We start from the raw sequence: 281,678 nt of genomic DNA, 5'->3' as shown, positions 1-281,678 counted from the left end.
CTCCCAAGTAGCTGAGATTACAGGCACACACCACCATGCCCAGTTATTTTTTTTAATTTTTTTGTAGAGATAAAGTCTTTCTACATTGCCCAGGCTAGTCTCAAACTACTGAACTCAAGCAGTCCTCCCACTTTGGCCTCCCAAAATGCTGGGATTACAGGTGTGAGCCACTGCACCTGGCTCATAACTGCTTTTGACATCATCTTAACTAATTTTCCTCTAGATCTCTTTTTCTATGTGTGTACCAGCATATAGCAATACTTTTCAAAAAAATGTATTTTATTTTGAAATAAAAATAAAGTATTTAAATATTTTAAAATAAAATGTTATTTAAAATAAAGTATTTTTATTCAAAATAAAAATACTTTTTTTGAAAAGTATTATTATAAACCTATTTGGTACATTGTTTTGTAACAAGAATGTGCTATTTAGTGATATATCTTGGACATAGATCTGTTGCACAAAGGTTCTGGGTCTTTCTGGTAGATTCTCCCATTCCTGAGACCATGGAAAGGTTAGGCAAGCTCTGGTGTGAAGATTTTAGCCAGAAGCCATAGTGCAAACCCAAGAAAGCCAGCATGATTTCCACCCTTCCTCTTCTCCCCTCCCCTGTTAGTTAGATATTTTGTTTCATTGGTTCAGCCCAGTCTGGAAAAATTATGGTTGGGTTTTGAGAAGCAGCTCTAAGCTGGCTATTTGAGAAGCAACAGTAATGAAGGGTGAGGCAGGCAGGCCCTCACCTCGTAGGCTGCATAGAACACTGCAAATGAACTTAGACTGGGATTCCAGATACCTTTGCTTCTTGTCTTGACTCTGCCCTTTGTATCTTTATTATGGTTAATTTGTTGAGACATCTTTTTTCCAGATAGACTATTAGGGTAGGGAACTGAGGTCTCTTCTTATTAGGTCATCTTATAGGCATTGATGTGGAAAAGAGGAAATAAATCTATCAGTATTTGGGGGAAAAGATTATGTAACTGAAAACACCAAGAGAATCAATTGCGAGACTGCTGACAACAATAAATGAATTCCACGGAATAACATGGTAAAGAATTAATAAACATCAACTGCTTTCATGTATGCAAACAATAGTCAATCAGAAGACACAAAGGAAGAAGATATCCCATTTGCAATAGCAACAAAAAAGAGGCAGAGATTCAATTTGTGAAGAAATTTAAACACTTCTTTACAAAATACCTGGAAATAAAGGTGCGAGATTTATATGAAGAAAAGTTTAAAATATTACCAAAGGACATGAAAGATTTGAACAATAGGAAAACGTGTCATGTTCTTGGATAAGATGACTCAGTAATAAAATATATATATATATATATTTCTTTTTTAATATATATGGCATAAGGAAAAAATATATATAATTATACACAGTCCTTATGTGCTCTCTCTCTCTCCCTCCCTCCCTCTCTCTCTCTCTACATATATATATATATATATATATATACGTGTATATATATACACATATATACACACACACACACACACACATATATATATATATATATATATATATAAATAGTCATACATCACTTAACCGTGAGGATAAATATTGAGAAATGCTTCATTAGGTTATTTCATCCTTGTGCAAAGAACATCATAGAGTGCACTTATGCAAACCTAGATGGTATAACCCACTACACACCCTATTGCTATACCATAGACATATATATGGTATAGCCTATTGCTTCTAGGCTACAAGCCTATACAGCATGTTACCATACTGAATACTATGGGCAATTATAACACAATGGGAAGTGTGTGTGTAATTAAACATATCTAAGTTGGCTGGGCACAGTGTCTCACGCCTGTAATCCCAGCACTTTAGGAGCCTGAGGCAGGTGGATCGCCTGAGTCAGGAGTTCAAGACCAGCCTGGCCAACATGGCGAAACACCATCTCTACTAAAAATACAAAAATTAGTCAGGTGTGGTGGCACGCACCTGTAATCCCAGCTACTCGGAAGGCTGAGGCAAGAGAATCACTTGAACCCAGGAAGCGGAGGTTGCAGTGAGCCGAGATTGCGCCACTGCACTCCAGCCTGGGCGACAGAGCAAGACCCTGTCTCCCAGATAAATAAATAATAAATAAACATATCTAAGCATAGAAAAGGTACAGTAAAAATATGGTATAAAAGATACAATTGTACACCTCTATAGGGCATTTACCATGAATGGAGCTTGCAAGACTGAAGTTGCTCTAAGTGCATCAGTGGGTGAGTGGTGACTGAATGTGAAGGCCTAGGACATTACTGTACACTACTGTCGACTTCATAAACACTGGACACTAAGGCTGCACTAAATGTATGAAAAGTATCTTTTTTCTTAAAAAATAAATTTAGTTCACTGTAACTTTTTTACTTTATAAACTTAAAAAATTTTAAAAACCTATTGACTGTTTTGTAATACATAGCTTAAAACACAAACAAATTGTACAGCTCCACAAAACTATTTTCCTTCTTTATATGCTTATTCTATAAGCTTTTTTGATTCTGAAGGTTTTTGTTTTTATTTTTTAAACTTTTAAATTAAAAACTAGGACACAAACACACACATTGGCCTAGGCCCACACAGGATCAGGATCATCAATATCATCATATTCCAGGTCCACCCACATCTCATGCCACTGGAAGGTCTTCGGCGGCAATACATACATGGAGCTGTCAACTCCTATGATAACAATGCCTTCTTCAGGAATACCTCCTGAAGGACCTGCTTGAGGATGTTTTACAGTTAACTTTAAAAATGTAAATAAGAAGGCTGGGTGTGGTGGCTCACAGCTGTAATCTTAGCACATTGGGAGGCTGAAGTAGGAGGATCCCTTGAGGCCAGTTCAAGAGCAGCCTGGGCAAGAAAGCAAGACTCTCATCTCTACAAAAAAGTGAAAAAAGAAGGCCAGGCGCAGTGGCTCACGCCTGTAATCCCAGTACTTTGGGAGGCCGAGGTGGGCGGGTCACCTGAGGTCGGGAGTTCGAGACCAGCTTGACCAACATAGAGGAACCCCGTCTCTACTAAAAATACAAAATTAGCTGGGCGTGGTGGCTCATGCCTGTAATCCCAGCTACTCGGGAGGCTGAGGCAGGAGAATCGCTTGAACCCGGGATTCGGAGGTTGCGGTGAGCCAAGATCATGCCATTGCACTCCAGCCTGGGCAACAAGAGTGAAACTCTGTCTCAAAAAAAAAAAAAAAAAAAGAAAAGAAACAATAAAACAAATAAATAAATAAGAAAAGAAAAAGAATGAGAGAGGACTACCGCTATCAAAGATACAATCTTTATAAATAATAATTAAAGCAGTATAGTGTTGTTGTATGAATAGATAGACAACTAGCCGGATAGACTAGAAAGCCTAGAATACATCCAAAATACACACAGGAATTAAGTATATGATAATAGTCGCATCTTACACCAGAGGAGATAAGATAGACTGTTTCAAGAGAGTTGACGGGAAAACTGGGTACCCATATGATAGAAAGCAACAACAGCAACAAGTTAGATCTATTCCTCTCTCTCTTCACCAGGTAATTTTTTTTCTTTTTTGGTCTCTAATTCCTGGTGATAAGATAGGGGAATTTTTAAAAGATAGACAGGACTCTGGTGATGCTGCCTGGCTAGATTCCAACTCCTGGGTTTAAGCAATTCTCTCGACTCAGCCTCCTTAGTAGCTGAAACTACAGGTACATGCCACCACATACAGCTCAGGATAATTTCTACAAGGATCAAAGATTCAAATAAAAAAGTAAAGATGTTGGCCGGGCACAGTGGCTCACATCTGTAATCCCCGCACCTCGGGAGGCCGAGGCGGACGGATCACCTGAGGTCAGGAGTTCGAGACCAGCCTGGTCAACATGGTGAAACCCCGTCTCTACCAAAAATATAAAAATTAGCCAGGCGTGGTGGCACGCGCCTGTAGCCCCAGCTACTCGGGAGGCTGAGGCAGGAGAATCGCTTGAACTCGGGAGCTGGAGGTTGCAGTGAGCCGAGATCACGCCACTGCATTCCAGCCTTGGCAACAGAGCAAGACTCTGTCTAAAAAAAAAAAAAAAAAAAAGTAAAGACACTAAAAGAAAACATAGGAAAATTCCTTTATTTTGAGGGCATGGAAAAGGCCTACCTAATTATGACTCAAAACTCAGATAAATTTCACTTTTTTTAAACTATCAGATTAGCAAGACCCTAACATGTTATCTGTCGGCAGAGAGTCAGTGGAGGGGGCATGGCAGTCTCAGGAGAATAAGGAATATAAGTTGGTGCAATACCTATAGAAGATAATTTGGAAACATCAAAATTAAAAATACATGTGCTCTTTGTCCCAACAATTCCATTTCTGAGAATTTACAATAGCACCTTTACCTTTAAGTATGAAATGACAAATGCATAAACTTATTCATTGTGGCATTGTTCACAACGACAAATAATTAGAAAGAATCTAAGTGTTAACCAGGAAATTGGTTTAATCCATTGCAGCACATCTGTATAATAGTACATATATGTAAAAAAAGAATGTGTGGGATTTCCAGTTCCACCAACATGGAATAGCTCCATTTCTCCCAGGTCCTCTCCCTAAAAACTAAAAATCCCTGGACACAACACAGCAAACCTAGGAAGATTCTCAAGGGTGGAAAGAAGAAGGCACACTACAAACCAACAGCTCTCATGAACTTGGATGTAAAAGTCCTCAACAAAATATTAGCTAATCAAATCCAGCGATAGATAAAAAGAATTATACACCATGACTAAGTGAGATTTTGTTCAGGTATGCAAGGCTGGTTCAATATTCAAAATTATTTCTTCTTCTTCTTCTTTTTTTTTTTTTTTTGAGACAGGGTCTCACTCCATCACCCAGGCTGGAATGCAGTGGCACCATCTCAGCTCACTGCAACCTCCGCCTCGCAGGCTCAAGTGATTCTCGTGCCTCAGCCTCTCAAGTAGCTGGGATTACAGGCGTGTGCCAACATGCCCAGCTAATTTTTGTATTTTCAGTAGAGACAGGGTTTTACCATATTGCCCAGGCTGCTCTCGAACTCCTGGACTCAAGTGATCCACCTGCCTTGGCATCCCAAAGTGCTGGGATTACAGGCGTAAGCCTCTGTGCCCAGCCTGGCTATTTAAATTTAAGTTAATTAACATTAAATTAAATTAAAAATTCACATCCTTAGTCAAGCTAGCCATATTTCAAATGTTAAATAGTCATCTGTGGCTAGTGGCTCGTGTATTGGACAGCACAGAATTACAAAACATTTTCATCACAGAAAGGTCCATTGGACATCACTGACCTAGAGAATTACCCTTTACTGTGTGCTTACTATAAAATATAGCTGTCTGTTGAAACATCTCAGTGAGTGTTCTCTGGGGCTAGATTGTCTAGGTATGAACCCCAGCTCTGCCAGTCACTAGCTGTGTGACCCTGAGCAAGTTACTTCACCTCTCTGTGCCGCATTTCTTCAACTGTAAATTGGGCATCATAATAGTATCTACATGAGATTACTGTGAGGATTCAATGAGATAATACATGTCAAACACTTGCAACACTACGCTGACCCATAGTAAATTCTCAGCACCTGTTGTTTTTATTTAAACCTCACAGCAGCCCTGTTAGGTAGGCGTTATTATGGTTCTCATTTATGGGAGCAGAAATTGAGGCTCAGAGAGCTGGAATAACTTACTCAAAGTCACATGGCAATGAAGTGGCAGAGCTGGCTTTGAACTCCACAGCCCACAGTTTTCTAGACTTTAAGCTACTTCTGCCTCTGAGGGGTAGGATGCCTCTGCTTCTAGCCTCAGCTGGCACTTGGTCTAGCTCCACGATCTTCTTTGCCAGATGAGCTTCTGCCAACCCTACCAGGGGCTCCAAGTACTCATCCACATCCCTATCACCATCAGCAGGGGCCTCCACCATCCACTGGCACCCATGAGAAAGCCTTCCCCTTCCTGCTGCCCTAGGTGAGGTGCTGGGCCCAGAGCACTGCACAAATAGAACATGAATTCTGCTGACAGAGTAATAATAAGGCCCCTAAATCAACACTTGGACTTTTTGCTTTACATATATTACTCAAACTACATGTCAGGAATTAATACACATTATAAACCAGATGTGCCAGTTACATATTTCTCTCTGGAACATCTCTTGGATGCCTCCTGAAACTGCTACTGGTGTTAATCACACATTGTTTCCACCCTACTCTGCCCTTTGTGGGACTGCGCTGACAGCAGGAGGGGCAGGGAAGGGGCAGGAAGGATGGGAGGCCTAGAAGATCTGTAAGGAGCCAAAGCGCTGATTTTCTCACTTTGGAACCCGGCCCAGCTGTGTTGGGTTCCACAACAACTTCTGTATCTCTCTTTTTTTTTTTTTTTTTTTTTTTTGAGACAGAGTTCTGCTCATGTTGCCCAGGCTGGAGTGCAATGGTGCGATCTCGGCTCACCATAGCCTCTGCCTCCTGGGTTCAAGTGATTCGCCTGCCTCAGCCTCCCAAGTAGCTGGGACTACAGATGCATACCACCATGCCTGGCTAATTTTTTGTATTTTTAGTAAAGACAGGGTTTCGCCATGTTGGACAGGCTGGTCTCAAACTCTTGGCCTCAGGTGATCTGCCTGCTTTGGCCTCCCAAAGTGCTGGGATTACAGGCGTGAGCCACTGCACCAGGCCCACTTCTGTATCTTTCTGCTGTGCAGACTGGGACTGTTAGCCTGATATCCCAGTACTTAGCTGGGGTCTGGCACATGGTGCATATTCAGAGAAGGTGGCAGAGGCTGCTGATTTCCTACTCCAGGTTATTCTCTCCTTGTTTCCAAAATAGGGTTTTTAAAAACCTTGATGTTCTTTGGGGCTGCAATGTACCAAGCTAAAAATACTCACCTCCATAATTTCTTTTGTCACTAGGTATGGGTATGGGAACTAGCTGTGGCCAATAAGATGAAAAAATATATATATGCTGGGGATTTCTGCAAAGTCCTGACATAAGGGCCATTAGTTACTCCTTCTCATTTCCTCTCCCTCTGCCTGGAACATAGTTGTGATGGTCACAATTGCAGCCATCTTGCAACCATGAGGTGAAAAGTATGAGGACAAAGGCCTACATGCTAGGATGGAGGTGTGAAAGGGTGGAAATAATCTGGAATCACATGGATATATCTGAGCCTTTGTGCTAGTCCTGTTATGCCCTACCGCCAGACACACTGTTATTTAAATAAATAACAAGATAAACAAGCCTCACTCTTAACCTTGCACTTATCGGGACTTATTGCATTCCTGATGCGTTTGTTTTTAATGTGCTGGCATCCATAGGAAAGCAACTCTTGGGGCACCCCTTTGGTCCTTGCCTCCTTCTCTAAAGTATGCCTATGACTACATTCCTGCCCACACCCCACAGTCAGAGTGTCCACCACATTCCCCACTGGGTGAGTGGTGGGCCATGGCCATACCTGATTGAGCCAATGAAATTAACCTGGCCTAACCACTTTCCCTCCCTGACAATTTCAACTCAATCCAGAAATTTGCATTAGAACATAGAAATTAGCGTTTGCAGCCTGCTGTGGCCCCAGGAAGGTTTCCTTTGGCCAGGATAGTGCTTTTTTAGATTTTTGAAAAACATCAAGCTTACCCCAAATAGCTGGATATCTGACCTCTCTTGAAATAGTGGAAAATCTGGCATCACCGGGCTCACATTCCACATGGCAATAAATGGCTGTGGCTGGGAAATGGCTGCCCCCTCTAGACAGGCACACACTCGCACAATTTTTACAGTCCCTTGGGAGAGCTTCCCTTGGGACTATGGAAAATGTGTGTGCCTGTGTTCTATACATGGCTCCTTTTCATCATCCCTGTTGGCTCCTGTAGGCATTTGAAGTTTAAGATGCCTGCTTTAAGTAGTCTCTATAAGTCCCCAAACCGTGCTGATAATAATGCTGATAATGAAGATAACAATAGCAACAATTACTGATGGCTCCTGTGGCCTAATAGCTTGGTGAGGGCTTTACACACGTTGTGTGATTTCATCCTCAAAACAGGAAAACTGTTGTCCTCATTGTACAGATGAGGAAACAGAGCCCAAAGAGGATCAGTAACTTGACCAAAACCTTGTGGATGGTAAACTGTACATCTGAGATTTGAATCCAGGCATTCTGACCTCAAAGTGGGTGCTTCCTAAACAGTAAGCTATAATGTCTTTCCATGAATTAAGACAAAACCACAGCTGGAAAGAAGTATGTGGCAGTTGTATTGAGAGAGACAGAGAAAGAGACAGATAGAGAGAGAGAAATTGAGGCACCAAAGTGGGAGGCAGAGGGAGTAGCTGCCTGGGCCCCTGTTTTCTATTTCCCTGTGAAGCCTAGCTGTAGCCCACATTTGGGTTGCACGCAAACCACAAGTTGGGATTCATAATGCAAGCAACAGAAACTGACTGTGGTAGATTTAAGCAGGAGAGGAATCAGTAGAAAAGATACCAGAGAGCTTTTGGCATTGCTGGGAAGGCTGAAGAACCAGACCTGGACACCGCAATGGCAGAAACACAGGGCCTGTGAGGACCCTGCTGCCTCCAGTGCAGAGTACCAGACCCTTCCACTTGCCTCTCTGACTCTGCTAAAGCTCCACATCTGCATGCTAGGAACAGTCACTGGCCCTACTGCCCAGGCTGCCCCAGAGACAGGATATTGCTGCTTCTATGGCCACCACCACCAGACTACCTCTCCACTGTCCCTGTGTCTTTCTTTTTTTTTTTTTTTAAGATTTAAGTGGAAGTTTTTGTTTTATTGGTTTGGTTTGGGTTGGGTTGTTGTTGTTGTTGTTGTATTGTGTTGTGTTTTCTTTTGTTTAGAGACAGAGTCTCGGCCGGGCACAGTGGCTCACGCCTGTAATCCCAGCACTTCGGGAGGCTGAGGTGGCCGGATCACTTGAAGTCAGGAGTTCAAGACCAGCCTGGCCAACATGGAGAAACCTCGCCTCTACTAAAAATACAAAAAGTACCCAGCCATGGTGGTGTGCACCTATAATCCCAGCTACTCAGGAGGCTGAGGCAGGAGAATCGCTTGAACCCAGGAGGCAGAGGTTGCAGTGAGCCAAGATTGTGCCACTACACTCCAGCCTGGGTGACAGAGCAACACTCCATCTCAAAAATAAATAAATAAATAAATAAAATTTAAAAAATAAAAAATAAAAAAATAGAGTCTCACTCTGTTGCCCAGGCTGGAGTGCAGTAGCATGATCTTGGCTCACTGCAACCTCCATCTCCCAGGTTCAGGTGATTCTCCTGCCTCAGCCTCCCAAGTAGCTGGGACTATAGGTGCGCACCACCACACCTAGCTAGTTTTTTTAAATTTTTTAGTAGAGATGGGGTTTCACTATGTTGGCCAGGCTGGTCTCAAACTCCTGGCCTCAAGAAATCCACCTGCCTCAGCCTCCCAAAGTGCTAGGATTACAGGCATGAGCCACTATGCCCAGCACTGTCCTTATGTCTTTATATTACCGACTCCTCATTCAAAGTTTGGTTTATGCTTCTGACTGGCTGAGCCTAGGTCACTTGCCCAAACCTTAGCTGCAAGGGAGGCTGAAAAGCAAATAGCTAGCACTGCCACATTCTATGTGGGGAAGTGAGCTCTACTTCCCACCAAGACTCATATGATGGGAAATTCTTCAGACATGAGTATGTGTTTCTGAGGCTGGACAGCCAAAAGGAACAACTATCCATAAAAATTCACAGTGTCCCCTTTTCAATAAGCTAGCTCAAGTGATTAGCATTTAGAATTGCATCAAAAAAGAGATAGCACTCAAGTGCAGTGATCAAGGAAAATATTTATTTATTTTTTTGAGACAAGGTCTCAGTCTGTTTTCCAGGCTGGAGTGCAGTGGTGTGATCACAGCTCACTGCAGCCTTGACCTCCCAGACTCAAGCGATCCTCCTGCTTCACCCTCCCAAAGTTCTGGGATTACAGGTGTGAGCCACCCCACCTGGCCAGGAAAGTATTTATAAAGTTGTAACAATCGTTAAGGGAAGCCAACGGGAATGGGGGAAGCACCCCAGAGACTGCAACAGTTGAGGGGGGTACATTATGGGTCCAGGCCTAAAGAGGCAGGGAGAAGGAGTGCTTCCGTGAATGTGGAAAGAGTTGAAGTTGAGAAAACGGTTTTCCATGATAGTTCCAGTCCTTGGCCCCAGTGGCGGGGGAGCTGGGTAAATAAATACCCTCATTTCTCTCTTCTTCCATCCTCTAGTATCCTGCACGTGTCTCCCATTGAGCAAACCCAATAGAAAGCCAGGGAGTAAAGAATCCTTTCGACATATTCCATTAAAGTGAATCTCTGGGACACAGCACCACTGGTGGAGAGGGCGAAGGGTAGATCTGGAGAGCTAAACAGAATAGCTAACAACCCATGGCATGATCCTGATCTTACCATTGAATCACTCTAAGCCGGTTTTTCCACTTTAATTGAGAGACTCTGGCATTTTGTGGTTCTCCCAGAACTTTCCAACTGGCCACTGCTGACATCTCCTCCTTTTTGGCCTGACCTGTTAATTTGTTCCTATCTATAAGCCTGCATGTGAAGGTCACAGCCTTTGGTTTCCAAAAAGCAGAGTCTTTTCTATGTGGTCACAGGGAGTCGCCTTTGTTGCAGGTGAAATCAATTCTCCATCCAGGTCCCCAAATTCTGATTTGACGGCTCTCCTGGAATTTTGCCAAACAAGCAACTTGCCTCTGTAAGGCATGAACTGTCTTCCCAGATATCAAGAGCTGCCCTCGTGGGGTGGGTTGTTTCTTTCTTTCTCTCTCTCTCTCTTTCGAGACAGAGTCTCACTCATTGCTCAGGCTGGAGTGCAATGGTGCGATCTCGGCTCATTGCAACCTCCGACTCCCAGGTTCAAGTGATTCTCCTGCCTCAGCCTCCTGAGTAGCTGGGATTACAGGCGCCTGCCACCACACCTGGCTAATTTTTTTGTATTTTTAGTAGAGGCGGGGTTTCACCCTGTTGGCCAAGCTGGTCTCGAACTCCTGACCTCAGGCGATCTGCCCACCTCGGCCTCCCAAAACGCTGGGATTACAGGTGTGAGCCACCACGCCCGGCCTGTTTATTTATCTTTCAAAGCCTCATTTGGTCTCTTTTTCCTCTCACGACTTGGTCTGCCAGCCAAATTTTACTCTAGCTTCCCGCATTCCCTGTTGAGTGATCATCTCTCCATGACCCAGATCTTAGTCCTTCTCTCTACAAAGAACTACAAAGAACATCGTGTCTCTACCTTAACTGCAGTCTGGTGACTCTGTTGCCAGCATGGCTTGAAATGGTTCTTGCCTAGACTTATTTTTTTTTTAATGGTAATGCTGTATTTTATTCTGTTCATTAACAATACATGAGAACACTTACAATATTCATTGAACATAATCTAAGAGAAGATCAATTTACAATTTTTACATCTCCTCTATTAATAAGAGAGATGGTTGAATTAATTTATGGTCAAAATTACGATGGCAAAAACTTATAAATAAATAAATGCTTGGTGTTAGTGTGTCCGGAATTTATTCCCTCCAGCGGGTTCTTGGTCTCGCTGACTTTAAGAATGAAGCCGCGGACCTTCGCGGTGAGGGTTACAGTTCTTAAAGACGGTATGTCTGGAGTTTGTTCCTTCAGATGTTCAGATGTGTCCAGAGTTTCTTCCTTCCCGTGGGTTTGTGATCTCGCTGACTTTAGGAGTGAAGCCGCAGACCTTCACAGTGAGTGTTATAGTTCATAAAGGTGGCACATCGGGAGTTGTTTCTTCTTTCCGGTCGGCTGGTGGTCTCGCTGACTTCAGGAATGAAGCTGCAGACACTCCCCGTCAGTGCAGAAAAGTTCTCCAAGTCCCCACCCGACCCAGAAGCCCAGCCAGCTTCACCTCTCATTAGTATGGCCAGGTACATTTCAGTTTTTGGTGTAAAGGTCTTTGGCTACAAGAAAGAAAATTTGGTTTACTTCACTAAATAGAAATAGCTCTTAATGCTGGAATGGCCTCCTCTTAGTATTTCTTCTGCTGTTGATTTTTAGCATAGTTATCTGTGATTGTACGAATGGAGTCGAGTGAATGGGGTACAAACAAGAGCACATAGCCAATTACTATAGTAATAAGGAAGTAGAGAGGTAATGCAACTGTCCAATATTTTTGAGGCCAATAGGTTAAACCTAAGGAGTTTAGCCAAGATTCAGGAATAGAAGCCTACACGAGGTAAAGTATGAAGCCAAATTGGGAGCTTAAGAGAAGCAGAAGGCCATAAATCGGTCTTTCTGGCAATGGTGACAGTGAATTTTCCACCATTTTTCCTGGGGCTTGAGACAATCTCAGCACTGAGTTCCCTGTGCAAGCGCCGACCAGGAAGCCCCAGTGCGGGGCGAGGGGGAAAGAGGAAAAATTGAGGGAAAGGCCTAGGCGCGAAGGCTCCCCCAACCCAGGCGCAGGCACACGACGACCCTCCCGCTGGTTGGGAGCCAGTGAGCGCCTCTTGCCTAGATTTCTGATGGGAGAAGCTGTTTCTCCTCATCCTTAAAGTTTTGAGTGGATGACCTAGATAAATGAGCAATGAAACTATGAAGACTAAGTTCAAAGGAGTGACATTTAGCATTGTGATCATCTAAAATCTGTACAAGTTAGGCGATGCATTTAATAAGTGATTATAAATATTTAACGTATACATATACAGCAAGTGACAAGCGTTTTATCATGAGCATTAGCATTCTTAGGGAGAGGTGGCAGTGGAGTGGACTGTGATGTTCGGCACAGGCAACCCTCCTCCCCCACTGAGGAATGAAGGATTTATTCCACCTGCTACTGGGAAAAGTGTTGGCAGATGATCCTTGGCTCTAAGCCCTCTTTGGGAATTTCCTTGGCAGCTGCCTTTTCAGGGCAGTCTGCATAAATGATTGATCAGCTTGGGAGCTTAGAGGCCTGGTCCCCTTGCCTCTACTCAGGACAACTTGGAAGACCTATTCCAGTTTTAGAGGTCTCCATGAGGTCAGTGGAAGCCTTTGTTCTGACATTGCACTTCAATTTCTCCCTCTGCTCCATCCTGCTTCCTTCTCTGCTCTTCCACCGGTGTTGATCCCAAGAGCACTCCCTGAGTAACTTCCTGCATGTTAATCTCTATCTCAGAGTTGGCTTCCCAGAGAATCCAACCCACAGTCCTCCCCTCCTCCTTGTTTCCGGGCCCCTTAGAATGTGACTTTGCAGCTTCTCCAATCAAGAGATGGAGTTTATTTTTTGACATCTTGAATCTAAGCTGGCCTGTGACTTGCTTTGGTCAATAGAATGAGGCAGAGGTGACATTGTGCCAGTTCTGAGCCTGAACCTCCAGAAGCCTTGCATGCTTCTTCTGTCACTCTTGGAGTCCTGCTGCTACTGTGAGAACAGGCCCTGGCTATCCTGCAGGAGCAGGAGAGACGAGTGGTCAAGTCACTGCTGTTGCCCCAGCTGACAGTCAACCAATCCCTGAAGCAGAGCCACCTGGCTAACGACAGTGCCTGAATGAACCTAGCCAAGACCAGAAATAATACCTAGCTGAGTCCAGGCGAAACTGCTGACCCAGAGATTCAAGAGCTAATAAGTAGTACTGTTTTAAGACAGTTAAGTTTTGGGGTGGGCTTGCTATGTTGCAATCCTTAACTGATACAAGAAGGAACTGTGTTTGAGGAACCACAAACTGGAGGCAGGAGCACCAGGCCCCTAGTAACAGAAGAGATGATTAAGAGCTTTCCATGAGAAAATGGGAGGAATTTATCTTTTGCCCCTGCGAAGAAGGCAGAGAGAACAGAATGGGGGTAGGAGCATTAAAAGTAGGTAAGGAGGAGAAGGTTGCCAGCCAGAAGGTAAATGACTGGGAATAATATGAGTTGAAGCAGCAGGTGGAATTGCCTGGTGGGTCTATGTCCATGTAGTGAGGGCAGCAGACAGACTTGTTTGTATTTCTTAGATATAATCACTTCTCTGTTTATTTGCATCTCATTCCAATCTCCTTACGAAAACAGGAACCAGGCCGGGCGCGGTGGCTCACACCTGTAATCCCAGCACTTTGGGAGGCTGAAGCGGGCAGATTGCCTGAGCTCAGGAGCTCAAGACCAGCCTGGGCAACATGGTGAAACCTTGTTTCTACTAAAAATACAAAAAATTAGCAGGGCATGGTGGCACACACCTGTAATCTCAGCTACTTGGGGGGCTGAGGCAATAGAGCGAGACTCTGTCTCAAAAACAAATAAACAAAGAAAAAACACACACTATTGCATAAAAAAGCAACTTGCAGAAAATGAAATATGATAGCATTATAAAAACACATAAGACAAACATTTATGGATACATTATATGAGTAAAAGTATAAAAACAAGATTTGGAAGGACAGACACCAAATTCCCTATGGTGGATTCCTCTGGGAAGGAAGGCATACGTAAGAGATGTCACTTTTAACCCTATTAGATTAAAACAATCAAAAGCCGATCCTGTAAAATAATAACATTAAATTCAAAGAGTTGGAGGGCATGGGTATTTGTTAGACAGCTCTCTGTTTTTTCTGTATTTAAGATTTTTACCAACTGAGAAAAAATCTAATTATACCCATGAATGTTTTTGGTTATTTGTCTGAGAGTGTGGCTGAGTTTCACATCTGGGTCATAGAGATTCATGCCAGAACCAGGACCCCAGAGGCAATGTTACTGAGCATATGAGTCCCCTAAGGTCTCCAGACTCTTGGGAAGGGCTCTGTGGACATATAGGCCATGGAAATGGAATCTAAGTCCATCTTACTGAGCTTGCCTGTGGTGAGAGACCCTGGGGAACATCTGGGTTACATGTATAATTGTTACAGGCATTGACACCACGGGTAAGCAGATCTCATATGTTAAACAAATGGTAAACAAAACAAAACAAAACCTCTTCTCTCTTTGCTAATTTCACAGTGTCTATAATCAGGCTTGCTATCGATAGTTTTCCCTGATACTGTGTATGATCCCACACACAATTAAAGGAAAGTGTCTGGAAATGAGAGAGTTGTGAGTATTAGTTGATGAAAGAAGCAGATCTGAGCAGAGGAGCTGCCGATAAGAATGAAGAAAAGACCCACACTAAGAGGGCTCACTGATGCTCCCGGGTCTCAACTCGGGACCCGAGCTCGCTTTGGGTGCCTAATTCACACTCACCTACTGTCCCTCTGGCTACATGTTCTCTCCAAAAACTCTAAATGTAACCATGCTTCCTTTAGATTCCTGTGCTAGGCACCATCTAGCCATAGACAAAGCTGGCTTTGAGTCTCAAACTAGCTGTGTGATCTCTTTTCTTGAAATGCAGTCTCACTCTGTGGCACAGGCTGGAGTGCAGCGGCACGATCTCGGCTCACTGCAACATCTGCCTCCCGGGTTCAAGTGATTCTCATGCCTCAGCCTCTCAAGTAGCTGGGACTACAGGCCTGAGCCACCATACCCGGCTAGTTTTTTGTATTTTTAGTAGAGATGGGGTTTCACCATGTTGTCCAGGCTGGTCTTGAATGGTCTTGAACTCCTGACCTCAAGTGTTCCACCAGCCTTGGCCTCCCAAAGTGCTGAGGTTACAGGCGTGAGCCACCACACCTGGCCTAGCTGTGTCATCTTGAACAAGTCACTGAACTCTGTTGAACCTCAGTTTTCTCACCCATAAAATACTGATTCTAATCCTTGCCTTCCCCTATAGGACTGTTTAAAAAGGATTCAATAAAATAATGGACATTACAGGGGACTTGCAACCTATAAGTTTGTATATGGAACAGTTGTAAACTATTCCTCAACTGTAGATAACAACTGCTATAGATTATTTTATTTATTTATTTATTTATTTATTTTTTGAGGTGGAGTCTCACTCTGTTACCCAGACTGGAGCACAGTGGCGTGATCTCAGCTCACTGCAACCTCTGCCTTTCGGGTTCAAGCAATTCTCCTGCCTCAGCCTTCCAAGTAGCTGGGATTACAGGCCCATGCCACCAAGGCCAGGCTTTTTTTTTTTTTTTTTAGTAGAGATGAGGTTTTACCCTGTTGGCCAAGCTGGTCTCAAACTCTTGACCTCAGGTGATCCACCCACCTTGGCCTCCCAAAGTGCTAGGATTACAGGCGTGAGCCACCGAGCCCAGCGATATTTTATTTTATTTATTATTATTATTATTATTATTATTATTATTATTATTATTATTATTTGGAGACAGAGGCTCACTCTGTCTCCAGCCCAGGCCGGAGTGCAGTGGCGCAATCTCAGCTCAGTGCAACCTCTGCCTCCTGGGGTTCAAGCGATTCTCGTGCCTCAGTCTCCCAGGGTAGCTGGGACTACAGGTGTGCACCACCACGCCCAGCTATTTTTTGTATTTTTAGTAAAGACAGGATTTCACCATGTTGCCCAGGATGGTCTCAAAATCCCGAGCTCAGGCCATCTGCCCACCTCAACCTCCCAAAGTGCTAGGATCGCAGGCATGAGCCACCGCACCCGGCCCTCTTTTGTTTCTTTAAATTAAATCCAAAAGCCATGGGAGCAACGTTGGAGAGTCCAGGAGTGCTATTGTTGCTGTGTCACTTCCCATCCAGTAGAAGCTGCTGTCACATGGTGACCCTCCTACCTCCTTGAGTACTGCTGGTCCAGGCTGCAGCAATGTTTCACTATTTCCAGGTCCCAGCATGGGCCATTGTGGTCCTTTGACAGAGTTCCGTCACTGCTCTGGGGCCATGTTTAACACTAGGTGCAAGGCACAGCTCTTGTACCCTATCAACCATTCTCTTCTGGAGCACAGATGCCCAGGAAGTTTTGTGCCAAAGCTATTTAGACATCTTTCCCTTATGAAAACCACAATTATTTTTTCCCTGTTTCCAGCCTAAAGGTTGGGTCAGTTTCCTCTGGGGAGACTGGGCGTAGCAATTTTAAAAATACAGAATAATGTGAAGAAAAAAATAATCTATATTTCACCAAGGCCTGTCTTGGCATGTTTTCTTCCAGTCATTTAGAACCTGAACTCTATTGTTTCAGGGAGCTGATACAACATTATTATGAAGAATTCAAATAATAAAGGAAAGGGTGAAGGTGATAGTAGAAAAAAAATCACATTTGTGGTCTAGAAATTATAAGAGATGTACATTATTTGAAATATCTCTTTGTGCCAATATAAAATGAGGAGGATGAGATAGAAATATTTTATTAAAAGGAGATTATATTATAGTTTCAAATTTTAATTAAGAAGCATTACATTTTATTATAATTTACTAGACAAAAAAGAACTGGAGAGAAACTAAAGGAATTGTTGAAAGTCAAACAATGTTTCTGTACTTCAAGAGATAACTTTTTGAAATATCTCTCTAAATTTATAAAGGAGAGATTACAAATAGATTAAAGTTGTGGTCACTATGTTTTTATTTTAAACTACATGTTTCAGTTTTGTCTATCTCCCCATTTTGAAAATGATGGCACTAGTACTCTCACCTCCTCTCTTTTTACGTCCCAATTTTTGTTATTTATATTATTATTTTTACATTGTTAAATTTTATCAATTTTTCTGTTTTCTAATGAAGTCTCATGGATTTTTTGCAGGCATGCATTTTTATTGATATAATCTACACACCATAAAATTCACCACTTTAGATTGTACAAGTAAGTGGCTTTAGTATATTCATAAGATTGTATAACCATCACTTTTATTCGTTTATTTATTTTTGATATGGATTATTGCTCTGTCACCCAGGCTGGAGTGCAGTGGCACGATCTCAGCTCACTGCAATCTCTGCTTCCCAGATTCAAGTGATTCTCGTGTATCAGCCTCCCTGGTAGCTGGGATTACAGGCGTGCACCATCACGCCCAGCTAATTTTTGTATTTTTAGTAGAGACGGGGTTTCACCATGTTGGCCAGGATGGTCTGGAACTTCTGACCTCAAGTGACCCCCCCTGCCTCGGCCTCCCAAAGTGCTGGGATTACAGGCCACCACGCCTGGCCTCTCAGAACTATTTTTTTTTTTTTTTTTTTTTTTGAGACGGAGTCTTGCTCTGTCGCCCAGGCTGGAGTGCAGTGGCGCGATCTCGGCTCACTGCAAGCTCCGCCTTCCGGGTTCACACCATTCTCCTGCCTCAGCCTCCCGAGTAGCTGGGACTACAGGCGCATGCCACCACGCCTGGCTAATTTTTTTGTATTTTTAGTAGAGATGGGGTTTCACCGTGTTAGCCAGGATGGTCTCAATCTCCTGACCTTGTGATCCGCCCACCTCCACCTCTCAAAGTGCTGGGATTACAGGCGTGAGCCACCGCACCCGGCAGAACTATTTTTTTTTTAAGACAAGGTTTCACTCTGCCACCCAGGCTGGAGTGCGGTGGGGCAATCTTGGCTCACTGCAACCTCTGCCTACTGGGCTCAAGTGTTCCTTCCACCTCAGCTTCCCAGGTAGCTGGGAGTATAGGCACAGGCCAACATACCCAGGTAATTTTTGTATTTTTTGTAGAGACAGGGTAAGGGGAGGATGTCCCCCTGTGTTGCCCAGGCTGGTCTCCAACTCCTGGACTCAAGTAATCCATCTGTCTCAGCCTCCCAAAGTGCTGGGATTACAGGTGTGAGCCACCGTGCCTGGCATATACAAGGTTTTGTTTATGCATTCATCAGTTGGTGGACATTTGGATTGTTTTCACTTTTGGCTATTATGAATCATGTTGCCATAAACATTGGTGTATGAGTTTTACTATGAACATGTTTAACCTTTCGAGGAATTACCACACTGTTTTCTAAAGTGGCTATACCATTTTACCTTCCCATCAGCAATGTATGTGGGTTCCAGTTTCTCCACATCCTCCTCACTATTGTTGTTAGTTGATTTTTTTCTGTTTTGTTTTAATTTGCATTTCCCTAATGACTAATGATATTGAGAATCTTTTCATGTACTTCTTGGCTATTTTTTTCTTTTCTTTTCTTTTCTTTTTTTTTTTTTTGAGACGGAGTCTTGCTCTGTCACCCAGACTGGAGTGCAGTGGTGCCATCTCACTCACTGCAACCTCTACCTCCCAAGTTCAAGCGATTCTCTTGCCTCAGCCTGCCGAGTAGCTGGGACTAAAGGCGTGTGCCACCAAGTCCAGATAATTTTTGTATTTTTAGTAGAGAAGGGGGTTTCGCCATGTTGGTCAGGCTGGTCTTGAACTCCTGATCTCAGGTGATTTGCCTGCCTTGGCCTCCCAAAGAGCTGGGATTAGTAGGTGTGAACCACCACACCAGGCCTTCTTGGCAATTTTTATATCTTCTTTAGAGAAATGTCTATTCAAATCCTTTGCCTATTTAAAAATTGGGTTATTTGTCTTTTTACTGTTGAGTTGTAAGAGATCTTTATATATTCTAGGTACTAGACTCTTACCAGATACATGATTTGGAGGCCAGGCACGGTGGTGGCTCATGCCCATAATCCCAGCACTCTGGGAGACTGAGGCAGGAGGATCACTTGAGGCCAGGAGTTCGAGACCAGCCTGGGCAACATAGTGAGACCCGCCCCCCCAACCTCTACCAAAAAAATATATTAAAAAATTAGCCAGGCATGGTGGTGGAAGCCTGTAGTCCCAGCTACTTGGGAGGCTGAGGTGGGAGGATCTCTTGAGCTTAGAAGTTCAAGGCTGCAATGAGCTATGATCATTCCACTGCACTGCAACCTGGGTTACAGAGTGAGACACTGTCTCTTAAAAAAAAAAAAAAAAAAAGGTGTATGATTTGGAAATATTTTCTCCCATCCTGTGGGTCGTCTTTTCCCTATTGTAGCACAAAGGTTTTAAATTTTGGTAAAGTCCAGTTTATCTGTTTTTTGGTTTGTTTGTGCTTTTGATGTCATATCTAAGAAACCATTGCTTAATCCAAAGTCACAAAGATTTTCACGCCTTTTTTTTTTTTTTTTTTTTTTTTTTTTTTTTGTGAGACTGAGTCTCACTCTGTTGCCTAGGCTGGAGTGCAATGGTGTGATCTTGGCTCACTGCAACCTCTGCCTCCAAAGTTCAAGTGATTCTCCTGCCTCAGCCTCCCTAGTAGCTGGGATTACAGGTGCGCATCACCACACCAGGCTAATTTTTGTATTTTTAGTAGAGACGGGGTTTCACCGTGTTGGCCAGGCTGGTTTCGAACTCCTGACCTCATGATCCACCCTCCTCGGCCTCCCAAAGTACTGGGATTACAGGCGTGAGCCACCATGCCTGGCTGATTTTCACGTCTTTTCCTTTGAAGAGTTTTATAGTTTTAGCTCTTACATTTAAGAATTTGATTCTTTTTGAGTTAATTTTTAGGGTGCAAATAGGAATCCAACTTCATGTTACATGTGGATATTCAATTGTCTCAGTGCCATTTGTTTAAACTAAAATTCCTTCCTTTATTGAGTTATCTTGGCACTACTGTGGTAGATTATGTCTTTTTTTTGAGATAGGGTCTCACTCTGTCATCCAGGCTGGAGTGCAGTGGCTCTATCTCCACTCACTGCAACCTCCGCCTCCTGGGTTCAAGTGATTCTAGTGCCTCAGCCTCCTGAGTAGCTGGGACTACAGGTGTGCACCACCACACCTGGCTAATTTTTGTATCTTTAGTAGAGACAGGTTTCGCCATGTTGGCCAGGCTAGTCTCGAACTCCTGACCTCAGGTGATCCACCCGCCTCAGCCTCCCAAAGTGCTGGGATTACAGACATGAGCCACCGCAACCTGCTTCAGTTGGCTTTCTTAACCTAGAACTCTCTTCAGTTTCCTTTGTGGCCCTTGAATCACAAAGGGTTTATTCTATTTCTTTGGCTTCACTGTCTGTAGGAAGGACTCCACCTGCGTACTCCAATTTGTAACACTAGCCACACGTGGCTATTGAGCATTTGAAATGTGGCTCATGTGAATGGAGATGTGTTGTAAGTTAAAATACACACTGGGCTGCTCAGAAGGCTGAGGCGCGAGGATCACTCGAGCCAAGGAGTTCGAGGTTGCAGTGAGCTATGATTGCTCCACTGCATTCCAGCCTGGGCAACAGAGTGAGATCTGATCTCTTAAAAAAATGCACACTGGATTTCAAAGACTTAGTATAAGAAATAATGTATTTAGTACAAGAATTAGTGTATTCCAGAGGCCTGAAACAGATCCTTCTCTTACAGCCCTCAAATAATAAGAAATCATGTAAATAATATCAACAAAAAATTTTCAAATAATGTAAATTCTTTTACATTACATGCATCACATTTTACATTTGTTTATGTCTCATTAATAATGTTTATACTGACAACATGTTGAGATATTTTTGATATATTGGGTTAAATAAAATATATTATTAAGTTTTTGTTTTTGTTGTGAGATGGGGCCTCACTCTGTCACTCAGGCTGGAATGCAGTGGCTCTGTCAGGTCTCACTGCAGCCTCAACCCCTTGGGCTCAGGTGTCTTCCCACCTCAGCCTCCAGAGTAGCTGGGACTACAGGCATTCACCACCATACACAGCTAATTTGTGTGTGTGTGTGTGTGTGTGTGTGTGTGTGTGTGTGTGTGTGTGTTGTAGAGATGGGGCCTCACTGTGTTGCCCAAGCTGGTCTTGAACTCCTGGGCTCAAGAGATCCACCCACCTTGGCCTCCCAAAGTGCTAGGATTACAGGCGTGAGCCACTGTGCCCAGCCTATTGTGAAGTTAATATCATCTTTTTGGTACTTTTAAAATATGGCTACTGGAAAATTTAAAATTACATATGTGACTTGCATTTGTGGCTCATATTATATTTCTATCCATTTGATGTATTTCTAGAAATATATTTTATATTTCCAGTGCTGATTTGGATTTTAAAAACCTAAAAGGTCTGATGCCTATCCTGGTAGTGGCAGTGGTTGGAGGTTACCTTGCACATCCAGCCCAAGGACAGTGATTTACTAGTAACTATTTTATTGAGACAGAAAACACACAAGTTAAGTCTTTAACCATTAGAGACTTAAGTAACCATTTGGGTCATGGTGCTAGTTAAATCTTCAGGGGGGCATCTCAGTATATAGCTACCTGTTCAAGGTATTAATTATCATCATGACTTGGTGTGTTTCTTGCCCCTCCGGATCTCACCTATCATAACTCATTTTGGAGCCAAGCTCCCAAGCACTAGTACCTACCAGCTGGGTCTGCACCTTCATTCTGGGGTAGCCGGCATTTGAGTAATGATTTATTCTCTGAATTGGCCCTTCCCCAGCCTTTGCAAAGGATCTACCAAATTGCATCTCAAGATGAGGACAGGCCCTTGCCCCCTTCTTCTTTCCCTGCTATCATTTTAGAGTTTGTAAGATGGCATAAATTCTTCTCCATCTTGTCCAAGATAGAAGTGTGAATGAGTAATGCCCACCAAAAAATATAAACCTTGAGGAGCCCAAGCCATTTACATGACGAAAACTTCAAATATCCATCCCAGATCACATGCGGGCCACCGAGAGGGAGGCATCCATTGTGAAATTCAATTACCAGACCTCATTCAGCTGCTCCCTGGAAGACCAATTAATTTCCCCTCTTTTTCACATGTGGGACCTCTTTATAAAGCTGCAATTAAGGAGCTTCCAGAAGCAGAGCCTATTTTACCTTTTAGGTGAATATAATAAGCAGGAAACAGACCCATATTCTTCTTAGCTATGTGTGGGGTGCCCAGGGGTTGGAGGGCAGCCCATGTCCCATGGACAGACCCCTGTTCCAAGTCTACACCCTCTAGACTCCCAGGTCGGCCTGAGGCATGTGGAAATCCAATGTAATTTCCTCTTCCACAGTTGTGGGGGATCTCTTCTGGGCCAGATGCTGGAGAAATCCTGGAGAACAAAGTCCCTGCTCAGTCTGTGTCCAGTGGCCGCCAAACAAGAGCTGACAATGTAGCATCGTGAGGTGCTGGAAGAGACAGGGACAGGCTGTGGCACAGCAATAGACACCACGTCTGATTGTCACTCTTTTTGGAGACTTATTTTATTTTACTTTATTGTATTTTATTTATGATGATGATGATTATTATCTACAAAACCCTCTTAGTGAAGCAGATCTCATGAGAGAGAAGCACAGTATATACAACAGATAGAGGCCGGGCACGGTGACTCACACCTGTAATTCCAGCATTTTGGGAAGCCGAGGTAGGCAGATCACTTGAGGTCAGGAGTTCGAGACCAGCCTGGCCAACATGATGAGCCCCCCGTCTCTACTAAAAATGTAAAAATTAGCCGGGCATGGTGGTGTGTGCCTGTAATCCCAGCTACTTGGGAGGCTGAGGCAGGAGAATCGCTTGAACCCAGGAGGTGGAAGTTGCAGTGAGCCGAGATCACACCACTGCACTCTAGTCTGGGTGATAGAGTGAGACTCCATCTCAAAAAAAAAAAAAAAAAAAAAGAATAAATAAATAAATAAATAATAAAACAGATATAAATGAAACTGCTTCAGTTGAAGAGGGGGTGGAACGATGCCACAAATAGAGGACCTTCCCTTTGCTACCTAAGGCAGCCCCTGACCTTCCACGAGGCATAATTTAAAAGCCACCAGGGTGAAAAAGTATCCTCTTAATTGTTTCACTAAAGCTCCCCACAAGGTGGGAGGAGTAGACAACCACTTTCCCATCCTGACATTGTCCAAATCTACAAGATCAGCTTCACAGTGACAATGTCAGTAGTAGCATCTACTTCATCAGAAGAATTCAGTGTGACATACTTAGCGTGTGACACACAGTGTAAGTGCACAATAAATGGCCATCATTATTCTCGTTCTTATTATTCAATCTTGTGCTTTGAGACTCAGCATCACATTTGCCCCAATCTTGTGCCCACATTGTGATAAATGGTCTTGTGCTCTGCCCGTGTATCTGGATTCCTGTCCTTGTCACCTGCTCTGTCCTCAGCCTGTTAGGCCGGGGCTTGGGCTGGAGAACTTCTGGTCCCCATTTCATGGGAAAGAGTCCTTCCAGGCTCCAGCTTTGATTTGAATGGGTCTTCGTTCCCAATCACTGTTTCACGGGGCCACATCTCCTGACCTGCGTGGGTTTTAAAACCCTTTTCCTTTGTCCCTGAAGTCCAAGGATGTGCCCTGGGGGCTGCCACAACAGCAACTGAGAGTTTACTGTTCTTGATTGAAGATCACTCCTATTTTCAGGCCCTTGGAGATTTCCCTTTCCTCCTTCTCAACTCAGCTCTGCATTAGAAATATATGTTTTAGGCCCAGCATGGCATCTCACACCTATCATCCCAGCACTTCGGGAGGCCAAGGCGGGAGGATCACTTGAGCCCAGGAGTTTGAGACTAGCCTGGGCAACATGGCAAGACTCCATCTCTACAAAAAAATTAAAAAACATTAGGCGGGTTTGGTGGCATGTGCCTGTAGTCCCAGGTACTTAGGAAGCTGAGGCAGGAGGATCCCTTTAGCCCAGGAGTTGGAGGCTGCAGTGAGCTATGATTGTGCCACTGCACTCTAGCCTGGGTAACAGAGTGAGACCCCAAGCTCTATTTCAAGACTTTTATTGAACATTTCCCTACGTTTGTAGCTGAAACAAGTACCCACATAAGTGTGGTAGATCTCATTGCCAAAATCAGAATTTTCTCTTTCAAATAACTGTGCAAAGATTTCATGTTCACTTTTACTCTCTTGCTCTATTAGAAGCGCAATTTTCTTTTTTCTAAGAAGACCATCAACACTTTTTGAGCTGTAGATGCCCATCTCATGTGGGAGTTATGTCCTAACTTCAACACCGTAAAGCGAAAATTACTGATTGTCAAAATTATCCTAAGATTCTGTGTGAACTGCCTTTCAATCACCAGGACCTGGATATTTGGAAATTAACTTCCTTGGTTTCCCTCCCCATCCTGCTGTGGCTCCCTTTCCCTAGAGCAGTGAGAGCTGAGGTCTAGTGAGGAAGGGGGTTAGAAGGTAAAGGGGTAAATGTAATATAATACATGTATATTTTAGCTAATAGTTGAACCTGTGTAATTTATACTCTATTTATTATAGTCTTTACACACCTATAACAAGAGGTATATATACATGTATTTTTTGAGACAGGGTCTTGCTCTGTCACCCAGGCTGGAGTGCAGTGGTGTGATCTTAGCTCACTGCAGCCTTGACCTCCTTGGCTCAAGCAATCTTCCTGCCTCAGCCTCCCACGTAGCTGGGGCTACAGGTATGCTACACTGTACCCTGCTAATTTTTTAATTTTTTGTAGAAGCAGGGTCTCACTGTGTTGCCCAGGCTAGTCTTGAACTTCTAGACTCAAGCAATCCCACCTCAGCCTCCCAAAGTGCTGGGATTGTAGGCATGAGCCACAGTGCCCAGCCTCATTTCTTTTTATAACTCAAACTGCCTTCCAAGGAGGGTAGGGACAGTTTAAATGGAAGGTCTTTCTTTGTATTAGTCCATTCTCACACTGCTATAAAGACATACCTGAGACTGGGTCATTTATGAGGAAAAGTGGTTTAATTGACACAGTTCTGCAGGCTGTACCGGAAGCATGGCTGGGGAGGCCTCAGGAACTTACAATCATGGCAGAAGGGCAAAGGGGAATCAAGCACCTTCTTCACATGGTGGCAGGAGAGAGAGAGAGCAAAGGGGGAAATGCCACACCTTTCTTCTTTCTTTTTCTTTTCTTTTCTTTTTTTTTTTTTGAGACGGAATCTCGCTCTGTCACCAGGCTGGAGTGCAGTGGTGTAATCTCGGCTCACTGCAAGCTCCACCTCCCAGGTTCAAGCATTTCTCCTGCCTCAGCCTCCTAAGTAGCTGGGACTACAGGCGTGCGCCACCACACCCAACTAATTTTTGTATTTTTAGTAGAGACAGGGTTTCACCATGTTGGCCAGGCTGGTCTCGATCTCTTGACCTTGTGATCCACCTGCCTCGGCCTCCCAAAGTGCTGGGATTACAGACATGAGCCACCACGCCCAGCAGTGCCACACACATTCAAACAACCAGATCTCATGAGAACTCACTCACTATCCCAAGAACAGCAGTCATCCCCCATGATCCAATCACCTCCCACAAGGCCCCACCTCCAACACTGAAGATCATAAATCAACATGAGATTTGGGTGGGAAAACAAAGCCAAACCATATCAGTCTTTGTGTTCTGCTGAGCACATGGGAGATGGGGGTGGGTGTTGCATGTGGTTGTGCAGAAAGTAAGGGTTGGGGAGAGCAGAATTGCTTGGCATACTCAAGAGAGAAGAATTTGGATGGGATGATAAGGATGATCCAGGGTGGAGGGTTGAGGAGAAGAGATGGAGGTGTAAGGAAGGAGAAGCAAGGAACCATTGAGAAGGTGAGAGGATGGGGACCACATGGGGTGACATGGTGAGGGGCTGCCACAGACAGAGGCATGGCTGGAGTTTATGAATGATCATGTCTACATTTCTACTTGAAGCAGTGTGTGAAACAAGCAGTAAATCCCTCCTTTACCCTTTGCACGAACCCAAAGGTTTCTGTAAGCTCTAATATACTCACAAAAAAAATGTTTTTGAATTAGAGTTTGTGGGAATTAAGGAAGGGATGGAATTTCACATCTGGATCAACATTATGCAGGATAACAATAGCTAACTTTTATATAGTGCTATGTCTGTGCTGGGTGCTTCACATACAGTGACTTATTTAATCTATATCTCAGCCTTAAGAAGTAAGTGTTACTACCCAGGCATGGTAGCTCATGTCTGTAATCTCAGCATTTTGGGAGGCTGAAGAGGGAGGATTGCTTGAGCCCAGGAGTTCAAGACCAGCCACAGCAACATAGCAAGATCCTGTATGTCCAAAAAACAAAAAAAAAAAAAGAAGAAGAAGAAGAAAGAAAATTATCCAGGAGTGGTGGTGCACACCTGTAGTCCAAGCTACTTGGGAGGCTGAGGTGGGAGGATCACTTGAGCATGAGAAGTCAAAGCTGCAGTAAGCCATGGTCGTTGTGTCGCTGCATTACAGCCTGGGTGACAGAACTGGACCCTGTCTCAAAAAAAAAAAAAAGTAGGTATTACTATCATTTCCACTTTACAGATGAGGAAACTTCAGCCCAGACAGGTTCACTTGCCCAAGATCACATAAATAGTAAGTATTGGAGCTGAGGTTTAAACCTGGGAAGTCTGGGTCTAGAATCCACACTTTTTACCACTAACCCTCACCACCTCTCAAGATAGACATTCAGGCCAAATGTGGTGGCTCACACCTGTCATACCAGCACTTTGGGAGGCTGAGGCAGGAGAATCACTTGAGTCCAGGAGTTCAAGACCAGACTGGGCAACATAGTGAGACTCCATCTCTAAAAAAGAAAAATAATTATTATCAAAGGTAGACATTCCAGAAGCCTGGAGTTGAAGACACACAAAAGTGATCCATAAAATTAATACTCACCAAACTTCAGCCTCAACTCTCCTACCATGGCTCAGTCCTTTCTCTAGTGCTTTCTTTCTTGTCTTTTTTTTCTTTTTCTTTTTTTTTTTTAAGACAGGGTCTTGCTCTGTCTCCCAGGCTGGAGTGCAGTGGCACAATCATAGTTCACTGCAGCTTCGACCTCCTAGGCTCAAGTGATCCTCCTGCCTAAACCTCCCAAAGTGCTGGTATGACAGGCATAAGTCACCATGCCTGGCTTCTCTAGTGCTTCCTAACAGGCACTATTCTGAGCCCTAACAAGCACTAACTTGCTTAGAATGGCAAGTGGGAGATTTGAACTCATGTTGTGCTGATCTCAAGGGGCTAACAGGCCCCACCAAACTATGAGTTGTGCACCTTGTCTCACTGACTCCTCATAGCAGCTTTCTGAGGCTGGCATTATCCCCATTGAACAAACGTGGAACCCCAGGACCAAGGAAATGATATCCCCCTCCCAAGATCACGAGAACTTGAGAGATTCACATCATAAATCTGGAAGTTGAATTCACCTCTGTCTACCTCCAAAGGCAGGCTCCACTGGCCTACTAAAATTCAAAGTGTGCCAGAGGTGAGGAAGCTGCTGGTGCCTAATGTCAGAAAGAGAGAAGGAAGCAAGTTGTTTCCAACATTTGTCAGATTAATGAGGCAGTCACTGGGTCATCCAAGTGGCTAAATGGCATCTAAACATGTTTGAGAACCACTTAGCAGAGGCTCTGAAGATGGTCCCCCTGAGTCTAGGGCATCTGCATCCACAAGGAGTAACAGGCAGTGACGGGGCAGTGAATCGGACATGGCACACAGCTTCCCAAACAGCGCACAAGGGCAAGTCCTCTGCTAAGCGTTGACAAATACAGGCATGGGAATGAAAGGGATGGGAACTAGCTCGAAATGACACCCGCAGTTCCTTCCTAAGCTCAAAAGCTGCAGCCTATCATGAAATATTCAGGCTCTCAGCATGGGCTGCTGGAGAGACCAAGTGGGTGGTGACTGCAGGCTATGCAATCCCCCTACATGACTGGCAATATAGGGAGCAGAATAAGCTCCTATCCCATTCCATGGATGGGATAAGATGTAAGCTTCCTCTCAAAGCCGCAGGCCCAGAAGGGGACCTGGCATGTGGAGCCGGGGAAACTGAGACAGAACTTGATTGTAAGGACTGAGCCATGGTAGCAGAGTTGATGCTGAAGTTTGATGAGTGTCCCAGTTACTACTGCTGCCTAACAAAACACTCTAAACTTAGCGGCGTAAGACAGAGACCATTTATTTTGTCATGAGCCTGCAGTCTGGGCAGGGTTCAGTGGGGACAGGTCATCTTTGTTCATGTAATGTCACCAGGGATGTCTCTACTAAGGCTGGAGGGTCCGTTGCCAAGGTGACTCACTCACAAGGCCAGCAAGCTGGCACTGGCTGCTGTTTTCTCTCAGGTGGGCCTCTTCCCAAAGCAGCTTGGGCTTCCTCACAGCATGGCAGCTGGGTTTCAAGATGAATGTTTAAAGAGACAGAAAGAGGAAGTTGCCAGGTTCTTAATACCTGTTCCTGGAAACTTATAGAACATCATTTCTGCCATTGTCTATTGGTCAAGCATTCGCAGAACCCAGATTCAAGGGCAAGGGTCAGGGATCCCACCATTAAATAAGAGGAATGTCAAAGAATTTGGGGGCTATATGTTAAAACTGCCACAGTGAGAACATTCCCTTGCATCCTGTTACCACAAAACGTTCCATTGTTGTCTGCCTCCTCCAATTCATTACAAGAGATGGCTGGACTTCTGTACTGAGGATTTAGAAATTGTCTCCAACCTCAGCGAGAAAGAATGATGTGATTGATTAGTGGCCCCATGGACAAAGGAGTGGGGAGTAGAAGCATTTATGTAACAAGTATGCCATCTCCCTCTCAAGAGGTGGGCTGAGATTCTGTCTCTGGAAACCACTTTCTCTGTCTTGTCTCCCCCTTGCTTCAGACACTTTATTTCATTTATTCATGCAGGCATGCATGCATTTCTTCATTCACTCATTGATTTCAGCAATATTTATTAAGTACCTATTCTGGTACAAATTCAGTAGTGCTGAATAAAGCACATATAGGAACTGCACCCATGGAACTTACGTCCTATAGGAGAGTCAGACAATAAGCAGGAAAACAAATATGTGATTAAATTTGTGATAAATGCTAAGACCAAGAGGGGGCACTACTGTGACTTGTGCAGGAACCCAGCAAGGACATCTGGCAGCAATGGACAAGCAGCCATGAGACTATGCAGAATCAGTCTTCAACAGCGACACCATGTGGCAGTGAGGAGCAATGACTATTGGTGGTGGACTGATAGACTAGTTCTCTCTGTAGGTGGCATTGGAACCACACTGATGCCCTAAGCCCAAGTTATCCCCTAGACTTTGAAAATCCAGGGATCAGTGGATGCCTAAAGAGGGTGTCTTGGGACCTTGCACTAAAAAAAGTATGTGAGAACTTGAATGAGTGGAAAATTGAAATAAAGGTGGCTATATTTGTACCCTGAAACTGGCAAGGCGGGTCATTCTGATGATTCTATTTTTAAGATCTCAGACACCATGACTTGGACTCAGACCTTAGAGTGAGTAGGGAATACAGTTATAAACTGGAAAGGCTGGACAGGCTATGAAATGAGAGAGAAGTTCTCAATTGAGTCTGCAGTGGGGCTGGAGTTATTGACTCCTCCAACTTAGGGCAGGATTTTTCCATGGTAATTGGAGAGGGGCTGAGCCTGCAGCAAATGTCAAGAGGCCTCAGTTGTGGGGCAGGGAGGAGGTAGAAATAGGAACCAGGGCCGGGTGCAGTGGCTCAGGTCTGTAATCCTAACCCTTTGAGAAGCCAACGTGGATGAATCACCTGAGGTCAGGAGTTCGAAACCAGTCCAGCCAATACGGTGGTGAAACCCCATCTCTATTAAAAATACAAAAAAATTAGCTGGGCGTGGTGACGGGCATCTGTAATCCCAGCTACTTGGGAGGCTGAGGTAGGAGAATTGCTTGAACCTGGGAGGCGGAGGTTGTAGTCATGCCACTGCACTTCAGCCTGGGTGACAGAGTGAGACTCCATTAAAAAAAAAAAAAAAAAAAGAAGACGAAGAAGAAGAAAGAAAGAAAATAAAATAAAAGAAAGAGGAATCAGGCAGAGGTTAATGCATACTTCAGGACATCATTCTGTTAGACAGCCAAAAAAATCAGAATTGAGAAGGCATTAGTATATGGACAACAAAAGCATTTACACTCAGACATGATTATCCATTTGATTTAATCTGGTTGCAAATAAGAAGAAATCCAACCAAAACTGCTTCCGCAAAAGGGGATATTATTGGCTTATGGTCCAAGTGTGTGTCCTGGCTTCAGGTGCAGCTTGATCAGGAACACAGATGAGCTCACCAGGTCCTAGCTCCCTTACCATGTCTCCACTTGCTTCTTCAGCTGCTGCTTGAGTTCTAGGCCTCATGCGACAACAAGATGGTGGGAACAGATCCAGCTCTTATGTGCTGTTAGGTTTCAGGTACAGCAGGGAAGAGAGTGTCCCTTTCCTAGAATCCCAAATAAAAGTTTCATTGCATCTCATTGACTTTGATTGGGACATATGCCCATTCCTGAACCAAGTGCTGGGACCACAGAATGAGATATGCTGACTGGCTTAGGGCTAAGTCAGGACTTTCATCCCCAGAGTTGGTCAACTCTGCTTCATCAGATTCCATGCAGGCTGATTATGGGCAGGGAGTGTTTTTTTCAGAGGAAAGTGGGGGCATGGATACTGGAAGGAGGATAAATGGATGTGGGGCCCATGTGTGAGCTTCCGGAAGACGTTGCATCTGAAAGTGAGAACAGGGCTGTGCCTAAGGTGCATGGGACCCTGGAAAATATGTTTTTGGAAGCCCTGCCTATATAAACAATTTGATTTTAAAATGTATTACAAAATTATTGGGCCCATGTGAGGAATGATGAGGTATTGACGAAGATTGAGAGTTGTGAATACAGAAGAAGTACTTAGGTATTTTAGTATTTTTCAATTAGTGCATGTGAAGATTCTCTGCAGTATCCAGGCACCATCTCCTCCTGTTCTTTACTGTCAAATGTGTGGCTCTGGGCTCATATGTCCCACCACAAGGAAAAAACACAAGAAAAAAGCAGCAACATTGTTATTGCTCACAATGCCAGGCTCCTCAGGCTCTGTTTATATTGAAACAATAAAGATCTTCTTGCCTCTGCATTTCCCTGACAACATTTACTGAATGCTGGTTACTCATTAGGTTGCATCATCCGTTGTGCTACTGGGGAGTACTGGGCTTCCAATGACTCAAAGACAGTGCTTCATTGATGATGACCATAAGGGAAGTCTTCCCCAGAGTCTAGAGAATATATGAATGATCATTTGTCTTCTGGTCATATTAAATTTACCATTTGGAATTTTACAGTGTGATATGGTTTGGATGTTTGTCCCCTCCAAAGTTCACGTTGAAGCGTAATTCCCAGTGTTGGAGGTGGGGCCTGGTGGGAGGTGATTGTATCACGGGGATGGGTCCCTCAGGAATGGCTTGGTGCCATCCCCATGGTAATGAGTGAGTTCTGGCTCTGATGGTTCATGCAAGAGCTGGTTGTTTAGAGAGCCTGGCACGTCTCCCCAGCTGTCTCTCACTCTGCTGTCACCACATGATGCACCTGCCCCTTTTGCTTTCCACCATGACTGTAAGCTTCCTGAGGCCCACCCCAGGAGCAGACCCCAGTACCACACTTCCTGTACAGCCTGCAGAACCAGAAGCCAATTAAACCTCTCTTCTTTATACATTACCCAGCCTCAGGTATACCATAACATAAAAGGACGAACACACTATGTAATGTAGAACAGCGCTTTTCCCAACCATCTCTTCTCTTCAACTCTTTGTGCCACAATCACTGCATTCCTGAAACGTGATCTATTTCAATGCTGACCTCACCCGCTGCCTCCCACATACCACTACCAGTAGGGAGCATAGGTGAGGGGCTCATGAATAGAGCAAGAACTGTACCACTCACGTGAGGAATGTTTGTTCCAATCCAGCACAGCTTAAGGCCAACCCAGAACAGCAGGACTTGTCATATCAATCAGAGGCAAGAAAGGGCATTGGTAGAAAGAGCCCATGGGAGCTGCAGAACAATGAATGGTCCCAGCTGCACCAGAGGACTGTCTGACACATGGCTTGAAGCCTACAGAGGGGTGGGGGCCCAGCAGCAGAGAGTGCACGGAGTAAGGATGCCTGTTGCCACCCTGCAGCCATGGGTGCTGCAGACCAGAGGTGGCATCATAGTCTGAATGCAAATGGCTGAGACCCAGTGCATGGGCCCTACACGGGAGTGAAACTCAAGGGTCAGTGGTAGGCCAGGCCATTGATAGCCCAGAGCTCTGAACTACTTCTGGGTCTGAACCAAGAGTCACCCAAAATGTGTGTGTTGGGAGCATTCTAGAGACTCATTCATTCTGGCATGATCACATATACATGGATGACAGAGCAAGTGAGACTCCGTCTCTCAAAAAAAAAAAAAAAAAAAAAACAAATAATGAATCTAATAGGATAGAAAAATATTTGCATGCAATGCCGAGGTTTCTTTTCTTTCTTTTTTGTTTTTTTGAGACAGAGTCTCACTCTGTCGCCCAGGCTGGAGTGCAGTGGCGCGATCTCTGCTCATTGCAACCTCCGCCTCCCAGGTTCAAGCGATTCTCCCACCTCAGCCTCCCGAGTAGCTAGGATTACAGATATGCACCACCACACCCAGCTAATTTTTGTATTTTTGGTAGAGACGGGGTTTTGTCATGTTGTCCAGACTGGTCTCAAACTCCTGGACTCAAGAGATCCTCCTACCTCAGCCTCCAAAGTGCTGAGACTACGGGTATGAGCCACCATGCCCAGCCTTGGAGACCATTTCAAAGAGGAGAAATAGGAAAAGGAGCCCCTCTGGAGCCTAGTTCAGGCTCGGGGAACTCCACCCACATGGCACTGCCAGTCCCAGCCCCCAGAGGGGTTTTTAGAAATTTTTGAGGTAGGTGTTTCTGGTGACCTTGACTGAATACCTCATAGGGTACCAGGATGGAATAGCATTGCCCACTCCACCCAGTCCCAGACACCAGAAAGAGACTTCCTTTGAGGAAGGCACTCCAAAGCATGGGGCCCCTGAGGCCTGGGGCAGGGGTCCCCACTTGCCTGGGTCTAAGGACAGTACTGAGCGTGCATGGCATGCCAGATTCACAATTCAGCCTGACATGTTTACTGAGCACCTGCTAAGTGCCAGGTGCTGGGTCGAGACAAATGTGAAATCTGCGAGGCCACAGTACATTGCATATTGAGGTGTGGCCAGGGCAGTTACCCGCTGGTCACATCCCATCATCACTCCACTCCTCCAGTCCTCTCCAACAAATTCAAAATCCATTTTATGAAATGGAGGGCTACTCCGTACATCCAGGGATCTGTTTACAAACCCTGCATCCACTATTTCATTCCATTCCAATAAATATTAAATAACAAGAAACACCGAGGTGTATTCTATGTACTGCAGGCATTTGTTAAGACCTCAGTTTCTGGACAGGGCTAGTAGGTGGAGGCTGGGGAGTGTGGAGAAAGTGAGAAGCCCAAAGAGCTACGTCCTAAGGAGCCCAACCCAGAGCTGGGGTTGTCAGTCCCGGTCAGGTGTGGTGGCTCCTGCCTATAATCCCAGCACTTTGCAAGGCTGAAGCAGGAGGATCACTTGGGCCTAGGAGTTTGAGACCAGCCTGGGCAACACAGCAAGCCCTCATCTCTACAAAAATAAAAAATTAGCTGGTGTGGTGGTGCACAACTGTGGTCCTAGCTACTTAAGGGGCTGAGGAGGAAAATCGCTTGACTGTAGGAATGTGAGGTTGCAGCAAGCTGTGATCATGCCACTGCACTCCAGCCTGGGTGATAGAGACAGACCTTGTCTCAAAAAATTAAAATAAGAAAAAGGAAACAATTCTCATTCTATCTTCCTTCCACTTGGACCCCTTTCACCTCTCATGCCTTAGTAAAGAGTCTGCTGGTTAGAAGAAAAACAAACATTCAAAAAATGAGGGTAGGCCAGGCACGGTGGTTCACTCCTGTAATCCCAGCACTTTGGGAAGCCGAGGCAGGTGAATCACCTGAGGTCAGGAGTTTGAGACCAGCCTGGGCAACATGGTGAAACCCCATCTCTACTAAAAATGCAAAAATTAGCTGGGCATGGTGGCCGGTGTCTGTAATCTCAGCTACTTGGGAGGCTGAAGCAGGAGAATCGCTTGAACCAGGGAGGGAGAGGTTGTAGTGAGCTGAGATCACGCCATTGCACTCCAGCCTGGGCAACAGAGTGAGACTCCATCTCAACAAAAAAAGAAAAAAAGAAAAGAAAAGAAACAGGGTCTCACCATGTTGCCCAGGCTGGTCTAGAACTCCTGGGCTCAAGTTATCCACCTGCCTCAGCTTCCCAAAGTGCTGGGATTACAGCCATGAGCCACCACACCCGGCCTCTTCTGTTGCTTGTAAGGATGCTTGTCATTAGATTTAGGGCTCACCCAGATAATCCAGAATGATCTCATCTCAAGATCCTTAATTAAACCTGTGAAAGCATTTTTTTTGTCCGGAAAAAAGTCATAGTCACAGCTTCCGTGGATTTCGATGTGAACATATCTTTTTGGGGGGCCACAATTCAACCCACTACTAGAGTTTCAACCGATACTGAAGATTTGAGAACAAAGACAAGGAGGTGCCATCACAGAATAAGTAATCTCTTGAACTGAGTGTTAGACATTGCTGTAGCCAATGTCCCCCACCTGGGAATGTCACTCCTTTCACCCTGGCCTGTTGCCAATCTGCCCTCTGCATGCCATTTACAAAAATCAGTTAAAACAAAGTGCTAAATAAAGGTTAACAATAAAAAAAGAGCAAAGATACATGAGGCAAATGCCATAGACAGTACTTAAGTACTTAGGGAGAGCTGAAAATCCCAGTTATTTAATAAAGCGCAGCAACACTGGCCCCCCTAGCAGGTGTCTCACCCGCTCCCCAGGCATTTCTTTGCATAATCAATAGGTCTCTTGAAATATTTTCCCAAACAAAAGAGGAGTTCTTTCTCAAGGAAGAATTCTAATATCTGCCTATAGACAGTATTATGCGCACACTGCTTATAAAATAATATGTTTTGGCCGGGTGCAGTGGCTCATGTCTGTAATCCCAGCACTTCGGGAGGCTGATGTGGGAGGATTGCTTGAACCCAGGAGTTTGAGAACAGCCTGGGCAACACGACAAAACTCCATCTCTGCTAAAAATACAAAACTTAGCCAGGTGTGGTGGCGAGCCTGCTGTTCCAGCGACTCGGGAGGCTGAGGTGGGAGCATCGCTTGAGCACAGGAAGTCGGAGCTGCAGTGAGCTGTGATTGTGCCACTGCACTCCAGCCTGGGTAACAGTGAGAGACCCTGTCTCAAAAAAAAAAAAATTAATAGGCCAGGTGCAGTGGCTTACATCTGTAATCCCAGCACTTTGGGAGGCCGAGGTGGGCGGATCACTTGAGGTGAGGAGTTCAAGACCAGTCTGGCCAACATAGTGAAACCCCGTCTCTACTAAAAATACAAAAATTAGCCGGGCATGGTGGCATGCTCCTGTAATCCCAGCTACTCGGGATCTGAGGCATGAGAATAGCTTAAACCCGGGAGGTGGAGGCTGCAGTGAGCCGAGATTGTGCCTCTGTACTCCAGGCTGGGCAACAGAGCAGAACTCCGTCTCAATAAATAAATAAATAAATAAATGTACAAAATACAAAAATTAGCCAGGCACAGTGGCACACACCTGTAGTCCCAGCTACTCGGGAGGCTGAGGCATGAGAATCGCTTGAATCTGGGAGGCAGAGATCGCAGTGAGCCAAGATCACACCGCTCACTTCAGCCTGGGCAACAGAGCAAGACTCCATCTCAAAAAAAAAATTAATTTAAAAATTAAAATAAAATAAAAAGCTTTCTTCTAGCATCAGTAAACTGATCCCTCTGGTTTCCCATGAATCTAATTCAGTGTAGAGAACTTGGGATTTTCTGTTGTGGAAAGGATTTTGCAGATACTGGGAGAATTCTCAGCCCAGGGAACATTCATTTAGGCTGTGCTCATTCTTGTTTTCTTTTTAGGCCTTCAAGTAAGCCTTTCAAGCAGAAAAAGAAACTCTCGCTTATTTATATCTGTGATTTTTGAGTGTAGAGTTATGTGGGAAAGGGACATCCCCTCTCTGGGCAGTTTTTCTGTCACCAGCATAGGAGCGGGTATGCCCAGGACACCTGCAGAGAGGGCTCAGCTGTTGCTCTCTTTGATCTGTTTCAAAATGGGGCTTCCATGTCAGATTTCATTGGAAATAAACCTAAAGACTGGCAAACTCAATGACTTCCAAAGGCTCCATCCAGTTCCGCCCTTTGTTCAAGCTATTCAGTAAATATTTACCAAGCACCTGCTAGGTGCCACATACTGTTCAAGACACTGGAGACCCATCAGTGAACAAACAGGCCAAAAAAACTCTTCCCCCAATGGGACCACATTCCTTTTAAAGTAAAGTGCACATTCATCAGAAGGTGATGAGTGGTCTGGAGAAGACTCAAGCAGACAAGGCAGCTGCAATGTTTAAAAGGGTGATCATGGGGCCAGGCGCGGTGGCTCACACCTGTAATCCCAGAACTTTGGGAGGCCGAGGTGGGAGGAATGCTTGAGCTCAAGAGTTTGAGATCAGCCTGGGCAACATTGAAAGACCTCCTGTCTACTAAAAATCAAAAATTTAGTTAGGCATGGTGCTGCGTGCCTGTAGTCCCAGCTACTTGAGAGGTTTGAGATGGGAGGATGGTTTGAGATGGAGACTGCACGTGAGCTGTAATTACACCACTGCACTCCAGCCTAGATGATAGAGCAAGACCCCAACTCAAAACAAAAAATTTAATTAAACAAGAAAATGTAAAAATGATCAGGGAAGGGTTCTGTGAGGGCAGCACTTGAGCCCTCATGAGGAAAGTGAGGATCGAGCCAAGAGCCATCTCAGGGAGGAGCTTGGTAGCAAGTACTGCTCATGGGCACTCCCAGTCCTCCGGGCCTCCCCTGGCTCCACAGATTTGGCCACTGGTTCCAGCTTAGTTGCCGCTGCTCTGTGGCCAGCTGTGTGTGGGCTCTCACTGATCTCATGCCTGGGCCGCCTGTCCTTGCCTCCTGCTCCGGAGATTCCCTATTGACACTCAGGTGGGAGATGACCTGGGACCTGCTGGGAGCCCATGCCTGAGCCACTGGGAAAGTGAGGGGGTTAATGCCGGTGTTAGTCCATTTTCACATTGCTATAAAGAACTACCCAAGAATTTCTTCGTAATTTACTAAGAAAAGAGGTTTAATTGACTCACAATTCCACAGGCTTAACAGAAAGCATGACTGTAAGGCCTCAGGAAACTTACAATCATGGCAGAAGGGTGAAGGAGAAGCAAGTACCTTCCTCACATGGTGGCAGGAGACAGACAGTGAAGGGGAAAGCATCACACACTTTTAAACCATCAGAACTCACAGCGTCACACACACTTTTAAACCATCAGATCTCACAATAACTCACTCTCATCATAACCATGATGAGAACAGCAAGGGAGAAATCTGCCCCCACAATCCAATCACCTCCCACCAGGTCCCTCCTCCAATTCAACATGAGGTTTGAGTGGGGACACAAATCCAAACCATATCAATGCCCCACTAGTGAACATTTACCTAGTGGGAGCGGAAGCAGGTGGATGAATTCCTTTCCCTTTTTTCCCTTGGGTGGATTGTTCTGAGCTGGCTTTATTCATGTGCTCTCACAGAAGACATTTCCAGGAGATTGAGCAATCAGTCATGCTCTATGCCAAGTGGTGACCTGGTTGGTTGTGCACCCTTGTATTGGCTCTTCCTCCTTCCTTGGGATTACACCCTGAGTAAACACAGACGTAATAAACATAAGCTGGCCCGGCGCAGTGGTTCATGCCTGTAATCCCAGCACTTCAGGAGGCCGAGGCAGGTGGATCACTTGAGGTCAGGAGTTCAAGACCAGCCTGGCCAATATGGTGAAACCCCAGCTCTACTAAAAATACAAAAATTAGCTGGGCATGGTGGCACACACCTGTAATCCCAGCTACTCAGGAGGCTGAGGTGGGAGAATCGCTTGAACCCGGGAGGCAGAGGTTGCAGTGAGCCAAGATCACGCCACTGCACTCCAGCCTGGGCAACACCGTGAGACTCCATCTCAAAAAAAAGAAAAAACAAAAAACAAACTATGAGCTTTCTTCTGGCTCTGCTTTCTGGGGAACCCAGGCTCTGGCAAGTGTTCTAGGCAGGGAAACAGGAAGTGCAAAAGCCCTGAGGTAGGAGCAAGATTGGTGTGGCAGAGGAATAGCAAGGAAGCCTGGTGGCTGAGGCAGTGGGAGAAGGACTGTGGTAGGTGAGGAGACCACTAAGGTGCCTCTGAAACTTTAATGTGCATTATGAATCACCTGGGGATCTTGTTAAAATGCAGGCTCTGATTCAGGTCTGGGGTGGGATCTGAGATTCTGCTTTTTTTTCTTTTTTTTTAATTTTAGAGATAGATCTCACTCTGTCATCCAGGCTGGGGTGCAGTGGTGCAGTCATAGCTCACTGCAGCCTTGAACTCCTGGCGATCCTCCTGCCTTAGCCTCCCAAGTAGCTGGGACTACAGGTGCATGCCACCATGCCTGGATACTGCATTCCTAACCAGTTCTCAGATGATATTGATACTGCTGGCCGATGGACCTCACTTTGCGTAGAAAAGGTGTCAGCTATAGTAGGTTCTATATCTTTTACCCTGAATGAGATGAGAGCAAACGGAGGGTTTGGATGGATAAATGACATCATCTGATGTAAATTTTTAAAGAATACCAGGCCCAATGTGGTGGCACACGCCTGTAATCCCAGCACTTTGGGAGGCCGAGGTGGGTGGATCACCTGAGGTCAGGAGTTCAAGGCCAGCCTGACTAACATGGTGAAACCCCCATCTCTACTAAACACAAAAAATTAGCTAGGCGTGGTGGCACATGCCTGTAATCCCAATGACTTGGGAGGCTGAGGCAGGAGAATTGCTTGAACCCAGGAGGTGGGGAGGTTGCAGTGAGCCAAGATTGCACCATTGCACTCCAGCCTGGGCAACAAGAACAAAACTCCATCTCAAAAAAAAAAAAAAAAAAAAAAGATACCACTGTCTGCTGGGAGGAAAATAGGTGGGGAATGGGGGTGATGAGCTTAGAAACAGGAAGGTCAGTTAGGAGGATCTGGCAATAATCCATGTGAGAAATGCCCTAGGAGTCATTAAGATTTTATCTAAAAGTTTCAGTCTTTTCAATTTAGTATTTATAACTATTTCCCAAAATACAGGACACACATCACTGGTGGTATATGAGCTCCTAAATTTTAGGTAGGACACAAAGTAACCATGTTTTATTTTTATGGTTATGTGTTTATTACAAGTATTTTTGCTTTTCATTTTTAGTGATGATACACAGTTATCTTTTAAAATAAAAGTTTTTAAGTTTATGAACTATGTATTGATTTAAAGTGAAATGTTAAGTAAATTAACAGTGGTGATACAAACATGGCAAATGTGAAGCTGTCTCCCAAATGCCTGAGGTCTAGGAAACGCTGACTTTAAAATAAATAAAATTAGGCTGGGCATGGTAGCTCACGCCTGTAATCCCAGAAGTTTGGGAGGCTGAGGCAAGCAGATCACTTGAGGTCAGGAGTTCAAGACCAGCCTGGCCAACATGGTGAAACCCCGTCTCTACTAAAATACGAAAATTAGCCAGGCATGGTGGTGTGCACCTGTAATCCCAGCTACTTGGGAAGCTGAGTCAGGAGAATTGATTGAACCTGGGAGGCGGGGTTTGCAGTGAGCCGAGTTCTACAGCGGGGGTTGCAGTGTGCCACTGCACTCCAGCCTGGGCAACAGAGCAAGACTATGTCTCAAATAAATAAATAAAGTAAAATAAAATACATAAAATTATTACTGGTTATTTTTTTAATTTCTTTTTTTTTATTCATGATCCTGCTCGTTCTATAAGGTGGTTATTTCTTAGGGTAATTTTTTTTCTTGAAGAACCCGTCTCGAATTCTCTAATAAAAAAACAGTGAGAAAATGGGAACTCAAATCTGAGACAGGGTTTGTGAGCCACCTTTTTAAAATGCACCCAAGTGTAATAAACACTTCTCACAAAGTCATTGTCCAAAAGGACAGCCCTTGAGTAATGGGAGGCACGGTTGAAAGAGTCACCCCGTGGTGGCTGATCTGAGAGGAATGAGCTGGACTCCAGTTAAGGCAGTTGTCCTCAAGCCTGGCAGGGCATAGTCACAGCTTTAAAAAAAGAAAAAAAAAAGCCCAGGCCCCACCCCAGGTCAATCACATCGGCATCTCTGAGGGCAGGATCTGGCACCTGTGTGCTTTGAAAGCTCCCAGGTGATTCCATGCCTGTCTGTCCTCTTGTTCCTCCTTGGTACAGAGGAGAGGGTATGGCTTTTGGGACAATACAGACCTGGGTTCAAATCTTTCCACTTGCATGCTGTGTGATCTTGAACTATTTATTTGACTGAATTTCCCAAATGCACGCAGCTCATCTGTACAATAAGAATCGTCATACCCGCGCCCCCCCCACCCCCACGGCTTAGGGTAGCTGTGACAATTCAATGACACAAGATTTGTCATGTGCCAACAAACAACATGCCAAACAACAGGGGTTCGGTACACTCTCATCCCCTCCTTTCCTCAGTGACACTCCCGCCACCCAGACGCTGGCACAGAATGAGTGTCTGGTAGTAGGACTTCAGCTCCCTTGAGGGATCAGAGGGTGAAGGTCTGAGCTGATTATTTTGGGGGATTAACAATACCTATGAATCAAATCCTTAATTCATTGTTTTCTATTTTTAATTAATATTTAATTATGTCAGTAAAATGGAACCATTCTTTAAAAAAAAATTATGAACGGAGCACAAGTTTTCTTTGCCCACCTTCTGCAATCCTGGTCCATGGCCCCTTTCCAAATATTGAACTTGGCAAGTGCCTTCCAGATCTTTCAAAAATATATTCACGCATTTTATAGGAACCCATAGAAAATATATAATATTATTTTGTATATTTTAGTAAATAAGTGGATTTTTTACCATATATATCATTATGCAGCTTTTCTTTATGCAACAGTGTATTTGCAAGACTTACTCATGTTGTTACATATGCCTGAGTTCATTCCTTTTAGCTCCTTGATAATGTTCTATCGTAAGAATTACCATAATTTATGTAATTATTTTCCTCTTGATAGACAGATTCTTTCCAACTTCTTACCATCACAATCACAGCTCCCGAGGACATCCTTGTATTTACCTCCACGTACTCATCTGTATTTTTAACCTTTAAAATTACTTTTTATTCGCTCTACAGTGGAATCAGCACTGGATTGGGGGTCCATGCACTTTGACCTGGTTGCCTGGCTCCTCTGAATCCTAGGCTCTCCCCTTGGCACAGATCTTTGCTCCTTTTCCACCACGATTCTCTTACCTTAACCACTGCAACTGCCTTGTCACTGAGCTCCCCATCTCTGGCCAGGTCTCTGGTTCCTCCCAATCCTCACCTAACATCAACCACCATGTCATTCTGCTTAAAATCCTCCATTGGCTGTAGAGCCTGGCTCCAGTGAGGGCAAAACCTGCCTGGGTGAAGCACAGAGGCCCAGGGCTGGGGAGCAGGGGGTCAGAGGGCAGGCAACGGCATTGAGAAGGGCCACAGGGGACAGCACAAAATCAACCTGCCTGGAGAACTCCCTGCTGACCACTCAAATACCCAACCCCATGAAGCCTACTGGGGCATAGCTGCCACTCCCACCTCCTGAACTTGCCTGGGACTGTGTCCTGCTACTATTTCACACTCTGCACCCTGACTTTTAGCATGTTATCTTCCTGCCGGACTCCCCTTGGGCCTGTGAACTCCTCAGAGGCCAGGAGTGTGTCTCTGAATCCTCAGCGGCCAATACAGGGATTGGCTTAAATAGCAGGTGCGACTCCATGTTTGTTGAACAATGGCATGAGCTTCCGCTTGAAGCTTGGTGGGCAGAGCAGCCCTGACAGGTGGTCAGCAGCAGGAGACCCCATGTAGGTGTCAACTGGGGATCCTGAAGTTGGCCAAGTATAGTTTGCAGCATCCAAAATGGCAGGGGGGTGCCAGACTGGTCCTAGCTGGGCTGGAGTCTCAGTTACCTATTGCTATTTAATACGCTACTCCACTCCAAATCTCAGTGGCTTAAAATGATGATGTTTATTGTATTAGTCACGGTTCTCTAGAGGGTCAGAACAAATAGGATATATATATGTATATATATATATATATAAAGGAGAGTTTATTAAGTATTAACTCACATAATCACAAGGTCCCACGATAGGCCGTCTGTAAGCTGAGGAGCAGAGAGCCAGTCTGAGTCCCAAAACTGAAGAACTTGGATGCTCAAGGGCAGGAAGCATCCAGCAGAGGAGAAAGATGTAGGCTGGGACGCTAGGCCCATCTCACCTTTTCACTTTTTTCTGCCTGCTTTATATTCTAGCCATGCTGGCAGCTGATTAGATGCTATCCACCCAGATTGAGGGTGGGTCTGCCTTTTCCAGCCCACTGACTCAAATGTTAATCTCCTTTGGTAACACCCTCACAGGCACACCCAGGATCAATACTTTGTATCCTTCAATCCAATCAAGTTGACACTCAGTATTAACCATTACAGTCCACCCTCCCTCCCTCCCTTCCTTCCTTCCTTCCTTTCTTTTTGGGACAGAGTTTCACTCTTGTTGCCCAGGCTGGAGGGCAATGGCTCAATCTCAGCTCACCGCAACCTCCGCCTCCCAGGTTCAAGCAATTCTCCTGCTTCAGGCTCCCAAGTAGCTGGGAGGCATGCGCCACCACACCTGGCTAATTTTGTATTTTTAGTAGAGACTGGGTTTCTCGGTGTTGGTCTGGCTGGTCTCAACCTCTCGACCTCAGGTTATCCACCTGAGCCTCCCAAAGTGCTGGGATTACAGGTGTGAGCCACCGGGCCTGGCCTTCATTACAGTTATTTCTTATGGTTCTAAGGGATGTCCAGACGCAGACGGGAAGTTCTGCTCCACAAGGTATTTTTGGGGATCACTCCCACATTCAGCTGGAGCTGGAACATTCAAGACACACATAGAAAGGTTCTGGCCCCTTCCCTATCCAGGGGCTCATCCCTGAACCTCAGCCTTAAATGGCTCCTCCCATTGCCCTGCCTCTGTGTTCCTTCCTCTATCCTGTCTTTGTGGCAGCCTTGGTTGTCAAGGAGTAGTTGGACCGGCTGGGCCCTGGCTGGGCCTGTCTCCAGAAGGTTAGTTGGATTTCTTTCTCAGTGGCTCAGGGCTCCAAGAGAACAGAAGCTGCTAGGCCTCTTACAAGCCAGGCATGGAACCGGCACAAGTGAAAGCAGGTCACAAGGCCAGCCCAAATTCTAGGGAGGAGAAATAGTGCCACCTCTTGACAGGAGCCTGCGTGTCCAGGGACAGGAGGCGTTGTTGGCGGCCATCTTTGGAGGCATCTCCCTCAGCTGGGAAAGGAAGCCTGAACCCTTGTTTTCCAGGTGCCAGCCTTTATCATCACCTTTATCTAGGTCTTAGGTGGGGTATTGGTAGGAGGAGGACAGGTGGTTGGTAATCCTGTGGGAGTGGCTCAGCATTTGTAGGGAAAAATCCAGAGTTGTTAAGAATTGCCTAGGCCAATTGCAGTGGCTAACAACTGTAATCCTAGCACTTTGGGAGGCCGAGGTGGGCGGATCACTTGAAGTCAGGAGTTTGAGACAAGCCTGGCCAACACGGTGAAACCCCATCTCTACTATAAATACAAAAAAAAAAAAAAAAAAAAAATTAGCTGGGCGTGGTGGTGGGTGCCTGTAATCCCAGCTACTCGATTCTCTAGCTGATGCAGGAGAATCACTTGAACCCGGGAGGTGGAGGTTGCAGTGAGCCGAGGTTGCAGTGAGCCAAGGTTGCACCACTGCACTCCAGCCTGGGCTACAGAATGAGACTCCAATCTCAAAAAAAAACAAAAAAGAATTGCCAAGGCCATCAAAAAGAGGAGGTAGATGAAGGGAACATAGAGGCAGGACAACGGTAGGAGGGGTCAAGGCTGGGGTTCAGGGCTAAACCTCTGGCTGGAGCAGGGGCCAGAATCCTCCTGCCTGTGTCGAAGATGGCCATCATGTCAGGCTGAACAACCATAACCTGATTTCAGCAAGAAGAGGTGAGAAGAAGCATCCAGAAGTTGCCCACCACTCTAATATGTCAAAGAGACCACAGGTCTCACCCCTCCCCACCCACCTGGGCTGGCACTGAACCCCTCACCTACTGGAATCATTTCTAAGCCCACCCCATCCCCATGCCCAGTTACGGACCAGACAGTTTCCTTGGTTTTTTTTTTTTTTTTTGAGACAGAGTTTTGCTCTTGTTGTCCAGGCTTGGGTGCAATGGCAGGATCTCGGCTCACCATAACCTCTGCCTCCCGAGTTCAAGCGATTCTCCTGCCTCAGCCTCCCAAAGTAGCTGGGATTATAGGCATGCACCACCACACCCAGCTGATTTTGAATTTTTAGTAGAGATGGGGTTTCTCCATGTTGGTCAGGCTGGTGTTAAACTCCCAACCTCAGGTAATCCACCCGCCTCGGCCTCCCAAAGTGCTAGGACTATAGGCGTGAGCCACCGCGCCCAGCCCAGTTTCCTTGTATTTCAATTGCCCCCAGTAATAGACTAAGAATATCTGTCCAGTCTCTCCTCCTAATAAATATTTGAACAGCGGTTTGTTAATTTTTCTTACCCTTCATGATGGAGATTAATTGCTATTTTACATTACATGCAACTTCTATTAGTTTGGGATTTGCTTCCTCAGTGATACCACAAACATTGGGCTTGAATAACACATTTTAACCTAGACAAGCTCATTAAATTCTTGAAGGTGCGTGGACAGAAAGGGGGGAGAACTGGCCCTAGTTTTGCAGTTTTGAGGGCATCAATTTAAATCCATCAGGCAAGTGCCAAACAGGTTTGGGGTTGGGACATGCTCGATGAGGAAGGATGGAGGTTACTGGAAGGACAGTCCTGTTCAGTCCTGCTGCATCTCAGGCCACCAGAACCAGCCCTTCCCCAGAACCAGCCCTTCCCCAGAACCAGCCCTTCCCCAGAACCAGCCCTTCCCCAGAACCAGCCCCACCCCACCTGGCTTCACCCTCAAAGTGTCCAGAGCCTTGGTGCCAAAGAGTTCACCCTGACCCAAATAGGACTGTTGAATCCTATTTTTTAGGGTCCAATTTTACTCCTTGGACCTGACAGTCCTGCTGAGAGGGGTAAAGTTTTCTCACCTGTAAACAGGAGTGGTCATGCCCATTATCATGTTCACCATCATTATTGTCATAAATATCATGCTACCCCTAGACCCAAGGGTTGGACCCTGCTAACACCTGGGATGCACCCCCACTTGTGACTATAGCACCCTATATTATTAAGAACCCCTCTAGTCTTGAAGCCAGCCAACCCAACCACTCCCACTCCTCTCTGACTCGAGACCCTGCTGGCTCCATTGCTTCCTCTCTCCTGCCTACACAGATTATGATCGTACTCCACTTTTTTTTTTTTTTTTTTTTTTTTTTTTTTGAGGCAGTCTTGCTCTGTCACCCAGGCTGGAGTGCAGTGGCACGATCTCAGCTCATTGTAACCTCTGCCTCCCGGGTTCAAGTGATTCTCGTGCCTCAGCCTCCCGAGTAACTGGGATTACAGGCACCTGCCCCCAAGCCTGGCTAGTTTTTGTATTTTTACTAGAGACGGGGTTTCGCCATGTTGGTCAGGCTGCTCTCAAACTCCTCACCTCAGGTGATCTACCTGCCTCACCCTCCCAAAGTGCTGGGATTACAGGCATGAGCCACCGCGCCTGGGCCAATACTATTTTAAGACCAAAGAATCTAAGACGTTTCATAGAGTTATAGAATCAGGTGTCTGTAAGTTATTCTTAGCTTCCTGAAAGACTCCTAACTTCTAGATCAGGGGTGCCCAATCTTTTGGCTTCCCTGGGCCACATTGGAAGAAGAATAGTCTTGGGCCACATGTAAAATACACTAACGGTAGCTGAAGAGCTTATATAATTTATACATCACAAAAAAAGTCTCATAACATCTTAAGAAAGTTGGGCCACATTCAAAGCTGCCCTGGGGTGCTTGCAGCCCACAGGTTGGACAAAATTGTTCTAGATCTTAACCTCTGGTGTTAATCATTTGACGCCTTTCAATTATGCTGAGAATGAGAAAACATACTTGAAGTCATAACCAGAAGCAGCTACGGAAGAAGTTGGTATTTAACACTAGTCATTAGTGCAGACTCCCACAGGTACGGTTCTTTTCCCTGTGGGTCTTTACATCTTTTTTTCCTCCAGGGGCCTCAGTCAGGCTCATCACAATTAACCAGAAAGGTTGTGATCATGTTTTACCTCAAAAGAAAAGGGCATGTGGCCTCGATTCCTGACCTTCTGGGTAGCTCCTGGCCTGTATGCAGATTTGCTCAACTTTCACTCTACAAACCATGGATTTATTTTGGGGGGCATATTTACATAGCCACAGAATGTCTTGGGGCTACCTTTCCCCCAGAGCAAGAGGCATCAACTTGCCTGATAATTCCATATTTGAGGGAAGAATCTGGAAGAGTCCAAGAGAATTTGCTGCATCTAGATAGGGAAGAGGCTAAACTAGCTTAGGTTCCAGAACACCTAACACCCCACTTATGTAACTACTTGGAGAGCCACGGGGGAGAGGCACAGGGCAGTGCTCATAGGTACCAGAACTAGAGACTCAGGAACCCAGAAACCCTTTCCCTCTCTTGGAATCCACGTTTCCCTCTCTCCCCTCCCACGCCAGCTTCCTCTGCCCGTATCTCCACATCATGTCCACATGCCACCTAACTGTTTGGGTTCCCCCAGAAGCTGACCTTGAGACAGAGGTTCAAGGGCAAGTCATTTACTTGGGAGGTGATCCCAGGAAGTACCAGTAGGGGAGTGGCAAAGTGAGACAGAGAAAAGAAAGGCACATGATCAAGCCAGTTACCCCGTGGGCAATGGGAGCCCATTCCTGCCCGGGGATGCTGGAGACAGTGTAGATCATGGAAGCAGAGTTGCCCCACCCCAGGCAAGGGAGCTGGGTCTGTATCCCATCAGTCATTGGTGGAGGGCTGCTTCTGGCCATTAACCCTCTAGTAGGCTTTCCCTGCATGCAGGTGGACGTGCCCTCAGCAGAAAGCAGCCAGATAAAAGCCCTCAGGTGGGAGGTGGCAGGTGTTTGCGATTATACCTTCAGGGGGTAGAGCTGAGGGTCTTGCAGACATAGGCAGGGCACCAGCCATGGTGGCTCCCTTGCCCCAGCCCAGATGCTGTGTGAATTTTCATCTCAAGCCCTTTGTTATGGGCTGAATTGTGTCCCCTAAAATTCATATATTGAAGCCTTAATCCCCAGTACCTCCGTATCTGAAGACAATATTTTAAATATTGTCTTCTATCTAAAGATAGAACCTTTAAAGAGGGGATTGTATTAGCCAGGCATGGTGGCGTGCACCTGTAATCCCAGCCACTCAGGAAGCAGAGGCAGGAGAATCGCTTGAACCTGGGAGGCGGAGGTTGCAGTCAGTGAGCTGAGATCGCACCACTGCACTCCAGCCTGGGCAACGAGAGTGAAACTCCGTCTCAAATTTAAAAAAAAATTTTTTTAAAAAGAGGGGATTGAGTAAAATGAGGCCATTAGGGTCAGCCATAATCAGAGCTTACTCTCCTTGGGAGAAGAGAAAATTTGGACACACAAGAGAGACACCAGGGATGTGCACCCAGAGGAAAGACCCCATGAGGACGCAGTGAGAACGTGGCCATTTGCAAGCCAAGGAGGGAGGCCCCAAGAGAGGCCAGCCCTGGGCACAGTGGCTCACGCCTGTTATCCCAGCATTTTGGGAGGCCGAGGCGAGAGGATCACTTGAGCCCAGCAGTTTGAGACCAGCCCGGGCAAAACAGGGAGACCTCTGTCTCTACAAAAATAAAAAAATTAGCTGGCGCTGGGCGCAGTGGCTCATGCCTGTAATTCCAGCATTTTGGGAGGCCAAGGCGGGCGGATCACTTGAGGTCAGGAGTTCCAGACCAGCCTGGTGAATATGGTGAAACCCCCGTCTCTACTAAAAATACAAAAAAAAAAAAAAAAAAAAAAACTAGCCGGGCATGGTGGTGGGTGCTTGTAATCCCAGCTACTCAGGAGGCTGAAGAAGGAGAATCGCTTGAACCCAGGAGGTGGAGGTTGTACTGAGCCGAGATAGTTCTACTGCACTCTAGCCTGGACGACAGAGCGAGACTCAGTCTCAAAAAAAGAAAAATAAAAAAAAGAAAAACATTAGCTGGGCATGGTGGCAATGCCTGCAGCCCCAGCTACTTAGGAAGCTGAAGTGGGAGGATCGCTTGAGCCCGACAAGGTTGAGGGGTGACAGAGCAAGACCCTACCTAAAAAAAAAAAAAAGAGAGAGAGAGAGAAAGGGAGAGAGAAGCCAACCTTGCTGGCACTGTGATCTCACACTTCTAGTGTCCAGAACCGTGAGAAATCCATTTCTATTGTTTAAGCCACCCAGTCTGTGGTATGTTGTGACGGCGGCCCTCATAAATGAAGACACTCTTTCCCAGTTCTAGTTCTCTATCTCCAGACCTGCCTCTGGTTGGCCCAGCCCCTCTTTCAAGCCAGGCTACAGGTCAGAGGTGACTGAGCCTTCTTTGGGTCAGGTGTCCATCTCAGTCCAAACAGCTGCTGTGGGAGAGCAGGGTGCCAGGGTCAGGGTTATAAATGAGGACAGAGCTCTGGAAAGGGAGCCTCACTGGGGAAGGTCACCCAAAAGTGTCTACACCATGGCCTGGGAGGGTCCTGAGCTGAGGCATCCATGTACTTGCTGTAATCTGGGCTATTTCCAAGCCATCATGTCTTTGTTCTAGAGATGGATCATCCTGAGATATAAATCTGCACGATGCTGAGCATCTAGACACTGCTTCAGCAACCCACACCTTGGGCCTGTGTGAGCTGCTTTCCTGGCTCAGAGATTGTGGCGATGACATCCCCAAGCCTTGTCCACTGGGGCTGAATCGGAAGCTGAAAGGCACAGCTCGCTTCATCTGGAAACCAGCAGGATGTGAGGCTGACAGTTAATTAGATTAATAAGGAAACCATGCCTTAAAATGTAATGCTGTTTTCATGAGCCTTTAAAGCCTATCAGAATGTTTGCCGAGCTTTATGGCTGGTAATTAACAACCTTGTAAAAATATACAAGGAAACAAGGAGATATCAGGGAGCTAATAAATGTGGCAGCTGCCAGACCCACAGACAGAGCCTGGCTCTGGCTTTCACATCACTGGGGTTTGGGTCCCCGCTCTGCCTCAACTTGCTCAGACAAGTCCCTCACCCTCTATGATCTGTTTCCTCATCTGTCCAGTGGAAAGGCTGGATGACTGCTAAGCCCTGGACCAGCCGCATTTCCCAGCCTTCCACTTTGTTGTGCTTCAGAGCTCAATTCACCTGCAGGTTCCTCTGCTCTGAGGGCCATTCAGTCTTTAAGACTGAAGTTTCCCCACAATAGGTAGGAATCCAGTATCTCAGTGAGATCCTCAGCATCCCACTCCATGGAAGATGGAAACGGCTTTTGTGGCCAAAGGGCCATTCACCTTTCTTCTTTTTACTTTTTTTTTTTTTTTTTTTTGAGACGAAGTCTTGCTCTGTCGCCCAGGCTGGAGTGCAGTGGCACGATCTCAGCTTACTGCAACCTCCGCGTCCCAGGTTCAAGTGATTCTTCTGCCTCAGCCTCCCGAGTAACTGGGATTACAGGCGCCTGCCACCATGCCCAGCTAATTTTTGTATTTTTAGTAGAGATGGGGTTTCACCATGTTGGTCAGGCAGGTCTTGAACTCCTGACCTCAGGTGATCCACCCGCCTCGGCCTCTCAAAGTGCTGGGATTACAGGTGTGAGCCACCGTGCCCGGCCTTTTTTTTTTACTTTTTTTGAGATAGGATCTTGCTCTGTTGCCAGGCTGGAGTGTAGTGGCACAATCAGCTCACTGCAGCCTCAACCTCCTGGGCTCAAGCAATCCTCCCACCTCAGCCTCCCTAGTAGCTGGGACTACAGGCACACACCACTATGCCCAGCTAATTTTTAATTTTTTTGTAGAGACAGGGTCTCCCTTTGTTGCCCAGCCTGGTCTTGAATTCCTGGCCTCAAGTGATCCTTCTGCTCAGCCTCCCAAAGTACTGAGATTACAGGCATGAGCCATGCACTTGGCCTCACCCTTCTTCAGTAACAAATTCTTCCTTCAGCAGATCACTCTCTCCCAGTTCTCAATCCCTAGCTTTAGACAGAGTTGACTCTACCCCTGCTGGTAGGGGTTGGCACGTGTCTCAGTTGTGGCACGTGTCTCAGTTGTAGCCCGTGAGAGCATCGCAAGGATGATCACCTGACCTAATCAGAGCCAATGGGGCACAATGGAGAGAGAGGCTCTCCATTCATTTCCATTGAGATGAAGACGACTTAGACCCCACGTAGCTGGCAGCCATCCTGGCACCATGTGGGTGTGAATGCTCATCTGGCATGCAGCAAGGCCGAGCCAGATGGTGGAGAAAGACCAGGTCATGGTACTATTGTCTGGGCCTCTGAGTTTAGCCACATCTTAAATTTACCCTTGAACTTTGCAATTGCATGAGCCAATAAATTCCCTTTGTTGATTTAAGATATTTTTGAGGTGAGTTTTCTGTCACTTGCAAACAAGAAATCTAACAGTTACATGGTGTGTCCATTAATGGGTGTAAGAGAGAGAGAGAGAGGAAGAGAAACAAAGTCATAAAAACAGAAAAAAAGAAAAATTTTGTTTTACTGAAAGTACATGCTAGAGTTCATACATGCTATTAACATTTCTCATTCGTAAAATTCCATTTGCTCTCTTTTTTCTCTCTGGGGATTCCTAGTCATCCTCTCAAAGCCCATCTCAGTGGCTCCTCTTTCCCAGCTCTCCAGGCAAAGTGAGTCACTTCTTCTCCCTAGAAAGTCAGTCCTTCAAGACTTTTGACTTATGGAAAAGTCATGTACATATTACTAAAAATAAATTACAGAGCATTATAAGTGATACATCTATGTGTAAACTAAACATGTTAATAATTATAATTGTTGTTATTCATTGTTACGGTCATTATTGTGGGTTGACATGCGAGCTTGACTGATAAGACTCTTTTTCATATACCTTTTAACCCCAGGACCCTCCACATTATGACTGGAATGGATACACAGGGCTGGCACATGTACCTAGGTCAAATGGTCAGAAAGGGACCCACGGAAAGAATCTTCAAATTTTCAGTATCTTTCTTTCCTTTTTCCTTTCCTTTCCCTTTCCCTTTCCCTCCCTCCCTCCCTTCCTTCCTTCCTTCCTTGCTTTCTCGCTGTCTCTTTCTTTCCTTTCTTTTCTTCTTAGAGACAGGTTCCCACTCTGTCATCCAGGCTGGAGTACAGTGGTGCAATGATAGCTCACTACGACCTCAAACTCCTGTGCTCAAGTGATTCTCTCGCCTCAGCCTTCTGAATAGTTGGGACCACAGGTATGTGCCACCAAGCCTGGCTAATTTTTTAAGGTTATTTTGGAGAGATGGGGTCTCACTTTGTTGCCCAGGCTGGTCTCAAACTCCTGGCCTCAAGCAATCCTCCTGCCTCGGCCTTCCAAAGTGCTAGGATTACAGGCGTGAATCACTGCACCTGGCCCAAATTTTCCATTTCTAAATTTGAGAGATAAAAATGCTTAGAAAAGAGATGAGAGCAAAAAGAACCAGTTTTTGCCAGTTACTTACTTTAACCCATTCTAAGTTTTTTCCACAGTAATAGAGCTTAAACTGAACAAATGCTGATTCCCCAGCTAGCAACAACACATCCCAGGCTTCTTTGTGGCCAGTGTGGCCACATGGTTAAGTTGTCACCAATGGCATATGAACAGAAGGGATGGGGCACCTTTTTCCTAACATTCTTTCTCCTTCCCTGAACATAGATGTGCGGTGACCAAGTTCTGACAATGGGGATGAAGATAACACCATGAAGGATACAGAGAAACAAGATGAAAGGATCTTTGATACCTGAGTGATCATGTGGAACAGAGCCATCTCCCCACCCTGCACTACTTAACCTTGAGGCTGTTACATGAGAGGGATAAACTTCTCTTTTCTTCAAGCCACTGTATTTTGTGACCTCTTTATTACAGCGGCTTAGGCTTGCTCTAATTAATATATTCCCAAACACCTTTCCTCCAATGACTAGAAAAATCCTCCCAGTTAGGAATTTTGGAGAGAAAGGAGAGAAGGGTAGAGGCTATATAACCCCGCACCCCATCACACATGCACGCGCACACACACACGTACCTTGTCCTTCCCCTAAAACAAGTCACAGATTTGATGGCAGGAAGAAAACAATAAAATTCCTTTTGAAGTTTGGGGGATTAAAGAATAAAGAGAGCATGTGCCTTATTTCCATCTGGAATTTGTCCTTCGTGTTAGGATGTGAGCATCTTTTGTTTTGCCTTCCATCACTTACTTTCCCTTCTTCAGACAACAGTGTCCCAGTATCCCTCTGGGAGTTCTGGGGATACCCTTAGCTGCCTCTTGTCACATCAGGCCTGTTTCGTACAGCAGCGCAGTTTGTGCACTGCACAACACCAGGAAGCTCATTTCACATAGACCATGATGTAGATGTGTTGCCTGGAGTTGTGTAACAGGGCGGCCTTGTGGCCCTCCACATAGGCCACTAACTCTTGGTCTCCATGAGAGTGGCACCTGGCTGCTGTCGCTTCTCCAGGAGGCAGAGCCCAGTCTCAAACTGGATGGAACACTCCATGCATCAGTGGAGTGATAAATACTCAACATGACAATCTCTCCCACTCCATGCTTCCCACAGCACCGCTTATATCCTGGGAGTAAAACGTTGACCTATGGCTCTGCTATAAAACTCTTGCTGACAATATTCATTATGCAGTCATCCCTCAGTAGATGTGGGAAATTGGTTCCAGGATACTTTCCCTCCCTTGCGCACACCAAAATCCACACAAACTCATGTCCTGAAGTCAACCCTGAGGAACCCGCATAGGAAAAGTCAGCCCTGCATATATGCATACTTGGCATCCTGTGAATATTGTATTTTCAATCTGCATTTGGTAGAAAAAAAATCCACATATAAGAGGGCCCATGCAGTTCAAACCTGTGTTGTGCAAGAGTCAGCTGTATTATTCAATGCCTCCTTTGAAGAACTCAAATGACAAGCTCCCAGGACAAGTTGGGGTGTCTTGAACAACTGGTAGATTTCCTTCTGGACAATAATGAGAGTTATGGAATCTACTGGCTTTCCTTTTTACCTTCACCATCAAGTGGCCCAAAGTGAGGTTAAATGCCCTCATCAAGATCACCAATGACCTCCATGTTGCTAGATCCAATGGTCAGTCCTCAGTCCTTACCTTATTTAACCCATTTTCCGTACTTGACATACATAATGACATTCCCCCTCTTGAAACTCTTTCTTCGTTTGACTTCTAGGATCCTTTACTTTCTTAGTTTTACTCCTAGCTCACTGGCCTCTTCACATTCTTCTTTGTTGATTCTTCCTCATCTCTCCAACCTTAAAACATAGGAAAGTCATGAGTCCAGTCCTTTTTCACACTCTGCCATACACCTCCACTGGCAATCTCATCTAGCTTCATGACTTTAAATACCACATCTATGATCATGATGCCTAAATTTATACCTCTAACCTGGACCTTTCTCCTGAACTCTAGACCCATATGTCCAATTGTCAATCTGATGTCTCTTCTTAGATATCCAACAGGTATCTCAGACAACACACATCCAAGACTCAACTCCTTATCATCAAAGCTTCTCTACCCACAGGCCTCCTCATCTCAGAAAATGAAAACACTCATCTTTTAGTTGCTCAGACCAAAAACCCTGGAGACAACCCTCTCCCTTTTTTTTTTCACACCCCACTCCAATCCCTCAGCAAATCCTATCACCTCTACCTTTAAAATATATCCTGGAGCTGGGGACGGTGGCACATACTTGTAGTCCCAACTACTGGGGAGGCTGAGGTGGGAGGATCACTTGAGCCCAGGAGTTCAAGGCTGCAGTGAGCCAGGATCGTGCCACTGCACTCCAGCCTGAGTGACAGAGTGAGATTCTGTCTCTATTAAAATTTAAAAAAATAAAATATATCCTGTATCCAACCTCAGCTCCTCACTGCTTCCACTCTATTCCAAACTACCATCACCTCTTGCCTGGATTACGGCAATATTCTCCTAACTGGTTTTCCTAATTCTGCCCTTGTCACCCTTTAGTCTATTTTAATGACAGCCTCCAAAGAGATTTGTTTCATGCCATCCTCTGTGCCTCCAGTGGCACCAGGATTCTTGGAGTTAAAGCCAAAGTTCACCCTGGCCTATAAGGCCCCAAATGGTCTGACCCCCTGTTTACCGCTCTGATCATCTCTCCTACTGAGTGACTTCCTTCGTGCAAAAGATGATGACTGGTGGTCACAGAAGTGGATGAGGTCACTCAGGGTAAGGGAGTTAAGTGGAAAGGGAAGGGGAGGGGAAGGGAGAGAAAGGGAGGGAAGGGGAGGGAACCCAGGATAGAGTTTGACCAAAAAATGAGGAGCCTGAGAAAGACAACCAGAGGTCAAGGAGAAGGACCAGCAGAAGGTGGGCCCACCAAAACCAGAGAGAGAATGTCTCAAGAAGAAACAATCTCTCCTCACTGAGGGCCCACAAGGCTGAACAACCCATCTTCAATTTCCCTTTCGTGCAGTTAAACTTTTTAAACCTTTTTAAATGATGAGCCATTTGTCAGGGATGCAGCATCTTGGCAGCCAAAACAAGTAAGGAGAAAAAATATTAGCATCTTTTCACTGGTCATTTTTTCTCCCTTTCAGCCTAAGCAGGCCAGAACCAGTATTCATTATTAATAGACGCATGTTTTATTAAAGGTATAAAGACCAAAGATTTGTAACTTTAATAATCCAGATTCTTATTTTAAATTCTCCAACATTATTATTTATTGATCGGCTGGGGAATGTTTCTTTTGTGATCACCAACCTGCCAATTCCTGGAGGGTTAATAGAAGTGGTGAAATTAGAGGAGCTAGCACTGGCACTGATTTACTCCAAGGTGTCCAAAACAACTCCCACAAAATGAGCATCTGCTTTGTGCCAGGCCCTGGGCCAGGCATGGGGCATCAGAGCCAGAAGGGTTAAGGCACAGCCCTCCCCTAATTGGGCAGGCAGAAAAACAAATAATTATACGGACAAGGCAATTACTCAGGTGTGTGGGGGAGCAGAACTGAGTTGTCAGATGCTTTTCTCTGGAATTAGGAAGATTTAAGTCTCAGTGCCACAACTTACTAGCTGTGTGATCTTGGGCATGATACATTCCCTATCTGAGTCTCAGTTTTCTCGTCTGTAAAATGAGGACGGTGTGGGTTTTCATGAAGATTAACTGAGCCACTGATGCATACAGCTTGTTTGGCCTGGTACTCAGTGTGTAGAAAGCCCCCATTCAATGGTAGCTGAGGCAGTGGTGGTGGTGGTGGTGGTGATGTGAACAGTTATAGGGGCTGGGCGCAGTGGCTCACGCCTATAATACCAGCACTTTGGAAGGCCGTGGTGGCTAGATCATGAGGTCAAGAGATCGAGACCATCATGGCCAACATGGTGAAACCCTGTCTCTACTAAAAATACAAAAATTAGCTGGGTGTGGTGCTGCGCGCCTATAGTCCCAGCTACTTGCGGGGCTGAGGCAGGAGAATCGCTTGAACTCGGGAGTCAGAGGGTGCAGTGAGCCAAGATCGCCACTGCACTGCAGCCTGGAGACAGAGCGAGACTCCGTCTCAAAAAAAAAAAAGGTACGGGGGGCCAGACACAATGGCTCATACATATAATCCCAGCACTTTGGGAGACAGAGGTGGACAGATCTCTTGAGCCCAGGAGTTTGAGACCAGCCTGGACACCATGGCAAAGCCCCATCTATACCAAAAAATTTACAAAAATGTGCCGAGCATGATGGTGCACTCCTGTAGTCCCAGCTTCTGGGGAAGCTGAGGTGGGAGAATCACTTGAGCCCTGGAGATTGAGGCTGCAGTGAGCCGTGATCACACCACTGCCCTCCAGCCTGGGCAACAGAGTGAGACCCTGTCTCAAAAAGAAAAAAAAAGCAGGGGCACACACTCTGGGCATTAATTCTTCCTGAAGGAGAGGGTTAAAAGAAGGTTTCACAGAGGAGGATATATTTGAGCTGGTTCTTGAAGGATAATGAGGATTTCAAAAGGTTGACAAGCTGAGGGAAGAACATTCCAGATGGAAAGCTGTCAGGGAGAAACTCACTGGTGAGCAAATGTGAGCCGTGTCGGGGAAAAGCTGAAGAGCTCTGTGGGCTGAGGACATGGTAGCTTGAAGTGCCTGGTGGGAGGGTGGCAACAGTGCAGAAGGTCTCCAAAGCTAGGCAAGGGATCTGGGTTCGCCCTAAAGGTGATGGGGAGACTTGGAGGTGTTTTTTTTTTTTTTTAATTGTGGTAAAAAACATATAACAGGCCGGGCACAGTGGCTCACACCTGTAATCCCAGAACTTTGGGAGGCTGAGGCGGGCGGATCACCTGAGGTCAGGAGTTTGAGACCAGTCTGGCCAACATGGCAAAACCCCATCTATACCAAAAATATAAAAAATTAGCCGGGCGTGGTGGTGCACGCCTGTAATACCAGCTACTGGGTAGGCTGAGGCATGAGAATCGCTTGCACCTGGGAGGTGGAGGTTGCAGTGAGCCAAGATCCTGTGACTGCACTCCAGCCAGGGTGACAGAGCCAGACTCTGTCTCAAAAAACAAACAAACAAACAACAACAACAACAAAAAAAAAAAAACAGGCTGGGCATGGTGGCTTACATCTGTAATCGCAGAACTTTGGGAGGCCAAGGCAGGTGGATCACCTGAGGTCAGGAGTTCAAGACAGCCTGACCAACATGGTGAAACCTCACCTCTGCTAAAAATGCAAAAAAAAAAAAAAAATAGAAAAGAAAAAAACATATAAAATTTACCATCTTAACCATTTTTTAGTGTATGGTTCAGTAGCATTAAGTGTATTTACCTTTTTGCGCAACAGATCTCTACAACTTTTTCATCTTGCGAAACTAAAACTCTCTCCCCCTTGAACAACTTCCCGTTTCCCCTGTCCTGGGCAGCCACCATTCTGTTTTCTGTTTCTAGGAGTTCGACTACTTTAGGTCCCTCATGTAGGTGGCTGGCTTATTCACTTAGCGTGATATCCTCAAGGTTCATCCATCTTGTGGCATAAGACAGGATTTCTTTCTTTTTACAGGCTGAATAGTCAGGCATGAGCTCACACCTATAATCCTAGCACTTTGGGAAGCTGAGGCAGAAGGATCATTTGAGGTCTCGAGCTTGAGACAAGCCTAGGCAACATAGTGAGACCCCCATCTCTACAAAAAAGTAAAAAATTAGCTGGGTGTGGTGGTGCATACCTGTGGTGCCAGCTACTTGGGAGGCTGAGGTGGGGGGATCATTTGAACCCAGGAGGTCGAGGCTGCAGTGAGCTATGATTGCACCACTATACACCAGTCTGGGTGCCAGAGTGAGACCCTGACTAAAAAAAAAAAAAAAAAAGGAGGCCAGGTGTGAGGGCTCATGCCTATAATTCCAGCACTTTAGGAGGATTTCTTGAGCCCAGGAGTTCGAGACCAGCCTAAGCAATATGGTAAAACCCTGTCTCTACAAAAAAATACAAAAAAAAAATTAGTTGGGCTTGGTGGTGCATGCCTGTAGTCCCAGCTACTCGGGAGGCTGAGGTGGGAGGACCACCTCAGCCCAGGAGGTTGAGGCTATAATGAGCTGGGATCATGCCACTGCACTCCAGCCTGGGTGTCAGAGTAAGACCCTGCCTCAAATAAAATAAAATAAAATAAAATAAAATAAAATAAAATAAAAGGCTGAATAATGTTCCATTGTATGTAGATATCACATTTTTATCCACTCATACATAGCAGGGGGGGTGGGGGTTTAAACAATCCCTCCAAGGGGTGGTGAGGAGGGTGGTATGTAGAGTGAATTGAAGCAGCCAGATTGGCAGCAGGGAGGCCAGGGAGGGGCTGGTGCAGCCGCCCAGGTGCATGCGATGATGGCGGCCAGGCCTCAGGTATGGCAGAGGTCTTGGATACAAAAGACATTGTGGAGGTAGAATTGGTGGTATTTGATCATTGGCGATATGATATTTGTCCTAACTTTAGAAATCTAGAGGTGACTCAAGTCATTCCCGTCCTCTTACTCCAAAAGTGGGAAAGAGGGCCTGGCTGGTCCCTTCAAGGGTGAGGAGGAGGATAGAGAATTGCTATGGTGGGCGAAAGGCAAATGCCAACACTTCCAGTTCTATTAGGTTGGTGCAAAAGTAATCACAGTTTTTGCCATTAAAAGTAATGGCAAAAACAAAAACTGTGATTACTTTTGCACCAACCTAATATAATCCTTCAGAAAGTCCCCACTCTGTAGACTATCTTCCCCACCCTGTCCCCCAGCATGTGACTGGGACATTGGGCAGGATGGCTAGCCAGCCACGTGGGTGAGAGAACACAATCCCAAGGGGAAAGGGAGCTGGGCTTCTGGTCCCTGTACCACCTGTGTCTTGCTGTGTGACTCTGGATATGTCCACACCCCTCTGTGGTTCTCAGTTTCAGTGTGTAAAGTGAAAGCGTTGGTAAAGCATTGGTGCTGCCGTGGATGGTGATGATGATGATGATGGCGGTGGTGGCCAACTCTTTTTGAGTGCTTACTCTGTGCCAGGAACTCTTCTAAGTGCTTTTCAAGCATAAATGCATTGATTCATTTTATTCTTCCAGCACGATTATAATCCCCATTGTACGAATGAGGAAATGAAGGCAAGAGAAGCAAAGTTACTTGGCTGAGGTCACAGTGATAACAGGCAGAGCTGGAATTCAAATGCAAGCAGTCTGGCTCCAGACCACTCCCTGGAATCACTTGGGGAGCTTTAAAATATCAGATTCCTGGATCCACCCCAGACCTGCTGGATCAGAGCCTCTTGCTAACAAGCTCTCAGGGCTGAAGGCAGGGATTAGGGCTGAGGGTTCCATGGGGACAGACATTGCCTGGGTCTAGCCCAAGAGACAGTGGACCCTGATTCTTCCCCCACCTGCCCCAGCACTGATGTTCCCTGGGTTTGGGGGTGACTGACCCTTTTGGAGACAACCTGCAGGGTGTACCCAGATTATTCCCACCCTCTCACACATGACCTGGAGGGAGCAGGCTCCAACTTCCTCATGCCCTCCCTGGAGTCCTCAGAAAGGGTCCCAGCAGGACCTACCTGTTACACAGGTAATAAATGACCCTAAGAAAAGATACTAAACCTCTCTAGCAACCCAATGTCTTAGTTCGTTTTCTCTTGCTTATCACAGAGTACTTGAAACAGAGTAATTTGCAAAGAAAAGGGATTGACTTCTTACAAGTGTGGAAGCTGAGTAGCCCAAGGTTAAGGGCTTGCATCTACTGAGAAGCTTCTGGCTGGTGGAGACTCTCTTCAGTGTCCCAAGGCAGTGTAGGGCATCACACATGGTGAGGGGGCTGAGCGTGCTAGCTTAAGTCTTTCTTCCTCTTCTTCTTCTTCTTTTTTAAAAAAATTAGAGATGAAGTCTCACTATGCTGCCCAGGCTGGTCTCAAACTCCTGGGCTCAAGCAATCCTCTATCCTCGGCCTCTCAAAGTGCTGGGATTACAGATGCAAGCCACCACGCTCATCCCTCTCTTCCTCTTCTTATAAAGCCACCAGTTTTACTCCCATGATAATCCAGTAATCCACTAACCTATGAATCCATGAATAGATTAATCCATTCATAAGGGCAGAGCCCTCATGACCCAATCACCTCTTAAAGGCCCTACCTCTCAATATTGCCACATTGGTGATTAAATTTCAACATGAGTTTTGCAGGGGACAAATATTCAAACCACAGCACTCAGCAAATGGGAGTTAATGCAATAAGAAAACGCCCTGGAAGGTTCTCAAGAGGGAAGGGCTGTAGTCAGACACCTTCCTAATCAAATTCATCCCTGCTCCATTTGGAATTTGAATGTACTCGAGTGCTCACAGGAGCTAAATTATTCTTTTTGTACATATGGTAATGACAGTATTAGGCCCACAAATATCTTGGTATGTGGTTATTTTTTAAAAGGACAACATACTGTCAAGCTAGATACCAACAATCAGTAATCGCTCAAGTAATCACTTTTTAAAACTTCAGTCTAAAAAAGAGTTCAATAATTACTGCTATCCGCAATAAGAATGAATCTCATAGACTCAGTGAATGGGCAAAACAAGCCAGACACAGAAAGCTAGATACCAGATGATTCCATTTATATGAAATGCAAGAACAGACAAAACCAATCTATGGTGATAGAAGTCAGGATAATGGTTATTTTTGAGGAGCGTTGACTGGAAGGGAAACTTTTAGGGAGGTGGAATGACCTGTGTCTTGACCTGGGTTGGAATTACACAGGTGTACACAAAGTAAAGATTCACTGAGTTGTACATGTATAACTTATGCACTGTACTATGTGCAATTCATGCCTTAAAAATGTTTTAAAGAGTTGGATTGTTTCTTTCTGGTTATCCATGTCTTTCGTTAACATTCAGATAGTGACTGAGAACTGACTGAGCGCTTACAATGTACACACCCACTCAAGTGGGGCAAGTGGCAGAAACAAGGGAAGGTTAGGCCTTGGCTTAGCCAGCACTGGACTCTGGACTTACAAGGCTTACAGCTGGAGGGGGCTACCAAGGCCAACTGTGCTTGATGCCATTGAGACTCCCACTCCCACACATAGTCCAAAAGAGCCAAGGCCAGGCCTGCGCAGCCTGCTCCACTGGGGGAGTGAACCACTCAGAAGGCAGCTGAACGGACTGGGAATAGGAGAAGCTATTAGCAGCTACCCTGGCCACGGGGCCCTGCAGGATCAAAGATGAGAACTGATCGGGCCCACAGGGCAAGGGGGAGGCCAGAGCCAGCAGGAAGGATAATTAGGAAAGACATCAGGCCAGGCTGGACAATGGAGGCTCAGAGATGTCAGGATTCTCACTCCCTGTTGGGACCACATGGCAGGAGGCAAGGGCTCCCCCTGGGGGCCAGGCAGGTAATGGACAATGGTCCCCAGATAAGAGACCAGAGACGTCCAGTTCATGCCCAACATTTCACAGCAAGTCAGGGACTCAGCCAGGACAAGACCCCACACATCCTGCACTCTATAGGCTTCTCCCCACCATCCCAGCAACACCCCAAGGTGATGTTTATTTCCTACCCTGAATGTTCCACATTCTACGTTCCCTGCATTTTCAGCTCTTTTTTTTTTTTAAGACTTAATTCTTGATTCTTTTGACAGCTTACATCATCCTGAAAGTAAAGTGAAAAAGCCATACCACACTACCCACTTTTAATACAGATCTTTGTAGATTGGGAAGCATAAACCAACCAAAAGAGTGATAATTAGTTCTGAATTCAAGTGAGGTTTATGGAATGTGAACCATTTGGGTAATCGGCTGGGGTGGTGCCATGAAGTGGTAATTAATTTGTTTTTTTCCCTAAAATGTTTTACTTAATTAAGGGAGGTGTTGATTTATATACACCTGTCCCCTGGGGATGGTTTGTAAGGCAGGAGAAAATTCCAACTGTCTCCCCGCCACGTTTCTCATCAAATTATTTCATTACATTCAGATACACTTTTGCAGCACTGATTGTGACAGATTCTGGAGTTATGAGCTCATAAATACTGGGGGGTGGGGGGAAGCTGGAGATGCACACTTAATGGGAAATGTTCTCATAATCAAAAGAATATTTCAAGCTGTGACAATGCAGGCCAAGAGAGGGAGGGGGAGCCACTTCAAAGAATAACAGGATGCTGAATAACCCAGCACCTGCAGCTCTGCCTCCTTCTGAGTCAGCTGGGCTCTCAAATATCAGCTTGCGAAGGGCGAATGTCAGGAGGATTTGTAGCTAGTCCTGGGTTCTTTGTCATAACTTACTTGGAGCTGATAGTAGCTTAAGTTTGTTCATTTACTTAACAAATATTTATTAAGCAGCTACTATGTGCTGGGCACTGTGCTACACACTGGGAATACAATAGTGAACAAGACAAGTTTGTTTCCTACCTTCATGGAACTTACAGTCCAGGAAGAGAAAAAAATATAAACAAGTAAAAGAATAAATAGCTGATAAACATATGCCTACTCGATGATCTAGCAATTCTACTCTCAGGCATATATCCAAAATAAATGAGTGCATCTCTCCATGGAAAGACGTGTAAAAATGTTCACAGCGGTGTTATTCAACAGCAACCAGTCAGAAGCAACCCATGGTCGGCCAGCAGAAGAATGAATAAATGAATTGTGTTATACTGACACAATGGAACACTGCTGTGCAATGGGGTATTGCTATGCAGTACTCCATGCAACAGCAATATAAAAAGAACAAACTGCTGTTGCATTTATCCACATGCAAAAATGTGGCTGTATCTCACAGACAATGATGAATGAAAGAATTTAGGCAAAAAGTGTCCAAATTACACGATTCCACTTACATGAAGCTCAAAGGCAGGCAAAACTCATCTATGACAGAAACCAAATAGAAATTAGAATAGTGGCTACCTTTGAGAAGAAGAGACATGAGGGAGCTTTCTGGGGTGTCTGGGAACCTTCTATGTCCAGATATGGGGAACGGTTACAAGCACACATGTGTAAAAAGTCATAGAGGCCAGGTGCGGTGGCTCACGCCTGTAATCCTAGCACTTTGGGAGGCCAAGGCAGGTGGATCACCTGATGTCAGGAGTTCGAAACCAGACTGACAACATGGTGAAACCCCATCTCTACTAAATACAAAAAATTAGCCGGGCGTGGTGGCACATGCTTGTAATTCCAGCTACTTCGGAGGCTGAGGCAGGATGATCACTTGATCCTGGGAGGCAGAGGTTGCAGTGAGCCGAGATTGCACTATTGCATCTCAGCCTGGGCAACAGAATCAAAACTCTCTTTCTCAAAAAAAAAAAAAGTCATTGAGCTATACACTTAATATTATACTTCAATTAAAGCACGCATTTTAATGAGATCCAATACATTTTAAAAATAATAAATAGCTAAGATAATTTCACATGTTGATGAAAGATGTGAAGAAAATAAAACCAGGCCACAGGATGGGGAGCAAAGACCCTTCCGCAGAGATAGCTTTGAGATGCCACCTTTTCTGGAGGTGGCCCATGGGAAAACCTGAGGAATAAGCATTCAAGATAAGGAAGCCGCAAGGTCACTGGCTTCAAGGTGGGGCATCTGGGCATGTCTGAGCAACAGCACGGATACCAGGATAGCTGGAGTGGGAGAGTAGAAGAGGCCAGGGGGACTGTCAGGAGCTGGCCAACCCTATGGGCCACATAAGGATTCGGGTTTTATTCTAAGCATGATATGAGCCATTGGAAAGTGGAAGCAAAGAAATGGCATGACCCAACTGACCTGATTTTTTAAAACTGAGGCTACCTATTGGAATGTGGGGGGGGGGGAAACTGACAGTAGGAGAAACGGCTGCAGTGCTGAGTGGAGAGGCAGGACCTGGAGCACAAGCAGGGGCTGGGTGGGCACCGTGGCTGGGATCGCCACCATCAAGGCAGTAAAGCGCAAGAGCCAGGTTCAGCAGCAGCAGGCAGATGATGCAGAGGAGAGAGCTAAGCGCCTCCAGCGGGGAGTAGAGGGAGCAAGGTGGGCCCGGAACAGGCTGAGGCCAAGGTGGCCTCCTTGAACCATAGGATCCAGCTGGTTGAAAAGGAGCTGGACAGTGCTCAGGCGTGCCTGGCCACTGCTCTGCAAAAGCTGGAAGAAGTGGTAAAAGCTGCTGATTGAGAGTGGGAGAGGTAGGAAGGTTATTGAAAATCGAGCCTTAAAAGATGAAGAAAAGGCTGGGCGCGATGGCTCATGCCTGTAATCCTAGCACTTTGGGAGGCCGAAGTGGGTGGATCACCTGAGGTCAGGAGTTCAAGACCAGCCTGGCCAACACGGTAAAACTACTAAAAATACAAAAATTAGTCGGGTATGGTGGTGCGCACCTGTAATCCCAGCTACCCGGGAGGCTGAGGCAGGAGAATCACTTGAACCCAGAGGGCAAAGGTTGCAGTGAGCTGAGATTGCACCACTGCACTCCAGTGGGTGACAGAGGGAGACTCTGTCTCAAAAAAAAAAAAAAAAAGATGAAACTCCAGGAAATCCAACTCAAAGAAGCTAAGCACATTGCAGAAGATAGGTAGGAAGCATGAAGATGGGGCTCGGCTCATAAGTTGGTGGTTGTTGAAGGAAACTTGGGACGCAGAGAGGAACAACCTGAGCTGGCAGAGTCCTGTGGCTGAGAGATGGAGGAGCAGATCAGATCGATGGACCAGAACCTGAAGTGGCTGAGTGCTGCCGAAGAAAAGGACTCTCAAAAAGAAGACAGATATGAGGAAGCAACTGAGATTCTTACTGATAAACGCAAGGAGGCAGAGACCCGGGCTGAGTTTGCCGAGAGATCGGTAGCCAAGCTGGAAGAGACAATTGATGACTTGGAAGATAAACTGAAATGCACCAAGGAGGAGCACCTCTGTACACAAAGGATGCCAGACCAGACCTGCTTAACTGAATGAGATGCAGAGCACCCCAGTCCCACCTTGCCACTGCTCCTCCCTCTGACCCCAACTCCAACTAGGCCAGCCTGCCCAAAGCTGCCCTTTAACTGAGGGTTGATCTTTAACTGGAAGGCTGCTTTCTCCTTTCACCACCCCTACCTCCCCCACGTGTCTTTTTTGCCAAACTGTCTCTGCCTCTTCCCAGAGATTCCAGCTGCGCTAGAGGCTGAGCACCTTTGGGAACAACATTTAAGCGAATGTGAGTGCAACACATAATGTCTTTAAAAGCATGTTGTGTTGTATACATTTAGTAATTACCTTTTTTGTTGTTTTATAGCAACCATTTGTAAAACATTCCAAATAGTTCCACAGCTCTGAAGCAGCAATCTAATCCCTTTCTCCCTTTTGGAAGGTGACTGTTTAGCTTACTGTATATTGCTTTCTCTAGAAAAAAGGGAAAAAGGTATGAGCCTGCCTTACTGAGAACCAAACAGAGCCCGGGGAAAGACTCCACTCTGGGAAATCATAGCTTTGCACAAAGTACCAGCCAAACCAGAAAGGTGATTCCAGGAGTTAGCCCAAAAACAACAGCAACAAAAAATGTGCTGTTCAGGTTTTCAGCTTTAAGATATCTTTGGACAAAGTTATTTTTACTTTTTTGTTTTTTCATTAGAAGTGACCAAATTAAGCCAGGCGCAGTGGCTCACGCCTGTAATCCCAGCACTTTGGGAGGCTGAGGCAGGCGGATCACTTGAGGTCAGGAGTTCAAGACCAGCCTGGCCAACATGGTGAAACCCTGTCTCTACTAAAAATACAAAAATTAGCCAGGCATGGTGGTGGGCGTCTGCAGTCCCAGCTATTCAGGAGGCTGAGGCAGGAGAATCACTTGAACCTGGGAGGCGGAGGTTGCAGTGAGCCAAGATCGCGCCACTGCACTTCAGCCTGGGCGACACAGCAAGACTCCATCTGGGACAAAAAAAAAAAAAAAAAAGAAGTGACCAAATTAAGACGGTGAGACCTCTGAGACCAAATTTCTGTCCCATCTCCACCCCATTCCCAGCCGCTTACAGAGTGGATCATGTGCCCCTTACATTGAGGTGACCACTTGATTGCTCTCCTGCCTCCTTGAAAGAAAGAAGATTATGTTTTTGCCACTGATTTAGCCACATGAAACTCATCTCATCACCCTTTTCTGGGTTTGAAGCTGCTGTCTCTAAAAGTGCCATGTCATTGTGCTTTGTATCAGTCAGTGAGAAATCTTGAATAGCTTGTGTACAAAACTTTTTAAATGTCATATTATTTTGAAACTTTGCTTCTTTGGGTTTCTGGCACCCTGGCTACCCCCTCTGGCTGTGAGAGCTCTCCACAGTCTGTAGGCTGGCAGGTTGCTGATCTTTTAAAGTTTCTTTCCCTACCTAATCCCCACTTTTTGGTAAAGTTTCTAGGAGGTCTGTTAGGCGTACAAACTGCAGCTTATTGGCTTACAATGTACTCTCCTTTGATGCCTCTTTGACGACAACTGGGAGAAAAAGAAATCAATAGTGCAACTGTTTTGATACTGAAGACTGATGAGTGTCTTTTTGAAATAAAGAACCAGGCCACGCATGATCGCTCATGCCTATAATCTCTGCACTTTGGGAGGCCAAAGCAAGTGGATCACTTGGGGCCAGGAGTTTGAGACCAGCCTGGCCAACATGGTGAAACCCCATCTCTACTAAACAAAATGCAAAGAAATTGGCCAGGCATGGTGGCACATACCTGTAATCCCAGCTACTCAGGAGGCTGAGGCAGGAGAATTGCTTAAACCTGGGAGGCGGAGGTTACAGTGAGCCGAGATTGCACCATTGCCCTCCAGCCTGGGCGATAGAGCAAGACCCTGTCTCAAAAAAAAAAAAAAAAAAAAAAAAGAAAGAAAGAAATTAAGAACCAGTCCCTCCAAAAAAAGACCCAAACAAACAAGCAAACAAACCCTGACTGTACAGCACTGGTGAGGATGTCAAGCAATAAGAACTCTCACACATTGCTGGTGGGAAGGCCAAATAGTTCAACTTCTCCGGAAAACACTTGGCAGTTCCTTACAAAGATAAATATACACTTAACAAACTACCCAGAAATCTCTTTGGCATTTACTCAAGTGAAACAAAAGCCTATGTTGAACCAAAAAACATATGAAAATGTTCATATCAGCTTTAATTATAATCATGAAAAACTGGAAACCCCAAATGTTTCCCCATTGAGGAATGGTTAAACTGTAGTCGAGCTATACAATGTAACCCTATTCAGCAATAAAAAAAAGGATGTCTACCTTAAGTAAACAGGAGAGAGACCTGCTCTCCAGAACAGTTGCCCTCCAGGACAAGCAATTGATACATACAAAAACTTGGATAAACTTCAAATATATTGTGTTACTTAAAACAAAGAGTTTATTTGGGAATAGCAGGAGCGATATGCATGCTCTGGTGAACCACAGGCATATCCAAAGGAGTTTCCTTTTATAGACAAAAGGAAAAGTTCACAAAAGCTGCTTTGAAACAAGGACCATTGGTTACAGGGGCCTCCTGCAATAGTTGGCATCCACTCATTGGTGAAGGCAGCCATTGTTAGTCAAGTGTTCTTGTGCAAGAGGCTTATCTGAAATTTTTGAAATTGTTGTGGTTTTCAGAGAGTCCTTACAATCATTCCAGTCATAGGCATATGTGCACGAGAGCCCTTCCTTCAAGGCCCATGGGCTCCATTTTGTTCGGGGTCAACATAAGTGACTCCATTTTGATTACTGAAAACGTCCACAAGGACCAGCAATGGATACGTGCAAAAATGTGGATGAATCTCAAAGGTATCGTGTTACCTAAAAGAAGCCAAAGCTACTGTGTGATTTCATTTATATGGCATTCTGGAAAAGGCACAACTATGGTGATGAAGAACAGATCAGTGGTTGCCAGGGGATCAGGGTGAAGGGAAGGTTTGGTTACAGAGGGCCCTGGCCACATGACAGAATCTGCTTCTATATCTTGATTGTGATTGTGGTTTCTGATTCTATGCATTTTTCAAGACTCCTAGAACTACACACCAAAAAGAGTGACTCTCCGCTGCATGAAGTGGCTCTTGCCTTTAATCCCAACATTTTGGGAGGCTGAGGTGGGAGGATTGGGATCTCTAGAGCCCAGGAGTTCGAGACCACCCTGGGCAAAATAATGAGACTGCTTCGCTACAAAAAAATAAATTAGTCGGGCATGGTGGTGTGCATCGGTACTCCAGCTACTCAGGAGGCTAAGGTGGAAGCATTGCTTAAGGCTGCAGTGAGCTGTGATCACGCCATTGCACTCCAGCCTGGACAACAGAGCAAGATCCTGTCTCAAAAAAAAAAAAAAAGTGACTCTTACTATCTCCAAGTAAGTTTAAAAATAATTTTTAAATGTAAAAAATAAAAAATAGGTTATACTTTCCTATTGAAAATCAGACCACCTGCAAGTCTGGAGCATTGTTGATTTAGGGCATGCAAGGATGCTGGTCCAGGCCCTCCCAAGCATGAGCTAGCAAAAGTGCTGCACACTCACAGCCTGCTTTTCCTCTGGGCATTACTTTTGCCATAGCCTGCTGATCCCCAGGACAGGGGGACTGGCTTAGCAGCAAACCAAAGACAACGATTCCTGGGCAAGTGATTTATGAAGTGCTCCTAGGAGAAACTGGCAGGAGTGGGGGAAGAAGATAGGAAAGAGAAAAAGCCAAGCAAGAGTGCACTAGCAGATAGCGTCCCAGCCTCAATCTGATCCCACTGGGAGCCGAGGAATGTAAATTACAGCTCGGTTTGTGCCTGGAGGCAAAGGAGCTGGACTCATGCTCTTGTGTATCTGCCCATCTATGGCCAAGGGCCACCCGGCGGGGAAGTAAACTGCAGGCACTTCCAGGTCCTTGTGCTGTGCAGCCAGTGGCTCCAGGAGCCCAAGGGCAATCCTCTGAAGAAAAATCTCACATGGAAGCTGTCAGATGAAAACACCTGGAACCTGGGCAAACAGAAATGCTAAGAGGATCCGAGGGCAGCTGGGTAGAGCTCCAACAGTGCCCGCTCCACCAACTGTGGCTCATCCGCCGGACGTTTACTCCCAAAGCTCCTCCATGGGTCAAACCCAAAGGGCTGGGAAAGGTGGGCCCTGCCCCCAGCTCCTGCAGGAAACAGGAGATCAGGGGCACGAAGTCTTATCAGTAGTTGGATCCAAAGGGATGAAGTGGGAATGAGGTGAGAGGGTCTAAAGTATTTCCTGGAGACAGGCTTGGGGATCCCGGGAGCTTATCCTAACTTAATGCTGACCTCTCGGCCACATGAGGTTCCAGGGAATGAAACAGAGTTAAAGGTGGCAGCATGTGGCTCTTTACCCCAGACATGAAGGCAGTTAACTTGAGACCATAGCCCCCTGTTTATGTTCTAAAAGTTGCACTCATGGAAAGAGTGTACCCACGGGAGCAGGCAAGAGAAGAAAGCTTGAATCCCACGTACTGGTTCATGGACTGGTGCCTGTGCCCATGGTCCCCAGCAAGAATGTCCTGAGGTGGCCAATTATCCGTCGCAAGGAAGGCTGTCCTTTACTTTGGGATTATCTCTAACCTTTAGTTTTGAGGTGCAAGTTACCTATGGTTTCTGAAATGGTGGTGATACTAAATGGGGATCATGTTGTTTGTTTGCTATATATTACCTTTTTTTGGCAAAATAAAACAATAGCAGCTCTGCCTTGGAACATTAAATATGGGATGAAGGAAATTCAACCACCCGTGGAATACAGAATTGGGTACCTCTGGTGAGACGGGGATGTCAGTTTCTCTGCCTCACCTCAAGCTCTGGAGAGGGGCGTCCTGGGAACCACGCGACCTCCCACAGCTACCATTACAGTTGATGGAGCTAGAGATGGTCACCTGACTAGACACAGTGAATTCATTGGTTGATCAACAACCAATTAGAGCCAGGCATGGTGGCTCATACCTGTAATCCCAGAACTTTGGGAGGCCAAGGTGGGCGGATCACTTGAGGTCAGGAGTTCAAGACCAGCCTGGCCAACTAGTTGAAACCCTGTCTCCACTAAAAATACAAAAATTAGCCAGGTATGGTGGCACGCACCTGTAATCCCAGCTACTCAGGAGGCTGAGGCAAGAGAATCACTTGAACCTGGGAGGCAGAGGTTGCAGTGAGCTGAGATTGTGCCACTGTACTCCAGCCTTGGTGACAGAGTAAGACTCCATCTCAAAAAACAAACAAACAAAAACAACAACAACAAAAAATTGGATACTCTCAAAAAAATTTTTTTAAGGTGAGGATTATTCGAGTTGCAAAATCATAGAGATTGGCAGTTCCCCCAAATCCGGTAAGCACACTACTCCCAAATCTGTGTTTTGTAGGTTTGTATGCAAACTCAGGGGCTGACACCCTGTGGGACCCTGTGAAGCAGCCTAGCTTGTAGTCTGCAGAGAGAGGCAGGACAGTGACTTCCAGGGGCACTGAAGGGCAGGGCTGGCATTTGTCCTAAAGCCCCTATGAACTGTGTTTTTCTCTCTTGGTTTCTTCCTTTCTTTTCTTTTCTTTTTCTTTTTCTTCTTTTTCTTTTTTTTCTGAGACAGGATCTTGCTCTGTCACCCAGGCTGGAGTGCAGTGGTGTGATCATAGTTCACTGCAGCCTCGAACTCTTGGGCTCAGGTGATCTTCTTGCCTCAGCCTCTCAAGTAGCTGAGAGTACAATCACACACCACCACACCCAGCTAATTTTTTTTAAAACAATTTTTTTATAGAGACAGGGTCTTGCTATGTTGCCCAGGCTGGTCTTGAACTAGTGGCCGCAAGTAATCCTCCTGCCTCAGCCTTCCAAGGTGCTGAGATTATAGGCATGAGTCACCACATCTGGATCCATCCTGGTTTCTGTGACCTTAGTAAGCCCCTTCATTTTAACCACTGAGTGGGAACCTGTCCCTTGCAACAAGAAAACAAAACAAACCAGCCTAACCAAATTCATCCTAAAGGAAACCAGAGGTGTGAAGATTGTTGAGACACCCAAAATATTTTCAGTGAAAATGTAGGATTTTGCTAACTTAAGAAAAACAAATTTGGCTGGGCATGGTGGCTCACACCTGTAATCCCAGCACTTTGGGAGGCCAAGGCGGGCAGAACACCAGAGGTCGGGAGTTCAACACCAGCCTGGTCAACATGGTGAAACCCCATCACTACTAAAAATACAAAAGTTAGCCGGGCATGGTGGTGGGCACCTGTAATCCCAGCTACTTGGGAGGCTGAGGCAGGAGAATTGCTTGAACCCGGGAGGTGAGGTTGCAGCAAGCTGAGATCACACCACTGCACTCCAGCCTAGGTGACAGAGCCAGACTCTGTCTCAAAAAAAAAAATTAATAAAAACAAATTCACCAACTGGTTTGGCATGTGTTTCCTCTGGGCTCAGGTTCCCAAGCCCATTCTCTGAAGGTCTGGGCTCTGGATGCTCATCTCCCAGTAGCAAAGTCAGGTGGTTCCTCTGTAAAGAGAACCCAGAGCTAATTCAACTTGAAACCAATTATAAATGCTGAGGCCTGGGGATATAGCAGTCAAACAATGTATGTTCTAATTCCAGATCAGACTAGCTGTGTTAACCTCGGGAAAGTTGCTTTACGTCTCTGAGCCTCAGCTTTCTCATCCATAAATGGGACTGATAATCAATCTCCTTCTCAGGGTTGTTATAAGAAGGCTGAAAAGAATCTAGCTTAGGCTTTCATTTAATTGTTTAAGAATTATTTGTTCCTGTTCTGGTCCCCACACTTTAGGAAGGACATGAAAGAATGAAAGCTTTTTCCATGGGTGATGAGGCTGGTGGGGGCACCCAAAACTATTTCGTGCATAATTGATTTACTATTTGGGTAAAGAAAAAAGAAGATCCACAGAGATCCTTCCCTCAAAATGTATACAAAAATAAACTCCAGATGGAATCCAGTTAAATGTAAGCAAACATTTAAAACCTAGAAGAAAATAGAAACAGATATTCATCAAGTTGGGGAAGACTTCCTAAATTACAAAGCAATGGAGAAGGCAGGGTGCAGTGGCTCACACCTGTAATCCCAGCATTTTGGGAGGCCAAGGCAGGCAGATCACTTGAGTCTAGGAGTTCAAGACCAGCCTGGGCAACATGGCAAAACCCGTCTCTACCAAAAATACAAAAAATCAGCCAGGCGTGGTGCTATGTACCTGTAGTCCTAGCTACTCAGGAGGCTGAGGTGGGAGAATCACCTGAGCTCAGGAAGTTGAGGCTGCAGTGATCCGTGAATGCACCACTGTACTCCAGCCTCCACGATGGGAGTGAGAGCCTGTCTAAAAAAAAAAAAAAAAAAAAAAGCAAAGGAGAAAAAAGAATCACAAAATAAAAGACTGATACACTCGGCTCATGAAATTTAAATGATCTCTACAGACACTCACAAATGAAACATATAGGCAAACAACAAGTTGAGATAATAGTTGGCTTCCAAAACATCCTTAATATATAGAGAGTTCTTATAAATCAACAAGTAAAACACCTAGTAAGACCCCTAGCAGATAAAGAGACAAGCGACATTGACAGTTTGCACGAGAAGAAATACGAATGACCAATAAATTTTTTTTTTTTTTTTTTTGAGACGGAGTCTCGCTCTGTCGCCCAGGCCGGACTGCGGACTGCAGTGGCGCAATCTCGGCTCACTGCAAGCTCCGCTTCCCGGGTTCACGCCATTCTCCTGCCTCAGCCTCCCCAGTAGCTGGGACTACAGGCGCCCGCCACCGCGCCTGGCTAATTTTTTGTATTTTTAGTAGAGACGGGGTTTCACCTTGTTAGCCAGGATGGTCTCGATCTCCTGACCTCATGATCCACCCGCCTCGGCCTCCCAAAGTGCTGGGATTACAGGCGTGAGCCACCGCGCCCGGCCGACCAATAAATATTAAAGTATTCCATATTAATAAAATTTTAAAAAATTTGAAGAAAATGAAAAATGTGTTCATTTTTACCTATCAAATTTGCAAATATTGAAAAACAGTATTTAATGTTGGAAAAAGTACATATAATGGACACTCATACGAGTTTTTTTTTTTTTTTTTTTGAGACGGAGTCTCGCTCTGTTGCCCAGGCTAAAGTACAGTGGCACGATCCTGGCTCACTGCAAGCTCCGCCTCTCAGGTTCACACCATTCTCCCGCCTCAGCCTCCCGAGTAGCTGGGACTACAGGCACCCGCCACCGCACGCAGCTAATTTCTCGTATTATTTAGTAGAGACGGGGTTTCACCATGTTAGCCAGGATAGTCTCGATCTCTTGACCTCGTGATCCACCAGCCTTGGCCTCCCAAAGTGCTGGGATTACAGGTGTGAGCCACCGCACCCGGCCCACTCATATGATTTTAGCATGAGTAAAAATTGGTTTTAAGGTAATGAATTGGGCTGGGCGTAGTAGCTCACGTCTGTAACCCCAGCACTTTGGGAGGCCAGGAGTTTGAGAACAGCCTGGTTGACACAGTGAAACTCTATCTCTACAAAAACTAAAACAAATTAGCCAGGCATAGGGGCACACGCCTATTGTCCTAGCTGTTCAGAAGGCTGAAGTAGGAGGATTGCTTGAGCCCTCGAAGTGGAGGCTGTAGTAAGCTGTACTGGAGCCACTGCACTCTAGCCTGGGCAACAGTGTGAGACCCCATCATGAAAAATATTTTAATAATAATTTAAAAACAAATTTAATAATAAAATAAAATAATGAATTGCTCTTACAAGTCTTTTCTCAGCAGAATGCCATGCCTTTGCCTCTGTCCTCCTTGGAGCACCTCAGTCCTAGGCGCTGTCCCTGGGATCTGTACTGCTGGTGTGTGAATGATAAGATATAAATGACCAGTACAGTAAGACATCTTTATAAAATTGAAAACAAATGATAAAACTTTATAAAAGGATGTTGTGTACAGTTTTACAGTCTGGCTATTGGTGTGACATCTTGTCACACAATATGTTTCTCAAGCTGTATTTATCATCCCATTAAAGCTGTTAAAGACAAAAAAGTTGGGAGAATGTCGTCTTTAAAATACCTACAACCCTTGGACCTAATGGTAATACTTCTAGGATATGAGTCTAAGGAAATAATTTGAAAGCGGTAAAATACTTTATATACAACTTTTTTTTAACCACAGCATTGTGACATCATAGTTAAAAATTAAATATGACCCAAATGTCTAACAATTGGGAACGATCAGTAAATTGTCTAGACAATGGTGTACTACATAATCATTAAAAATAAAAATCATGTTTGAAAGAAATTTGAATGGTACAGCGAAATATTCCTGTAATAATGTTATGTGGAAAAAGCAGAGCACCAAATTTTCTATGCACTATGCGCTCAATTATGGGGAAAATGAATAGGAAGGCAGAAGTAAAAGTTAATAGTGGTTGTTTCTGGGAGTTGGAATTATGGGTAATTTTAATCTTTCTACTTTGACATACATTTCCCATGTTTTCAACAATGCACATGGATTACTTTTCCACTTAAAAAAAGAAAGGCATATATTTAAAGAGAGAGGTGTTTTATTTTCTTAAAGAAATGATGGGTCAGGCATGGTGGCTCACACCTGCAATCCCAGCACTTTGGGAGGCCAAGGCGGGTGGAATACCCGAGGTCAGGAGTTTAAGACCAGCCTGGCCAACATGGTGAAACCCTGTCTCTACTAAAAATACAAAAATTAGCCAGGTGTAGTGGCATGTGCCTGTAGCCCCAGCTACTCCAGAGGCTGAGGCAGGAGAATTGCTTGAACCTGGGAGGTGGAGCTTGCAGTGAGCTGAGATTGCACCAGTGCACTCCAGCCTGGGTGACAGAGAGACTCTGTCTCAGAAAAAAAAAAAAAAAAAAGAAAGAAAGAAAGTGAGAGGGAAGGAAGGAAGGAAGGAAAGAAAAAAAAAAAAAGAAATGGTAGATACACCTTGTCCTATAAGGAACATTTCATCCTTGTGGGGATGGGGATGTAGGCGGAGCAGACCACTTCTGGGTGGCCCCAGGGACAGACCTAGGACTGAGCATGGGGGCCTGGGAGGGTCAGGCAGGAGCTGCATGTAAGGAAGAACTGCACAGGAGACAGCTGGACTCTGCTGAAGGAGGCTGTCTCAGGAGGGAGGGAGATCCTCATGGCTAGGAGCATTCAAGTAGAGAGTGGACAACTCCTAGTTAATGGTATCATAGGAGAAAAACAGTGTCTGAAGGAAGATTAGAATAGATGTGGAATGTGCCAGCCTGAGATGCCAGGAAAGCGTGACAATGGTGGAATCTTGGTCCGTACACAAGGTGGCAGAGAGGTTTTTGGTCAGAGATGAAACTTGGTTGGAGGTTTGGGGTCTATAAGAGATAAGTGGGCTGGGCACGGTGGCTCATGTCTGTAATCCCAGCACTTTAGGAGGCCGTGGTGGGCAGATCACAAGGTCAGGAGTTCGAGACCAGCCTGGCCAACATGGTGAAACCTCATCTCTACTAAAAATACAAAAATTAGCCGGGTGTGGTGGCGCTTGCCTGTAATCCCAGCTACTCAGGAGACTGAGACAGGATAATCGCTTGAATCTGGGAGGTGGAGGTTGCAGTGAGCTGAGATCACACCATTGCACTCCAGCCTCGGCAACAGAGCAAGACTCTGTCTCAAAAAACAAACAAACAAAAAAAATTGATAAGTGGAGGCCCAGTGCAGTGGCTCATGCTTGTAATCCCAACACTTTGGGAGGCTGAGGTGGGTAATTGCTTGACCTCAGGAGTTCATAAAAAAACCCTGTCTTTACCAAAAAAAAAGAATTAGCCAGGCATGGTGGCATGTGCCTGTAGTCCCAGCTACTCAGGAGGCTGAGGTGGGAGGATGGCTGGAACCTGGGAGATAGAGGCTGCAGTGAGCCGAGATCAAGCCACTGTACTCCAGCCTAGGCGACAGAGCCAGACCCTGTCTCCAAAAAAAAAGAGAGAGAGAGAGGTAAGTGGAAAAAATGTTTTTCTACTTTCACACACCACACAACACAACACTTCTGACAGCAGATGTGTGAGTGAGAGGTTTTCCCACACACCAAGCAGTTCTCTAGCAGACACCAAGAGGGTGTCCTCTAATTCAATTAGTTCAGATGCATTCTGATGCTCTCTACGTGAAGATAGCATCAGATCACACAGAGTTCCACAACTCTGCCCCCACTTCAGAGGCTAGTTGCAAGTAATAGGTCGTCACCACTGAATGACAGCCTGCAAACTAAGAATCCCACGACTCCCTCGAGTTAGGTTAACTTGCTAGGACAGCTCACAGAACTCAGGGAAGCACTTATGTTTACAGGTTTGTTACAAAGCATATTACACAGGACAGATGAACAGCCAGGTGAAGAAGTCAACAGGGCAAGGGACGTGGGAGTGAGAGAGCACAGAGCTTCCCCGCCTTCTGGGAGCACCACCCTCCAGGCACCTTCACGTGTTCAGTAACCTAGAAGCTCCCTGTACCCAATCCTTTTGGGTTTTGATGGAGGCTTCATTTCATAGGCGTGACTGATTACATCACTGGCCACTGGTAACCCACTCAACCTTCAGCCCCTCTCCCCTTCCTGGAGTTAGGGGGTGGGGCTGAAAGTTCCAACTCTCTAATCACATGGTTGGTTCCCTTGGCAACCAACCCCCATTCTGAGGCTGTCCAGGAGCCCCCCAAGAGTCACCTCGTAAGAACAAAAGAAGCTCCTGTCACCCGGGGAATCCTGAGGGATTTAGGAGCTGTGCTACGTGCTCCCATTACTCAGGCAATTAAAAAGGTTTTTGGAGCTTTGTGTCAGGAACTGGGGTCAAAGACCGAATATCAGAACAAAAGATTCTCCTCACTCCCCTATTGCTCAGGAAATTACAAGGTCTTAGGATCTCTATCTCAGGAACCATAGGCAGAGACCAAATAAGTATATATTCACTGTCGCCCAGGCTGGAGTGCAGTGGCGTGATCTCAGCTCACTGCAGCCTCTACCTCCTGGGCTCAAGCAATCCTCTTGCCTCAGCCTCCCAAGCAGCTGGGACTACAGGTGTGTGCCACCATGCCCGGCTAATTTTTGTATTTTTTTCGTAGAAACAGGATTTTGCCATGTTGCCCAGGCTGGTCTCGAACTCTTGAGCTCAAGCAAACCGCTTGCCTCGGCCTCCCAAAGTGCCAGGATTACACGCGTGTATTTCTTATAATATCACAACATCACAGAGTCCTTCCAGCCTGGAGGCAGGAATGATCTGAGATGCCTGTGGTACTTCAGGTGTTTGTTTGTTTGTTTGTTAGCCTTTCTGAGACGGAGTTTCACTCTGTCGCCCAGGCTAGAGTGCAAAGGCACGATCTTGGCTCGATGCAACCTCCGCCTCCCAGGTTCAAGCGATTCTCCTGCCTCAGCCCCCCAAGTAGCTGGGGTTACAGGTGCCCACCACCTCGCCCGGCTAATTTTTGTATTTTTAGTAGAGATGGGGTTTCACCATGTTGGCCAGGCTGGTCTCGAACTCCTGACCTCAGGTGATCCACCCGCCTCAGCCTCCCAGAGTGCTATGATTATAGGCGTGGGCCAGCATACCCGGCTGTACTTCAGGTTTTTAATCCTGGAGTCTCAGCAGGTAGGGACAGGCTCTGAGTGTGGGCTCTTACACTTATACTACCTTCACCATCTTCAGGAGTGGGCCACTGGGCAATATGCCTCCATGTCAGCCCCCAGCCAGTCTTTTCTTTTGGCCAGGCAGAAGTTCTGTTTTAAAACTGAGCATCTACCATGCGCCAAGCACTTTACCTTCACAAACTTTTAGTCCTACAATAAGCCCAAGAGATCACTAATACAGATAAGAAGCTGGGCCTCAGAGAGGTAGTGAGACTCACCCAAGCTGGCAGAGCGAGGACTGCCACCCAGGTCCTCCTGCCTACCTGGGATGAGGAGCTACCTCCTACCTCACCTCGAATCTCCCAACAGCCAGAGATGAACAAAAGCCAGGCAGACAGACAGAGACTGCATTGCCATTGCCAATGGCCTCAGCCTAGGCTGTGAGAGCTGCACCTGGCAGCATGCAGGCTGACACAGGGCACACCCACTTCGCCATCCCGAGTTCATTTTGTCCTCATGAAACTGTATGAGAGTTGGGCACAGTGGCTTACGCCTGTAATCCCAGCACTTTGGGCGGCCAAGGTGGGAGGTTTGCTTGAGCCCAGGAGCTCGAGACCATCCTAAGCATTTAGACACATGTTGTCTCTAAAAAAAAATTTTTTTTTTGATGAGCTGTAGTACCAGCTACTCAGGAGGCTGAGGTGAGAGGATTGCTTGAGCCCAGGAGTTCAAGGCTACAGTGAGCTATGATTGTGCCACTGCACTCCAGCCTGAGTGACAGAGCAAGACCCTCTTTAAAAAGAAAAAAAGGTCGGGTGCGGTGGCTCACGCCTGTAATCCCAGCACTTTGGGAGGCCAAGGTGGGCGGATTATGAGGTCAAGAGATTGAGACCATCCTGGCCAACATGGTGAAACCCGTCTCTACTAAAAATACAAAAATTAGCTGGGTGTGGTGGCGGGCGCCTATAATCCCAGCTACTCGGGAGGCTGAGGCAAGAGAATCGATTGAACCCAGGAGGCGGAGCTTGCAGTGAGCTGAGATCACGCCATTGCACTGCAGCCTGGTGACAGAGCAAGACTCTGTCTCAGAAAAAAAATGAAAAAAAACCTTCTATGAGGTGGTGCTATTATGTACCCTTTATACAGACAAGGAAACTGAGAAAGGGGGGTTGGAAATGACTTGCTCCATTTACATGGTGTACAAGAACTTCCAAAGAAGCTGCAGGTGACCCTCAGGGTAGACTGAGGGGATACAGGGTGGGTGACACCCTGGGCATCCCATGCTGGTCTTATCCATCCTCCTCTGAGATAGATATTTTTCCATCTTTCAACAAGTCTACCATGGCATTACTTATAATATGCACCGTGATTTTATCAACACCAAGAAAGAAAAAATGCTACTGATTAGAAATATAGCATACCAGCAATTGTAAGATATAGCCTAATTTCAGAGATGTGAAAATGAAAAACTGTGCATCTTAGAATCAATACAATATGGGCTGGACGCGGTGGCTCTTGCCTATAATCCCAGCGCTTTGGGAGGCCAAGGCAGGTGGATCACCTGAGGTCAGGAGTTCGAGACCAGTCTGGCCAACATGGTGAAACTCCATCTCTACTAAAAATACCAAAATTAGCCAGGCGTGGTGGTGTGCGCCTGTAATCCCAGCTACCCAGGAGGCTGAGGCAGAAGAATTGCTGGAACCTGGAAGGCAGAGGCTGCAAAGTGAGCCAAGATCGCACCACTGCACTCCAGGCTGGGTGACAGAGCGAGACGCCATCTCAAAAAAAAAAAAAAGTAAAAATAATCACTACGGTATGGTATACCCTCATTTTGCAGATGAAAACACCAAGGAAACAAGAATTAATGTTTCCTCTAAAGCTACATAGCTAATAAGCAGCAGAACCAGGATTCATATCTGGGTCCTTTTGACCCAAAGCCTGGCTCTCAACCTCCTGTAGCATAATTTGCAAAGTGATGCTGGACAGGTTGATCGCTGAACTGGGAATGGTGCCCCCTGGGAGTTGTGCAGTGAGCATCCTGAGCGACTGTAATTGTCAGTCCTATATATTTGTTCCTCTGAGTCCAGCTAAGGTGGTAGGGTTAGGATGGTGAAGGACATTCCAGGAGGACTGGGGGTATACCACAAGCTAAGGCACTACAGTAGGAACAGTCATGAGGTATATGGCTAGAAACCAGCCTGACTGTGGCAGAGCTGTGTTCACGCCACTCTCACTCAGAGAATGAGCAGGAACATCTTGATAAAGAGAGGCTACACCGGGCGCAGTGACTCATGCCTGTAATCTCAACACTTTGGGAGGCTGAGGCGGGCAGATCATGAGGTCAGGAGATCGAGACCTTCCTGGCTAATATGGTGAAACCCTGTCTCTACTAAAAATATAAAAACTTAGCTGGGCATGGTGGCACTGTAGTCCCAGTAGCTGTCGTCCCAGCTACTTGGGAGGCTGAGGCAGGAGAATTGCTTGAACCTGGGAGGCGGAGGTCGCAGTGAACCAAGATCACACCACTGCACTCCAGCCTGGGCAACGGAGCGAGACTCCGTCTCAAAAAAAAAAAAAGAGAGAGAGAGAGAGGCTGGGGGAACCACATTTCAGTTAGAGGAAACAGCAGAAACAAATTCTTGGTAAGAAATCTGGGGTCTGTCACAAGCTGGGTTCCCGGGGAAGCAGACTTAGATGGAGATGAGTTTGCAGGATGTTTATGGGGCGTGCTGTTAGGCTCACACCTGAGGATGGGAGGGGACAGAGGCAGGATTGGGCAGAGGGAGCGGTGCGGCTGCAGAGTCTCATTGAAGGTTCAGCTGACTCTGGGAGGGGCTCTCCAGTTGGGATGGCCCTTTGGAGTTGACCTGAACTAGGGCAACTGGACCAGGTCTCTGTACCACAGCTTTGGTCAGTTGTTGGATGAAGGCTGCCTCTGGAAGGAGGCATGACCTTGGTATGAGACCGTTTTCTTCTCTTGAGACAATCTCCAAAGAAGGCTAATAGCTGAGGGCTGTCTTCTGGCAGCGTTCCCAGAAGCCATGGGAATAAATCCTTCATTTCTGTCTCAGTCCATTTGTGCTGCTGGAACAAAAAACCTCAACCTCAGTAATTTATAAAAAAACAAAAATATACTTCTTATAGTTCTGGAGGCTGAGAAGTCCAAGATCAAGGTGCCAGCAGATTCAGTGTCTGGTGAGGGCTGCTCTCTACTTCCGAGACGGTGCCTTGAATGTTGCATCCTCCAGAGGGGACAAACACCTTGTCCTCACATGGCAGAAGGAATGAATGGGTGAACACACACCCTCAAGCCTTTTTATAAAGCACTAATCCCATCCACGCAGGCAGAGCCCTCATGGCCTAACCACCTCTCAAAGGCTTCTCCTCTTAGTACTGTTGCATTGGAGATTAAGTTTCAACATGAATTTTGGAGCGGACGTGAACATTCAAACCATAGCAATTCCTAAAGGGGTCCTGGGGAGCACATTACAATGTCTGTCACAAAAGCGGTGGATGGACTTGTAGCTAAAGGAGTGGACTTTGAAATCGAGGACAGTGATCTGGTTCAATTTCGGGTTTTACCTCTGACAAGCTCTATGACCTTGGGCAAGTTATCTAACCCATCCGAGTGTTGGTTCTTCTGCTACACAATGGGGAGAGTCATGCTTCTCAGGTGTGCTTGTACTTGGCAGGTGCCTGCACAAAGTAATTACCCAACACATAGCCCTTCCATTCATGCCTATCCTGTAGTCCTGAATGACATCACAATTTCTTCCAGGGTCCCTTCTCCTCCTTTGAACACCCCCATATCCTTGCCATCCCTCACCTATAAACCCATGCCTCCAGCTGGCTGTGATGTATCCCACAGAATATCCATCAGCTTGTCCATAGTCCACCAGAAGAATGGTGGCCTTGATCCCAAAAGCACTGGGGAGCCACTGAGGAGTTTTAAGAGAGTGACAAGATCAGATTTGCATTTAAATGATAACTCTGCCTGCAGTGTGGAGTTAGACTTGTAGAGAGAAAAGAGGGTGCAACCAGCACTTTGGGAGGACAAGGTGGGCAGATCACAAGGTCAGGAGATTGAGACCATCCTGGCCAACATGGTGAAACCCCGTCTCTACTAAAAATACAAAAAATTAGCCAGGCATGGTGGCGCGTGCCTGTAGTCCCAGCTACTCAGGAGGCTGAGGCAGAAGAATTGCTTGAACCCGGGAGGCGGAGGTTGCAGTGAGCTGAGATCGCACCACTGCGCTCCAGCCTAGTGACAGAGTGAGACTCCATCTAAAAAAAAAAAAAAGAGAAGAAAAAAAATGAAAAAGAGGATGCAAAAGGACCCAACAAGAGGCTCTTGGGAGAGACAGCACAGGAGTCCCCACCCTGTGTCTTCATTTAAGGTTTGAATTCCCAGGAGATGAAGTCTGATTGATTTATTTTGGGTAATAGTGCCTGCCCTGTTGGCCTGGGGATGTGGGTCTGTGATTGACAGCCCTCCAGGATTATGTGGAGTATGGAAGGTGCATTTCTCTGATGCAAACTATGCTAGGAAAACAAAAATAAGAAATGTTTCCAGGAGACCTGATGTCCTATCCTCAAGCCATTCCCATATTTCTTGGCTCACAGAACTCAGTTTGGATACAGGCAGCCATGTACTCATTGAATGGTGTTCCTTTGAGGGGAACTGTTTCAGGAAGCATTCCACTGCAATAGCAGAATGCCTGACTAAAGTGCTTAAATTATGACGCTTGTTAATTTCACATGCCAAGGAAGCTGGTGGTGAGAGGTATCTGGATTGGTGCAATGGTTCAGTGAGGTCACCCAGACTCAGGCCCTTCACTCTGACATCCACGGTGTGTGGGAAATATCTCCTTCCTGCTCTCAAAATAGCTGCTGAAACTCCAAGCTTCACATCCCAATGAAGAAAGGAGAGGAGAAAGTGTTCCTTCTAACGTCTCCTTTATCAAGAAAGAGAGTCTTTATTGGAGCCCCTAGCACACTTGCCCTTCAATGTCATTGACTGGATGAGGTCACACGCCTACCCCTAGACTGGTCACTAGCAAGGAGGAATGGAGTAGTCATAATAATTTGGATCACCCATCATTCATCCCTTGCAGCTGGGCACATGATTGCCTGGACAAAAAAGGACCTCATTCCCCCAACTTTCAGGAGTGTTGGCTGCATCAATGGCTGGTTCACACCTGGCCTCAATGGAAGACAACTCCAGAGACACCCATAGGATTGACTGAGGAGGCCTCTGTTGCCCAACCTGGCTTTCTCACTCTCGCAAATGTTCCTGAATGCATGCCCCAATAAACTTCCTGCATGCAAATCCCCACCTCAGAGTCCGCTTCCCTGGAACCGACCTAAGACAGCTTACAAATATGGAGCAAATATGCCTCTTCCACTCCCTGCCTCCGTGGGATACATCACAAATTGACCACAGAGCTCTTTCCTGCTGAACCTGGACAGAACCTCAGAATCCTTCTCAACACAGCACTCCAGACTGCCATTCATCACCTGAGATGAAACCACCCATCTACACCTTGGACCCAAAAGCAATATCAGAGGAAGGGATCTTCTAGCTCACTCCAATCTCCTTTGAATCCACCAAAAGAACAGAAACTTTACAAAGGACCTTGCAGATAGATGACCAAGTGATCTGTGACCAGGATTCCAGGATTTCCTCAAGTCCCTGAGGTTTTCCTCCCAGCCCTCAAACAAAGCTTGTACCCATCAGATGTTCTCTGTCACAGGCTAGTTAATGATCACATCATGCACTAGATGGCTGCTGCCCCACTGATGACAGTTGGGCCCCACTGAGCAATCTTAGGATATTCTGCATTCCCCTGTTGCTAAGACTTGTGTGGGGGAATTGGACTGGCTATTTGATGTGCCAGGACAGTTAAACAAAACCATCATCACCTCCATTTGCTTACAACTGTCTTTGTCTGGGCCATGGCTGAGTGGGACGAAACTCCCTTCATTTTTCCAGAGAGGCACTGTGCTTCTCTGAATGTCTCTGTTATTATTATTGATCTCCCTGGATTTCTTAATGGCTAGAAATACAGAATCCAATTTGATTAGGGGCTGATTTGAACTCCAAGGTAAGGCATGTCAATACGACAGCTGAGAATCAGCTTCCTCACAGCCTGGCTATCTCGGAGTAATTGAACCTCTGACATAGTAGCTCAGAACTCCAGTGAGCAAAGTGGAAGCTGCCTCACCCTCTATGACACAGCCTCAGAAGCTGTGCAGAGTCACTTCCACTGCATTCAAAGAATGTGTGTGCATGTTCCACAACTGTTCCACTTTCCCCTCCAGCCTCCACTTAGGATGGAGAAAGCTGGAAAGAGTATCACATCCACCCTCACAACGAGAAAAGGCCAGATAATCTACCGTTTTATATCTTTTATTTTTTATTTATTTATTTATTTTTCTGAGACAGGGTCTTGCTCTGTCGCCCAGGCTGGAGCGCAGTGGCGCAACCACAGCTCACTACAGCTTTGACCTCCCTGGGCTCAGGTGATCTCCCATCTCAGCCTCCTGAGTAGCTAGGACCACAGGTGCACACCACCATGCCTGGCTAATTTTTGTATTTTTTTTTTTTTGTAGAGGCGGGGCTTTGCCATGTTTCCCAGGCTCGTCTTGAACTCCTGGGCTAAGGCAAATCACCCACCTCTGCCTCCCAAATTGCTAGGATTACAGGCATGAGCCACCACACCTGGCCTTGGTTGTTGATTTCTTTGTCTCTTGACAATATGTTATTTTATCTTGTTTCTTTGTATGTCTTCTAATTTTCTGTTTACAGACAGACATCTTGCATGGGATGGTAGAGATGAGGTAAATGGTATTTATGACTGGAAATGGGCATGCCTTTTCTTTTGCTAGGCCTTAAGTGTAGGGGACAAGAATGGAGCTGGGTTTGGCCTTTGTTGTTACTGGCTTACCATCAGTGCACCGTGGGCTTCAAATTCTTCTAGCATTCCTTTGTGTTTAAGGTGGAACCAGGAGCGTTTTTTTCTTCAATGATCTTATTCCACCCTCAGCTCCAGACTTTGTCTACGATCCTGCACGTCAGAGATCCTGCATCTCTATGTCGCCTAGGCTGGTCTTGAACTCCTGGGCTCAAGTGATCTTCATGCCTCGACCTTCTGAGTAGCTGGGACTGCAGGCACGTGCCGCCATGCCTGGCTTCTCCATGTGCTCTTGATCCTTCTCCAGCAGCAGACTACTACTTGTTACTTGATACTTGCTAGCCTGGGGCTGGAAGGTGTGCGTGTATACTGCGTGGAGGTTGTTTGTTCTCTGCTGTCCTGGTACTGCTTCAGTCTTAGGCAGGCACTGTGTCCCTGGGTCTTGGGGGTGGGGCCTTCTCACCCTCGCCCCTTGCCCATCAGGATAGGAATTTTTCTTTTCCCTTCTCCCAGCTGCAATGGGCACTGAGGGTGACAGGATTTGCCAACCTTTCCCAGTGTCTTATGGCTCTTCTCCAGCAGTGGCTGCTGCTCCCCTCCCCTAGGCTTGCACCACAAGGCAGGCTTTCTCTCATCTCTCACTCTATCCCCAGTCTTTCTCATAGCACCCAACGCCATCCATGAAGATGAGCCTGTGAACAGGTGCAAATTCCCCGTGTGTCTGCTGCTCCCAGTGGATCCATATTTCTATCCCAGCCATACTCAGCCTTAGCAACTTATTAAAACTTTAGCTGAATTTTTACCAGTTGTTTGGCACCTGGTCTCCACGCCAGGAGAACCGCTTCAACTTGGGAAGCAGAGGGTGCAGTGAGCCAAGACCATGCCATTGCACTCCAGCCTGGAAAATAAGAGTGAAACTGTCAGAAAGAAAGAAAGAAAGAAAGAAAGAAAGAAAGAAAGAAAGAAAGAAAGAAAGAAAGAAAGAAAGAAGAAAGGAAGGAAGGAAGGAAGGAAGGAAGGAAGGAAGGAAGGAAGGAAGGAAAGAAAGAAAAAAAGAAAGAAAGAAAGAAGGAAAGAAAGAAAGAAAAAAGAAAGATAGAAGGAAGGAAGGAAGGAAAGAAAGAAAGAAGGAAGGAAGGAAAGAAGGAAGGAAGGAAGGAAAGAAAGAGAGAGAGAGAAAGAAGGGAGGGAGGGAGGGAGGAAGGGAGGAAAGGAAGGGAAGAAGGAAGGAAGGAAGGAAGGGAGAGAAAGAAAAAAGAAATCAACAACCAGACTCAGATATGGCCCAGATGTTGGGACTATCATATATGGACTTTTAAATAACTATGATTACTATCTTAAAGGCTCTAATGGAAAAAGTAGACAACATGCATGAACAAATGGGAAATTTCAGCAAAAAGGTGGAAACTAGAAGAAAATATCAAATGTAAATGCCAAAAATAGAAAGCACAGTATCAGCAATAAAGAATGTCTTAGATGGTCTGGGCTTGGCAGCTGTAATCCCAGCACTTTGGGAGACACCTGCAATCCTAGCTACTTGGGAGGCTGAGGCAGGAGGATCACTTGAGCCCAAGAGTTCAAGGCCAGCATAGGCAACACAACAAGACCCTGTCTCTGTAAAAATAAAAAAATAAAAACTTTACTAGACACGGTGGTATGCGCCTCAGTCTGGAGACTGAGGTAGGAGGATCACTTGAGCCCAGGAGTTAGAAGCTTCAGTAAGCTATGATTGCACCACTGCACTCCAGCCTTAGGTGACAGAGAAATACCTTATCTCTTAAAAAATAAAAATCTTAAATGAGCACATCAGTAGACTTAACACAGCCAAGGAAAGAATCAGAATCAGTGGACTTGAACATGGATCAGTTAAAAACTATCCAAACAGTGGGAGGTGGGGGAGACCAAAAACAGATGAGAGCATCTCAGAGCTATGAAAGAATGTCAAATATCAAATGAGCTAACATACATAACATAATTAGAATCTGAGAAGTAAAACAGAAAGAGAATAGGGCAGAAGAAATATTTGAAGAGATAATGGCTGGGAATTTTTTCAAAATTAATGATGGACACCAAACCACAGATCCAGAAAGTTCAGAAAACACTAAGCAAGACCAAAAAAGAAAAAGAAAACAAACAGACAAACAAACAAACCCTACAACCCTAGACACAATCATATTCAAACTACCGAAAACCAAAGATAAAGAGAAAATCTTGAAGGCAGCCAAAGAAAAAAGGCATATTACATTCAGAAGGGAAAAGATAAGAATTATAGCCAACTTCCCATCAGAAACTATGCAGAGCAAAAGAGAGTGGGGTGACTGCTTTACAGTGCTGAAAGCAAACAACTGTCAACCTAAAATTCTATACCCAGTGGAAATATCTCTCAAAAGTGAGGAAGAAGTGTGAGATTTCTTCAGTCAAACAAAATCAGGGCATTAATTACCAGTAGACCTGCACTATAAGATGTGTTAAAGGATGTTCTCCAGGCAGAAGGAATATGATGCCAGAAAGAAACTTGTATCTATGCAAAGAAATAAGAAATGCTAGAAATGGCATAAAAGAAGATAAATATAAATTTTGCTTTTTTCATATTTTTAGTTATTCTAAAATATATTTGACCATCTAAAGCAAAACAGTAGCAAAGTACTGTGTGTTTGTGGCAAATGTAAAAACAAAATGCATGGTAAGAGTAGCATAGTGGAAGAGAGAGAGGAATGGAGAGTATATTGTTGTAAGGTTCTTATACTACATATAAAGTGGTATGATATTATTTGAAGATAGACTCTGACAAATTAAATATGTATACTGTAAACCTTAGGACAACCACTAAAGCCACCACAGTCACTCTCTCAACAGATGTTTTCTTGAGTATATATAATGTACCAGGATCCAGGCCTGGTCCTGGGAAAATGGGACCTTCATGGAGCTCACAGAGCATCCAGTGGGTCCATGGAGACAAACACCTGTTACAAAGTTGGTACAGAGGAGGCACCAATAATTTGGGGGTAGCTTATCCCATACTTTTAGCCCTTCCTCCTTTCTGGAGTCTTCAGGTTATGGAGGATGCGCTGAAGTGCAGATGCCAAGGGTTGTTAAGTGCAATGTGACCCAGGGCAGAGGACAAAAGGACATTGAACTCCTTTCCAAGATAACCACCAAGATGGTGGTGGGGGGCACCTCAGGACTTATTAAGGGGCAGCCAGACCAGCTCTTCTACCTCCCCTGGGCCCCCTTTAAATAAGCAGGTGGGGAGTTGGGGGAGGTCTTTGGAGTTAAGTGTCCCAGCCTGAGGAGAAGGCAGGTGGCACTAAGACTTTTCCCTCCCCTGGGAAGGGAGAATGACTCTCACTTCCTCAATTCAAGCCAAATGTAGGGGGTTCCAAGTGAAATCTCAGAAAGCAGAGCTGCATTTAGGAGGGTCCAACACCTCATTCTCCAGTGGAGGGTCTGCCTAGGCTCCCCTGCTCTCATGCCTCTCTTTTTGGGGAGAAGAACTATGAATGAACTATGAAAAAATATGGGCAGGCAGAGAGGACACGTGGAATAGCCCACACCCCAGCCCCAGCAACTGGGTAGCAAGGGAGTGGGAGGTTTCCAGGAGCCAAGAGGGCATCATGGGAGGGAGACATCTTGCTGCTCTGCCAGCAAAGAGGGCTGCTGACCAGGCAAGGGGGCCCAGAGGAAAACAGGCAGGGAAGGGGAGCTACGGGAGAAAAAGAGGGCACACAGAGTCAGCTGTGGGAATGCAAGGAAAAGAGGCCTCCAAGGATCCCCCAAGGACCTGCACCCCATGCCAGAGCCACCATCCGGCCCTAATGACACAGAAATCCCTGATGGCCAGTCAGGGATGGCCTGAGAGATGGCATTGGCCACAAGAGGTGAGGGAGTCCCCAACAGGAAGCTATTAGGGGAGAGACCTTTTCCCTGTGCCCTCCCTCCTCCATGTTAACCCAGAGGAGAGGTGGGGCTTTCAACTGGGCCAGACTGGCCGGGACTCCCTCATGCTCCAGTGTGATCGGCAGTCCGTACAACCCATGAAGGGACAGGGAAGACAGAATATGGGTGACGGCAGCGATCGGAGAATAAAACTACCCAGGGAGCTCAGTCCAGCCAGTAAACCAGAGACACGGAGAACCAGAGCATCCACTTCAAGACCATTTTTCTTGTTGGCTTTGAAATCTCTTTATTCCCCATCTAGCTCTTTTTAAAGACACAGCTTCCCCAGGGACAAGAGAGATTTGCTATTATGGGTCGAATTGTTCTCTCCAATCCCCTCAAAAAAAAAAAGATATGGACCTCAGAATGTGATCTGATTTGAGAATGGTGTCCTTGCAAGTTTAATTAGTAATTAAAGATGAGGCTATCCTTGAGTAGAATGGGCCCCTAATCTGATAGAACTGCGTTCTTCTAAGGAGACAGCTATGTGAAGTCAGGGAGAATGCCCTGTGATGAGGAAGGCAGAGACTGGAGTTACGCACCCGCACACCAAGGAACGCTGAGGATTGCTGGGAAACCACCAGGAGCTAGGCAGAGGCAAGGAAGGATCCCCCTAGGAAGAGGCAAGAAAGATTTCAGAGGGAGCAGGCCCGGCCCTCACCTTGATTTCAGACTTTTGGCCTCCAGCACTAACAGAATACACTCCTGTAGCTGTAAGCCTTCCAGTTTGTGATACCTTCTTACAGCAAAGATTGTTCAAGGTCTGGCCTGAAAGAGAGGCAGCTGGCACAGCCCTGGAGGAGGAGCAGGATTCGGTGGGAACATCCTGATACAATTAGAAATAAGGAATAAGGACTAACATTTATTGCTCAAGAAATGTGCCTACTACATGCCAGGCCCCATTCGAAGCCCTGTACATGTATTAACTCAAGCAAGTAGGTACCATTATAACTCTATTTTACAGATAAAGAAAGGAAGGCATAGACAGGCGATGTGATTTGCCCAAAATCACACAGCTAGTAATTATCAGGGCAAGAATTTGAACCCAGGCTGTCTGGCTCCCAAGCTGAGGCTCTTAATCACCATATCATCTGCTTCAACAAAATAAGTGAGCAATCAGTGTTATACCTAGGGCCTCCATAAAATACTGGGGGACACTTTGGGAGGCTAAGGCAGGCAGATCACTTGAGGTCAGGAGTTTGAGACCAGACTTGCCAACATGGTGAAACTCCGTCTCTAATGAAAATGCAAAAATTAGCCAGGCGTGGTGGCGGGGGACCTGTAATCCCAGCTGCTCAGGAGGCTGAGGCAGGAGAATCACTTGAACCTGGGAGGCAGAGGTTGTAGTGAGCCAAGATCAAGCCACTTCATTCCAGCCTGGGCAACAGAGTGAGACTCCATCTCAAAAAAAAATACTGAGGGAGTATTGAATTGGTCTCTCCAATCCCGTGTGTGTGTACATAAATATATATATATATATATATATATATATATATATATATATATATATATATATAGAGAGAGAGAGAGAGAGAGAGAGAGAGAGAGAGAGAGAGAGACAGGGACTTACTCTGTCACTCAGGCTGGAGTGCTATGGTACAATCACAGATCACTGCAAACCAGACCTCCTGGGCTCAAGAAATCATCCCACCTCGGCCTCCCAAAATGCTGGGATACACCAGCCTGTGTTCTCATCGGTAAAATGGGAGTGAATAACCCACCACTTCACAGGGCATAATGTACTTGTCATGTGGCTGGCACAGAAGGAACTCGCTGATTGTTCTGACCCCCAGTGGGGGGCTGGGAAAACTCATATTCTGCCCACTGCCTTCCCTGTTCTCTGTGCCTGGTAGAGCTTATTCTGATTTCCATTTGCAAACAGATTCTTCTTCCCCATCTTCTGACCCCTCTGGGAGGCCTAGCATCCAAGCACACTCCTGACAGGAGCGCCAGGCGTGGGTTTCTGAGGGCAGCTCAGAGGCACAGCCAGCTTGAAACAGGCACAGTCATGCCATCCGCTGAGCCTGCAGGCTGTGTACATGGCCCTTGCCATGAAGTGGACATGGTCAGAGGCAAAGATGCAGGGCAGGATGCATGTGTGTGAGCGCCCAGCTATCCACGTACATGTCTGAGCACACATGTGGGTGCATTCACACATGTGCTTGTGAGCGTTGGGGGGATCTTCATATGACACTCTCTGCTTCATGGAATTGGCATTTGCTCATTCATCCTGTGAGTATTTATTGAGTGCCTACTATGTACCAGGCTCTGTTGTAGGAGCTGGGGCTACACCATGAGCAAGACAATTAAATGACTTGCCCTTGTACGGGGAGGCAGACAGTAAACAAGTCATGTCAGACAGTGCATTGGAAGAAATGCGCTGGAAGATGTAGAGTCAGCTTAGGCTGCATAACAAAGTACCACAGACTGGGTAGCTTAAATCAGTGGTCCCAACCTTTTTGGCACCAGGGACGGGTTTCGTGGAAGACAGTTTTTCCATGGATAGTGGGGGGGATGGTTTGGGGATGATTCATATTATATTTATTGTACACTTTATTTATATTATTACCACACTGTAATATACAACGAAATAATTATATGACTCACCATAATGTAGAATCAGTGGGAGCCCTGAGCTTGTGTTCCTTTTTTTTTTTTTTTTTTGAGACGAAGTCTCTCTCTGTCGCCCAGGCTGGAGTGCAATGGCGCGATCTTGGCTCACTGCAACCTCCGCCTCCTGGGTTCAAGCAATTCTCCTGCCTCACCCTCCTGAGTAGCTGGAATTACAAGCGCTCACCACCGTGCCCTGCTAATTTTTGTATTTTTAGTAGAGACAGGGTTTCACCATGTTGGTCAGGCTGGCCTCAAACTCCTCACCTCGTGATCCACCTGCCTCGGCCTCCCAAAGTGCTGGGATTACAGGCGTGAGCCACCAGGTCCAGCCTGAGCTTGTTTTCCTGCGACTAGATGGTCCCATCTGAGAGTCACGGGAGACAGTGACAGATCATCAGGCATTAGATTCTCATAAGGAGCATGCAACCTAGATCCCCCGCATGAACAGTTCACAACAGGGTTCACACTCCTGTGAGCATCTAATGCTGCCGCTGATCTGGCAGGAGGCAGAGCTCAGGCAGCCATTCGTGTGATGGGGAGCGGCTGTATATACAGACGAAGCTTCTCTCCCTCACCAGCCACTCACCTCCTGCTGTGTGCCAGGTTCCTAATAGGCCATGGACCAGTACTGGTCCATGGCCAGGGGATTGAGGACCCCTGGCTCAAATAACAGAAATTTATTTTCCCACAGTTCCAGAGGCAGCAAGTCCAAGACCAAGGCACCCGCAGGGTTTCCTTGGAGGCCTCCCTCCTCGGCTTTCCTCCCCATGTCCTCACACGGCCTTCCCTCTGTGCACCCTCATCCCTTGTGTTGCTTCCCCCTTTTAAAAAGGATACCAGGCCGGGCACAGTGGCTCACGCCTGTTATCCCAGCACTTTGGGAGGCCGAGATGGGTGGATCACGAGCTCAGGAGTTCAAGACCAGCCTGGCCAACATGGTGAAACCCTGTCTCTACCAAAAATACAAAAAAAAAATTAGCCGGGAGTGGTGGCACGTGCCTGTTAGTCCCAGCTACTCGGGAGACTGAGGCAGGAAAATTGCTTGAACCCCAGAGGCAGAGGTTGCAGTGAACCAAGATCGCATCACTGCACTCCAGCCTGGGAGACAGAGCAAGACTCTGTCTCAAAAACAAAACAAAACAAAACAAACAAACAAACAAACAAAAAGGACACCACTCAGATTGGATTAAGACCCAGCCCTACTGGCCTCATTTTAACTTATTCACCTCTTTAAAGACCTTATCTCCAAACACAGTGACATTCTGAGGTACTCGGGGTTAGGGCTTCAACCTATAAACTTTGGGAAGGACACAATTCATCCCATAACTGCTAAGAAAGTGGGGGTGTTTTTTTTTTTTTTTCAAAGATGGGATCTCACTATGTTGCCCAGGCTGGTCTTGAACTCCTGGCCTCAACTGATCTTCCTGCCTTGGGTTCCCAAAGTTGGCAGGGGTGAGTAGGATATTTTAGTCAAGGTGGTCAGGGAAGGCCTCTTGGAGGAAGTGTCATTTGAGCTGAGGTCTAATCAGGAGATCTGGGGAAAAGAGAGTCCAAGTAGAGGAAAGTATAAGAACAAAAGCCCTGAGGCAGGATCGAGTTTGAGGTCTCTGAGGAACAAGAAGGCCACACTGGCTGGACCTGAGGTTGGGGGTGATGGCAGGCAGGGACGGGGTCAGCAGGGCTTTGTAGGCCACGGGAAGGAGTTTGGATTTTATACAATCCTTCTCCTGCTTCACTAGAGGCCATGGGATGTGGTAAGAGGTGCTGGGACATAGTGATGAATCTGACTCATCTTCCCCATTGCCCCCCCACAGCTCTGACCCCTGCCCAGGTGCTCCCAGCCAGGCAGGCAGATAAGGAGAGGATTTAATCCACTGTGATCATTCCTGAGGCAGAGGAGGTAAGGGAGACCCTGAGGCCCAAAGTGCTAGCCCTGCCTGAACTAGTTAGGTTAGTGTCTCTGGCGGGGCTGCCAGACTCTTGATTTGAGATGAAGAAGCAGAAGCATATCCCAGGCAGAGAGACCTGTGTGGGCTAAAGCCTGGAGAAATGAAAGGGCTGCTGGTGAGCTCTGGTAGGTGGGAGATATGGGACAGGGCAGCAGCAGCACCTGCCACACAAACATCCACTACCTGGGAGCTGGCTAAGGAAATGATGGTCAAGCTGTACCAGAGAATGAAGCAGCCTTCTCTCTGCAGATACAAAAAGATCTCCAAGATGTATTAAGTGCAAAAATGAAAGTATAGAACCACGTTCCTGATAAGCTACCATTTGTATATAAAGCATGTGTGGGGGTGGTAAATATGACGACATATTTGTCCTATTTACATTTGCATAAAGAAACTGGAAGGATACACAAGGAACTAAGGCATGTGGCAGGTGATGGGGACTAGGCAGGTGAGGACGATGCAGGAGTTAGCCTTGTTTTACTGTGTGCCTTTTGAATTGTTTTTGTTTTTGTTTTTGTTTTGAGATGGAGTCTCACTCTGTCACCCAGGCTGGAGTGCAGTGGCATGTTGTCGGCTCACTTCAACCTCCACCTCCCAGATTCAAGTGATCCTGCTGCCTCAGCCTCCTGAGTAGCTGGAATTACAGGTGTGCACCATCACGCCCTGCTAAGTTTTATTTTTTTTAGTAGAGACAGGGTTTCACCATGTTGACCAGACTGGTCTCCTAACCTCAAGTGATCCACCCACCTTGGCGTCCCAAAGTGCTGGGATTATAGGCATGAGCCACCACACGCAGTCCTGAATGTAATTTTTGAAACCCATAATCATGAAACTCATTCTTAAAAATTGAAGAGCAAGAGTACAGAGGATGCGGCGCGGGAGCTGAGGTCACCAGGGCTGAGGTTGCTGTCATAGTATAAAAAGAGACATACTGCAACTGTGAGATTAACAAGAGCCATAGGACCCACTTAAGCATCTCACAGGCCGGACACCAGGTGTCACTTAGCAGTTGATACAGCCTGGCCCCAGGATTTCCAACCCTGGCCAGGGGATTTCCAGAAAACAAGACCACCTCAGCACAGATGCAACTTTCATAAACCTTGAAACAAAGCTTCCCCTTACAAGAATAGCTTAAACTTCTTTTTTGAAAGAAACACCTGGCGACTAACCTAGACTGAACCCAGGTCTAGGGAAGGGAGAAGGATCCCCCAAACTCTGAGGATGGTCTCTACACAGAGACCCTCCTGGTCAGCTGGTCCTCTGACCTCCTAAGTGTATCTGGCCCGTGTCATTGATGTCTGTCTCGTAACAGCACAGCCAAAATAAATCACTTGAGGCCGGGCACCATGGTTCATGCTTGTAACTCAGAACTTTGGGAGGCCAAGGGAGGAAGATGGGTTAAGGCCAGGAGTTCAAGACCAGCCTGGGCAACACAGCAAGATCCCATCTTTTTTTTTTTTAAGAAAAGGATAAACCGTTTGAGCATCAGGCAGTGTCTAAGACTCATCTTTGACACGAATCAAACCAAAGGAGAGAAATCGCTCGTGGGGAAGCTGGTCACCTAGGACCACCCGAACACAACAGCTGCTTATGATTTGGGCAGTAGGGAGCCATGGAAGGATTTAAAGGTAGGGAGGAGGTGTGTGACGTGATCAGACTTGTGAGCAGCCAGTGCGGAGAGTGGTTCACAGGGGGCAGCATGGAGGAGGCAGGTGTGACCATCCAGCTAGTGCCTGGCCTCTGATCTAGGGCAGAGACAAGGAGGTGGGGTGGGGAGCAGAGCGTTGGAGGGGGAAGGGACAGTAGAAGGCAGAGCTAACGAGGCTCCACTGCCAGGCAGGGATGCTAACCAGCTCCTTCCCCTCGGAAAAGAGGTGGATGTCAAATCTTGAGCCCCGCCCAGCCACACTGGCCCCTGATAAATCCCCTCTGGCCAGTCATTACTCTTCTCACGTGCAGCCCCCTAATTGCCCAGAGATGAAGTGTCTGAGGCTGCCCTCTTGCCATGGCAGACAAATGCCTGTTTGAGCAGAAGCCGGAGGGAACAGGACAGATGGGGTCCTGTTCAGCTTCCCTGCTCCCAGATCCCGGGCCTCGCTGCTCCTGTGGGCTTTGGGAAACCAACAAGGGTTTGTGTTTAATGAGGCTGCCTGCTCATCCATCACGCAAGGCCAGTGCCTTGACGACAGCAACCACCAAAGATGAGGGCCAGGCCAGGGTCCCTGAATCAGAGCAGGGTGAGGGTGGGGCAGGCTCAGTGCAATCGAATCCAGGCTGTGTAAATCACCACACCTCTCCAGGCTGTGATTTCCTCACCAAAATGGGGATCATGTTTTATGTGGCAGACATTGCATGTTAACAACTCTACACCCACTTGCTCTACTTCTTTAGGAGGAGAATCACATTTGTTTTCAGGATGGGGAGGAAAGGTACCACTGAAAAAACTCACTCTTCCCGCTTCCCTTGGAGCAGAGGCCACTATGTGGCAAGAGATAACACATAAGGCCGGGCGCGTTGGCTTGTGGCTGTAGTTTCAACACTTTTGTAGGCAGACGCAGGAGGATCGCTTGAGCTCAGGAGTTTGAGACCAGCCTGGGCAACATAGCGTGACCTGTCTCTACAAAAAAAAAAAAAAAAATTTCCGGGTGCGGTGGCTCATGCCTGTAATCTCAGCACTTTGGGAGGCCGAGGTCAGTAGATCACCTGAGGTCGGGAGTTCAAGACCAGCCTGACCAACATGGTGAAACCCTGTCTTTACTAAAAATACAAAATTAGCCGGGCGTGGTGGCACATACCTGTAATCCCAGCTACTCGGGAGGCTGAGGCAGGAGAATCGCTTGAACCCAAGAGGCAGAGGTTGCAGCAAGCTGAGATTTCACCATTGCACTCCAGCCTGGACAACAAGAGTGAAACTGTCTCAAAAAAAAAAAAAAAATTAAGTTAGCCAGGTGTGGTGGCACACACCTGTAGTCCCAGCTACTCAGGAGGCCGAGGTAGGAGGTTCACTTGAGCCTGGGAGGTTGAGGTTGCAGTGAGCTGTAATCACACCACTGCACTCCAGCCTGGGTGATGGAGTGAGACCCTGTCTCAAAACAAAGAAGCAAACAAAAGACAGAAGACATGGGGCATTTGGAGATGAGATGCCTGGAAGTGCAACAAGAGGGTTAAAGCCGCACCCCAAGGGTGCTAAAATGTGAAGATCAAAGGTGTCCAAGTCCCTGGCAGCTTCATGGAGCCACTAAGTCACCTGGGGCTGCCATATCCAGACTTCTGAATGGCACTGGGGTTTGAATGCCTCTGTGAGGACGAAAGACAAGGCTCCTGGCCCTGTGAGAGCCCTCCAGCTGAAACTAGGCTCCCTACATCAGGAAAAAGCTGGAAGTCAGCTGTTTCTTCTTGGGACTGGAAAAACTGCCCAATAACCTTGGGCTGCAGCCTAGAAGTGGGTGTCTTGCCCTGGGCCATAGAAAAAAAAAAGTCACCCAAGATAAACTGAAAAAACAAACAAAGCAAAAAGAAAGAGAGAAACTCAATAGGTGGGTTTGACAGTAGTCTGTCATATTCATTTACTGGCCCTGTCATAATAAAACAGTAGAGTGGCTTAAGCAACAGCAATCTATTAACTTTCAGTTCTGGAGGCTAGAAGTCCCAGATCAGGGTGCTGGTGTTTGGTTTTATCGGAGGTCTTGCTCTTTGGCTTGCAGACGGCCACCTCCTTGCTGTGTCCTCACATGGTCTCCCTTGCGCATGCTCATCCTTCCTGCCCCTTGGTGCATCCACATTTCCTCTTATAGGGACACCAGTCAGATTGCATTAGGGGCCACCCTGATAGCCTCATTTTAACTTAGTCACCTCTTCAAAGACCCTATCTCCAATATAATCACACTCAGAAGTATTGGGGGCTATAGAACACCTATCAGAGGTGTTCGCCCAGAATACAGCACAGAGAGAGATAAAGAAATGTGAAACATAAAGGGGAAGTTAAGATGGAGGATGAAATGAAATGATCCATTATATATCTAATAGGATGTACAACAGGAATAGGAATTCCAATAAGAGACAGTAAAGAGGATGTGGGAAAAGCAATAAAGGAAACTATAATAGGGGCCAGGCATGGCCCAGAACTTTGGGAGGCTGAGGCAGGCAGATCACTTGAGGTTAGGAGTTCGAGACCAGCCTGGCCAACATGATGAAACCCTGTCTTTACTAAAAAATACAAAAATTAGCCAGGTATGGTGGCGGGCACCTGTAATCCCCGCTACTCAGGAGGCTGAGACAGGAGGCGGAGGTTGCAGAGAGCTGAGATCACACCACTGCATTCCAACCTGGGTGACAGAGTGAGACTCTGTCTCAAAAAAATAAAATAAAATAAAATAAAATATAGTAAAATATAATATATAAGAATTTTTCAAATTGAAGAAAGCACTGTCTTCACAGAGAAAAGCCATAGTTCAGAGTGGGATAAAAATAAATCTAGGCTGAGTGCAGTGGCTCAAACATGTAATCTCAGCACTTTGGGAGGCCAAGGCAAGAGGATCACTTGAGTCCAGGAGTTCAAGACCAGCCTGGACAATATAGGGAGACTCTGTCTCTACAAATAATTTTAAAATTAGCTGGGTGTGGTGGCATGTGCCTGTGGTCCCAGCTACTTGGGAGGCTGAGGCAGGAGGATTACCCGAGTTCAGGAGGTCAAGGCTGCAGTGAACTATGATTATGCCACTGCGATCCAGTCTGGGTGACAGAGCCAGATCTTGTCTCAAAAATAAACAAATAAATAAAATCTACGCTTAGGCATGTCTAATTGCACTTGGACAACTTTAAGGGTAAAGAGAAAACTTTTGAAGCTGCCAGAAGGGTGGGAAAGACAGATTCCTTTCAAAGAAACAATTAGACTAAAAAATAGACTTCTAATTAGCAACAATAGGAGCCAGAAAGGAGTAGACTAATATCTCCAAACACAGTGAAAAAATACTTGTCAGCCTAGAATTCTATACCTAGCTAAACTGTCACTGAAGAGTGAGATCAAAACATATTTCCAGGTTGGGCGTGGTGGCTCATGCCTGTAATCCCAGCACTTTGGGAGGCTGAGGTGGGTGGATCACTTGAGGCCAGAAGTTCAAGACCAGCCTGGCCAACAAGTCGAGACCCTGTCTCTGCTAAAAATACAAAAATTAGCTGGGTGTGGTGGTGCACACCTATAGTCCCAGCTACTCAGGAGGCTGAGGCATGAAAATAGCTTGAACCCAGTGGGTGGAGGTTGTGCCACTGCCCTCCAGCCTGGACAATAGAGCAAGACTCTGTCTCAAAAAAAAAAAAAAAAATATATATATATATATATATTTCCAGATATACATGATTTAGAGTTTACTACCCACAGGCCCTCACCAAAAGATTAAAGGATGTGCTTCAACAAGAAGGAAAATGATTAAAGAGATAGAGAAGTGAATCCCATCTTGGTCATGTTATTTGAGTCTTTGATCAAGTTCAACCTGAAGATACTCCTGAACTTTTCAGTTTCAGGTGCCCACAAAGTCCCAATTCATTGAGGGACGGGGAATGAGTTATAATGTTCTCTCATTTTCAACCAAAAGAGCCCTGATTGACACCACAGCTTTCCCATAGATGCTAACTAAATCAGTAAGATCGGTTCCCCCAGCTTGTTGTTTGAAAGAGGTAAATAAATATGTGTTAAATAAATGAAACATGGTCCCTGTCTTTGTGAATCATGGAATCTCATAACTATTGATCAGGAGAGTTCTGAAGACATTGAATCTTGGACTCTGTCCCCACCTGTGACATCCTAGTTTATCTGGTCTTTGGACCAAGACCCAGCCCATCTAATGAGATTTCCTTCCTGTTTGTAATCCCCACACCACCACCAGCACCACCACCACCACCATCACACACACACACACACACACACACACACACACACACACACTCCTATTAAGCTCACTGTCCCTCCGGGGCCTGTGCCCACGACACCCTCACAACCCCTTCTCTGTTCCCTAGCGCCACCTTGAACACTTGCCAGGATACGGCTCCCAGCACTGCAGTGTGGTTGGTGAGCAACAGCAGAACACCCACGTGGCTTTTATTCCTCGAGCATCCCACTGACATGTGCCATGTAGTGTCAGATTTGGGGGTGACTTTAGGCAGGTGGAAGCAGACTGGGAAAATGAGGTGGCTGAACTTGATCTCTCCAAGGGTCTTACAGCCACAGTGAAGGGAGCCATCAAAGAGCTGGGTCTCCCAGTTCCCCACCTCAAATAGAGTCGGTCCCTCATGGTTTCTCTTATATATCTGGCTTTGATGTAAGATATTCCTTGGAGAAAGGGCTCTGTAACAAGTTTTGTTTTTGTTTTTGTTTTTTTGAGACACAGTCTCACTCTGTCACCCAGGCTGGAGTGCAGTGGTGCAATCATGGCTCACTGCAGCCTCGACCTCCCAGGCTCAAGTGATCATCAGACCTCAGCCTCCTGAGTAGCTGGGACTACAGGCACGCACCACCATACTAAGCTAATGTTATTTATTTATTTTTTTTTGAAGAGACAGGGTTTCACCATGTTGCCCAGACTGGTCTCAAATTCCTTAGCTCAAACAATCCGCCCACCTTAGCCTCCCAAAACTCTGGGATTACAGGCATAAGTCATGGTGCCTGGCCTATAACAAGTTTTAAAGATAAATTTGGAGCTGGCTATGGTGGCACACAACTGTAGTCCCAGCTACTTGGGAGGCTGAGGCAGGAGGATTATTTGAGAACAGGAGTTCCAGGCTGCAGTGAGCTATGATCAAACCACTGTGCTCCAGCCTGGTCAACAAGCAAGACCCCATCTCTCTTTTTTTTTTTTTTTAGACGGAATTTTGCTCTGTCCCCCAGGCTGGAGTGCAGTGATGCAAACTCGGCTCACTGCAAGCTCCACCTCCCGGGTTCACGCCATTCTCCTGCCTCAGCCTCCCAAGTAGCTGGGACTACAAGGCGCCCGCCACCATGCCCGGCTAATGTTTGTATTTTTAGTAGAGACGGGGTTTCACCGTGTTGGCCAGGATGGTCTCGATCTCCTGACCTTGTGATTCACCCACCTCGGCCTCCCGAAGTGCTGGGATTACAGGCGTGAGCCACCGCGCCAGGCTGCGAGACCCCAACTCTTAAAAAAAAAAAAAAGTTTTGAAAACACCCAGAGTAGATGAAATCTTAAGATCCCATGCAATTCAGTGCTCCACGATCCCTCTGAAAGTGTAGAGACCAGAGAGTGATGGCAGAGACCTTGGGCATCCCAGAGGCCCACCGCTCCCCGTGGAAGACATCTTAGGAAGATGTCTTCTGCCCGCCCTGCTCCAGACAGATTCACCCCGCACCTTTGCAAGGGAAGAAGTCAGTGTAGCGTCCCGCTGCCCTCCTCACTGGGCTCCATGGGAGTATTCGGGCCCAGGCTTGGTGAGATGACCTGGAATAGCTCATCGTGCCTGGGAGCCCCCATTTCCCCTAATGGGCTCATCAGCACAGGCTCCAGCACCATGTATCCTGTTGGCTGAATCAGGCAGTCAGTTTCCAGAGCCCTGAGCTCAGCAGTGGGTGGGGGCTGCGAATTAGGACTCTAACCCAGAGGAGGTTGATGGACTCGTCGCCGTTTGTAAGCCGGAGCACAGGGTGTTTGGTCCGTCCAGCGCCCCCACAACTGCCACTCTTGCGGTCAGACAGACGTCTTCTGGGAGGCAAGTCCAGTTGGCCCCTCGGTGAGAGCGCAGGAGAAGCAGGCAGGCCCGTCCCTGGGAGACCGCCAGAGAAAGCCTGCAGGCATTGAAAGTCCCCAACTCGGCCGGGCGCGGTGGCTCACTGCACCCGCGGTGGTGATCCCAGCACTTTGGGAGGCCGAGGCAGGCGGATCACGAGGTCAGGAGATCAAAACCATCCTGGCCAACACGGTGAAACCCCGTCTCTAATTAAAAAAAGTACAAAAAATTAGCCAGGCGTGGTGGCGGGCGCCTGCAGTCCCAGCTACTAGGGAGGCTGAGGCAGAAGAATGGCCTGAACCCGGGAGGCGGAGCTTGCAGTGAGCCAATATCGCGCCACTGCACTCCAGCTTGGGCAACAGAGTGAGACTCTGTCTCAAAAAAAAGAAAAAAAGAAGTCCCCACCTCAAAGGCATAGCCCAAGGGCAAGTGGGCAGGGCCCTGGCAGTGTCCACCCAGTGGTGCACAAATGAGGTGGTGGCCTCCAGGACAAGAGGAAACAGGGCCTCCCACTGTCAGGATCCCCTCTCCTTCTCTTCCTTCTTTCCTCTGTGTATTAGTGAGGGTTCTCCAGAGAAACAAAATCAATAGAAGACACGGAAAGGAGACAGCTAGATTTCTCTTAAGGAATTGGCTCACACAGTTGTGGGGGTTTGCAAGTCTGAAATTGGAAGGGCAGGCCCCGGGCTGGAAACTCACGCAGGATTTTATTCTGCAATCTTGAGGCAGAATTTCTTCTCTGGGGAAGCTGATTTGCTCTTGAGGCCTTCAACTGATTGGATGAGGCCCACCTACATTACCAGGGATGATCTCCTTTACTTTGAGTCAATTGATTGTAGATGTTAAGCACAGCTACAGAACACCTGCACAGCAACACCGAGATTTGCATTTAATTGAGTTATAGCCTCGCCAGGCTGATGAGATTTGAGCCTCACACTCTGCTTCTCTTCATGTCCCTAGCCCTCCTGTCTTTGCACAGAAAGGCTTCTCCATGGGGTGAGCGTGGGGGGCATGGTGACCAGTAGCTCTGGGCTCCTGTCTTTCTGACTACATGACCAGAGAGGAAGGGATTCCTCTTCCCTGTCTCCAGTTTAAAAATTCCCAGCAAGGATGGACCCAGGAGTCTGGGTATGAAATGAGATGATGGCATCGTCTGGATCCTAAAGCGGGCGAGGGGGTAGTGGGGAGCGGCCAGGGACGATTCCCCCAGAAGAGAGGAGGAACACACACTCTTGAAAGGAGGAAGTGCCAGTGGCGAAGCAGGACCTGCCCCCACAGGTCTCCTCCTGCAGGCAGGTGAGGCTGCGCCCAGCCTTCCCCTAAATCTCTGCCTGCACCTGCCAGCCTAGACCCAGCTCCTCCCGGCCCCACCACAACCCCATCAAGGAACATGAAGAAGCCTGAAGCCTTCTCACTTCCTTTTTTTTTTGTAGACAGGGTCTCACTCTGTCACCCAGGCTGTAGTGCAGTGGCACAATTATAACTCACTGCAGCCTTGACTCCTGGGCTCAAGCAATCCTCCCACCTCAGCCTCCCAAGTTGTTAGGACTACAGGGGTGCACTACCATGCCCAGTTAATTATTTTTTTATTTTGTAGGCCAGGCACAGTGGCTCACACCTGTAATTCCAGCCCTTTGGGAGGGCTAGGTGGGTGGATCAACCTGAGCTCAGGAGTTCAAGATCAGCCTGGGCAACATGGCGAAACCCCATCTCTACAAAAAATAGAAAAAATTAGCCAGATGTGGTGGTGCATACCTGTGGTCCCTGCTACTTGAGAGGCTGAGGTGGGAGGATCACTTGAGCCTGGGAGGTGGAGATTGCAGTGAGCTGAGATCATGTCACTGCACTCCAGCCTGGATGACAGAGTGAGGCCCTGTCTCAAAAAAAAAAAAAAAAAAATTAGAGTAGGATCTCACTATGTTGCCCAGGCTGGTCTATGAACTCCTAGCCTCAAGTGATCCTCCTGTCTCAGCCTCCCAGAGCACTGGAATTATAGGCATAAGTCACCATGCCCGGCATTTTCCCGCCTCTTAAACACATTCCCCCATCATCGTTGTTTCCAGGGTATCTACTATGGCCTAGATGCTTGACACCCATTTCTCCTTTAATCAATGTCTCCTTAGTCAACAACCCTGGGAGCTTTTACAGAGGAGAAACCCAGAGAGGGGAAGGGACTTGCTCAAAGTCCCTCAGCTATTAAGCTGAGGATCCAAGACTTCGACTCAGAGACACAGAGGAGGAATTTCACACGTCTGTATGAAGCCAAAGCCCAGGACAGAAACTTCTCGCAGAAGCATGCTACTTCTCGCAAACAGCCTTTCTGGAAAAGCAATGAAGATTCGGGGTTTTTTATGATTTGGGCCAGACCTTGGCCCCCCTGGTTGGCTCAGAGGCGAGGCCTGGCTGTGGGGAAGGTATTTGAGAGTGAAGGTGTTTGTGTCCTTCCTCTGCCACGTCCTGGGCTTCCAGCTGCCAGCCACAGCTCTGACAGCAGACTTGCCTAAACCCCCTCATCTAATTAAAAAATAAAATCAAAGAAAGAAAACTTTTTATTACACTCTTCTAATGGTAGAAAATAGTTTCAGGCATAAAAAGGCGCTCAGCTGGCTACTTCCCAGGCATCAAAAATTAACAGCCACTACATTTTATTCCGAGGAATTAATGGAAAATTTTACATGGTGGTGTAAAATGCAGGGGACAAGATGAAGGACATGACTCTTCGTTGAACAGCTCAGTCCCTCGCTTGCAGCAAAGACACTGCTTTGGCCGCCTGCTCTGAGCAGGAACCATGGGTTCACAGGGGGCCAAGTGTGTTATGTGGGGGATGGAGGGGAGAGGTGGGGGGAATTGGCTGCAGCCTCTAGGGAAGCTTCTGAACCTCCCATCTGCACACACCTCTGAACCCTGGCCCCGTCAAGTTGTCATCTTTCCTGCAAGATCCCTTCACCCTGAATGATTGCTGATGGTCAAAACTTCAGACTCAGGGGCAGTAGGCCTGGGTTCTAGCCCTGGTTATGCCTCAGTCTCTCCATCTGTCAAATGGTCACTAGAACTCCAGGATCCTGAATCTCTGAATCCTATGTAAAATAAACTTGGTCTGTATCTTCTCCTAAAAATAGGAGCAAGAGCCTGGGCTTTGAAGCTGGGCAGACCTGGGTTTGAATCCAAGCTCGGCCACTCATCAGTTCCATGGCCTTAGGAGAGTCACCTCTCTGATCCTCAGTCGCCAACTCTGTAAAATGAGGACAATAGGACACCCCTCTGAGGAGGGCTGTGTGATGTAGATAACAGTTTGTCCCACCTTCTCTAGCTCCAGGGGCCCTCAAGTGAACTCCCAGCAACACAGGCCCAAGCTCCTTTTCTCCTTTTCTTGTTTCCACAAAAGAGTTTATCCTGAAACATGCCAGTGAGCAGTGAACACTACAGATGCCTACTGGGGCTAGTGGAGGGGAGGGTTTACATCACTCACTTGACAGCAAACCCCTGACAAGCCCTTTGGACCATGCTGGAAAGAGAAATCAGTTACTCCCTGGGGAGTGGGATGGAGTGGGCAGGGAGCAGAGGGAACTTTTCAGAACATAATGTGAGCATATTTGGGAAAGGCAATGTGCAATTCACTGTTATGTCTGTGCTTTTCCTTTTTTTTCTTTTTTTTTTTTTTGAGACGGAGTCTCGCTCTGTCGCCCAGGCTGGAGTGCAGTGGCATGATCTCGGCTCACTGCAAACTCCGCTTCCCAGGTTCACGCCATTCTCCTGCCCAGCCTCCCGATTAGCTGGGACTACAGGCGCCCCCCACCACGCCCGGCTAATTTTTTGTATTTTTAGTAGAGATGCAGTTTCAGCGTGTTAGCCAAGATGGTCTCGATCTCCTCACCTCGTGATCTGCCTGACTCGGCCTCCCAAAGTGCTGGGATTACAGGCGTGAGCCACCCCGCCCGGCCATCTGTGCTTTTTCTTTAAAATGTTCCTGAATCCAAATTTTAAGTTTCTAAATATATTTATTTTTAAATAATTATTTACATGTTTAATCATATTGGCAATTAAGTTATGCAAGGAGCTGTAAGCTCAGGGTGAAGTCCCCCTCCTCCTCGGCTTCTGTCCACTCCACGGCCTCAGGCGCCCCCTTGCCAGCTGTGTCCTTGCTCCTTCTCCAGCCTGGACCTTTCTCCAGACCACAGGGCCTCCTGGGCATCTCCCCCAATGCCCCACGTCCCACTCGGAGGGTCCAACATTGAGCATAGTGCTCCCCACCCCCACCCCCAACTCCTCCTCTGTGTCTCCACCAGCCACCCAGTCGTGAGCCAGGGTACTGGGCGCCATCCCCGCCACCCCCCTACTCCAATAACCACCCCCATGGATTCCACCTCTAGGACCTCAGTTGAGTCTGTCACCTACTCTCCACATCTGTCGCGCCAACCCTAGTTACCATCTCTTGGCTTACCGCCCCATGCCTGGAGCTTGGGCTCAGCCGGCAGCCTCACTGTTTGAGAGCCCCGCACGCCAGGCTATGTCCTGCTGCGGTACCTCTGCTCACACCACGCCCTCTCCCTGGCCTGCCCTTCCCTCTCTTTATTTCTCCACCTCGTGTGCCCTACCTCATCTCAACCTCACACTTAACTCATTTCTAGACACTCTGTACATCACCTTCTAGCCTGGTTCAAGCAATCAACTGCCTTCGAAAACACGTGATGAGCACCTGATGTCTGCTGGGGACACAGCGCTGAGTCCCTGCCCTCAGGGAGTGCCCAGTCTAATGAAAAAGACAGACACAGACAACTAAAATCCTGTTTTGATGATGCCGGGGTGAAGGGTGCTTACAGGACTGGATAGAAGAACCCCCGACACAGCTGGGGGATCAAGAACAGCTTCCTGGGGGAGGTGGGGTTTCGGTCAGGCCTCATAGGCGGAGGACGTATTCAGCCCACACAGTTGGCAGAGGGCACAGCATTGGTAAAGGCCTGGGGTCACCTAAACAGCCTCAAGAAATCTCCTCCCGGAGGCTCCTTTGCCATAAACCTAGGCTGGGAGCATTTCCAATTCCTTGGAGCACTGCCCAGAGGAAAACTCTCTATGAGGATGAAGATTTATTTATTTGGTTGTAAACTGAAAGCCAGACCAACGCAGGGCATAAAGAGGAGGGACGATAAAGAGCTGGCAAAGGATGGCGCCCTGCAGCCCGGGGACCCTGAGCCCGCTCTCCCCTCTGCCGAGGACAGCGCCCTGCAACCTGGGGACCCTGAGCCGGCCCTCCCCTCTGCCGAGGACAGTATCCTGCAGCCGGGGGACCCTGAGCCGACCTTCCCCTCAGCTCAGTGCTCCTCCAACAAAGGTCCCGTCACAAACACGTAGCAAGCGCCTGCTGTTTACCAGCCCTGTGCCAGGCGCCGGGGATATAGCAGCGAACGAGACAAAGCCCCTGCTATCAACCAGAGATGGACGTGGACCTGGCAGTGACAGGCCAGGGCTGTGCTGAGGCAGCAGGAACCCTGGGGCCTCGAGAACCCAGAGGCAGCCCCTGGCCTGGCCTGGCAGGTGTAGAGGAGCAAGAGAGGGTAGACAGAGACAGCGTCCAGGAGCCAAGGCCAAGTGAGGGAAGAGGGTGTGCAGGATGCCCCCCAGCTGTGCCCTGGGGCCTCTGTGTCCTCAGGGGCCCTGACATGAGACCACCACCATGGCCCTGCTTCTCCCACCCCTCAACTCGCACCCCACGCAGCCACCCCAGACCTCCTGCTGCACCCCCGTCTTTTTTTTTTTTTTTTTTTTGAGACAGAGTCTCGCTTTGTCACCCAGGCTGGAGTGTAGTGGCGCCATCTCAGCTCACTGCAACCTCTGCCTCCCGGGTTCAAGTGATTCTCTTGCCTCAGCCTCCCAAGTAGCTGGGATTACAGGCTCTTGCCACCATGCCAAGCTAGTTTTTGTATTTTCAGTAGAGACGGGATTTTACCCTGTTGGCCAGTCTGGCCTCGAATGCCTGACCTCAGGTGATTGGCCCACCTCAGCCTCCCAAAGTGCTGGGATTACAGGCGTGAGGCACCACACCCAGCCTCCTGCTTCCCCTTAAGTCCTTGCCCTGGCAAACAGTCCCAGCCAGCCTTGTTCTCTGGGGTCGACTTGGCCACAGCCTCCTCCATGCATCCCCTCTCTGCCCACCAATACCTAGTCCAATCTCACGGAGGTCCCAGGGCAGAGGCTGGGCCACTGTCTAAGCAGACACAGACCTTCTAATGTGGCCCGAGATGCCTGTCTGCCCATCTAGTGGACGCCTCCCCATCTCTGCAAGGGGTCCCTTTAGAGATCCCCTCTCCTCTCCCACAGGGAGGGGACAATAACTGACCCCCTCCAAGGGAGGGGACAATAACTGACCCCCTCCAAGGGATGACAACTTATGATCCAATAATTCCCCTCTCTCCATCTCTTGTCAGTTTCCTGCTTATGGAGCAGAATGAGGTGAGGAGCCAGGGGAGCCAGGGGACGCTGGGGATAACCAAACTGGCTGGACTGTATAAGCCCAGAAGGGTGTGTCTGGCCTCAGTTTTAACTGTGCTCTTTAGAATGTGGGGGACTTGGCCAAGTGCGGTGGCTCACCCCTATAATCCCAGCACTTTAGGAGGCAGGTAAATCACTTGAGGTCAGGAGTTCGAGACCAGCCTGGCCAACATGGTGAAACCCTGCGGCTACTAAAAAAAAAAAAAAAAAAAAAAAAAAATTAGCCAGGCATGGTGGCACACACCTGTAATCCCAGCTACTCGGGAGGCTGAGGCAGGAGAATCACTTGAATCTGGGAGACGGAGGTTGCAGTGAGCCGAGATGGTGCCACTGCACTCCAGCCTGAATGACAGAGCGAGACTCTGTCTCAAAAATAAAATAAAAAAATAACGTGGGGTACTTGATGCCTTTGTCTGTAGCTTGGCCTCAGGCACCATTTCTGGGGCAACAGAAAACTTCATTCCATGCCTCATCCTGGTATGCATGCAAAAATGTTCATTGCCCCATTATCTGCAACCATGAAAAACTGGAAACGACCCTCAGGCCTAACAGTAGGGGAGGGTTATAAACTTTGCAAGAGCAGGAACAACATCTGCCTTGTTCATTGTTAGGTCTGCAGTGCCCAGCGTGGTGCCCTGCACACAGTAGGTGCTCAGGAAACATCTGTGGAAGGAAGAGAATAAAGGAGGGAGGAAGGAAAGGAGGGGGAAAAAAGGAAGAAGAAACTTTGAAAGTTCTTCCGGAATCCCAGAAAGCAAACCCTTCCCTGCTTCCGCCGCACTGGAGAAGATGCACCTTTTGGGGGGCTGTGACTGTTCATTTTTAAAACTTCCATCCAATGCCCCCAAAACTTAATTCCATTTTGAGTGTTTTTCTTTTTTCATTTTCATCCTCCACTGTTTTTTTAACGCTCACTGTTGAATTTCTCGTTTGGAGAGGCTGATTGAATTGTGGCTCAGGGGACTTGAGACAGTCACTTCAGACATTTAGAGTTCCAATCACGCTGTCGCCACCCCAGTCCCCCACCCTTGGCACCAGGGAAACTATCTCTTATGAGAGCTGATTATCTTTACAGCCTAGAACATCACACTCTAAAACACAGGCTGTGCAAATCAGAATTCTCCGTGACTAATGTACATCCAGTGAAAATATCAAAATGCCCATTTAACAGGAGAGGGCTGATTGGAAAAGCCCACCTGATCTGCTGGTGAAGTTCCGTGGCTGATGTCATTTGAGAGTCACCGGGTCCAGGCCTGGGGAAGGCTGTGAGATCACCTGTCTGGGGGCTACTCTGTCTCATCCCTCAGGGCCCAGTCAGTGCCCACGGTCCTCCCTCCAGAGAGAGTGGCAGGCAGGGGAGGCCAGCGGACGGGGAGGCAGGCACATCAAGTGAGCACCTACTGTGTGCTGGGCACTGTGCCAGGAAGGACCTCATGCAGTCTGAGAACAACCTTGCCAGGTGAGATTTATTTATCACCCTTTTGCAGAGGGAGCTTCCTATGGGATCTCAAAGGATAAAGAGGAGTTAGTCGGGGGAAGTGGAGAGGCCTGGAAAGGCATTCCATGAAGAGGAGACGTCATTGCAAAGGCAAGAGGCAATAAAATAGAACACAAGCAGTCTGGTGTTGCTGAAGCTTAAAGTGCCAGCAGGGAGAGGGAAGGACAAGGCTGGAGAGGTGGACAGGGAAGGAGCAGGGAGACACAACTAGAAGCCTGGAGAAGCTGGAGCGGGCTGTCACTGTCATTCAGGAGAGAGATGACGGAGGCTGTAGAGATGTGTGCTGGAGGCAAAGCCAGCAGGACTGGGTGACTGATTCAATGCCCACGGAGGCTGAGGGGTGGTGAGGACCCAAGGATGACACCCAGATTCCATCTCCAGAGCTGATGGCGGGGCTGCCTCTGATTCGGGGACTCAAGGGAGGCACTGATGGAGGAAAGATGCTGCTTTGCTTCGTGGACATGCTGGGTTCATTGTGCTCACAAGACATGAGCCCAGGATGACAGGGTCTGACTCATAGTGGGTCTAGACCCAAAATCGAGGCACAGATGTTGGTCATGAGCTTGACAATGATCCCTACAGCCACAGATCAGAGGGGTGCACATGGAGCGTGGGGGAGGCTGCAGATGAGCACCCTGATCATTCATCCTGCACACAAGTTCCATTTGGCCTGCAATGTTTCAAAAATCTTTGAGCCAATGTTTAAAAATCAAGCACACTCTCTTAAAAATACAAATCTCTGGTTTTTCTTAGAAACTCAGAAGACCTGGCAACAGAGGCTGGAAATTTCTCAAAGCAACCATCACCGAGGATTGGCTGTCCCTTAGACAGGGGCACGCACTCTCCTGTTCACCACAGCCCCACCCTTGTCTATTGGCTCCCAGAACCACAGGCTAAGTAGTTCTTGTTGGCGATCATGGCACTTGTAATGATTCTTTGTCCCATATCTCTATCAGATGCTGAGAAACAGAGTAGTCTCAGAGAGTCAGAGCCACGTGTTTAGGTAAAATAGGAGAGCATGTATGTTTGCAGAGGCCAAGACAATTCCTTTACCTTTGCCACACACAATGAGTCTGCATCAAAGGCCTAGCCCAGGCCAGACCTTCTTCTCTCATTCACGTGACCTACTGGTGTCCCCTGGTCTAGAAAGAGAAGAGAAGACACACGGGGAAGAGAAAGAGATCAAAGAAAGAGGATGATGTGGGAAATTGCCAGGGAAGAGACTCTCAGAGATGTCCAAGACTGCCTGGAAGTCAAATTGGGTAAGGTAGGATCTGTCCCAGGCAAGTGCACACAAGGCCACACCTGCATCCACACACAAAGAAGAATTGCACACACATGCACACAAACACGCATGTGCACACGCATGCACCAGGACATCTCTAGGCCCTCTTACACTCATGTGTACACACAGAGGCACATGTGTGTACACACAGAGAGCAGACCCAATAAAGGGTATGCACACGCATAGGCAGGCAAACTCCCACATGTAGGTGCACGGTCACATACGCTCAGGCACAAAGACATACGTGTCTGCACAGACACGGGCATACCCCTGTGCACAAAGCCACCCGAGCCTGTGCCCTCCCAGGGAACTGCGATCCCACCTCACAAAGCTCTGCCAGTTCTAAACCAGCAACTTGTAACTAAATAAATATGATAAACAACTCCCCTCCAGATGGCTCCGCACACACCCCCACTCCTCTTGCTTAGAGGGATGGCACATTCTATGCCAATAAATCCTCCTGTTTGAAAACATTTGCCTTCTTAATTGGCCCGTTTATGGGTAAAATATGTTTCTGGGTAGTGCTCTGCCAGAATGGGATGCAGAGATGCAGGGCTGGCGGTGTGTGCTGCCGCCCTGCCCTGGAGGGGTCCGGCTTGGCCCACCCCCAGAGACAAGGCCCAAAGCTGGGGGGAAGGGGTCTCAGCATGGCCAGGGCAAGCTCTTCCGTGATCTTTTCCTCCCTGTGCCTCCATGTCTCTTTCTTAGGGTTCACATTTGTTGAGCTTACTGTATGCGGCACTCTCCAAGGTCCTTAGAGGAATCCGCTGGCCCTCACTTGCCTTTCTCTGGTAGGGAGCCTGTGAGGTGAGGCTGACTGTCATAGCTCCCAAAGATATGTCAACATCCAAATCCCTGGAAGCTGTGAATATGACCTTATTTAGGAAAAGAGTCTTTGCAGATATAATTAAGTTAGGGATCTTAAGATGGTATCATCCTGGATTACCCTAGTGGGCCCTAAATCCAATGGCAAATGTCCTTATAAGAGGCAGGAGAAGACACACAGAGGAGACCTGAAGACAGAGCAGAGATCAGAGGCCACAAGCCCAGAAAGGCCAGGGATCGCTGCATCTTTTCCAGAGAAGGCAGGGCAGGGCTCTCCCCCGGAGCGTCTGCAGGAGCGTGGCCCTTCTGACACCTTGATACGAGACTGCTTGTGAGCGAATGTGTGTCTTGTTTTCAGCCACTGAGTTCATGGTCATTTGTCACAGCAACCCCAGGAGACTGATCCACCCCCTCGCGTATGGGAGGTGCCCTGACCGCACACAGCCAGGCTCAAATCCATCCTCTGCTGCCTCACGGGCTCTGCAGGAGACCCATGCTGGAGGTGGGGAAACTGAGGTCCAGAGAGGGTCTAGGCACCAGCCGGTGGCCAGGCAAGGACTAGAACGCAGCACCTTGGCCCTCCTCATGCGGCACCCACCCTTGGAGTTTTTACATCAGGAGCAGGGAGGGGAGGATGCCCAGCCCAGGACAGCCCCAAGCAGAGGGTCCCCTCAGGGTCCAACTCTGAGATGCACTGAGGAAGGACAGGAAAGAGACCTCCTTGGGGATTCCATTTTCTTTCATTCTAAGATGGGCCCAAGGTGGGTAAAGCGTGAGGACCCCTCATAGCCACCCCAGCGAGTGTTCAGATGTGCCGTGTGCCAAGACAACCTCTCCTTCACCTGCCCCCACCCGGGCAGGTGGGTACTGACATCTCTGCTTCCCTTGCTCAGGCAGGAGAGTGAGGCTGGTGAGACCCCCACATAGCTGGGTCACCAGACTGGTCAGCGACAGAGCCGGGATTCTAGCTCAGGCCCCTCTGCTTCCAATGCCACCTGCTATGCTGCCTCCCAGGTAAGAGCCAGGAGCGCGTCCCAGGGTCAGAGGATGCAGCCAGGCCACCAGAAGCAGCATGAGGTCCTGGTTCCTCTTTCTCCCCTCATCCATAAAGTACTGGTCTCTAGCTCGGCTGCCCATTGTGGGCCAGGGTGGGTCAGAAGTTTGAATCATCCGCTGTGTGGCCTTGGTCAAGTCCTCTCCCTCTGTGAGCCTCCATTTTCTCATCTGTACAATGGGGAATATGATAACAGCCATTCCTAAGAGTTGTCGTGAGGACCCATGGAAATAAAACCCAGGTAGCCCTTGGCAACATGCTGGCACCCAGCAGGCGCTCAATAAATGCTGGTGGGTGTTCAAGCGAGGTTAGAGCTCAGTGAGAGGGAGCACCTCGCCCCTGGCCACGGAAGGTCATTTGACCAAAGTGGAGGGGAGTGGGGGAGCCTGGCTGTGCTGGGGGCGGGGGGCACTGCAGCCCTGCCCCTGTGCTCACCATCAGCACCCCTCCCCAAAGGACACCAAATCCTCTGCCCATGGCTCAGCCCAGCCGCTGTTCTCAGAGCCAAGCGATGGCCGAGTGATCCGCAGGTACAGGGAGAAGGGGAGACAGGAGCATAATCCACATGTACAACCAACGTGACAGCTAAAGTTCTCAGTCCGGCTAATACGAACAGAAACCAGATCGTCAATGTCAGCCAGGAGGGGTCGGCTAAGGTTAAATGCAGGAAGAACAAAGGAAAGTGGCAATGTTGGTGCCGCCAAACCAGGTTCTGCAGAGGCAGTGACTGCATGGCCTCCGGAGTCAGGCGTCTGGTCCCTCCCATTGCAGGCAAAGCAGCGGCCCTTTTCTGTTTCATGTCGTGGGCTTCCCTGTAAGATCTCATTTGATGAAATGAGTCTGTTGCCAGAAAACATTTGGAACAGCCCTATCCTGATCCAATTGTCCTTTTCATCAATTAATTCATTTTGTTCAATTTAGCACATCCTGAGTATCTACTAAGTGCAGGCCTGCAGCGGTACTGAGCACAGGACTACACTGCTGATGGTATAAAGGGAGAGATCATACAAGGAAATGTAGTTTCTACAGGGAAGAGAGCCAGGCAGGAACACATGTGTGCGGAGCTATAAGGATATGTAACTGGGGAGCCCAGTGTCTCAGAACCAGGCCAGGCAGAGGAGCCTTGCCCTTGCTCTCAAGGACAAGCGGCAGGTGTAGGAGTGACAAGATCCAGCCCAGAGCAACCCCTGGTTGCTGAGTGGAGAATGGTTTGTAGGAGGCCAGGGAGACAGCAGGAAGGCCAGTGAGGAGGTCCTGGCAGGCAAGCCATCCTGGTGGCCTGGAACAGAGCCAGGGCAGGTTTCATGGGTGTGCAACCTGAGCAACCACACAGGGCCCTCACTCAGAAGGGCCACACACTTGGTTTAACAGTCTATTGTTGCTGTCTTGAAGTTCTGAATAATTTTTGAAAAAGGGGCCCTGTATCTTCACTTTGCACTGGGCCCCTCAGTGATGTAGCCCATCCTGACCAAAGCAAAGCCGGGATCTTTCTGAAACAAGCAGAGTCCTAAACAGACCTTCTCACTGTTGTGCTGGAGGCGGCTTCTACCAGGTCCGGGACGCTGTGGTTCAATTTCTTTTCTCCACATATTCCAGGGACCACAGGAATGGCTGAATGTTAAGAAATGTTTTGTCATGTTGGTAGCTTGAAGCTGGCCACGGTAAGAGAATTTACATGGAAATCAGCAAAGATTACAAATCAGGGTCTTTTTTTCTGAAGTCATTTCTTCATCAGCGCTTCCCCAAGTGCATCCAAGGTCCTCCTTGGCAGTATGACAAAAACATGGCTTCTGGGCACCCCTCCCCAGGCCTTGCTGGGCACTGGACAAGGTGAGGCTCAACTCCATGAGATCCCCTCAGCCCCCTGAGGCCACACTGGGCCCACAAACCTCACAGAAGGAGGAGGCAGAGAAAATTGGTGGAGTGGGGTTGGAAAAGGAAATTTGCCTAAGGTATGGGGGTGGGGAGCTCACCAGGGAAGTAGAGGGCAGTGGTTTAGGGTCTGTGCTCTTGGAGAACCAGCTCCAGGGCAACAAGTGAAGTCCCCAGCCTGGGACCCACTCCCACCCTCCCACGAGCGGGTTGCCTTCCCGCTAAGCCAGATGCAGGGCTGGGGGTGGGGGACACACAGGTATCCATGTCCACAGAGCTGTCCTGCTTTGCTGGACTCCTGGGGGCAGCAGAGGGACCTGGAACAGGAAGACCGCCTAGAAGATGAGCTAGCAGCCCACAACTGCAGCTCCCCACCCCCGCACGGCAGAGTGGGCCTCCATACATAGTGACTATTGCTGTGATTGTTGTTACAATGGCCCCACCTCCTGGCTGGCTTGGCCCCCTTCTCCTACACCCTAGACTCGCGGCCTCCAGACTCTGGCAGGAGCTAGGACACAGCCCTCTCCCTATCCATGGGGGTGTCCCTGTGGGCAGGCGGGGGACGAAGGAGTGAGGGGGTCAGTAGGGGGAGTGGGAAGCATGGAGAGAGGGGAAAGCAAGGGAGGGCAAGGGAGCAGCGCCCGATGCTAAGCAGACACCCCTCCCCGCCCCACTCCACCGCCTCCTCTAGGCCCCTCCCTGCGCCAGGCGCAGACCACCCGGGAGGAGCCCACGGTCTCCCCGTGGTTCGACGGGAGCGGGGCCCCACAGCCTGGGACATGGCGCCACCTGCAGGCCCCTGGGCGCGCTGCCGCGTCGGCCCCTCAAACCCGGGAGGAGGGATGGGGAGGACCCACACGCTCTAGGGACCCCCGCACAGCGTTTCCCAAAAGATATTCGGCGGAACCCACACCCTGGTCAGGTAGTTTGGGAGATGTCCCTTGGAGATTCCCAATGTACATTTGCCCCTGAAGTCTGGCTTGAGTGAACGCTTCCATTCCTTAAATAAACACAAGCCAGCCGGGCGCGGTGGCTCGGGCCTGTAATCCCAGCACTTTGGGAGGCCGAGGTGAGCGGATCACGACGTCAGGAGATCGAGATCGAGACCGAGGCCATCCTGGCTAACACGGTGAAACCCCGTCTCTACTAAAAAAATACAAAAAATTAGCCGGGCGTGGTGGCGGGCGCCTGTGGTCCCAGCTACTCGGGAGGCTGAGGCGGGAGAATGGAATGAACCCGGGAGGCGGAGCTTGCAGTGAGCAGAGATCGCGCCACTGCACTCCAGCCTGGGCGACAGAGCGAGACTCCGTCTCAAAAAAAATTAAAAAAATAAAAAAATCCTTAAACTCTTTAGGAATACAGAAAGAAAACATTGAAATTTTTTATTATAATTATTTCTATCCTAGGCTTTTAAAACTTCAAGGAGTTGTGTATTATTACACAATATATTAGTACAGTGGTACATTTATATAATTTATTAATAAATAAATATGGTATATACTCACAAATATTCTTTTGATAGGGGTTCAGAGACCAGATGAGTTCATTCAATACCTGGCATATACTAAATGCTCTGTGTTAGCTATCATAGCAGACTTTAGCTCCCAAAGACAGCCCCAGTAATATCTCCTGTCCCCCAAGCTCTTTTAGAACTAGCCATGTCCCCATCAAGAGGTGGAGCCTAATTCCTCTCCCTTAGAATCCCGGGTGGGTTTGCAACTCACTGATAACCAGTAAAATGCAGTGAAGTGATTCTGCATGACTTCTAAGTCTAGGTCACAAAAGATGACGCACCTTCCCCCTTGCTAGCTGGGACAATCACTTTTAGAGCCCTGAGCTCTGGCTACACTGAAGTCTCCACGCCATAAGAAGCCCAAGTCACATGGAGAGGTCTCAGGTTCCTGCTGACAGCCCCAGGGCACGTCCCAGTCAACAACCAGCATCAACTACCACACGTAGCACACCACTGACTGGAGAGGTCCCCAGATAATTCCAGCCTCCAGCCATGGAGGTCATTTCAGTCTTCAGGTCTCCCAGGTGCGGTCCCGGTTATCACGGAGCAGAGGCAAATCATTCCACTGGCCCTTTCCAAATTTCTGACCACAGAATCTGTGAGCTTAATAACATAGTTGCGCCGAGTGTGGGTGCTCACGCCTGTAATCCCAACACTTTGGGAGGCCGAGGCAGGCAGATCACCTGAAATCAGGAGTTTAAGACCAGCCTGGTCAACATGACAAAACTCCGTCTCTACTTAAAATACAAAAATTAGCCCGGTGTGGTGGCACGCACCTGTAATCCCAGCTACTCTGGAGGCTGAGGCATGAGAATCACTTGAACCCAGGAGGCGGAGGTTGCAGTGAGCTGAGATTGTGCCATTGCACTCCAGCCTGGGAGACAAAGTGAAACTCTATCTCAGAAAATAAAATAAAATAAAATAAAATAAAATAAAATAGTTGCTTTTCACAACTAAGTTTCAGGGGCGGGTTTCTTGCAGCAATGGAGAAGCGAAACAGCAATGAGTATGTACCCTGATGTCTGTCCACGCTTTGTATGAGGGAACCAAGTGTCCCTACATAGGCGCCCAAGCTGAGGAGGGAGATAAGGAATTTTCCTACCAAACAAGGAGCTTTGTGAGAGCGGGCATAGAAGTACTCAAAAAATTCTTTGGGTATTTATTTTGTTCACTTGTTTTGTTTTGTTTTTCTGAGACAAGGTCTTGCTCTGTCACCCAGGCTGGAGTGCAGTGCCATGATCCTGCCGCACTGCAGCCTCAACCTCCTGGGCTCAAGCAACCCTCCTGCCTCAGCCTCCTGAGTAGCCAGGACCACAAGCACGACCACCACACTTGGCTAATTTTTTATTTCTTGTAGAGACAGGATTTTGCTATGTTGCCTAAGATGGTCTCGAACTCTTGGGCCCAAGCCATCCTCCTAGCTCAGCCTTCCAAAGTGCTGGGATTACAGGCGTGACCCACCAGGCCCAACCAAAATACATTTGTTTGGCTGGGCACAGTGGCTCACGCTGTAATCCCAGCACTTTGGAAGGCCAAGGTGGGTGGATCACCTGAGGTCAGGAGTTTGAGACCAGCCTGGCCAACATGGTGAAACCCCCATCTCTACTAAAACTACAAAAAAAATTTAGCTGGGCGTGGTGGTGCACACCTGTAATCCCAGCTACTTGGGAGGCTGAGGCAGGAGAATCACTTGAACCCGGGAGGCGGAGGTTGTAGTGAGCCAAGATTGCGCCACTGCACTCCAGCCTGGGCAACAGAGCGAGACTCCATCTCAAAAAAAAAAAGAAAATTGTTGAATGAATGGCTTTCATAGAATAAGTAATTCATTTGCTTCTTTACTTTGTCAGACAATCAGTGAGATTGTCTGGGTGAAAACAGACAGGTCCTCAGGGTGGGAAGGGAGACCCAGCCCCAGAGGGGATCCCCTCATCAGCCCCTTGTGGAAAAGACAGGAGCCCCAACTCTTCTGCATGGCTGACCCTGCCGCTCCATTCCAGGTGACCCTGGGTGATCCCAGGTCCTGTTGCCTGTGGCCTTTTCACTGTCAGTAGGAAGTGGCCATGGGAGAGAGCTGGCCTCTAAAATCCCAGGGTTTGGTCACATTCAGGGTCAACACCTTCTAAGGGAGTCAGGGATGCATCTCTGTGACCCGGCTCCTCCCCCACCACAGCAGCAGGGAAGGCCTGGGGAGGAGGTATGTGTGTGACTGGATTCTTGTGACTCCACAACTGTGGCTTTGGACAAATCACTTTATCTCTCTGAGCCTGGGCTTTCTCTGCTGCAAAATGGGGTAACGAATGGTTCTGCCCTGAAATAGTTCTTGTGTGGGTTCAGTGAGAAGGTACAGATTGTCTGTTCTTCGTGTATGTTCCCTAAATGTTTCTACTCTGAAGGGGGATCCTTCTCCTCTGCTTCTCCCTCAGAGCTACTCTGCGGGAATTTGGACCAGTTTAGCCAGTGCCTCATGGAAATCTAGCCTGGGATTGGTGCAGAGTCTCAGCTGCAAGACCCAAAGTCTTGCGTGTCTAACCCAGCTCCACCTGGCTCCTCTGCGGTCTGGGCAAGGCCAGCATACAGCTGAGCAGGAAGGAAGGAAGCAGTTTCTGAGACGGGGTGCCCAGGCCAGACCGGAAGAGACATGGATGGGGAGACAGGGGAGCTGGGTTCATGAATTTGCTCTGCTGGTACTTGGCTGTGACACTTGGAAGCACCTTGGCGCCTCGGCCTCCTCATCTGTAATTTCATTTCGTAAATGTTTACTGCAGGTCTGGTGACTGTGTGTCATGGTTCATCTGGAGTTCACAAGCAGGCCAAGGGTGGCTCCAGGCCTTTCTTGCACAGGCATTGAACGCGACCCTCCGACCTCTCTATTGTTACATCTTTTCCCCTGCTGAGACCTCATCAGCCTCCGATCTTGGCTGAGATATCATGTCCTCCCACAAACCCTCCTGAGCCAGGAACCCTCTTCCCAGTGGGACTCACTACAGAGAGGACCCAGCCTGTGGTGATGATGATGAAGAAGTGGATGGCTACGGCCTTTCTAATTTTCCCACCAAACTGTGAGCTTCCAGACAGCTGGCATAGAAGTACCCAAAACATGTTTGTAGAATGAATGAATGGCCTTCACAAGCTAAGGAACCCATGGCTTCTTCACTGTCACTGATTAGCAGTGGGCCCTGGAGCTTCTCTGAGCCTTGGGCTTCACATCCAGCACATGGGGCTCACGAGACCTGTGCTTCCTGTGTCTGCCCCACTGAGCTCTCTCCACCCTGCTGCGGGCTTATAGGCCCCCAGCTCACAGCTAGAGTGGGTTGAATAATGTCCCCCAAAATTCACACCCACCCGAACCCTCAGAATGGGACCTTATTTGGAAATGGAGTCTTTGCAGATGTAACTAAGGTGAGGATCACAATGAGATCATATTAGATTAGAGTGAGCTCCAAATGCAATGACAGGCATCCTTGTAAGAGACAGAAAAGGACACAGAGAAGGCCATGTGGAGGTGGAGGCAGAGTTTGGGACGATGCAGCAGCCAGCCAAGGAGCACCCAAGAATGCTGGGAGCTACCAGAAGCCACAAGGGCCAAAGAGGATCCTCCTCCACCAGACGCTCTGCTGATACCTAGATTTTGGACTTCTGATCCCTTGAACTGTGAGAAAATACATTTGCTGTTTTAACTGAAGTTGGTGTGTCCACATTACAGGCTGCTGAGGTGGCCTGGCCACACACCTGCCTGGTGTCGTCCCTACTTGGAGCAGTGAGGTTTGACTCCACAGGATCACAGCTGCTGCAAAGCTGTCTTCACATCACTGAGGGAAATGGAAGGCAACCTTAGAAGTTTCATCTCTATCCTCTCCTGGCCCCAAATTATTGCCTGAGAACCTAATTTCCTTTCTCCCTTTCTTCCTGTTTTCTGTCCCTTCTTTCCTTCCTCCTTCCCTTTCCTCCCGTCCTTTCCTGCCTGCCTGCAATTGCCTTAGTCTCATGCCCTCCATCCCATCTAGCTCCAGCCTCCCTCTTCAGTTCTACCTCCCACCCACTCCAAGCAAGCCCCTTCCCCCAGCCAACTCCTCCCAAGGCAGCCCCTGGCCTCCCTGCCGTGTCTCCCTCAGCAGGTTCCCTTGGTCTATGGTGCTCCGCCTCACAGGCATACGTGGAAAATCTGCTCCTTCACGTGCAAGCTCAGATCCCACCTCCTCCTGGCACACCCTGGCGACAGTACTTCCCTCTGACTTTCCACCACACCGGTGTTCACATAAATGTCTTCGTACCTGATCTGTGCCAGGTGGACCTAGGGGCCAGGAAGTACAGTGACCTCGCCATCTGGTAAGGGAGTGGGAAATGATGAAGAGACAGCGTTGACAGGTGGGCAGCAGAGGAGGAAGCAGCAGCTTTTGCAGGACAGGGAGGGCTGTGTCCAGGAGGGAAGGGCCACAGGGACAGAGCACATGCTCCAAGAGACAGGGAAGTCTGGGTAACAGGATTTGGGGTTCAAAGGGAAATGAAAATGGGGGCCAGGTCATGAGGTCAAGTTAGCCATTCTGAGGACTTGATCCTGTCGACGTTGAGTGTTCTGAGTGTGGGCTCCAGCCCACCTACATCAGAATTACCTCAGGAGTTTGTGAAAATGCAATTTTTTTTTGAGACAGAGTCTCACTCTGTTGCCCAGGCTGGAGTACAGTGGTGCAATCTCAGCTCACTGCAACCCCTGCTTCCCGGGTTCAAGCAATCCTCCTGCCTCAGCCTCCCGAGTAGCTGGGATTACAGGCATGTGCCCCCACGCCCGGCTAATTTTTGTATTTTCAGTAGAGACGAGGTTTCACCATGTTGGCCAGGGTGGTCTCCAACTCCTGGCCTCAAGCGATCCACCTGCCTCAGCCTCCCAAAGTGCTAGGATTACAGGTGTGAGCCATCGCACACCCAGCAGTGAAAATGCAATTCTTGAGTCTCCACCCAGCTCGGGATTTTTCACAAGCTCCTTGGATAATGGTGACGCACCTTTAGTCTGCCCAGAACAGGAGAGGATGGAGGCAGACTGAGGGATTCGAAAGGACCAAGTGTCACGATCAGATCCACTTTTTGGAAGAAACTGGTAGCACCAACTACATACGTGTCTTATGTTCTTGGTTCTGCCTCCATGGTGCACACTGTCGGTGCCACCTACTCAGCAACTATCCCTCCTTCTTCCTTGTTAACAGAAGCCCAATTCTATTCAGCATCAAGTAAGTGGACATTAATATATTCAGGGAAGGGAGGCTCCACCCCTAGCCCTACAGGAGAGCCCTATTTGTCCCTTTTGTCCCGTACAAACATTCCAGACTCCCTTGCAGCAAGAAGTGGCAATGTGACAGTTATGGTCCATGAGGCATAAGGGACAAGTTGTAAGATGACTCTGGGGAAACCTGGCCTGTTAACATGGGCTCAGGTGAAGGAAAAGCTGGCGGGTGCTGGGCCTGCTGCTTCTTGACACTGCGCATGTGAGGAAGGGCCATCTCACAACCAAGAGACAGCAAGACTTCCAGCCAGGTGTGGTGGCTCACTCCTATAAACCCAGCACCTTGGGAGGCTGAGGTGGGAGCATCGCTTGAGCCCAGGAGTCCAAGATCAGCCTAGGCAACATCGTGAGACTCCCTCTCTACAGAAAATTTAAAAATTAGCTGGGAGTAGCGGCGTGTGCCAGCTACTCAGGAGGCTGAGGTGGGAGGATTGCTTGAGCCCAGAAGTTTGAGGCTGCAGTAAGCCATGATTACAGCACTGTACCCAAGCCTGGGTGACAAAGTGAGACCCTGTCTCAAAAAAAAAAAAAAGAAAAGAAAAAGCCTCTATGTGTGCAGGGTGCCAGAGCAGAAGGATGCAAAGAACCTGGTTCTTGAGGACATGGTTCAGCCACTACCCCAAATCCAGAACCACCCCCTCGCCCCACCACCAAGATTTCTTGTCCTGAGATTGTTAGACTGTAACCACCTTGAGGGCAGGGACTCTGATACCTGTACTCCTGGCACCTTGAACAGTACTTAGCACACAGTAGGTGCTCAATAAATATCTGTTGACTAAGTTTTCATAAATAAGTAAATGTCTCCATTGCTTATACCAGTGGGTTGAGGCTTCTGTTGCTTGTAGCCAAGGAATCCTGACTCAGTAACTTCTCTCTCTGGCCCCAAGAACCTCCTGAGAACAGGAGAGGGGCTGGGTATTACTGAACACTGTACTCCACAGGCCCTGGCACAAGACCCACACTCGGTAGAAATAAGCAGCTCTTGCTCAGAGGAGTCACAGACCCTGCCCTGGACCTGGCTTCTGGGTTCACCAGAGCTGGAGGGTTGAGTCTGCAAGTTCCCCTCACACAGACCTAGGGCAAGACGCCCTGTAACAGCTGATGAGAGGAGCTTAAGAAAGTCCACTGGGGGCCGGGCGCGGTGGCTCACGCCTGTAATCCCAGCACTTTGGGAGGCCGAGGTGGGCGGATCATGAGGTCAGGAGATCGAGACCATCCTGACTAACATAGTGAAACCCTATCTCTATTAAAAATAGAAAAAATTAGCCAGGCATGGTGGTGGGCGCCTGTTGTCCCAGCTACTCAGGAGGCTGAGGCAGAAGAATGGCGTGAATCCGGGAGGAGAGCTTTCAGTGAGCCGAGATCGCGCCACTGCACTCCAGCCTGGGCGACAGAGCAAGACTCCATCTCCAAAAAAAAAAAAGAAAGTCCACTAGGTCTCCCACACCAGCGATACCCAGAGGCCACACCAGCTGCAGGCTGAGCGGGTGGAAGCTGGCAGCAAGCACTGCCACTAGATTTGTCTTGAGGTGAAAGAACTTCTGAGACTAGCCAGATCCAACCTCCACACAAGTCAGGAATTTTTAAGCCACTGTCTTCAAGTCCCTCCCAGTTCTAAGTGTGGCAGCCCTGGGATGCCGCAATGAGGGATGAGGGACAGGGCATGAGCCGCTCAACACAGACAGGACCTCAGGACTGATCTGTTCCCATCCCCTTGCTTTCCAGGTGAGAACAGGAGCCCCAGGGAGGGTAGGCAACTTGCCCCAGGGCGCCCAGTGAGCAATGATGGTGTCTCATTTTGAACTCAGGTTGGTTTTACTTTAAAAGGTTTGGGAGTGAGCACAGGGGGACAGGGGTGTCCTCTCAATACTGCAAATTTGCATGCAAAATTAAGGATAAATATGTAGAGATCCACCTTTCTGAAGAGGGTCCACAGCATGCATCACACTCTCAAGGGGATACAAGACCAAAGAAAAGGGGACAGAGTGGAAGGGGCTGGGCCAGAGTCATATGTTGAGTCTCAGCAGTCCTGAGGTGACCTCTGTGTCCTAGATTCTCAGTCAGTGCCCTACACTTCCTCCCCATGGGAAAGGCCATTTCTTCAATGTTCCTGATGAGCCTTGTCTGATGGGAGCACCATGGCTTCCAACAGTAAGGCTCCTGCTGGCACTGCCCATGGACACTGGCAGAGAAGAAATAGGGAAGACCCTGAAGTACCCAAGAACCAACTCACCCTGAACTGTACCCAGAGAGTCCCCAGGCAAGGTGAGGGCCAATCTAGGACTTGAACAGACTTCTGGTGAGACAAGCTCTGCTCTTTGGTTCAAACTGTTGACACATGTCATGGTTAAGTCTTCCATGTTTCCAGACTCCACTGTACACCTTGCTGGTCTGGAAAGGGTCAGCTCCCGAGGCAAATGATAGATTAAACACAACAGCAAAGTATGAAAATTAATCGAGATATTTAATAGACAGTGCAAACCATAATTTCATCTGAATATAAATGTATGCACGTTTCCAATGAGTTATCTATCAGTTATCACAAACAGCAACAAGGACCTTATAGCTATGTTAGAAAACTGTATAGTTGGAACTTAATTCTAACAATCTCACTTGCTCTCAAGAGAACACCATCCATTTCAAATCAATGTCACAAACTCCAGAAGACCAGGGGAGCAAGGGGGTGAGGAGTGGGCCAGAGTGGTAAACACAGGGCCAATACACAGGTGATGGACAGAAACACAGCTCTGGAGGAAATCAAAATCAGATGCATTATTACAGCTAAGGGCAAGGAAAAGCCTATGGCTTTTGAAAAATGACTTTTCTGCCAGTACCGTACAAGTACACAAAGAGATGTGCGGCAAGTCAACTGACTTACAAGGACAGAGGCTACATTTCAGGTCATTTCAACTGCAACCAGTCGACCCTTTCCATTGAGGATTCAGCAGTGGAGTCAGCGTAGTCCAGAAGCTCAATGTTGGATTTGCAAATACAGTTTATTTTACAGAAATTCAACATTATAAACAGCAGGCACTTCCCACCCCGCCCGCCCCCCTCCCCCCGCCCATCTCCCAGGTGCAGACCATGCTATGCAGAGAGTGAGCAGCAACGCGGCCCTACTGCTTTGGAGTGAGAGTCGAAAGCGATGGAACCTGCCTGCACCACATCCTGCCTGCCCCACACACGCACACGCCTGCTCGCTGCGCAGGCCACCACAGTCTGTCTGGGCCCAGCCAGCGCTGGACCCCATTACATGGATCCAGCCCAGTTCTCCAATTCCTTCATGTCGTCGTCCTCCTCTTCTTTCTTCTTGGCTGTGTGAAGACAGAAAAGGCTATTTAGGATGACTGGTGCGTTCAACATGTTCTGGCCGGAAATGAGGGCTGCCTGTGCTCCATGGTGTCTGTCAAACAGCCCTGCCCTGTGGCCAGACTCCTCTCCAGGCTGTAGGGAGACTGCTCCTTGGTGCCTAAAAGCTGCAACATACAACTCTGGAAAACCAAGCACAGTTTGGCAGCACCCACCCTCCGCCTCCAGCAGGCCCAGACAAAACAAGGATTCTACACAGAGGCCCTCAGGATTCCCACAAGGCTTCGGTCCCAGAGCCTGCAAGGTGGGAGGAGAGTGGGAAGAACCCCAGAAGAGATCTAATCCTTGCCAACCCCCAACTCCACCTCAAGTGGCTTGACTCATGGCCACACAGCTCCAGGAGGCTTGCTGGACGGCCTCTGCCTACACAGGACTCTAGGCAGCTGACTCTACTTGAGGAGGCCGTTCCCTCTTTATACATGGGAGAGGGAGGTGACCACAGCTGGTCATGCACTGCCCCCAGGGTTCTCTCTCATGCCACATCAAATTGCCTCGCTTTTTCTAGAAGTTCTGTGTGGATTACTTCTACCTGGGGGTGAAATATTGTGCGAGGGGATGGGGGAAGGGAAGAAATGAAGGGAGGAAATGAAGGTTTTATAGAATCAGGTCTCTAAAGGAGTCAAAGCTGTTTCCTTCCCCCAGGGGCTGTCTCTAGGGGCCGGGGCTTTTGCAGGGTGCGCAGCACAGGATACTAGAGGGGCAGGGAAAGAGCTGTCCTGGACTCACGCTCTCACACCTTCTCACAGTGCCTGGAACTTTCTCTTCTTTAGTGAAATAGGAAAATCATTCTAGAAAAGAGGCTCTCAACTGGGGGTGATCCTCCCAACCCCTACCAAGGGACATTTGGCCATGTCTGAAGACATTTTTGGTTGACATAACTCATGGCGGTTGCTACTGGCATCTAGCAGAGGCCAGGGATGGTGCTGAACATCCACAGTGCACCGGACAACCCCGCCCCCACCCTCCATCTCTCGGCCCAGAGAGGTATCTGGCCATGTCCACAGCGTCAAGATTAAGAAACACTGTTCCAGAGAGAAACCAGAAAAAGCCAGGTGACATGGCCTCTGTGGCCACTACAATGGATCCTGTCTGGTTCTCAATCTTGGGCAAGCTCAGGACACAGACCAAAGCCAACCGACCACAAACCAAAGCCAACCGACCACAAACCAAAGCCAACCGACCACAAGATCACCTGCCACATGACCTCACGGTGTGCCATGACTCTAGAAGCACTCACCGGGTTTTGATGGTAGGGCTATAGAGGGAACATTTGGTAGAGGGACTGTTTCGGGTCCACTGATTTCCAGCAAATTCTTGTCTAGTTCCTCCTGTTCTAGTTCTTCTAATTCCGCCATGAGCTCATCCTAGTAAAAGGAAACACAAAGTGAGCGCCCTCCCTGGGAATCCCAGCCCCCGCGGTCATGCCTCCTACCTAATTAATGCTCATGGAGACACACACCCCTCTGAGAAGGTCTGCGGGGAGGTGAATTCCAGGTTCCAGACCCTGTGATTCAAATATCCTAAAGCAGCTTCTACTGGGGAACGTATCACTGCTGCACATCACTGATGTAGACCTCTGGTGTCCTGCACTAGACTGTGAGCATCTGGGAGAGGGGATCATATCTTTGCCTTCCTATTTATTTGGCTCAGAGCTGGGCACACGAGTGAATGCTCAGAAATGTTTGCTGATTTGAAATGAACTCGATTCATCCATCGAACTCCAGTGTGAAAACATGAAAACCCTGGTGTTGAGAGCCAAAGGTAAGAGCTGCACGCTGTTTTCTCGGTTATACAGCAGGGGTCAGAAAGCACAAAGGTCCAGCAGAAAGGACCTAACCTTCAGGAGACACAAATCTAGCACACAGTGAAATACCTTCAACAGGGGCTGGTACCATACTTTAAAAACCTAAGAGACTCAAGGTCCCAAATTGCTACAGCAGAAACTGGCAGATGGCCGAGATCTAGACAGATACCCCGGGTCAGGGGTAAGTGCCCCCTCTTTGCTCTACCTTTCCCTCATGCTGAAGCTGTCTCAGGGAAAATCCTGTGAACTTCTCCAGGGCATGGTCATCTCTGCTGCCCAGCTCTGTGCCAGGGCCCACCCTGGAAAGGTGCAGGCTAGCTACTTGTTCAAATCAGTTAGTGACCTGAAGCCTGCTGAAGGGTCCTGATGAATGTGCCTTTACTCTACCTAAGCTTCCACCCCAAATAGAGAAAGTGTCCCTCAAAATGCAGAATTCAGGGAGGGTTAACACCATGCCCTGTCTCTGTCCAAGTCCAAATGCTCCCTGCCTGAGAGCCTTCAAGAGCACATCAAGGGACAGCCTCAGGGTATCATTTGTGAAGCTTATGGGATCTGTACAAAACTACTCACCTCGTCAAACTCTTCTCCAAACCCTACAGGTTTCGAAATTGCTGTTGAAATCTCCTCTGCAAGTTCTTGCTGGTCAGCAATGTCCTGCATTAACTCATCAACTTTATCGATGTCCCTTCAAATGCAATGGACAGGTATCATATCAATCGATTAGGCTGCGTAAAGGGGGCCTGCAAGGCAAGGCGGGAGCAGAAACTGGGCCCCACAAAATCAGCTTCCCAGCCACACCCCCTGCAATGACTCCCTGTGAGGGGTTACTTGGCATTATTGCCTCCTCCCCTTTAAAATAGAGAATCATAGACTCAAGGGGACGGGAATGTCTTTAAGACACTACCCAGTCCAACACCCTACAGGTGGCACTATCAAGGTCCTACATACAAATTAGTAAAGGTATCACATTAAGACCGCAGGGCTTTAACTCCTGGGCCAATAGCTCTTTTTCAAGTCCAAGGGTAACTCTGTACAGGGGGAAGTAAAAGCACAAATCACAGAAGACAGCCATGCTGTCTAATGGGCCTTCCATCTACTCAGTCCACCTATGGATCCTCTAGGACCCCAAAGGAAAGGCAAATTCCGCAAATATGCAGAATTTTCTTCTACACACTGACAATCATATAAACCTATATTTACTCAAGCCAACATACACACATATACGTCAACATTTGCACAGTATTTAATGAGCTGCACTCTGCTAGGTTTCCAGGAGAACACAGAAATGAGGCATATATGGTTCTCATTCAAGCAGCTCGGTCCAATGAACATCCACCCTCAGACAAAACCTCACTTATTTGAAGGCTACTTCTCCTGCAACCTCACATTTCTAGAGCAACATCAGCAAGCTTTTTCTGCAAAGGGCCAGACAGTAAACACTTTAGAATTTATGGCCAGACAGTCTCTGTTGCAAATACTTAACCCTGCTGCGTAGCACAAAAGCTGCCACAGACAATATGTAAATTAAGGGGCATGACTGTATTTCAATAAAACTTTTAAGGCTAGGCACAGTGACTCACACCTGTAATCCCAAAACTTTGAGAGGCCCAGGAGGGAGGATCACTTGAGGCCAGGAGTTTGAGACCAGTCTGGGCAACACAGTGAGACCCCATCCCTGCAGAAAATTTTAAAAATTAGCCAGGCATAATGTCACACACCTGTAGTCTGAGCTACTCAGGAGGCTGAAGTGAGAGGATGGCTTGAGCCCAGGATTTTGAGAGTGCAGTGAGCTAGGATTGGGCCACAGCATTCCAGCCCAGGTGACAGACACAGCAAGACCTTGTCTCAAATAATAATAAAACTTTATTTACAAAAACAGATGGCAAGCCCATAGGGTGCATTTTCCCACCCATTGGACAGCACAGCTGAGTACCCAAAAGGAAGCAAAAAAGGCACCTAGCACCCCCAAATATATGCTGCCAAATCTAAGCACTACAACAAATGCAGATTTTTTATTTTTTATTTTTTATTTTTTTATTGAGATAGAGTCTCACTCTGTCGCCCAGGCTGGAGTGCAGTGGTGCAATTTTGGCTCACTGCAACTTCCACTTCCTGGGTTCAAACGATTCTCCTGCCTCAGCCGCCAGTAGCTGGGATTACAGGCGCATGCCACGACACCCAGCTAATTTTTGTATTTTTAGTAGAGATGGGGTTTCAACTATGTTGGCCAGGCTGGTCTCGAACTCCTGACCTCAGGTGATCTGCCTGCCTCAGCCTCCCAAAGTGCTGGAATTATAGGCGTGAGCCACCTCACCCAGCCCAAATGCAGATTGTATTCAAGAGAGAGGCCTTCATTTGGAGCCTCCTTACCTTGGCCTTTAGTTACAACTGTAACAAGCTTGGTTATCTAGTTTCTTAGGCCACTGCCATGAGAGGTAGCCATATAGGGGAAGAAGGACTGCTGAGGGCAAGATCACTGTCAATGACAGCTACAGCCGGAGAGCAAGAGAGGAGGCAGAAAACGCCATCAAAAGCAGACATAGGAACAGAGAGATCCAAAGCTCTTGGATGAACCACACATTTCAGGGCCCCTGACAGCATCAGGGAAAAATCATGGGCACCGATTCTAATCCCAGTTCTAACCAAGCTCCCATGTCACACAGGGCAAATCCGCTTCCCTCTCTGGGACACAGCTTCCCCACCTTCACATTCACAGGTCTGGACAAGAGGACCTTCTAAAGGCCTTTCCAGCTTGAAACTATGCTCATCACAATAACCCTGAATTACTCAGAAAGTACTTTTACATCCCATGAGATCTCCTTTCAAAGGCACGTCATCCATTTTCGGAGTTCCAAAAAAGAATGAGAATTAAAACAAACTCAGGTGCTCGAATAGGTAAGTCAAGGGATCCGTCTGCCCAAGGCCATGGCCTGGGTACGAGGCATTCCGGGACTAGCACTGCCCTGTGGCGCAGGGGCGGGTGGACACGTACATGTTGTCATGGGCCGCCTTCATGGCCTTGGCGGCATAGCCCATGTTCTTGAGCACCTCGGTGTTGGTGTTGGCATTCTCCAGGGCCTCCCGCTGGAACTCGATGGTTGATAATGTGCCGTCGATCTGCGCCAGCTGCTTCTCATACCTCTTCTTACGCTTCAGTGCCTGGAGGGCCGCTGCGTGAGGGAGAAAACAGGGTTTCAGAGAGTCCCGGCACAGGGTGAGGTTCTAGTGTCACTGAGTCTTTTCCCCAACTCTACTGGAAGCACCTCTGTTGTTGCTTCCACTATAGCAGAGGATTCATAAATTCTACACAAAGAGCACATTCAATTTTCTACAAAAACATAAAATTCACATACCTCAAAACACGGCCAGTAAACAAGCACACAAGCCAAAGTTCAACCCTCGGGTAACCACGCACACACACAAATCAAAGCATGGACAGCCACCTGAGGAAGAAGATGCTCTGGGGTCAAACTCCCTTAGGGTCAAAGCCCAGCTCACAGACTCAGGTGAGCTACTTGGCTTCCCAGATGGGGTCAGTGTGAGCAGCAAATGACATACTGTATGTAAACACCTGGCACATTCATCAGTGTGTATGCCTCTCAAAAAAAGCGGCTCCCATTATTATAAAGCAACTTCAAAGTACTATTTTATGCCACCTAAATTAAAGAAATCATAAATATAATGACTATATCAAATACTAGATCAGTTTGGGTTAAAAATGCTATTTCACTCATAGCCAACAACTGTGTAAATTGTTACAATGCTCCCGAAAAGTAACATGGCAACACACAGCAACAACCATCATGATGTTCTTATCCTCTGACCCAGTAATTTCCTTCTGGAAATGTATTCAAAAGCAAGAAGCCCCATGCCTGAAGATGGCTACTACAGCATCCTCCATCATCGAAAACAAGACCAAACTAAAAAGCCAGACAGAACTCCTTGCCACGGCCAAACCTAGAGTCTGGCCATTTGGTTGGGTCAGTGGCATCATCTACCTTGGCCTCCTAGCACGCTGAGGCTGTGGAGATCACCTCATGTTAAGGTCCAGTCAAGGCAAGCAATTTGACCAAGGTGAATCTGTGGCAGAACTGGGACCAAAACCACATCTCCCAACTTGAAACCCAGATTTCCTTCCCCTCACGGTCTCAGTTCCACTCTTCACACCGAAAAATATCTTTAGCACACATCTTAGATGATGTTGGGGCACAGGACACACCACCCCAAAATATGACTGTAGGAGACCAGAATATACCACCCCCAAAATATACTTCTTTGGCATATTTTGAGCTGGTTATTCTAAGAAACTAGAGTAGCTCAAAAAGCTGTCCCTTTGTTTAAAAAAAAAAACAGTACATCTAAGAAGAAAATCTACATTACTAAAAGTATCTGTGCCAGGAAGAGGGCTGCTCCAGACAACTTTTATTACCTAAGAGACCTTTTATCTGCATAACAACACATCCTTTATTCACCATAAGTAATTCTTCCCCTCACCCTCCCATAAGTTATGTCCCCCACAACAACCCCCAAGCCCCTATTCTTTTCTATAGCTCAGGATGCTATATAAGCTTCAAGCATCTGACTCTTCTTCAAGTCTCATATTTTGTGGGATTTCCACATGTACATATGTAACTAAATATGGTTTTTCTCTTGTTAATCTGTCTTATATCAATTCAGTTTGTAGCCCAGCCAAAGAAACTAGAAGGGAAGCTATTTTTTGCTCCCCTGCAATGGGCATCAAAAGCTAGGAAGGAGGCTTAGCACAGACTCTGTCAGAAGAAATGGCTGAGCTGGACTGGGCTGGGTCAGGAGCACTAGCCTCACACACACATGCACTCAGCATGCACACTCCCCCATGTCCTGGAGTTCTGGACCACAGCCATCTCCTGCAGACTGGAGGTCAAAACCCCCTCCCCCATGAGGCTGTGGTTTCTCCATATGTCACATGAATAGGTCCCATGCTCCTTCTACTCACACCCGTTGGCCTGGGATTCCGTCCTAAGGACCATTTGCCAAGGGAAAACGGCTTGGCCTGCGTATAGCACACAGCTCCTCCAAAAGCAGCAGAAAACTTCTCCCAGCCAGTCTTTCCAACAAATGCTGACCAAAATACATACATACACACATAAAGAGAACTCGTAAAACATCTGAACAACAATGAGATGTGCCTCATTAAAATCTGAAAAGCCACTGAATCCGTAATCTCCCTTGATTCTGATGTTGGCTGGAATGGCCCAAGACTTCAAGAAACCCATCATGCAGTCACACCAGGGGATCCTCAAGACCTTCACTCTCATCTTCTGTTAGCACTAAGTCATGCTCACTTCATAAGGGCCTCAAAATAGCAACCCTTTAAGGTTAGATGATAAGGTTAGTTGATGAGGAAACTGAGGTTCAGAGATGTCCTGTGACTCAGCCCAGGTAACTGGCAGAGAGGGGACTTAAACCAGGTATGGAACCCCAAAGTCCCTGCCCTGCCATTATGTTATGCCCCCCACTTAATGAAAAAGGTAGGATACTGCCCTGGAGGGATCGTCCAGTCATGCAGGAAGTGACATGGGGACTGTGGGAACACAGAAGAGGGAATGCAAATCCAACGATTCCTTTGCTGAAAAATCCTCAGTAGCTCCCTTTGCCATATGGTTTAATATGGCCTGCCCGGTCCTGCAGAGGCAAGACGTTAGAATTCTCTCCATAAGCCCAAGTCCTGGGAGCCCTAGCACAAGGTCTACAGAACCGCCTTTGCCATCAGTAATGTCAGAGGGAAGAGGTCCTGGGAGAGTCCTGTAAGTGCCCCAGGGCGTGGGGCTGCAGGCCTGCTTCCTGTGACTTCCTTGGTGCTGTGTTCCTTTTCCACAAAAGCCATACCCTAGACATACTCTAATCACCAAGTGATTGTGAATCCTTCCGAGATCAAGTGCCAATGTCCCACAGGTGCCCCTTTCTCAACTCCCCTCCAGCCAGCTCCATCACCCACAGTCCAGCCCATCATTAAGATTCACCAAGGCCTTCCATACCAGGCACGCTGGCTCACGCCTGTAATCCCACCACTTTGGGAGGCCGAGGTGGGTGGATCACCTGAGGCCAGGAGTTCAAGACCAGCCTGGCCACCATGGTGAAACCCCATCTCTACTAAAAATACAAAAATTAGCCGGACATGGTGGCGCGCACCTGTAGTCCCAGCTACTCGGGAGGCAGAGGCAGGAGAATTGCTTGAACCCAGGAGGCAGAGGCTGCAGTGAGCTGAGACCGTGCCACTGAACTCCAGCCTGGGCAACAGAGCAAGACTCCATCTCGGGGGCAAGAAAAAAAAAAGATTCACCAAGGCCTTCCAAGAGCCTGCTGAGTGATGGTGAACAAGCAACGGCAGTCCCTTCCGCCTCCTATTTCATTTAATCATCCAGAGATCCCAAATGAACAAGGAGACTGGGGATCAGAAAGGTGATGCAGCTCACCCAAGTCATCCTTCTGCCAAGTGAGGAGGGGAGTAGTCTGTGTAACTCCCAGCTCTATGCTCTTCCTCACAGTCTCAGAACGACAGCAAGTGACTCTGAGACCGTTCATAAGAGCAAACACTCGGCCGGGCGCGGTGGCTCACACCTGTAGTCCCAGCACTTTGGGGGGCCAAGGCGGGTGGATTACAAAGTCAGGAGATCAAGACCATCCTGGCTAACACGGTGAAACCCCATCTCTACTAAAAATACAAAAAAATTAGCCGGGTGTGGTGGCAGGCGCCTGTGGTCCGAGCCACTTGGGAGGCTGAGGCAGGAGAATGGCGTGAGCCCAGGAGGCGGAGCTTGTAGAGAACCGAGATCACGACACTGCACTCCAGCCTGGGCGACAGAGCAAGACTCCATCTCAAAAAAAAAAAAAAAGAGCAAACACTCTTTGACAGAGCTGCCTTGCTTTTCAGCATCCCGAGTGTAGCAGGAGCTTGGTAAAATGCTTATGAAACTGATTTTATACAGTCAGCTACATTCTTATATTTAAAACCAAAGTTATTTCCCTATTAACATCATAGATTTAGAACTGCTTTTTCTCCAATATATTTTCCACTGGCAGTGACTCCTTGTATGCCAACCCTAACTTCCTCTGACCTCCACCTCCCACTTCTAAAATCCCCCAAATAAATGATCTGGAAGCAAATACGCAAATATACCAGGGAGGAAACCAAGAGCCCATCCCCACCCCGAATGAAATAATGCTGATATTATTCATCTTTGCAGATCAGCAATCCAGCACAATGACTGATACACAGTAAGTGCTTAGTATCTACTAAATTGAACCTGCAATTTCATTTGTCTTACAAGGTTTTCATGTATTCTATCCAGGGTTCTTCATGGGGGATCCACCCATATTTTATCTCCCGTGCACCTCTGACCCACAGAATTGACGTCTTACTGAAACACAGGCTAGAACAATCATTTGGCAGCATCTTTCCACTGCATTCCTCCTGGCCCATAAAACAGGGACTTCCCGCAAGCACCTGGCTGTAAGGTGTGCTCTCTCATACTGGGGATAGGACCTGAGCAAACAGTATGAGGGACAGTCCCGGGGTATCCCCCCAGGACTCCCCTTCCTGCCTGCAGGGTTCACACAGCCTCTTCCCCTCTTCGCAGTGAACTCTCCAGGATGTTGATTTTTCTTATCTAGATCCATCTGCTGTCTGTGTTTCTCAACTAGTTTAGAACTCCAAAGAGAAAGGCTACATGATTAATTTTCCCCCACAGAAACACCTAAACATGCTTCATGAGTAAAGTTACCTTGAAAATAGACATGGGGTCAGCATCTGGGCTGCAGAAACAGATGTAGACAAATATTCACAGCACTTGAACCACCTCCTATATCTTACAAATGCATGGCTCCGGTGGTGAGGTGTAACAGGGCAAACTAAAGGCTCAGAGGTATTAGAGTGCTTCCACAAGTAAAACGCCATTCTTCTTGAATACTATTACACTTAGTAAAACTTCCTCCATGCCAACCTTATTTCTGACCACAGAAATTTGCTTCTATCTGTAACCAACCCAATGTTTTCATAAATATTAAATATATACTGGTTCTTAATGTTTTGCCTTAACTTTTCCAGATTCCTGATGGTTAGATTAAAAAACAAGTACCGAGTTAAAGAGAAGCTGTTCAGCTAAATCAAATATTCAAAAAAGAGGTGTCTAAAGAAACCCATCTTCTGCCAGAGAACCCCCAGCACCATTTATAAACACAATGGCTTTAACAATTGAAATCTAAGCCAGGCCAATAGAAGTTTAAGAGGTTGCTTTTAGATGGGAAAAAACAGTCCTTGGAATCTCCATATTTAATTATGCCTTTGCCAGTTCCAAGAGAGTAATTACAGCAGCAATTACAGAATCTAATAACCAGCTTTATTGGCTGTGAAAGCTGAAGCAAAAACAACTCCAACCATGTTGAAATAAACATTGGTCTCCAGACAGTTGCTTCATTAGCCCCTCCAAACAGCTATTTAGAGGAAGGATACAGAACAGATACCCTAAGAAGCAGAGACCAGTCAAAAAGACGTTCACCCAGGATGGAAACCCTTTCTGTGAGGCAACAGCTAGTGATTACAGAAACCATTTTTAGAGAACACATCAGTTCGATACAACTAGACAGGACGTTCCTTTCTCCTAGTCAAACACGACTTCTCTGAAAAGCTGCTGAGGACGGCAAGTCTGCCTGTCCCAGATCTGGGGGCGTTCAGTATAGGGGCAAATAGCCCAGGGCACCTCAATAGATGCCAAGAAGTCATAACTATACACTCATTACTAGTATAGAGAAATTCAGGCATGGAGGGAAGGAGGGCCCAATAATATGCTCTCACTAAACGAATGGCAGTGTCTACAGTCCTTCTGAAGACCCCAGAGTCTACATTTGAAGTCATCTAACAGAAGGTACAGGGCTGGGAGGGAAGAGGGCTGCTGCTTTCCCACTCTCAGCGTGAACAACAAAGCAAATGAACACACTCCTGAGGTCCTGAGGACACTTACACACAAATGCAACACCAGGACTCCAGCCTAAGTGAGCATTCTGAAGAACCCTCAGCAGCCTGGTCCCAGTAGGGCTACTGGCAGGCAGGGAGCCGAGCAAGGCTGAGGGGGCCCCACTTTGCCTGCCTCCAGCAATCACTCAGATAGCTCCTCCTGGCTCATTCTGCCAGTGAATAAACTCAGATATTCAGGGTGCCCTTAGCCAGGAGAACTATGCCTGGCCCTGAAGCCACTGGTTGCTCTGCTGGACGGAGGAAGTGATGGGGGTGTCATCTGTGATCTGTCATCTGCCCTGTGTGTATGGGCAAGAAAAGACCCAAAATCAAGTCTACGGCCATACCACCCTGAACATGCCCAATCTTGTCTGATCTCGGGTGACCCAAAGTCAAAACAACACAGTTAACCACCAGTGTCAAAGAAACCCATTCTCCTGTAAAGATGGTTATCAGTGACCATCCTTGTACCACATGGCATTAGAGATCCCACCAAACTTTGACTAAGTAAGAGTTACGATCATGGCATCAAGAATAGAGGGGGCTTGAGGAGCTCTTGGAGATAACGAAGACCAACCCCTCATTAGATAACTGAGAAAAATGATGTCCAGAACAGGCGGCACAGCTTGCCAGGACCCCGCAGTGCACAGTGAGACAGAGAAAGAACCAGGACTAGTACCCAGGTTTCCAGCCCAGGACTCTTTCCACCACCTCAAGTCTGTTGTCTCCAAATTTAGTTGCTACAAATAAATCAGCAGTTCCCCGTGCCATAAGGAAAACAGTCTGCCTAATGTTCTTCCATCCAGTTTCCAAACTCTGCCCTTGATAAACTCCATTTTAAAGCTCATGCTGACACATGAAAGAACCAAAAAGCTACCTGGTTTGCTCTCCTAAGTCCCCAGATAGAAGGGGGGGAAAAAAGAATGGGAAAGAGGTGCTAATCGGGCTGGTTCAAGAATACCTTCCCCTAATGAGTGCTGTTGATACACCTGCAGTTTCAGAAGGCAGGGCAAGGCTAGGCTCTCATTTCTCTACCCTGTGTGAGGGTGCCTGGGACAGCATGGGCAAACAGAAAGTTATCAGAAACCAAAATGCACCAAATGCATATTGGAAGCCCAGACAGAGGCTGTTTTGTGTCCATCGTTGCTCTGACACTGTCGCAGGCTCACCTGCAGGACAAGGGCCTCATCCTGCAAAAGCCTTGGAACGCTGTCCCTGACATTGCTGTATTTATTCCCACACAGCTGGAGAGTTCAGGCTAGAGGTGCAGACAGCTTTTTCCAGAGCAGCCTCCTTCTCTGTGATGTATCTCCCTGTTCCTCTAATTTGCTCTCCCTGGCCTGGAGCTAATGCACTCCATTTAGAGATGGTAAAATAAGTACTTGTGTATGACCAGGAAATCAGAGTCTGAAACCCTGCTGACTTCATCAGCAAACACATAGGGAGTACAGTACTCACTGCAAGGGAAAATTCTAGACAGAAAGAAAGAAGCCCCTTATCTGTTTGAAAGGGACAAAGATGAAAGAAATAAGCCCCACAACTAACAACCTAACAGAATATCAAACGCTCCAAATCATTTAAACAATACAAACAAAGTGTGTTCCGTAAAAGGCATGATAAAACACACTCTGCAGTCAAACAAGCTTAGGAAATGCTGGATCACATCAAGTTACAACGGTCATTTAGGGAGTCCAGTTGTCTAGCTTCCAGTTTCACCTCCACCATCAAGTAGATTACTTAATCTCACTAATAACCCTCATGATAACAACACGCACCTCATAGGGTTATTGTGAGGATTAAAATGAAGTATGTATGTAAAGCACCTGGCACAGGGCATGACATGTAAATGTTGGTCACTGGTATTACTTACTGCAGGACTTCCCAGATCCTATTTTGATAGGAAGAAAACACCGACACCTAACTGGCTCACCAAAAAAAAGAAAGGAAAGAAAAGACAAGAAAAACCAACAAGACACACACCAACATCTGTAAAACACAGCTTGGGAGAAACCAATTTAAAACCACCTGATCATTTGGCCAATGCCAGCTTCATCAACCCCTGCCCTTGGCTGATGCTGGCCAGCACTGGGGCACAAAGAAAAGAATATGAGGCTTGGTATCAGTAGACCAGGCCAGAATCCCAGCCCTGAAGGTGGGTGTCAGGTAAGTTATTTCACATCTCTGAACATGTTTGTCAGATGCAAGATGGGGGTGAAACCACTACCCTAAGGACAGACGAGAAAGATAATCACTATGCAAACACTTGATGAATATGAGCATTCTCTCCTCCGTCTTGCCTGTTTCCCCCCCGCCTCTCTTTCCTTGCCTGTGTCCAACATTGTCTCTGGGGATCTCTGCATCTTCTTGTCCCTGTCCTGTCCCCCCCCTTTTTTTTTTTTGAGATGGAGTCTTACACTGTCACCCAGGCTAGAGTGCAGTGGCGCGATCTCCGCTTACTGCAACCTCTGCCTCCCGGGTTCAAGTAATTCTCCTGCCTCAGCCTCCCAAGGAGCTGGGATTACAGGCGCCTGCCACCACGCAGTGGTATCCTGTCCCCTTTCCTAGCCCAGTATGTCTAAGAAAGAGTATACAGTTATGGCATGGTGGAGAAAAAGTTAATATATAACAGCAGCTAACATTTATGAGAAGCTTCCTGGGTGCCATGATTGGTGCTTTCATGGCAATGAAAAATTGATACTTTCCATGCTCACTAGTTCTTCCCAACAACCTATCTATGAGGTAGGTACTGTTACTGTACCACTTGAAAGGCCAGGGTATTGAGGCTCAAAGAGTTTATCACCTGCCCAAGTCATACAGTTAGGCAGTGGCAGGCCTGGGATCAAAGCCAAGCTGCCTATCTGCAAAGGGCATGTTCTTTCTTTGCAGAAGAGCGTCTACCCCGCACCAAGCAGGCAGCTGGGCCTGCTTCTGCCTGAGCCTGGGGATCTGAAAGCCCTGAAGGCCTTCCCCTCCCCATGGACCCCACAAGTTAGCAGCAGTCTGGCACCAAGGGCATTCAGCGGGCTGCCTGTTCTGCCCACAAACTGTCCACTAGCGACAGTCCAGATGGTATGCAGTAAAAACCTCTACCTGGAAAAAAATTTTTTTTCTAGTAGATTTTAAATTGGTTAAAAACACATGGGATAAAAATCCAACCATTATTACCATCCTCTCTACACTTAGGTCGATGACTCTACATAGCTGGAAAGTTTGCTGTGAGCTTTTTTTCTGTTTTAAAGAATAAATGTCTTCTTCCCTCACGTCTACCCTAAACCATAAGCTCCTCCAGGGTGGAACCTCCATCTTTGTGCCCCTAACAGCACTGAGACAGGGAGAAGGGAGGGGCACTCCATAACGCCCAACTTGACCCTGCCATTTCCTCATTTGTGGGTGCCCCCGTCCTCTCACCCTATAATGGCTTCCAGATCTTTTCCCAGGTCCTAAGACAGCCTTTCCTCCACATTCTGGAGGACCCAGGGACCAAAGCTACAAGAACCTCTGTCACTTGCCCACTTTTTTCCTGTGTCAACCCACACTGGAATTGCTAGAACCCTAAAACCAAAGGGTCAGGGGATTATTATTAGGGACAATGAGCCTAGGACCTCCCCTGTGACTATACCTGGAGGGAAGTAGCAGAGACCCAAAGTAAGCAGCAGATTATTCCAGACTGGGTCAGCAGGCGTGGCCCAGGGCATAAGGAAGGAGAGAAATGGCCACGGGAGTCAGGGTCACCAAAGGGAACCCTGCAAGGCCTATCTGGGCTGCCTCCTCCTGCTCCCCAAAGGGCAGCTGATCAGGAAGAGAAGGGGTTTCACTTCCTAGACCCAGCAGGCAGCCCTGGAGTAGCTCTTGGTGATCAAGATAACTCAGAGCCAGGAGGGGGAAACCAGGATACTGGGAAGGAAAGTGACCTCCCCCTGGTTAGTGAGGGCCATAGTCATTCAGCCTGTGCCCTGCAATCCAAGGCCAAAGTTCTTTCCTAGACACCAGCCAGGCTGCAGAATTTCATTTAAACAGCGATCAGAGGCTAAAACTGAGCACCCATGCAGCCCACAGATATGTCTTCATTTGTCCCATGTCTTAAGTCGTGTCTTAATACGTAAATTTGAATATTACATATTACACATAAAAATCCAGATTTTTGGCTTCCTTTTGTAAAGATGGAGTATCTGGCAACACTGAGCCCACACTGCCACCTAGCAACGATCCACTAGAGCAGAGCAGCAGCCATCCCTTTTGGAAGGGGCACACACTTTCCAGTCTGTCTCAGAGCCCACCACTGCCCACCAACTTCTACCTGGACACATTACTCATTTACATGTCCTGACCAGTCCCTGTAACACCTGACACTAATCTTACATCCGGAGGAAACTGCTAGGAGTTATCTGATATAATCCCTTGCCTTCAGGCAGTTAAGGCTGTGTTCAAGTTAAAGATAGGCAACTGATGTCATAAAGGTTCAACAACCTCCTCAAAGTAACAAAGTTAAAGGTACTTGACAAGGAGGAATCCAAGCCAGGTGCCCGAACAGGAGACTTGTATCTAGACACAACCTGCAACACGGGTCCTGTGATTCCGAATCTGGCTTCTAGTTCCAACTCTGCCATGACTAAAGTATGTCACTGAGCAAGTCCCCTCATTTCCTAGGGCCTCAGACTCCTCATCAAGGACACAAGAAGGGCGGATTAGGTGCTCTCTCTAGGTCTTCCTTGAGCTCTAACAATAGGTGAACCCATATAGTTCTGAGATTTCCAATAACAGGATTGAAACAAACACAAAAGGCTCTTTCTGGTTGATCTTGTGTGATCCAGAAAATGTAATTAACATCCATATGCTCCATTTCCTGACTGCTTCACATAATCAAGTTTTTCCTGCCCAATGAAATAAGCAGTCTTTCTTATTTTAACTGGCTTCACAAACTGAGTTAGAAAGATCAGAAACTCCCTTTAGCCTCTGAATTAAGCTGCTTCAACTGGGCAGAGGAAGTAGCACTCAGATCCAATGTGAGCCACAAATGTCACTCAGGAAGCAAAGGTAACTATAGTTAGAATGTGAACACAGACACCTTCACCCTCCGTCTCCTTACAAGTTCTGGCACTGCCTCCCTCCTCTCTCTGAAATTCCTCTCTCCTGTCAGCCTTGAGGGATCCCCTAGCCTGGCTCCCTTGCCCCAGAGGCCATTCCTTCTTGAGGTTTTTTTTTTTCCTAGATCCTTCCCTCTTCTCAATTCCTAATGGTTGAAGCTCAAATCTTAAAAATCTTGATCCTAGGTTCTTCTGTTTTTTTGTTTTTGTAAGACAGGGTCTTGCTCTATTGCCCAGGCTGGAGTGCAGTGGCACAATCTCAGTGCACTGCAACCTCCACCTCCCAGGCTCAAATGATCCTCCCATCTCAGCCTCCGAAATAGCTGTAGCCCAGGCTGGTCTCCAACTCCTGAGCTCAAGCAATCCAATCCACCTTGGCCTCCTAAAGTGCTGGGATAACAGGAGTGAGCCACCGCGCCCGGCCAGTTCTTCCTTTCTCACATGAACTAACACCTGTTCTGAGCCTCGTATTTTATTCTTGTATTTAATCCTGACAATAAGGAATTCGTCTTACTAGCCAATTTTACAGATGAAGAGATTTGAGGCCCGGAGAGATTATCTCAAAGCTTGTGAATAACCAACCAGCAGAGTCAGGATTCAAATCCAGACTCTTCCTTCTGCTTCTAGCCAAGACAGGATGGCAGGGACTAGATTTATCCGTAGCCCAAGAGAAATGAATTAACAGTTTTTGAGACACTGGACATCAAGCAAAAAAGGACAGTGATCCAAGTTGAACCCTACGATCACACCCAGTTGATTGCTGAGAGTTTCCAGGCCAAGGAGCAGGCAAGGAAAACCCAGGCAGAGCCCAGCAACTTCCTGAATTAATGAGATAGAGCTGAGAGTCTGGGGAGACCAACGCAGCTGGAGTTCATGAGAGTACCTGAGGAGAGAGCTGCATGGAGAGAGAAAACCCTGGAGAGCCACGGAGGGTCCTCCTCAAGTATTCAGCAGAATACTGATCAGCACCCATGTGTGAAAAAGCTATCTAAGGCCAGGGAAAGAACCACTCAAAAGGATGACAGAGAATAAATAATATTAAGTACTCACATGGGGCCAGTCATAGTGCCTCTTCCTCAGCTAGATTAGAAAAGCCTCATAATTCTTCTTGGAGGGCCTTCAGGAGGGCCTTGTCTTAATAGTAGGGATTAACTAGCTCTATACTAGATAAACACTGCTCTGGGCCTGCCTAATAATTCTTAGACCCAAGACCCAAAAGGCAAATTGTTACCAAAAACTTGTGCCCCCAAAACATAAAGAATATAGGACGACAGAAATATTCAGTACCCAACAAGGCAAAATTTACATTTGACATCTAATCAAAATCTACCATTTATGCAAAGAAATGGGTAAATAACACCCATGATGCAGAGTAAAATCAACAAATTCCAAGTAACCCAAACTAACACAGATGTCAAAATTAGCAAAGAGATGAAAACAGTTATAACTATAGTCTATATGCTTAAAAAGCGAAGGAGAAACAGGGAAGATATTTGCTATGGTTTGGATACGGTTTGTTTGACCCTGCCAAGTCTCGTGTTGATATTTCATCACCAATGTCAGAGGTGGGGCCTAGTGAGAGGCATCTGGATCATGGGGGCGGATCCCTCAGGAATGGCTTAATGCCATTCTCCAGGAGTAAGTGAGTTCTTATTCAGTTCCCGAAAGAGCTGGTTGTTAAAAAGAGCCTGGCACCTCCTCCTCTCTCTCTCGCCACACACATAAGCTCCCCTTCGCCTTCCACCATGAGTGGATGCAGCCTGAGCCCTCGCCAGCAGCAGATGCTGGCACCATGCTTCTTATACAGCCTGCAGAACTGTGAGCCAAATAAACCTCTTTTCTTTATACATACCCCAGCCTCTGGTATTTCTTTAATAGCAACACAAATAGACTAAGATAATCTTTTTAAACACCTACATCGAGCTTCTAGAGATTAAAATTATTACATGGATGAACAGCAGATCAGACACTTCATTGATGAAAAGATTTGTAAACTTGAATAGCAATAAAAACTATCCAAAATGAAATACAGAGAGAAAAAATAATTTTAAACATCAGCAGAGCAGCAGTGAGGTGTGGGATAACTTCAGGTAACCTATATACATGTAACTGGAGTCCCCAAAGGAGGAGGGCAGGTGAATAAACATTTCAAGAAATAACGGCCAAAAATTTTCCACTTTGATGAAAACTTTAAACCCACAGATACAAGAAGCTCAATGACCCTGGAGCTTAAGAAACTTGAAGAAGACCACATATACCAAAGCACATCATATTAAAAGTGCTCAAAATCAGTAATAAAATGTTAAGAGCAGACAAAGAAAAAAATATACATTACATATACTGAAATAAAGATGACAAAGATTTCTCATAGAAAACGATGCTAGCAAGAAGACAGTGGAGCAATATTTTTAAAGAATCTCATTACTTCTATCACCTGGGATGGAATTTAATAATTAGGAATCATAGGCCAGGTGCGATGGCTCACGCTTGTAATCCCAGCATTTTGGGAGGCCGAGGCGGGCGGATCCCTTGAGGTCAGGAGTTCAAGACCAGCCTGGCCAACATGGTGAAACTCGTCTCTACTACAAAAATTAGCTGGGCGTGGTGGCGTGTGCCTGTAGTCCTAGTTACACGGGAGGCTGAGGTAGGAGAATCGCTTGAACCCAGGAGGTGGAGGTTATTGCAGTCAGCTGAGAACACGTCACAGCACCCCAGGTTGGGCGACAGAGTGAGACTCCATCTCAAAACAAAAATAAAAATAAAATAAATAGGAATCACGAACAGAAAATCTGTTAAATCCCCACACATTTAGGAACTAAATAATATACTTCTAAATAAGCCGTAGGTCAAAGAAGAAATGAAATGGGAAATCAGAAAGTATTTTGAACTGAATGAAAATAAAAACACAACATATCAAAATTTGTGGGATGCCACCAATGTGGTACCTTAAGGGAACTAAAAGCCTACACTAGAAAAGAACAATCTCAAATGGACCTCAGCTTCCACCTTAACAAGCTAGAAAAAGACCAGCTTGGGACTGAGCAACGTGGCAAGACCTTATTTCTATTAAAAATTTTTTTCAAAAATTAGTCGGTGGCAGGCACCTGTACTGCCCCAGCTACTTGAGAAGCTGAGGCAAGGAAGATCACTTGAGCCCAGGAGTTTGAGGCTGCAGTAAGCTATGATTGTGCCACTGCACTCCAGCCTAGGTGAGAGAGTGATAACCTGTCTCCAAAAAAAAATACAAATACAAATAAAGGGCAAACAAAATCCAAAGTAAGCAGAAGAAAGGGAATAAAGATCGAAGTGAAAAATCAATAAAAGACAAAAAAGAAACAAAAGAGAAAGAAGGTCAATGAAATAAAATTCTGGCTCTTCGAGAAGTTCAACAAGATTGAACTTCTAGCCAGACTGACCAGGAAAAAAAGATTACTGGTATCGAGAATGATAAATGTGATATCACTACAGACTCCAGGAATATTAAAAGGATAAAAAGGGGATATTATGAACAACTTCATGACAATACTAGAAAAGATGAAGCAACTTCATACCAATACTACAAAGGATGCAACGGCTTAGATGAAACAGGCAATTCCTTTGCTCATTCTACTGTACCAGGAATTACACTTTGCTCATGATACCCTGCTAGGGAACTAGGGACAAAAATGATACAGTCCCAAGGCTGAAGGAATTCACAGGCCAGCAGATATGGACAATGTAATACATGACAGAGGTCAGCACAGGACACTTACTGTGGATGCCTAGAGGGGGGAAACTAACCTTTGGGGTTATCATGCATTTTAAAGGATGGTAGGAGAGAGCCCAGAGGAATATATCCAAGCAGCAGGAAAAGAGAGGCATGAGAAAATAGGGGAGGGAACAAGGAAAGATAAAAGCTAAAGAGAGAAACTCAAGGACAGACTTGGATGTCTTGTTAAGGAGCTGCTGGAATCTATCCCAGGGTTAGCAGGAAGCCATTGAAAGATTCAAAGCAGGACAGGAACGTGATCAGATTTACATTTCAGAAAGATCCCTCTGGCTGCTGTGGGGAGAAGGGGCTGGCAACCACTGCAATAATCCAGAGGGTGTGGATTTCAAGAGCCTGAACTGAGGCCACAGCAGAGGGGCTGACCAGGAGAGGGTGAACTTGAGAGATACCAAGAGGGAAGACCATGGGCCTGTATCACCTGTTTGAATGTACAACAGAAGGAAATGGAGACTGAGTCAGGAATAAGTTCCAAGTTCCTGGCTGGGGCAACCAGGTGGTGGAGATGCCATTTCTCAGAGAGACCAGTAACTCAGGGAAGAGAAGATAAGGCAGGGAGGGAGAAACTATTCTCCCAGATCTTTCTGTGGGGCCATGGGCTTCAAAATTCAAGTTAGCACCTGAAGTTTGAATTAACCTTCTCTAAATCCATATGAGGAAGATGGAGTTCAGGGACTTCAGAGTGGGTCAAATCCAAATCACTTCTGGCTGGCCGTGGTGGCTCACACCTACAATCCCAGCACTTTGGGAGGCCAAAGCAGGAGGTTCGCTTGAGGCCAGGAGTTTGAGATCAGCCTAGGCAACATAGTAAGACCCTGTCTCTACAAAAAAAAAAAAATTTTTTTTTAATTAGCCAGGCATGGTGGTGCACACCTGTAGTCATAGCTATTTGGGAGGCTGAGGCGAGAGGATTGCTTGAGACCAGGAGTTTGAGGTTACAGTGAGCTATGATTGCGCCAATGCACTCCAGCCTGGGCAACAGAACGAGACCCTGTCTCTTTAAAAAAAAAAAAAAAAAATCATTTATTGTAAAACTATAAAGAGCACAGGATTCAAAGGTAACCTAATTACTACCATTCATACATGGGCGTGTCTCAGGAGAATACATAGGTATGGTACATGTTTTTAATTGCAGAGACTACCTCAGGGCCTTGTAATTGGTCATTTCTAGGAAGGGAGTGACTGAGGCAACGAAGGCACTTTTAAAATTATGTACCATTTACATGACTACCTAATCAAAACAAACAAAAACAACAGCCTATTTCTTCCTCATCCCCAGACATGGAAAGACAGTTATATTTTAAAAAGCAAATCATTTACTAAGAACAACCTGATTATGACTGGCACTGGCGCTTTGGTGTGGCCCTCGGGTGGAATGAAGGCACTGATTGAGCTCCTCCCCCACCCGCCAGGTCCCAGGCTGGATGCTCTTAGCCAGGCTTGCTGAGAGGTGACCAGGTTCTTGGCTGGGACAGAGGGGAAACAGCCTGCTTTGGGTTTCCGTTCCCAGGCTGGGATGCACTCTTTCTTTTCCGACTGGCTTTTCTTCCTCTGCTTCCAGCTGAATCCATGCCAACAAGGGCCCCCTTCTGCCTGAGCAAGCATGAGAGCACCCTGGCAACCGAGATGACAACGGAGGTATGGGGGCTGGGGACGTTTGTGGGGAAGTTGGGAAGAGAGTGAAATGCCGGCAGAAAAATACTTCCAATGTGCGCGCTTGTTAGAAAAGCAAGGCAAGAGGGAAAACCCAACCAGCCTTTTATGCTTTTGGAATCAAGAGAGACATGATGAAGGGGTTGCAGACAAATGATTTTCCTTGCCCAGGAGGCAGCAAGGGGTGAAGGGCACAGGAAGCTGATTCTCTTTCGGGAAAAGGTAGTCTTGCCTTGTCCTTAAAAAATGGGGCACAGGTCAGACACGGTGGCTCACACCTGTAATGTTATGTATACCTTAGCGCAATTAAAAAACAAAAACAGTCTGGTTCATGGGTTTGTTATCCGATCTTCCCTGCTGAACACTGTCGATTACAACTGTATATGTGAAAATAATAAAATTAAAGAACAAACTCCAAACTGCACAGAATTACCAGACACTGAAACACTGAGAGAACATAATCTCTGAGGCCAGGTGCAGTGGCTCATGCCTGTAATCCTAGCACCTTGGGAGGCCAAAGCAGGAGGATCACTTGAGGCCACGAGTTCAAGACCAGCCTGGGCAACATAGCGAAACCTCATCTCCACAAAAATTTTTAAAACTTAGCTGGGCAGCCAGGCACGGTGGCTAACACCTGTAATCCCAGCACTTTGGGAGGCCAAGGTGGGCGGATCACTTGAGGTCAGGAGTTTAAGACCAGCCTGGCCAACACAGCGAAACCTCATCTTCACAGAAACTTTTAAAACTTAGCTGGACGGCCGGGTGCAGTGGCTCATGCCTGTAATCCCAGCACTTTGGAAGGCCGAGGTGGGCGGATCACTTGAGGTCAGGAGTTCGAGACCAGCCTGGCCAACATGGTGAAACCCCGTCTCCACTAAAAATAGCCAGGCGTGGTGGTACGTGCCTGTAATCCTAGCTACTCTGGAGGCTGAGGCAGGAGAATCGCTTGAACCCAGGAGGTGGAGGTTGCAGTGAGCCAAGATCACGCCACTGCACTCCAGCCTGAGTCTTGTGACAAAGCTATCTGGAAAAAAAAAAAAAAAAAATTAGCTGAGCATAGGCAGTCTCAGCTACCTGGGAGGCTGAGGTGGGAGGATCCCTTGAGCTGTGGAGGTCCAGGCTGCAATGAGCCATTTTCATGCCAGTGTATTCCAGCCTGAGTGACAGAGCAGGACCCTGTCTCAAAAAAACTAAAAAAAAAAAAAAAACTCTGTTCCTTTGAACAATTAATTCACAGTGCTAGATTATAATCTGATTGTTTAGAAAATAATGTAAAGAAAGGAATGTCAGAAAGCAGCCTCCCTACCAAGAAAAACAATACCTCACGGGTCCTAAAGTAGTCAATCAGAAAACAAAAAGCTAAGGAGTGCTATGGACTGACCTGTATCCCCCCAGAATTCATATGCTGAAGCCCTGGCCCCAGTGTGGCTGCATTTGGAGATGGGGCCTCTTGGAGGTCATTAAGGCTAACTGACATCACAAGGATGGGGCCCTAATCTGACAGGACTATTAGCCTTATAGGAAGAGAGACGCCCCCGCTCTCTATCCACTCCCTGCAATGCACAACACACACTCCACAGAAAGGCCATGTGAGGACACAGCAAGAAGGCAGCTGTCTTCCAGCTGGGAAGAGGGCTCTCACCAGAAACGGAATTACCCAGCACCTTGACCATCGACTGAGTCTCCAGAACTGAGAAAATAAATTTCTGTTGCTTAAACCACCCAGTCTATGGTATTTTGTTATGGCAGCCCAAGCTAACTAACACAAGGAAGATAAGCACTATAGATGTCCAAGCCATTCAAAATCTTTCAGCCTGGCCACAGTATCCCCCATACCCTCTTGCTGTAGGGCTTTCAGGTCCCTCCCCTGAGATGATCAACAGCCTCAGTGTCTCTCCCACCCAGCGCCTTGCTTTTCCTGGCTCCATATGCTGAGGGAACCACCAAATGCTTCTGCCACTCCTTTCATCTTCCTCTTCACCACCACCCTCTCCCAGCCAAGCTTCCTTCCACATCCTGCTGAGCACTCCACCAGAATGTCTTCATTCTCCACCACACGTGAGACCTGGTTCTGGTTCCAGCTCTGCTGCCAGTCAGATCTGGTCAAATCAAAGTCTGTTTCCTCATTTGTAAAATGGGAGTGGGGGAATGGGCCCAGATGATCTCTCAAGTCGTTTATATTTCCCAGACCCAGTAACTCATCAGAACCTGAACAAGATTCAGCCAGGCAGAGCCATCTGCCCTTCTTCCCTTCCTATCTACTATCTACTGTCTGTCTACACATGTACCAAGATGTGGTTCTATAATGCTCAGATGTCCTGTGGTGTTATCTCTTCAGGCTGACCCTACATTAGGCACTGGTCTTAAACTATCTCCGGAGACTCTCTTTAAGGAAAGGGATCACCATGTGTCTACTCTGGATACAGCCTCCTCCTTTCCTACCAACTACAGAGCTGTACGTGCATATATTAGCCAATTAAAAGAAAATCTAAAACTTATTTCTCATACATGAAAATGATCAGGAAAGTCTTTCTGGGGTCTGGTTTCACATAAGAAATTGAAATTTTTAATTACTCAACCAAAGAGGGCAAAGAAAGAAATTCAGGCCAAAATTAATTCACAGATTTGTGGCCTTATAGCCTTAAGACCCAATACAGAAGGGAAATCAGTTCCTTAGAGCCTAGGGGCCAAAGAAAGGGAGGGAAGTGTCTCTTATTTTTGCCTGAGTTTGTTTCTGCTTCCCAAGGGAAAGGCAAAGCTGAGCAAACACCACAGATGGGCATTCTCGGCTGGGCCTGCACCTCTCCAAGTACCCAATGTGGTCTGAGAATGCAAAGAACTGGCTGAGAAGGGGCTGAAGTTCATAATCTGGTCCCTTTCCTATGTTTATAAACAGAGAGAACTGGGGAAAATTCTGTGTCTACATAAATACCACACACCCTCCTCTCTCCCAGCAAGAAGCAGCCTCTCTCCTCCAAGCTTCCTCGCAGCTCTTCTCGCTTTCTCCCTTGGATTCAAGTCATAATCCCTAATGGGCTGTGAGCCCAAGACAGAGGCCAACAATTCTTCATTTCTGTACTCCCAGCAATACCTAGCACTGTGCCCTGTACTACAAGGTGTTTGGGAAACATGTTGAATGAGTAACAGAAGGATAAATGGCCTCTGAGATTCTAAAAGGGGCCAGAATAAACAAATATTGTTCTCTTCTCAAGTCCTAGACTGCTATAAACCCTCCAGACTGCTGAGTGCTGGAATGTTCTCATATCTTGATCTATGTGATGGTTACACAAGTGTATACATTTAAAAAACTCATTCAGGTGTCACCTGAGACTTATCTGCTTACTATACGTTATACCTCAACGAAAAAGAAAAAAAAAAAAAGACAAGAAGCACCAAAAATTACTATTTATATACCAACTGTTTCTTAGGTCTCTTTATAGACTTCCTAACCCTCCCCAGAGTCCTGTAAAATGAGCCGAAAGTAGGAATTATTCTGATCCCTTGCATGGAGGAAACCCTGATGCAGGGAAAGACAGTGCCTTGTTCAGCCTGGTCACACAGAGAGTCAGAAATGTAGGCGCAACATTTCTGTAGTTTGTGATCCTCCACCACGGCTGTGCCCGCCCGCCTCACCACTGACTGCCAGTTATAATTCAAAAGAAAACAACCCCCTAAAATAGCAACTGTTTGCTCCATCTCCCCGTCAGCTGGCTTTCTGCATGGCACTTTAACTTTATTTTCAAAACTATTCTGGCAGGGTTGGCCACATTTACCACAGCGTCTGTTGAGAAACAGGTGAGGCTACAGTAGAATTCACTGGAATGAGGAGATAGGTGTCATGAGTTCCAGTCCCAGCTTTCCCTTCAATGAGCTGTATTACTTTTAACAGGTCACCTAACCTCTCTGGGCCTGGGATTTCCCTCTGTATGGACAAGATGTGTGCTAAAGTTTGATTTTCCAGAACTGCTTAAGAGACAGGAATGTACTGTGAAGGTTAATAAAAGGGAGAGGGCTGTTTTAATGTCACTAGTGGAGACTTGAGGTTTTAAAGGGCCTAATTTAGAACCAGGTGGGTAAATGTTTACCATATTCCTAAGAGGCTTAGCTGCTCATGATGGAGCCAGGACTTATGCTAAGCATGAGGCCTTTGCAGAAAAGCCCGCTGCTCTTTCTGACACCACCAGGACCATTGATTTTCTCTTCGATCGCCATCCTAAAAAGCAGATTGAAATAAAATGACTCAAGTCAGGCCAGCCCTCAGCAGCTGGTTCCTTTCTTCATGATCCTCACACAGGAGACAAATCCCCTACATCCTGTGGCCCCAAAGGCGGGTCAGTGAGGAAGTCAAGTCCTATCACAAGTCTTACCCCAGTGTGCTTAACTGGTCACTGCTGGGGGTTTGTCCAGTAGGGCTTGAACCTGCTGAGCCCCAACAGAAATTTGTGCCTCTGATTTGCCAAAAGGCTGGCAGTAAAAGTCAGAGGCAGGCTACTGAACCAAACAAGGCTCAGGTACCAGAAAAGATGCCTTCCAGCATCTGCGCTGCTTGCCTGGATGCAGGATCAGGGGAGCAGCTAAAAACCATTATTCAGTTCTGGCCTCTGATCCAAGGAATCAAAACAGAAAAATGTCCAGTACCTTCTACAAAACAGCCTGTGGCTGACCTCGACTTTTACAATAAGCAGGCAGGTACCTAAGCTATTAACAGATAAGATGAAGGCTGAGCTACTCCATCTTTTTATGCAGTGAAACTGCTTGGAGCAACACCTGGCTGTCTGAAGGTAAGGTTACTGTAATGTGGCACTTGTTGACTAACAGAATGTTACAGCAGAGAAATCTCAGCACTCATTTAATCCATCTTCCCATTTTGTTGTTGACAAAACAAAGGCCCAGAGGTAGGAAGGCCCTTACTTGTCCAAAGACATACAGTGACAGAGTCTGAACTACTGTGCAGCGTCTCAAAGTCTTAGGGGTCTGCCAGACCAATCTGGGTGATGGAGGGGGCACCCAGGGGTAGGACAGCTAACAGGAGGCCAGGAGCTCAGGAAAGGGGGAGGAGAGTAAGAGTTCATTCTCAGAGTTTTGGGAATGGGATAGTAGATCAAGTCTGGGCTGAACTTGAAATGTATGGCCTCAGAAATACAGGTCACTGTCATCAACCAAAAAGAATAACTAGCTTTCTCTTAAACCAAAGATAAACATGAAAGGAAGATTAAACAATCCCAAAGATCACAACTAACTGAGTTAGCCAGCTAGCCAGCTGGGAGTGAAATGCACAATATTAGCCAAGGACCTGATTAATAAATGAGGCTGGGTCAAGCTACTTTAAGCAAAGAGGATTTGCCTGCTTACCTTTGACATGCAACCTGAGATACTCTGAAAACAGAAAAATTGCTGTTCTGCCTCTACCAAGCTGCCCAGAATGGCTGGACTTCAAATAAAGCAGAAGGGGAATTGGGAGAACAAACAAGAGAAAGGGTAGTGACCGATGGACTTCCTTATAAGGGAACAGTCCCCAGATACACCTCATTCCCTCAAGCAGTAATGGACAGACAACCTAACCAATGGGAAGCTTCACCTGGGTGCTGTAGGGAGATAGCTGCTGGTCCCAGCAAACTGCTCTCTAGAGACAGAAAGTATCCATTTGGTATGTGTCTCGCTAAATTCAAACTAACACAGATTCCTCAGCTTGGCATCCAGGGCCCCTCAGGGAGGCCGCAACCCATACTCTCACCCCACCTGAGCCACCACTACCCCTCATCTATACCCCATAACCCCTCAACCCTCCCACATACAAACACAGCATATGCTAATCTCTGTACCTTGGGTCCCACAGTCTCCTCGGCCTCGAATGGTCCTACCAGCCTCCTCCTTCCCAAATCCCATTCATCAAGTCCCAGCTCAGAATCCCTGCCATCCCCCTGGTGCTACCCTAGAGTCTCCCAGCTGGAATTCACTTCTTCCTCCTTCCTTCTCCTACCATACTTTGACTGAATACCAATGGTAGGCGTGCCTTATTTTACGGAGAGTTATGCACTGTCTTTCTCTACAGCCCTCACCAGACAGGGAGTTCCTGGAGGGTAAGAACTATGACCCACACCATCCCTTCAAATTGAGTCTCTCACAGTAAACACTCAAAATATTTGCCAAACTGGGTGGAACTTAACAACCTTTTTTCCTTTTCCCACCATCACCTGATAAAACCAAACAGCTCCACCCTAGGATGCCAAGCAGGGGTCCAAGCTCCTAAACCTGGAAGGAGCTGGCTCTTTTTCAGAGACCCTTTGTGTGGGCTTGGCCTCTCTGCCTCTTACCTCTGAAATAAGAACAATGGTTCTTGTCAGAGAAGCTCAGTGCTTTGAGATGAGAGGTTCTGCAAACACAGATTCCCAAGTTCAAGGCCATTATTTTATACTCCCCTTAGACCCATGCACCATTTACCAACTAATGCTAGAAACTTAAAGCTTGTTTCCAGCCAAATACCTCTTCTTTTATCACAAATGCCCTAGTGTATAGCTGTTGAGAGAGCAGCACTGAGCACTCTGGGTAGCCTGTTGGCTTTTTATTTCCAGAGTGTGGAGATTTCCATCTCAAGTGTGAAGACAGCTCATGGTTTCAGGAAAAGCCCAGAGTTTCAGACCTGCTGTTCTCTCAAGTCTCCTGGTATAATGTGTCAATCAGTTCCCAACCTATGGACTGTGAGCTCATAGGGTTCACAGTGGTCACTCCAGCGCTCTGTGAATGTGCCCAACTGTGCCCTGCCTGTGCACTAAATGATGAATATATCACACAATAATAAAAACAACTACCATGTGACCATCTACCATTTACGCAGACACAATCCTAGGGAAGAAAGACGGTGGGTATATAGTGAATATCGGTTGAAGGGAATTAATATCTGATCTTCTCAATTAACGGGTATTAAAAGTACAACTATTATCATACACCCATTCTTGATATTTTTTGAAATTAGAAAAGGTTTCTTCAACCTGAAAAGACTAGGGACTATGGGTTGATCAGAGTCCTGAGTGGGAGGGATTCAGGTCAAGTTCCCAGCCCTAGCCAGACCTCTAGAAAGCAGAGCCAGGTGGCCTTGGGCTAAGTCTCTAGACCTTGGTTTCCCCAGCAGAACAACAAAAGGGTAGAATGAAAAGTACCTAGCAGGCTCCACCCAGCCCTGCTCTTTATGACCCCCTTATCCTTAGACCAGCCTCTAACACTCTAGAGCTCTATTTGCAGTGGCTTGACAAGCCCTAGAGCCATGGCTCTCAACCTAGGAGCTTCTGCCACCCTCCCCCCACCCTTTTGGGGACATTCAGCAATATCTGGAGACATTTTTGTTGTCACAACTGGATGGGGAGGTATTAAGAACATCTAGAAGGTAGAGGCCAAAGCTTCTGCTGAACATCCTACAATACACAAGACAGTCCCACACAACAAAAAAATTATCCAGTCCAAAATGTCAGCAGTCAAGGTTGAGAAACCCTACTCTAGAGGTCACAGAGAAAATGAGCTTATTGCGGGAAAAGATAGAAACCTGGCAGGGAAATGCACAATGTTGATGTAGCGAATTGAATGAATGAAGACAAGTGAATAAAGGCTGTCAAGCCATTCCAGAATGTAATAACAGTCTCCTCTTGGTCGTCTCCTTGGCACTAGTCCCACTGTGTATAACACGGTCCAGTCACTCTTGGGACCCCCACACCCCAACCCCAACCTTGTGCTCCTCAACCTGACCACACCCACTACTGACACAGCCTTGCTGAAGCTGGGGGGAATCTGAAATGCAGCATTAACAGGAAGGAGCCAGGGTGGATGCACAGAGTGGCAGAAACGCACTAGACTTGGAGCCTCAAGAAGGGCTCTAGCCTTGACTCTGCCTCTAGGTTCACAATTTAATTGTTTTGAGCCTTAGTTTCTTCCTCTAAAAAAAGGGAAAAAATGGGGCTAAAAACCATAATCTGCCCTACATAAGGCTTCTCTGAGTTTCAAAACCAGATTATGTATGTGAAAGTTCTTTGGAAGCCATAAAACACTGTGAAGTATTCCTCTGCAGAATAAGCATAGGTGCTCATATTGTACAGGGAATATTATAAAAATTGATTTCCAATGACAAGATTCTGTCTATTGATAAATTACGAGCACTCAAGGATTATAGCAATCTGGGGCCGGGTGTGGTGACTCATCCCTGTAATCCCAACTCTTTGGGAGGCTGAGGTGGGAAGACTGCTTGAGCCCAGGAGTTCAAGAACAGCCTGGCCAACATAGTGACACCCCCATCTCTATAAAAAATAAAAAATTAGGCTGGGTGCGGTGGCTCACACCTGTAATCCCAGCACTTCGGGAAGCCGAGTGAATCACCTGAGGTCAGGAGTTCGAGACCAGCCTAACCAATATCGTGCAACCCTATTGGCTTCACCCTATGGCTAAACAAAAATTAGCCAGCTGTGGTGGCACACGCCTATGATCCCAGATACTTGGGAGGCTGAGACAGGAGAAGTGCTTGAATCTGGGAGGCGGAGGTTGCAATGAGCCTAGATCGTGCCCCTTCACTCCAGCCTGGGCAACAGAGTGAGACTCTGTCTGAAAAATAAAATAAAATATTAGCCAAGTTTGGTGGTACATGCCTATAGTTCTAGCTACTCAGGAGGCCGAGGTGGGAGGATCACTTGAGCCCAGGATGTCCAGGCTACAGTGAGCCATGATCACACCACTGCACTCCAACCTGGGCGACAGAGCTGAGATCCTATGGAATATCAAACACACCAGAAAATCTACTGTGATACAGCCCACCTCAGGATCCCCAAGTCACAGAGCTAGATCTGCCCAGTGACTCATATAATCTGAACCTCGACTTTCTCATCTCTAAAATAGGATAATACCACTCACACATGGAGTTGCTGAAAAGATCAAACATGATCAAGTTTGTAAAGTACATGGTATTTCCCAAAGATGGGGGAAATGTTTTCATTTCCTGGGGATACTTTTTTTGAAAAAAAAAAAATTTTTCTTTGAAATACAATGTTTTTAAGCATGATGAAAATTACTTAACTGGGCCGGGCGCGGTGGCTCATGCCTATAATCTCAGCACTTTGGGAGGCTGAGGCGGGTGGATTACAAGGTCAGGAGATTGAGACCATCCTGGCTAACACAGTGAAACCCCATCTCTACTAAAAATACAAAAAATTAGCCCGGCGTGGTGGTGGGCACCTGTAGCTACTCAGGAGGCTGAGGCAGGAGAATGGCATGAACCCAGGAGGTGGAGCTTGCAGTGAGCCAAGATCGCACCGCTGCACTCCAGCCTGGGTGACAGAATGAGACTCTTGTCTCAAAAAAATAAAAAAAGAAAGAAAGAAAGAAAAGTACTTAACTAGGCCTGGGCCTATATTGCTGTGTCCTTTACACCTCCAAAATTACCTCTAAAATCTAAGCATGAGGAGGGCTGTCCGCAGCTGTGAGCCCTGCAGCCCTGTCAGCTAGGAGCAGCAAGCTGAATGCCAGGCTGACATCAGTTCCCTCCTTAGACAAGGCCACAGAAGGCTATCGGAGCCCATTACAACTTGACACCCAAAGTCCTACCTCCAGACTTGCCAAGCAATCTGCGATGACATGCTGCCTATGTGCAAAATTCTAAAGGGAGAACATGCTTTGGAGAGATGAAATCAACTAGTTCACCTGATAGAGAATTAAGACAGTAGGCTGGGCACGGTGGCTCACGCCTATAATCCCAGCACTTTGGGAGGCCGAGGCAGGTGGATCACCTGAGGTCAGGAGTTCGAGACCAGCCTGGCCAACATGGTGAAACCCCCATCTCTACTAAAAATACAAAAATTAGCTGGGTGTGCTGGCACGTGCCTGTAATCCCAGCTACTTACAAGGTTGAGGCAGGAGAATCGTTTGAACCCAGGAGGTGGAGGTTGCAGTGAGCCAAGATCACACCACTGCACTCCAGCCTAGGCAACAGGGAGAGACTCAGTACTCTCAAAAATAAATAAATAAATAAATAAAATAGCAATAGGCCGTGTGCAGCAGCTCACACCTGTAATCCCAAAACCTTAGGAGGCCAAGGTGGGTGGATGGCTTGAGCTCAGGAGTTTGAGACCAGCCTGGGCAACATGGCAAAACCCCATCTCTACAAAAAAAAAAAAATACAAAAATTTAGCTGGGCATGGTGGTGCACACTTGCAGTCCCAGCTACTCAGGAGGCTGAGGTGGGAGGATGTCTTCAGCCCAGAAGGCGGAGGTTACAGTGAGCCAAGATCTTGCTACTGTACTCCAGCCTGGGCGACAGCAAGACTGACAAAGAAAGAAAGAAAGAAAAAGAAAAGAAAAGAAAGAAAATAGCAATAATCTGGGCTTTTATTTTTAACTTTTTTAAAAAAATAGAGATAGGGTCTCGCTTTGATGCCTATATTGGTCTCAAACTCCTGGCCTCAAGTTATCTTTACACCTCACCTTCCAAAGTGCTGGGATTACAGGTGTGAGTCACCATACCCAGCCTAATCTGGGTTTTAAATGTCAGTCTTGTCAGTCAATGTCTCCAAGTCCAGGGAACTCTGGGACACACCATGCTGATCAAATTCCTCAGCCTACTGGAGGAGTCACAGAGTAAATCCTAGTCTGGGTAGCAACTCCTCTCCAAACCTCTGCAGGGAATAGCAACTGGGCTACACACATGTAAAGTCTTATTTTTATTTATACAACTATTAGATATTATAAAGACTACAAACCAGGATTTTTTTTTTTTTTTTTTTTGAGATGGAGTCTTGCTCTGTCACCCAGGCTGGAGTACAGTGGTACAATCTCGGCTCACTGCCACCTCCACTTCCGTGGTTCAAGCGATTCTCCTGCTTTAGCCTCTCAAGTAGCTGGGATTACAGGCGCCTGCCACCACGCCCAGCTAATTTTTGTATTTTTAGTAGAGATGGGGTTTCGCCTTGCTGGCCAGGCTAGTCTCGAACTCCTGACCTCAGGTAATCCGCCCATCTCAGCCTCCCAAAGTGCTGGGATTACAGGCGTGAGCCACCGCACCCGGCCAAACCAGGAATTTATAATGATTGCTTATGCAGACAGTAGAGAATCCACTGCTCAGGTTTCTTAGTTCCTACTTCCTTCCGTAGGAAGACAATTATAATTTTAACTGAATCATTAACTGAATAATTAAGCAAATTAATTATCAGAATAAACTATACTCTAAATTTAGTATTCCAAAGCTAATTATTTTATGACCAAGTTAAACACTGATCCATTCTCATGTCCCCGCTAAGAGGCTTCTGATTCAAATAAAGTACTTTTTTAAAGTACTGCAAATAGTTCCACGTTCCTGGTTTTTCTTTCGCAAAAAACTCTTCCTATTAATTTAAAGTTTCAAGCACTCATACATTTTGAGTTCCTTTCTGCTCTAACATTCCATTACTCCCCAAAATAACTATTCGATAAAACATAAATTGAAGTCCCCCACCCCCCACAATGAAGTTGTTCCAGTTCCCTCCACTGCATGTCACAAACTGAATCCTAAGTATGCTTCTAGAACAAATCACACTGTACCCTGGTTATCTGTTTACTTGTGTCACTTGGCTAGATTTTAAGCACCTCAGAGGCAAGGACCTGTCTTCATCTGCATTTACTCAGCAACTAGGACAGTATCTAGCATACAGCTCAAATTACTACATACTTATCTATCAAATAGATTCATGAATGAAGCAAGTTTCTAGCTACCATCTTTGAAAATGGATCAACTGAAATTAAATGCAAATGTGTACCTATACAGCATTAAGATCAAAGATTTGGGATCTCAACATCAGAGTCCCCAAAGTGTAAAATATCCAGATCTGTTTTAAAATCTCTCAAACTTTGATGGGCATACAAACCACCTGAGGATCTCATAAAATGCAGGTTCTGCTTCAGTAGGTCAGGATGGGGCCTAAGAGTCCACATTTCTTTTTTTCTTTTTCTTTTTTTTTTGAGACAGAGTCTCGCTCTGTTGCCCAGGCTGGAGTGCAGTGGTGCTATCTTGGCTCACTGCAAGCTCCGGCTCTCGGGTTCACACCATTCTGCTGCCTCAGCCTCCTGAGTAGCTGGGACTACAGCTGCCAGCTGCCACACCCAGCTAATTTTGGTTTTTTTTTTTGTATTTTTAGTAGAGATGGGGTTTCACCATGTTAGCCAGGATGGTCTCGATCTCCTGACCTCGTGATCCACCCGCCTTGGCCTCCCAAAGTGCTGGGATTACAGGCGTGAGCCACCACGCCTGGCCAGAATCCACGTTTCTAACAATTTCCTAGATGTCTCCATAGCCCACACTTTGAGCAGAAAGCTTGTGTAGTCAATTCTGTATTCCATTTTTGTAGCTAAAGAAGCTGTTGTTCAGAGACATGAGGAGGCTTACCCTGGGTTACCAAACTAGCAAGCGGCAGAGGTGGAATGTGAACTCAGGCCTTCTCACCCCAAAGCTAGCACCTTTTCCACTATACCACATCACTGACCTTTTGAGCTAAACAACCACAACCAGAGGGATGTATAGCTTTCCTCCATCACTCAAATAAGCCCTCCAAGCCAGCTCTGCCCTGTAAGGAAGAGGGAGGAGGTAGAGCTAGAAATATCAGCTGTCAAGGAATCAAGCCAGCAGATGCTCTTGTTAAGAACTTAAATCATTCAATCCTTCAGCTAAGACTCTTTAAGAAGGACCAAACAAACTTTAGGGGTTCCTAGATGCTCATCCCTTTACTAATGAATAAGCCACAGGAAAATACGATCACTTTTCCCTGTCTCAGTGATACCGGAAGTATCAGGGCTAAAGAGCACTCATAACCAAACTAGTTCCTAAACAAATGGCTCGGCCCTGCCTGTTCTAGGGTTGTGCTGCTCAGACTTTGGCTAGAATATTCAGATTATTCAGCTCTGTCCACTCCACACCTTAAGAGCAACACTGGCCGGGCACGGTGGCTCACACCTGTAATCCCAGCACTTTGGAAGGCCAAGGCAGGCGAATTACTTGAGGTCAGGAGTTCAAGACCAGCCTGGCTAACATGGTGAAACCTCGTCTCTACTGAAAATACAAAAAAATTAGCTGGGCTTGGTGGCGCATGCCTGTAATTCCAGCTACTCGGGAGGCTGAGGCAGGATAATCACTTGAACCCGGGAGGCAGAGGTTGCAGTGAGATGAGATGGCGCCACTGCACTCCAGCCTGGGCAACAGAGCAAAACTCCATCTCAAAAAAAAACAAACAAAAAAGAGCAACACTGGTGAACAGGAGCACATCCAAAGGAGAGTAAAAAGGAAGGAACAGAAGCACCAAAAAATGGACAGTCAATGAAATGTAGAATGGCTGTCCTAGAGAAGTGCAGGCTTGAGACATAAACACAATCTTCCTTGATCTGTGATGTAGAAGCGGGATCAGACCTGTTCTCTGTGGCCCCAAGAGGCAGAAATCACAACCCGTTTTCTAGTTCACAAATGTCTAGTGTCAAAGCTGGGATTTGCCCCAACCCTTCTGTCCCCAAATCCCACATTCTTTTCACCAGCCCAGGCTGCTTCCCTATGGAGCTATTATCCCAACCTGTAGCAGAGGTAGGTACTATAGAAAGACAGATATCAGTCCCAATTAAGAAAGGTGATTTTACAGTTGGAGCTGTCCAGAGACAGACTATGCTATAGTGTGAGAGGATAGGGCACCTAATATAAATCCTGTCAACAGAGGGGTTCAATCAGAGGTTAATCACTTGGCAGGAATGCCACAGAGGGAATCTGGGCATTGGATGGGTGGCTGGGTGAGATGAACCTGCAACCTCAGAGATGAATTAAACTCTTCCTGCTGTATTTTCCTCTAACACTTCATTTGTAAACTTGGGGTTTGCCTTTTCTCATAGTTACTTTTACCTGTGTGTCTTCCTCGATGAACTGTGTGGGCCCTTGTGGGGAGAAGGCAGTGTCTCATCCATCTTTATAGCCTTACTGTCCCTAAGACTATCCCTGGGAAGCCAAGGAAACAGTTTCATCTCGCCTATTTGCCAGGCATTCTGGCAGGCACTCTACATACATCAACTTATTCCACATCCTCATAAGAGCCCTAACAAGTAAGTATTGGTAGTATTTCCCTTTTCACACAGTGGGGAATTGAGACTCAGAGAAATATAAGTAACTACCAAGGTACTACTGATGAAAGGTAAAGCTGCATTCAAACTGGGAATCTTTTGCCCACATCACCACACCTTCCACCTAGAAGAAACGTAATAAATGATTGCTGACTTGAGCCAAACAGCTTAAAAACAGGCCAGTACTACAAACAGCTAGATCTGTAGTTTCCCATTGCTATGCTCAGATTTTCCCCTTCTAAATATAATCATCCATCTGCAAAATGACCAACTAAAGTTGTTTTCTAATATCCTCTCTCTCACACTCTTAAAGACAGTGGCACAACCCAAAATAATTCTGAGCAAGAAGACTAAGTTTTCATAAGAAATTCCTCAAGGCCCCAAGAGCTCTGCCCCTCCTCCTGGTGGGCTCTGGCTTCATGTCAAGGCTCTGGACCACTGTAAACAAATTAGGTCCTGGCTTTACGCCTCGGAGATGGCTGGCTCGCACACATCTTCATAGGATGCTCTCCAAGACCTCGCTCCACACTCAAACCCAACTCTGGACAACTCAAGGTTTCTCCAAGCAAAACAGTCCTGCTCACAGGTCTTCACGTTTAGTTAAACTTCCAAACAAAATCTATCTTGAGTTACAAATCACATTATAAACCTACTCTGGCAGGCAATTAAAAATATCTAATCTCCCTGCCAAATGGGGCAAAATAAGGATTTGTCATTTGAATTAAAGGAACCAGTGTGTTTGGATAGCCAACACATAGGGCCTCTGGTACTCCATCTGTCTTAGGAAGTAAACCAAACTCAATCTAGCCAACCATTTTTCCAAACAAGAAACTTAAGCGTCACTGAGGGAAATTCCCACTGCTCACTTCCCTGGGTGGATTTCGAGTTTTCTATCCCTGGGCCTCTGGGATAAGAGATACTGCTGGCACATGCGCCATTAAGACACTGTGCTTTTCAACCTGAGATCTTGATTCCAGAGAACCAAAGAGCCACGTTCTTTGTCTCATAAGACTATAAACTTATTACAGTGTCTTCACATATGCTCATGTTTGAGAGAGACTTTATTAAACATGAGAAAACCACCCTCACTCCAGCAATGAGCAGAACTTAATGAAGATATATCTCTTGTGAGCTTCTGGCCTCTATGCATCCATCAGACATTCTCAGCTAAACCTAAATTAACCTGTAAATGAACTGATTTGCATCCATAAATTCACAGAAATGTACCAGTATAGGGTGTTTTAGATGCCACTCTCCATTTCCTAATCTTCTCCAATTCTCTTGTTAAACTATGATCTTGTCTACAACTGTTTTCATCTTTACTAAAACAGGAAAAAAAGGGAAATCTGAACCATCTAGAGTAGATATTTCCTTAGCTAGTTACCAAGACTTAAAAAGAAAAGAATCTTTGATATTTGATCATCTTCCATTTTTTTCTTTTCTTTTTTTTCCCACATGTTCTCCAGAAAAGTATGATCACCTTTCTTAGGGAGAAAACCAAAGGGCATTGTTTAGAAAGGTACCAAAAAAGACCTAGCTTTGGGTGATTTCTGTCAGTTCACCTAAACTCTGATCTTGGTTTCTATCCAGTTCTCAATGAAAGAGACAACTAAACCAAAGAAGTCTGATCAACAATAACTTTATCAGAAAAGAAAAGTACACTTACTCAATATCCACAATTTGCCACACTCTTTCATATATTACCTTAGTTAATCCTCACCATAGGCATGTGAGATGAATATTATTTCATAAATGATGATATTTAAGTCCCTTGGATGGCAGAGACCACATCTGGTTCACGTCTGCATTCTCAGCACCAAGGATGGGGCCTAGGACACAGTAAGGGCCTGCCACATGCTTAAGAATGAATATATGACTAAAGAAAAAGAAATGAAATTTGGGAAAAAAAAGCAATCCAAATTTTGCTCTAGGCTCCTCACTGGAACCACTACCTGGGACACACCTACACAGTGCAAATACTCTACTCAAGCTTCTGAGGTCTGTTTCAAAGCTTCTGAAGTTTGTTTCATCTTTCCAATGTGTATGCCTCAAAGATAGCATCTACATTTGGCTACACACCCAGCAGGGAATAGCCTGTTTCTGCTTTACTTCTTTTTCCCCTACTCAGCACCACACCTTGCACAGGTGGGTGTTTAATGAACTGAGTGTTTAATGAACATGGTGATGGTCATGATGACACCCTTAGTCATCATGGGAGTAAACAACACAAGATGCCCACAGTCAACAGAACTGGTCTTTGAGTTGAGTTCGTCCCGTCGTGAGCCTCATTTTCCTCTCTTGTACAATGGGAATAACAGAACTTACCCACAAGATTGTTTTTTTCATTTAACAAATGCTGACCATTAACCATGTGCAAAGCACTGTGCTAGGTGGTGGGGACACAGTGATGAATGTGACCATCACATCTTACTTCATGGACCTCACAGTTTCAGGGGATGCTGAGCGGTTTTCCAAACCTACCAGGACTATACAATTATCAAGTACACGCTCCTTCTCCTGTTTCCCAACTTCATTACTGCCATCACCATCCAACCAGCTGCCCAAGCTATGAACTGGGGAATCATCCTCCACTCCCCTCTCTCCTTCGTCCTGCCCACTCCCACAATTACAACAAATCACCAAGTCTCTTTTGATTCTCCTTCAGAAAAGTCTCAGACATGTATTATTTCTCTTCCAGTTTCCCATGCTTCTACACTAGGCCCTTTATTCTCACCTGAAGAATTGCAAGTCTCCTTGTAATAATGATAATGGCAAGCATTTATCGGTCACTTACCATATGGCAGGCATTGTCCTAGGAGCTTGGCATGCGTAACATATTTTCATCCAATCAGGCAGATACTAGTACCCTGATTTGTGGAGGAGGAATCTGAGGTACAGAGTAACCTGCCCCAGGTACCCAGCAAGGAAATGATGAAGCTGCAGCTCAAACCCAGGTCTGAAAGGCACTATCCTTGCCCCTGATGGGATTCTTGCCTCCAGTCCCTTCCTGGTCAGTCTACACTTCTTCCTTTAAGCTGCTGCTAGAGTGCTCTTTCAAAATTCCAAACAGATATGATGACTCTCTGCTTTAAAAGCCAGCCAAGGGCTGAGCACAGTGGCTGTAATCCCAACACTTTGGGAGGCTAATACGGGAGAATCGCTCGAGGCCAGGAGTTTGAGACCAGCCTGGGCAACAGAGCGAGACCTTGTCCCTACAAAAAAAAATGTTTTGAATTAGCTAGGCATGTGCCTGAAGTCCTAGCTACTCAGGAGGCTGAAGTGAGAGGATCATTTGAGCCCAGGAGTGCCAGGCTGCACTGAGCTATAACTGCACCACTGCACTTCGGCCTGGATGTCAGAGCAAGACCCTGTTGCTTAAAGTGAATGAATAAATAAAAATAAAGGACAGCTAAGGGCTCCTCACTACTTCCAGGTCAAGGTCCAAAGACTACAGGCCACTCTCAGTGTTATCTCCTGTCCCACCCACAGACTCCAGAGGCGACACTGTCACTGCCTCCCAAACACACCCAACTCCTTGCTGACCCACCTCACGTTCTCCTTCCTCTGCCAAGTCTTCTTTATCCTTCCCCCCAAACAGGTGCCGCCTCCTCTGCAGCCTCAGCCCATGTACACACTCATGTTTCTGCACTGTTATAATCATTTCCTGCTCTCTCACACGCACATACACTCCCACCCCACACTTCCAATTCTGAGTTCCTGAAGGGCTGACACAGTGTATTTTCATCTCTGACTCTCAAGGTCCCAGCATAGTGGCAGGTGAATAAGCAGACTAACTGAATGGTAATGTGGTAGTGTTCACCTCCCCACACTAAGACCTTCCTCCTAGAGGATGCTAAAAAGAAGGGTAGGTTACAGTAGCTCCCATCCTCTCAAGCAAACTCAGGGAGACAGCCTGCCTTCAGCAAGTCTGACAACTGAGATTGGTCCTCCACAGTTGGCTGGCGAGCTCTCCTGCAGCCCCTTGAAAGTCAATTCGATCGCCAAAACTGCAGAAACGGCTGGGTGCGATGGCTCATGCCCATAATCCCAGCACTTTGGGAGGCCGAGGCAGGCAGATCATGAGGTCAGGTGTTCAAGACCAGCCTGACCAACATGGTGAAACCCCATCTCTACTAAAAATACAAAAATTAGCCAGGCATGGTGGCGTGCACCTGTAATCCCAGCTACTCAGGAGGCTGACGCAGGAGAATCATTTGAACCCAGAAGGCAGAGGTTGCAGTGAGCTGAGATCGCACCACTGCACTCCAGCCTGGGCAACAGAGCGAGACTCCGTTTCAAAAACAAACAAACAAACAAACAAACAAAAAAACAAACTCCAGAAACTAAGCTAGCTCCAGACCAAAAGATCAGAGGAAAATGGTAAACTGACACCCTCCTCCTGCATTCCAAAATGCAGAAAGCTAAAAACACTGATTCTGATGACCATAAACAGAGGATCTGGACTGAGGGAGAGTCATCAGAGGAAAAAGCTAGAGACAGCAAAATATAACCCTGTTCCCATCTCCACAACTAAGCTGGAGTCCAAGCCACAAATGGACCACTGCAGCTGCCTCCTCACTGTTCTCCCTGCTCCCACCCGCATCCCCCACCCACTCTCCAAAGAGCAGCCAGATGATGTTTTAAAAACTCTGTCAATAAGGACACGTTCCAACAAAATACTCTCCAAAAACTTTCCATCCACTTGGAATAAAATTCAAACTCTTCACCAACAGGTTCAAAGTCCAAGCCCCGCCCCCTTTATTCCATACCACTCTCCCTCCAAGCACTACATTCTGGACACAAGGGTCTCTCTCTTCGGTTTCTTACAACCTGCTAACCTCCGAGCCTTTTCCCATGCTGCTTTCCACGCCCAGAAGGCTCCTCCCCCTTTTTTTTTTTTTTTTACAGAGCTGGTTCCTTCTCCAGACTCAGTTCAAACTTTACCTTTTCAAAGACGCCTTCCCTGACCATTCTATCCAAAGTGGCATCCCTCCCACTCCACCACTCCCTATCAGACCATCTTTTTGTGTGTTTAGTACTTATCACCCCCGGACAATATTTTCTTCATTTATTTTCCTGTTTCTGTCTTCTCTCCCATTAGGGTTGAGGCCGTGTTTTGTTCACCCCTATGAATACAGCGCATGCAGCAGGCACTAAAAAGAATTTCCAGAATATCTGTTGACTATCAGCAGAGAAGCATCCTCCAGATAGGCTATTTTGTTCTCCTATTAGAATGGAGAAAACATCGATTTAGCCCCTACTATGTGCTGAGCACTGTAAATCCATGATTTTCCTTTCAGAAAGGTAAATGAGCTCAAGGTCGCACTGCTAGTCACTAGCAGACTTCTGAGTGAATTACCTCAATCCTAAACCCCTCTCAAGGGGAAGGGATGTCGTTCTGTGATTCACTCTCACATGGCCATAACAAGAAAAAGCAAACATTTCTAAACTGCTTTACAGTTTTAAAGCATTTTCACATTCATCTCACTTAAGAAAAACACAAAGCACTTGGAATGCCCAGAAAGCCATACGACAACAGGAAGTAAAGTAAGCAGTGCCTCAAGATTCAATACTGGGGCCCTGAATCCTAGTAGTGGGGACTGGGGAGCAGTCGGGAGTCTCTATTTCTGGTTCAGACGGATGGGGAAGCGGTGAGTCATGGGGTGAAGGCTTGCGCCACGGGAAACTTTGGTAAGGTCAAGCTACGAGGCAACAAAAAGTGAATCACAACGCTGGAAAACACCTTAGGCCTCAACAGAGGCCGAACTCTGGCTGACGGATGGGGAAACTGAGGCCTCAAAGGGAAAGCAACTTGCTCAAGTTCACTCAGCAAGTGAATAGAGCAGGAATCGGGGGTCTCATCTCCCCCAGTCCCCTTTTCTCTCCAGCAAGGAGGCTTTTCAACGAGAATTCTGAGACAAGAGGACAGGGGAGAGGCCAAGGGGCAGCTCACAGATTCCACCGAGGAGTCGGGAGAGGGCACAGGTAGGACCAGGAAGCACAGAAATGCTAGGATGGGGGCAGAAATGAGCCGAGGAGGAGGCAGGGGCAGTAGCTAGGCAGGTGGGTGAGGCGAGAAGGAAAAGGCGGAAGAGAAAGGGACAGAGTGAGGGCGGAGGAAAGTGCTGTGAGATTGGGGTCTGAAGGGACCTGGCGGGGTGGAGAGAGGCTGAGGGGAGAGGGCAGAATAAGTCTGACGATGGAAAAGTCCAGGGATCGGGGAGACATTGAAGGGAGTCGGGGAGGGGGTCCCAGACCCGGCAAGAAGTCTGACCCGGAGAGTTCCAGGGTCAGACCAGACCCCGAGGCGAGTCTGATGAAGGTGAAGTCCGGGCCCGGGGAGCCTGGGGGGAGCCCGTGGCAAGTCTGAAGGGGCCGGGCAGCCTCACCGCGCTTGTTTTTGGTGCCGTGCTTCTTGGCGGCCGTCAGCTCCTGCTCGATTTTCTTCTCCAGGAACTCCTGTTTCTTGCTTAACATCTCTTCCGTGTCCCGCAGCCGCTGGATGGCCTCCTGGGGGGTCGGGCCGCCCTTGCCGGCCTTACCCCCTCCAGCCCCGAACAGCTTCCCGAACACCGACATGGTTGCTGCTCGCCGCGCCGGCCTTCGCCGCCCGCTCCGGCTCGGCTCGGCTCGGCTCGGCTCGGGTCGGCTCCGGCGCCCGCTCCCAGTCCCGCCGCTCCCTGCCGCCGCAGGCCTCTCCTCCGCCTCCGCCTCCGCCCCGCAGCTGGGCCCGGCCGCGCCACCTCCCACAGGCCCCCACGCCCGGCCCGGCAGGCGTCAGGGCAACGCGCCACTGACTACAACTCCCAGTGGGCAACGCGCCGGCCGCGCCTCAAATCTAATAGGGGGAAGCGTGCTGCATGCCGGGAAGCTATAGTCTTCCGGCTTCAGGCGCTCCCCGGCGCGTCTTTTGCTGTAGCTGGGGTCAAAGGGCGTGTGGCATTCTGGGAAATGTAGTCTCCTTGGCCTGCGCTCTGTAGGAGTGGCAGAACAGTAAGAGAAATGACAGTAAGTGTGCAACACTGCTCAAAAATTTATTGCTAGTATGGGATACTGCCATGCTTGAACTTCACATGTATATTCATGTGAAGTTGTCTTAAAAGCGTGAAGGCAACAGTTGTTTCCAATTTCAACCTGTCAATTCTGTGGTCACAGAAGCAAAGCAGTATCTTCTCCAGTTAAGTACGGTAGTGTCCCCCTTATCTGAGATTTTACTTTGAGTAGTTTCACTTGGCCAGCTAAGGTCTGACAGTATTAAATAGAAAATTCCAGAAATAAACAGTTCATAAGTTTTTAATTTCCATTGGCCTAATGAAATCTCGTGCTATCCTGTTCCATCCTACCTGCAATGTGAATCATCCCTTTGTCCAACATACCTCTACCATCTGTTAGTTACTTACCAGCTTAGGAGTTATCAGATGGACTGCCACGGTGTTGCAGTGCTTTGGTTCGAGTAACCCTCATTTTACTATATAATGGCCCCAAAGTGCAAGAGTAGTAATGCTGGCAGTTTGGATATGCCAAAATGAAGCTGTAAAGTGCTTCCTTTAAATGTAAATGTGGAAGTTCTGAGCTTAAGAAAAAAAATCGTATGCTGAGCTTACTGAGGTCTGCAGTAAGAACGAATCTTCTAGCCCTAGAATTGTGAAAGAGGAAAAAGAAATTCATGCTGGTTTTGCTGTCGTACCTCAAACTGCAAAAGTTACAGCCACAGTGTGTGATAAGTGCTTAGTTAAGATAGAAAAGGCATTAAGTTGTATCCTTACTTACAGGGGAAAAAAAGAAAATAAATTTTTTTACAAAAGAAAAGAAAAAGCATTAAGCTTATACGTGGAAGACACGAACAAAAAATGTGTTCCAACTGACAGCAACCTGTTACCCCCCAGAAAGCATTGAGCCTGTATAAAGGCTTCAGCAAGGAATCTCCTAAAACCAGTGGCACCAAGCCACTTACTGAAAGTAATGGATGGTTGCACTGACTTAGGAATAGGTTTAGACTGCAAAATATAAAAATTACTGGATGGGCTGGGCACAGTGGCTCACACCTGTAATCTCAGCACTCTGGCAGGCCTAGGCGGATGGATCACCTGAGGTCAGGAGTTTGAGACCAGCCTGGCCAACGTGGTGAAACCCCATCTCTACTAAAAATAAAAAATAAAAATAAAAAAATTAGCTGGGCGTGGTGGCGCACGCCTGTAATCCCAGCTACTTGGGAGGCTGAGGCAGGAGAATCACTTGAACCTGAGAGGCAGAGGTTGCAGTAAACTGAAATCGTGCTATTGCACTCCAGCCTGGGCGAAAAGAGCAAAATTCTGTCTCAAAAAGAAAAAAAAAATTACTGGAGCCGGGCGCGGTGGCTCACGCCTGTAATCCCAGCACTTTGGGAGGCCAAGGCGGGCGGATCACGAGGTCAGGAGATCGAGACCATCCTGGCTAACAAGGTGAAACCCCGTCTCTACTAAAAATACAAAAAATTAGCCTGGCATGGTGGCGGCGGGTGCCTGTAGTCCCAGCTACTCTGGAGGCTGAGGCAGGAGAATGGCGTGAACCCAGGAGGCAGAGCTTGCAGTGAGCCGAGATTGCGCCACTGCACTCCAGCCTGGGCGACAGAGAGAGACTCCGTGTCAAAAAAAAAAAAAAAAAAAAGGCCGGGCGCGGTGGCTCATGCCTGTAATCCCAGGACTTTGGGAGGCCGAGGCGGGCGGATCACGAGGTCAGGAGATCAAGATCATCCTGGCTAACACGGTGAAACTCCATCTCTACTAAAAATACAAAAAAATTAGCCAGGCATGGTGGCACGCGCCTGTAGTCCCAGCTACTCAGGAGGCTGAGGCAGGAGAATGGCGTGAACCCGGGAGGCAGAGCTGGCAGTGAGCCGAGATGGCACCACTGCACTCCAGCCTGGGCAACAGAGCGAGGCTCCGTGTCAAAAAAAAAAAAAAAAGTTACTGGAGGTTGGGTGCGGTGACTCACGCCTGTAATTCCAGCATTTTGGGAGACCAAGGCAGGTGGATCGCTTGAGCCCAGGAGTTGAGGCCAGCCTGGGCAACATGGCGAAACCCCATCCCTACAAAAAATACAAAATTTAGCTGGGCATGATGGCACAGGCCTATAGTCCCAGCTGCTCAGGAGACTGAGCCATGAAGATCATCTGAGCCTGGGAGTTTGAAACTGCAGTGAGCTGTGATCTCACCACTGCACTCGAGCCTGGGTGACAGAGTGAGACCCTGTCACAAATAAATAAATAAATATTACTGGAGAGGCTACAGCAAGACAAGTTGGTGGAGAAGGATTTGGGGACATGCTTGATGAAGAAGTGGAAGATCATATTGAAGGCCACTGGGAAGTGTTAACAAATGTGGAATTGGAAGAACTTGTCAAGTCATCTACAAAGAAAGAGGAAAATGAAGGAGAAACAGAAACAGAACCAGCAATATGGGTGTTATCAAAATTTGCCGAGTGTTTCAAATTGCACAGACATTAAAGGACAAAATTATGGAATTCAATCCTCAGATAGAACACAGCATTAAAACCACTCGTGTGGTCACCAAAGGATTACAACTTCTGCAGCCACACTTCTATGAATTAAAAAGAAAGAGGCCAGGCATAGTGGCTAACACCTGTAATCCTAGGACTTTGGGAGGCCGAGGTGGGCAGATCACTTGAGGCCCGGAGTTTGAGACCAGCCCGGCCATCGTGGTGAAATCCTGTCTCTACTAAAAATACAAAAATTCACCAGGCATGGTGGCGTGCACCTGTAATCCTAGCTACTTGGGAGGCTAAGGCAGAAGAATTGCTTGAACCCAAGAGGCAGAGGTTGCAGTGAGCCGAGATTGCGCCACTGCACTCCAGCCTGGGCGACAGAGACTCTGTCTCAAAAAAAAAAAAAAAAAAAAGAATTAAATAGAAAGAGATGGCCAGGTGCAGCGGCTCACGCTTGTAATCTCAGCACTTTGGGATGCTGAGGTAGGCGGGTCACTCGAGCTCACAGGTTTGAGACCAGCCTGGGCAACATGGTGAAACCTCATCTCTACAAAAAATGCAAAAAACTAGCTGGGTGTGGTGGCGCACACCTGCAGTCCCAGCTACTCAGGAGGCTGAGGTGGGAGGATCACCTGAGCCCAGGAGGTTGAGGCTGCAGTGAGCCATGATCACACCACTGCACTGAAACCTGGGCAACAGACTGAGATGCTATCTCAGAAAAAGAAAGAAAGAGACAACTTCCAGTAATAATGTTCTTCCAAAAGTTTTTGGCAAAAACGCAATTATCCAAGGACCCCCAATCATTGGTTGACATCGTCTGATCCTGATATCCAACCACTGACATCGTCATAGCTCAATGATCCAGGATCACCCAAAGCAGATGGTCCTCCTGACATCTCAGATGGTCAGTAGTAGCCTAACACTACCTCATAATGCCTGTGTCATTCACCTTACTTCATCTCATCACATAGGGATTTTGACATCACGCATAATCTCAAGAAGAAGGGTGAATACAGTACAGTAAGACATTTTGAGAGAGAGACCACATTCACAAAACTGAATACAGTATATTGTTATAATTGTCCCATTTTATTAATAGTTGTTATTAATCTCTTACTGTGCCTAATTTATAAATTAAACTTTATCATAGATGTATATATATAGAAAAAACACAGTATATATAAAGTTCAGTACTATTTATGTTTTCAGGCATCCACTTGCAGGTACACCTGAGGATAAAGGAGAACTATTGTATTTGAAAAACAACAATAATTAACATTGATGCACATTCTGTGATTGCACCATCGATGCACATTCTGGCATTGTGCAAAGTGCTGTACATATAATATCACATTTGGCCGGGGGCAGTGGCTCACGCCTGTAATCCCAGCACTTTGGGAGGCCAAGGCAGATGGATCATGAGGTCAGGAGTTCGAGACCAGCCTGGCCAACATGGTGAAACCCCGTCTCTACTAAAAATACAAAAATTAGCCAGGCATGGTGGTACGTGCCTGTAATCCCAGTGACTTGGGAGGCTGAGGCAGGAGAATCACTTGAACCCCAGAGGCAGAGTTTGCAGTGAGCTGAGATTGCGCCACTGCACTCCAGCCTGGGTGACAGAGCAAGACTTGGTCTCCAAAAAAAAAGAAAAAAAAACACATTTAATTATCATAAGCAGCCTAGGACAGATAATACTGTTCCTATTTTATAGGGGAGTAAACCAAGATTCAGAGAAATCAAGTGACTGACTGACTAGACCTGTCTTTGCAAATGTTCTTCCCTCTACCTGGAATGCCTTTCTACTCTTCATTCACCTAACAGATCCTTTGAAACCTAGCAGAAGCTAAGGGCCTTGGCACTGAACTTTGATAGCAAAGGTTCAAAACCCAGCCTTGACTACTTACTTGGGCAAGTTATTTCCCCTACTTTCTGTGCCTCCCTTCCTGCAAGTATAAACTGGAGATGATCGTAACAGGACCACCTGAAGCTTATGTGAGATATAGAATGTAAAGTACTTGCTGAGCATAGACTTGGCACCTAGCGGATGCTCAAAAATGTGTATTTTATTCTTAGGTATTCTGTCATCTTTATAGGCAATAAGAATTGAACCAGACTCAGAACTTTCAAAAGTGGCAGAAGCGTTGAGGACTTTTTTGCCTCTGCAATAAACAGACGCAGCTAATTGTGGTACCACATTTCATTGTTTTTCCATTGTCTTTGGTGTCAAGCATCACTTCTCTAGACTCTTAGTGGTGGATAAAAAGGGGGAAAAAATCACTTCTCCATCCATTAGCAGTGAGGCTGCTGTTAGTAGCCAGTAGTTGCCCCAAGCCTACCATTCTAATTTGCTGCTTCCAATCTTTTGCATGTGTTAACCTTGCATGAAAACAAAGAATAGCCGGCGCGGTGGCTCACGCCTGTAATCCCAGCACTTTGGGAGGCCGAGATGGGCGGATCACGAGGTCAGGAGATCGAGACCGTCCTGGCTAACACAGTGAAACCCCGTCTCTACTAAAAATACAAAAAAATTAGCCGGGCGTGGTTGCAGGCTCCTGTAGTCCCAGCTACTCGGGAGGCTGAGGCAGGAGAATGGCCTGAACCCAGGAGGCGGAGCTTGCAGTGAGCCGAGATCTCGCCACCGCACTACAGCCTGGGTGACAGAGCGAGACTCCGTCTCAAAAAAAAAACAAAAACAAAAACAAAGAATAAACCAATTCTAAATGAGGAGCTGAAATGCTCTCCCATGAAGAAAAATACAGCTTCTCAAAGGTATTTTTTATTCCTTCCTGTACTTTTCAAATATGTGAAGTTGCTCAGGATCAGAGTTTCAAATAAATGAGAGCTTAGCTGGACTTTTCCTCTATTAGTTTATATGTGAGTCTTATCTCCTCCCTCAGACTATGATTTACATTTGGACAAAAGCCATGAGTTGGATGTTGTTGTTGTTTTAATCAGCCACAACCTCCAACCCTGCACATACAGGCAGCCATTCCCAGAGGATGGTAGAGTTCATTTCACCCAATTTTGTGGTTGGAATAAGTTTTTCAAATGTGAGAGACATGCTAGAACTGTCAAGAATTCACAGGAGTATTGTTAAACATTAAGTCACATTTGTGTTTGTTCCGTAATTGAGACACTGCAATGTTTTAGCAAAGTAAAAGAGAAAAACAAAGAGGCTTCAGTCAAGCCACCTCATGGGTGCAGCAGCCCCTCCACATCTAAGCAGTCTGCCTCATCACCTCTTATCTAAGTCAAGTTGCTCCCAGGTACATAGGTAGCAAAACACTTGCTGGGTTGGAGCCATTACCCAAAGGATATATGAACAGGAAGATGCTGTGGACCTCACCACCATCAGTTTCATACAGCTGTGTGGTAAACTGAGGGTGATAACAGAGCCCCTCATGTTCTAACTCTGGGAGCCCAGAAAAATATCTTGGGGATATGACAGCAGAAGCCTCAGATTTAATCTTGAGTACTGTATTAGTCTGTTTTCATGCTTCTGATAAAGGCATACCCAAGACTGGGCAATCTACAAAAAGAAAGAGGTTTAATTGGACTTATAGTTCCATATGGCAGGGGAAGCCTCACAATCATGGCAGAAGTCAAGGAAGAGTAAGTCCCGTCTTACATGGATAGCAACGGGCAAAGAGAGAATGAGAGCCAAGAGAAAGGGGTTTCTCCTTATAAAACCACCAGATCTCATGACACTTATTCACTACCACAAGAACAGTATGGGAGAAACCGCTGCCATGATTTAATTATCTCGTACCAGGTCCCTCCCACAACAATGGGAATTATGGGAGATATAATTCAAGATGAGATTTGAGTGGGGACACAGCCAAACTATATCAAGTACCAACTACAAGCAATTAGTGTTGGCCACCTGGACCGCTGGGTTGAAAAGAATTTTGAGGCTGCATCAGAAGTTCTTGTAAAAAAAAGTGCCAAGATTGGCCCGGCATGGCGACTCACACCTGTAATCTCAGCACTTTGGGAGGCCAAGATGGGAAGATTGCTTGAACCCAGGAGTTTGAGACCAGCCTGGGCGACATAGGGACACTCAGTCTCAAGAAATAATTAAAAATTACCTGGGCATGGTGGCACACACCTATGGTCCCAGTTATTCGAGAGGCTGAGGCAGGAGGATCACTTGAGCCCAGGAGGTTGAGGCTGCAGTGAGCTGTGAACATGCAACTGCCCTCCAGCCTGAGTGACAGAGTGAGACACTGTCTCAAAAAAAGAAAAAAAAGTGCTCAAGATGGATTTGTGATGTCTACCCAGGGTATGGGATGGGAAGTGGTGACACATGGGCAAAGTAGCTGCCATCCTGGCTGAGAATTCAGCTGCCATAAATAGAGATTCACAGAGTGGACTGGCTCAATACTGGAGAGCCCTGGGCTTTGCTGGCCTGTATTTTTCTGGTCTCTCAGACAAATGCACAGCCTTTTCAAACTTTGACCAACTCGTATTAACTTATTCAAAACTGTGTGAAAAAGAATGAGCCACTGATACATGCAAGAATTTGGATGACTCACAGATATTATGCTGAGTGAAAGAAACCAGATACAAAAGCTTGTATGACTCCATATATACGAAGCTCAAAAACAGGCAAAACTAATCCATGGTGTTAGGAATCAGAATAATGGTTACCTCCAGGGAGGTACAGACCAGGAAGAGGACCCTTACAAGGTGCTAACAGGTTCAATAGCAGGATCCAGAGGTGTTCACATGGCTGTATACAAATTAATCAGTTTTTATACTTAAGACGATTGCCCTTTATGTATCTTATGTACTTTATTAAACATGTTATATTACAATTTAAAACAACATCTCCAGGCTGGGCATGGTGGCTCATGCCTGTAATCCTAGCACTTTGAGAGGCCGAGGTGGATGGATCACTTGAGCTCAGGAGTTCGAGACCAGCCTGGCCAACATGGTGAAACCCCAAGTCTACTTAAAAAATGCGAAAATGAGCCAAGCATGGTGGTGCACACCTGTAATCCCAGCCACTCAGGAGGCTGAGGCAGGAGAATCACTTGAACCCAGGAAGTGGAGGTTGCAGTGAGCCGAGATCATGCCACTGCACTCCAGCCGGGGCGACATAGCAAGACTCCATCTCAAAAATAAGTAAATAAGTAAATAAATAAATAAATAAATAAATAACATCTCTAGCTGGGCATGGCAGCTCATGCCTGTAATCTCAGCACTTTGGGAAACCAAGGTGGGAGGATTGCTTGAGGCCACAGTTCAACACCATCCTGGGCAACATAGTGAGATCTCTTCTCTAGAAAAAAATTTAAAAATTAGCCAGGCATGGTGGTGCAAGCCTGTAGTCTGGGCTACTTGGGAAGCTGAGGTGGAAAAATTGCTTGGGCCCAGGAGTTCAAAGCTACAGTGAGCTATGATGACGCCAATGCACTCCAGCCTGGGCAACAGAGGGAGACCCTGTCTCAAAAAAGAAACGAACAACAACAACAAAAATACACACACAAAGTATCTCTAATAAGAGCAGCAACAGAAGAATAGTTTTTATTTGCAAAGTGCCTTTGCACACAAAAATCCCATCTTATCTCCATCATCCCTCTAAGCCCCATGAAGTAAGCATTACTATCCACCTCCATTTTACAGTTGAGGAAACTGAGGCCCAAAGAAGTAGGAATTGACTAAAGTCACATGGTTAAAGATACCCAGCCATATATTTGTAACCTTCTTTGAAAACATTAATTATGAAATGAGGCCGGGCACGGTGGCTCACGCCTGTAATCCCAGCACTTTGGGAGGCCGAGATGGGCGGATCACCTGACGACAGGAGTTTGAGACCAGCCTCAACATGGAGAAACCCCATCTCTACTAAAAATACAAAATTAGCCAGGCGTGGTGGTGCATGCCTGTAATCCCAGCTACTCGGGAGGCTGAGGCAGGAGAATTGCTTGAACCTGGGAGGCGGAGGTTGCGGTGAGCCGAGATCACACCATCACACTCCAGTCTGGGCAACAAGAGTGAAACTCTGTCCCAAAAAATCAAAAAAATTATGAAATAAAACCTTAATTATGAAACTTGGTCTCACATAATTATACCAAATTAAATACAGAGGACTTCGCTGATTTTTAGTTGTAAAAAAGAGTTCATCCAACATTCTCTCCTGATTAAACAAAAAACAAACAAACAAAAAAACAAAACCTGAAACACTCAGCCAACTAGGAAGAGGAGAGAACTTCTCAACCTGGTAAAAGGCATCTGTGCAAAACCCACAGCTAACATCACACTTAATGGTGAAGACAAAGGCCGAAAGCTTTCCCCCTAAGATCAGGAATAAGATAAGGATGCCTACTCTCATCACTTCCAATCAACATTGTACTGAAAGTTCTTGCCAGGGCAATTAAGCAAGAAAAATAAATAAAAGGCATCCAGATTGGAAAAGCAGAGGTAAAACTATTTCTATTTGTAGATGACATGATCTCATATAGAGAAAAACCTAAAGAATACACAGAAAGCTATTAGAACTAAAATGAGTTCAGCAAAGTTCAACAATATCAACACACAAAAATCAGTTGTATTTCTGTACATTAGCAACGAGCAATATGAAAATGATATTAAGAATCATTTCCATTTACAATAGCATCAAAAATAATAAAACATTTAGCAATAAATTTAACCACGGAAAGGAAAGGCTTGTCCTCTGAAAAGTACCAAACCTTGTTGAAAGAAATCAAGGAAGACATAAATAAATGGAAACACATTCCATGTCCATGGATTAGAAGACTTAATTGTTAAGACAGCAACACTCTCCAAATTGCTCAACAGATTCAATACAAGTCTTTCAAAATCTGAGCTGCATTTTTTGCAGAAATGGACAAGTTTATCCCACACCTCATATGGAATCGCAAGAGACCCTGAATAGTCAAAACAATATTCAAAAAGAAAAATAAAGTTGAAAGATTCGCATGTCCTGATTTCAAAACTTACTGCAAAGCTACAATAAAGAAGTTTATCGATCAATTGAATAGAGTCAAGAGTACAAAAATAAACCTATACATCTATAGTCAATTGATTTTCAACAAGTGTGCTAAGACCATTAAATGGGGGAAGCATAGTCTTTTCAACAAATGGTGCTAAGACAGCTGGGTATCCAAATGCAAAGGAATGAGGCCAGGCCCTGTGGCTCATGCCTGTAATCCCAGCACGTTGGGAGGCCAAGGCAGGAGGATCGCAGGAGCCCAGGAGTTCAAGACCAGCCTAGGTAACATAGTGACACCCCAGCTATACAAAATAATAATAATAATAAATAAAATTAGCCGGGCATGGTGGTGTGTGCCTGTAGTCTCAGTTACTCAGGAGGCTAAGGTGGAAGGATCACTTGAGCCCAGGAGTTCGAGGCTGCAGTGAGCTGTGATTTCATCACTCTACTCCAGCCTGGGTGACAAAGTGAGACCCTGTCACCCAGGCTGACCCTATATGAAATGTCCAAAATAGTCAAATCCATAGAGATAGAAAGCAGATTAGTGGTTGCCAGGGTCCAGAGAGGGGGAAAAAGGAGAATGACTGCTTAATGGGTACAGGGTTTCTTTTTGGGATGACGAAAATGTTATGTAACTAGATTGTGGCGATGGTTACACAATATTGTGAATGTAATAAAAAAGAGCTGCATTGTATACTTTAGTTAAAATGGTGAGGTTTTTTTTTTTTTTTTTTTGGTAGATGGAGTCTCACTCTGTTGCCCAGGCTGGAGTGGAGTGGTGCAATCTTGGCTCACTGCAACCTCTGCCTCCCAGGTTCAAGCAATTATCCTGCCTCAGCCTCCTGAGTAGCTGAGATTACAGGTATTGCCACCACACCTGGCTAATTTTTTGCATTTTTAGTAGAGATGGGGTTTCCCTATGTTGGCCAGGGTGGTCTCAAACTCCTGACCTCAGGTGATCCGCCCGCCTCAGCATCCCAAAGTCCTGGGATTACAGGCATCAGCCACCGCACCCGACCAAAATGGTGAATTTTATGTCATGTGAATTTTATCTCAATTTTTATTTTTATTGTTTGAGACAAAGAGTCTCGCTTTGTTGCCCAGGCTGGAGTGCAGTGGCACAATCTCGGCTCACAGCAACCTCTACCACCCAGTTTCAAGTGCCCACCACTACACCTGGCTAATTTTTGTATTTTCAGTGGAGACAGGGTTTCCCCATTTTGGCCAGGCTGGTCTCGAACTCCTGACCTCAGGAGATCCGCCTACCTTGGCCTCCCAAAGTTTTGGATTACAGGCTACAAACACCACGCCCGGCCTTATCTCAATTTTTTTTTTTTTTTTTTTTTGAGACAGAGTTTCACTCTTGTTGCCCAGGCTGGAGTGCAATGGCACGATCTCGGCTCACTGCAACCTCCGCCTCCCGGGTCCCGGTTCAAGCAGTTCTCCTGCCTCAGCCTCCTGAGTAGCTGAGATTACAGGCATGCGCCACCACGCCCAGCTAATTTTTGTATTTTTAGTACAGACAGGTTTCACCATGTTGGCCAGGCTGGTCTCAAACTCCTGACCTCATGATCTGCCCACCTCAACCTCCCAAAGTGCTGGGATTACAGGCGTGAGCCACTGCGCCCGGCCCCTTATCTCAATTTTTAAAAGTGCGTTGAAGTAATGAAGAGGGAACATGTTTTGGTGCCTACCACACAGACCTAGATTAGAATTGGGGCTCTGCCATTCAGCCATGTGCTTTACCTGCCTTGGTTTTCCTGTCTGTGAAACAGAAATAACACTATATTCCTCACCAGGCCATTCTGATGATTCAGTGACAACACAGACAAAGGCCTTAGCACAGAGTATGTATTCAACAGATATTTATGAAATAATAACAACAGGAATAATAATCATTAACATCCACGGAGCTCTCACTCTGACAGCTTACATAGAATATCTCATTTATTTACTTATTTTTATTTTATTTTATTTTTTGAGACAGGGTCTCACTCTGTCACCCAGGCTGGAGTGCAGTGGCACGATCATGGCTCACTGCAACCTCTGCCTCCCAGGCTCAAGCGATCCTCCCACCTCAGCCTCCCGAGTAGCTGTGACCACAGGTGTGTGCCACCACACCCAGCTAATTTTTGTATCTTTTGTAGAGACAGGGTCTCCCTATGTTGCCCAAGCTGGTCCTAAACCGCTGGACTCAACTGATTCTCCCCCCTTGGCCTCTCAAAGTGCTGGGATTACAGGTGTCAGCCATCACGCCCAGCCAGATTATCTCATTTAATCATCCAACTATAGTTCTATGAGGTAGTTACAGATTACAGCTGAGGAAACAGAAGCTTGGAGAGGTTGAATAACTTGCCGAAGATCACACCATTATTGAGTGGACTGGTTGGCACTTGAACCGTGAGAAAATAACAGAGAATCTTCATCAGCACTTTATGCTAAGCCAGACACTGAGCCGAGGATTTTACATGCATTACCTCATTTAGCCCACACAACAACTATATGAGGTAGGCTTTATTGTTCCCATTTTATACATTAACAGAGGTTGGACAGCTTGCCTAAGATCACACACTTGTAGGAGGCAGAGCTGGGATTCTTACTGTAAAGGCAACCAGTTTAGCCACTGTGCTATTCTGCCTACATGCAAATAATGAATGAACAGAGAGACACTCACACCTACAAACAGGTAAATAAATAAAGTGTGGTGGGCCTGGGAGCAGGTCTCACCTCCCAGGGGAGTGGGGCAAAGTAAGCGATGGGGGCAGGAAAGGCCCAACCCAGCAGAACTTGAGGGGTTAAGTGAGGAGTGAGGGGGAGGTGGGTGAAACTGTTGACCAGAAAGGACCCTACACTTGTGCTAATGGTGGGTTACAGGGCCTACTCCATACCCATTTGTCTGACCACATGCAGGCCATGCAGCAGGCCCTAGACGGCCACACAGGCTCCAGTCAATGACTGTGACTCCCTGGACTTTACCCCAGGGAAACCCTCATCCTCACCCAGGCGCAGGCCCAAGGCACAGGTAGACTAGAAGTCTACCTGCACGAGGAAGGAAAAGTCCACATCCAATCCCTTAGAATATCCTGTTGGCTCTATCATCAAAATATATCCAGAAAGCTATCATTTCTTACCATCTTCATTGCGGTTACTCTGGTCAAAGCCACCATCATCTCTTGCCTGCACTATTGCAGTAGCCTCCTGGTGGGCAGGATAATGGTCCTTCAAAGACGTCCATGTCCTCATCCCCAGAATCTCACCTTAAATGGACTTTGTAGAAGTGTTAAGGAGTTTGAAATGATGAGCTTATTGTGGATTATCCAGCTGGCCTCAATGTAATCACAAAACAGAAGCAAGAGGTTTCAGAGTCAGAGACTGGCAGGATGCTGCCCTTCTGCCTTTGAATGGAGAAAGGTGCCACAAGCCAAGGAATGCAGGTGGCTTCTAGAAACCGGAAAAGACAATGGAACAGATTCTCCCCTAGAGCCTCCGGAAGGACAAAGCCCTGCCAACACTTGATTTTAGTCCAGTGGGAACCATATCAGACTTCTGACCTCCAGAGTGATAAGATCTGTGTTGGTTTAAGCCACTAAGTTTCTGATTCTTTATTACAGAAGCAAGAGGAACCTAATACTCTTCCTCATTGGCCTTCCTGTCTCCATCTTTATTCCTTCCAGCTCATTCTCTACATGGTAAGCAGAGGTATCCTTTAAAAAATATGTGTTTGGCTGGGCACAGTGGCTCATCCCTATAATCCCAGCATTTTGGGAGGCCGAGGCAGGCGGATCACTTGAGGCCAGGAGTTCAAGACCAGCCTGGGTAACATGGTGAAACCCTATCTTTACTAAAAATACAAAAATTAGCTGGGCATGGTGGCATGCACCTGTAGTCTCAGGAGGCAGGGGCACGAGAATCGCTTGAATCTGGGAGTTGGAGGTTGCAGTGAGCTGAGATCACGCCACTGCACTCCAGCCTGGGTGACAGAGAGAGACTCTGTCTCAGGAAAAAAAAAATTATATATATATATTTTTTTGACATCTGACATATATATATACACACACATATATATATACATATATGTACACACACACACATATATATGTTTTGACACTGGACATACATATGTATGTCGGATCCAGTCACTGAATGCTCACAATCCTCCAATGGCTCTCCACGTCCCTCAAGTAAAACCCAAAGTCCTTTCAATGTCCCTCAAGTCCCTACATGATGTCATGATTTTCCTGTCACCTCCTTGCCCTCCCCCTTTCCAGTGCCTCACTCCAATCACACTGGCCCCTCTACTCTTCCTCAAACACACCAGCACCCTCCAAACTCTCAAAACCTCTACTCACCTCTACTTTTTTTCCTTCTCTATAGTCCTCGTCACCTCCTAACATCTATAACTTACTTATTTACTTTGTTGTTTATCTTCTGCTTCCTCCACAAAGGATCTCCACAAATGATTGTTTTGCTCATGATGTATCATCAAAGAACTATGCTTGGCACGTCATAGGTACTCAAGAAATATTTAATCAATAAATAAGTGGACTGAGGTAGCAGTGGCCTGGGAAGCAGCCTTGCCTTGATGAGACTTTGGACAAGACCTTTTCTCTCCCTGGGCCTGTTTATTCTCTGTGATTCTTCAAAGGACGCAAGGCCCTAAAGTTGGGTTCTGTGCCTAAGCCTACCTGAGGCACCCTCAGCTAGTAAGAAGTCACTGCCAATCCTTAGATGGAGCCTGCTCACCTCCCTGATCACCACCCTTCAGGCCCTGAAAGCCTTGTGTGTGGGGGGGTCACTTGCTGGCAGCCTTGGGGGTTGGGAGCACCCGTAGCTGCCACCTCCACTCCTTCCTCCCCAAAGGAGACAAAACTAGTCCAACCAGTTCCCTGGGCCACAGGGACACCTGCTCTGTCGACTTCCACCTGCTCTGTCGAGACTTCCAAGCCACCTGCCTTAGTCATTTGGCCCAGATATTCTCTGCTCCCTCTTTGAACAAAGGAAGATATCCTTTTATATCAGACATTACTTCCCAGGACCCTGGGTCAGTCATATCTCGGTCTACATGACAGATTCTCTGGTCTCCCTGGGGTGAGAGGAGCGGGTGGGTAAAGTGAGCCTTCTTCTCTCAAAGTGCTGTTGTTTATTCATTCGACAAATATTGATTGAACAATTCCTGGGAAGGTCTAAGCACTGTAGATACTTCAGGAACAAAACAGACAAAAGTCGATGCCTTTGTGGACCTTTTGTTTCTAATGAGGACAACAGACAATAAACAAATGTCTAATATAATGTCAAGGGTGACGTATAAAAATAAAATAGGGTAAGGAATTCGAGAATGATGGAGGTGGGGCTATGTTACACAGATTGGCCAAGGAAAACTTATCAGAGGAAATGAGTTTTTTTGTTTATTTATATATTTATTTATTTATTTTGAGACAGAGTCTCACTCCGTTGCCCAGGCTGGAGTGCAGTGGCATGATCTCAGCTCACTGCAACCTTCACCTCCCCAGTTCAAGTGATTCTCCAGCCTCAGCCTCCTGAGTAGCTGGGATTACAGGCACGCACCACCATGCTCGGCTAATTTTTTGTATTTTTTAGTAGAGACAGGGTTTTGCCACGTTGGCCAGGTTGGTCTCAATCTCCTGACCTCATGATCCACCCACCTCAGCCTGCCAGAGTTCTGGGATTACAGGTGTAAGCCACCACGCCTGGCCCAAATGTCCCAATTTTTTACATTTTCTAATTGCTTCTGGAGTATAGGAGCATAGTAGATTTGTATATATTGATCTTGCTATTATTTCAGCACCCTTGCTATTATCTCACCCTTTCCAATCCTGATACTATTTATTTCTTTTTCTTGCTCTATTATTCTGGCCAGGCCACTAATGTAATATTGGAGTCATAACAGCAGGCATCCTTGTGTCATTCCTGACACTTCACCACTGTAGTATATTTTAAATTTGTTTTTAAACGTTGGCTTACTTTTTCAGACACTGTGAATGCCAAACTGTCTGGAGGCTGCCATGAGCGGCCAATTTGTGATCTCTGCTTTACCTGAATTATTTCCGTGAATTGTGACATCAACCTCGCCAGGTAGGTACTATTATTCTCCACACTGACACAAGGAAACTGAGGTTCAGAAAGGTGAAGTGACTCGCCATAGTCACACAGCTAGGAGGGGGCAGAGCCAGAATTCAAACCCAGCTCTGCTTGATACCAAAGACTGTAATCTTTCTCTTTTTTTTTTTTTTTTTTTTTGAGACAGAGTTTACTCTTAGAGTAAGAGTCTGTCCATGAGTTTACTCTGTCACCCTGGCTGCAGTGCAATGGTGAGATCTCGGCTCACTGCAACCTCCGTCTCCCGGATTCTACAAATTCTCCTGCCTTGGCTTCCCAAGTAGCTGGGATCACAGGCACATGCAACCACGAATGGCTAATTTTTTGTAGTAGAGATGGGGTTTCGCCATGTTGGCCAAGCTGGTCTCGAACCCCTGACCTCAGGTGATCCGCCCATCTTGGCCTCCCAAAGTGCTGGGATTACAGGAGTGAGCCACCACACCCGGTAAAAAAACTGTGATCTTTCTGGGGGTGGAGTGAGACCCTGGATGCCTAGGCCAGCCCCTTTTTATGCTCCACTCTGTCCAGCATCTTGGAGTTCGGTGGCAGACCCTGGGGTCCTGGAGCAGCTATCTCCAACTTTCTTTTTTATTATTTATTTATTTATTTATTTATTTATTTATTTATTTAATGAGACAGAGTCTTGCTCTCCCCCAAGCTGGAGAGCAGTGGCATGATCTCGGCTCACTGCAACCTCCGCCTCCCAGGTTCAAGCGATTCTCCTGCCTCAGCCTCCCAAGTAGCTGGGACCAGCTCCAGGGCCACCACATCTGGCTAATTTTTTGTATTTTTAGTAGAGACAGGGTTTCACCATGTTAGCCAGGATGGTCTTGATATCCTGTCCTCGTGATCTGCCTGCCTCGGCCTCTCAAAGTGCTGGGATTTGTCACCAACTTTCTGTTAAACATTATAGCTGATCTTGGTATGTCCTTATCTGTGGCTTGGCTCTGCTACTTCCCTCCTGTGTGACTTTGGGCTGCTTAACCTTAATGTGCCTGTTGCCTCATCTCAGCTGCAAAATGGGCTTAAAAGTAGTGCCTACATTGAGGTGCTGGGGATGGTGCCAGGCATTCATTCGATAACTAATAAATGTTAGTTCTCGTGATTACCAGTAGACGTGTATGCCTGTGTGCACTGACAGGAAGAAGCTATAGAAAAACCACTTAAATAGTTATATTAGGAAGAAGATGTCATTTTTTTTTCTTTTTTTGAGATGGAGTTTCACTCTTGTCACCCAGATTGGAGTGCAATGTCACGGGATCTCAGCTCACTGCAAACTCTGCCTCCCGGGTTCAAGCGATTCTCCTGCCTCAGCCTCCCAAGTAGCTGAGATTACTGGCATGTGCCACCACGCCCAGCTAATTTTTTTGTATTATTAGTAGAGATGGGGTTTCACCATGTTGGCCAGGATAGTCTCAAACTCCTGACATCGGGTGATCCACCCGCCTCGGCCTCCCAAAGTGCTGGGATTATAGGAGTGAGCCACCACACCCGGCTGAAGATGTCGTTCTTCACATTTCTTTCAATGCCATTGTTACAACTTTTAAAAATGTTCACTGTCTCCCATGACTCCCCTTCATTATGTGGAGAATAAAGTCCAGATTCCTTAACCCACATCTAAGGCCCTCTCTGATTCATCAACCCACACTTCAATCGTGGAAAGTGGCTAAGAACCCATGGAGGCAGGCTGCCGTGGCTTGAGTCCCAGCTCTGCAGCTTTCCTGGCTGTGTGAGCTTGGGTAAGGAAGTTTACCCCTCTGGGCCTGGGTTTTCTCAGCTGTAAAATACAGAAAGTAACAGCACTCACATGACAGGCTGAGGCGACGTGACTGTAAATAGCCTGGCACAGTGTCCCTCGTGTGGAGAAGGTGAAGCAACAGCCATGATCATTATCCACCTACTCCTCTGAGACCTCTGGTCACCCTGGAACATCCGCCGGCCCCAGAACATAGCAGGCCTGGCACTGTCCCACCCCAAGGTGTTTGCACGCGCCCTGCTCTCACCCAGCACACCTTCCCCTATCCATCCACCCATCAAAGCACCCCGGGCCAAGGCCCAGCTCCAGGGGCATCCCCTCTGACTTCCTGTCCCCACCAGTCCCCCTCGGGCCTTTGTGCAGGCCGGTACACTTACACACCTCACCCCCATCAACTCTGTCCCTCCTGCCGCGTCACACCCTTCCTGAGGATGTGGGAAGCTGGGCCTGGCTCTGAGTTCCAGCCCTGAGATCCAACACAGATGCCTGAGGGACCTGCCAGCCTTCAAAACAATTCAGTCATCAAATGGAGTCCAACAGCCCAGAAGGGTGGCTGTGAAGATAAACAGGAAAACACTAGTCAAGGCCCTTTTCTCCTTCCCGCCTCCTCATGAGCCCGGTCCACCTCCCACCGGGACCAGCTGAGAGGTAGGAGGAAGCACTGGACGCGGTGACATTGATGGCCTCCAGATGCCGACACGAGAGGGATTTCTGATCTTGTTTACAACGGATTTGGAGGTGGCTAACTATCCTGAATTCCCACAAGTGAGTACAAACCCCGACCCCCATGGGGTGTTGTCCTGGACTGTTTTCTGTGGATGGGTGTTCCCAATTTCCTTTCTTTTTTTTCGTTTCTTTTCTTTTTTTTTAAATCTTTGAGACAGGGTCTTGCTCAGTTGCCCAGGCTGGAATGCAGTGGCACAATCTCAGCTCACTGCAGCCTCAACCTCCTGGGCTCAAGTGATCCTCCCACATTAGCCTCCAGCATATCTGGGACTGCAGGCACCCACCACCATGCCCAGCTAATTTTTTTTTTTTTTTTTTGAGACAGGGTCTCACTCTGTCTCCCACACTGGAGTGCAGTGGCACGATCTCAGCTCACTGCAACCTCTGTCTCCTGGGTTCAAGTGATTCTCCCGCCTCAGCCTCCCAAGTAGCTGGGAATACAGGTGTGCACCACCACACCCGGTTAATTTTTGTATTTTTACTAGAGACGAGGTTTTGCCATGTTGGCCAGACTGGTCTCAAACTCCTGATCTCAGGTGATCAGCCCACCTTGGCCTCCCAAAGTGCTGGGATTACAGGCATGAGCTGCCGTGCCCAGCCTTGCTTCCCTTATCATCTCTCCAGGGCTCCCTGTGTGAGGGGCCTGGGACCCCTCAGCCACCACAAGCTTCAGAGGGGGAGTGCTGCCACCTAGGGGCAAAGAAGGAAACTGCCACAGCTTGGCCCAGGCCACCCGGACACGTTATGACAAAAACATTTATTGAGCACTTTCTGCGTGCCGGGCACCATGCCAAGCCCCTGGCGCACTTCATCATACTGGATCCCCAGGACAACCCTATGAGGTAGTAGTATCGTAAGCCCCATTGTACAGATGAGGAACACGGGGCTCAGAGAAGTGAAGTGACTTGCCCAAGGTCACACAGCAAGTGCATGGCAACTCTTGGATTTGAAGCCAGATCTGTCTCATAGCTGCAGTCTAGCCGTGACACCTGAGTGCCTCCTAAAAGCTACATCACAGAGCTGTCTGAGGATGCTGTGGGGAACCGTCTGTGAAAAGGTGCAACACGTAAACTCCGAAGAGTTTATGGCAGGCCTCCTGAAGAACAGCAGACTAGAGGCTACCCAGAGGCAGCCTGGAGACAGAGTGGGGAGGAATGCCCTGTCTCCTCTCCCAGGGGCCCCGACCACCAGCCTAGACCAGCGGGACTCTGGGCTGCTCAGGCTTCAGCCATCTCTCTCCTGCCACCATGGCTCTGCCCAGAAACCGTGGATGGCCCTGCCCCCAACCCTAGAATGTTGCAGGGCTTTCCGGCAGGAGAGGGGCACAGGAGGGCGACCATGGGCTGAGGTTTCTGAATGACATTCAGCAGGATTTCTGCCAATGGCTCGATGGCTCGCTTCCACTGGTAAGGATCACCGGTCTGCCCCCAGGGGCCCTGGACCCAAACAGGAGCATCAGGCCTGCCCAGGAAACAGACACCTCAGGTCCGTCACTCGGAGGCCTGGATGTAGACGGGCACAGCGAGCATGGCACATGGGCCCTCGGCCCCAGCCTGCAGCTCCGCCAGAGCCAGGTTGGAGCCCAGCCCCTCAGCGTGTCCAGGTACCACCAGCTCAGTTTCCGCGCCCACCGCACCACCCACAACGATGGACAGCACCGCGTCCGGCTCTGCGAAGGGCGGCTTGCCGGGGACAGCCTCGGGCACCAGCCCAGCCCCTGTGTCCTTCAGCTCCTCCAGCCCCAGCGGGTCAGGCAAGGGGGTCAGCACCTTGCGCCCACCACTGCCGCAACTGCGGGGGGCTGCCCTCCTCTGGGGGGGCCGCCGGGTTTGCAGGTCCTTGTCCTTTTGGGGGCCGAGACGACAGCGGTGATCTTTGAGGTATTTGTGGCGGGAAAAGCCCTTGGCGCAGCCAGCACAGCGGAACTTGTAGTTGCCCGTGTGGGCGCGCTGATGCTCGGCGAGGTGGGCACGGCGGCTGAAGGACTTGCTGCACAGGGCGCATTTGTGGAGCTTCATGCCTGGAGGGCAAGGGAAAGTCAGTGAGAAGCATCCAGACCTTCACCCCGCAACAGTGCCCTGCGCTGGGAATAAAATCCAGGCTCTTTCCCCACCAGCACCTGTGTGATCTGGCCCCAGCTCTCTCCACCCTCGTCGTCTGCCTTCTTCCAGCCACTCTCTGCGCCAGCCACACTCGCTCTCCTCAGAGATGCCACGCTGGCTCCTCCCTCTGCGCCTTTGTACTTGCCATTCTCCTCTGCCTGGAACAGCTGCTCACTCTCTGCACCTTGGCTCGCTTTGCCAGGTCATCTCAGGCTCAGGGAGGGGCCGTGACGCCTGAGGCCACCCACAGGAACATGGCAGCACTAAGACTCCAACCCAGCCCTGTGTGTCCAAGTCATTGACCTACTCTCCCAGTTTTCACACTTTCTTTAGTGACTGACTCCTTTCTGTAAACCTTCTCAAACAAGGGAGACTTTACCCCCCAGAGGACTCAGCAATGCCTAGAGACATTTTTGGTTGTCACAACTGTGGGGGGATGCCACTGACACCAGTAGATAGAAGCCAGGGATACTGCTAAAAATCCTACAGGGCACAGGACAGCCCCCAGGACAAAATTATCTACAGGATTACAGGCCAGGCGCCGGTGGCTCACACCTGTAATCCCAGCACCTTGGGAGGCCAAGGCGGGCAGATCACTTGAGGTCAGGAGTTCGACACCAGCCTAGCCAACATGGTGAAAACCCCATGTCTACTAAAAATACAAAAATTAGCTGGGTGTGGTGGCAGGCACCTGTAATCCCAACTACTTGGGAAGCTGAGGCAAGAGAATCGCTTGAACCTGGGAGGCAGAGGTTGCAATGAGCCAAGATCACACCACTGCACTCCACCTGGGTGACAGAGGGAGGCTCCGTCTCAAAAAAAAAAAAAAAAAATTATCTGGCCCAAATTGTCAATGGTGCCAGGGTTGAAGAACCTTGTTTTAGACCTCGGCTGGCATGTGGAAAGCCAGCCAGGCTGCTCTGAGGAGGCGCTGAGAAACTGAGGAGTGGCTTGGAGACCCCTGCCCTGCCCTATCAAAGAAGCTTCCTGGCCATGTCTTGGACCTGGCTGGAATCTGATTCCCTCCACACCTCGTCCACACCTCTATTACACTGGGCACTGCTCCAACTGAGTCATCTCTGCTCAGGTCAGCTTCCTCCTTGGACTGGGGGACTGTGTCTGATTCATCTCTGTTCACCCTTAAGTCCCTAACACAGGCCTGGCTCATAGCCCACATAAGTGAAAGTGCTGGCTGGAATGTGCCAGGCAGGGAAAACAAGCCTCACAGGATATGTCTGCTCTTTCTCTTCCTGGCGGGTCTATCCCAGTGAACTAGAGCTGAACCAGACCCTCTTAGCAGGCCCAAGAGCCACTTACCAGAGTGGGAGAGGATGTGGGCCTTCAGCTTGTCCGGCCGGTTGAACTCCTTACTGCAGCCTGTGTGCGTCCTAAAACCCAAAGCCACTGGTCAGGGGGAGCTCACCAAGCTTAGGATCCTCTTGCTGGCCCCTCCACTAGCCCTGGGCACAAGGGACAGCCTTGTCCACCCTAAGGGCTGGGCAAGGAGGTAGGGTGGGAAGTGAGGCAGGCAGGGCCCAGGACAGGATAAAAGGAGAGAGGCCTGGCCAGGCACAGTGGCTCACGCCTGTAATCTCAGCACTTTGGGAGGCCGAGGTGGATGGATCACTTGCGGTCAGGAGCTCGAGACCAGCCTAGGCAACATGGCGAAACTCCATCTCTACTAAATCTGTAATCTCAGCTACTTGGGAAGCCGAGGCAAGAGAATCGCTTGAACCCAGAAGGCAGAGGTTGCAGTGAGACAAGATCTTACCACTGCACTCCAGCCTGGATGACAGAGTGAGACTATGTCTCCAAAAAAAAAAAAAAGGAGAGGCCTGCCCTCAGGCCTGACATCTGTCCCACCCTCCCCAGCAGCACCCCTGGAGAATCTGTCCCGCTACCCACCCCCCTGCATGGCAGTCTCTACTCACGAGAAAGGGCATTTGTATTTCTTGAAGGGCTCGTGGATCAACATGTGTCTCTTCAGTTTGTCCTTGCGGTTGAACGCAGACTCGCACACTGAGCATTTGTAGGGCTTCTCACCTGCAGCAGACACAGACAGGGAGAGCCAGCACTCACCAGGAGTCGGCATCCAGGGCACAAGGGTCCCCGCTGGGCCCCTCAGGGGAGCAGCTCCTCTAGGGAGGTGGCCAGGGGAGAAAATAGCCTCTCTCATTCTTCAGTGGCTTTGTTTTGCCAGAGACAAGACAGGGCTATTTTGACAGGATGGTCAGGAGAGGCCTCTCTGATGAGGCCATGCATGAGGAGAGACCTCAGGTCATCAGGGAGATGGTCTGGGCAGCAGGGAAAGCAGGTACAAAGGCCCTGAGGCAGGAGTGCGTTTGGCGGTGCTGATGAACAACAGGGAGGCTGGTGTGGCCAGAGAACAAGGCAGAAGGTGAGGGCAGCGAGCCAGCCAGGTCCGCATGGGAGGACCTGGGAGGCAGAGCTAAGGACTTGGCTTTTATTTATTTATTTTTTTTGAGACAGAGCCTTGCTCTGTCACCCAGGCTGGAGTGCAGTGGCAAGATTTCAGGTGAGTCACTGCAACCTCTGCCTTCTGGGTTCAAGCAATCCTCCTACCTCAGCCTCCTGAGTAGATGGGATTACAGGTGTGTGCCACCACGCCCAGCTAATTTTTGTATTTTTAGTAGAGATGGGGGGTTTCACCATGTTGGCCAGGCTGGTCTCGAACTCCTGACCTCAAGTGATCCACCTGCCTTGGCCTCCCAAAGTGCTGGGATTACAGGCATGAGCCACCGCGCCCAGCCAGGACTTTGGCTTTTACTCTGAGCCAGAAGAGAAGCACCAGAAGGTCTGAACAGCAGAGGGATGGACTCTGATGTAAGCTTTTAACCAGCTCGAATGAGGGTGGAGGTGAGGATAACCAGGAAGTGGCCCAGGACAGCCATGTTGGGAAGGCACAGTCGGCAGCCCTTGCCACTGGACTGGCTGTGACTGTGAGAGGAGGAGAGGAGTCAAGGATGAGGCACGGCCTGAGAAGCAAGGTGGCCTCATGTCATTTCTGGCAATGCGGTCCACCCTGGGGGACGAGGAATCACACCTTATCTAACTGAATCCTTCCAAAAAACCAGGAGGCACTGACTCCCATCATCCCTGTTTCACAGATAAGAAAGAAGACTGAAGTTCAGAGAGGTGAAGGGACTGGCTCAGGGGCTACCCCTATGGTTGCGGGAGCTAAGATTCCAGCCCAGCAGCGTGATCCAGAGCCCATCTGAGCTACCCAGATCTTCCTGCTGTTAAACCCGTCCTGGGGCAGCTCTTGCCTGATGGGCTACCTGAGGAACCCACAGGAAATCAAGGGAGGTGCCTGCAAAGTTGCCGTGGGGTCACAGCCTGCCCTTTGGAAGGGGCTGTTTCTGGGCTGCTGTGACTTCCTGCCATTATTTCCTCTCTGTTCTCCCTCTGGAATGAATAAAGTACTTCTGAAAAACCATCAACCCAGTCGATACGGAAATGCTGGTCCCTACAATAGAATGCTCTGTGGTCATTAAAAAGATTAAAAAGGTCAATCTGTGTTTCCTGATCTGGAAAGATCTCCTGGACATACTGCTAGTGGGGAAAGAAAGCAGTAGAACAGCTTAACACAATCTCGTCTTTCTTAGAAAAAAATATAATCCCTACTGGATATGTAAGCTCCAACAAAAAAAAAAGAAAGAAAAAATACAACCTGCACACCCCAAAAAAGCCCTGGCCATGTGTCTCTGTAAATAAACTGAAGATGCAGGAAGAAAGATGGGGAGGTGTAGGGAAAGGACAGACCAAAGTGTCAGTGGCAACTACAACTTGAAGGGGAAATTTAACATTTTACTTTATGTACTCCTATATTGTTTCCATTTTTATAATAACCATGTATTATTTGTGTGGTTTTTTTTGTTTTGTTTTGTTTCGTTTTTTGTATTTTTTTTTTTTTTTTTGAAACAGAGTCTTGCTCTGTTGCCCAGGCTGGAGTGCAGTGGTTTGATCTTGGCTCACTGCAACCTCCATCTCCTGGGTTCAGGCAATTCTCCTGCCTCAGCCTCCTGAGTAGCTGGGATCACAGGTGCGTACCACCACACCCGGCTAATTTTTGTATTTTTAGTAGAGACGGGGTTTCATCACGTTGGCCAGGCTGGTCTCAAACTCTTGACCTAGGTGCTCCACCCACCTTCACCTTCCAAAGTGCTGAGATTACAGGCATGAGCCACCGCGCCTGGCAGCATGTATTACTTTTGAATAATAATTTTTAAAAGCCATAAAGAGCAATTTGGTAATATCAAACTTACAATGCATTACTTCTTTTCCCTTCTTTATTGTGGAGAAATATACATAACAGAAAATTGACCATCTTAAGCTTCTTTTAAGTGTATAGTTCAGTGGCATAAGTACATTTGCACCATCATGCAACCATCACCATCATCTGTCTCTAGAATTTTTTCATCATCCCAAACTGAAACTCAGTATTACACATGCATTTTAACCTAGCATTTCCACTCCTAAGAATATACACTACAGATACACTTCCAAAAGCTTGCCAAGGGACCCACACAGCATTGTGTGTACAAACTAATAGCTGAAATGTAATTTAACGGTTCATACATAGGCTGGGCGTGATGGCTCATGCCTGTAATCCCAGCACTTTGGGAGGCTGGGGCGGGGGGATCACTTGAGGTCAGGAGTTCGAGACCAGCCTGGCCAACATGGTGAAACCACATATCTACTAAAAATACAAAAATTAGCTGGGCGTGATGGTGCACACCTGTAATCCCAGCTACTTGGAAGGCTAAGGCAGGAGAATTGCTTGAACTCAGGCGGCAGAGGTTGCAGTGAACCAAGATCGTGCCATTCAGTCTCAAAAAAAAAAAAAAAAAAAAAAAAGGTTCATACATAGAGAACTGGCTAAATACAAGATGAAAAATTCATTGAGGAAGACTACTCAGATGTGAAAAAGAAGGTGCTGTTGGTAACAACTTCTGGGGGGGGCCCGGGGGAGGGGGACCCACAGAATTTAGCCTCCAGGGGAACTGTAAGCACACATTCCTTGGGGAACATCGCCAAGGTATATGATAAGGAAAAAAAGGCACATAAGTTATAGTATGTGCTCATTTTTGCAAACGTAAGCAAGCGTTTTATATATGTGTAAAATAAAACTAGAAGAATGCAGACTAGACCGCTAACAGTTACCTTTGGGGAAGAGAATTAGGAGTATTTTGCAAACTGCAAACCACAAGTTACACCCTGTTGGTGGTTATTTTAAGAATTAAAAATAGGCTGGGTGTGGTGGCTTGCATCTGTAATCCCAGCACTTTGAGAGGCCAAGGTGGGTGGGTAACCTGAGGCCAGGAGTTTGAGACCATCTTGGCCAACATGGTGAAACCCCGTCTCTACTGAAAATACAGAAATTAGCCAGGCATGTGGTGGGCGCCTGTAATCCCAGCTACTCGGGAGGCTGAGGCACGAGAATGGCTTGAACCTGGGAGGCGGAGGTTGTAGTGAGATCATACCATTGCACTCCAGCCTGGGTGACAGAGTGAGACCCTGTCTCAAAATAAAAATAAAAAATAAAAAAACTAAAATTGAAAAGGACAAAATAGAAAACACTGTTTTGTAAAACTTTTGTTGCAATACATCCTATGTGTGCTTCCTGGGTTGCAATATGAAATGTATTTTTTACCATAGGTCGTAGGAAAGAAAAAAAAGGAAAAACATTGGATTGTCCATCTGAAGTGAGAGGGAGTTTATTTTTTTATATATGCTTTTGTCCCGTCAAGGATTTTCCCTCAAGTTTTCTCAATCTTTAGATCCTTTTCAATTAAAAAGCAATTAAAAAATTTAACTAATAAAAAAATCTAAAGATTAATAGAAAAGAAAATGTCAGTGTGTTTCAACTGGGGAACCAAGGAGATGGCGTTTTGTTCAGGTTTGAGTGGGAACTTACAGTGAGAGCAGTGTCCCCACCACAGGGGGCAGAGTCAAGAGTCCCTCACACAGGCTGGGTGCAGTGCCTCACGCCTGTCATCCCAGCACTTTGGGAGGCCGAGGCAGGAGGATCACCTGAGGTCAGGAGTTCGAAACCAGCCTGGCCAACATGGCAAAACCCTGTTTCTACTAAAAATACAAAAAACTAGCTGGACATGGTGGTGGGAGCCTGTAATCCCAGCTACTCAGGAGGCTGAGGCAGGAGAATCACTTGAACCCGGGAGGCAGAGGTTGCAGTGAGCCAAGATCTGCCACCGCACTCCAGCCTGGGCAACAAGAGCGAGACTTTGTCTCAAAGAAAAAAAAAAAAAGAATAAAAAGTCCCTTCCACACAACCTCCAGGGGCTCTTCTCTGCTTTAGCGGTGGTGGGAATCCCTTGTTCATGAATTAAGGCAGGTGGATCAGGGGCCAGGAAGGAGAGAGGAAGGAGGAGCAAGGGGAGAGGCAGGAGGGCTGGAGGGAGACAGACAGCGACAGAGAGGAGGGGGAGGGGGCTGGAGGGAGAGGGGAGAGGACAGGGGAGGGAGGCTGGAGGGGGCTAGAAGGAGATGGGGAGAGGGAGGGGAAGGGAGGCTAGAGGGAGATGGGAAGGAGGAGGGAGAAGGGGGCTGCAGGGAGATGGGGAAGAAGAGGGAGATGGGGAGGGTGAGGGAGATGGGGGGGAGAGAGATGGAGAGAGGGAGGGAGATGGGGGAGGGGGAAGGAGATGGGGAGAGGGAGGGAGGTGAGGAGGCGGAGGGAGGGGGGAGGGAGAGGAGTAGGGAGAGGGAGAGGGGAAAGGAAATGGGGAAGAGGAGGGAGAAGGGTGCTGGAGGGAGATGGGGAGGAGGAAGGAGATGGGGAGGAGGAGGGAGATGGGGAGGAGGAGGGAGACGGGGGCTGAGAGAGATGAGGGGAGGGACTGAGTGAGATGGGGAGGGAGATGGAGAAGTGGAGGGAAAAGGGGCTGAGGGAGACAGGGAGAAGAGCCAGATGGGGATGGGAAGAGAGAGAAAGGCATGAGGAGAGGGGGAGGGGGAGGGGAGGGGCTGGGCTGGAGTTCTCAGGGGCAGGGTACCTACCCGAGTGGATGTGAGCATGCAGTTTGAGATAATGCTCCCGCCGGAAGAACTTCTTGCACACTTGGCACTTGAACCTGCCCCCGCTGCCGTGGGTGGGCAGATGACGCCGCAGGTAGCGTTCACAAGGAAACACCTGGGAGAGAAGAGGGGCCTTCAGGTCTGACTCACCGGGCCCCCCTCCCCTGGCCATCTTCTGAACTCAAAGGTTCCTCGTTTCCAGCCCCTATAGAGACACCTTCCTTTCTGGCTATCAGGGGCCAGGACCCAGAATGTCAGACTCAGCCCTTAGAACTTCATGGCTCCCCACAAGCCCGGACAAAACATGTCTGCCCTGAGCTTTTGCCCGGATGTTCTTCCCACCCAGAGGGCCTTTCTCTCTTTACTGACAAACTCTTACACATCCTTCAAGACCCAACTCGGGCGTCACTGCTCCTGTCAAGCCTTCCCTAGCTCCCTGGTGCTATGCCTGGCAAAGCCAATTCTGCCTTTGAATGTCCACCCACACTTTTAAGTCAGCATTTAACCCACTGAATGACAGCCCTTTGCTTACACAGGAGCTCCAAGTAGGCAGAGAGGGGCTTTCACTCCCCAGCACAGAGCCTGGGTCAAATGACTGACAAGTAAAAGAATTAATGGAAAATGAGCAAATTACTAAAGAAATCTATGGAAAGGTAATTTTTTACTTTTATTTATTTTATTTTATTTTATTTGAGATGCAGTTTCGCTCATATTGTCCAGGCTGGAGTGCAATGGTGCAATCTTGGCTCACTGCAACCTCTGCCTCCCAGGTTCAAGCGATTCTCCTGCCTCAGCCTCCTGAGTAGCTGGGATTACAGGTGCCTGCCACCACTCCCGGCTAATTTTTATTTTTAGTAGAGACAGGGTTTCTCCATGTTGGTTAGGCTGGTCTCTAACTCCTGACCTCAGGTGATCCACCCGCCTCAGCCTCCCGAAGTGCTGGGATTACAGGCGCCCACCACCACACCCAGCTAATTTTTGTATGAAAGGTAATTTTTTTAAAGCCAGAAAACACAGAAGTGAAAATCTCTTTCCAGTCCAGGCAAAAGAAGGGCATGTATTCACACATTCATTCATTTTGGTAGAGCGTTGGTCACGGGCACAGACCCAGCTGCCCCACTGCTTATTAGCCCCATCGTTTCCCAGCTAGGTGACCTTTCTGCCTTGGTTTCCCCACCTATAAAGGGGGATAGTAACAGTACACCTATCCTCTAGTCAATTCCAGTGAAATGCTCAGAACAGCATCTGGCATGTGGTTCTTGCTCAATTCATGGTATCTTTTACTCGGACCACAACTTCTAAAGCTTAAAATTAGGTTAGATAATAAGAAACATCCAGAATGAGGCCAAAATGAAACCAGGGCTGTCCTGGAAAATCTGCCACATATGGTTGTAAGAAAATGAGTAGAGTGAAGAAGCAAGTTAAACACACCAGGGAGACGTAATCAGCAAAATCCAGACTGCGGGGAACACCGCTGAACCAAATGGCCCAGTTTCTTCAACAAATAAATTCAGAGGAAAGAAAAAAGGGAGCAGTGGTCAGGGGTGGTGGTGGGGACCTGTAGATTAATAGAGGCTTTTGTTATGTCAATCAATTGCAATCTATGGACCTGATTCAAATGAACTTTACAAAATGATGAAGCTTTGAGACAACTAGAAATTGGAACACTTCCTGGATGTTTGATGTTATCAGGAACAGGCTTTAGTGAGGCTTTCAGAGTCACTGAAAAGAAGAATCCAGGCTGGGCATGATGGCTCATACCTGTAATCCCAACACTCTGGGAGTCTGAGGTGGGAGGATCACTTGAGGCCAAGAGTTTGAGACCAGCCTGGGTAACATAGTGAGCCCTATCTCTACAAAAAATTTAGGCTGGGTGCAGTGGCTCATGCGTGTAATCCCAGCACTTTGGGAGGTCAAGGTGGACAGGTCCCTTAAGCCCAGGAGTTTGAGACCAGCCTGGGCAACACGGTGAAACTCCATCTCTATAAAAAATACAAAAATTAGCTGGGCATGGTGGCACATGCCTATAGTCCCAGCTACTCAGGGGGCTGAGCCCAGGAGGTTGAGGCTGCGGTGAGCCATGATCAAACCACTGCACACTAGCCTGGTGACAGAGTAAGACCCTGTCTCAAAAAAAAAAAAAAATTAAAAAGAAGAGCCAATTGTAATAAGGATAATCTTACATCAGGAAGCTGGGAGGCTTCTGCTCAGACACTAGGCCTGGGACCAGGACAGCCCACCCAGCCTGGCTCCAGCAGCAGCCCCGACATGGCCACATCTGGAATGTGATGGATGAGATGGCCAGGCAGAGACACTGTGTCATCTGTGGAGCAGCCCCTGAGCCCTGCCTGCGTGTCCTATGGTGAGAGAGGAGAAGGAAAGGGTGAGGTGTGCACCCCACCCCACCTCCTTGCCCTTATTATAGCCTAGGCCCCAGAAAAGAGGACAGTGGCACCCACCTTCTGGCAGTGTGGGCAGGGGAAGTTGTGAGTGGCGGTCTGCAGGTGGTGCTCCAGGGCCTCAGGGGTGGAGTATTTGTTGACACATTTGACACACCTAAGTGGAAGGAGCAGGAGAGATGAGGGAGGAAACACAGCAGGCATAGGAAGCAGCGCCCCGGCCACCCCAGGGCCAACATTAGGAGGCAACATCCTACAGTTAATTCATTCCAAATCCATCCACTCTTCTCAATTGCCACTGCCTGTCCTCATCTGAGCGCCATCATCTCTTGTTCGGACTTGTGCAGTAGCCTCCTCGCTGGCCACCCTGCCCCTGCCTTGCCTCCTGTAGTCCATTCTCCACAGGGTGGCCAGGGGCACCTTTAAAAATGAAACAGGCTGAGCACAGTGGCTGGCTCACACCTGCAATCCCAATACTTTAGGAGGCCAAGGTGAGAGGATTGTTTGAGACCAGGAGTTCAAAATCAGCCTGGGCAACATGGCAAGACCCCTATCCCTATGAAAAATTTAAAAATTAGCTAGATGTGGTGGCTTCCCAGCTACTCAAGAGGCTAAGGCAGGAGGATCGCTTAAGCCCAGGGGTTTTGAAGTTACAGTGAGCCATGATTATGCCACTACACTCCAGCCTGGGTAACAGAAAGAGAACCTGTCTCTATTTAAATAAGAAAAAAAAAAAAAGGCCTGGTGTGGTGACTCACACCTGTAATCCCAGTACTTCGGGAGGCCGAGGCAGGCGCATCACCTGAGGTCAGGAGTTTGAGACCAGCCTGGCCAACATGATGAAACCCCGTCTCTCTACTAAAAATACAAAAATTAGCCAGGCGTGGTAGCGTGGACCTGTAATCCCAGCTACTCAGGAGACTGAGTCAGGAGAATCACTTAAACCCAGGAGGCGGAGGTTGCAGTGAGCCGAGATCGCACCACTGCACTCCAGCCTGGGCGGCAGAGTGAGACTCTGTCTCAAAAAAGAAACAAAAAAAAAAAGTAAGTCAGACCATGCCACACCATTGCTTAACCCACCTCCCACCTTGGCCTACAAGGCCCTGTGGTCTGACCCACTCCCACCTCTCAGACCTCATCCTTCTCCTTTCTCCACCTCACTCACTCTGCTCTGGCCACCCTGGCCTCCTTGACCTACCTTGAACACACCAGGCTCATTCCCACCTCAGGGCCTTGGCACTGGCTGTTCCTGTTCCCCGGAACACTCTTCCCCAAGTCTTCCCCAGGCAGTGCCTTCTCATCCTTCATATCTCAGCTCAAATGTCACCTCCCCAAAGAGGCCCTCCTGGCCACCCTGTCTCAAGTTGCCCCCCACGATGCACTCCCAGTCACTCCCTATTACATCACTCAGTTTTATTTTCTTCTTACCACTTCTTACCTGGAATTATTTATTATTTGCTTACTTGGTTATTGTCTGTCTCCTCCACTAGCAAGTGGTCCCTGTTCCAGATACCACATCTTGCCCATTCACAAGCTGCTCCCAGCACCAGTGAGAACTTGTTACATTAAAGAGTCAGACAGATGGGGATCCAAGCCCAGCGCCTTCCCATTTCTGACCTGCTGGGCCTCCTCATTCAAAATATGGGGTGTGAGTCCCAAACAGACCTGCCTGTCACTCATTCTTACAATTGTCACATGGCTGGATGCAGTGCCTCATGCCTGTAATCCCAGCACTTTGGGAGGCTGAGGTGGGCAGATCACCTGAGGTCAGGAGTTCAAGACCAGCCTGGCCAATACGGTGAAACCCTGTCTCTACTAAAAATACAAACATTAGCCAGGCGTGGTGGCACCTGCCTGTAACCCCAGCTACTCAGGAGGCTGAGGCAGGAGAATCACTTGAACCTGGGAGATGCAGGATGCAGTGAGCTGAGATCACGCTACTGCACTCCAGCCTGGGCGACACAGTGAGACTCCATCTCAAAAAAAAAAAAAAAAAAAAGGGAGATTGTCACAGAGTCTGACATAGTTTGTATCTGTGTCCCCACCTAAATCTCATGTTGAACTATAATCCCCAGTGCTGGAGGTGAGTTCTGGTGGGAGGTGATTGGATCATGGGGGTGGATTTCTCATGAATGGTTTAGGACCATCCCCTTGGTGCAGTCCTCAGGATAGTGAGTGAGTTCTCATGAGATCTAGCTGTTTAAAAGTGTATGGCGCCTCCCTCTCTCTCTATCTGGCTCCTGCTCTGGCCATGTGACATGTCTACTTCCCCTTCTCCTCCTGCCATGAGTAAAAGCCTCCTGAGGCCTCCCCAGTGGCAGATCTGCTAGCTCAGACACTATGCTTCCTGTACAGCCTGCTGAACCGTGAGTCAAATAAGCCTCTTTTCTTATAAATTACCCAGTCTCAGGTATTTCTTTATAGCAGTGCAAGAATGGCCTAATACAGAGTCAAAAAACACAACTGTGCCAAACAGCTCATAAACATGTCCTCACAACAGCAGTCTCAGGCCACCAACCACTCTGAAGGGAGAAAAGACACCACCATCTCCCCATCATGAAAACATGTGCCAGCTAAGGAAGAAAGGGTATTATCAGACAAAAAAAGAAAAGAAAAAAGAAAACATTTGCCAGCATATTGACCTATTTACAATGAGTTATCAGTGAGGAATGTCACAGGTAGGTGAACAATTCAAAGCAAAAACCAAAAGGCAGGCTGTGTAGAGTACTGCCTGTGGGAAACCCCAGGCAGGCTGCACCTGCGAAGGGCCCAGGGGAGCCCCATAGACCGCACTCTGAAACTACACACTAGCCAGGCGCACTCTGAAACCACACACTAGCCAGGCGCGGTGGCTCATGCCTGTAATCCCAGCACTTTGGGAGGCCGAGGTGGGCGGATCACTTAAGGTCAGGAGTTCGAGACCAACCTGGCCAACATGGAGAAATGCCGTCTTTACTAAAAATACAAAAATTAGCCAGGTGTGGTGGCTCACACCTGTAATCCCAGCTACTCAGGAGGCTGAGGCACAAGAATCACTTGAACCCAGGAGGGCAGAGGTTGCGGTGAGCCAAGATCATGCCACTGCACTTCAGCCTGGGTGACGGAGAGAGACTCTGTCTCAAAAAAAATAAAAAAAGAAAAGAAAAAGAAAGAAGCCACATACTAAATGCCTCCAGGCAGCAAGAAAGGGAAGGTGGGGTGGGAGCAGAGGTACCAGGAGGGCAGAGACTTAACTAGCTGGTGAGATGGGAAAGGACAGAATCTCACATGCTTCAGGGGCTGGGTTTGGGGGAGACATAGATTTGTGTCAGAGATTGTTTACCAATAGCCAGGAAAATTAAAATCTCCTGCCAGAAACAGCACCTGAATTAAGTCATCCAAGGTAACATCACCAGTAATAGAGCAAATCAACATCACATGCCTCCTGATATGACACACGGAGGAGGACACAGTATTTGTTGTGACATTCCTGACAAAAGTGCATGACCTGAATTTAATCATAGGGTAAAATCAGGCAAACCCAAACTGAGGACATTCTACAGAATAACCTGTCTATACTCTTCAGAAATATCAAGGTCTCGAAGACAAAGACAGAAGGAGGAACTGTTCCAGCTTATAGGACACAAGAGAGACGAGAGAGACATGACAACTGAATTCAACATGTGATTCTGGTTCAAAAAAACCTTTTTTTTCTTTTTCTCTAAAGCATGTTATTGGAACAATTGGAAAATTCTGAGTAAGGCCTGTAATTAGATAATAGAATTGTACTGATATTAACTTCCTGATTTCTTTTTCTTCTTTTTTTTTTTTTTTGAGACAAGAGTCTCGCTCTGTCACCCAGGCTGGAGTGCAGTGGCCCGATCTCGGCTCACTGCAACTTCCGTCTCCCAGGTTCAAGGGATTCTCCTGCCTCAGCCTCCCAAGTAACTGGGAATACAGGTGCCCGCCACCACACCCAGCTAATTTTTATAATTTAGTAGATACGGCATTTCGCCATGTTGGCCAGGCTGGTCTCGAACTCCTGACTTCAGGTGATCCGCCCACCTCAGCCTCCCAAAGTGTTGGGATTACAGGTGTGAGCCACCGCACCTGGCCTGATTTTTTTTTTTTTTTTTTTTTTTTTTTGAGATAGGGTCTCACTCTGTCCTTCAGGCGGGAGTGCAGTGGTGCGATCTCAGCTCACTGCAACCTGTACCTCCCGGGCTAAAGCAATTCTTCTGCCTCAGCCTCCTGAGCAGCTGAGACCACAGGCATATGCTACCATACCCACCTCTTTTTTTTTTTTTTTTTTTTTTTGGTAAAGACGGGGTTTTGCCACGTAGTCCAGGTTGGTCTCAAACTTCTGGGCTCAAGCAATCTGTCTACCTCAGCCTCCCAAAGTGCTGGGATTACAGGCATGAGCCACCGCACAGAGCCCAACTTCCTGATTTTGGTAACTATAGTATATTGCCCTTATGGAAGAGGTTATCCTTGTTTTTAGGAAATACAGGCCAGGTGTGATGGCTTACGCCTGTAATCCCAGCACTTTGGGAAGGCCAGGCAGGAGGATCACTTGAGGCCAGGAGTTCAAGACCAGCCTGGGCAACACAGTAAGACCCTGTCTCTACAAACAAACAAACAAACAAATTTACCTAGGAGTGATGGCGCCTGCCTGTAGTCCTAGCTACTGGGGAGGCTGAGGCAAGGCGACCACACCTGTGAATAGCTGATGCACTCTAGACTGGACAACACAGTGAGACTCTGTCTCTAAAAAAATAAAAATTGGCCAGGTGTGTGGCTCACGCCTATAATCCCAGACCTTTGGGAGAACAAGGCAGGTGGACCGCTTGAGCCCAGGAGTTCCAGACCAGTCTGGTCAACATGGTGAAATTCCATCTTTATAAAAAATAAAAAATTAGCCAGGCCTGGTGGCACACACCTGTGGTCCCAGCTACTCAGGAGGCTGAGCTGGAGGATTGCTTGAGCCCCGGAGGCGAAGGCTGCAGTGAGCTGTGATCATGCTACTGTGCTCTAGCCTGGGTGACAGAGTGAGATCCTGTCTCAAAAAAAAAAAAAGGCCAGGTGCAGTGGCTCATGCCTGTAATCCCAGCACTTTGGGAGGCCAAGGTAGGAGGATCACTTGAGCCCAGGAATTTGAGACAAGCCTGAGCAATATGGCGAAACCCTGTTTCTACAAAAAGTTTAAAAAAAAAAATCAGATGGGCATGGTGGTGCATGCTTGTAGTCCCAGCTACCCAGGAGGCTGAGGTGGGAGAATCACCTGAGACTGGGGAGGTCAAGGGTCAAGGCTGCAGTGAGCCATGATCATGCCACTGCTTTCCAGCCTTGGTGATGGAGTGAGACCCTGTCTCTAAACAAAAAATTAATTAATTAATTATATTAAAATTAAAATACATACATAAGTTAAATTCATGAAACAAAGGAAAGCTTTAAAACACATATATTGAAGGCCAGGCATGGTGGCTTATGCCTGTAATCCTAGTACTTTGGGAGGCTGAGGAGGGTGGATTGCTTGAGCCTTGGAGTTCTAGGCCAGCCTGGGCAATATAGCAAGACCCTGTCTCTACAAAAAATACCAAAATTAGCTGGCAGTGGTGGCACACACCTGTAGTCCCAGCTACTCAGGAGGCTGAGGGGGATGGATTGTTTGAGCCAGGGAAGTCAAGGCTACAGCAAGCCATGATTGTGCCACTGTACTCCAGCCTGGGTGACTGAGCAAGATCCTGTCTCAAAAATCAATCAATCAATAATAAAATTATGACAAAATAAGAGGTTTACAAAGAACACTTTTCGAACATGATTGCCCGTGATATGGGGAAGTGGGTCACAGTGGATGGAGAATTCCTGTTCACTCTATGTCCTGTGATAGTTTTACAATATTGCACTGTATACATATAGTTTTTGAAGTAGATAATTAATCTTTAAAAAAAAAAAAAAAAGGCCGGGCACGGTGGCTCACACCTGTAATCCTAGCACTTTGGGAGGCCGAGGTGGGTAGATCACGAGGTCAGGGATCGAGACCATCCTGGCTAACATGGTGAAACCCCGTCTCTACTAAAAATACAAAAAATTAGCGGGGCATGGTGGCAGGTGCCTTGTAGTCGCAGCTACTAGAAAGGCTGAGGCAGGAGAATCACTTGAACCTGGGAGGCGAAGGTTGTAGTGAGCTGAGATCCTGCCATTGCACTCCAGCCTGGGCAACAGAGCGAGACTCCATCTCAAAAAAAAAAAAAAACAAAACCCTTTCAACTCTGACCTGCAAAATCACTTCTAGGAACTTAGAAAAGAGCAAAGATGTACTTCCGAAGTTGTTCCCTGTATAATTGTTATACTGATGACAAACTGAAAATAACCTCACTAACCAACAATGGGAGATGACAGAAGTAAATCACAGTACACCATGCACAATGGAATACAAAGTAGCTGTTTAAAGAATGAGGCAGGTCTATTGTTGCTGAAATGCAAAGATGTCCATATTACTGATGTTTTTGTTTTTCCCCGAGACAGGGTCTCACGAGTGCAGTGGCATGATCACGGCTCACTGCAGCCTTGAACTCCTGGACTCAAGCAATCCAGCTCAGCCTCCCAAGTAACTGGGACTACAGGCACATGCCACCATGCCTGGCTAATTTTTGTATTTTTTGTACAGGCAAGGTTTCATCATGTTGCTCAGGCTGGTTTTGAACTCCTGGCCTCAAGTGATCTGCCTGCCTCGGCCTCCCACAGTGCTAGGATTACAGGCATAAGCCACCATGCCCAGCTATATTACTGTTTTAAGTGAAAAAGTTTTAAGTGATAAAACCACATGTGCAGTGATCCCATTAAATCAGTCTGTTTGTTGGACATTGCGCTACAGGAAGACAGTGTGATGAATTTTCACCAAATTCAGTGACTCTATTTGGCATCACCTGACTCAAATATAGTCTGTGATATTTATATCTGTATCCATATCTGTAAACATATTTATTACACATATATGCCAAAGGATATCCACCAAGAGGTTAATAGTGCAGTGGCGATCTCTGGGTGACAGTTTTGGTTTTTTGTTTTTGTGTGGGTTTTTACAAAATTGTTTTCTCTGCATTGAACATTGACTTTTGCAATTGGGGGAAAAAATCAATAAATCTTATTTTTCTCTTTTTTCTTTTTTGAGACGGAGTCTCTCTCTCTGTCACCCAGGCTGGATGGAGTGCAGTGGCACAATCTTGGCTCACTGCAACCTCCACCTCCCGAGTTTGAGCGATTCTCCTGCCTCAGGCTCCGGAGTGGCTGGGACTACAGGAGTGTGCCACCACACCCAGCTAATTTTTTTTTTTTTTTTTTTTTTTTTAGTAGAGACAGGGTTTCACTGTGTTGGCCAGGCTGGTCTCAAACTCCTGACCTCAAGTGATCTGCCCTCCTCGGACTCCCAAAGTGCTGGGATTACAAGAGTGAGCCACTGCACCCAGCCAAATCTTATTTTTTAAAAGGAAATATTAAACATACAGTAAAGATATAGTGGCATGACTAAAAGTCATTTGAGAGGTTTGGGGAAAGTACACATAGGCAGGCCAAGGCAATGTGGCTGACAGGGAACAGAAACCAGAATGACAGGGCTTGGACTTCTAAAGATATGATGAAGCCACCACAGCCACTCAAATGTCACTATGAGACAGAATCAACTCTCATGGTGTATAAGTCACTGTTATTTGAGGTTTCTACTGCATGCAGCCAAACTTCTACTTAAATAACACAAATAATAATAATTGTAGCAATAACATTTATTGAGTACCTACTATGTTCCAGGTACCATGTCTAAGAGCCTCAGCCTTGTCTTACTTGATCCTTATAAATAATCCAGTAGGGCAGGCACTACTGTGATCCCCATTTCACAGAGGAGAAAACCGAGGCTCAGAGTGGCTGAATACCTTGCCCAAGGTCATCCACTGGATTTGCAGTCAAGACAGGATTTAAGCACAGGCCAATGGCTCCAGAACCCTTATCACTACCCATGACACCATTCCACCTTCAGGCCATCCAAATGGGGGCCTGGCTCATTGGGCCTTACTTTTGGGACAGGACAACAGCTCCAATGTCTACAAAGGGCCACTGGCACTATGACCCTGCAAGGGGACTGCACAGGGTCATCAGCATCGGGCTCAATCTTCAACCTGCAAACTCCAAGACCAGGGCTATGAGGCTTCCAAGATCTCACACTAGGGTTCGAATCTAAACTCTGCTGATGTTGTTACTCTGGTGGGCAGGTCACTTCTCTTTGAACCTCAGTGTCTTCATCTTCAAAATGGGGAGAATATCACCTACCTCCCAGGGCTGCAGGGATTCATGTCACTAAAGGCAAAGCTTGGCACAGAGCAGGTGCTTCCTTCCCTTTACTTGGCATCTCACTCCAGAGTCACACAGCCACAGGAACTCACAGATAATCCACAAATCAGAAGGGCAAGAGCCAAAGAAAATTTATCAAGTGCAAACGGGAATAAGTCATCACTGCCAGAAATCTCTGCCCCTTGGCTGGCCAAAGCTTTGCCCAGCTTCCCTGCCTCTCTTGCCCCATTTCCCAGAGTCTTGGGGGCAAGTTACCCTACACCCCATTTCTTGAGTTCTAGCTCCTCTGCCAACTTCTCAGAGCTCTTGTGATTTCTACGTGGCCCTTCATGCCTTGGCCCCACTTTTTCCCATAGGCCCCATCTAAACATCTCCCTCCCGCTTCCACTCCACATAACAGTCATTCTATTAATACATCACTTGCTGTTGTATTTTAAACTTGCGGTTCCTCCTGATAGGAACACACTCCATCCATTGTCTACCTGGCAAACTCCTATTCATCCTTCAAAACTCAGTTCAGATGTCACTGCTCTTGGGACAGCTTCTCTAGCCTGCCTCCCCTGTGGTATCTCTATACCTTATAAACATATATGATAGCATTTTATCAAGTGATAGGGTGCATTTGTTTACACACCAGTCACCCTGAGCAGCCCATGCATTTTAAGCTCAAGGTATTTACTTATCTCTGAACCCCAGAAGCTTCACCCAGGAGTTACAGGGGCCTCATTAACAGAAACACCAAATCTCTGCAGGTACAAGTTTGTACAGAGAAGCAAAAACCACTGTAATGGGAAAATATTTGCTAATGAACTGGAAGGAGGCCCCACACAAACACCACTCCTGGCCTTTTGCTACTATCTACCCCCATGGGTTTTGTGAGGCAGGTGCTCCCAGATGATGCAGGCAAATGTACAGCAAAATGACTGCAGATGGGGGATTTCATGACATCATCAAAGTGATGTTGCACAACTGCAAATAACACCATCAACAAAGGAAGACCTGGCAAAACAGACCAGAAAACAACTGAGGCAGAGAAACTCAACAAGGATGATCAGAGGTCAATAGGTCCAAAGAGAATGACGTGAAGATCTTTTTTTTTTTTTTTTTTTTTTTTTAAGACAAGCGTCTCTGTCGCTCAGGCTGAGTGCAGTGGCGCGATGATGGCTCACAGCAGCCTTAACCTCCTGGGCTCAAGCAATCCTACCATCTCAGCCTCCTGAGTAGCTGGGACTACGGGTGCGTGCCAACACACCTGGCTAATTTTTCTATTTTTGTTGAGACAAGGTCTTGCTATGTTGCCCAGACTGGTTTCAAACTCCTGGGCTCAAGCCATCCTCCCACCTCAGCCTCCCCAAATGCTAGGATTATAGGCGTGAGCCACTGTGCCCTGCTTTAACATGAAGATCTAAGGATAAAAAGCATGTTGCAAAACTGAGGAAACCTTTCATCATTTCTGCCAAAGGGACCCTCTTCATGACCACAATGGAAGACTGAAGTGATATAAATGATTATCAGAATAAATTACCCCAATAAAATCCATACCTGATCCATCCCTTGTTCATTCTAAGAATCATCATATAGGCTGGGCACAGTGGCTCACGCCTGTAATCCTAGCATTTTGGGAGGCTAAGGTGGGAGGATCACTTGAGTCCAGGAATTCAAGACCAGCCTGAGCAACATGGCGAAACCCCGTCTCTACAAAAAATACAAAAATTAGCTGGGCGTGGGGCACATGCCTGTTAGTCCCAGCTACTCAGGTGGCTGAGGTGGGAGGATCACCTGAGCCCGGGGAGGCTGCAGTGAGCTGTGATGGTGCCACTGGACTCCAACCTGGGCAACAGAGCAAAACCCCATCTCAAAGAAAAAAATAAAATAAAAATAGGAATCAGCATATAGCTTCAACTTTAACCTAGATCTTATAGATTATAAAACAAATGAATATTATTTTTATGATCTTTGCTTTTAAACATGTTACCGTTCATTTTATTGTATTTTATTTTTTTTGAGACGGAGTGTTGCTCTGTCGCCCAGGCTGGAGTGCAGTGACACGGTCTCAGCTCACTGCAAGCTCTGCCTCCCGGGTTCACGTCATTCTCCTGCCTCAGCCTCCCAAGTAGCTGGGACTACAGGCGCCCACCACCACGCCCGGCTAATTTTTTTTGTATTTTTAGTAGAGACGGGGTTTCACCGTGTTAGCCAGGATGGTCTCCATCTCCTGACCTCATCATCTGCCCGCCTCAGCCTCCCAAAGTGCTGGGATTACAGGTGTGAGCCACCACGCCCAGCCAACTGTTCATTTTAAAATGTATTTTATTTTGTAGAGATGGGGTCTCATTATGTTGCCAGGCTGGTCTCAAACTCCTGGCCTCCTTCTGCCTTGGCCTCCCAAAGTACTGGGGTTACAGATGTGGGCCGCCACACCCTGCCCATTCTTTTTTAATTGTTAAGAACCGGTGTACCGCTTTGACTGTAAGCTAAATTTTGTAGATTATGAGACAAAATAATACTGTCATAATTGTTTAGTTTGGAATAAAATGCTCAAACCTTTTCCCACTATGAACAAGGAAATATAGGTTCCTCTTTTTAAGGATTTTTTTTTGGGAAAAATGTCTGCCAAGACATAAGAATGATATAAGGAGAGCCAGCATCCTTTCTTCCACCAGTGCCAAAGCCCAGAACCCACTCTGCCAGGCTGGACCCCAGCCAGGAGCCTCGGTTTCTCCTTTCAAATATCTCACTGGTCCTAAGCAGTCAGAACCACCAAGGCCACAGGCCCTGGGCTCCCTGCCCACCCACCCGTCCACCCAGGGAGAGGGAAGCAGGAGGCACTTACTTGTAGACGGCATTGTCCTTCTTGGGGCTGTGCTGTGGCAGGAGGCTGTGGGAGTACTGGTGCACGCCCAGGTCGTACAGCGAGGGGAAGTCCTTGCCGCAGAGGTGGCAGCGGTAGCTCAGCTCCTCCTGGTGGCTCTTGATGTGCTCCAGAAATGTGTCGAGCTTTGGGAACGTCTGGGCACAGCTTTTGACCACACACTTGTACACCTTGAGGGAAGACGCTGGGCAGGTGACAGGAGGCAGGAGAGCTTCCTCCACTGCAGCCCCTGGCCTGTGGCATTGGCCTTGGACACTGATGGTAAATGATCTGACCACTGCTCCCTCTGCCCCCCTGCTGCTACTGGATCCCAGGGTTTTTATTCATTCATTCATTCATTTTTGAGACTGAGTCGCACTCTATCGCCCAGGCTGGAGTGCAGTGGTACAATCTCGGCTCACTGCAACCTCCACTTCACAGGTTCAAGCGATTCTCCTGCCTCAGCCTCCCCAGTAGCTGGGATTACAGGTGCACACCACCATGCCCAGCTAATTTTTGTATTTTTAGTAGAGACGGGGTTTCACCACATTGGCCAGGCTGGTCTCGAACTCCTGACCTCAAGTGATCCACCCGCCTTGGGCTCCCAAAGTGATGGGATTACAGGCATGAGCCACTGTGCCCAGCCCCTTGTTTTAACTTGATTAGAGGGTTCCCTCCTCTCAGCCAGTCGTGATGGCCCTATTACCCTTCCCTCAGGCTCTGTGTGGCATAGGTATATTTAGAAAAATTATTCAAGACCTGGAAATACAGTGAAAAGATGACAGTGTATACCCTTTCAATGTCATACTGGAATACCGGCTCTCAAACTGGAGCAGGCCTCAGAATTACAGGTTGCTGAGGGCTGTGCCCCCGCCACCCCTCCCACTGCCCCCCCCCCCACCACCACCCCTTCACCCCCTCCCTGGCCCTGAGAAATCTGACTTAGTGGGTCTGAATATGTGCATCACTAACGAGAAATCCTCAGGGGATGCTGGTGCTGCTGGCCTGGGACTTTGAGAACTGCTGTCTAAGGAGCCTGCCTATAGCCGGCCCACAGTCATCACACTCTCTACAGGATGTGGCTACTTCTGACTACTTTCCATTGACTAGGACTCTACAGTTAAATGTTAATTTGTTAATTTGTAAAAAACTAATCCAACGTAATTGATTTTTGTCAGATAGAGAAGATAACCCCAAAGGTCACAGGTTTTGTTGTCTTGCAGGACATTAACCAGATTTGTATGTAATTTGACAATCTGACTTCAGTATCTCTTTTTTTCATTGACAGTTATTAGGCATAGCTATCCATGGCCTCTGTTGAACAGGCTTTGTCTTCCTTTGGGTTTCCTCACTAATGAGTTAAGTAAAATTCTGACTCACTTTCAGGCCTCATTTGTATGAGAAGTATGTTTTTAACATCTCGAAAATCATACTTTGATAAATAGTACGTAAGTCCTGGTTGCCTACACAATATCATGCACTCCTTCTACCTAAAAAAGTGAACCCTGATTTGCTCAGAATAGCAACATACCTAGTTAAAACACTTGATCCAGGCCGGGCGTGGTGGCTCATGCCTGTAATCCTAACATGCTGGGAGGCCAAGGCAGGCAGATCAATTGAGCCCAGGAGTTCGAGACCAGCCTGGCCAACATGGTGAAACCCCATCTCTACTAAAAGCACAAAAATTAGCCAGGTGTAGTGGTGCATGCACGTAATCCCAGCTACTCAAGAGGCTGAGGCAGGAGAATCCCTTGAACCCAGGAGGTGGCGGTTACAGTGAGCTGAGATGAAGCCACTGAACTCCAGCCTGGTGACAGAGTGAGACCCTGTCTAAAAAAAAAACAAAAACACGGGCTGGGCGCGGTGGCTCACACCTGTAATCCCAACACTCTGGGAGGCCGAGGTGGGTGGATCACTTGAGGTAAGGAATTCGGGACCAGCCTGGCCAACATGGTGAAACACCGTCTCTACTAAAAATACAAAAATTAGCTGGGTGTGGTGGGGGGCACCTGTAATCCCAGCTACTCAGGAGGCTGAGGCAGGAAAATCCCTTGAACGTGGGAGGTGGAGGTTGCAGTAAGCCGAGATCGTGCCATTGCACTCCAGCCTGGGCGACAGAGTGAGACTGCCTCGGGGGGAAAAAAAAAACACTTGATCCTGGTTCCCTTGCATCTAGTGTCAACCATGTGACTCCTTTCTAGCCAACGATATACAGTCAGTAGTCTTTGAGGACTGCATCACTTCCAGAACACAAAGGCAAAAGCTTCCCAGGAGAAATTCCCTCTGCTTTCTGTTTATCTTGACTGGAATACACATTTGATGTATGGAGACATAGCAGCCATCCTGCAACCTTGAGGATGAAGCCCATAAGCTAAGAATGGCAGATCAGACAGCTAGAAGCCTGAGTCTATGGTGACATATTTGACCTGCTCTATATAAGCCCAACGCTGCCTACTTAGGGATTTCTTCTTTGAATTTCTTTAATGTGAGAGAAATAAAACCCTAAGAAGCCAGTTTTCTATCATTTGTAGCATAATAATGCATTGTCAAATGATAGAGCACATGTACTGGGTTTCACCAAAAAGAGATCTACAAAGTGCTTCTAGGAAAAGCTTTCTTGCTCCTATAAAAGATAAAGAAGAGATAACCCCTTTTGGCTCACGGATAACAGTGGTTCTGGATTGGTGCCTAGAAAGAGTGACCACCAGCCAGACACAGTGGCTCATGCCTATAATCCTAGCACTTTGGGAGGCCAAGCGGGTGGATCACTTGAGGTCAGGAGTTCGAGACCAGCCTGGCCAACATGGAGGTGGAGGTTGCAGTGAGCTGAGATCGCACCACTGCACTCCAGCCTGGGCGGAAGAGTAAAACCGTCTCAAAAAAAAAAAAAGAAGTGATCACCATCCCAGGACAGGAGTACAAGGTGAGCCATCAGGAGAGGTCAAGGCCACACCCTGAGATGACAGAGACCAGAGCTGGAAAGACACAGAGTCCTTACGCTGGGTGGAGTCAGCTGTCTCAGGTCTGGAGGAGAGTCAAAGTTTTCTGTGATTTGCCCCAAGGGTAACCTTACTTCATCAATCCCCTGCTCGGAATCTAACCCGGGGGGAATAGAGCCGTGGAAGGTCTGACTCACTGGTTCCTACCCCTTTCTAGGCAGCATTCAAGACCCTAGCACCAGTGAAAGGTTTCGACTGGTGTGGTGTGGGCCCCTGCTGCCACCATCCACCTACCTGCTCATTCTTATGCTGGGTCATGTGAGACTTGAGCTGGAAGTAGGTGCTGAATTTGCTGGGGCAGAATTGGCACAGGTAGGAGCTGTCGATGAGGACCACCTGCTTGGACTCCGGCTTGTCCCCCTCTTCCTCACCAGCTGTGGACAAGGCCTGGGGCTGTGGCGCACCCGGCAGGGGCTGGCCCAACCCTGTGGAGAAAGCCAGGGAAGTCAGGACAAGGAGCCGGCCCATTCAGGAAGGATGCACAGAACCCCTACTCCGTGCTCCTCTGTGTTCACCCGGCACCTGCTACTCGCTTTGGGTCAGACTCTGTGCTTAAGGTGCTGCACTCACACTCAGCTGCTGTGCACTGGTACGGCCATTCCCAGGCTCAAATACAGAAATGCTTCCTTTCTGAGTGAGAAACAGCTGCTGCCTCGAGCCTCCCCTCTCTGGCCTTCCCCTCAGACACTGTAGACCTCTCCATGGTTGTTAAAAATTCTAAACACCATCCTAGTTGTACTCCTAATGCCTCCCCAGTCCCCTCTTCTAATTGTAATCATCTGGCCGGGTGCGATGGCTCACACCTGTAATCCCAGAACCTTGGGAGGTCAAGGCGGACGGATCACTTGAGGTCAGAAGTTCGAGATCAGCCTTCCCAACATGGTGAAAGCCCATCTCTACTAACAATACAAAAATTAGCCAGGCGTGGTGGAGGGTGCCTGTAATCCCAGCTACACAGGAGGCTGAGGCAGGAGAATCACTGGAACCTGGGAGGCGGAGGCTGCAGTGAGCAGAGATTGTGCCCCTGCACTCCAGCCTTGGTGACAGAGTGAGATTCTGTCTCAAAAAATAATAATAATAATTGTAATCATCACCAGGTGCGGTGGCTCACACCTGTAATCCCAGCACTTTGGGAGGCCAAGGCGGGCAGATCACCTGAGTTCAGGAGTTCGAGACCAGCCTGGCCAACATGGTGAAACCCCGTCTCTACCAAAAATACAAAAAAATTATCTGGGCGTGGTGACGCACACCTGTAATCCCAGCTACTTGGGAGGCTGAGGCAGGAGAATTGCTTGAACCCGGAAGGTGGAGGTCGCAGTGAGCCAATATTGCGCCATTGCACTCCAGCCTGGGCAACAAGAGTGAGACTCCATTTCAAACAAACAAACAAAAAAAATTGTAATCATCTGTTTCATCATCCTTCCCTCACTACACTGTTCCTCACTTTCCTTGACATCAGGGGCCTCTGGCCTCATCCCTGCAGGCCCAGTGGCCTGGCACATAGTAGGCCTCTATAAATGTTTGCTAAATGGTTAAACCTTTGGTGCTAGGCACTAAAGGAGTTTCAAAAAAAATGGAAGAAATTATTTATTCTTTAGGGCCGTGTGATGGCTCATTCCTATAATCCCAGCACTTTAGGAGGCCGAGGAAGGAGGATCCCTTGAACCCAGGAGTTCAAGACCAGCCTCAGCAACATAATGAGACGCCATCTCTACAAAAAATAAACAAAATTAGCTGGGCATGGTTGCATGTGTCGGTGGTCCCACCTACCCAGGAAGCTGAGGTGGGAGGATCACTTGAGCCCGGGAGGTTGAGGCTGCAGGGAGCCACCATCATGCCATTGCACTCCAGCCTGGGTGACAGAGCAAGATCTTGTCTCAAAAGAAAATTTTTTTTAAAGAAAAAAAAAAGGAGTTCACAAGAACTCAGAAGGCACACAGTAGGGCTAGTTCCAACAGGAAGCCTGAAGGAAGGTCAGATAAAAGTGGTCACACATTGCTTTCCCAGCAAAACACTCCCTTCATTACCTAGCATGTGCCTGGCATTGCTCACCCTTGGGTCTACATGGGAATGGCTTAGACTCTGGCCTTACACTATCCAATAAAGTGGTCCTGAGCCACACGTGGCTACTGAGAACTTGAAATGTGGCACCAGGCATGATGGCTCACACCTATAATTCCAGTACTTTGGGAGGCTGAGGTGAGAGGATCACTTGAGCTCAGGAGTTTGAGACCAGCCTGGGCAACAAAGCAAGACCCTGTCTCTACAAAAACAATTTTTAACAATTAGCCAGGCGCAGTGGTGCACCCCCATCCCAGCTACTTGGGAGGCTGAGGAGGGAGGATCACTTGAGTCCGGGAGTTCGAGGCTACAATGAGTTATGATTGCACCACTGCACTCCAGTCTGGGGTGACAGAATGAGACCCTAACTAAAAAACAAAACAAAACAAAACAAAAAACAGAAAGAAATGTGTCCAGTCCATATCCAGATGTGCTATAAGTGTATATACCTGCTGGATTTCAAAAATTTATTAAAAAAAGAATATAAAGTATATTCAATCTTTATATTATATGTTAAAATAATAATGTTAATATATCGGGTTAAATACCAGGAGGTGGAGGTTGCATTGAGCCAAGATCGCACCACTGCACTCCAGCCTGGGCGACAGAGCAAGACTCCATCTCAAAAAAAAAAAAAAAAAAAAAAAAAAAAATATATATATATATATATACACATACACACACACACATATATATACATATATATATACACACACATATATATATACACACATACACATATATGGTTAAATAAGATATATAATTAAAATTAATTTGATCTTTTTAAAAATTGCTTTTAATGTAGCTACTAGAAAATTTTATTTCATTTATTTATTTAAGATTATTTTTGCCATTAAAGACAGAACTTTTTGTTTAAATAGAGATGGGGGCCAGGCGCAGTGGCTCACGCCTGTAATCCCAGCACTTTGGGAGGCCGAGGTGAGTGGATCACGAGGTCAGGAGATGGAGACCATCCTGGCTAACACAGTGAAACACCGTTCTCTACTAAAAATACAAAAAAAATTAGCCGGGCATGGTGGCGGGAGCCTGTAGTCCCAGCTACTCGGGAGGCTGAGGCAGGAAAATGGCGTGAACCCAGGAGGCGGAGCTTGCAGTGAGCTGAGATCGCGCCACTGCACTCCAGCCTGGGCAACAGAGTGAGACTCCGTCTCAGAAAAAAAAAAAAAAAAAAAAGAGAGAGATGGGTTTTACCATATTGCCCAGGCTGATCTTGAACTCCTGAGCTCAAAAGATCCTCTCACCTCAGCCTCCCAAAGTGCTGGGATTACAGGCGTGAGCCACCATGCCCGGCTGAACATTTTAAATTACATATGTTGTTCATACTATATTTCTGTTGGGCAGCGCTGCTCTAAACCTAGTAAGTTCTCAGTCCTCATGCAAGAAAGAAACTAAATCAATATCAGGGATAGGAGCATTAGCTCAGGGACAAATGATGAGAATCCCACATGTATAAAGAGCTTTGGAGACCAACTAACCTTGGAGGTCAAATAGCTTTCAACTTCTGATCAACTACAGTGACTGCCTGGAGCAACATATAGAAAACAGATTCTGAGCAGGGATGGTGAGGGAAGGCAAGGGTTGAAAAACTACGTGTTAGCCAGGCATGGTGGCTCACGTCCGTAATCTCAGCACTTTGGGAGGCCAAGGTGGGTGGATTACTTGAGGTCAGGAGTTTGAGACCAGCCTGGCCAACATGGTGAAGCCTTGTCTCTACTAAAAATACGAAAATTAGCCAGGTGTGGTAAAGGGCACCTGTATTCCCAGCTACTCGGGAGGCTAAGGCAGGAGGATCACTTGAGCTTGGAAGGCAGCGGTTGCAGTGAGCTGATAGCACTACTGCGCTCCAGCTTGGGTGGCAGAGTGAGACTCTGTCTCAAAAAAAGAAAAACTACCCGTTGGTACAATGTCTAGTATTTGGGTGATGGGTACACTAGAAGCCCAGCCACCACCATTATGCATCTAATACCCATGTAACAAACAAGCACATGTACCCTCTAAATCTAAAATTTTTTAAATGAATGTAACTTAAACATAGAAAAGGTAATGCAGTGTGCTATGATTTTACAATGGCAACAATGTCACTAGATGACAGAAAATTTCCAGCTCCATTATAATTTTATGGGACCACTGTCACATATGCCATCTGTTACTCATGGAAACATCCTTACATAGCATGTGACTGTATTACTATGGTGGCTGTCAAATAGTTATTTTCTAATTTAATCATTATTTCTACTTTTATCAGTTCACATTTTACTATAAGAAAGGGCTTTCTTTAAATGTGGCACATATATACCATAGAATACTATGCAGCCATAAAGAATAATGAGTTCATGTCCTTTGCAGGGACATGGATGAAGCTGGAAACCATCATTCTCAGCAAGCTAACACAGGAACAGAAAACCAAACACCGTATGTTCTCACTCATAGGTGGGAGTTGAACGATGAGAACACATGGACACAGGGAGGGGAACATCACATACCAGGGCCTGTCGGGGGGCTGGGGACAAGGGGAGAGAGAGCCTTAGGACAAATACCGAATGCATGCAGGGCCTAAAACCTAGATGATGGGGTGATACGTGCAGCAAACCACCATGGCACACGTATACCTATGTAACAAACCTGCACGTTCTGCACATGTATCCCAGAACTTAAAGTAAAAATAAAAAAAAAAAGAAAGGGCTTTCTTTTATCCCCTATTTATTTATTCATTCATTTATTTTAACAGTAGGGGATCATAAATTTTTATTTTATAGTAGTCTCCCCTTACTTGCAGTTTTGCTTTCCATGATTTCAATTACCCAAAGTCAATCATGGTCTGAAAATATTAAATGGAAAATTCCAGAAATAACTCATAAGTTAAAAAAAAAAAAAGATTCTGAGGTGAGATCCAGGCTCAGCAAAAAATGGGTAGGTGATTGAATAGTGATGTCTGCCATGGGTACAGTATTAGAGTAATGCCACACATGTTGTATGTTTGTCATCCTTCCTTTCATCTTATGCCACATTTTATAGATAAAGGTAGATTGAAGCCCAGAGAGGTCATGGGGTTTGCCCAAGGTCACACAGCTAGCAATAAAACCTGTGAAGCGGCAGAAGAGAGGTGTGGGAAGCATGGCGTTCCCTACTTCCACCCACCTGTGCTTTCCTCGTCCTCCTGCCTGCTGGGGTTCAGGGCCATGACCTGTACGGTCACAGAGTTTCGAGACACGGTGCCACCACTGTGTCCTGGAGGCCACACCTTGTGGGTCTGCATGTGTTTCTTAACATTAGACTTCTGGGCAAAGGCACGGCCACATGCAATGCACTGGAAGGGCTTCTCACCGGTGTGGCTGTGGAAGACAAGCTTGTCAGTGCCCTCCTGCAGGAACGGGGACGAGGCCTCAGCCCAGGAGCTCACAGCCACAAGGAAGGCCCAGAAAGAACATCCAGATGCCACTTGCCACATTCTGACACCACGGCGACAAGCCCCTTCGCTGAGGCAGGCAGACCAGAGATGGAAAGACCCTGGGTTCCGGGTCACGTTACTGAGCTGCTCATCAACAAACCCTGGAGCCGCCCTCCTCTGACCATCTCATACTGTGACAGAACATTTCCTAATTGTTCAAGCCCATTTAAATGAGGACTTCTGGCCTGGCACAGTAGTTCACGCCAGTAATCCCAGCACTTTGGGAGGCCAAGGCAGGTGGATCACTTGAGGTCAGGAGTTCGAGACCAGCCTGGCCAACATGGTGAAACTCTGTCTGTACTAAAGATAAAAAATTAACTGGGTGTGGTGGTGTGCATCTATAATCCCAGCTACTCAGGAGGCTGAGGCAGGAGAATTGCTTGAACCCAGGAGGCGGAGGTTGCAGTGAGCCAAGATTGCGCCACTGCACTCCAGCCTGGGTGACAGAGTGAGACTCCATCTCATAAATAAATAAATAAATAGGGACTTCTGTCATTTGAAGCAAAAAACATTCAAGTTGTCACAGCACAGCACTTGTACCACAGTTTAACATTTTTCTTCAAATCAACTCACTTTTTTAAAACTTAAAATAATTTTGTGGCTCACGTATGTAATTCTAGCACTTTGGGAATCTGAGGCGGAAGGATCACTTAAGCCCATCAGTTGGAGGTTACAATGAGCTATGATCATGCCACTGCACTCCAGCCTGGATGACAGAGTGAGACCTTGTCTCTAAAAATAAAATAAATGAAAATAAAATAATCTTTAAAAAAGGCTTATTTTTGTTATTCTATGTGGAAAACCACTTATCATAAAGTAAACAAAAAAAAATGCAAGATCTAGAGCTATACTGTCCCATAAGGTAGACATAAGCCATATGGGGCTATTTAAATTTAAATTCAAGCCCAGCATGGTGGCTCACACCTGTAATCCCAGCACTTTGGAAAGCTGAGACGGAAGAATCGCTTGAGCTCAGGAGTTCAAGACCAGCCTGGGCAACATGATGAAACCCTGTTTCTACAAAAAATACAAAAATTAGGTAGGTGTGGTGGAGCGAGCCTGTGGTCTCAGCTACTTAGGAGGCTGAGGTAGAAGGATTGCTTGAGCCTGGGAGGTTGAGGCTGCAGTGAGCTGAGATTGCACCACTGCATTCCAGCCTGGGCAACAGAGCAAGACCCTGTCTCAAAAAACAAAAAAAAATTAAATTCATTAAAATAAAATAAAATACAAAATTCAGTTTCTCAGACTCACTAGCCACATTCCAAGTGCTCAACAGCCATGTATAGTCAGTAGCTACCATATTGGACAGCGCCAGTTTGAGCATTTCTTTTTTGTTGTTTTTTGAGACAGAGTCTCACCCTGTCACCCAGGCTGGAGTGCACTGGCACGATCTCAGCTCACTGCAACCTCTGCCTCCTGGGTTCAAGGGATTCTCCTGTCTCAGCCTCCAGAGTAGCTGGGACTACAAGCACCCGCCACCATGCCCAACTAATTTTTGTATTTTTAGTAGAGACGGGGTTTCACCATGTTGGCCAGGCTGGTCTTGAACTCCTGACCTCAAGTGATCTACCCACCTCAGCCTCCCAAAGTGCTAGGATTACAGGCGTGAGCCACCATGCCCAACCCAATTTGAGCATTTCTATCGCTACAGAAAGTTCTATTGGACAGCGACAGCACTTGTGTAGACCAGTTCTCAACTGAGGCCAGTTTTGCCCTCCAGGGAACATTTGGCATTTTTGATTGTCACAGCTGTAGCTGCAGTACTACTAGCATCTAATAGTTAGAGGCCAGGGATGCTCCTAAACATTCCACGATGTGCAGGTCAGCTCCCTACAGGAAGGAATGATGTGATCCAAGATCCAAAACGTCAGTAGTGGCAAGGCTGAAAAACCCTGGTCTAGATAGAAGCTGTTGCCAGCCATGGCTGGAATGTGAGGTTTGTTCTCTCTCTCTCCCTCTCTCTCTCTCTCTCCCTCTCTCTCTCTCTCCTTTTGTTATAAGAGACGAGCATGTATACCAAAGGTGCTAAAGACCAATTATACCAAATTGAGGTTTTCTCTATGACTTCCTAAGGACTGAAATTGCAAAGGGAATAATTTTCCCACTACATTTTTCAGAACTTTTCAACCCCATATTCATGAACCACCAAAAATCATCTCATCGGCCAGGCACGGTGGCTCACACCTGTAATTCCAGTACTTTGGGAGGCCGAGGCGGGTGGATCACCTGAGGTTGGGAGTTCAAGACCAGCCTGACCAACATGGAGAAACCCCATCTCTACCAAAAATACAAAATTAGCCGGGCGTGGTGGCGCATGCCTGTAATCCAAGCTACTCGGGAGGCTGAGGCAGTGGAATCACATGAACCCAGGAGTCAGAGGTTGCAGTGAGCCGAGATTGCACCATTGCACTCCAGCCTGGGCAACAAGAGTGAAACTCAGTCTCAAAAAAAATCATCTCATGTACCAGTGCATTTCACTGTGTGAGAAATGAACAAGCCCAGCCTCCCCTTCCACAGATGGAAAAACCAAGGCCCAGAAGGGATCCCTGCATGGTTAGTCTGGAGTGAGCAGAGAGCTCACAGAGTCCTATTTGCAGAGTATGGCAGCCCTGGTAGGCCAGCCTGTTCTGCAGAGGGGAGGCCTAAGACAGCACTAACACATCTGTGAAACCCCTCTGGGTTCAGTGCTTTTCTTCCCCTACACGGCCCATCCCTGACCTTCCCAGTCTCTATGGGCAGGTCCCACAGCTTTCACAGGTCCCTCCCACAGCCTCTGAGATAGAAGAGGGAAAACCACCCGACCTGGACTACAGCCTGAACATGCAAGTGCAGCCTGGGTCACCCCACAGGCTAGGGGCTGAGAAGGGAGTCTCGCTTCCAGCACAGATGGTCCCAGCCACACCTGCCCAGGAGCCACCTGCCTCACCACGCATGTGTACCTTCGGATGTGCTGCTGCAGGTCAAAGTTTTTGGTGAATGACTTGTCACAGTATGAGCACTTGAGTTTCTGAGCCTTTGGCTTCCCTGCAGCTGAAAGACAAGTGGAAGGAGGGGACAATGAGGCTGGGGGTGCAGCTCAGGGCACCAAGGGCAGCCTCTGACTACTGTATCTGAGCCAGACAATCCATACCCCAGGGAAGTCTATGCCCATACACAGGCCAGGGAGGAGACATGGGAGAGCTTCACAGGGCCTGGAGAGGAAAGCCCAGGACATGCTCCAGCTGGGAAAGCAAGATGAATCCTTCAAAGGCTCCCCTCTGCCCTACAATCAAATCCACGCTCTTTGCCATGGCCCACAGCACTCTGTATCCCCTTACTCCTGACAACCTCATCATTCTCTCCATCCAGCTGCAGTGGACTCCTAGCTAACCTTGCTAACCTTAAAAGACTTCAAGCATGTTCCTGCCTCCGGGCCTTTGCACCTGCTGTTCCCCCTTGCCTGGAATGCTTGTCCCACAGATACCCACAAGGCTGCTTCCTTCTCCTCCCACATGAATAGGTAGAATCATTTTCCAGCCTCTCCCTAGTTATTCTCAATCATAAGACCCATTAACCTCCTTCCTGGAGCAACCCAGAAATATTTATTTATTTATTCCCTGTCTGTCTCTTCCATTAAACTGAAGGCAGAAGGAATCATAGACCAAGAGACTAGATTCCAGTGCCTGACATGGGGCCTGGCACACAGATGCTCAATACATCATTGTGGAAGGAAGGAAGGGGAGGAGTAGTTGACTGGAAAGCCACTGAAAAATTCTCAATTTCTATCCTCTCCATCTGCTGCCTGCTCTGACACCACCTCCCACCCCATACTTAGCATCTGCATTAGGATGGCAGATACTACTGCTTGCCTAATATCCACTCTCTCCTTCTTCACTCCTCACAAATCCCATAATGGGAATATCAATGTCCCTAGCCAAAATAGACACTTCCCAGCTTCTCTTGCAGCTAGGTATGGCCATGTGACTAAGTTTTCATCAATGAGATATGAGCAAAAATATCAAACAGAACTTCTAGAAGCTGGGAGAAGCCCCTTTTATCCTTCTCTTTCCCTTCTTCTTACTGCCTGGAATATTAAAGTGATGACTGGAGCTCCAGCAGCCATCTTAGACAATGAGGCACCAGGATAACTGATACCATGTTCTGGAGGTGGTGGAAACAGAAAGACAGAAGAAACGAGGGTGCCTGGTGCCCATGCAGTCACATGATCCCCAGATTGTCTGGCTTCTGGCCTTGACTTACACAGGAGAGAAACAAAATTCTATCATTTTGAAGTCATTGATATTTTGAATTTTCTATTACATGCAACCAAACTTGAACAACCATAAAAGGGAAGACCAGAACCAAGTAGCTTGTGGATTGGCCAATGTTGAGGAAAGATGCCCATGGCAGGCTGGGGGCCCACCTTCCGGGAGTCCCCTGGCACCTTTAGCTCGTCGGGTCTTCAGCGTTGCTGGAGAGTCAAAGGTGGCCACCGTGCCCCCGGTGGCGCTGGTCATGGGGGCGGCGGGGTTTGGTCCTTTGGGTTTGAATCCCTGTTTGCCAGGGCTGTACACTGTGGGGGTGGGATATACTGGAGGCTCCACACACTGGTTTGGCACCTAGGAGGACAACACAGTCAGGGAAAAAGCCCTGCCAGGGAAGGGGAAGAGCTCCCAGCCAGGGGCACTCTCCCTGCCTCCCTGATTGACCTCAGCCGCTCTCCCCTACATCACCATCACAGCCCCTCCACCTGGCCCGGTCACCCAAGCCACTCCCAAGCTCCCTTAGAACTTCATGAAGCCAGGAGGCCAGAACAGCTATGGAGCCAGGCTGCCTGGATTCAAATCTTGACTCTTCCACTTAGCACCGAAGTGACCTTAGGCATCTTTTTAATTTCTCTGTCTCAGTTTCCACATCTGTAAAATGGGACTCATCATAGTACCCCTCTCATGCGGTTACTGTGAAGATTAAATGAAGCAACATATAAAGGGCTTAGAACAGTGACTGGCATAGAGTGAGCATGCAATACACATTAGCTGTTATTATTTGCCCTGTCTATTCTTATCAGTGGTACTTTGCTAGCATTAAGAGAACTAGGTGGCTGAGCCTGGTGGCTCACACCTGTAATCCCAGCACTTTGGGAGACCAAGGTGGGCAGATCACCTAAGGTCAGGAGTTTGAGACCAGCCTGGCCAACATGGTGAAACCCCATCTCTACTAAAAATACAAAAATTAAGTCAGGCATGGTGGTGTGTGCCTGTAATCCCAGCTACTCAGGAGGCTAAGGCAGGAGAATCACTTGAGCCTGGGAGGCGGAGGTTGCAGTGGGCCGAGATCGCGCCACTGCACTCCAGCCTGGGCGATGGAGTGAGACTCTGTCTCAAAAAAAAAAAAAAAAGAGAGAGAGAGAACCAGGAAGTCAGAGGGGTCTGTGCTCCCCCAGCTGCTCCACTTCCTGACTGACACTACCCAATGCCAGAGTAGCAGGCTTCTCTTCACTGAGAACTGAAGCCACGAGAAATTACCAAATGAATTCTGAGGCATTCAGATTTTTCTTGCTCTATTGTCCAGGCTGGAATGCAATGATGTGATCTCGGCTCACTGCAGCCTTGACCTCCCAGGCTCAAGCAACCCTCCCGCCTCACCCCACCAAATAGCTGGGATAACAGGCACACACCACCATGCCCAGATAATTTTTGTGTAATTTGTAGAGACAAGATTTCACCATGTTGCCCAAGCTGGACTCAAACTCCTGAGCTTAAGTGATCCACCCACCTCGGGCTCCCAAAGTGCAGGGATTACAGGCGTGAGCCCCTGTGCCTGGCCTATTCATCATCCATTGGTCTTCCTGAGGTGTCCTATCCAAAATCTCTGGCCAGGCACGATGGCTCATGCCTGTAATTCCAGCACTTTGGCAGGCCGAGGAAGGAGGATCACTTGAGCACAAGAGTTTGAGACTAGCCTGGGCAACATAGGGAGATCTCATCTCCACAAAACATTAAAAAAATTAGATGGGCATGGTGGTGCATGCCTGTAGTCCCAGTTACTCAGGAGGCTGAGGTGGGAGAATCATCTGAGCCTGGGAGATCGAGACTGTGGTGAGCCGTGATCATGCCATTGCACTCCAGCCTGGGTGACAGAGCAAGACTCAGTCTCAAAAAAAAAAAAAAAAAAAGAATTCAACTCAGCAAAAAGCCCAAAGTTGAAAAAATATTTCAGACAAATATAAATAAATAGAAAGCTACAGTTGGAGTAATAAAATCAGACAAAGCTGAAAAAAAGGTACAAAAAAAATTATAAAATCTGGCCGGGTATGGTGGCTCATGCCTGTAATCCCAGCACTCTGGGAGGCTGAGGTGAGAGGATCACTTGAGGCCAGGAGATGGAGACCAACCTGGGCTAAAGTGAGACCCCTATCTCTAATTTAGAAAAGAAAAAACATCCCTCTGCAGAAATACCTTGCCTGGTTTCTATTTTCCTGACCAAACCCTGACCAATACAGCACTCAATAAATACTTGTTGGGACGGGTGTGGTGGCTCATGCCTGTAATCCCAGCACTTTGGGAGGCCAAGGCAGGCAGATCACCTGAGGCCAGGAGTTCGAGACCAGCCTGGCCATCATGGTGAAACCCGTTTCTACTAAAAATACAAAAAAAATTAGTTGGGCGTGGTAGCTCATACCTGTAATACCAGCTACTTGGGAGGCTGAGGCACGAGAATCGCTTGAACCTGAGAGGTGGAGGTTGCAGTGAGCCGAGATCACACCACTGCACTCCAACCTGGGCGATAGAGTGAGACTCTGTCTCAAATAAATAAATAAATACTTGTCACGTGAATAAATTCAGCCATCACTCAAGGCATTACTGAGTAATTAATGTGACTGCCACTGGCATAGGCTCTTATTATCCTCAACAGCTTTTCAGGAGAGTTCCCATTTTAGAGGAGCGCAGACTGAGGTCAGACAGTCCAATGTAAGATATCTACTCTAGGAGTGCTCTGCTAGGTGCTAAGGATGCAAAGTCTAGTAAGACTCAGACCCTGCCCTCAAATACCCTCATCTACATGGAAAATCAACAGCAGCAGCTCCTTCTGTGCTGGTCCTCTCTGGGCTGGTCCCCTCTGACTACCACAAGCCACCAGCATTATCTCAGCATCCCACTAACTTAACTTTTTCTCAATGCAATAAATTCCCTAGAGAAGCTTGTTCTATTCTCCCAGGGTAGGGCAAATCCCCTCGCAGCCCCTCAGAACATCACGTGAATGCCTCGTGGTGGGATCTTCCCACTGGTCTGGGCTCTCTTTACATAAAGAGACTACCTGACAGGGGATGTCTGTGGCTGGATTCTATGGTGAGTCTGAGTTAGTGTGATTTCTAGTGCAGGTGGGTTGTTTCTGTCATAACCATACCCTCTAGCACTGGTGTCTTGGAAGGTTCTATGAACTCAGTGCATTTCAAGTAGATGGCCTATAACTTAGAGCTCATTGGCAGGGAATTAGTATGGTACATTGATTGTATTATGGCACCAATTCTTTGCCCCTCCCTGTACCCAAGCCTTTGCAGTGTGACTCTGCAGTTCCTCCCATCAAGAGGTGGCATCTATTTCCCTACCTGCGCTATCTAAGCTGGACTTGTGATCTGCTTTGGCCAATAGAAGTGATTCTGTGTTACTTACAAGCCTAAACCTCAAAAGGCCTTGGGCATTTCTGTCTGCATTTTTGCACCTCCACCATGGCCATGAGAACCTAGTGGAGGATGAGAGTCACGCAGAACAGAGCTGAGTCACCCCACTTGTCCCAGCCCAGGCCATCCTAGAGCAGCTGACAGCCAGCCAACGTTCAGACATATGAGTGAGCCCAGCCAAGATCCGCAGTTGTCTAGCTGACCACTGTAAACACGTGAATAATAAACACTTTTGGTATATGCCACTGATGCCTGATGGATATTTCTTACCCAGCAATAGCTAACTGATACACCTAGCTTATTAAAAACTGTAAGAGACACTCAGGCAGATAATTTTTTTGAATCTTTTTTCTTTTTTTTGCCTGAAAAGGTAGGCATTCTCTGACTGTTCTGAGCATTACCTGCAGGCAGCTTATATTTCTGCTACAACCTGTACTCCATTCCACCTTCTCATGGCTTGCATCTTACATCTGTGGGTGTGATGCTTTGATTAAAGTCCTTCTCCCCTGTGATGTGGTACACCCCATGAAGGCCAGGACCGGGTCTGGTTTTCATGGTATCCCCAGCACAGTGTCTGGCACACAGCTGGTGCTCAGGATGGGTCCGGGTTGGCCATGATGTCCATGACCAGTGTCCTCTTCCACCCTGCCCCCTCTGCTCACCTCTAGGGGTGGGTAGGGCTGCATCCCCAGTGCCTGGATCTCCACCGTTCCACTCCCAGCCAGGGGCGCAGCAGCACTGTACACCTCCACCACACCGTTCCCACCAGGGTTGGGACGCCCAGGGGGGCCCAGGCTCTGGGGTGGAGGTGGTGGAGGCTGAGGTGGTGGCGGTGGGGGCAGTGGTGGAGGAGGTGGAGGAGGAGGTGGAGGCTGGGTGAGGTAGCTGGGCACGGAATGCATGTTCAGGCTGCTCTGAAATCAGAAAAGAAAAAGTGTTATAGCCTCTTGATACCAGTTGTCTTATTTATCAGGAAGGAAGGACATTTGCTTTAGCCAGCCAGGTGGAAAAACAGCTACTTACCAGACAGCTCAGGAGAGGGGCTAAGAGAGGTTGGGGAAACAAAGTCATGGGAGAATTCGAAGGAAGCCTCAGCTTGGTGCTGCTATCCCTTTTCCCTATGAAAGTAGGCAAAAATGGCCGGGCGCAGTGGCTCACGCCTGTAATCCCAACACTTTGGGAGCTGAGGCGGGCGGATCACGAGGTCAGGAGATCGAGACAACCTTGGCTAATGGTGAAACCCTGTCTCTACTAAAAATACAAAAAATTAGCCGGGCGTGGTGGCGGGCGCCTGTAGTCCCAGCTATCGGGAGGCTGAGGCAGGAGAATGGTGTGAACCTGGGAGACGGAGCTGGCAGTGAGTGGAGATTGCACCACCACACTTTAGCCTGGGTGACAGAGCAAGACTCCATCTCAAAAAAAAAAAAAAAAAAGAAAAGAAAATAGGCAAAAATGACCTCATTCATGCAGAAAAGAGTTAATATAGCAGCCTAATGTTGCTATCTTAAGAAGGGCTTCCCTTTCCATCTTGGACCCAGCAGAATGGCTCCCAGAAAGAAGGGTGGCGAGAAGAAAAAGGGTCATTCGGCCATCAATGAGGTGGTGACCTGAGAATACACCATCAACATTCACAAGTGCATCCATGGAGTGGCTTCAAGAAGCGTGCTCCTCAGGCACTCAAAGAGATTCGGAAACTTGCCATGAAGGAGATGGGAACTCCAGATGTGTGCATTGATACCAGCCTCAACAAAGCTGTCTGAGACAAAGGAATAAAGAATGTCCCATACTGCATCCGTGTGCGGTTGTCCAGAAAATGTTATGAGGATGAAGATCCACCAAATAAGCTCTATACTTTGGTTACCTATGTACCTGTTACCACTTTCAAAAATCTACAGACAGTCAATGTGGATGAGAACTAATCGCTGATCATCAAATACCTCAAATAAAGTTATAAAATTAAAAAAAAAGGGGGGGGGGCTTGCTTGCAGCACTAGCTCGTGACTGGGATCTGAGAATCTGGTTTGTGGGACATCTCCTTTGTTGATAAGGCTTATTTTGCCCACCTGGGGCACTGTTCTATTGTACCAGATTATGTAGACTGCTTGGACAAAATATGTGATTCATGGTGAACACTTCCTTCTCTTCTGGGAGTCTGGAATTTTGGTCATGGTGGCTGGTCACCTACATGACCAATCCCTAACAGAAACCCTGGCCTTGGGCTTGGTGCAGCGGCTAACACCTGTAATCTCAACACTTTGGGAGGCTGAGGCGGGTGGAGTCCAGGAGTTTGAGACCAGCCTGGGCAACATGGCAAAACCCCATCTCTACTAAAAATACAAAAACATTAGCCAGGCATAGTGGTGCACACCTGTAGTCCCAGCTACTTGGGAGGCTGAGGTGGGAGAATCACCTGAGCCCAGGGAGGTGGAGGTTGCAGTGAGCCGAAATTGCACCACTGCACTCCAGCCAGGGCAGCTGAAGTGAGACCCTGTCTCAGAAAAACAAACAAACAAACAAACAAACAAAACCCTGGCTTTGGAGTCTGAAGTGTGTTTCCCTGGGTAGAAACACAGCACACATGTTGCTAGACTTCACTGCTGCAGGAAGAAGTGTGTTTTGTGCAACCTCTCCCCACCTCCCCAAGACAGAGAACTCTGGATTCCTCCAGATTCCACCTGATGTGTCTTTTTCCCTTGCTGATCTTGCTGTGTGTTCCTTTGCTGTAATAAACCACAGCCATGAGTACAACTACCTCTGAGTCCCGTGAGTCTTTTGAGAGAATCATGAATGTGTGGGTAGTCGTGAAACGCAGCCAGTAACTTCTAGAAATTTATGCTACAAAAAAAATCAAGCAGGTGGGCAAAGATGTCTGTTTATGGATAGTGACTCCAGCCATTTTCATAAAAGCAAAAAACAGCAATGACCTACATGTCTATACATAGAAACTTGGCTAAGCAGAAGATGGCCTATCCATATGGTGGAATCCTTTGCAGTTGTTAAAATGATGGTACTGCTGGGTGCAGTGGCTCACACCTGTAATCCCAGCACTTTGGGAGACAGAGGGAGGAGGATTGCTTGAGCCCAGGAGTTCAAGACCAGCCTGGGTAACATAGCGAGACTCTGTCTCTAAAAAAAAATTTTTTTAGGCCAGGCACGGTGGCTCACGCCTGTAATCCCAGGACTTTGGGAGGCCAAGGTGGGCAGATCACCTGAGGTCAGGAGTTCAAGACCAGCCTGGCCAACATGGCAAAACCTTGTCTCTACTAAAAGTACAAAAATTAGCCAGACATGGTGGCGGGTGCCTGTAATACCAGCTACTCAGGAGGCTGAGACAGGAGAATCGCTTGAACCCAGGATGCGGAGATTGCAGTGAGCCGAGATGGTGCCACTGCACTCCAGCCTAGGTGACAAGAGCGAGACTCCATCTCAAAAAAAAAAAAATTTTTTTTTAAAATTAGCCAAGTATGTTGGCACCATGTATGTAGTCCCAGCTCCTCAGGAGGCTGAGCAGGGAGGATTGCTTGAGCCCTGGAGTTTGAGGTTACAGTGAGCTATGATCCTACCACTGTACTCCAGCCTGAGTGACCTGAGTGAGACGCTGTCTCAAAAATAAAAACATGATGCTGATCAGCATTTCATAAAGGACACGGGGTCCTCTTCTTCACTGTGTTCGTTGGGTTCCCAAACAGGGAAAAAAAAAGTCTCGGTTGAGAAAATCAAAAGGATTTCTATATGGCAGGAAGAATCCAGGGACACAGCAAGGGGAGAAGTAAAACACCTCCACCTTAGGTTCCTTTGGCCACAGATCTTTTTTGTATTAAAAAATCCTGGCCAGGTGCAGTAGCTCACGTCTACAATCCCAGCACTTTGAGAGGCCGACACTAGAGGATCCCTTGAGCCCAGGAGTTCAAGATCAGCCTGGACAACAAAGGGAGATGGTCATCTCTACAAAAATTTTTTTTTTAAATCCCAGGGAGCTACTGTGCATTTTCTATTTTTCTAATAGACATGGGACACTTGTTAAGAATAAAAACAAGGCTGGGCGCGGTGGCGCACACCTGTGATCCCAGCACTTTGGGCCAAGGCAGGTGGATCACCTGAGGTCATGAGTTTGAGACCAGCCTGACCAACACAGTGAAACCCCATCTCTACTAAAAATACAAAAATCAGCTGGGCGTGGTGGCGCACACCTGTAATCCCAGCTACTCAGGAGGTTGAGGCAGGAGAATTGCTTGGACCTGGGAGGTGGAAGTTGCAGGGAGCCAAGATCGCACCACTGCACTTCAGCCTGGGCAACAGAGCAAGACTCTGTCTCAAAAAAAAAAAAAGAACAAAAACAAAAGTCAGGCTGGGTGCAGTGGCTCACACCTGTAATCCTGTAATCCCAGCACTTTGGGAGGCCAAGGTGGGAGGATCACCTGAGGTCAGGAGTTTGAGACCAGCCTGGCCAACATGGTGAAACCCCGTCTCCATTAAAAATACAAAAATTGGCTGGGCACAGTGGCTCACACCTGTAATCCTAGCACTTCAGGAGGCTGAGGTGGGGGGCTCACTTGAGGTCAAGAGTTCGTGATCAGCCTGATCAACATGGAGAAAACCTGTCTCTACTAAAAATACAAAAAAAAATTAGCTGGCTGTGGTGGCACATGCCTGTAATCTCAGCTACTCAGGAGGCTGAGGCAGAAGAATCACTTGAACCCAGGAGGCAGAGGTTGCAGTGAGCCAAGATCGTGCCACTGCACTCCAGCCTGGGCAACAGAGTGAGACTCCATCTCAAAAAAAAAAGTCAAAATAGCTGCACTGTATTGACAAAGCCCCACATGTTCTGGGTCCCCACCTAGACGTAGCAGCTTCCCCATCTATAGCAGAGCTGGACAAGGGAAAGCTGATAGCCTCCCTCAGCATCAGGGAGAGCTGGGGCCAGGCCCCCTTTATTCTACAAGATTCTGAATCTGCAGGAGTTAATGTACAGGTCTGGAATCAAGACCCTGTGAGAAGCCCACACCTTCTTACCTGCACAGGTGGGGGGCCCTGGGGCATGGGCTGGTCCAGGGATGTGAAGGCTGACATGGCAGACATGAGCACATCATCGCTCACCAAGATGTTCCCCTGCACCAGGGTCTGGATCAGTGGGGACGGGGGCACTGTGATGTATGTGGAGATCTGGACAGTGGGAGAGAGAGAATGAGTGAGACGGAGAGAGACAGAGTGTGTGTGTGCTCATGTGTGCGTGTGTGCATGTGTGGACATGTCAGGCTCTGTAAGTAAGCCGAGGGCATGGCACAAAAGATCCAGGTTCTGGAATCCCACAGACGTGGATTCCATTTCTACCTCTGCTGCTCCCTGCTGTGTGACCCTGGGCAAGTCACTCTACCTCTCTGTGCCTCCATTTAATCATCTACTGAATGAGGATGATAAGACTGGGCACGGTGGCTCACAACTATAATCCCAGCATTTTGGGAGGCTGAGGCAGGTGAATCACTTGAACCCAGGAGTTCAAGACCAGCCTGGGCAACATGGTGAAACCCTGTCTCTACAAGAAAAATACAAAAATTAGCCGGTGTGGTTTTGCACGCAGCTGGTGTGGTTTTAGAGACTCTGTCTCTAAAAACAAACAAACAAAAACGGAATGAAAGAAAAAACAAATGAGGAGAATAACTCACATCCCTCTGCAAAGTACATACCCTATGACTCAGTAATAATACTTCCTTGTATCAGCCAGGCATGGTGGCTCACGCCTGTAATCCCAGCACTTTGGGAGGCTGAGGCGGGCAGATCACGAGGTCAAGAGATCGAGACCATCCTGGCCAACGTGGTGAAACCCCATCTCTACTAAAAATACAAAAAGTAGCTAGGCGTGGTAGTGCGCGCCTGTAGTCCCAGCTACTCAGGAGGCTGAGGCAGGAGAACCGCTTGAACCTGGGAGATGGAGGTTGCAGTGAGCTGAGATCGTGCCACTGCACTCCAGCCTGGCGACAGAGTGAGACTCCATCTCAAGAGAAAAAAAAATACTTCCTTGTATCTATGCTAGAGAAACACTGAACACATGTCCACATGAAGTCCACAAGTATCTTAGGTCAAGAAGAATATCTGGTGTGGCACGGTGGCTCATGCCTGTAATTCCAGCACTTTGGGAGGCCAAGACAGGCGGATCACTTGAGGTCAGGAGTTCGAGACCAGCCTGGCCAACAGTGAAACCCCATCTCCAATAAAAATACAAAAATTAGCTGGGCATGGTGGCGGGTGTCTGTAGTCCCAGCTACTCAGGAGGCTGAGGCAGGAGAATCACTTGAACCTGGCAGATGGAGGTTGCAGTGAGCCAAGGCCAGCCTGAGCGACAGTAAGACCTTGTCTCAAAAAAAAAAAAAAAAAGGTAAGAGATGGTGAGGGGAATATTTTCTACTAGCAAAACTCACAGTCAAGCAGTGAGAAAAATGACTGTGTTTTTTTTTTTTTTTTTTTTTTTTTTTTGAGACGGAGTCTCGCTCTGTCGCCCAGGCTGGAGTGCAGTGGCGGGACCTCGGCTCACTGCAAGCTCCGCCTCCCGGGTCCACGCCATTCTCCTGCCTCAGCCTCCCAAGTAGCTGGGACTACAGGCGCCCGCCACTACGCCCGGCTAATTTTTTGTATTTTTAGTAGAGACGGGGTTTCACCGTTTTAGCCGGGATGGTCTCGATCTCCTGACCTCGTGATCCGCCCGCCTCGGCCTCCCAAAGTGCTGGGATTACAGGCGTGAGCCACCGCGCCCGGCCAAAATGACTGTTTTATGCCAGAAGATGCCTGTTTCAGTCTATATGTCCTATGGGTCTGGGGTGAATGCTTTCATAGTGATGGCAGAAATGACACCTATACAATGAATGAAGATAATGTTCTAAAGGGATAAGGAAAGAAAAGGAAGCCAGTTGAAAATCTGACCCCTTGACCTGGCATCCTGAGATATGCCCAGCCTCCTTTATGAGGGATCCTTTAGTCTTTCTATGAGCCCCCTATCCAGGGTGTCTTTGCTCCAGAACCGTGTTTTCGGCTGAGGACTCTGGAAGCTTCCCCAGATGCCTCCAGCCTTGTCCTCTGCTCTGGCCTCCGGACTTGGAAATCTACATTGTCTACTTTGTCACTGCCTCCGTTTAAAGGTTGGCAGGCATCTCAACTTCAACGTGCCCAGCTGAACTCCTGACATCCCCCCAAAACCTTCTCCTCACAGCCTCCTCCCTTCAGCTAGTGGCAACTCTAAATCAGGAGTCCTCTGTGACCCTTCTTGATCTCACACTCCTCACCCAATCAATTCACAAGTTCTATCAGCAACACCTTCAAAGTATTTCTAAAATCTCACACTTTCTCACCACCTCCACTGCCAACATGCTGGTCAAGCTACCCGCATCCACTGCCTGGATTTGCACTACAGTCCCTCAACGGGTCTCCTGGCTTTCTCTCTCACCCTCCCTCAAAACCTATTCTCTGTCCAGCAGCCAGAGTGACCTGATAAAAGTCACTATGTCCCTCCTCTGCTTGACAGCCTCCAATGGCTCCCATGTCATTCTCAGTAAAAGCCCCAGCGGCTGGGTGTGGTGGCTCACACTTGTTATCCTGGCACTTTGGGCGGCCGAGGCGGGGAGATCACAAGGTCAGGAGATCGAGAATATCTTGGCCAACATGGTGAAACCCCATCTCTACTAAAAATACAAAAATCAGCTGGGCGTGGTGGTGCGCGCCTGTAGTCCCAGCTACTCTGGAGGCTGAGGCAGGAGAATCACTTGAACCCAGGAGGCGGAGGTTGCAGTGAGCCGAGATCCTGCCACTGCACTCCATCCTGGGCAACAAGAGTGAAACTCCGTCTCAAAAAAAAAAAAAAAAAAAAAAGGCCGGGCGCGGTGGCTCACGCCTGTAATCCCAGCACTTTGGGAGGCCGAGGCGGGCAGATCACGAGGTCAGGAGATTGAGACCATCCTGGCTAACATGGTGAAACCCCGTCTCTACTAAAAATACAAAAATCAGCCTGGTGTGGTGGCGGGCACCTGTAGTCCCAGCTACTTGGGAGGCTGAGGCAGGAGAATGGCGTGAACCCAGGAGGCGGAGCTTGCGGTGAGCCGAGATGGCGCCACTGCACTCCAGCCTGGGCAACAGAGCAAGACTCCGTCTCAAAAAAAAAAAAAAAAAAAGGCCCAGACCCTACACGATCTGCCAAGACCCTCCTGCTGCCTCTCCTAGCACCTCCCACCTTCCTACTTACTCAGTCCCAGCCACTCTCACCTCCTTATAGTTCTGGAACAAACCCAGCACACTCCTGCCTCAAGGCCTCTGCATCTGCTGATCCCTGCACCTGGCTCCTGCTTCCTTCCCCAAACCAGCCGCATAACTCATTCCCACACCTCCTTAGGTCTATCTGGTATGTTCTTCCTACTTATTTAAGTAACTGCGGAAATTATATAGTACTATTGTTTCAGATTTTAAAAATAATAATATATTATCTACTTATTATTCTACAATTTGATTTTTCATACAAAACCTTTTACCTGCTATATAGTATTCTTCCTGGTCACCTCTTCACAGAGCTCTTCCCCAAGCACGATAGACAATATGGCAAAACCTCCCATCCCCGTCTGGCATCCCCTATCTCTCCGCATTTAACATGCTGAAAACAGTACATGTGCACCATCCATCTCGCCCCACTCCACAAGGGCAGGGACTTGGTCTGTCTTATCCATTGCTATAGCCCCAGTGCCCAGCACAGTGCCTGAGCATGTTAGGCCCTCAAAAAAGACATGTTGAATGAATAAATGAACAAATACCTGGCGATTGGCAGGAGTTGGGGCCTGCTGGACCGCTGTGGGTGCTGCCGAAGGTGGGTAGATGCTGTTGGTGGCCAGTGAGACTGTGGCCAGGGCGGGGGCATTCCCCTGGCACTGTTCCCGCTTGTGGGTCATAAACGCTGGCAGCGAGTTGAATTGCTTCTTACACTTCCCGCAGAGAAATACATCCTCGTCATCTGGGGTCATACCCGCAGAGTAGTGGGAAGAGGCCACAGATGAAGGTAAAGTAATGAAAAAAAAGCAAGACTATGTCAAGGGGCATCACAGTATGAGACAGGAGAACTGCAGCTGACCACAAGCAGCAATCTGGGGGGCATGCTGCGACTTGACATGCAGGTGTCAGCCATCAACTATGTGCTTCCTGGGAGTTTTCGAAGCCACACAGGTGGCCAGGCACAGTGGCTCATGCCTGTAATCCCAGCACTTTGCGAGGCCTTGGAGGGTGGATCACCTGAGGTCAGGAGTTCAAGATCAGCCTGGACAACATGGCGAAACCCCATCTCCACTAAAAATACAAAAATTAGCTGGGCATGGTGGTGCGCGCCTATAGTCCCAGCTACTCGGGAGGCTGAGGCAGGAGAATTGCTTGAACCCAGGAGGCAGAGGTTGCAGTGAGCCCAGATCGTGCCACTGCACTCCAGCCTGGGCAACAGAGCGAGACTCCATCTCAAAAAAAAGAAAAAAAACCACACAGTTTCCTGCAGGGATAGCCATATGTGGCCAGGTACCAATTAATTAGAAATCAAAAAACAGTAAAGTATGTTCACTACAAAGTTGAGAACTCCAGAACCTTTATCCTGTCTGAATTTATTCATCAGTCCCCAAATGAGCCACCTGATCATACTCCTCCCATGCCTTTGCATCCACCGTTCGCCCTGCCAGGCTGCCTCTCTGAGGACAACTTGTTCTGCAAGCCTCAGCTTGACTGTCACCTCTTCCAAGAAGTCTTTTTTTCTTTTTCTTTCCTTTTCTTTTCTTTTTTTTTTTTTCTTTCTGAGAGAGAGTTTCACTCTTGCTGCCCAGGCTGGGGTGCAGTGGCACAATCTCAGCTCTCTGCAACCTCTGCCTCCCATATTCATGCGATTCTCCTGCCTCAGCCACCCCAGTAGCTGGGATTACAGGCATGCGCCACCACGCCCGGCTAATTTTTGTATTTTTAGTAGAGACGGGGTTTCACCACGTTGACCAGGCTGGTCTCGAACTTCCTGACCTCAAGGGATCCACTCACCTCAGCCTCCCAAAGTGCTGGGATTACAGGCGTGAGCCACTGCACCGACCTCTCCAGGAAGTTTTTCTAAAGCCAGCGGCTATAGTTCCTTCCTCTGGCACACCTATCATATAACAGTTTTCTTATCAACACCAGACTGTGAGTCCCCTAAGGGAAGGACATGTGTCTTATTTATCACCATAACTACAATATCTCCTGGACACAGAGGAGGTTCTCAATGGACGTTTGTTGAATGAATGAAAAACTAAATGAATGATTAACTACAGTTAACACCATCCATTGCTGAGGGCCTACCACAGCTATGCGCTCACTGTGTCAAGCACCCAACATGTGGTAGCAGAAATGTCTAATTGTTATTCAATTCTAATTGTATCCTTTTTTATTTATTTATTTTTTTAAGAGACGGGTTGCCAGGCGAGGTGGCTCACTCACACCTGTAATCCTAGCACTTTGGGAGGCCAAGGTGGGTGGATCACTTGAGGTCAGGAATTCATGACCAGCCTGGCCAACATGGTGAAACCCCAGCTCTCCTAAAAATACAAAATTAGCTGGGCATGATGGTGCATGCCTGTAATCTCAGCTACTCAGGAGGCTGAGGCAGGAGAATTGCTTAAACCCAGGAGGTGGAGGTTGCAGTGAGCGAGATCACACCACTGCACTCCAGCCTGGGCAACAGAGCAAGACTCTGTCTCAAAAAAAAAAAAAAAAAAAAAAATTGGGCAGGGTGCGGTGGCTCACGCCTGTAATCCCAGCAGTTTGTGAGGCTGAGGCAGGCGGATCACCTGAGGGTCACGAGTTCGAGACCAGCCTGGCCAACATGGCGAAACCCCGTCTCTACCAAAAATACAAAAATTAGCCGGGTGTGGTGGCAGGTGCCTGTAGTCCCAGCTACTCAGGAGGCTGAAGCAGGAGAATCACTTGAACCCAGGAGACAGAGGTAGCAGTAAGCCAAGATCATGCCATTGCACTCCAGCCTGGGCAACATGAGCAAAACTCCGTCTCAAAAAAAAAAAAAAAAAGAGAGAGACAGGGTCCTGTTGTGTTGCCCAGGCTGCAGCACAGTGGCTATTCACAGGCATGATCATAGTGCACACCACTCTCAACTCGTATCCTTCTTATACAATAATACAAATTTCAGTGGGAAACATGGCTTCATAGTTAAATAATATATTTCCCAGGCTTCTCTGCAGCTAGGAATGTCATGTGACAGAATTCTCACCAATGGGACAACAATAGAACTGTACCGTATCTGCAACTTCCTCATAAAAGGAAAAGGAAAGGGCATGGACAGGGCACTGTGGCTCATGCCTGCAATCCCAGTACATTGGCAGGCTGAGGTGGGAGGATTGCTTGAGCTCAGGAGTTCAAGACCAGCCTGGGCAGCACAGAGAGACCCTATCTCTATTTTTTTTTTTTAATTAAAGAGAAGTTTTTTGGCCAGGCATGGTGGTTCACGCCTGTAATCTCTGCACTTTGGGAAGCTGAAGTGGGTGGATCACCTGAGGTCAGGAGTTCGAGACCAGCCAGGCCAACATGATGAAATCCTGTCTCGACTTGGCCGGGCGGTGTGGCTCACGCCTGCAATCCCAGCACTTTGGGAGGCCGAGGCGGGTGATCATGAGGTCAGGGGGTTTGAGACCAGCCTGACCAACGTGGTGAAACCCCATCTCTACTAAAAATACAAAAATTAGCTGGGCATGGTGGCGGGCACCTGTAATCCCAGCTACTCAGGAGGCTGAGGCAGGAGGATTGCTTGAACCCGGGAGGCGGAGGTTGCAGTGAGCCGAGATCGCGCCACTGCACTCCAGCCTGGGCGACAGAGCAAGACTCCATCTCAAAAACAAAACAAAACGAAAGGGTATGAATTCCACTTCCCTCTTTCTTCCCTTCATGTTGGCTGGAATGTGCCAATCAAAGTGGGAGCTAGAGCAGCCATCCCGGGCTGCAGCTCGAGGGCAGTAGAGCCACAGGAAAGAAGGAGTCTGAGTCTCACCATGCCCACCCCAAATGCCCAAATGCCCATCAGGACTTCGCGTAACACAGAAACAAACTTTAATCTTGTAGAAACCATGGTAAACTTCAACAGCTAGAACCAAATCCCAAGTACTCTCATAAGATTCCTATGAGGCAGAACAATTGTCCCTATTTTACAGGTGTAGGAACTGAACCACAGAGAAATTCACTCACTTGCCCACGGTCACAGAGCTAAGAACTATAAGAACAATAATTCAAACCCAGCCATTTATCTCCCTGCCCCTAGTGTGATTCCCAAGTACACAAAAATGTTTGTGGAATGAATAAATGAACACAGTCTCACATAGAAACTTCCAAAAGAAGGCCCTTACAGGCCAGGTGCAGTGGCTCATGCAGGTAATCCCAGCACTTTAGGAGGCTGAGGTGAGCAGATCACCTTAGGTCAGGCGTTTGAGACCAGCCTGGCCAACATGGTGAAACCCCATCTCTATTAAAAATACAAAAAATTAGCCAGGCGTGGTGGCGCACGCCTGTAATCCCAGCTACGCAGGAGGCTGAGGTATGAGAATTGCTTGAACCTAGGAGGTGGAGGTTGCAGTGAGCCAAGATCGTGCCCTGCACTCCAGCCTGGAGGACAGAGTAACACTCTGTCTCAAAAAGAAAAAAAAGAAAAAAAAAAAAAAGAAGACCCTTACAGGCCTGGCCCAGTAAACAGGAGCAATTCATGCTCAGCCTATTCTTTCCACAGAAGGGAGGCTGAATAATCACTTCCAGGGCAAAGGCACAGGCATTGTTGTCAGGCATTGGGGCCCTTAGCCATTCCCTGCATCTTGATCCCATCTCCCCACATTTACTAAGCAATTGAGAGCAGTGTCCTCAGAGCTAAGCAGAGAAAGCCGTGAGCCCAAAGATCCCGGCTGGGAGGCGGGGGAGAGGGTTCAGACACCAGAGCATGTCCTGGGGACCACAGCAAGCATTTCACTCCCACAGCCCAGCACAAGCTCCACCTACTCTTCGCGGGGAGCCATTCACTCTCCCACCGGTGAACCTGAGCAGATACTCACCCAATGGCTGGATAGCAGGGGGCGCATTGACACTCTGGCCTGTCGGATCAGGGACTGCTCCTTGGCCATCCAATAATGACTGGACAGCCAGAACGGTCTGATTGTCCATTCCTGAAAAAAGAAGTGCAGCCTCTTTGGAAGGTAGGCCCAGCATCATGCTCTGACATCACCCTTACAAGCCAGACCCAGGCAAAACCCCTGTGGCGGCTGGGTACGGTGGCTCAGACCTGTAATCCCAGCACCATGGGAGGCTAAGGTGGGAGATCGCTTGAGCCCAGGAGTTTAAGACCATTCTAGGCAGCAACATAGTGAGACTCCACCTCTACAAAAAAATACAAAATTTAGGTAGGCTTGGTGGTGCATGCCTGTGGTCCCAGCTACTAGGGAGGCTGAGGCGGGAGGACTGCTTGAGCCTGGATGGTCAAGGGTACAGTGAGCCATGATCATATCACCTCACTCCACTGTACTTGCTCTTGACAGAGCAAGACCCTGTCTCAAGCAAGACAAAACCCCATGGCAAGGATGGCCGGCTATGCCCCAATATACATTCTCTTCTATTTCCATTGTGAGAGAGCCCAAGATTTTGGGCTGCAAAGATGGCCCCCAAATAAAGGTTACACTTCCCAGGCTCTCTTACAGTTAGGGAATGACTAAGTTCTGGCCAAAGGAATGTAAATGTGCTATGTGGCAGCTTCTGGAAAGTTTTCTTAAAACTGCCTGATATGTGACCCTCTTCTTTGTCCCATCCTCCTTTCCACTTCCCAGAATAAGAATATGGTGGTAGCAACTCAATCCACCATCCTGGATCATAAGGACAACCTTAGGATCGTAGGATAAAAAGCTGGATGGAGCCAGGCGCAGTGGCTCACGCCTGTAATCCCAACACTCTGGGTGGCCAAGGCGGGCAGAGCACCTGAGGTCAGGAGTTCGAGACCATCCTGGCCAACATGGTGAGACCCTGTCTCTACTAAAAATACAAAATTAGCTGGGCGTGGTGGTGTGTGCCTGTAATCCCAACTACTTGGGAGACTGAGGCAGGAGAATCACTTGGACCCAGGAGGCAGAGGTTGCAGTGAGCTGAGATCCTGCCACTGCACTCCAGCCTGGGCAACAAGAGCGAAACTCTGTCTCAAAAAAAAAAGCTGGATAAATCCTGGGCCTCTGAGAACCTTGTAGAACACAGCCATCTTCCTATCTTAGACTGCCTTCCTCTGGACTTTCATGTGAAAGAAATAACCTTCCAGCCTGTTGAAGCCACTGTGACGTGGGGCCTGTCTTACTCATGGCTGACGCTAATCCTAGGTGACAAAGTCCCTCCAGAAATCACGTTAGCCAGTTTTCCTCATGCACACTCCCCAAACCCCACAAATCTGTGTGCACGCGGGCGTCCTTGCCTTCCTTATTTCTCAATGTGTGTCTATCTTTTTTGTTCTGCAATAAACAATAGACTCTGAATTGGTGGCTGGGGGATCGAGAAACTGACTTCTTCCATGTTTTCTAATCAGTTATCACAGTTGAAGTTCACAGTAGTACACTGTCTGGCCATGTCACTAGCCGGATGACAGGCCTCCTCACATCTCAGTGGCCACCAAGGCACACTGTGCCACTCCCAAAAGACCCAGATGGTGCCTCCTCTCTATGACCCCACAGCCGATGCTCTGCCTCCAACCTCTCAGCTTTTACTGGGATGTCTTCCCCAGCTTCTAACTGCAATGCAAATTGAAACCATCAGACCAGTTATCTCTGGCCGGGCATGGTGGCTCACGCCTGTAATTCCAGCACTTTGGGAGGCAGGGGCGGGTGAATCACGAGGTTAGGAATTCAAGACTAGCCTGGCCAAGATGGTGAAACCCCATCTCTACTAAAAATACAAAAATTAGCTGGGCATGGTGGTGGGTGCCTGTAATCCCAGCTACTAGGGAGGCTGAGGCAGAGAACTGCTTGAACCCGGGAGGTGGAGGTTGCAGTGAGCGGAGATGGCGCCACTGCACTCCAGCCTGGGTGACAGAGTGAGACTCCGTCTCAAAAATAAAATAAAATAAAATAAAAAATTGAAACCATCAGCTACTGCAGCCAAACTGAATCCATGCCTTCCCTTGTCACAATGCAGGCTGTGTCCCTCCTGACGCTGCCAGCGCAGCCCTCCCCTCCATCTCCTCCTGCTCCTCAGAAGCCACTCTCCACCAACTCTCACCACACTGTGCCTGGGAACCATCCACAGCTACACACGATCAGTCTCTCCAGAGTGCCCTCCTGCAAATTCATGTTTCCATCTCTCCTCCCTTCAATGGCAAGTATCCCATGAGGGTCACCTACACCCTCTATCTCTTCTACCACCTTCCAGTTCTCCTTCCCCACTCTAGTGGGACTTAAGCCCTCCACTATCTGGAACCACCTTTGAAAAAGTTGCAAAGTGAGAAAATCATGACAGTGAAAGACACCTGACCTAACGAACCCCCATCTTGCCTTTAACCTCCAAACTGCCCTTAGTAATCCCTGGGCTTGGGCCAAGATAACTAGGGAGAAATTTAGTTTACAGTTTAAATGATAATAGCCCTTCCCCAAAACTAACCCTCCTTTGTGAAGCTAATGAAAGACCATGAGGTTAGGAGGATAAGAGGAACCTACATTCTGGTAAGGTGTAGACATAAATATTACCAGCCATTATTCCAGAGATCACAAGATTTGCAACTTCCCCAATTACTCCTGCATATAATATTATTATCATTATTATTATTTTGAGATAGAATCTCCCTATGTTGCCCAGGACAGTCTCAAACTCTTGCACTCAAGGGATCCTCCCACCTTGGCCTCCCAAAGTGCTGGGAATACAGGCATGAGCCACCACGCCTGGCCAACTTTTTTTTTTTTTTTTGAGATGGAGTTTCACTCTTGTTGCCCAGGCTGGAGTGCAATGGCGCAATCTTGGCTCACTGCAACCTCTGTCTCCCGGGTTCAAGCAACTTTCCTGCCTCAGCCTCCCGAGTAGCTGGGATTATAGGCACACGCCCCCATGCCTGGCTAATTTTGTACTTTTAGTAATGACAGGGTTTCTCCATGTTGGTCAGGCTGGTCTCAAACTCCTGACCTCAGGTGATCTGCCCGCCTTGACCTCCCAAAGTGCTGGGGTTACAGGTGTGAGCCACCGCACCTGGCCCCAACATCATTATTATAGAACCTAAGATTAGCCTTTTGAGATATCTTTTCAGATTTTTGCATTTCTGACAACCAATGGCTCCACGTAGACTCGCCAATGAGTCCTGCAGCCCCACCCAGAAGCAGACTCTGCATGTAGGAGGACCATTTTCCACAACTCTATGATTGCACCTCCAACCAATCAACAGCACCCATTCCCTTGTCCCCCAAACTATCTTTGAAAAAACCTAGTGTCTGGCTGGGCATGGTGGCTCACGCCTGTAATCCCAGCATTTTGGGAGGCCAAGGTGGGCAGATCATGAGGTCAGGAGATCAAGACCATCCTGGCTAATACGGTAAAACCCCATCCTTACTAAAAATATAAAAAATTAGCCGGGCATGGTGGCAGGTGCCTGCAGTCCCAGCTACTTGGGAGGCTGAGGCAGGAGAATGGCGTGAACCCAGGAGGCGGAGGTTGCAGTGAGGTGAGATCACGCCATTGCACTCCAGCCTGGGCAACAGAGCGAGACTACGTCTCAAAAAATAAAAAATAAAAAATAAATAAATAAATAAAAATAAAAAACCTAGTCTCTGAATTTTCTAGGAGGCTGATTTGAGTAATAACACAATTCCAGTCTCCTGTTCAGCTGGCTCTGTGTGAATGTAACTTTTTCTCTGTCGCAATTCCCCTGTCTTGATAAATTGGCTGTATCTGGGCAGCAGGCAAAATGAACCCATTGGATGGTTACAGTTCCACCAAAACACTTTCCCCATCATCACCAAAGACCATCTGGCAGCACCTGCCACTCCCTGAAACACTCTGTTCTTGGCTCCAGGGCACAGCCTTCCTGGGTCTTCTCTACCTTTCTGTGCCTCCTTTACTCTCTTCTCCTGGCCACCCCCTAAGTGTTTCCATTTTGAGGAAACACTTTGTCCTTTGTTCCTTTGTCTGGACTCTCTCACCTCTGCCTCTCATGCTGTCCCTGGGCAGTCTCACTCACCCCAGTCTACTTCCTTCCAATATCTGGAGTTTCAAGCCTGGGGTTCAAGCTCTCCTGAACAAGCTTCAGTGAATCTTCTACCATTTTATGCAAAATTGTGAGTGTTTTAGCATTTGTGTGCAAATCTGTATACAAATGTTCATAGCACTTTTAGGTATAACAGTAAAAAATTTAGCCTGGGCAACATGGTGAAACCCGTCCCTACTAAAAATAGAAAAAATTAGCTGGGTGTGGAGGCACGCACCTGTAGTCCCAGCTACTCGGGAGGCTGAGGCAGGAGAATCGCTTGAACTTGGGATGTGGAGGTTGCAGTGAGCCAAGATCATGCCACTGCACTCCAGCCTGGGCAACAGTGAACACTTTGAGATGGAATCTCCCCATGTTGCCCAGGTGAAAACCTGGTGGTCTTTCAATAGCTTTACAAAGACAGTTTAGTTTTGGGGAAGGGCTATTATCATTTAAACTGTAAATTAAATTTCTGCCGAAGTTAGCTTGGCCCAAGCCCGGGGATGACTAAGGGCAGTTTGGAGGTTAAAGGCAAGGTAGGGATTGGTTAGGTCAGGCGTCTTTCTCTGTCATGATTTTCTCACTGTTACAATTTTTGCAGAGGCAGTTTCAGAATGGTGGGGGGCTTAAGCCCCACTAGAGTGGGGGAGGAGGGCCAGAAGGTAGTAGAGGAGATAGAGGGTGTAGGAAATGGTTCAGAAGAACATCTGAACTGTTTCCAGTTTTTACTTTTTTTTTTTTTTGAGACAGGGTCTAAAAAAAAAAATAGTAAAAACTGGAAACAGTTCAGATGTTCTTCAGTGAGTGGTTAAATGGTGAAATAGCCATACTATGGAATACTACTAAGCAATAAAAAGGAACAAACTATTGCTATACACAACAACTTGGATGAATCACTAGGGAATTATGACGGGTGAAAAAAGCCCATCTCAATGGTATACACTTTATGATTTCATTTATATAGTATTCTTGAAATCACAAAATTTTACAAATGGAGACAGATTAGTGGTTGCCAGGCATCAAGGATGGTGGGAGAAGGGGAGGATTTAGGGTGTGGCTATAAAAGGGCAACTCCTTGGAGTGATGCCCCTGTTCTGTATGTTGACTGGTGGTAACACACTGTAGTTGTGCAAAATGTTACACCAGGGGAAATGGGGTCAAGGACACGTGGGATCTCTCTTTATCATTTCCCACAACTGCATGTGAATCTACAGAAAAAGTGATTTCAAAATAAAAAAATTTAAACAAATGCAGGGTGGGTACAGTGCCTCATGCCTGTAATCCTAACACTTTGGGAAGTCAATGCAGGAGGACTGCTTGATGCTAGGAGTTCAAGATCAACCTGGGCAACATAGCAAGACCTCATCTCTAGAAAATTTAAAAAATTGGCTGGGTGTCCTGGCACGCACCTGGGAGGCTGAGGTGGGAGGATCACTTGAGCCCAGGAGTTTGAGGCTGCAGTGAGCTATGAATGCACTACTGCACTCCAGCTTTGGAGACAGAGTGAGATCCTGTCTCTACAAATAAAAATAAAAAAGGCTGGCTGGACACAGTGCCTCACGCCTGCAATCCCATCACTTTGGAGGCCAAGGCGGGCAGATCACTTGAGGTCAAGAGTTCGAGACTAGCCTGGCCAACATGGTGAAACCCCGTCTCTACTAAAAAATACAAAATTAGTCAGGCGTGGTGGTAAGCGCCTGTAATCCCAGCTACTCAAGAGGCTGAGGCAGGAGAATCGCTTGAACCTGGGAGGCAGAGGTTGCAGTGAGCCAAGATCGCACCACCCCAGTCCAGCTTGGGTGACAGAGTGAGAGTGTCACAAAAAAATAAAAAATTAAGTTAAATTAAATTAAAAAGGCAGCCTGGGCCAGGCTCAGTGGCTCATGCCTGTAATCCCAGCACTTTGGGAGGCAGAGATGGGTGGATCACTTGAGGTCAGGAGTTTGAGACCAGCCTGGCCAACATGGTGAAACCCCCTTCTCTATTAAAAATACAAAAATTAGCCAGACGTGGTGGCATGTGCCTGTAGTCTCAGCTACTCGGGAGGCTGAGGTACAAGAATCACTTGAACCCAGGAGGTGGAGGCTGCATTGAGCCAAGATTGCACCACTGCACTTCAGCCTGGGAGACAGTGTGAGATGCTGTCTCAAAAACAAAAAAAAGGCAGCCTGTGTAAAACTGAACTTGAATTAAATGTCATCCTCCACCCCAAAGTTTGTTCTTCCAGTAATCCTCATCAAGGAGAACAGGGCACCAGGGCACCCTCTGGGGCGGCACCACTTGGGTCTTCCCTCAACCCACTGCTCCCCCTCCCCACTCCCCATTTCTGGTTCTTCTGCAAGTCTAGCCTATTCTGTCTCCCCAATACATCTCAAATAAACTGTCTTTCCATCCCCACAGTTGTTTACCAGCCCAGTTCTCTGCTGTACAACCTCAGCAGCCTCCACCCCGACCCCCCACTGCCACTCTGGCCCCCTCCAGTCTGTTCCAGAGCAGCTAGGGTGAACTTTATAAAACATACATCACATTGTGCTGCTCCCCTGCTGAAAACCTTTTGTTAGCTCCACACTGATCCCAAGATAAAGTTTAGCTGCTCCATCAAACCCCATCTCTAGCAGTTCACCCACACCCAGCTTCTGTGAATCCCAGGAGACCTTTCTCCCCAGGGCTTTGAAAATGCAGTTCCTGCTGCCTGGGCCATTCTCCTGCCCTCCTCCCCTAGATCTCCACAGTCCTGCTGCCCTTTCTTCACCCAACATGCATCCCACTGTCCTAGGAACTGATTTCTCTTTAACTGTCTTCATTACTCAATACACAAACACATTCTTGCAGTAAATATTCAAACAATGAGGAAGTCCAAACAGCCTAAAGAGAAAGTAAGCCTCACCCCATTCTATTGGCCTCTGGGAGGGAACTACCACTGACCTCGGCCTTCCTGATCCACCACCTCCTGCTTATGTTATTCACAGTAGGAATGGCCAGCTGAGGTCATCTTATTCTACATGACCTTTTCCATAATTCTATAATTTCTATAATTGCTTGTTTTATAATTTCTCTCCTCTACCAGACTGCAGGGCAGAAACTACAGGGAGTGTCTGTCTCAGTCAGTCTTTGAATCGGAACCCCACTAGATGGAGACAGGGCTACCCCGCCCCCCATTTCCTGGTGCGAATTGTGATCCTTCAAGAAGTGAAGGGAGTCCTGGAGCAGTCGCTCACGCCTGTAATCCCAGCACTTTGGGAGGCTGAGGCGGGCAGATCACTTGAGGCCAGGAGTTCAAGACCAATCTGGCCAACATGGTGAAACTCCGTCTCTATTAAAAATACAAAAAAATGGCCGGGCGCGGTGGCTCACGCCTGTAATCCCAGCACTTTGGGAGGCCAAGGCGGGCGGATCACGAGGTCACGAGATCGAGTCCATGCTCGCTAACACGGTGAAACCCCGTCTCTACTTAAAATACAAAAAAAAAAAAAAATTAGCCGGGCGTGGTGGCGGATGCCTGTAGTCTCAGCTGCTCTCGAGGCTGAGGCAGAAGAAGCAGAAGAATGGCGTGAACCCCGGGAAGCGGAGGTTGCAGTGAGCCGAGATCGCTCCACTGCACTCCAGCCTGGGCAACAGAGCAAGACTCTGTCTCAAAAAAAAAAAAAAAAAAGGAAATTAGCCGGGTGTGGTGGTGCACGCCTATAGTCCCAGCTACTCAGGAGGCGGAGGCACGAGAATCGCTCAAACCTGGGAGGGGGAGGTTGCAGTGAGCCGAGATCGCGCCACTGCACTCCAGCCTGGGCGACAGAGTGAGACTCCGTCTCAAAAAATTAAAAAGTGCAGGGAGTGGCTGAGATCTCCTAGGAAGCTGCAGGACTCAAAGCTTCAGCTTCATCCCGCCAGTCCAGTACTTCGAGTTTGCACCCTATCTGTATACTCATCTCATCCCACTCCTCCAAGACCATTCTTGGTCTGTATTTCCCACAATATCTATTCTGCGCCATGGCCCCGAGTCGCTAAGGCTGCCCTTCCTCCCCGACGCCCAGCAGATGCACACATGGAGGTGCTCAGTGTTTGCTGTCTCCAAAGCCCACAGTTTTGAGCCTGAGCACCAACCCCATCCCAGGTTCTTGCAGAGCACGGAACAGTCTGTCGGCACCCAGCGTTTGCTGGCCTGGGTCTGGGAACACCGCGTCCCGGCCGGGCACACCGCGCCAGCACCCACGGTGTCAGTTTAATTTGTAAAACTGCACCGGCCACGGTGCGCACTGCAGGCGCCAGGTGTTTGCTGGCTTGGGTCCCTAAGCTCTGAGTCCAGGCTGTGCACACAGGTGGCGCCTCTGCTGCTGTGGTCTGATTTTGAGACTACGTCCTAGCACGAGGCATACAGTCCGCTCCGCAGAAGTTCTTCGTGGTCAGGCCGCCGAGGCCCTCCTGCCCGCAGCTGCGACCGCACCCCCGTCCCGGGCCCCGCGCGCCGCCAAGCCGCCTCCCTGGCCGCGGCTGTTCCAGACCGCCCCGCCGTCGCCTCCCGCGCAGTTCCCTGCAGGGAGCCCCTCCCGCGCCCGCCCAAGGCCGCCCAGGCTGGCGCTGTTCCGGACCCGAGCCCCCTCCCCGCCGGCCTGGCTCTCCCCGGCTGTTCCGGCCCCGGAGCTCCCCCGCCGGGCCTCGGCTCCCGCGCTGTTCCCGCCCGCGCCCCTCCCGCCCCGCGGCTGTTCCAGCCCCGGCGCCCTCCGCCCCGCGGCCGCTGCGCGCCCTAGGCCGGGCGCTGCGAGGGCGCGGCGGGAGGGGGCGCAGCGCGGAACAGCCGCCTCCGCCGGCCCCGCCGCCGCTCACCCTCCAGGGCCTCAAAGATCGCCTGCGCCATCTTGGAGCCGCCGCCGTCGCCGCCACAGGAACCGAAGCCCGGCTACGCGAGCATTGTGGGAGCCGTGGCGGTTGAGTCGGGGCCGCCAGGGGGCGCCCAGGAGCCGCCGCCGAGCCCCCAGCCCTGGAAACCCAACCTAGGCTCGCGGGACCCCAGCATCTCTGGGCTGCCCTGGCTCCACTCGATAACCCAGTCACCGGGCCACCGAGTGTGGACCCCGCCTCACTTGAACGACCAAGTCTACACCGACCTTATATCCGCCGCACACGCGGAACTTCCCATCCCTATTATCTAAATCCGCATCCCCATCTCACCGGACCCGACCCCCCAGCTCTGACACAGAATCCCCCATTCCCACAGCACGTGAGTCCTCCAGGTCTGCTGCACGGACCCCATTTCCGCTGAGCACAGTATACCCCGACTCTGCAACAAACCATGACCCCTATCCCATCTCACCCAGACCACCCAACTGTCACAGGGATCTCCAGGCTGTACAACATAGATTCCCATCCCTCATCCCCTATTAGAGACTTCCCGCCCCTACTACCCTGCTCAACTCTGCCTGTTGGGAGCCCGCCTCAGCCTCCAGAGTAGCGGGGACTACCGGCACACGCCACCATGTCCTACTAATTTTTATTTTTATTTTTTTGTAGAGATCAGGGTCTCACTATTTTGTCCAGGCTGGTGTCAACTTCTGGCCTCCAGCGATCCTCACGTCTCGGCCTCCCAAAGCACTGGGATTACAGGCGTGGGTCTCCGTGCTGGGGATCCCATTATCTCTTAAGTAACTCCATCTCTTCACCCTCCATCCCTGCTTGTTGGGACCCCATTTCTGTCACATAAACCCCCAACACCCACCCCAGCCACTCCTAGCCCAGCCTCCGAGGGGTCCTATCCAGGTCTCACAGAATGAGAGGTGCTCCTCACTGGGACTTCCCCTACACACACAGACCCCTCTCATCTTCATTCATCCTCCATCAACTGCTTATTAACGGCCTGCTATGCACCAAGTCCCGTAATAGCTCTAGAGACATGGTGGTCCTTTCCCATGGAGTTAGAGGTGGGAAGAAAGACCGACATTAGGCCAGGCGCGGCGGCTCATGCCTGTAATCCCAGCACTTTGGGAGGCCGAGGCAGGCGGATCACGAGGTCAGGAGTTCGAGACCATCCTGGCCAACCTAGTGAAACCCCGTCTCTACTAAAAATATAAAAATTATCTGGGCATGGTGGCACGTGCCTGTAATCCCAGTTACTTGGGAGGCTGAGGCAGGAGAATTGCTTGAACCAGGGAGTCAGAGGTTGCAGTGAGCCGAGATCGTGCCACAGACTCCAGCCTAGCGACAGAGCAAGACTCTGTCTCAAAAAAAAAAAAAAAGACCGACATTAAATCTTAAAGGTTATTTAATTACAATGTGTATGCCGGCCACAGTGGTTCACACCTGTAATCCCAGCACTTTGGGAGGCTGAGGCTGGAGGATCATTTGTATCCAGGAGTTTGAGACCTGTCTGAGCAACATAGTGAGACCCCGTCTCAACAACAACAACAAAAGTAGCTGGGCATGGTGGTTTGCACTTGAGTACCAGCTACTCAGGAGGCTGAGGCAGGAGAATTGCTTAAGCCTAGGAAGTAGAGGCTGCAGTGGGCTATGATCTCACCACTGCACTCAAGCCTAGGCAACAGAGTGAGACCCTTTCTCAATAATCAATGTGTGATAGTGGTTTCAAAGTACCCTTGGGAAACAAGCAAGAGTTTAGGGAGTGCATAGAGGGGAGGGGGAAACTAAGGAAGGGGCTATTGTTAAAGAAAAAATTAGGCCGGGCACAGTGGCTCACGCCTGTAATCCCAGCACTTTGGGAGGCCAAGGTGGGCAGATCACCTGAAGTCGGGAGTTTGAGACCAGCCTGACCAACATGGAGAAACCCCGTCTCTACTTAAAAACAATAAATAAATAAAATTAGGTGGCCATGGTGGCACATGCCTATAATCCCAGCTACTCGGGAGGCTGAGGCAGGATAATTGCTTGAACCCGGGAGGCGAAGGTTGCGGTGAGCCGAGATCACGCCACTGCACTCCAGCCTGGACAACAAAAGCAAAACTCCATCTCAAATTTAAAAAAAAAAAGAAAAAGAAAAAATTATTTACCTGGGTGTGGTGGCTCCTCTGTAATCCCAGCACTTTGGGAGGCTGAGGTGGCGGGAGGATTGCTTGAGCCCAGAAATTGGAGACCAGCCCAGGTAACATAGTCAGACCAGCATCTCCACAAATGATTTTTAAAAATATTAGCCAGGTATGTGGCACATACCTATAATCCCAGCTACTAGGTAGGGATGCTGAGGTGAGAGGATTTCTTGAGCCAGAGAAGTCAAAGCTGCAGTGAGCCATGATCATGTCACTGCATGCCAGCCCGGGTGACAGAATGAGACCCTGTCTCAAAAAAAAAAAAAAAAAAAGAAAAAAAATTGTTCAATGATCTTTGCTAAAACACAAACACAATAAGGAAGGCTTTATTCAGAACTACTGCGATAGGTACCACTACAAAGGGGCCTTGCAGTGGGGGAGAGAGACTGGGCTCAACTCTGAATACAGCATAGGCAAGTGGGAATTTATAGCCGAGGAACATCATGGGGGCTGGGGGTAGGGAGGTCAGTTGATAGAAAATTACCAAGAGGAAACATCGGAGGTAAGGGGAATTCTGGCTAAACCGACCTAACAGGATTCTTGCTGAAGATGGGCTAGGGTAATCAACATCACCTAGGAGATGGTGACAGATGAGGAACCTGATCAGATATCTAGGATGATTAAATATTAAGGATGGGGGTTCCTGCTAAACTGACTTAAAGCATTCTTTGTGAAAACTAGATTTTACAAAGAAGTGCACAGGTGGGCCTAGCAGAAGATTCCAAAGTCTGACCAAGCAGTTACAGCAAGCAAAGAATCTTTGTCACCATCAATCATGAATCTCTCCCATGATCATGGCCACATCGTCATACAACGGGACAACCATGGATTGGACTCTAAATGTTCTCATTGGTTTTACTAAAATACCTATTTTAGCCTCAGCTAAATAAATAACAAATATCATAATTTTCATTTTCTTGTATTCACTATATAACTCCTACAATTAAAAATTATTTGTTTGCAGCTGGGCATGGTGGCGCACTGCTCTAAGCCTAGCACTTTGAGAGGCCAAGGCAGGAGGACTGCATGAGCCCAGGAGTTTGAGACCTGTGAACTACAATTTTTTAAAATTGTTTTTTCAAAGTTCCTCTCCCCTTGGGGAACCCTGCTAGCCACTGTTCCTGACAAGTTGTCTCTGTGGAGACAAAAGTGACTCCATCTTGGATGCTAATCCCCCATGTTGACTTCTGATTAGCCCCAGTCCCGTGAATGCCTCCTGATTCCTACTTTATTTACTGTCCCTAGTCAGCCTGATGTTATTGCACAAATTATAAGCTATATGCCGCCCTGATGTTATTGCATAAATTATAAGCTATGAAACATACAGCATTCTTGTCTGCTCTGGAAGTTTCCTTTAATTGTCTTGCAGAGAGCACTTAAAACTCTTTCCCTGTGGAATATAAGGCCTAAGTCTTGGGGTAACAGAGGGAGAGATCTCCTGTCTTGCTGCCGCCCAAGCCCATGCTGCTTTTAAGATCCCCCATTAAAACACCCTTTACTGACAAACTGAATTTGTCTGCCTCATTCCTTGGTTTTTTGGCTCCGTTGGCATTTGGGGACCACTTTGTATATATGGCCCTTTCACAGAATAGCCTCACAGACTCTCTGCCTATTTACCCCCTCAAGGCCCATTTCTGCCGGTGAACTCCTTGTACTTCCCTGAACACCACCCCTGTGCACACCACTGCTACCCCCTTACCTCCATTTCCCTTCCCATTCCCCCCTGCACAGTGAGCCCTGAGCAAATGTTCCCCACAGAAAACCCAACCTGCCAGGGGCAGTGGCTCAAGCCTGTCATCCCAGCATTTAGGGAGGCAGAGGCTGGAGGATCGCTTGAGCCTAGGAGTTCAAGACCAGCTGGGGCAACACAGTGAGACCCCATTCTCCACAAAAAGGAGAAAAAGAAAAAAGAGGAAATCCACTCTTCTCCAAGACACCACACCCCACCTACCTTCCTGGGAATCTTGAAGGGCACACCCCAAGCTGTGAGCGCCCCCTTCCATTGCCTTGCTGGCAGGGTAAAGTCAGGGTTCCTTCCTCCCTGTCTCTAACATGCTCACTGATCCAATGGCCTCAGATTCTCCCCTCTCCCCTGCAAGTTTCTCCATATAACTATTCTTTGTTTGTCTGCATCACCAAAGCCTGCAAAGTATACCTATTGTTTTTGTTTTATTTATTTATTTATTATTTTTTGTTTTTTGAGACAGAGTCATGTTGTGTTGCCCAGGCTGGAATGCAGTGGCCAATCTCTGCTCACTGCAACCTCCACCTCCCGGGTTCAAGAGATTCTCGTGCCTCAGCCTCTCAAGTATCTTAGACTACAGGTGCCTGCCACCATGCCCAGCTAATTTTTGTATTTTTTGCAGAGACAGTGTTTCACCATGTTGGCCAGGCTGGCCTCGAACTCCTGAGCTCAGGCAATTGCCTGCTTCAGCTTCCCAAAGTGCTGGGATTATAGGCGTGAGCCACCACGCCCGGCCTGTTTTAGTTTTATTATTCAAATAAGAAATGAATATGTTCACATTTATTTGATTACTTTCAAAATATTTGTTGAGCACCTACTGTGTGCTAGACACCATTCTAGATGCTGCGGATGCAGGCATGAACCAAAAGACAAAAATCCTTGCCTTCATGGAGTCTTAGTCTAGCTAGGTGAGATGGGCTGTAAACAAGGGGAAAAAAAAAGAGAAAGAGAGAAATTTTCTATGACTTTAAATACTTTTTTTCCAGAAAGAGGGGAAGCTACTTTTAGACAGAATGGTCAGGGGGAGTCTGTCTGAGGAAGTGGGCCTGAGAAATAAGCTGGAGTCAGCAATGTGAAAAGAGAAGAGAAAGGCAGAGAGACCAACAAGTGCAAAGGCCCTGAGGCCAAAATGAAAAGAGGCCAAGAACTGTAAAGGGGCAGCTGAGAGTAATAAGTGATGTATGGGTATTTGTATTTTCAGTAGAGACGGGGTTTCACTGTGTGAGCCAGAATGGTCTCGATCTGACCTCGTGATCCACCCACTTCGGCCTCCCAAAGTGCTGGGATTACAGATGTGAGCCACTGTGCCTGGCCAGCTTCCCATATATTTCCATACCACCAGGTGCATATGCAGAGTAGATTTTCATCTATGCTGTTGCATAGATGCATATTGCATATGCTGTTCTCTCCTGCTGAAACGCCTGCAACAATAGGAGCTTGGCCATGCGCCATGGCTCACACCTGTAATCCCAGCACTTTGGGAGGCCCAGGTGGGCAGATCACCTGAGGTCAGGAGTTCAAGACCAGACAAGACTCTTGTCTCAAACTGTGTCTCTACTAAAAATACAAAAATTAGCCAGGCATGATGGCGCATGCCTGTAATCCCAGCTACTTGGGAGGCTGGGGCAGGAGAATCGCTTGAACCCAAGAGGCAGAGGTTGCAGCAAGCTGAGATATGAGCCACATATGCCTGTAGTATACCTGTTGTCTCAGCTACCTGTAGCTGAGATCTGGGCTACAGAGCAAGACTTCATCTCAAAAAAGAACCCCACCACCACCCCCACACACACAAATTGGACCCCAGGGCTTGGCACAGAGGCAACTTGGGAAATGCTTCACTGAAGGCTTGACCGATGGAACTGAATGAGTTTCAGGGAGGTAGAGCCCCACCTCTGGCAGGCTCCCCAGTCAGGCTGCCCCCACTCCAAACTTTCCACCCCTTACTGGCATCTCTTCATCCACCAAACACTTATCAGTCACATGTCCAGTTCCCTTGGGGCTACCTGGTTGGCACCGAACAGAATCCAATCACAGCTTAGAGACTCCTGGGGTAGGTAATGTAATAATTCCAGGCAAGGGGTCAAGCAGGGAGGAGGGAGAGTGGGAAACGTCCAGTGTCCCACTCCACAGTGAGTGCTCCAGCCACCCCAGAAAAATTAACTTCTCTGTGGGGAGGGAAGAATCTCATGCTTAAATCAGACTCCCAGCTACAAGGGGAAGAATGTGCTGACACACAAGGCAATGCTGGGTCCTGACATCTTGTTAGGTTGGTTGGTGTTGGTAGTAAGCAGCAAAGCATGTGGCTGTTATGGATTGAATTGTGTCTTCCCCACAAAATTCATACGTTGATGTCCTAGCCCCTAGTACCTCAGAATGTAACTGTAACCTGAGTCTTTAAAGAGCTAATTAAGGGGCCGGGTGCGATGGCTCATGCTTGTAATCCCAGCACTTTGGGAGGCTGAGGTGGGTGGATTAGCTGAGGTCGGGAGTTCAAGACCAGCCTGGCCAACATGGTGAAACCCTGTTTCTACTAAAAGTACAAAAATTAGCTGGGCATGGTGGCGCGCACCTGTAATCGCAGTTACTCGGGAGGTTGAGGCAAGAGAATCACTTGAACCCGGGAGGCAGATGCGCCACTGCAGTCCAGCCTGGGTGACAGAGCAAGATTCTGTCTCAAATAATAAATAAATAAATAAATAAATAAAGAGCTAATTAAGGTTAAACGAGGTCCGGCCAGGCACAGTGGCTCAGGCTTGTAATCCCAGCACTTTGAGAGGCTGAGGTGGGCCTTGGAGTTTGGCAAGGTCAGGAGTTCAAGACCAGCCAGGCCAACACAGTGAAACCCTATCTCTACTAAAAATACAAAAAAAAAAAATTAGCTGGACATGGTGACGGGCACCTGTAATCCCAGCTACTAGGGAGGCTGAGGCAGGAGAATCACTTGAACCTGAGAGGCAGAGGTTGCGGTGAGCCGAGATTGCGCCACTGCACTCCAGCCTGGGCGCAACAGAGCAAGACTCTTGTCTCAAAAAAAAAAAAAGGTTAGGGCCAGGCGCGGTGACTTTAGGAGGTCCAGGCGGGAGGATCACTTGAGGTCAGGAGTTCAAGACCGGCCTGATCAACATGGTGAAACCTCATTTCTACTAAAAATACAAAAATTAGCTGGGCGTGGTGGTGGGTGCCTGTAATCGCAGCTACTCAGGAGGCTGAGGCAGCAGAATGGCTTGAACCTGGGAGGCGGAGGTTGCAGTGAGCCAAGATCACGCCACACTGCACTCCAGCCTGCGTGACAGAGCAAGACTGTGTCTCAAAGAAAAAAAAAAAAAGAAAGAAAGAAAGAAAAGAAAGCACTCAGGAAACAATCCCTGGCCCACAGGCAGTACTCAGTACTGTACTCTCTGTAAGTGCTTACTGGGCAAAGGTGAACAAACAGGCCCTGCACTGAGGAACTCAGAGTTACGTAAAATTAAAAAGGTCACCAGATAATAAGCGTCCCCATTATTGCAACTCTATCCTTAGCACCCTGCAGGGCCCCTTGAGGGCAGAAACTTATTCAACTATGTGAGAAAGTACTTAGCAAAAGAGAGCACCCAGGAAGAACTTGCCAAACCAAATAGTTTCGAAACACCTTCTGATGCCGGGCCGTATGTCAGGACTTTGTGACTGACTCCTCATGGGAGCAGTAGAAGTAGATTTCTAGAAATTCTGTTTGGTTCCTTTTCAAATCTGCCATGAAATAAATAGTTTTTTGCTCCCAATATTGATTTTTTTAAGTTTTAAATTTCGTGAGCACAATTTTTTTTTTTTTTGAGATGGAGTCTTGCTCTGTCGCCCACGCTGGAGTGCAGTGGTGCCATCTTGGCTCACTGCACCCTTCGTCTTCTGAGTTCAAGTGATTCTCATGCCTCAGCCTCCCGAGTAGCTGGGACTACAGGTGCCTGCCACCATGCTGGGCTAATTTTTGCTTTTTTTTTTCTTCTTTTTTTTCTTTTTGAGACGAAGTCTTGCTCTGTTGGCAGGCTGGAGTGCAGTGGCATGATCTCGGCTCACTGCAACCTCTGCCTCCCGGGTTCAAGCGATTCTCCTGCCTCAGCCTCCTGTGTGACTGGGACTACAGGCGCGCACCACCATGCCCAGCTAATTTTTGTATTTTTAGTAGAGATGAGGTTTCACCATGTTGGCCAAGCTGGTCTCGAACTCCCGACCTCAGGTGATCCACCTGCCTCAGCCTCCCAAAGTGCTGGGATTACAGGCGCGAGCCACTGTGCCCGGCCTGTATTTCCTTTTTGCCAAGGGTTTGGAGAGCACATCTACTCGGTTATCATCTCAAACCAGGTTCCCAGTTCATAGCTTGAGCTTTCTTGATCTATTATATCAGGCTCTACTCCCTGGGGTACAAAAAAACTCATCAATGATCACAACTTCCTAAGGAAGAGCTTTAAAAAAAAAATTCCTCTTTCCTTCTCCTTCAGCTGTTCTGCTTAGCACCAAGGCAGCCTTTTCTGTAGTTCCTAGGGGCTGGTGGTGTGGGTTGTGCAGTGGATTCATTTCACATTAGACTTGAGGGCAACACCCTTTGGGGCTCAGCTTAATGTGAGGAGATCTGCTATATGGCTCCCCACCTGGGGAGGCCCTAGATTTTCACTTGTGTCCCTCTTGCCCTGTGTGGTTGACAAGCTGAAACTTGCAGGTTTAATATTGGTAAACGCCCTCATGTCATAAGTAGCCTTGGTGCTCCAATATCCCAATCTTCCCGTTAAGCATCTGGTTACCAGCTTTCACTCCATAATTGGCCTGAGCATTCCTCATACTTTTTTTTTTTTTTTTAAGATGGACTTTCGGGCCGGGCGCGGTGGCTCACGCCTATAATCCCAGCACTTTGGGAGGCGGAGGCGGGCGGATCACGAGGTCAGGAGATCGAGACCATCCTGGCTAACATGATGAAACCCCATCTCTACTAAAAATACAAAAAATTAGCCCAGCGTGGTGGTGGGCACCTGTAGTCCCAGCTGCTCGGGAGGCTGAGGCAGGAGAATGGCGTGAACCCGGGAGGTGGAGCTTGCAGTGAGCCAAGATCGCACCACTGCATTCCAGCTTGGGCGACAGAGCGAGACTCCGTCTCAAAAAAAAAAAAAAAAAAGATGGACTTTCGCTCTGGTTGCCCAGGCTGGAGTGCAGCGGCGCGATCTCAGCTTACTGCAACCTCTGCCTCCCGGGTTCAAGCGATTCTCCTGCTTCAGCCTCCTGAGTAGCTGGGATTACAGGCACGTGCCACCACGCCCGGCTAATTTTGTATTTTTAGTAGAGACAGGATTTCTCTGTGTTGGTCAGGCTCGTCTCGAACTCCGACCCCAGGTGACCCACCCACCTCACCCTCCCAAAGTGCTGGGATTAAAGGCGTGAGCCACCGTGCCCGGCCACATTCCTCATACTTTTAAGCACTTCAGTTTGACACAGGGTCTCAGTCACCCAGGCTGGAGTCCAGTGGCGTGATCACCGCTCACCGCAGTGTTGACCTCTCCAGGCTCAGGTGATCCTCCCGCACCTGTAGTTGGGACTACAGGTGTGTGCCACCAGGCCTGGCTAATTTTTGTATTTTTAGTAGAGATGGGTTTTCGCCATGTTGCCCAGGCTGGTCTTGAACTCCTGGGCTCAAGAGATCCACCCACCTTGGCTTCCCAAAGTGCCGGGATTACAGGCGTGAGCTACCTACCGCACCTGGCAGAGCTTCAGTGTTTTTTTGTTTTTGTTTTTGTTTTTTAATTTTTTAGAGACGGGGTTTCACCATGTTGGTCAGGGGTGGTCTCGAACTCCTGGCTTCAAGTGATCCGCCCGCCTCGGCTTCCCAAAGTGCTGGGATTACAGGCATGAGCCACTGTGCCCAGCCAAGGAACTTCAGTGTTTTTAAGAGGATATTTTAATATATTATCTAACATAGTCATTATCTTCAGAGGAAGGATGAACTGAATAAAGTAGCCTACCATCACAAAAGAAAAATCCCGGACAACCCAGTTTCAGTGACAAAATAGGCCCAGCACAACTCCCTCCTTCATTGACCTCTGAAATTGTCCCCTGACACTGAGCAAATAACATCACTGGTAAATACCATATGGCCCAAGTACCAGGGGACACCCTCACAAGTCACAGCCACCACTCAGTGTGTAGCTGTTATTCAGTGACAACTCCACATAGTGACATCATATGTTAATGTCACCCATCAATGCTCTCAGAGATGACAACCCAAAACTATGTGTTGCTTAAACAAGCAAGTGTTGAGTACCCACCATGTGCCTAGTGTTGGGGTTACAGCAGAAAACAAGACAAATAAGATTTCTTCCTTCATAGAATTTACAGTTTGATAAGGGCAATGGACAATGAACACATAGTAAACAAGTCTAAAGTGTCAAAAGTTCTATAAAAAAAAAAAACACATAAGAACCAGGGTGGCCGGGCACGATGGCTCACATTTGTAATTCCAGCACTTTGGGAGGCCGAGGCGGGCGGATCACAAGGTCGGGAGTTTGGACTAGCCTGGCCAATATGGTGAAACCCCGTCTTTACTAAAAATACAAAAATTAGCCGGGCGTGGTGGCATGCACCTGTAGTCCTAGCTCCTCAGGAGGCTGAGGCAGAAGAATCCCTTGAACCTGGGAGGCAGAAGTTGAAGTGAGCTGAGATCACACTACTGCGCTCCAGCCTGGGTGATAGATCCGAGACTCAGTCTAAAAAAAAAAAAAAAAAAAAAAGAGCCAGGGTAATGAGTCAGAGTGGACAGTGCTACTTCAAATTGGATGTCTCAGAAAGTCTCTCTGATGAAGTGGCATTTGAGCTGAAACCTGAAGGATGAGAAGAAGCCCATCATGGGAAGAGCCCAGGATGGCGAATATCAAGCAGGGAACCAGCAAGTGCAAAGGCCCTGAGGTAGAAGGGTTCTTGGCCCAAGGAACAGAAAGGAGGCTGTTTGGCTGGGAAGCAGTGAGGTGGCAAGTGCTGGAACGTGGGGTCAGAGGGAGAGGCACGGACCAGATCACAGGAGGTCTTCTCTCTTGGGCCTTGGGGAGGAGTTTGGATTCTAAGAATAAGTGGACGCCGGCTGGGTTCACGCCTGTAATCCCAGCACTTTGGAAGGCCGAGGCAGGTGGATCACCTGAGGTCAGGAGAGCAGCCTGGCCAACATGGTGAAACCCCGTCTCTACTAAAAATACAAAAAAATTTGCCAGGCATGGTGGTGGGTGCCTGTAGTCCCAGCTACTCAGGAGGCTGAGGCAGGAGAACTGCTTGAACCCTGGGGGGTGGAGGTTGCAGTGAGCCGAGATCGCGCCACTGCACTCCAGCCTGGGTGACAGAGCGAGGCTGCATCTCAAAACATACATACGTACATGGAAGCCATTGAGGGGCCATGTGACTGACACTCTGGGAAGATCGCTATGGTAAAGGATATCCCAGTCAGAACTATCTCGCATAAAGATGGGGCCCTGCTCCTCCCTGTATCATCACCTGTCGCCCATCCCATCTCTAAGCAGGGCCACTCCTCATTCAGGAGCCCTCCTTCCAAGTACACGCCTCCTTCCAAACCCACTCGTGAACCCAACATGGCCCAAGGGAAAGTGCCTTCTGATTGGACAAATCGTGTGTGACCTTGGGCGGAGCCCACTGTGATTGGCTACAAGCTTTCCTTTCTCTTCCAGTCAGACAACTATTTCGATGAGTGCTATTGTCCCATGAGACAAGTACGCTCTCTGATTGGTCTTCCATGCATGAGTGACGCAGAAACAGCCTATAGACGCCACGAGTCGGCGGCGCTACCGAGGGGCTGTGGGCGCGCAGCTGGAACCTCCGGCTGTCAGTGCGCTTACAGTTCCTAACCCCGACCCTGCGCGCAGCCCGCACTATGGCAGCCCCGCCGCAGCTAAGGGCTCTGCTCGTAGTCGTCAACGCACTGCTGCGCAAGCGCCGCTACCACGCTGCGTTGGCCGTGCTTAAGGGCTTCCGGAACGGGGCTGTGTGAGTGGGGCCGTCGGGCCGGGCTGGGGCTGAGGGATGTCCTGCCTGGGGTCAGAGGCGCGAGTTCGAAGTCCGATGCCGCGGTGCTGTTTGCCCTGGAGCAGTCCTCGTGTGTCTCTAAGTCTCGGAGGTCACCATCTGTGCAATGGGAGCTGGATTTTGGCTTGCGCGCCTTCCCAGCTCTGAACTGGGGCTCCCACTGCACATTTTCTGGGTCTTCCAACCTTTGCAGCCTGGCCCTCTTGCTTTGACTCCTCCCATGCCAGCTTCTGTATCCCCTCATTTGGGTTCAGTTCACCTCACCTCTCTGTGTGCCTTTGGGCCTCAACGGCCCCATCTGCACAATGGGGAACTGGACTCTGGCCTCTAGCTGGCAGGCGGATGCCTCCTGTCTATTCTGTCCCCATGAAGCTTGCCCATGGGCTTGCATCCTGCTTCTCACTTCTCACCTGTAGGACTCCAGCGCTAAGTCCCGTTCGGCTCAGGGGGCTCCTGGGACGTGACAATGAATGTAAAAGAAGCTGCAACTATCCTGGCATCTTACCTGCAAGAGAGGTCTTGGGGTCATTGCCCTGGCTGGTGCCTAGAGGGGAGCTCAGTCTCCTTTAAACCTAGTGCATAACAGCCACCATTTATTGAGGGCCTACAGTGCCAGAACCGGGGACAAAGCAGAGAACAAACCAGAGAAAGTGGTTTGTGTCCCCCAGAATTGGCATCCTAGTGGCAACGTGGGATGGTGGGAAGGATGTGGATGCCTTGGCTTGAACCCTGGCCCCACCTACCCGTGTGATCTGGAGGAAGTCATTTAGCCTCTCTAAGCCTCAATATCTGTAAAATGGGCATGGTACTAGTACTTATACTATCAGGATTGAGTCAATATGTGTGAAATGCTTAGCACAGGCTGGCCACGGTGGCTCACACCTGTAATCCTAGCACTTTGGGAGGCCGAGGCAGGCGGATTATCTGAGGTCAGGAGTTCGAGACTAGCCTGGCCAACATGGCAAAACCCCGTTTCTACCAAAAATACAAAAATTAGCCGGGTGTAGTGTCACATGCCTGTAGTCCCGGCTACATGGGAGGCTGAGGCAGGAGAACCGCTTGAACCCAGGAGGTGGAGGTTGCAGTGAGCTGAGATTGTGCCACTGCACTCCAGCCTGGGTGACAGAGTGAAACTCCATCTCAAAAGGAAAAAAAAGAAAGTTTCATGAGGCCATAACTTTATCTATTTTGTTCCTTGGTGTATTACTAGCACCTGGTATTTAGTAGTTTCTGAAATATTTATTGAATGAATGAATAAGTGTGCAAGATCAGAATTGCCATTGTCCCCATTTTCCAGATGAAAAGGCTGTAGCTCAGAGGTAGACCCATTGCTCGTGGCCACAGCACTTGGTCACGGTTGGAGCCGGGATTCAAACCCAAGGATGCCTGGCACCAGTGCCAGGCTCTTGGCTCCCATGGACACTCAAGAGTCAGGTAGAACTGGTTCCCACTGGGTCTGGCCAAGGGCATATCCTTGATGTGCCCTGAGATAACATCAGTAACCCTTTTGCCAAGTTTTTTTTTTTTTTTTTTTTTTTTTTTTTTGAGATGGAGTGTCGCTCTGTTGCCCAGGCTGGAGTGCAGTGGCGCAATCTCGGCTCACTGCAAGCTCCGTCTCCCAGGTTCACACCATTCTCCTGCCTCAGCCTCCTGAGTAGCTGGGACTACAGGCACCCACCACCACGCCCGGCTAATTTTTTTGTATTTTTAGTAGAGACAGGGTTTCACCGTGTTAGCCAGGATGGGCTCGATCTCCTGACCTCGTGATCGGCCTGTCTCGGCCTCCCATTGTGCTGGGATTACAGGCGTGAGCCACCACACCCAGCCTTGGACACAGGTTTGATTCCAGTCTTTTGTTTTTTCAAACAAGCCTGCAGTGAACATTCATGTATATTTGGGGAGACAATAGTATGTGGCTCATGACCATTGTCTCAAGGAGGCTGTCAGGATTTTTAGACCTTGTAGCCTGGTAAGACCAGGGTTGGGTACCTGGAGAACTTAGGGATAGGGGTAGGGGTGGAGGTGTCCAATAAAGAAGAGTAAGAAAAGAAGAGACACTAATATTGATTGACCTAGGAACTTTTATATGTGCGTAACTGCCAAAAGCCATTCTGTAAAATGGAGAATACCTTTTGTTGATGGGAAAAGGGAGGTTCAGAGAGGTTAACTAATTTATCCAAGCTCACATAGCAAAACATGGCAGGGCTTTGGCCCAAATACCACTGTCTTTCTACTATTCATCTGAGTATAGTTAAAACAATGAAAGTAAACATGGTCTTGTTCACGTCATTCCTAGATCCCTAAATGAGGAGGGGAAAGGAAGGGTGGGGGAAGAGGTTTGAATCTTAAAAAGAGGCAATTATGTAACAATTATGTAACATTTAAAATATTTAATAATTTTTTTTTTTTTTTTTTTGAGACGGAGTCTCGCTCTGTCGCCCAGGCTGGAGTGCAGTGGCGCGATCTCGGCTCACTGCAAGCTCCGCCTCCCGGGTTCACGCCATTCTCCTGCCTCAGCCTCCCAAGTAGCTGGGACTACAGGCGCCCGCCACTACGCCCGGCTAATTTTTTGTATTTTTAGTAGAGACGGGGTTTCACCGTTTTAGCCGGGATGGTCTCAATCTCCTGACCTCGTGATCCGCCCGCCTCGGCCTCCCAAAGTGCTGGGATTACAGGCGTGAGCCACCGCGCCCGGCCTAAAATATTTAATAATTTTAAAAGCAGTACTTAATCATAGATAATTCTGGAAGTCTAGAAAAGTTTAAAAAGCAAGCAAAAATAAATTATATCTATTATATATTCCTCCAGTGCAGTGGGCATTGCTAATAACAGTGGCATATTTCCTTCCAGTTTTTTATTTTATTTTATTTTTGTTTTTGAGACAGAGTCTTAGTCTGCTGCCCAGGCTGGAGTACAGTGGCACGATCTTAACTCGCTGCAGCCTCTGCCTCCTGGGTTCAAGAGATTCTCCTGCCTCAGCCTCCCGAGTAGCTGGGATTACAGGTGCCTGCCACCACACCCAGCTAATTTTTGTAGTATTTTTAGTAGAGACAGGGTTTCACCATGTTGTCCAGGTTGGTCTCAAACTCCTGACCTCAAATGATCTGCCCACTTCAGCTTCCCAAAGTGCCAGCCTTTTTATAAATGCATTTTTACAAAGTTGAGGTCCTTCTTTGTATAATAGTTAGAAAGAGGTACATTTTGAATAGGTACAGTGTTACCTAACAGCTGTTTTAGGGAATCTGTTAACTTTAAGATGAGCTAAGCTGAAGACAGAACCTTCTAGAAATGACATTGTCATGGGTAAGGGGTGTTCTGGCATCGGTCAGTCAACAGTTATTTATCAAGCACATGTTATATGTCAGGTACCATGTGGGGTACTATGCTAGGGACTATGCAGATGACAAGCCAGACACATTCCCTGTCTTCACAGAGCCCACAGTCTAGCACAGGAAAGAGATCATTATAATAGAATAAATACTGAATAACCGAGTCATTAAATTGGGAAGATGAAGTGCTGGAGAGAAGTTTTGGGATCTGTGGCAATGAAAAATTGCTCAAACCTAGGCTGGAGCATCAGGAGGCCTTTGCAGAGGGCCCAGCTGAGACCGGAAGGCTGAGGGAAGGTGGCTGGGGAGGAGCACGCCAGGTAGTAGGAACTGCCAGGCCAAAGCCAGGAGCAGAGAAGAACCTGATGTGTCAGATGCAGTCCAGGAAGGACAGTGTGGCTGGAGCAGCAGAGGAGGGCCCTGGGGTGAGGTAGGAGCAGTGAGCAGGGGCCAAGGCTATAGCACTTTCAAGGCTGCAGGGAAGAGCTTGGAATTTGTTCTGTGAGTAGTGGAAAGGTGTTAGAGGATTTTAAGCTGGGAGTGATGTGATGAGATTGATGTTTTTAAAAGATGAGACTGGCTAGGACAGGCAGGATGGCTCACGCCTGTAATCCCAGCACTTTGGGAGGCCGAGGTGGGCGGATCACCTGAGGTCGGGAGTTCGAGACCAGCCTGACCAACAGGGAGAAACCTCGTCTCTACTAAAAATACAAAGTTAGCCAGGCATGGTGGCACATGCCTGTAATCCCAGCTACTCGGGAGGCTGAGGCAGGAGAATCGCTTGAACCCAGGAGGCGGAGGTTGCAGTGAGCCGAGATCATGCCATTGCACTCCAGGCTGGGCAACAAGAACAAAACTTCGTCTCAAAAAAAAAAAAAAAAAAAAGAGACTGGCTGCAGTGAGAACGTCAGGATGGAGCAGAGGGAGCAATTCCACAAAGCCAGTTGAGCAAGGATGGTGGACCTTTTACATGTACCATCTCCTTCCATCAAAATTATGGGGCGGGGCACAGTGGCTCACGCCTGTAATCCCAGCACTTTAGGAGGCCAAGGCGGGCAGATCACCTGAGCTCAGGAGTTTGAGACCAGCCTGGCCAACATGGAGAAACCTTATCTCATACTAAAAATACAAAAATTAGCCAGGCATGGTGGCACGTGCCTGTAATCCCAGCTACTTGGGAGGCTGAACCAGGAGAATTGCTTGAACCCAGGAGGTGGAGGTTGCAGTAAGCTAAGATCATACCACTGCACTCCAAGCCTGGGCTACAGAGAGAGACTCTGTCTCAGAAAAGAAAAAAATTACAACCAGCCCTCTGAAGTTTAACATCCCTTTTTGAGGTGAGTGGATCACCTGAGATCAGGAGTTCCAGACCAGCCTGGGCAACATGGTGAAACTCCATCTCTACTAAAAATACAAAAATTAGCCTGGCATGGTGGCTGGCGCCTGTAATCCCAGCTACTTGGGAGGCTGAGACAGGAGAATTGCTTGAACCCGGGAGGCCGAGGCTGCAGTGAGCCAAGATTGCACCACTGTACTCCAGCCTGGGCGACAGAGTGAGACTCCATCTCAAAAAACAAACAAAAAACATCCCTTTTTATGCTGAGCGTGATGGCACACACCTGTAGTCTCAGCTACTCAGGGAGGTGAGGCTGGAGGATCGCTGGATTCCAGGAGTTCAGGGCTGCAGTGAGCTATGATCGTACCACTGCACACCAGCCTGGGAGACAAAGTGAGGCTCTGTCGCTAAATAATTAAAAATAAACATCCCTTTTTATGGTGCGGAAACTGAGTCTGAGAGAAGTTAAAGGACGCGCCTGAGACCATACTACCAGGAAGTATCAGAGCCAGGATTTGCATCCAGCATGATTTCCCCTCCCAAAGTGGTGTTAGAATTTGGGATGGGGGGAGAGAACAAGGGGTCAAAAGGACAGCCCAAAAAGAAAGTGCGACACAGTGACATTATAGTAACTGTTTTCTTCTGTTTCTACAGCTATGGAGCCAAAATCCGGGCCCCTCACGCGCTGGTCATGACCTTTCTCTTCCGGAATGGCAGGTACACATCCCTCAAACTGGGAGAGAATGTGGTCAGCCCTCAGTGCCAGGACAGTCGTAATAGCTTCTTAGCTGGGTCTACCCTGTCCCCCCATCACGCCTTCTAAAGTTCAACTCTTTTTTTGTTGTGTTTTGTTGTTGTTGTTGTTGTTGTTGTTGAGATGGAGTCTCTCTCTGTCACCCAGGTCAGAGTGCGGTGATGATCTCGGTTCACTGCAACCTCCGCCTCTGGGGTTCAAGCGATTCTCCTGCTTCAGTCTCCTGAGTAGCTGGGACTATAGGCACCCACCACCACACCTGGCTAATTTTTGTATTTTTAGTAGAGATGGAGTTTTACCATATTGGCCAGGCTGGTCTTGAACTCCTGACTTCAGGGGCCTTCCACAGTGCTGAGATTACAGGTGTGAGTCACCGTGCCCGGCCCTAAAGTCCAACTCTGATCCCATTATCCCTGCTTGAAAACTCCCTGTGCCCTCCAAGGAAGCCCAGCTTCCAGGCCTGGCCTTCAGGGCCTTCTGCAGTCTGGCCTCAGCTGACCCCCGTTGTGTCCACCCTGGCGTGCCCTTGGCACACAGAACTCGCTGCCATTCCATGCACATGCCATGTGTATAGCTCCACCTGCACACATCTGCTCACGCAGCACCCCCGCCAGGAGTGCCTTTGGCTCGCACTCCACCTTTACTTCCCTCCTGGCAATCCAGACCAGTTCTCTGAGGATCACTTCCTCCTCAAAGCTCCCTGATCTCTTGTCTCTCGCTGAAGCATCTTCACCTTCCTGTCATCTCCCGTAGCTCTTCCCTCAAGGCACTTCTCAGAAAACGGGTTGCGGTCTAGTGTTTAATGCATATAGGCTCATGTGGAACATACAGGAATCATGCACTGGCAGCCTCCAGGCCAAATCCAACTTGCAAGATGTGCTCATTTTGTATTTTTATCTTATTTATTTTTTTCTATTTTGTTTTTGTTGTCCTCCAAGTCATTTTTTGAAAAACTGAACTCATGTGTTCATTCAGCAGATATTTATTGAGCATCTGCTATGTGCCAGACACTGTTCTAGGTACTGGGGATACAGCAGTGAACAAAACGGACAGTGACTCCTGCTGACATTCTAGCAGGGGGTGGCAGAAAATAAACATAGTAAGGAGAGTCTGTGGTATGTTAGAAGGTGCTATGGTTATGGAAAAGCAAAATTAGAGCAGGGAAAAAGGGAAAGGGCATCAGAAGTGCTGAGGGGACAGGTTGCAGAATTAAATAGGGAAGGCCGCTATGAGAAAGTGACATTGGAGTAAAGACTTGAAGGAGACAGAGTTGTCCAGGTGGATATGAGGGGAAAGAGTGAGTGTTCCAGGCCACGGGCATAGCCAGTGCAAAGACCTTGAGATAGGATCCTGCTTGATAAGTGTGAGGAGGCTGGAGCAGAGGGGCTGAAGGGGAGAGAGGACAGAGAGGCGGGTCACAGCTTGACCTGGGTTGGTCCTTTCCAGCTTTGGGTCATAGAGAGGAATTTGGCTTTTCCTTTAAGTGCAATGGGAAATTGTTGTAAGATTTTGAGCAGGGCTGCACCATTATTTGACTTATGTGTTAACAGCGTGAGAGTTAAGAATTTGCTGCTAGGCCAGGCGCAGTGGCTCACGCCTATAATCCCAACATTTTGGGAGGCCGAGGTGGTACACTTGAGGTCAGGAGTTCGAGACCAGTCTGGCCAACATGGCAAAACCCTGTCTCTACTGAAAAATACAAAGATTAGGTTGGGCACAGTGGCTCATGCCTGTAATCCCAGCACTTTGGGAAGCCGAGGCAGGCAGATCACGAGGTCAGGAGATCAAGACCATCCTGGCCAACATGGTGAAACCCCGTCTCTACTAAAAATACAAAAATTAGCTGGGCTTGGCGGCGCACACCTGTGGTCCCAGCTACTCGGGAGGCTGAGGCAGGAGAATTGCTTGAACCTGAGAGGCGGAGATTGCAGTGAGCCGAGATTGCGCTACTGCGCTCCAGCCTGGGCCACACAGAGTGAGACTCCGTCTCAAAATAAATAAATAAATGAACAAACAAAGATTAGTCGGATGTGATGTTGCACACCTGTAGTCCCAGCTACTCGGGAGGCTGAGGCAGGAGAATCGCTCAAACCCAGGAGGAAGAGGTTGCAGTGAGCCCAGATCATGCCACTGGACTCCAGCCTGGGCAACAGAGCTAGACTCCATCTCAGAGGAAAAAAAAAAAAAATTGCTGCCAGGTTAAGAACAGATTGGTGTGGGGGGAGGGGAGCAGGGCCACCCAAGGGCAGAAGCAGGTTCCCTCCAAGAGGCTGTGGCAGTGATGCAAGTGAGCAAATGTCGGGCTTGGACCTCAGTGGTGCTGGTGCAGGTGAGAAGAGTGGTCAGTCTCTAGACACATTTTGAAGGCAGGGTTAGTGCCAACATTTAAAAACTGGTAGATTCCACATGGAAATCCAGCTTTCCTGCCTTAGAACTGGCAACACTGGGGCCTGTGTTTGCGCGGGGTGAGAGCCATCTGCTCCCGGCTGTCCCCAGTCACCTGGAAGATTTCCCCGTGGACCCTCTCACTCATTTAGGGTCTTCGTCTAGCCTTAAGAGCACCTGAGTTTGCCATTCCTGAATTGGGAGGAGTAGACTCTGCTCCTTCTCTGTGTTATCCTTCCTGCCCCCTAGTGATTTTTTTTTTTTTTTTTAATTTTTAGAGACAGGGTCTCTGTCACCCAGACTGGAGTGCTGTGGCACAATCACAGTTCACTGCAGACTCAAGCAAACCTCCTCCTTCAGCCTCCCAAGTAGCAGGAACTACACGCGTGTGCCACCACACCTGGCTAATTTTTTCTATTTTTTATAGAGACGAGGTCTCATTATGTTGCCCAGGCTGGTCTGGAACTCCTGGGCTCAAGGGATCTGCCCGTGTTGACCTCTCGAAGTGCTGGGATGACAGGTGTGAGCCACTGTGTCTGGCCTCCTAGTAATTTTTTCTTTTTTTAAGGTAGAGTCTCTGTCGTCCAGGCTGGAATGCAGTGGCACCATCTCAGCTCAGCCTCCCAAAGTGTTGGGGTTATAGGTGTGAGCCACTGCACCTGGCCTCTAGTGATTTTTAAGAGATAAAAAGAATAGCCTCCTCTATCTAAATGTTCACTTCTCAGGATAAAGACCAAACTCAGCATGGCCCCACTGTCTTTGCCCTGCACCCTCCCCACAAACTCTCTGGTTCTCTGCCCATGGCCACGGTGGCTTCTCTCTGCTCCTTTCCTCATACTCCCTGACCCTCCTCCGGGCGTGGCACGTGCTGAGCCCTCTGCCTGGGATGTGGCTCTCCTCCCCTCTTGACCTCCTCATCGGGAAGATCCCAGCGCCATCTCTTGTCAAGGTCAAAGTTCTTTTTGTGATTATTTATTTAACATTTTCCTCTCCCAGTAGATCATAAGCCCCTGAGGGTGGCGAGCAGATCTGTTTCTTCTCAGAATCGTACCCCCACATCCAGCACATGGCAGACACTCACTCCTTCACATGTTTACTCAAAAAAACATTTATTAAGCACCTACTACGTGCCAAGCCCTGCAGATGAACAAGCCAGATCCAGACACCACCCTCCTATAGCTGCTACTGGGGTGAGGGAAGATAATAAACAAGCACATAAATGTCGGTTGGTGACCATAGCTAGGAAGGAAAAGAAAATTAGGGTCAGGACAGGATGTGATGGGTATTCTGTTCTGTAGGGTGATCAGGGAGGGTCTCCTTGGGGAGGTGGCACTGAGTCAAGGCCTGAATCAAGGGAGAGAACATGAAGGGTAGAGGCCGGTGACTGAATGAGCATTACTCCGAGCTCCTTGGCTGGTTGTTAGGCATGCCCAGTGCGTAAAAGCCCTTTGGGGCTGCTGAGCCTGCACTCATGGCAGGGGCACCTGTGTTTGTGCAGCCTCCAGGAGAAGCTGTGGGCCATACTGCAGGCCACATATATCCACTCCTGGAACCTGGCACGGTTTGTGTTCACCTACAAGGGTCTCCGTGCCCTGCAGTCCTACATACAAGGCAAGACCTACCCAGCACACGCATTCCTGGCGGCCTTCCTCGGGGGTATCCTGGTGTTTGGAGAAAACAATAACATCAACAGCCAGGTAAAGATCCTCCCGAGATGGGGGTAGTGAAGGGGGCGTGGTTCAGCACAGAGGTGGGGGTGACAGAAGGGGGCGTGGTTCAGTACAGAGGTGGGGGTGATGGAAGGGGGCGTGGTTCAGTACAGAGGTGGTGACGGAAGGGGGCGTGGTTCAGTGTAGAGGAGGGGGTTGGGGAAGAGGGCTTGTTTCAGTATAGAGGTAGGAGTGGGGGAAGGGGCGTGATTCAGTGTAGAGGTAGGAGTAGGAGAAGAGGTGTGGTTCTGTATGGAGGTAGGAGTGGGGGAAAGGGCGTGGTTCTGGATAGAGGTGGGAGTGGGGGAAAGGGCGTGGTTCATTGTAGAGGTGGGAGTGGGGGAAGGGGTGTGGTTCTGTATAGAGGTAGGAGTGGGGAAAGGGCGTGGTTCTGGATAGAGGTGGGAGTGGGGGAAGGGCGTGGTTCTGGATAGAGGTGGGAGTCGGGGAAGGGGTGTGGTTCAGTGTAGAGTTATGAGTGGGGACAAGGGCGTGGCTCAGTGTAGAGGTAGGAGTGGGGGAAGGGGTGTGGGTCAGTGTAGAGTTTTGAGTGGCAGAAGGGCGTGGTTCTGTATAGAGGTAGGAGTGGGAGAAAGGGCGTGGTTCAGTGTAGAGTTAGGAGTGGGGAAAGAGCGTGGTTCAGTGTGGAGGTGGGAGTGGGGGAAGGGGCCTGGTTCCGTGTAGAGGTGGGGGTGGGGGAAGGGGACGTGGTTCAGTGTAGAAGTATGGGTGGGTGAAGGGGCGTGGTTCAGTGTAGAGGTGGGGGTGGGGAGGGGCGTGGTTTATTCTAGAGGTAGGGGTGGGTGGAGGGGCGTGTTTCTGTATAGAGGTGGGGCTAGAGGAGGGGGCCCTGGTTCTGTATAGAGGTTGGGGTGGAGGTGATTAAGATGATAAGCTCTTGGCTCTTTTGCATGTCTGAGTTCTGTGACTCACCAGTCCCTCTGTGACCTTGGGAAGGTCACTTTCCTCTCAGTTTTTCCATCTGTAATTTCATGGTTCCCAAAAATCAATGCATGTGCTGCTCTCTGGGGCAAAGATTGTTTTTAAAAATCACTCTGTAGTGAAATGAGGGAAAAAAATGACCCTGAAGTAAGGTTTTCATAAAAGAAAACTTAATACACTCTAAAAACTGTCTCTCATTCTGTGACTTGTCCTTTTTCTGGGTTAAACTTCGCTTTTGTTATGAAATGATGATGAATAAGAGACTAAAAGCTAGTCGTTGGGTTTTTGTTCTGTTTTGTTTTTGTTGAGACAGTCTTACTCTGTTGCCCAGGCTGGAGTGCAGTGGCACGATCTAGGCTCATTGCAACAACCTCCACTTCCCAGGTTCAAGCATTTCTCCTATCTCAGCCTCCCAAGTAGCTGGGACTACAAGCGCCTGCCACCATACCAGCTAATTTTTGTATTTTTAGTAGAGATGGGGTTTCACCATATTGGTCAGGCTGGGTCTGAAACTCCTGACCTCAGATGATGCACCCCCTCTTGGTCTCCCAAAGTGCAGCGTGAGCCACCACACCTGGCAGAATGCTAGTTGTTTTTTAATGTTCTTTGGAAACCTGAAAAGTTGGCAGCCTCTCTCTACTTGCCTCCCTCAAATTTCTTAAATATTTTTAAATTGTAAAAATAATTTTTAGGCCAGGCATGGTGGCTCATGCCGGTAATCCCATTTCCATTAAAAATGCAAAAAAATTAGGCATGGTGGCGCACACCTGTAGTCTCAGCTGCTTGGGAGGCTGAGGCAGGAGAATCGCTTGAACCAGGGAGGCAGAGGTTGCAGTGAGCCAAGATCGTGCCACTGCACTCCAGCCAGGGTGACAGAGCAAGACTCTGTCTCAAAAAAAAAGAAAAAAAAATTTTACCATTTTTTAGCCATAATTTTTATTGGCTGTCACATATAATCCCAGCACTTTGGTAGGCTGAGGAGGATTGCTTGAGGCCAGGAGTTTGAGACAGCCAGGGCAACAGACCAAGACCCTATCTCTAAAGTTTTTTTTTTTTTTTAACTACATCCAAAGTAAGCTGAAGAAAAGAAGCAATAAAAATAAGTGCAGAAATCAGGCCAATGCTGTGGCTCCCACCTGTAATCCCAGCACTTTGGGAGGCCAAGGTGGGCAGATCATCTGAGGTCAGGAGTTCAGGACCATCCTGGCCAACACATTGAAACCCTATCTCTACTAAAAATATAAAAACTAGCTGGGCATGGTGGGCGCCACCTGTAATCCCAGCTACTCCGGAGGCTGAGGCAGGAGAATCACTTGAACCTAGGAGGTGGAGGTTGCAGTGAGCCGAGATCCAGTAAGCCCACTCTCTCTAGCCTAGCCGACAGAGCCAGATTCTGTCTCAGAAAAAAAAAAAAAAAATTAGTACAGAAATCAATGAAATTGCAAACAGGAAATCAATAGAGAAAAGGACCTAAACCAAAAGTTGATTCTTTGAAGAGATAATTAAAATAAATAAACCCCTAGCCAGGCTCTCTAAGAAAAAAAGAGAAATGAAACAAATTATTAATATCAAAAACAAAAGAGGGACATCACTATTGATCACCAGTAATTCCCATCATTCCCTCTTTGCAGATCAACATGTACCTGTTGTCACGCGTCCTGTTTGCCCTGAGCCGCCTGGCTGTAGAGAAGGGCTACATCCCTGAACCCAGGTGGGACCCGTTCCCGCTGCTCACTGCGGTGGTGTGGGGGCTGGTGCTGTGGCTCTTTGAGTATCACCGATCCACCCTGCAGCCCTCGCTGCAGTCCTCCATGACCTACCTCTATGAGGACAGCAATGTATGGCACGACATCTCAGACTTCCTCGTCTATAACAAGAGCCGTCCCTCCAATTAATGCAGCCCTGAGGTGTCTGGCTGTGGCTCAAGATTTGGCCCCATGCAGACCCTCCCAAAGGATACTGCCTTCTCAAGATCATAGGCCTCAGACTCCAACTGGTGTTATCCCAGGGTTCCGTTTGCTGAAGTAAAAACACTGATTTTAAAATCCCAGTGGGTACCTTTGTATGGTGGCACAAGTGGCCGAATCAGGCTGAGGAATCTACGGCTTGGTTCCAGCTGTGCAGCTGACTTCTGTGAGACTGGGGCCAGCCACACTACTCTCTAGGCCTCAGGGGTCAAGGAGCTCAGAGGAGGGCCCTGAGGTCTCTTTCCGGTGGGTATGTTCATTCTTCAACTGTTCTTATGTCACAGAGGGCTCCTTGCTGGTGGGCAGTGGGTTGTAAATACTTTTTAAAAAACACTAAGTTCCTTATCTCAGATGCTGTTCTACTGGAGAAGTTCTAGATTCCCACTGTCCAATAGAAACACGTGAGCCATATATGTAATTAAAATGTTTCTAGTAGCTGCATTACAAAAAAGAAGCCTGGGCACTGTGGCTCACTCCTGTAATCTCAGAACTTTGGGAGGCTGAGGCAGGTGGATCACTTGAGCTCAGGAGCTTGAGACCAGCCTGGGCAACATGGTGAAACCCAGTTTCTACAAAAAATACAAAAAATTAGCCGGGTTCCATCACCTGTGGTTCCAGCTGAGGTGGGAGGATCACTTGAGCCTATGAGGTCGAGGCTACAGTGAGCAAAGATCACGCCACTGCACTCCAGCCTGGGCGACAGTGAGACCCTGTCTCACCAAAGAAAAAAAAAAGGTGAGATTAATCTTCACTATATATTTTAACACAAATTTCTAAAAGTTATTTCAACATATAATTAACATCATTAGATATTTTGTACTCTTTTTTGTATTAAGTATTCAAAATTGGGTGTATATTTTGCCACCCACATTTTCAGGACCCAGTAGCCACATGTGGCTAGTGGCTGCTGTGACGGGCAACACAGATATGGAACACTTGTATCCTCACAGATTATTCTAGTGGACAGTGCAGATCTAGAGCTAGAGGACATGGGTTTGAGTCCCCACTCCCCCACTGTGTAACCTTGGGGAAGGTTCTGGACCTCTCAGAGCCTCAATTTATCATAAAATGAGGATAATCATAATGCCGTGGTCCTCACTGGACTTGTGCAACTACCACTGATGTGCTACTAATTACTTTCATTTAGTGCATTCATACTTCCACTTGGGTGTTTTCCACATATTATTATTATTTTTTTTTTTTAAGTAGCGACAGGGTCTCGCTCTGTCACTAGGGCTAGTCTCGACCTCCTAGCCTCAAGCAATCTTCCTGCCTCAGTCTCCCAAAGTGCCATGATTACAGGCATGAGCCACTGCCCCTAGCCTGCACATATTATTTTTAAACCATACAGTGGCCTTGCAAATGTGTGTTTTCGTCCCCATTTTACAGATGTAGAAACTGAGGGTCAGGCCAGGTGCAGTGGCTCACGCCTGTAATCCCAGCACTTTGGGAGGCTGAGGCAGGCAGATAACCTGAGATCAGGAGTTCTTGACCAGCCTGGCCAACATGGTAAAACCCCATCTCTACTAAAAATACAAAAATTAGCCAGGCATGGTGGCACGTCCCTGTAATCCCAGCTACTGGGGAGGCTGAGGCAGGAGAATCGCTTGAACCTGGGAGGCAGAGGCTGCAGTGAGCTGAGATCGCACGACTGCACTCCAGCCTGGGCCACAGAGCGAGACTGTGTCTAAAAAAAAAATAAAAAAAGAAAAGAAAAGAAACTGAGAATCAGAGAGGAGAGTAACTTGCCCAAGGTAATACAGCTAGTATAACAGCCGAATCAAGATTTGAACTCAGATTCGTCTGATTTCAAAGCCCATGTTTTTTCCAGTGCCTTGTTTCAAATTTAGAAACCTAAGCCATGCTATGCAAATGTTAGCTCATTATAGGATATGGGCCAGAAAGGGGTACACATTCAAATGCCCATAGGGGCCTACAATGACATAGTGCTATGCGATGAGGAGTGATGGGGACATAGGGAACTGGAGACTTGTGTACCAGTCTGATTTTTTCTTTTTTTTTTTTTTTTGAGACAGAGTCTTGCTCTCTCGCCCAGGCTGGAGTGCAGTGGCGCGATCTTGGCTCACTGCAAGCTCTGCCTCCCAGGTTTACTTACACCATTCTCCTGCCTCAGCCTCCGGAGTAGCTGGGCCTACAGGTGCCCGCCACCACACCCGGCTAATTTTTTGTATTTTTAGTAGAGATGGGGTTTCACCGTGTTAGCCAGGATGGTCTCAATCTCCTGACCTCATGATCCACCCACCTTGGCCTCCCAAAATGCTGGGATTACAGGTGTGAGCCACCATGCCTGGCCAAGTCTGCTTTTTTCGAAACCACGATCCTAGACCAGGCACGGTGGCTTGCACCTGTAATCCCAGCACTTTGGGAGGCCGAGGCGGGTGGATCACCTGAGGTCAGGAGTTCGAGACCAGCCTGGCCAACATGGCGAAATCCTGTCTCTACTAAAAATACAAAAATTAGCTGGACATGGTGGCAGGCACCTGTAATTCCAGCTACTTGGGAGGCTGAGGTGGGAGAATCTCTTGAACCTGGGGGGCTGCTGTGAGCCGAGATAGTTCCATTACACTTCAGCCTGGGTGACAGAGTAAGACTCTGTCTCAAAAAAAAAAAAAAAAAAAAAAACACAATCCTGGACAAATCAAACAAGTCTCCAGGAAAATCTGGTCCATGGGCTACCAATTTGAGACCATTGGTCTGGTAGATACACTTTCATTAATATACTTACTCCATCACTCTTTCTATATTTTAGAAGTTACTAGTAGAAATGTATGCAGGAGTCACTGGAGACCTTATTAAAATGCAGCTTCTGATTCAGTGAGCTGGGGTGGGGCCTGAGAGTCTGCATTTCTCCCAGGCTCCCTGGTGCTGCCAGTGGTGCTGCTCTGAGTAACAAGGGGGTGGGGAATGATATGGAGCCGTCCATTATTATCCCATCTGACAAATGAGTCACAGAGCCCTTAGGTAATTGAGGTGGGATCAGTCTGATTCTGTAAGCTGTGTTTTCAGCCACAACATTTACTGCAAACTTGGAGTAGGTAATTATGAAGTTCCTTTAACTTGCTGTGGAGGTTGAATGAGCTCTAGAGTAAGGGGTCCGCAACCCCGGTACCGGTCCATGGCCTGTTCGGAACCAGGCCACGCAGCAGGAGTTGAAAGGTGGGTGAGCTAGCGAAGCTTCATCTGTATGTACAGCCACTCCCCACTGCTCACATTACCACCTGAGCTCTGCCTTCTGTCAGATCAGTGGTGGCATTAGATGCTCGTAGGAATGCAAACCCTATTGTGAACTGCGCATGCAAGGGATCTAGGTTGCATGCTCCTTATGAGAATCTAATGCCTGATGATCTGTCACTGTCTCCCGTCACGCCTTGATGGGACTGTCTAGTTGCTGGAAAACAAACTCAGGGCTCCCACTGATTCTACATTATGGTGTGTTGTACAATTATTTCATTATATATTACAAGGTAATAATAATAGAAATAAAATCCACAGTAAATGCAATGTGCTTGAATCATCCTGAAACCACGTCCCCTCCCCAGTGGTCCGTGGAAAAATTATCTTCCCCAAAACTGGTCCCTGGTGCCAAAAAGGTTGGGGACTGCTGCTCTAGGGGTTGGGGAGGGCAGAGGGCTTGGGCCATCACCAGGCAGGTTTTATAGCAGATGGTGGGGGTGCCCTGCCTATAGCTCCTCTAAATAACGACTCTGGTGCACACTAGCCAGCTTTGCCAGTGGCCGCCCCTCTGTCTTTCTGCCTGAGGACTCTAGCTTGTCACTGGTGCCTCCTTTGCCAGCCTCTGGCAGGCCTGAAGGGCTGGAGAATGAACACATCCTTGGAGCAACCTTCAACCAATGACTGATAAATACCCCCACTCCCACAGCCCGCATCCCTCACCCCTCGGGTGGGATAACTCAGAGGTGCGTGCTCCACACTGACTCCCAGGGCCGCCCAGCAGGGCTGAGCCTCAAACACCCTCCCCATCTCCCTTCCTCATGCCCCTACCAGTGCTTCCTGGGACCACTTCCCATATGAACCACTTGCACTCAAACCCTTGTCTTAGAGTCTGCTATTGGGGGAACCCAAACTAAAACTGGCCTCTGTACAGCAGGTTGAGAGGCAATATAGCATGGTGGTCAGGGACATAGGCTTTGGAGCCAGAGTGCCTGGGCTCAAGCCCTGGCCCCACAGTTTCCTTGGGCAAGTGACTGAGCCATTCTGTGCCTCTATTTCCTCATTGATAAAGTAGGCGTTGTCGTAGCACACACCTCATCGAGTGGTGTGGAGGGTTAAAGAATATGACACAGTTAAAGTGAGTCCCCAATAAATGCTGTTATTTCTAAGAGCATCCAAATGTAGAGGAAGTGTGCCCCTGAGGACTGAGCACACCCTGCTTTTAGCCTGTCCTGCCCCCAGCTGAAGGTGAAACCTTGGCCGCCTGCCCTCCTGAAGTCCCGCCACTGCTGCTGGGGGTTGGCCAACTCCGCTACCGACTGTCTCTGCTCTCTAAGAATAGGTTTCCCTCACAGATGGCATCTCTCTGGATGCTGCTAGAGCATCTGGTGCTTCCAACTGCACACTCCAGGGAGGAAGGCAGTGTGGTCTGTGCCGGGGAGCAGGGCTCTGCCTTCCAGCAGATCTGAGAGGAGTCCCATTTGGCTCCTTCCTAGCTGCCCTCCATTCTCTAAGACCTGTAAAACAGGGATGGCCAGAGGGCTCTTGTTGCACAGTAAGTGCTATGCTTCCTAAATGCTAGTTCCTGAAATAGAATGGTTTAACCTCTACTTACTAAACACCTGCTACAATCCTGTTAATTCTTTTGACATGTAAGACTAAAATAAATAAATAAATAAATAAATATATATGTGTATATATTTTGAGATGGAGTCTCGCACTGTCGCCCAGGCTGGAGTGCAGTGGCGCGATCTCGGCTCATGGCAAGCTCCTCCTCCCAGGTTCATGCCATTCTCCTGCCTCAGCCTCCCGAGTAGCTGGGACTACAGGCGCCTGCCACCATGCCCGGCTAATTTTTTCATTTTTTTTTAGTAGCGATGGGGTTTCATCATGGTAGCCAGGATGGTCTCGATCTCCTGACCTCATGATCCGCCCACCTCAGCCTCCCAAAGTGCTGAGATTATAGGCATGAGCCACCACGCCCAGCCTAAAAAAATATTTTTTTTTTTTTTTTTTAGAGAAAAGAGTTTAATGAACCCCATGTACCCAACGTCCAGTTCCAACAGTTATCAAGATGTTGCCACATTTGCTTCTGTTCCTTTTTTCTTTGTTTTTTTTTTTTTTTCCATTGATCACTCTTGGGTGTTTCTCGCAAAGGGGGATTCCGCAGGGTCATAGGACAACAGTGAAGGGAAGGTCAGCAGACAAACAAGTGAACAAAGGTCTCTGGTCTTCCCAGGCAGAGGACCCTGCGGCTCTCCGCAGTGTCTGTGTCCCTGGGCACCCGAGACTAGGGAGTGGTGATGACTGTCAACGAGCATGCTGCCCTCAAGCATCTGCCCAACAAAGCACATCCTGCACCGCCCTCAATCCACCCAACCCTGAGTGGACACAGCACATGTTCCAGAGAGCACAGGGCTGGGGGCAAGGTCATAGATCAACAGGATCCCAAGGCAGAAGAACCTTTCCTACCACAGAACAAAGTGAAAAGTCTCCCATGTCCACCCCCCTCCACACAGACACAGCAACCATCCGACTTCTCAATCTTCTCCCCACCCTTCCCCCTCCTCTACTCCACAAAACCACCATTGTCATCATGGCCCGTTCCCAATGAGCCGCTGGGCACACCTCCCAGACGGGGTGGCGGCCGGGCAGAGGGGCTCCTCACTTCCCAGTAGGGGCGGCCGGGCAGAGGCGCCCCTCACCTCCCGGATGGGGTGGCCGGCCGGGCGGGGGGCTGACCCCCCCACCTCCCTCCCAGACGGGGCGGCCGGCCGGGTCGGGGGGCTGACCCCCCCACCTCCCTCCCGGACGGGGCGGCCAGCCGGGCGGGGGCTGACCCCCACCACCCTCCCGGACGGGGTGGCTGCCGGGCGGAGACGCTCCTCACTTCCCAGATGGGGTGGCTGCCCGGCGGAGGGGCTCCTCACTTCTCAGACGGGGCGGCTGCCGGGCGGAGGGGCTCCTCACTTCCCAGACGGGGCGGCTGGGCAGAGACACTCCTCACCTCCCAGACGGGGTCGCGGCCGGGCAGAGGCGCTCCTCACATCCCAGACGGGGCAGCAGGGCAGAGGCGCTCCCCACAGCTCAGACGATGGGCGGGAGGGCAGAGCCGCTCCTCACTTCCTAGATGGGATGGCGGCCGGGCAGAGACGCTCCCCACTTTCGAGACTGGGCAGCCAGGCAGAGGGGCTCCTCACATCCCAGACGATGGGTGGCCAGGCAGAGACGCTCCCCACCTCCCAGACGGGGTGGCGGCCAGGCAGAGGCTGCAATCTCGGCACTTTGGGAGGCCAAGGCAGGCGGCTGGGAGGTGGAGGCTGTAGCGAGCCGAGATCACGCCACTGCACTCCAGCCTGGGCACCACTGAGCACTGAGCACTCCGTCTGCAATCCCGGCACCTCGGGAGGCCGAGGCTGGCGGATCACTTGCGGTCAGGAGCTGGAGACCAGCCCGGCCAACACAGCGAAAACCCGTCTCCACCAAAAAAATACGAAAACCAGTCAGGGGTGGCGGTGCGGCCCGCAATCGCAGGCACTCGGCAGGCTGAGGCAGGAGAACCAGGCAGGAAGGCCGCAGTGAGCCGAGACGGCGGCAGCACAGTCCAGCCTTGGCTCGGCATCAGAGGAAGACCGTGGAAAGAGAGGGAGAGGGAGACTGTGGGGAGAGGGAGAGGGAGACCGTGGGGAGAGGGAGAGGGAGAGGAAAAAATATATTTTTTTTTAAATTCTTTTTTTTTTTTTTATTGATCATTCTTGGGTGTTTCTCGCAGAGGGGGATTTAGCAGGGTCATAGGACAATAGTGGAGGGAAGGTCAGCAGATAAACAAGTGAACAAAGGTCTCTGGTTTTCCTAGGCAGAGGACCCTGCGGCCTTCCGCAGTGTTTGTGTCCCTGGGTACTTGAGATTAGGGAGTGGTGATGACTCTTAACGAGCATGCTGCCTTCAAGCATCTGTTTAACAAAGCACATCTTGCACCGACCCATTTAATCCTGAGTGGACACAGCACCTGTTTCAGAGAGCACAGGGTTGGGGGTAAGGTCACAGATCAACAGGATCCCAAGGCAGAAGAATTTTTCTTAGTACATAACAAAATGAAAAGTCTCCCATGTCTACTTCTTTCTGCACAGACACGGCAACCATCCGATTTCTCAATCTTTTCCCCACCTTTCCCCCCTTTCTATTCCACAAAACCGCCATTGTCATCATGGCCCGTTCTCAATGAGCTGTTGGGTACACCTCCCAGACGGGGTGGTGGCCGGGCAGAGGGGCTCCTCACTTCCCAGTAGGGGTGGCCAGGCAGAGGCGCCCCTCACCTCCCGGACGAGGCGACTGGCCGGGCGGGGGGCTGACCCCCACCTCCCTCCCGGACGGGGCGGCTGGCCGGGCGGGGGGCTGACCCCCCCACCTCCCTCCCGGATGGGGCGGCTGGCCGGGCAGAGGGGCTCCTCATTTCCCAGTAGGGGCGGCCGGGCAGAGGCGCCCCTCACCTCCCGGACGAGGCGGCTGGCCAGGCGGGGGGCTGACCCCCCACCTCCCTCCTGGACGGGGCGGCTGGCCGGGCGGGGGGCTGACCCCCCCACCTCCCTCCCGGATGGGGCGGCTGGCCGGGCAGAGGGGCTCCTCATTTCCCAGTAGGGGCGGCCGGGCAGAGGCGCCCCTCACCTCCCGGACGAGGCGGCTGGCCAGGCGGGGGGCTGACCCCCCACCTCCCTCCTGGACGGGGCGGCTGGCCGGGCGGGGGGCTGACCCCCCCACCTCCCTCCCGGATGGGGCGGCTGGCCGGGCAGAGGGGCTCCTCATTTCCCAGTAGGGGCGGCCGGGCAGAGGCGCCCCTCACCTCCCGGACGAGGCAGCTGGCCGGGCGGGGGGCTGACCCCCCCACCTCCCTCCCGGACGGGGCGGCCGGCCGGGCGGGGGGCTGACCCCCCCAACTCCCTCCCGGACGGGGCGGCTGGCCGGGCGGGGGGCTGACACCCCCCACCTCCCTCCCGGACAGGGAGGCTGGCCGGGCGGGGGGCTGACCCCCCCCCACCTCCCTCCCAGACGGGGCGGCTGGCCTGGCGGGGGCTGACCCCCACCTCCCTCCCGGACGGGGTGGCTGCCGGGCAGAGACGCTCCTCACTTCCCAGATGGGGTGGCTGCCGGGCGGAGGGGCTCCTCACTTCTCAGACGGGGCGGTTGCCAGGCAGAGGGTCTCCTCACTTCTCAGACGGGGCGGCTGGGCAGAGACGCTCCTCACCTCCCAGACGGGGTTGTGGCCGGGCAGAGGCGCTCCTCACATCCCAGACGGGGCGGGGCGGCGGGGCAGAGGCGCTCTGCACATCTCAGATAATGGGCGGCCGGGCAGAGCCACTCCTCACTTCCTAGATGGGATGGCGGCCGGGAAGAGGCGCTCCTCACTTCCTAGATGGGATGGCGGCCGGGCAGAGACGCTCCTCACTTTCCAGACTGGGCAGCCAGGCAGAGGGCCTCCTCACGTCCCAGACGATGGGCGGCCAGGCAGAGACGCTCCTCACTTCCCAGACGGGGTGGCGGCCGGGCAGAGGCTGCACTCTCGGCACTTTGGGAGGCCAAGGCAGGCGGCTGGGAGGTGGAGGTTGTAGCGAGCCGAGATCACGCCACTGCACTCCAGCCTGGGCACCATTGAGCACTGAGTGAACCAGACACCGTCTGCAATCCCGGCACCTCCGGAGGCCGAGGCTGGCGGATCACTCGCGGTTAGGAGATGGAAACCAGCCCGGCCAACACAGTGAAACCCCGTCTCCACCAAAAAAATACGAAAACCAGTCAGGCGTGGCTGCGCGCGCCTGCAATTGCAGGCACTCGGCAGGCTGAGGCAGGAGAATCAGGCAGGGAGGTTGCAGTGAGCCTAGATGGCAGCAGTACAGTCCAGCTTCCGCTCGGCATCAGAGGGAGACCGTGGAAAGAGAGGGAGAGGGAGAGCGAGAGCGAGAGCGAGAGCAGAAAAAATATTTTTAAATCAATACTACACATAGTACAAAACTCAAAGTTATAAAAAGTTGATAGCCAGCATAGTGGCTCACGCTATAATCCTAACACTTTGGGAGCCTGAAGCAGGCTCATTGCTGGAGCCCAGGAGTTCAAGACCAGCCTGGGCAAGAGGGAGACCCTGTCTCTATAAAAATTACAATTAGCCTGGTATGGTGGCATGTACACCATGGGGAGGCTGAGGTGGGAGGATCACCTGAACCCGGGAGGTTGAGGCTGCAGTGAGCTGTGATCATGCCATTGCACTCCAGTCTGGGTGACAGAGTGAGACCCTTTCCCCGCCCCCTGCAAAGAAAAGGGCCGGGCATGGTGGCTCTCACCTGTAATCCCAGCACTTTGGGAGGCCGAGGCAGGCGGATCACTTTAGGTCAGGAGGTCAACACCAGCTGGCCAACATGGTGAAACCCTGTCTCTACTAAAAATACAAAGATTAGCTAGGTATGGTGGTGTGCGCCTGTAATCCCAGCTACTTGGGAGGCTGAGTTGGGAGGATCGCTTGAACCTGGGAGGTGGAGGTTGCAGTGAGCCGAGACCACACCCCTGCACTCCAGCCTGGGTGACAGAGCGAGACTTTGTCTGAAAAAAAAAAAAAAGTGTGTAACAGGGAAAAGTCAGGTTCCTTCCTACACCTGTGCTGCATCCCTAGGCCCTTCCTTTGCTGGGGCACCCACTGTTAGCACTTTCTCATACAGCCTTCCTGGAATATTCTATGCACAGCCACCTATTTTTATCTTAAAAGAAACTTTTACATTGCAATGTCATCTCAACTCTTTGGCATTTCTTCCTTGTCCTCTGTGTGTTCGGCGATCTCTTTGATCAATAATCCAATATAAAAGTGAGTCCTTTCTTTGAGCCTGTTTTCCCCCTACGCCCCTGACAGCTTCCTCTCCCAAATATCTTGGGCAGATCCTTGCCGTGATCAGTGTGAAGACGATGGCCCCAGGTGTCCTGAGCCTTACAGTAGATGACACCAAGCATTCAGGCCCACAGAACTCCAAGTAAAAGGGGAAGGACAAAACTCAAGTTAATTTGGGCCTCTTCTGCTGCTCTGCTCCCAAATTAGAGATGCTAAGTGAACCCATGTGAGCGCGGTGACTCACAGGCCCAGACGCCAAGAAGCTGCCTTGTTTGATGCTCGCCGCTGCAGCCTTCCACACTGAAGCTGCAGAAGGGATTCTAGTGACAGTGTTTCCTTCCACATTGTTCACTTTTACCTCTCCATGAGTGCATTTGGGGTGTATAAGAATCAGACTTTGAACGTGGCTCTCTCCTAAACCAGAACACCATGCTGTACTCAACCTCTCAAAACGAAGCCCACGTCACCACAATTTGTGACTTCAGATGGGTTGCTTTCTATGACAAATTTGAGGATCTTTATAAAAATAAATTTTTTTTCCTCCGCTTGTCTCGTTCCAGATTCACAGGGGGAGAGTTTGTCTTAGTTCAGCCTTGAAGGGCATTTGGGGTGAGCAAGTTTTGATTTTCAGCAGAGGGTGCCCTGTAGAGTGGGACCCACTCTCGTGCTGCCCAGATAGAAGACAGAGGGAGATGATGATCATGTAATCCTTTAGATAAAAAATAAAAATGAAATTAATTAAAAAATAAAGAAGACAGAGGGAGAGCTGAGCTCTCTTCTGAGTGTTGTTCTGAGAAAGGGCTTCTGAACGGAGGGGACCTGTTTTCTGTGCTGGGACTCTGTGCTCAAAGCTGCTGCAGATGTCATAATTTAATAAACAAGACAGAAGCCAGGCGGAATGCAAGTGTGGGTCCCAGTGTCTGCGACAGAAACCTCATTCTCATTGCTCTTCTGGCCTCTCCCTCCAGCTTCTCCTTGTGGGCTGGATGTCAGCTGGGAGAAGGATCAGGGCCAGACCACATCAGCTCCTTTAGGACACTCCTTTTTATTTTTATTTATTTATTTTTGAGATGGAGTCTTACTCTGTTGCCAGGCTGGAGTGCAGTGGTGCGATTGAGGCTCATTGCAACCTTCGCCTCCCAGGTTCAAGCGATTCTCCTGCCTCAGCCTCCCAACTAGCTGGGACTACAGGCGTGTGCCACCACGCCCAGCTAATTTTTGTATTTTAAGTAGAGACGGGGTTTCACCATGTTGGCCAGGCTGGTCTTGATTTCTTGACCTCTTGATTCGCTGCCTCAGCCTCCCAAAGTGCTGGGATTACAGGCATGAGCCACCGTGCCCGGCCATGTTCTTTCTTTAACACATTAAATAACAACATCTGGCCAGGCACAGTGGCTCACGCCTGTAATCCCAGCACTTTGGGAGGCTGAGGCAGGTAGATCACCTGAGGTCAGGAGTTCGAGACCAGATTGGCCAACATGGTGAAACCCCATCTCTACTAAAAATACAAAAATTAGCTGGACGTGGTGGCACATGCCTGTAGTCTCAGCTACTCGGGAGGCTGAGGCAGGATAATTGCTTGAATCTGGGAGGTGGAGGTTGCAGTGAGTCAAGATCGCGAAATTGCACCCCAGCCTGGGGACAAGAGCGAGACTTCGTCTCAAAATAAATAAATAAATAAAATAAAAAGATCTAGCATCAGGTTCAAAATGGCCATGATTTCAGAGGTAGGATAGGCATGAGCATATCCCAGGGTACCCACAGCACTGGGAGGGGAG

At 47.9% G+C, this 281,678-nt stretch overlaps 3 protein-coding genes, 2 long non-coding RNA genes and 3 pseudogenes across 10 annotated transcripts, besides 34 other annotated features; 5 read left to right on the top strand and 3 right to left on the bottom strand.

The window, feature by feature from the left end:
- PIGPP3 (phosphatidylinositol glycan anchor biosynthesis class P pseudogene 3) lies at positions 11,878-12,469 on the bottom strand (annotated as a pseudogene).
- Positions 43,776-44,276: an enhancer, noted in NCBI's record as "H3K27ac hESC enhancer chr20:32521004-32521504 (GRCh37/hg19 assembly coordinates)". NCBI's record gives its function as "activates a minimal SCP1, AML or CMV promoter by ChIP-STARR-seq in primed H9 embryonic stem cells {active_cell/tissue: H9 hESC(primed)}" and the evidence as "EXISTENCE:reporter gene assay evidence [ECO:0000049][PMID:30033119]".
- Positions 57,177-57,376: a silencer, noted in NCBI's record as "fragment chr20:32507904-32508103 (GRCh37/hg19 assembly coordinates)". NCBI's record gives its function as "represses an EF-1alpha promoter that drives an FKBP-Casp9 reporter gene in an ReSE screen in K562 erythroleukemia cells {active_cell/tissue: K562}" and the evidence as "EXISTENCE:reporter gene assay evidence [ECO:0000049][PMID:32094911]".
- Positions 64,051-66,751, top strand: TPM3P2 (tropomyosin 3 pseudogene 2; annotated as a pseudogene).
- Positions 69,146-69,647: an enhancer, noted in NCBI's record as "H3K4me1 hESC enhancer chr20:32495633-32496134 (GRCh37/hg19 assembly coordinates)". NCBI's record gives its function as "activates a minimal SCP1, AML or CMV promoter by ChIP-STARR-seq in primed H9 embryonic stem cells {active_cell/tissue: H9 hESC(primed)}" and the evidence as "EXISTENCE:reporter gene assay evidence [ECO:0000049][PMID:30033119]".
- Positions 93,712-93,971: an enhancer, noted in NCBI's record as "active region_17752". NCBI's record gives its function as "activates an Ori minimal core promoter by ATAC-STARR-seq in GM12878 lymphoblastoid cells {active_cell/tissue: GM12878}" and the evidence as "EXISTENCE:reporter gene assay evidence [ECO:0000049][PMID:35858748]".
- Positions 94,152-94,271: an enhancer, noted in NCBI's record as "active region_17751". NCBI's record gives its function as "activates an Ori minimal core promoter by ATAC-STARR-seq in GM12878 lymphoblastoid cells {active_cell/tissue: GM12878}" and the evidence as "EXISTENCE:reporter gene assay evidence [ECO:0000049][PMID:35858748]".
- Positions 106,212-106,712: an enhancer, noted in NCBI's record as "H3K4me1 hESC enhancer chr20:32458568-32459068 (GRCh37/hg19 assembly coordinates)". NCBI's record gives its function as "activates a minimal SCP1, AML or CMV promoter by ChIP-STARR-seq in naive H9 embryonic stem cells {active_cell/tissue: H9 hESC(naive)}" and the evidence as "EXISTENCE:reporter gene assay evidence [ECO:0000049][PMID:30033119]".
- Positions 114,175-114,254: an enhancer, noted in NCBI's record as "active region_17750". NCBI's record gives its function as "activates an Ori minimal core promoter by ATAC-STARR-seq in GM12878 lymphoblastoid cells {active_cell/tissue: GM12878}" and the evidence as "EXISTENCE:reporter gene assay evidence [ECO:0000049][PMID:35858748]".
- Positions 114,539-114,702: a silencer, noted in NCBI's record as "fragment chr20:32450578-32450741 (GRCh37/hg19 assembly coordinates)". NCBI's record gives its function as "represses an EF-1alpha promoter that drives an FKBP-Casp9 reporter gene in an ReSE screen in K562 erythroleukemia cells {active_cell/tissue: K562}" and the evidence as "EXISTENCE:reporter gene assay evidence [ECO:0000049][PMID:32094911]".
- Positions 114,705-114,754: a silencer, noted in NCBI's record as "silent region_12826". NCBI's record gives its function as "represses an Ori minimal core promoter by ATAC-STARR-seq in GM12878 lymphoblastoid cells {active_cell/tissue: GM12878}" and the evidence as "EXISTENCE:reporter gene assay evidence [ECO:0000049][PMID:35858748]".
- On the bottom strand, positions 123,108-166,126 carry CHMP4B (charged multivesicular body protein 4B). Its single transcript, NM_176812.5, has 5 exons — positions 165,816-166,126; positions 128,830-129,007; positions 126,408-126,522; positions 125,271-125,397; positions 123,108-123,978 (listed from the first exon to the last, which is right to left on the bottom strand). The coding sequence occupies exons 1-5, from the start codon at positions 166,003-166,005 to the stop codon at positions 123,914-123,916; spliced, it is 675 nt and encodes a 224-aa protein (NP_789782.1). The 5' UTR covers positions 166,006-166,126; the 3' UTR covers positions 123,108-123,913.
- Positions 123,707-124,207: an enhancer, noted in NCBI's record as "H3K27ac hESC enhancer chr20:32441073-32441573 (GRCh37/hg19 assembly coordinates)". NCBI's record gives its function as "activates a minimal SCP1, AML or CMV promoter by ChIP-STARR-seq in naive H9 embryonic stem cells {active_cell/tissue: H9 hESC(naive)}" and the evidence as "EXISTENCE:reporter gene assay evidence [ECO:0000049][PMID:30033119]".
- Positions 133,392-133,691: an enhancer, noted in NCBI's record as "active region_17749". NCBI's record gives its function as "activates an Ori minimal core promoter by ATAC-STARR-seq in GM12878 lymphoblastoid cells {active_cell/tissue: GM12878}" and the evidence as "EXISTENCE:reporter gene assay evidence [ECO:0000049][PMID:35858748]".
- Positions 139,788-139,937: a silencer, noted in NCBI's record as "silent region_12825". NCBI's record gives its function as "represses an Ori minimal core promoter by ATAC-STARR-seq in GM12878 lymphoblastoid cells {active_cell/tissue: GM12878}" and the evidence as "EXISTENCE:reporter gene assay evidence [ECO:0000049][PMID:35858748]".
- Positions 164,731-165,571: an enhancer, noted in NCBI's record as "H3K27ac hESC enhancer chr20:32399709-32400549 (GRCh37/hg19 assembly coordinates)". NCBI's record gives its function as "activates a minimal SCP1, AML or CMV promoter by ChIP-STARR-seq in primed H9 embryonic stem cells {active_cell/tissue: H9 hESC(primed)}" and the evidence as "EXISTENCE:reporter gene assay evidence [ECO:0000049][PMID:30033119]".
- Positions 164,833-164,902: an enhancer, noted in NCBI's record as "active region_17748". NCBI's record gives its function as "activates an Ori minimal core promoter by ATAC-STARR-seq in GM12878 lymphoblastoid cells {active_cell/tissue: GM12878}" and the evidence as "EXISTENCE:reporter gene assay evidence [ECO:0000049][PMID:35858748]".
- Positions 165,998-166,277: a silencer, noted in NCBI's record as "silent region_12824". NCBI's record gives its function as "represses an Ori minimal core promoter by ATAC-STARR-seq in GM12878 lymphoblastoid cells {active_cell/tissue: GM12878}" and the evidence as "EXISTENCE:reporter gene assay evidence [ECO:0000049][PMID:35858748]".
- Positions 165,998-166,451: a biological region, named in NCBI's record as "Sharpr-MPRA regulatory region 12013".
- Positions 166,157-166,451: an enhancer, noted in NCBI's record as "tiled region #12013; HepG2 Activating non-DNase unmatched - State 1:Tss, and K562 Activating DNase matched - State 4:PromP". NCBI's record gives its function as "activates a minimal TATA promoter and a strong SV40 promoter by Sharpr-MPRA in HepG2 and K562 cells {active_cell/tissue: HepG2 | K562}" and the evidence as "EXISTENCE:reporter gene assay evidence [ECO:0000049][PMID:27701403]".
- Positions 166,338-166,417: an enhancer, noted in NCBI's record as "active region_17747". NCBI's record gives its function as "activates an Ori minimal core promoter by ATAC-STARR-seq in GM12878 lymphoblastoid cells {active_cell/tissue: GM12878}" and the evidence as "EXISTENCE:reporter gene assay evidence [ECO:0000049][PMID:35858748]".
- Positions 166,375-190,101, top strand: ZNF341-AS1 (ZNF341 antisense RNA 1). Its single transcript, NR_110623.1, has 4 exons — positions 166,375-166,434; positions 179,479-179,556; positions 181,858-181,960; positions 189,697-190,101. It is a non-coding gene; the product is annotated as a ZNF341 antisense RNA 1 (long non-coding RNA).
- Positions 185,037-185,331: an enhancer, noted in NCBI's record as "tiled region #14745; HepG2 Activating non-DNase unmatched - State 4:PromP". NCBI's record gives its function as "activates a minimal TATA promoter and a strong SV40 promoter by Sharpr-MPRA in HepG2 cells {active_cell/tissue: HepG2}" and the evidence as "EXISTENCE:reporter gene assay evidence [ECO:0000049][PMID:27701403]".
- ZNF341 (zinc finger protein 341) lies at positions 185,205-245,478 on the bottom strand. Of its 4 annotated transcripts, none has more exons than NM_001282933.2 (15): positions 245,422-245,478; positions 236,462-236,572; positions 232,175-232,371; positions 228,402-228,551; positions 224,051-224,302; positions 220,131-220,326; positions 218,668-218,758; positions 215,419-215,612; positions 210,433-210,623; positions 207,182-207,390; positions 196,087-196,183; positions 193,610-193,742; positions 188,500-188,611; positions 187,886-187,956; positions 185,205-186,486 (listed from the first exon to the last, which is right to left on the bottom strand). In NM_001282933.2, the coding sequence occupies exons 1-15, from the start codon at positions 245,450-245,452 to the stop codon at positions 185,957-185,959; spliced, it is 2,565 nt and encodes an 854-aa protein (NP_001269862.1). In that variant the 5' UTR covers positions 245,453-245,478; the 3' UTR covers positions 185,205-185,956. The 4 variants fall into 4 exon arrangements, 3 of the variants coding, with proteins under 3 accessions (NP_001269862.1, NP_116208.3, NP_001269864.1); NM_032819.5 differs by having other exon boundaries at positions 220,152-220,326; NR_104259.2 differs by lacking the exon at positions 196,087-196,183.
- Positions 191,748-191,797: a silencer, noted in NCBI's record as "silent region_12823". NCBI's record gives its function as "represses an Ori minimal core promoter by ATAC-STARR-seq in GM12878 lymphoblastoid cells {active_cell/tissue: GM12878}" and the evidence as "EXISTENCE:reporter gene assay evidence [ECO:0000049][PMID:35858748]".
- Positions 198,117-198,411: an enhancer, noted in NCBI's record as "tiled region #4652; K562 Activating DNase matched - State 5:Enh, and HepG2 Activating non-DNase unmatched - State 7:EnhWF". NCBI's record gives its function as "activates a minimal TATA promoter and a strong SV40 promoter by Sharpr-MPRA in K562 cells, with weak activation in HepG2 cells {active_cell/tissue: HepG2 | K562}" and the evidence as "EXISTENCE:reporter gene assay evidence [ECO:0000049][PMID:27701403]".
- Positions 198,447-198,736: an enhancer, noted in NCBI's record as "active region_17746". NCBI's record gives its function as "activates an Ori minimal core promoter by ATAC-STARR-seq in GM12878 lymphoblastoid cells {active_cell/tissue: GM12878}" and the evidence as "EXISTENCE:reporter gene assay evidence [ECO:0000049][PMID:35858748]".
- Positions 198,827-198,876: a silencer, noted in NCBI's record as "silent region_12822". NCBI's record gives its function as "represses an Ori minimal core promoter by ATAC-STARR-seq in GM12878 lymphoblastoid cells {active_cell/tissue: GM12878}" and the evidence as "EXISTENCE:reporter gene assay evidence [ECO:0000049][PMID:35858748]".
- Positions 203,893-203,962: an enhancer, noted in NCBI's record as "active region_17745". NCBI's record gives its function as "activates an Ori minimal core promoter by ATAC-STARR-seq in GM12878 lymphoblastoid cells {active_cell/tissue: GM12878}" and the evidence as "EXISTENCE:reporter gene assay evidence [ECO:0000049][PMID:35858748]".
- Positions 215,588-216,089: an enhancer, noted in NCBI's record as "H3K4me1 hESC enhancer chr20:32349191-32349692 (GRCh37/hg19 assembly coordinates)". NCBI's record gives its function as "activates a minimal SCP1, AML or CMV promoter by ChIP-STARR-seq in naive H9 embryonic stem cells {active_cell/tissue: H9 hESC(naive)}" and the evidence as "EXISTENCE:reporter gene assay evidence [ECO:0000049][PMID:30033119]".
- RPL31P2 (ribosomal protein L31 pseudogene 2) lies at positions 224,907-225,346 on the top strand (annotated as a pseudogene).
- Positions 243,368-243,447: an enhancer, noted in NCBI's record as "active region_17744". NCBI's record gives its function as "activates an Ori minimal core promoter by ATAC-STARR-seq in GM12878 lymphoblastoid cells {active_cell/tissue: GM12878}" and the evidence as "EXISTENCE:reporter gene assay evidence [ECO:0000049][PMID:35858748]".
- Positions 243,368-244,109: a biological region, named in NCBI's record as "H3K27ac-H3K4me1 hESC enhancer GRCh37_chr20:32321171-32321874".
- Positions 243,406-244,109: an enhancer, noted in NCBI's record as "H3K27ac-H3K4me1 hESC enhancer chr20:32321171-32321874 (GRCh37/hg19 assembly coordinates)". NCBI's record gives its function as "activates a minimal SCP1, AML or CMV promoter by ChIP-STARR-seq in naive and primed H9 embryonic stem cells {active_cell/tissue: H9 hESC(naive and primed)}" and the evidence as "EXISTENCE:reporter gene assay evidence [ECO:0000049][PMID:30033119]".
- Positions 244,958-245,667: a silencer, noted in NCBI's record as "silent region_12821". NCBI's record gives its function as "represses an Ori minimal core promoter by ATAC-STARR-seq in GM12878 lymphoblastoid cells {active_cell/tissue: GM12878}" and the evidence as "EXISTENCE:reporter gene assay evidence [ECO:0000049][PMID:35858748]".
- LOC124904890 (uncharacterized) lies at positions 245,491-248,537 on the top strand. 2 transcript variants are annotated; one of them, XR_007067568.1, is made up of 2 exons: positions 245,491-245,815; positions 248,313-248,537. It is a non-coding gene; the product is annotated as an uncharacterized LOC124904890 (long non-coding RNA). The 2 variants fall into 2 exon arrangements; XR_007067569.1 differs by having other exon boundaries at positions 245,491-245,828.
- Positions 245,778-245,837: an enhancer, noted in NCBI's record as "active region_17743". NCBI's record gives its function as "activates an Ori minimal core promoter by ATAC-STARR-seq in GM12878 lymphoblastoid cells {active_cell/tissue: GM12878}" and the evidence as "EXISTENCE:reporter gene assay evidence [ECO:0000049][PMID:35858748]".
- Positions 245,848-245,907: an enhancer, noted in NCBI's record as "active region_17742". NCBI's record gives its function as "activates an Ori minimal core promoter by ATAC-STARR-seq in GM12878 lymphoblastoid cells {active_cell/tissue: GM12878}" and the evidence as "EXISTENCE:reporter gene assay evidence [ECO:0000049][PMID:35858748]".
- PXMP4 (peroxisomal membrane protein 4) lies at positions 257,164-274,716 on the top strand. 2 transcript variants are annotated; one of them, NM_007238.5, is made up of 4 exons: positions 257,164-257,379; positions 262,738-262,800; positions 266,721-266,919; positions 269,505-274,716. In NM_007238.5, exons 1-4 carry the CDS (start codon positions 257,267-257,269, stop codon positions 269,766-269,768), a joined length of 639 nt encoding a protein of 212 aa, NP_009169.3. In that variant the 5' UTR covers positions 257,164-257,266; the 3' UTR covers positions 269,769-274,716. The 2 variants fall into 2 exon arrangements, with proteins under 2 accessions (NP_009169.3, NP_899634.1); NM_183397.3 differs by lacking the exon at positions 266,721-266,919.
- Positions 257,568-257,617: an enhancer, noted in NCBI's record as "active region_17741". NCBI's record gives its function as "activates an Ori minimal core promoter by ATAC-STARR-seq in GM12878 lymphoblastoid cells {active_cell/tissue: GM12878}" and the evidence as "EXISTENCE:reporter gene assay evidence [ECO:0000049][PMID:35858748]".
- Positions 276,186-276,897: an enhancer, noted in NCBI's record as "NANOG-H3K27ac hESC enhancer chr20:32288383-32289094 (GRCh37/hg19 assembly coordinates)". NCBI's record gives its function as "activates a minimal SCP1, AML or CMV promoter by ChIP-STARR-seq in primed H9 embryonic stem cells {active_cell/tissue: H9 hESC(primed)}" and the evidence as "EXISTENCE:reporter gene assay evidence [ECO:0000049][PMID:30033119]".
- Positions 276,898-277,608: an enhancer, noted in NCBI's record as "NANOG-H3K27ac hESC enhancer chr20:32287672-32288382 (GRCh37/hg19 assembly coordinates)". NCBI's record gives its function as "activates a minimal SCP1, AML or CMV promoter by ChIP-STARR-seq in primed H9 embryonic stem cells {active_cell/tissue: H9 hESC(primed)}" and the evidence as "EXISTENCE:reporter gene assay evidence [ECO:0000049][PMID:30033119]".

Source organism: Homo sapiens, chromosome 20 (assembly GCF_000001405.40).
Source record: "Homo sapiens chromosome 20, GRCh38.p14 Primary Assembly".
NCBI lineage: Eukaryota > Metazoa > Chordata > Mammalia > Primates > Hominidae > Homo > Homo sapiens.
The sequence above is the reverse complement of the archived record's forward strand: the minus strand, read 5'-3'. Positions and strand labels throughout refer to the sequence as shown.

Excerpts from the sequence above, each read along its gene's own strand:
- CHMP4B (NM_176812.5), bottom strand. The coding sequence starts at position 166,005 with ATGTCGGTGTTCGGGAAGCTGTTCGGGGCTGGAGGGGGTAAGGCCGGC. Across the intron at positions 129,008-165,815 it reads CGGCACCAAAAACAAGCGCG|CGGCCCTCCAGGCACTGAAG; the intron begins GTGAGGCTGCCC and ends TCCCTCACGCAG. Across the intron at positions 123,979-125,270 it reads AGCCCTACCATCAAAACCCG|CCAAGAAGAAAGAAGAGGAG; the intron begins GTGAGTGCTTCT and ends GTCTTCACACAG.
- ZNF341 (NM_001282933.2), bottom strand. The coding sequence starts at position 245,452 with ATGGCGCAGGCGATCTTTGAGGCCCTGGAGG. Across the intron at positions 196,184-207,181 it reads AAGGACAATGCCGTCTACAA|GTGTGTCAAATGTGTCAACA; the intron begins GTAAGTGCCTCC and ends CCTTCCACTTAG. Across the intron at positions 187,957-188,499 it reads AAATACAAATGCCCTTTCTC|GACGCACACAGGCTGCAGTA; the intron begins GTGAGTAGAGAC and ends TTTGGGTTTTAG.
- PXMP4 (NM_007238.5), top strand. The coding sequence starts at position 257,267 with ATGGCAGCCCCGCCGCAGCTAAGGGCTCTGCTCGTAGTCGTCAACGCA. Across the intron at positions 262,801-266,720 it reads TTTCTCTTCCGGAATGGCAG|CCTCCAGGAGAAGCTGTGGG; the intron begins GTACACATCCCT and ends GTGTTTGTGCAG. Across the intron at positions 266,920-269,504 it reads ACAATAACATCAACAGCCAG|ATCAACATGTACCTGTTGTC; the intron begins GTAAAGATCCTC and ends CCCTCTTTGCAG.